This window comes from Xiphophorus couchianus, chromosome 18 (assembly GCF_001444195.1).
Source record: "Xiphophorus couchianus chromosome 18, X_couchianus-1.0, whole genome shotgun sequence".
NCBI classification, from domain to species: Eukaryota; Metazoa; Chordata; class Actinopteri; order Cyprinodontiformes; family Poeciliidae; genus Xiphophorus; species Xiphophorus couchianus.
Window position 1 is genome coordinate 31,465,655 of NC_040245.1, and position 225,839 is coordinate 31,691,493.

The following is a 225,839-nucleotide window of genomic DNA, read 5'->3' on the forward strand; positions in this document are numbered from 1 at the left end:
ATCGGTATGAGGACAACCAGAAGCTGCTTATTACACTTCTCAAAAGCTATAAAGTTGATTTGTATTAAACGACTTCATACTCATGCTTGTAATTTATCAGCAATTCTATTTTTTATTTCGCGACCTTTATTGCTAAGTATAAGCTAACAATATCCTGAGGAGGAAAAATAAATATTAGCAAAACAAGCTAGTCGCTAGCCTGTTGCTAATAAACTGCATAAAACATGTAACAACGATTGTTTACAGGTGACTACTCACAAGCTCACTCACAAGTGCAAAGGGTCTGTTTAAGAATTAAATATATTCATATATTATTGCGTTTTCATCCGCAGCCGAACTAGACGTTATTTTCTAATTAATTTTAGAGGGGCGCAAAACAACAGCGCGTGTCAACCGTGATGGATTCAAGAAAACGTCGGGCCAAAGAACTGTGCAACTTTTCTGTGGCTTTTAAAATTTAACCCATTAATGCCTGAATTCATATGCAATTGTATGGGCGGGCATTGGGGAGCATTGCTCTCTCACAGAGTCAATCGTTCTCCTTTTTTACCTCAGAGTGACCAACTTTCTATTATTTCTATCTCGATTTGATACAGTAGAGGTTCCAGCACTTCCCGTATATGTGCCCTTTGTTTCCCGCATTTTTTTTCAGTCTTTACAGCTGCTTAATCCATTGTTAACATGTCATAGGGGAGAGCTGCTGCTACTGTGCAGAGCGGCACGCCGGTGTATGTTAGAATCATGGCAGCAAACTAGCCAAAGGAAAAGAACTCTGCACAGTTTTATTCCTAAAATTAACCCGAGTGAGTTGAATAATGCTGTTGTAATGTTAGCTAAATGATGACTAGCTAATGCCAATATATCACGTTAAGCTTGTTAACAAGAATAGGCTACTAGTATTGTTGTCATCTATGTTCAAAAGTGGGTACTAGTGGTCATGTTCAGTTGAGCAACTTTTTTGAGAAAATAAAGGGTACTTATAAATAATTGTGTATGTTTTCCCCATGAAGAGACTTCAGATGTACCTTTTTGTAGTCTGAGCACTCCAACACTACCGTTGGACTGTTGTTTGTGGACACTGTGATTTCCTGTGAATTATTTGTTTATTTCACATTCGTTCGGTTATTAGTTTCGTTTCATGGAAACGCAAGCTCTCAAGAACAGTCTGTGAACGTGTTGTAGATGTTTCTCACATTCCCACAGCTCTTGAACGCAGCATCATTGGCATCACTTGCCAGTAGAAGGAGCTATTTCGAGCTCACCTAATCCAGGAGCCAAACATACACAAACATGGCGAAAATGCAGGCGGACAAGATGCTGTCCCCTCTCTGGTGTTCCATATGCTTCTTGGTCCTGGCGCTTTCCGGGGGAACCCCGTCGGTCCTCCATCTTCACCAAGAGCGACGCTACACCCTTCCTCAGAACAGAGGCTTTTTCACCGTTGGAGCGAATCTGGATGTATTCGCGCGAGATGGAAGAGGCGCCGCGGCTCCAGCGCTGCCTCTGGCCGCTCAAGTTGCGTCCGGTTCAGGCGCCCAGGGGGAGCATCGGAGCCGACGGAGCGCTGGCAAGTCGGCCATGCCGAAGGTTTACGGCCAGGTAAAGCAGCGCACGATGCAATCCGGTGAGGCTGGGGCAATCTGAGCTCCATGCATCATCTCACACTGTCCTTAGCTAACAGACGTGGACATTTCTCACCATTCTTCACCATAACCTCACATTACTCCAACTTGAATGTGGTAAAGAAATGTGTGTTTGTGCTGTTTAACCTTGCTCAGGGTAGTGCTGAGGAGGTTCATCTGGTGTTTGCAATGGTGCACAGTTCAGTGAACATGCACAAACCAGCAGCCTGCAAATGGCAGCCTGTTTAGAATAAGATAAACCAGTAAATTCAGATCTTACTAGAGCCCACTTACAATTCTACAAACATCAGAGTGTCTGCAGGTTCCTGTAATTAGCTGGAAGAGGGAAGCCTGGTGTTTTCTCAATAAAGAGACTTGTGGTGTTTGCAGGTGTGGACTGTTGGGTAACTAACAGTTGATTTGTTTTCCTGGGTGCTGAAGAAAATGCAGCACTGCAAGGATTTTATTGTCATCCAGCACTGAAAATACTGGAAGGAAAATGCCTTGGCAGAATGCTGTACAGGTATGCATTAAACAAGAGCTTGATATAATTGATACTTGAGTAATAGTTAGATCAGGACAAGGAAGTGATCTCATCCTGCCTTGGTCAGAGTAAAGCAAGCCTATGTTTGCTGAGGGGGTCCGCTGTGGGTTTGCATCACTGGAACATAATTATTAGGATTGGCGCAAGTCGTCAGTGATGCTAGCTTTGCTTTGTCATTCAATAAAGGCCATCCATTAGTCTGACATCCTGTGTGTGACTAGTGCACGCTCCTCATCTTCCAGGATGACACAGCTGTTGAGCAGGAAAACACTTTGAAGGAATGAGTGCAGTACCACAGCAGCATGCAAGTTCAGGAAGACTTTGAGAAAGAGGGCTGTGTTTTAGGGAACTCAGCTGAACTGATTCAGGGTGCTGCTGCTGCCATTTGGATGATTCCTGCAAGTTCTGGAATACAAGAGAATTCAGAGGCAAAACATGCATTAGAATATGAAAGAAGTTCCCTGTCTCATTCTCTAAAATGACCATTCTTCTAATTGTGAAACTACAGATCTCTACTTGCAGTTGATTAATTTAATAATGAACCATTTTGTAGAATATGTACATAAACAAAAACATTGAAGAACCTAAGCTCCTTCAAAATGCATAAACTGCTCTATCCCTTCTTGCTGAGTTTCACTAACCATGTTTCCATCAATATTTTTTATTTAGCACATATTAAAGCATTGCATCAAAAATGTTATATTACTCAATTTTGTGAAAAAGTAGTTCTTATGCTCATTGGAGTTTGTTTTTGGGTTGTTTGAAAGAGTTAATCCGCTAAAGGGAAGATGGAAAGACATTTGCTGAATAAGTTTTAATGTAACGAAAGCATCCATCCACTGACGGATATGCACCTTACCAGAGGCAAGAAGCTCTGAAAAATGTCCAAGTCCAAACCTTCAGTACAGAGGGGAGGACTCTGCGTTTTTCTGAGATGTGTGGTCTGTTCGAGTTTGCAACGAATTAAATTTTTTGTTGTTGTTGTTTTAAGTTAAAGTCGGATCTGTTACTCTGAGTGTTTCACTGACGGATCAAATGTATTCCTAAAAGATAAGTTTATAGTTTATGCATTTAAAAGCCAGAGAGCGGAACAATCACACCACTGGCACCTCTGTGCGTTGAAGCCTGCACTTGCCGCTGCTTAATCTCAGCACAGATCGTGCACACCTCCTTTCACTCAAACAGGACACAGGCTGACTTGTATGCCTGTGTCAGCCTGGCATACAAGGCTGACACAGGCATACAGATAACCTTGATAATAAGTTTATCAAGGTTATCAACCTTGATAACCTCATGAGGTTATCATAATCACAACCTTGTAATAATAATTCCTCACATGAACCCCTGTGAGGAATTTGGTTTCTTTAGAGAACTCCACATCAGGGTAAGGGTTTAAAGCCCGCCGCGTTAGCTCTGGTTGCTCAGCTCAATGTGGACCTCAGGAATAACTTGTACAGTAGTCGCGCTTTCAGAGGTGCTTGCTAAACAAGTGGTGAAAATGATTTATCTTTGTGAACAAAGAATTATATGGGGCATTTACATCTCAAAACGCTGCCCAGCGTGTGGCTCTGTCTTCCCTGTAAAGTTTATGTATGTGGTCCCGGTTGGTCGGTGCAGTATTGGTTATCGAACCGGTGCTAATCACTCATCATGCAGGTGCAGCCCGGTGACGAGCTTTCGTGCTCTCCTCGTAGTCATTCATCATGCTTGTTTTTATATTATTTTATTATTATTTTTCCGTTTAGACGATGCATCAAACCATATCAAATGCTTTGTGTACTTGGGTAGCCAGAGGCAAAGATCTGACAAACTCGTCACTTAAAGTTGGGCAACCACAACATTTTCTGTGTATTTAAAAACTCAACAGACACGAAATGGAAGAGTTACTAAAGCCACATTAGCTACCTTGAATTAAATCGTGTTGCAGCGGATTTAACTCATCATGCATCATGACTCATAAAGTCCAAGGCTTTATGAGGCCTTGAGCAGAATTTGATTTGAGGGCCGCTCTTGCTGCTAAAAACATCAACATCTTTAACAGCTTCTGTGTTAGATTTAGTGAAATCTGGGAGAGGGGGAGTAGTTTAATTGGCCAACCTAAAAAGCAATAAATTATAATTGCAGTTTACTAATTTGTATTTGTGAAGAAACACATCTCAAAGTCACAGATTAAACTCATAGCATCAGAGTGTAGCTGTGGTAACAAAACAATCTAACTATGAATATTGTTTTTTGAACTTTTACAAAGTAAACTCTCCACCTCCTTAAAATCTTAAATTTAAATGTTAATTTAAAATATTTAAATTTATGTATGCTGAAGCCATTAAATCAAATTTAGCAGCATTGATAATCTCAATAAATTAATGTTATATATCTGTCGTCTGTGTTAAAATATTAGCATTCATGGGGTCCCTGAAGGTCTGGGGGCCTGATGGAGCCACTGACTTAATTTGGATTAAACAGAAGTGCAATAATTGATATACATTTTAATTGTCTACTTGTTATTTTTAAGGCTAGTTGTAGGTTTTGCATTTCACTGGCGATGTCTTCCTGTAACATACGGAAGGCGTACATCTGAAAACCTTACTCCAGCTTACTTGTTGGAGTTCAGATTGATGTACATCACTGATTGTTATCTTGGGCAAGCCCTGCAAGCACCAAGTGTAAAATACCGTTTTCAATAAACTGGAAGCGACCAAGCCGCTTATCCCCGAATGTGGAAGCAGACATTCATTGGTTCAATATATATTTTCTCATTGATGATGCAAGAATTAAAAGATTTTTTTTATCATCATACCAGCTTGGGTTTGTGGTACGAAATTTGTACTCAGATCCCAGATTAAGAAACACACAAAAACATAAATAGATAAATAATTAAATACAAATAAATAAATGAACAACAAAGTCATTTAAGAGACATATTATATATAACTAATCTATGTGGAGAAGCTGCATTTGGTGCAGGCCAAATTTTTATTTATTGACTTAAATGTTTATTTATATATTTAGGCCTGTTGCGATAAACGATAAATCGATTAATCGTACAATAAATTAAAACTATCAACGTCATTTCAATTATCGGCATTATCGTCTCTTCCGGCCTTTTTCTCTCTCTGTTGATGACACCGAATGAAAAAAGGCTCAACTCCGGTGCTCTCCACTGACCCTCCCTTCCTCATTTCCTTAGTGTAAAGCCCATTTTTAAAGCCTGACAGACCACACATTAGCCGACAGAAATCCTAGGTTCGATCGGGTTCGTTCCTGCCGTGTGGTGTCCAACAGTGGGCACAAAATAATGGCTGCAAGTTCAGTGAACTAATTTTAAAACCAGACATTAATCAATGCTTTACTACAATCTACATGCAATGCATGTAGCTAGTGTCAGCGTAAAGTCCTGACTGAATGAAAATCATTATAACCTATTTACGTCACGTTAACGAAGAACAGCTGAAAAGTTACCAGGTTTATCAACTGCGGTAGCAATTTCGCCCCAACTCCTCCTCTTGTCATTTCTATATTCTTTGCATGTTGAATAAACATTAATGTTGTTTCCACATATCATCTCCAATGTCCGCTGGACTTCGGGTTGCGCCTTGTCAGCTGTTTGGGATTCCCCGACGTAATTTCCCCTCAGAAAACACGGAGGAGAATCCTCGCTTTCTGATTGGCTGCCTGTCACATTCAACAGGCTGCATTAACGCTCCCAGTCGGGGAAAACCCCTGATTTGGATCAGAGCGCCACGAAGATCTACCATAACACACCACACAATCTTAGAAAGACCAACGTTTTAAGATTGTCATAAGGGGAAAAATAGGAGCAAAAAATCATGTAGTGTGAACTATTGCATCAGGTAGTCGATGTGCCCGTCTTCTCTATTTTACTGATGGGCAACATAATATACAGACTTCATAATCTGCACTCTTTTGGTTGAATGCAGTATTTATTTCCACTTTGGCTTTATGTTGTTTAGTTTTTATCAAGTACATTTTTTGTTAATGGAGACTGAGAATCCATTTTGTTTTTGGTTGTTTTGTTTATCAGCTCCAGTGTTAAATATTCTTTTGAAAATAATGTGTATCTATCTTTGGCAGGAAATCACATGCATGATTACGTCATTTCCATTAAATCAGTGTAAAAAGGTCTTCAAACAATATTATCGTTTATCGCAATAATTTTTTGAGACAATTAATCGCTCAGCAAAATTTGCTATCGTGACAGGCCTATATATATTTATTTTATTCTATTTTGAATTTCATCTCTAAACAACAAATTTTATAAACTCTTCTGAACAGCTTGTAGTTTTCTTTTTTACAGTGCACTTTGCCCAGCCAGTTATATCTTTTATACCCATGTTAACGACGAGATTTGGCTTTTTCATCACAAACACATCTGCCAGCTATGTACTTCCACGATGTGCTCTGCCACGTATTTGTTGTGACCAGAATGATATAAAATTTAGTTTTCCAGTTTGTTCGCAAAGCTGATGCTACGTTAAGCATCAACTACAGCACAGCAGCCTGCTGTGTTCAGTCTATCTGCTCACCTGTGTAAATACGCCCACCGTGTTCACTCTGAACAAGGCAGAAGCTCCAGGAGGAGAAAGGTTGTTGTATTCCATGCATCTCACCAGTCATTTTAAGGATGCCTATTGGTCTCCCAAAAAAACCTAGACATTATCATCTTCAATGAAGTTCACCTGTAACGAACTTGAAAATTGGATGTTATGCTGCTAGCTCATAGCATTTGTCAACAACTCATAGGTTCAAGTGAGAGCGTTATGCAACACAAATAATCACCTGGATGAAACATTGTGTGCTAAATAATAAAACATAATTTAACAAATTTTCGAGGCAGATAATTTGTTTCTAGGAATTTTAGTAATTGAAGTACTCGAATCATTCGAGGAATCATTCCAGCCCCATTCTTCAATCAGAAATCCTCTGGCTGAACCTGGCTACGTTCTGGAGTGCAGCTTAAAGTGCCAAACATCCTGCTGCAGAGGCCATCCACCACAGACACATTCTGAGCTAGTGGTGAACTTGTGTGCTGCTGTAAGTGTTGGAGGAATCTGTAAAACATGGTGCAGTATGCGTCTGGGTTTTAAATTGGCCACAGGAATGTTGCAAAGTGGAGGTCTGTTGGCTCAGAATCTGAAGAACAGCTCTGCTGCTGCCTCTGATGTGTGGTTGTCAAACCACAGAGCTGGAATTGCCCAAGACCCTCCCTGTAATTCGCTGATGATCGCATGAGGAAGGGTCAGGTGCAAGTCAGCTGAGCTTGGAGAAGGCTCGCTAGTTGAACCACAAAGGCTGTGCACCAGCTTTTGAACCAATGAAATCAAGATGCTGTGTTGCATAAGAAACTAACTGTAGGCTACAATGGTATAAAATAGCTTCTCATCATCATCCTACCCCATATTCAACAGTAACACCCTCCAGAGTTTTTGCTCTACCACCAGAGCTCTGATCATCGGTCAATGAACCCTAATAATGTCATCTTGCTCCCAACAGTTTGCTGCAACGTGTGAAAAAGCCTTTTGTCTTCACAGCCAGTCTGATTCCAGTTCAGTCGTGCCAGGCTGCAGAGACTGCCTCCCCCCCTCTAGTCCTCTTCACCCGATATAAAATGCAGAAATTTACTGCTGCAGCAGGCCTTGGCTTGAGAGACGGCCCAGGCTTTTACCCAGGCATGCTGACGAGGCGGTGTGTGTCAGTGGAGTGGGGCCTTTGTGTGCAGGTAACACTTTGGCGACAGCATATGCCCTTGTTCCCCAGAATGTTTGCGTTGCTGTGACTACAGCATCACAAAAGGGCAAAACCACATTGATAAATCATCATTTACTTGCTGTGCCTCTTTGTTGTCCACCCACTCCCTGGACGAGAGCTTGATATTTCTAGTTACTACGTTGGTTTTATAGATTTTTCTTTTTTCAGGCTGCTGTGGGAAAAGATATTAGCGTCTTTGCCTTTTATGAGATTTATGTTTTTCTTTCCCCCTGTAAGACAGTGCTTCTCAATTCCAGTCCTCAGGCCCCCCTGCTCTGCATGTTTTAGATGTGCCTCTATTCCAGAACAGTTGATTGAAATGATTGCATGACCATTAAGTGCTGCAGAAACCTGTTGATCACCCATAGATTCAATCCAGGTGTGTAGCAGAAGGGAAACACCTAAAACATGCAGGGCAGGGGGGCCTGAGGACCGGAATTGAGAAACACTGCTGTAAGATCATGGCAGGAACACTGGTGTTAGATCAGCAAATGAAGCTGTGGAGAGCGGATCACGTCGGACCACAAAAACCTATGTCAAAAAAGCTGTGTGTTATTTCTGGAGGAGCAGAAAGACTTTGGAAGAAAAATTAAGCTCTTTCAGGGATCTGCCCCCTCTTGGAGTCATCCATAAAAGATTAGTGAAGAAGAACTCTGAGAGATGAGATAGCCGAGATAGCCAAGCAGTGACAAGAATGATGAAATAGCCCATTTATTTGTATTGATCCATCTGCATGATGGGAGGTGCACACAGGAGGTTTTGGTGTTTTGGCTTGTCATTGCAGTATTTACTGTTTGCATGGAAACAGACATGCAGGCAAAATTATAGGTACGCCTCTCAGGTGTTAATGACATGGCCATGGAAAACTACAGATCGATTTTCCTTTTTAAGTGAGCTGGGTGCGTTACAAGTCAGTCTGCTGTGGTATGAAATTACAAAAACAAAAAAGTTCAAATTTTCTACTTCCACCTGTTATATTTTTCTTTTTGCCCCCCAAAAATAAATAAGTAGGGCTCCACCAATTTTAAAAATATGGCCCAATATGGATATCCAATATTAATATTGCTGTGATGGCCAATAATTGATCTTTACTGATATTACATATATTTCCCTGCTCTTGTAACTGCACTGAAAGACAACCACACCACTGATCTATTCTCTTTGCTAGAGGCAGTTGGGAGGAAGTTATAACATTATAATCTCTCCCCGTTATAACTGTCCTAACCCCTCCGGAAACACATATTAAACTGCGGCCGCTCAAAATAGATTTGACCTAAACAATGAGCTGCTGGCAGTATTAAAGTCTGATATCGTGGCGAGTAAATTCAGAAAAAAGTATACAACGCTCCTTAGGGTCGTGTACAAGGTAAACACAAACGTATTGTTCAGAGGTACTTTGCTGATATCCACATGGACAGGAAAACACGAAATGCCAAAAAACATCAGATGCCAACTGGGCTAATGCTATAAGCTAATGCTATGACACTGATGTGTGAAAACAATGTGTAATGGTCAGAAAAGCACCGATAAGTAGAACGGTGAAGTAATAACGTTCTTGGAGCGTCCAGGCTGAACAACATAAGCTAACGGTATCTGTTTAAATATTTTCACCAATAATGGTGTTCTGTCCCTCCAAGCTCTCTCATCGAGAGTTCTCCAGCAGTACCAGTTAATTCAGGAAAATGTTAATCAGCTGGCTGCTCTGTCGACTACTTAACAGTGAAGCAACAAAACAAACCAGTTTACTCCCCTCCATTATTCCTCTGTTTACTTGTAAAAACAGTGAAACGTTATCTTACACAGTCTGGAGATGTGTTTGGGGTCATTGTCGTGTTGAAAAATAAATGATGGTCCATCTAAACGCAAACCGGATGAAATAGCATGCTGCTGCAAGATGCTGTGGTAGCTATGCTGGTTCAGTATGCCTTCAATTTTGAATAAATCCCCAACAGTGTCACCAGCAAAGCACCCCCACACCATCCCACCTCCTCCTCCAAGCTTCACGGTGGGAACCAGGCATGTAGAGTCCATCCGTTCACCTTTTCTGCGTCACACAAAGACACGGTGGTTGGAACCAAAGATCTCAAATTTGGCCTCATCAGACCAAAGCACAGATTTCCACTGGTCTAATGTCCATTCCTTGTATTCTTTAGCCCAAACAAGTCTCTTCTGCTTGTTGCCTGTCCTTAGCAGTGGTTTCCTAGCAGCTATTCTACCATGAAGGCCTGATTCACACAGTCTCCTCTTAACAGTTGTTCTACGTAGAGATGTGTCTGCTGCTAGAACTCTGTGGCATTGACCTGGTCTCTAATCTGAGCTGCTGTTAACCTGCGATTTCTGAGGCTGGTGACTCGGATGAACTTATCCTCCGCAGCAGAGGTGACTCTTGGTTTTCCTTTCCTGGGGCGGTCCTCATGTGAGCCAGTTTCTTTGTAGCGCTTGATGGTTTTTACGACTGCACTTGGGGACACTTTCAAAGTTTTCCCAATTTTTCGGACTGACTGACCTTCATTTCTTAAAGTACTGATGGCCACTTGTTTTTCTTTACTTGGCTGCTTTTTTCTTGCCATAATACAAATTCTAACAGCCTATTCAGTAGGACTATCAGCTGTGTATCCATCTGACTTCTGCACAACACAACTGATGGTCCCAACCCCATTTATAAGGCAAGAAATCCCACTTATTAACCTGACGGCACACCTATGAAGTGAAAACCATTTCAGGTGACTACCTCTTGAAGCTCATCAATAAAATGCAGAGTGTGTGCAAAGCAGTAATCACAGCAAAAGGTTGTTACTTTGAAGAAACTAGAATATAAGGTGTATTTTCAGTTGTTTTACACTTTTTTTGTTTAGTACATATTTCCACATGTGTTAATTCATAGTTTTGATGCCTTCAGTGTGAATCTACAATGTCAATAGTCATGAAAATAAAGGAAACTCATTGAATTAGAAGGTGTGTCCAAACCTTTGGTCTGTAATGTCTGTAATGTGTATATACAGTATATATACACATTATATACACTGCTCAAAACAATAAAGGGAACACTTAAACAACACAATATAACTCCAAGTAAATCAAACTTCTGTGAAATCAAACTGTCCACTTAGGAAGCAAGACTGATTGACAATCAATTTCACCTGCTGTTGTGCAAATGGAATAGACAACAGGTGGAAATTATTGGCAATTAACAAGACACACTCAATAAAGGAGTGGTTCTGCAGTTGGGACCACAGACTACTTCTCAGTACCTATGCTGTCTGGCTGATGTTTTGGTCAGTTTTGAATGTTGGTGGTGCTTTCACACTCGTGGTAGCATGAGACGGACTCCACAACCCACACAAGTGGCTCAGGTAGTGCAGCTCATCCAGGATGGCACATCAATGCGAGCTGTGGCAAGAAGGTTTGCTGTGTCTGTCAGCGTAGTGTCCAGAGGCTGGAGGCGCTACCAGGAGACAGGCCAGTACACCAGGAGACATGGAGGAGGCCGTAGGAGGGCAACAACCCAGCAGCAGGACTGCTACCTCCACCTTTGTGCAAGAAGGAACAGGAGGAGCACTGCCAGAGCCCTACAAAATGACCTCCAGCAGGCCACAAATGTGCATGTGTCTGCACAAACAGTTAGAAACCAACTTCATGAGGATGGTATGAGGGCCCGACGTCCACAGATGGGGGTTGCGCTCACAGCCCAACACCGTGCAGGACGCTTGGCATTTGCCAGAGAACACCAGGATTGGCAAATTCGCCACTGGCGCCTTGTGCAGGTTCACACTGAGCACATGTGACAGACGTGACAGAGTCTGGAGCAGTGTTGTATAAAGTACTGAAATCTCAGAGTCAAGTAAAAGTACAAGTACCTCTCCAAAATATGACTTTGGTAAAAGTCGAAGTCACTGACTGAAATGTTACTTGAGTTAAAGTCTTAAAGTATCTGAAACTTCTTGTACTTAAGTATGGAAATTACTGTAAAAATGGATGTACTCAAGTAATGTAATGAAAAGTACAAGTAAAAAGTAAAACAAAGCAAATGCAGTTTGAATGACATTTTTTATATTTTGGTAAACTTGTCAAATACACTTAAAATAATGTACACAACCAAGTGTAGGCAAAATTAAACCTGCTAATAGATATACCTGCAGGCATCATTTAGTGAAGAAAATTAGGTGCTTTCCCTATAGCACAAGGTTAACTTAACCTGCTTTACAACTGAACCAGCTTCTTAGTATACCCTCCAGGACAGAAAATACAAAGTTTTTGTAAGCCTTAAGTTTTCCCTTCAAGTAAGGTCAGTGCTGAAAATGAGAAAAATAAATAGTACAGAAAATGCGGCCAACATGAAGAAAAAGATCTGTTACGATTACTCTACTTCACAAATCAGTGAATCAGTCAATGCTACAGTCAGTAGGTGGTGCACACAACTGGTCATTATGCAAAAGAAAAAAAGAATTGGGAAGGAAATGCAGCTTATTGGCATCTGTAAACCTGGTTTTGAACTTGCATGCCTTTCCTATATTCGTTAAATTTAGTCTAAATTGCTATCGCTATGGCTTCTGTCCCCCCTTGAACAGAGGAGTCTAGGTAGCCTGCTACAGTCAACATTAGACCTAAGCTAAATACACCACGTGTGGAACTGAAACAATGCCAAACAAAGTTCATTTATGGTCAACGTTTCACAATACAGTAGTGCCTAGTGACCAAGCTATAGTTACTGAAACAGGAGGATTATAACCATTTCATAAGAAGTTACCTCGATGTGTTTCTTCAAGTTGGACGGGGAGTTTTTGTAAGATAGAATTTCCACATCTTCGGGCAGGAATAACATAAACTGCATGCGGTACGACGAATCTTTAACACCCACGAAAGAGTATATTGTGTTTAAATAAGACCATGGGCTCTCATCACCAGCTGGTGGTTTCCCTGGAGCCGTGTCCGACGTAGTTGCAGTCGTTGTGGTCTCCGTCTCCTCCTCCATGTGGCTGCGGCTGATTGCGAGACTTGCTTTGTGTTTAATGGGAGAAGCGAAACAGGTGTATCCTATTGGAGGTGATGAACAAGCCCAGGCAAGTAGGCTACGGACTTTGTTCGGTAGCCTACTTGCTACTTGCTAATCAGTAGGTGGGGTCAAAACACTTGCGTTTCTCTCTCTCGCTTTTTTGTAACGAGTAACTAAACCACACATTGAAAATGTATCGGAGTAAAAGTACGCAATTAAGTTCGGAAATATAGTGAAGTAAAAGTGAAAGTCATCAAAAATTTTCATACTCGAGGAAAGTATGAAGTACTCCAAAATATACTTAAGTAAAGTAGTGAAGTATTTTTACTTCGTTACTATACAACACTGGTCTGGAGACGCCGTGGAGAGCGGTGTGCTGCCTGCAACATCCTTCAGTATGACCGGTTTGGCAGTGGGTCAGTAATGGTGTGGGGTGGCATTTCTTTGGAGGGCCGCACAGCCCTCCATGTGCTCACCAGAGATAGCCTGACTGCCATTAGGTACCGAGATGAGATCCTCAGACCCCTTGTGAGACCATATGCTGGTGCGTTTGGCCCTGGGTTCCTCCTAATGCAGGACAATGCTAGACCTCATGTGGCTGGAGTGTGTCAGCAGTTCCTGCAAGATGAAGGCATTGAAGCTATGGACTGGCCAGCCCGTTCCCCAGACCTGAATCCGATTGAGCACATCTGGGACATCATGTCTCGCTCCATCCACCAACGTCACGTTGCACCACAGACTGTCCAGGAGTTGGCGGATGCTTTAGTCCAGGTCTGGGAGGAGATCCCTCAGGAGACCATCCGCCACCTCATCAGGAGCATGCCCAGGCGTTGTAGGGAGGTCATACAGGCACGTGGAGGCCACACACAATACTGAGCCTCATTTTGACTTGTTTTAAGGACATTACATTAAAGTTGGATCTGCGTGTAGTGTTATTTCACTTTAATTTTGTGTGTGGCTCCAAATCCAGGCCTCCATTGGTTAATAAATTTGATTTCCATTGATGATTTTTGTGTGATTTTGTTGTCAGCACATTCAACTTTGTACAGAACAAAGTATTCAATGAGAATATTACTTTCATTCAGATCTAGGATGTGTTAATTGAGTGTTCCCTTTATTTTTTTGAGCAGTGTATATATATATATATATATATATATATATATATATATATATATATAAAATATAAGCCGCATGGTTCAAAGCGTGGGGGAAAAAGTAGCGGCTTATAGTCTGAAAAATACGGTAATGAAGAAAGACATTTCCAGGGAAGGCATACTACATTAGCTGTCGCGTCAAGATCAAAGTTACATCTTACATGTCCGATGTTTAGAAGCTGTCCAGTGCTGTCCGTAAACAGAAATCACATTAACACAATCCTGTGTTCTTAAAGCACCATTATATAACACAATAGTCACGTGGTGCGTCATTTCTTCCAGGATGCACTTTGATACATATATTTAGTAACAAAGTGGTCGTTTTTATAAATTGATTAGTGATTTTTGTATATTGCAATGACGCCAACGCCGCAGATGTAGTCCCACTAAACTGTGTTCATTAGAATAAGTACGAGCTGCTATTCCTGAGGCTGTAGCTCACGCCTCTAACAAACCGGTACACTCCACTGATAGCTTCATTACTATCCCAACTCTGAATGCTCTCCTCTTCCGGTCCTGGCAATGCCACTCCACCGATCCCCCGCCCACATGACAGGCCTGTCACATGTGAGTGGAAGTCAGCAGAGTCAGACAGGGGAAGCCCATAACACCCTTGTTACGGCCCCTGGCCTCTTGAGGCTGTGCAGGCTCTTTGTTTTTTTTTCTATTATGCAGGATCAGCTGTGCGGGCACAGCTTTCTGATTGGCTGCCTAGAGGCTGCAGGAGAGCAGTTCCCCCATTGGAGCAGCAAAGCCAATCAGACGTTGATGAGACCACCTTCACCACATAAAAGACGTCTGAGTTCATTCCTCCAGTGGGGCAGCTAGCAGGAAGAGGTTGTGTGAAGCTGACCCCCACCTTCCGTGTTTGGTGACTGTTTTGGACAGTTTGAACAATTTTGTTCTTGCTTATTTTGCTAAGTGGTGAATCTGCTTTAGATACATCTTGAACAAGCTAGAGGCTTGTGTTTGGGAGGTTTTGGTGCTCCCTTTTGTCCTTTCTTTTGGGTTGTTTTGAGTTACTTTAGACTGATGTGTTTGAACATCTTGTTATTTAATTTGCACTCTGATTTCTGAATTTGTTGGTCCTTTACTTTTGTTTAATTGGGTTAAGTTGTATTGTGTTTTGGTTCTGTGAAAACCTTCTTTTTGTAGTAAATCATTTTTCCATTCCATCCAGTTTTTTTCTCTGGACACATTTTTATGTTACCGCCCCTGGACCCCTAGACCATAGGGGGCGTAACAACCCTACACATAACAATAAGGATCACAATGCAACATATAATAAATACACATAATCATATGGACCCCAGCAGTACTAAAACACAGAATCGTTGCACTAAATTTAGAATGACACAAAGCTATATTATTGTGTTTTGTTGCTCAAGTCCGAGGATGGTTGTGTGACAAAAGAGAAGAGGATACTGCTATGTCTTACCATTACACTGACTTGCTTTGCATTTGCGTAGAAATCACACTTAAACTGTGTTAATTTAATTTTATATACTTTACCTTTTCAAAAGGCTACTGCTTTATTTTTATAACTTCAGGTTCCGTTTTATTGCACTCCGTTTGTTGCCAAGATAAGGGGCACGTTATGCATGTTCCGTTTTTTTTTTTTTTTTTTTGTGTATGTTGTTTTTTCGATCACACACTTAATGGTGATTATTTACAAAGAGCGATCATTATGCAAACTGCATTTGGGAGCAGATTTCCCGAGTTCCAAAAGTTAAAAAAATGACATTGAAAAATCTGATTTCTTTATTGCATTTCTTTAATTTTATCAATGCAACGAAACATAATACATTAACAAAAGAATAGTCATGTGGTGTGTCATTCCTTCCAGGACGCACTTCAGGGAAAATAAACATTTATGTATACACTTAATCATTTTGATAATAGGCTAATATAAACATAAGGCTTTTAATTTTTTGCTGCTCCAGACAGATTTTTTTTTTTTTTATCCGATATGGCTATTTCAACATTTTGGGTTGCCGATACCTGGCTTAGGTAATTGGGACCCCCTTTAAGTGGTCCACACATCACGATTTACATCAGTAAAATTGTTTTCAGTCCATACAATGATAGTGAAGAAAAAAAGACTACAGATTAAAATATATTAATCATGATAATTTTGTTATTGCAATAGTCAACAATTTCCAACAATAGTCAACAATGGAAGGCATGTTGGTGGAATTGAGGAGGTTTTCAAAGTATTCTGCCCACTGGCACAAAACGTCCTGAGTCGAGGACGTTTTGCACACCATCCCCCCTATAAAGAGTGTTGGTGCTGTACTGCTTTCCCCTCTTGAGATGCTGGATAGTGAATCAGAATTGCCTTGAAGCCGTGCAGAAGATCACAAAATTACACAAAAACTGGTCGAGCTCTTAACGCACAGTATTAAATATATTAGAGTTTCTTAAATTCATATCTGATTTTTATTTTTGTTTCGTATTTGTGTCTTGCAGGCCAACTTGAATGACTCTCATAATCAGATGGTGGTACACTGGGCTGGTGAGAAGAGCAACGTCATTGTAGCCTTAGCCCGAGATAGCACGGCAGCCACTGGGCCCAAAACCAGTTCTGTAAGTACTCATACAGCACAGTACTATTTCATCTTCCATGCATTCAACCTCTGCTGCATGGCATTTACTGACTTCATTTTTGCTCACCCCTAAAAATATCTACTTAACAGACCAAGATCTTTCATTTAAAAAAATAGACACTAGTGGGGACAATTAATATCAGTGTGGTTTTGGACAGACATGGTTCTCCCAATCTGCCATGGTTGGGCGAACTCCCATGCTCCCTCTGGGACCCTGATAAGGCTGTGTAGCTGGTTCAGTGTTCCACGACCAGAACGAAAACCACACTGCTCTTCCTAAATCTGAGGTTTGACTATCCAATGGACCCTCTTCTCCAAAACCCCTGAATAGACCTTGCCAGGGAAGCTTAAGAGCTTAAGACCCCTCTGTAGTTGAGCGCACTCTGTAGTCTCCTTTTTAAATAGAAAGCCCACAATGGTCTGCCAATACAGGGGAACCTCCCCCAATGTCCATGCAATATTGCAGAGTCACGTCAAAAAACACCCTACAGCATCCAGAGCTTTAAGGAACTCTGGACGAATCTCATCCACCCCCTGGGGCCTTGCCACTGAGGAGCTTCTTAACCACCTCGTCAATCTCAAGACCAGAAATTGGAGAGCCCAATCCAGAGTCCCCATGCTCTGCTTCCTCAGTGGAAATCATGTTGGTGGGATTGAGGAGGTCTTCAAAGTATTCTACACACCGGCACAAAACGTCCTGAGTCGAGGTCAACAGCACACCATCCCCACTATAAAGAGTATTGGTGCTGTACTGCTTTCCCCTCCTGAGACGCTGGATAGTGATTCAGAATTGCCTTGAAGCCGTGCAGAAGTCATTCTCCATGGCCTCTTCGAACTCCCATGCCCATGTTTTTGCCTTAGCAACCATCCAAGCCACATGCCACTTGGACTGCCGGTACTCAATAGCTGCTTCAGGGGTCCAACAGGCCAAAAAGGCCCAATAGGATTCCTTCTTCAGCCTGACAGCATCCTTCACCAAAGATGTCCATTGGGTTTAAGGGTTGCCACGACAGGCACTGACAACCTTGCGGCACAGCTCCACTACTCCGCTGTCATGCATGTTTTTGATGAGGCAAGACTCCAGCACAGCTGATTCATATGATTCCATTACCTCCTTTGCAATCCTGCAATTGCTGCAGAAGCTACTTAATCGCCTGTTCATTTAACCGAGGTGTGCAGCAGCAGGCCCTGAGGACCAGGGTTGGGGACGCCTGATCTACAGCAGTCGTCCTCAACCCCTGGACCGGTACCAGGCTGCACAAGAAATAATTAAATATTTCCGTTTTAAGTATTAGCTGAGTCTGAAGGATCTTTTATTTTGAAAATCCTTTAACCGGATTCTGTCGGTCACGTCTTGCATGCCAACGTTGAGCCCACAAGCAGCAAAATGAGTAAAAAACAGATCAGATGTCTTTGGAAAGTTTCTTTGTGATGGGCAAAAGCCCCAGAGAAGAGACATGAGAATTTATTTATCCCGGTAGGTGATTCCAACAGTCCAAGCCTGCTCTGCATGATATGCGGCAACCGGCACGCTAATGAGGGAATGAAGCCTTCAAACTGTTTCTCCACTTAGAGACCATAAGCAACACACCTTGGGTGTTATTGTCTCATCACTCCCAGATGGGACCGTCTCGTTGCAGAGAAACATGCTCAGGGCTCCCATTAATTTGCCGTTATTCAGAGTAAAAATTTTCATGAAAATAAAATGTTTGTTTTGTGCCGCATCTGTATCTTATTTTGAAGGTGTAAATGTTACCGTAGCGACCAGAGTCAGAGAGTGTTAGGGCAGTGGTAGAGATGAGAGGAGCAGAACTTGTGAGTCTTAAGTTTGGTTCAATCGTGCCGTGTGAATCACACCCCTCTCTGGGTACTGTGTACCCACACTAAATCTTTTAGTGGCATGCAGTACCCGACCATAATGACTTACTTTCATCCCTGGTAACGACATTGCAGACTGAAACCTAAAGCCATTTACAAATATGTTTACAAGCTGCCTGTCATGTAAATAATGTAAGTGGACATGTAAGTAATACAGCAGCTTAATGAAAGCCAGGTATAAAATAAGTTAAACAAAGCTTACTGTAATTTTAGTCAAAATAAAACAGATGAAACGAAACTTCCAAAGGTAGGATGTATGAATAAGAAATCTGCTGAGTAAGCAGTATGTGACATAGTATCGATGTGCACAAGCGCATTACCACAAGGTAGGACGCTTTGATGGGTAGCGCCGATAGAACACCAGGTCTGTGGAAATGGGATTACTTCAAAGTAGAGCTGAGCCAGACTGGGTCAAGTAGACCGGAGCTGCTAAAGTAGAGCCAGTGTTAAAGGGACAATAGATGGTCATTAGCCAAACTTGCTGTACAACACTAGTAGTAACTGCAGAAAAAGGGAATCATTGTTCTAAAGCTGCACACAGTGAGGCTTTGGTATGGGCCTTAAAATCCTGATTGCCGTGTTCCTCTTCAGGTCTACGTTTCGTACAACTATGGGACAACTTTCATACCAGTGTCGGCCAACTTCCAGCTCTCCGAAGCGAAGGCCAAGAACGGCAGTAAACAGGTCATCTCTCAGTTCTACCACAGTCCTGCAGACAACCGCAGGGTGAGTCACTAATCTTCTCTTACTGTGGCTGATATATTCACAACAAACTTGGAAGCAGCCGCGTCATTTTGCTTGCATGCCATGCAGCATTTCATGCGCATCAGAGTTGCCATGGGTGCCCATGTATGTCCGTTTGTGTGAAGAAGTTTTCTTGCACTTTTTTTCCTGCACTTTTTTAGCAACAAAGCAGTTCAAAGTGCATTATGTGTCATCAGTATGGCCATTTATCTTGTATAACATTCATGGTACTTTAGGAACCATGAATAAAATAATTCATCCATCTTTTTTTTCTGTTTTAAGAAATGAAAAAACTACAACAATTTAACTTCCTATGACTTAATGTGCAACCTTGAAAGACCAACTGTATTGATAGAAAAAAACTGAAAAACTAAAAGCAACTTGCATGAATCTGTTTGCTTTTGGCTTAGTCATGCACAGAGTTTGCTAACCATTAGTGCAGATTGAATACTGATTGAAATATTTTGCTCTCCCTGAGGGGGAACTTCTTAATTGTTCCGATACATTTTAAGCATTTCGATAAGGCATTAAATGTTTGGTCAGTGATCCCTTTGGTTCTGGATGCTGTGCTCCTAATTTTCTACTTTCTAACAGCTGGTATGATGAATAACCATGGTAACAAGGCATTGTTTTAGAACTAGGAGAAACTGATTAGTATCTCAAAAGCTCAAATACAAGTGCATCTGGAAAGTATTCACTTTTCCCCTCCATCTTATATTCAGTCCTTATTCCAAATTGTATAAAATTATCCTCTTTCTTCAAAATTTTATTCAAAATTTTGATTCTCCATTATCACCTTGTGGAAATGTTCTCATTGCAAATAGAAAACTTAGGAAACCAAATTTCTTTAAGTATTTACAGTGTTGCCCTAATACTTTGTTGATCGACCTTTGCTAATAACAGTTGCAGTCTCCATCTTAGCTCAACTGTCTTTAGGCAGTTACATCCACTCTTCTCTGCAGTTCTTCTCCATTAGGTTGAGAAGAACTGCAGGGAGACATATGTCAGTCATGTTTAGTCATGTTTCGATCTCGCCAGAGTAGGTCAGTCAGATTCAAGTCTGGAGTCTGGCTCAGCCCCTCCTGGATCTCCACAAGGTAATTTTGGATCCTTCCACAGATTTATGACTTAATATAATCCTATCTACAGACAGATTTTTGATCTCATTTTTGGTGTTTGACCTCTGACCTGTTGTCAACTGTGGGACCTCATAGAAACAAGTGTTTGCCTTCTCAAATCAAGCCCAATCAACTGAACTGGACACAGTTGAACTCCATTTAAGTTATAGAAACATCTCAGAGATTATCAGTTTTTTCCCTTCATAACTACGGCAGTTAATATTTATGTAAGTGGGACCTCTTGTTTTTCTGTTTTTTATTTTTTGCTTAGTTTCTATTTATTTTTAACAATAAATATTGACACTTTTTCATAGTTACATTCTTCTTTCTCTTGCAGCTATATACATTCCACATTATAAGTTGACAATAGAAAACAAGGTGGCAATAACACTGTGAAAGTTATAGAACTTTTGACAAAAATGATGACAAAATAGGGATGGAAACAAAACAAGATAAATAAAAAACAAACAAATCCCATCTGACGTAAGGTGGTGTGCACATTCTTGTTGGTTTTTCTATTTTCAGTAAATAGAAATGGGGTATGTACCAGGAAACTGACTCTGTCCAAATGGAACACATCAACACCATCACACAGTCCGACTTTCTACCAGGACAGCCAGAGACTTAAAGAGGAACAGCAAAAACAAATGAGGTGGATGAGCAGAGCTGCTAACAACTGTGTGTATCATCCAGGACATGTTACTGTGGAATATCGTTTCTGCTGCCTGGATATTGAGACGTTAGCATGTGATGATAGCTATGACCGTCATACAGCAACAATTTTCTTCTTGAGATTGGTTGCAAAACTGACTTCTTTTGGAGATCATCCATAACGATTCTTTGAATACGCTTGAATGACATGACTTATGACAACATTTCATTTCCTTCTGGGGAAAAGAAAGCATTGTTGAATTTAACTGAATTTCTACTTTATGCTTGTACAGTGGTTCTGTGTGATCATTTGAACTATTAGTATATGATGCTTCTCCCTCTAACCCAGGTTTTTTGGGGAGTTTTGCCATTATTGCAAACTATATTGCAGATTAAAATCTAATGCTCCGTCCTCACTCCTCCTTAGTATCTGTTTGTGGACTCCACCAACAACTACTTGTGGAGCACATTTGACTTCTGTAAGACGGTGGAAGGCTTCTCCGTCCCGTTCAGACCCACTGACCTGCTGCTTCATCCAAGACGCTCCAACCTGCTGCTGGGATACGATGGCTCCCATCCCAACAAACAGGTAGAGCCTCTTCTTGCTCTCCAGGTTTTAAATCCTCTCCAGGTGTTGGCTTATTTCCGAGTTGACTTTCTGTGTAAATACTGCCCTGTGTACATTATTGGTGCGCTAGCACAGCTAAGTTATTCTGCAAATATATATATTTTACAAAACAAAGGATTTGATGCTTTGGTTTCAGCCGCTAGTATGACTTCTCTGTACCATAGCTGGTAAATCTTCCTTACTGGAAAATTTTAATAGGTGTTAGCTGCTGATGTTTCCTCAGTATCTGCATTCCCATTAACCATAAAATTGCACAAATAGAAATTACAAAAATTTGCTTTCTGCGCAAGGAAGAAGTGGATTTTTTTGATGTAGGTGTATTTCGCAAAACTGCAATGGAAACACTTTTTTCGCATTGCACAAATCACATTCCAGATGTTACTGCTGATGAAAAAGACGAAGAAGGCGACAGGAAGTGGCAGAAGGTTGATGATTTGTTTTTGCAGCTGGCTCTATCAGAGCTCTCACAGCATCACACATTTCATAAAAAGTTGTTTGTCATTCCAGCATGCTGAATCCATAGCTCTTCTGTAAAATCATCAACTACAATTTCCCCAAAACACCACATACATAGCCGCTCCCAATAAAGGGGTTTATTGCTCCAATGCCTAAATAAGATGCTGATGGATCGCTGAATAGCTGAATTATGAATAAATCTCATGTTACTGTTTTAAAAAAGCCCATTTAGGTGCTGTACTCATGCTATAACTACTATGACACTAGCATGACACTGCTGTTTTATTCAACTTGTCTATGTTAATCTGTGTCCTTCCCTATTAAATAAACGTAATGAAATAAATAAAGATGGAACTGTTTACATCCATCACTGCCATGCCATGAACAAACTTATTCAGATTTGACTTTAATTTAATTTATTATGTAATGGAAATACTGCAATTGCAAAACTGTTTGGTAACATTTAGGCCTGTCCCGATAAACGATAAATCAATTAATCGTACGATAAATTAAAACTATCGACGTCATTTCAATTATCGGCATTATCGTCTCTTCCGTCCTTTTTCTCTTTCTGTTGATGACACCGAATGAAAAAAGGCTCAACTCCAGTGATCTCCACTGACCCTCCTTTCTCATTTCCTTAGTGTAAAGCCCAGCGCACACTACACGATCTTAGAGCTGTCGGCCGATTGTCGGCCCATTTTCAAAACCTGACAGACCACACATTAGCCGACAGAAATCCTAGGTATAAGGTTCGATCCTGCCATGTGGTGTCCAACAATGGGCACAAAATAATGGCTACAAGTCCAGTTAACTAATTTTAAAACCAGGCATTAATCAATGCTTTACTACAATCTACCTGCAATGCATGTGGCTAGTGTCAGCATAAAGTCCTGACTGAATGAAAATCATTATAACCTATTTACGTCACCTTAACGAAGAACAGCTGAAAAGTTACGGGTTTATCAACTGCGGTAGCAATTTCGCTCCAACTACTCCCCTTGTCATTTCTATATTCTTTGCATGTTGAATAAACATTAATGTTGTTTCCACTATCATCTCCGCCTTCGGGTTGCGCCTGTCAGCTGTTTGGGATTCCCCTCCGCAATTTCCCCTCAGAAAGCACGGAGGAGAATCCGTGCTTTCTGATTGGCTACCTCAACAGGCTGCTCAAAGCTCCCAGTCGGGGAAAACCCCTGATTTAGATCGGAGCGGCAACAACGATCTACCATAACACACCACACAATCTTAGAAAGACCAAGATTGTTGGTCTTTGATTGTTGGTCTAAGATTGTTGTAAGGGGAAAAATAGGGGCAAAAAATCATGTAGTGTGAACTATTGCATCAGGTAGTCGATGTGCCCATCTTCTCTATTTAAATCTAATTATTACTGAAGGGCAACATAGTATACACACTTCATAATCTGCACTCTTTAGGTTGAATGCAGTATTTATTTCCACTTTGGCTTTATGTTGTTTAGTTTTTATCAAGTATATTTTTGTTAATGGAGACTGAGAATCCATTTTGTTTTTGGTTGTTTTGTGTATTTTGTTTATCAGTTCCAGTGTTAAATATTCTTTTGAAAATAAAGTGTATCTATCTTTGGCAGGAAATCACATGCATTATTACGTCATTTCCATTACATCAGTGTAAAAAGGTCTTCAAACAATATTATCGTTTATCGCAATAATTTTTTGAGACAATTAATCGCTCAGCAAAATTTGCTATCGTGACAGGCCTAGTAACACTTTATTTGATTGACATGATACTGTCATAAACATGACATAACACTTGTCATGAACATGTTTAAGTCTTCATGAATATTTATGACTGTTGTCATAAAGTGTAATTTGGTAAATAATGACAATTTTAATGCAAAGTTGACATTATTCAAAATTTCTTTGTTATGACAACTTGACAGAAATCTACCCTGCTAGCAAGCAAATGTATGGACTATGTCCGCCGAATGTAGTCTGAAAGTCGGACTTCAAATGTTCGGACTTGACGTTCGCCGAAAGTTGTCTTAACATTCACTCCAAACATTCGCACATTATGGAAAAAATATTTTTGCTGTAATTTTATTTAATCAATTTTAATATCTTTAAAACCTTTATGGTGGTTAATATTTTTGACAAAATCTTTAGTTTTGTCCTTTTAGAAAGTCTGCATCTCTGAATGTTGACTGAAATTTGTATGAACGTCCATATGTGATGTTTTTATAAAATGCGGTTACTAACTTTAATACCATACTTAGGCACTAGGGGGCTCCACGCCCAGCCAAACATTATCCTCTCCATTCAAATAATGGTTATAAGTCTGATTTTTCTGATTGCTTTTCCTGCATAATCTGCATTGCATTTATTCTAAAGTAACGTAAATCTCAAAGGAGAGTAATACTTAAATAAAAGTCCAAGAAGTACTTTCATTTAGAAAATATTTATATTATGCCGAGTGACGTCACTTCCCAACCCAGATTGTGTTCAAATTTCTACAGTTATGAAACAACGCTTCTGTATTTCACATGAAACCGATGAGATCTACCTTGTTAGGTAAGTTTTTGGTTTGCATACTTATTTGTATCATATTCTGACCAAGCATGTGTTTAGAGCGTAAAAAGGCATATAGCTTGTAACCGACACTTTTTATGTGTACGTTTGTATCACATCGTCCTTCATATCGACCACATGGCGCCATTATCTTATGACTTCTCAATTTTTATTACAAGTTTGACGCAGCCAGAAATATTTTTCTGTGGAATGTGCTGCTCTTTTTTCTCTCTCGATGTAGTTTCCTGGACCACAGTGTCAACATAACTGGTAAGCAGGTAATCAAGAAAGTTTGTGGTTGGTCTGCTTCATTCATAGACTGAGGGCCATAGAAAAAAACCCAGCATGGCCTCAGTCCACATATCTACCGAAAGTCAGAGTGGTGCTGCTAGCTAATGAGTAAAAATGATAGAAGGAACTGAGTGCAAATTGTCTTTTTCAGCGTATCAAATGGAAACATTTATGTTTGAGATGTACTTTGCCCCTTTTAAAAAAACAGGTTAAAGAAAATGAATGCATTAATACTTTATACTGCCAAATGTGCAAAGCTTACTGACATTTTCCAACACAACAATGAAAAGAGGCAGCTGGTAAAGGGAGTTAAACAATTTAATTTTCCTTTGTGATCAATGAAGTATTTTTGAATTGAATTATTTTTTGATCCATAGGTGGAATCTAACTAACAGCAGGATCGACAGGACCAGTAAGCACTGAAGTGGAGTAGTTTCTGTAAACTAGTAAATGGTTGTGAAGGAACAAAAAATCTCTATGTTCAGTCTGATCCATAATACCATGTTGTTAACCCTGTGGTTTATCCTGAGCTACTGTCATCTCACAAAACACTGCCTGTCTTTTCCTTCTCTCTGGATCATCTGCTAAAAAAATATGCAGCTGGACATATTAATACCACAACATGAATTGATATCACAGTAAAAAGTACTAAGTGATGCTATGCTTTGTGCCAGTTGTAGTTAAATTGTCAATTAGATCTAATGTTTATCTCATTATTTCAAGGTCCTTCAAAGTCTTGTCGATGCTGATGGCTGTGAGCAGGAAGGATCTCCTGTAGCAGTCTGTGTTACAGCCTCTGACTGAAGACACTGTTTTTCTATGATAGTCTCATGAAGAGGATGCTCAGGGTTGGTCATACTCTTCCTTTATGAACATTATTGGCATTTCATACTATTAATAATATACTATTTAAATGTTTGCTGTAATAGATTTGATTAGAGTAATAACTATTTTTTCTGATATGTAATTTCAGGTGACAACGTGAAAGTAAGGCATAAATTCGCCTGGCTGAAGATGTCAAACCTCAAAAGCAGAATCCCAGAACGATCAGGTGTAAAAGGTTTTTCTATGGCAGTAATTAGGATTATTGGCTGCAAAGAGAGCGAGTTCTTTGTGGTTTCCTTCAGTTGGATCTCTATGCTGCTTCAATGTTATTAGGAGATTTAAAAACCACCTGCCTTTACTACTGTATTACACACCACATCAAAATACATGACAATCAAGTATTAATGGACAGTACTTGCCTTAAATTAAATAAATTATGCTGATGTTTATGCAGCTTTTTTAATTAAATGTTTTTGTTACAGGTGAACTGAGATCTATTCAGATTCTGAGGAAAAGCCACAGATTCAGAGAATCTCCCCCATGACCAGCATCTCCATGTAGCCACAGCCTCCCACGTGTCATCTACCGTCACCATCTTATCCACTCTGATGATCCACCAGCTGCCCTGTGTTCACCTCCATCCATCCATCCATCTTCTTCCGTTTATCCGAGGTCGGGTCGCAGGGGTAGCAGCTTCAGAAGGGAGGCCCAGACTTCCCTCTCCCCGGCCACTTCTTCTAGCTCTCCCGGGGGAATCCCGAGGCGTTCCCAGGCCAGCCGAGAGACATAGTCCCGCCAGCGTGTCCTGGGTCTTCCCCGGGGCCTCCTCCCGGTGGGACGTGCCCGGAACACCTCACCAGGGAGGCGTCCAGGAGGCATCCTGACCAGATGCCCGAGCCACCTCAACTGGCTCCTCTTGATGTGAAGGAGCAGCGGCTCTACTCTGAGTCCCTCCCGGATGACTGAGCTTCTCACCCTATCTCTAAGGGAGAGCCCAGCCACCCTACGGAGAAAACCCATTTCGGCCGCTTGTATCCGCGATCTCGTTCTTTCGGTCATGACCCAAAGCTCATGACCATAGATGAGGGTAGGAACGTAGATCGACCGGTAAATCGAGAACTTCGCTTTATGGCTCAGCTCTCTCTTCACCACGACGGACAGGAACAGCGCCCGCTTGACAGCAGACGCTGCACCAATCCGCCTGTCGATCTCCCGCTCCCTTCTTCCCTCATTCATGAACAAGATCCGGAGATACTTGAACTCCTCCACCTGGGGCAGGACACCCCCTCTGACCCGGAGAAGGCACTCTACCCTTTTCCGGCTCAAGACCATGGCCTCGGATTTGGAGGCACTGATCCCCATCCCGGCTGCTTCACACTCGACTGCGAACCGCTTCAGCGAGAGCTGCAGATCATGACCTGATGAGGCCAATAGGACCACATCGTCTGCAAAAAGCAGAGATGAGATCCTAAGGCCACTAAATCGGATCCCCTCAACACCTTGGCTGCGCCTAGAAATTCTGTCCATGAAAGTGATGAACAGAATCGGTGACAAAGGGCAGCCCTGGCGGAGTCCAACTCTCACCGGAAACGAGCCCGACTTACTGCCGGCAATGCGGACCAGGCTCTGACACCGGTCATACAGGGACCTGACAGCCCGTATCAAAGGGCCCGGTACCCCATACTCCCGGAGAACCCCCCACAGGGCTCCCCGAGGGACACGGTCGAACGCCTTCTCCAAGTGCACAAAACACATGTAGACTGGTTGGGCGAACTCCCATGCACCCTCCAGGTTAACCTGTGGCCGTTTAATCCAACAGGGCTGAAGACTCTCAGTGTACATTGTCTTCTTTGGCCACTGGGTAATAAATGCTCTGAGTTATTTTACATTCTATTTTACTGATTTTTTTTTGTCATTCTTTGCAGACTGGAGCATTCAGTGTAACGTCTTCAAAGCTTTAGAGGAGGTGAAGAAGACGGCCTTGGAAAACCACAGGATGCTGCGAGTCATTCTGATCCGACTTACAGCCACTGATTCTCCTGAAGAGAAGGATTCACTGGATGAGCTCGACCTTCCATCCTCCACCGCAGAAAAATTAAAAGTCCTGAACCAAAAACTGGAGTCAGGAGCTGTTCAGAAATAAATAGTATGTATAATTCTTTGAAAACTTAATTAGCCTTTCTCTTGACATTATTCTTCCCTTCTATCAAGAGCAGTACTGTGTAAATATTGACTTTTAAATTCTTTGTGGTGTTATTTTCTTAGCTGGATCTCTGAGGGACCTGATTGGCTGTCTACAACATTTTATCCAAAATCCTCTCAAACCGCCAAGCAGAGCAGTAGAGCGAACGGGATGGAGAGAGAAGTCTTTCTGCTCACCAGAACTTGGTGACTGAATTTAGTAAGTATAATCTCATGGACCTTTCAGTCTAAAACTATGTGAATTATTGTATATTATCCTATAGGTGGACTTTGTTGTCCGCGTTTCTTTGTAGCCAATGAAATATTTTGTTTCATAAAACCATGAAACCTTTCTCTATAATACACGTCTCCATTAAAAAAAAAATATATATATATATTTTGTTTCTTTTTCAGAGGCTGTACCAAAGAACCAAAGGTCAGATTCAGAACACCAAAACAGTTTTAAGAAGGCTCAACGTTGTCTGGTTTGTTTGTTGGTTTTTTTATTATTATTATTTTGTGCATGTGTCAACGCTCATGAAATTAGTTATGGCGTAAATATCTCTTTTAAAGTCACATTTTTAAGCCGTGGTTGTTTTTTAAATGCACTTTGCCTTGATTTATTATTATTGTGAATGTCTTTTCTGAAAACTCATTTCACTAAAATTGATACCACGCTATTTCACTTTGTTATAAGCAAGGCTTCATTAATGTCTTTTTGGTACATATGTACTGCATATGTATGAATAAATGTAATTCTTTTTTTAGCATATTTTGTCTTGGGTAATCTTTAATGTTAATACCGTAAAATTAATAAATTCTTTGCCAAGTGTATTTAAGTGGTTGTCATTGATTTTCCAATTTGATACAACATTGGATTAATATTCCTAGGAAATGGAAGACAACTGTTCCAAATGAAAACCTTGTGTAACCCGCACAAAATAATCAGAACGTATTTTATTTTGGCGGGTCAAGCAGCAGCACACTTTAAGTTCCGGGTTGGGGGTGGACTTGGGTCCTCTTCATGATGGTTGCTGCTGTCGCTGTGGCTGGCTGCGTGTGTTGGCGTTTTCCTAAATCGCTGCAAGAACATTGCTAAATCGACTCAGATTAACACAGCCAAAGCACTACATTCGGTGTGTTATGACAACTACTCGACGGTGAGTTGTTGATCCTATGTCTTTCGTTTTTTTAAAGTAGAAACTTGGTGGCGACACGCCTACTTGTGATTTATGTATTGGTGTTTTAAAATGGTTTTGTAGGCTAAAAATCATTCTTTTTCTGTTAATTATGTGGCCGAATTAAAGATATGACCTTAAAGCGTTAAATAAGGCCTTTGATTTTGTCCTTTAGTGATATTTTTAGTTATTTTTTCATTTGATTTTGTGAACGGCCAACAGAACTCTGCAGTTGGTTGGTTGCTCCGTAGTTGCGCAACAAAACCAGAAACCAATTCAATGTTTATTGAAATAGTATTTAAGTAAATTAAGTTTAATTGACTTTAGTGTCAATTAAACTTGGATAGAACTTAAAAGTGCACTTTACTTTGATATCTTACTTGACTTTACTTTGATATCTCGTCTGACTTTACTTGATCTGTAATATTAATGTGATCCAATGAAGAGCTGAAAGAAATGAAAAAACAACTTCAGAAATTACAGCAGCAAATGTCTCAACTTCTGTCCAGGAAGAATCCAGCTGAATTCAAGTCCATGTCAAGGCAGAACCAATCCTACTCTCCTTCACCTCAGTTAAAAACAAAGCCCAAGCCTTGGTATTGTTTTAATTGTGGAGAAGATGGCCATCTTTCCTCCTCCTGCACAAATAAAGCAAACCCCAGTCTCGTTGAGCAGATAAAGAAACTGTTACGCCAAAAGCAGCAAGCATGGGATGCCAAGAATTCAAAATCATTAAACTAGAAACAGCTTCTGTTGTGGGACACACAGAAGCTGTGTATATGAACAGTCCCAAAGAACGCAAAATGAAAATACTGCCACGAGGTCTTGTTGGCACAAAGAGCACAGGTCAAGTTCAAATAAAAGGAGATCAGTTCAACTGCCTCCTTGATTCCAGCTCACAGGTTACTACTATCCCCTACTCTTTCTACAATACTTACATCACGGATCATAAAATCAAACCAATAAACAACCTGTTGGAAATAGAAGGAGCAAATGGACAAACAGTGCCTTACCTGGGATACAGTGGGGAGAACAAGTATTTGATACACTGTTGATTTTTCAGGTTTTCCCACTTGCAAAGCATGTAGAAGACTGTAATTTTTATCATAGGTACTCTTCAACTGTGAGTGATGGAATCTAAAACAAAAATCCAGAAAAATACAATGTATAATTTTTAAATAATTAATTTCCATTTTATTGTGTGAAATAAGTATTTGATCATCTATCAACCAGTAAGAATGTTGGCTCTCACAGACATGTTAGTTCTTCTTTAAGAAGCCCTCCTGTTCTCCACTCATTACCTGTATTAATTGCACCTGTTTGAACTTGTTACCTGTATAAAAGACACCTGTCCACACACTCAATCAATCAGACTCCAGCATCTCCACAATGCCCAAGACCAGAGAGCTGTGTAAGGACATCAGGGATAAAATTGTAGACCTGCACAAGGCTTGGATGGGCTACAGGACAATAGGCAAGCAGCTTGGTGAGAAGGCAACAACAGTTGGTGCAATTATTAGAAAATGGATGAAATACAAAATAACGGAAAATCTCCCTCGGTCTGGGGCGCCATGCAAGATCTCACCTCGTGGAGCATCATTGTTCTTGAGGAAGGTGAGGAATGAGCCCAGAACTACACGGCAGGACCTGGTCAATGACCTGAATAGAGCTGGGACCACAGTCTCAAAGAAAACAATCAGTAACACTCTACGCCGTCAAGGATTAAAATCCTGCAGTGCACGCAAGGTGCCCTTCCTCAAGCCAACGCATGTCAAAGCCCGTCTGAGGTTTGCAAATGACCATCTGAATGATCCAGAGGAGGACTGGGAGAAGGTCATGTGGTCTGATGAGACAAAAATAGAACTTTTTGGTTTAAACTCCACTCGTCATGTTTGGAGGAAGAAGAATGATGAGGACAACCCCAAGAACACCATCCCATGGTGGTGGAAGCATGATGGTGGAAACATCATTCTTTGGGGATGCTTTTCTGCAAAGGGGACAGGACGATTGCACCATATTGTGGGAAGAATGGATGGGGCCATGTATCGTGAGATTTTGGCCAACAACCTCCTTCCCTCAGTAAGAGCACTGAAGATGGGTCGTGGCTGGGTCTTACAGCATGATAACGACCCAAAACACACAGCCAGGGCAACTAAAGAGTGACTCCGTAGTAAACATCTTAAGGTCCTGGAGTGGCCTAGCCAGTCTCCAGACCTGAATCCAATAGAAAATCTTTGGAGGGAGCTTAAAGTCCATGTGGCCCAGCGACAGCCCCGAAACCTGAAGGCTCTGGAGGAGATCTGTATGGAGGAGTGGGCCAAAATCCCTGCTGCAGTGTGTGCAAACCTGGTCAAGAACTACAGGAAACGTCTGATCTCTGTAATTGCAAACAAAGGTTTCTGTACCAAATATTAAGTTTCGTTTTTCTGGTGTATCAAATACTTATTTCACACAATAAAATGGAAATTAATTATTTAAAAATTATACATTGTATTTTTCTGGATTTTTGTTTTAGATTCCGTCACTCACAGTTGAAGAGTACCTATGATAAAAATTACAGTCTTCTACATGCTTTGCAAGTGGGAAAACCTGAAAAATCAACAGTGTATCAAATACTTGTTCTCCCCACTGTATGTAGAGGTCAACATAACCTTCCCGCCTGAATTGTTTGGTTTACCTGTTGAAGTAGACACATTTGCTCTTGTAGTACCTGATATTAAACCATCTCAACATTTGATTCTCATTGGCACCAACACCTTAGATGTTGCTTATAGCAAACGTTTTGATACTCATCCTGACCAGTCATTTCAACCTATGATCTCTGGGTTTATAGCAGTGTATAAGATCCTCCAACACCGCTATGCCCAGAGTTTGAATGACTATAGTGCAACTGTCACCCTGCAGTCTAATCAGCCTCAAGTCATTACTGCTGGTCAAACCACAGTTGTAGAAGGATGCTTAGCTGCAAGACTATGGCAAGATGAAAAACAAGTCCTCCTTGAAAATCCTAGTTCCTATGCCCTCCCTGGTGGGCTCATGGTAAAAACCTGCCTCATTGACTTGCCTCAACATCGGCCTTGTCATCCGCCAGTTGTGATAAGCAATGAGTCTGACCATGAAATTCACATTCCAGCACGAGCAGTCATAGCGGAAATCAGCACTTTCCAGAGTGTGATTTCACAAGAGCAAAAAGTCCAGAATTCAACCCAATCTACAGAGTCGCTACAACCATCTCAACCACAATACAACTTTGGAGACTCACCGTTATCTCCAGAATGGAAGCAGCGAATTATCCAAAAACTCAACAGTATTCCTGAGGTGTTTGCAAAGCACGACCTGGACAGACAAAGTTAAACATCAAATCAAATTGTCTGATCCCACTCCCTTTAAACAAAGGCCAAGACCAATCCACCCTCAGGATGTTGACGCTGTAAGAAAGCACTTGCAAGAACTTTCTGATTCAGGAGTCAGAAATGGAAAAGCATTTGCTTCTCCAATTGTGGTTGTACGCAAGAAGAACGGCAGTGTACGCCTCTGTATTGACTACAGAAAATTAAATCTCCAAACAATAAAGGACGACTATGCTCTACCAAAGCTTGAAGACACATTTTCTGCCCTTTCTGGATCAAAGTGGTTCACTGTCTTAGACCTGAAGTCGGGTTATTACCAGATTGAGATGGAGAAAAAGGAAAATCCTAAACTGCCTTTGTTTGTCCATTGGGGTTTTGGGAATTCAACCACATGCCACAAGGGGTCACTAACGCCCCAAGCACATTCCAATGGTTGATGGAAAGATGCATGGGAGAATTAAATTTAAAAGAAGTTTTGGTTTTCATTGATGATTTGATCATCTTTGCACCTACTTTGGAGGAACATGAAGAATGACCGATGAAAGTTCTCAACAAACTTAAAGACTTTGGGTTAAAATTGTCAGTTGAGAAATGTGTATTTTTCCAAACATCTGTGAAATATCTTGGGCATGTAGTGTCCCAGAATGGTGTTGAGACAGATCCCGATAAGATCAAAACACTTACCTCCTGGTCAGTGCCCAAGAACCTGAAAGAATTGAGATCTTTTCTCGGGTTCTCTGGATATTATCGCTGTTTTGTCCAAGGATACTCAGCCATAGTTAAGCCACTGCATGACCTGACTGCTGGTTATCCGCCATCCCAGAAGAAACTGAGATCAACAGTAAAACCAGAGAACTATCTGAACCCCAGAGCACCATTTGGAGGACGGTGGACACCAGTGTGCCAGCAGGCTTTTGAAACCATCATTGAGAACCTAACTTCTGCTTCTGTAATGGCATTTGCTGATCCACAAAAGCCCTACATACTCCACACCGATGCCAGTTTCACCGGTCTTGGTGCGGTGTTGTATCAGGAGCAGGATGGAAAGAACAGAGTTGTTTCATATGCCAGCAGAGGTCTCTCGCGAAGTGAGTCCAAATACCCCGCTCATAAATTAGAGTTTCTCGCTCTAAAATGGGTGGTGACGGAAAAATTTAATGATTATCTCTATGGTGCTCAGTTCACAGTTGTCACAGACAGCAATCCACTAACTTACCTGTTGTCCTCAGCAAAACTCGATGCTACCAGTTACAGATGGCTTTCAGCTTTGTCTACTTTCACATTCAAGATTATCTACAGAGCTGGAAAGCAGAACATGGATGCTGATGGGTTGTCTCGGCGACCTCATGGTGAGCTGTCTGATGATCCTACCTCCAGGAAGGAACATGAACGAGTCCTGAAATTTGTCCAACAACACCTAAACGAACCAGATTATGTCTCCATCGACCAGCACACCATCGAAGCAGTTTGTGCTTGTCACATGGTGTATAGTGCAGTTGTACATCTTGACCATGCTCTGGTGTTGTCTATGTCCGCCCATGCCAACAGTCTATCTGACAGTTTTACTGATGATGAACAGTTCAGCTCCTCTTTACTTCCTCGATTTTCAGCAGATGACATCGCAGCCAAGCAGCGTGACGACCCTGTTATCCGCCATGTCATAGCTCAGCTTGAACGAGGAGAGTCACCATCACCATTGGTGAGGGAAGAACTTCCTGAACTGCCCCTTCTACTGCGAGAAGTAAACAAAATGGAGCTCCAAAACAACCTTCTCGTTAGGAGGAGACAAGTAGGAAGTGGACCAGCATACCAACTAGTGTTACCTGAGGAGTATTGAGCTGTTGTGCTGCACCAACTGCATAACCAAATGGGCCATATGGGAATTGAAAGAACTCTCGACTTAGTTCGTTCTCGTTTCTACTGGCCTAGAATGTTCATCGATGTTGTTAAAGTCAGAACCTGTGAAAGGTGTGTGAGACGTAAATCGTTGCCTGAGCGAGCAGCACCTTTGGTCAACATTAAAACCACTCATCCTTTGGAGTTGGTGTGTATGGATTTCCTCTCTGTGGAACCGGATCGCAGAGTCAAAGACATTCTTGTCATAGCAGATCATTTCACAAAGTATGCCATTGCTGTGCCTACTCCAAACCAAAAAGCCAGGACTGTTGCCAAGTGTTTGTGGGACAATTTTCTTGTGCATTATGGCATTCCGGAAAAGTTGCACAGTGGTCAGGGTTCAGATTTTGAATCACAAACCATTCGAGAGCTCTGCAAAATGGCCAACATCCAAAAAATAAGAACCACTCCATACCATCCAAGAGGAAATCCCGTCGAACGTTTTAATCGAACACTGCTGGACATGCTGGGAACGTTAACTGAAAAGGAAAAAACTCATTGGAAAGACTTTGTAAAATTGCTAGTGCATGCCTACAATTGCACGAAAAATGATGTTACAGGATACTCACCATATGAGCTGATGTTCGGACGCCAACCTTGCCTACCAGTGGACTTAGTCTTTGGACTGCCATTAAGTAAGGATGGATTTACCTCCCACACACAATATGTGCAGAAGTTAAAGTCTCACCTGGAGGAGAGCTACAAACTGGCTAGTAGGAACTCAGCTAAGGTGATGCAGCGTAACAAGACTCGATTCGACCGAAACGTTACTGCGTCAGAATAGGACATTGGAGACAGAGTTTTGGTGTTGAATGTGCGAATAAGAGGGAAACACAAACTCGCAGATAAGTGGGAGTCGTCTGTGTATATTGTTGTGAAGAAAGCCGGTAATCTTCCTGTGTACACAGTCAGACCAGAAGGCCAGAACAAACCACTAAGAACCCTGCATCGAGACCTTCTATTGCCATGTGGGTACTTACCTGTTCCTGAGGAAGAAATACCTACCAGAGATAAAAAAGAAATCTCCTGTGTTTTCTCCAGTATCTGCTGATGATGAAAAGAATCCATCAGAGGATGAACTAATCAATCCACCTCTGCACATTCCATCATCTTTTGAACCTGTCAAATGTACGATTGACATTGACCTACCTCCTGCCGAGCAGTCTGTCCCCTTGACACAATCTCCAGTACCTGTCACTGAAGAAGACAGTGCTGAGGAAGATGAATCCAAACCTGTGGAAAGGGAACCCACCTCTGTTAAAGAGGAACAACTAGCAATGGACAATGAGGAACCTGAAATTGACTCTGAACAAATCAATCCTGCAAAGGTCTCCAGAGTTGAGCTATAGAAAAAAACCTTTGTACATTGGAATAAAGCAAAGGATTATGTGTTCTTGAAACAGAGAGTTCTGGTCAGCATATTGTAACTCTGAGATACTGATTAAAAAACTTAAACAGAATTACTTAAGAAAAAAGTTTCTTTCAAGATTCCTCACATTTTTTGTTCTGATTGTGTCAGCCATCTCCTTCATTATAGCCTTCCTGTAACGCTCTGAAAACAGGGAGATCTTGTTGTTTTCATTTCCTAGGAGCAGCTCTTTGAAGGTGTCCAGAAATGCTCAGAAATTATAGCTGTTCTTGCAATGTTAATCATGGTGAAAGCCTTATCATAAATTCAAACTGGTGAATCTCTTCTGGACATTCTCATAGTAGGTCATGACTCAATCCATTGCCGTCACTTAAAGAAAGGACAAAAACAAATTAAAAAAAAAACAATGTGTTCTTAATCCCGCATTTATTTAAGTACCATTTCAAGAATGTCCCTTGATGCACACTCTCAGAATGGTAGACTGGCAGACAAATGTGGTTGTTATAAAGTGCAATATAATTATTTCTTAATACAAGTAGCATAATGACTAGAGCTGAACAAAATTATTCTGATCAAATATTTGTTTGGCAGAGGTTCATACAGCCTGCCACTATTGTTATTCAGAATGCATCATTTAATGGAGTGGTCCCCAACCTTTTTATCAGCGCAGACTGGTCAAGGCTTGTGGTGAACCGTCAGACAAGGCTTCTGCATGTTGGTGTGTCCGTTAAAGCGGACACACATTTTACGGACACAATATGTGCCATGTGCGGATACACATGGCACATTTTATAATATTTTGCCCCGATTTTCCCCTTAGGACAATCTTAGAACTCGGAACGTTCTAAGATTAGAACGGTTGCGATCATTTTTACCGATCATTCTGCAGTGTGTGGTGTGTCACATAGAACGCCGGACTGCTTTTAATATTTAATATTTAATTTAATATTTTTTTGCCCCGATATTCCTCTAATGACAATCTTAGAACGCACCGAGTTCTAACATTGTCGCTTGTGATAATCGTACGATTATCCTGTCTGTGTGGTGTGTTACGTGGAACGTCGGACTGCTCCCATCTAAAATAGGGCTTATTCAACATGTTTGATTGTCTTGGCCCTTTTATCGCAGCCTGTGGGGTTTTCCCTGACTGGGAGCGAGAACGCAACCTGTTGAATGTGACAGGTAGCCAATCAGAAAGTGTGGTGACGTAAGCACGGGGGAGGGCCGGGGGGGGAATGGGGAGTGATGCACAGGGTATTCCTTTGGCGAAGCAGTTTGAAGGCTTCTTCATTGCCTCATTAGAGAGCTGGTCACCACATATCATGCAGAGCGGGCTTGGAATGTGGGAAACACCTACCTGGAAAAATACATTCTCCTGTCTCTGGGCCTTTTTCCCTTTGCAAAGAAACTTTCCAAAGACATTTGTTTACTCATTACTCACTTTGCTACTTGTGGGCTCAAAGACGTAACCGAGAGAATTCAGTTAAAGGATTTTCAAAATAAAAGCTCCCTCAGACTCACATAATACATAAAACAGAAATATGTAATTATTTCTTATGCGGCCCGGTACCAATTGGTCCATGGACCAGTACTGGTCCGCGGCCGGGGGTTGGGACCACTGCTTTATAGTACAAACCACAGGGTGAAAATAGCAATATAAATTATTTTATCAGTATATATTATTTTTCCATGATGACCGCACATCACTGTTATAATGATAAGGCTATTCATTCAGTCAGGGCTTGACGCTGACACTAGCTCGCTTAAAATGAGCCCACAAACTATTGCTATTGCTTCTACATTGTCACCCTGTTTGTTTATTCTAAATTCATGTTTGGTATGTTGGGGATTTTACGGGATTTTCTTCTGGAATTGGGATGTTTGTGAGTGGAATCCGTGTGTGGTGTGTTGGTCCTGTGTGTAGCTGGACACACGAACCGATCTGACCTGTTGTACTTTTGTACTTTTGTGTGTGGTCACAGAGGTTTGGAAAATCGGCTGACATTTCTTAAATTGTGCCGTGTGAACCAGACTCACTCCAATCTGGTAGTGATGAGAGACAATGACACCTGAAGTGTGTTGCTTATGCACAGGGTGCTTGGTCTCTATGTGGCAAAGCAGTTTGAAGGCTTCATTGCCTCATTAATGAACAGAACACTGGTACCAATTGGTCCATGGACCAGTACCAGTCCGCGACCGGGGATTGGGGACGACTGATTTAATGTATAGTTTTAGGCACATGAGTGTATCTTTTCACTTAATGAGCATTCAGAATTATACTCTAGCTTATGGATGTTTGCAAGAAGTTTATTAATAAATAAATAGATTAAACACCAGTTTTACATTTGACAATTAGTTGTCTAAAATGTAACTTCTTAATTCAGCTGATGGATGCTGAATCCCGCTGCCCCTTTCCCACTTACCTGTCCCCTCCCACCAACCTTCACCTGGAGAGAATAGTAACACAAAAATGACTTACCTAATTTTCTTGGGGAATATTTCATCTGCTTCTTTCTCTTTGGTCAAATAGGGACTTTTTTCTTTGGTGGCTGGTCCTCATTAGCATCCTCTACACCCGTAGCATGTCTTCATTAAAATGGGTCTTCATGTGGCTAAAGTTAGCAAAGCAAGAACAAAAGCACCATGTCACATCAGCCAAGTTCCTAAATAATGCACATAAAGGATAATGTTGACTAACATATTAGCTTTTAATTTGCTAGATAAAAATTGGAGGGAAAAAAATCTATATTGCACTACTTAAACCAGGAGTCTCAAACTCCAGTCCTCGAGGGCCGCAGTCCTGCAACGTTTAGATGTGCCTCTGCTGCACCACACCTGAACAGAATAATTAGGTCATTAAGGCTCTGGAAAACTGATCTACACAAGGAGGAGGTCATTAAGTCATTTCATTCCAGTGTTTTGTATCTGTGGCACATCTAAAAACTGCAGGACTGCGGCCCTCGAGGCCTGGAGTTTGAGACCCCTGACTTAAACAGTCTTAAATAATGTTTCAAATGCAAAGTTTTTTTTTGAAGAATATTTCTATTGAATTTTATAACATAAAAGAAAGAACAAGTGACAGTGATACACTTAACACAGATTCTCATTAAATAACTTGGTCCCCAAAGCAAACAAACACAAATAAACAATAATGAACAATGAGAAAAAAAAGAAAAAAGACAGAAAAGAAAAAAAAGAAAAGAGAAAAAAACCCAGCAATCTCTGCACAGTTCTCTTAATGTCCTTTGTAACGTTTCAGAAACTCGGCCAACGGTGACCATGTCTTTTCAAATTTCGCTCCTTTTCCTCTGACAATATAAGTGAGTCGCTCCAGAGCCATACAGGATGACATCTCCTTCACCCACATGTGATTTGATGGTATATCCATTTTTTCCAGTAGAGAGATATTAATCTCCTGGCCTGCAGGAGTCCAAAGTCAATCAATTTTAACTGTCTGGAATTAAAAACACAGTTCTCTGAATAAATACCCAAAACACACATTTTGGCCTCAGCAGGTACATTCACTCCAACGATCTCTGACAAAGTTTGTGTAACCAAGTTCCAATATTGTTGTAACTTTGGACACTCCCATACACAGTGAAAGAGAGTACCTCTTCCAACCAAACATTTACAGCAGATATCTGGGATGTTAGGTGCCCAGCGGTTCAATTTGACTGGAGTTATGTAAATTCTCATCAACCACTTGTACTGAAGGAGTTTCATGCTTGTATTGATTGATTGCTTTTGGGCCTTTACGCATGCAGTATTCCAGTCCGCTACTTGTATCTCCTCTCGGATGTCAGCTCTCCATGCATCCAATTTATCTGCAGTGGATTCCTCATCGTGCTTTAGTAAAGCTATATAAAATAAAGAAATATGACCTCTCCTCTCTAAATTTCCTAGCACAATATTCTCTAGGTATGATAGTGGTGGTTTGGATTCAACCGTTTTATGTTTTGACATAATAAAATGTTTAATTTGTAAATACTTATAAAAGTGTTTCTTTGGAATGCTATATATTTGGCGTAACTGCTCAAATGTAAGAAGCCGGTCATCCTTATAAAGATCTGCCAGTTTCTGTACACCTTTATTTGCCCAGATTTTGAAACCTCCATCAGCTGTCCCTGTCTTAAAATATCTGTTCCCCCAGATGGGTGAGAAAGAGGAAATGGAAGGGGTATCTCCAATATATTGATAGGTCCTATACCAAACATCAATTGTGTTTTTCAGAAAGGGATTTTTTGTCATTTTTATCAGTTGCTTTGGCCTTGCGGAATACAAATACAGATTTAATCTAAGGTTTGTTATTAATTGTTCAATTTTTATCCATACTGGGGGTGATTCGGTTGAGAAATAAAACATAGCTGAACATAGCTGGGCGGACCAATAATACAATTTAAGATTAGGAAGTTGCAACCCCCCTCTCTCATATGGCAGGTACAACAGGCGAAGTCTTAATCTAGGCTTTTTATTATTCCAAATAAATCTACTGAAAATACCATTTAAACCATCAAAAAATTGTTTTGGAAGAGGCAGAGGAATTGTCTGAAAAAGATACAAAAATTTTGGCAATATATTCATTTTAATCACATTTATTCGGCCAATCATTGATATGGGCATTATCATCCAATTATTCAGTGACTCGTTTACTTCACTGACCAGAGGATCATAGTTTGCTGATACAATTGTTTTAATGTCTGAGGTGATCTTAACACCAAGGTACACAAATCCCTCTCTTGCATTGATAAAGGGGGTTTGTATAACCGGGTTCAGTCTTTCGTCCCTGTTCAAAAATAGAATAGAGGACTTTGAATCATTTATTTTGTAGCCAGAAAACTGACCAAACAACTCTATTTGTTGCATTAAATTTGGGATGCTAATGGACAAGCTTGTCAAAAAAACTATCAGATCATCAGCATACAATGCCAATCTATGCTCTTGGTCTCCCAACTGAATGCCAAATAGATCAGTTCGCATTTGTATCATCATTGCCAAGGGTTCTATAGCTAAGACAAATAACATCGGAGATAACGGACAACCCTGGCGAGTGGAACGTTCTAATATGAAAGGTTTGGAGGCTAAATTATTTGTCCAAACACTGGTTTCAGGAATTGTATACAAAAGTTGAACCCATTTGAGGAAATTGCAACCAAATCCATATCTCGGAAGAACGTTAAATAGATATGACCATTCAATTCTATCAAAGGCCTGACGGGCATCAAGTGATAATAAAGCAGTATCTTTAGCGTCAAATTTCTCATGAATTATATTTAGGACTCTTCTTATATTGTGAAACCCTTAACGTTTTGGTATAAAGCCATTTTGATCGTTATGAACTAAATACGAGATAAAGGGGTCCAGTCTGTTTGCTAAAACTTTGCAAAGTATTTTAGTGTCCACCCCCATCAGACTGATTGGTCTAAATGAGGAGCACTCCTCAGGGGGTTTACCAGGCTTTAACATCAGTGTGATCATTACGTGTCTCAGAGTAGGTGGGAGAACTTCACTTCTAAATGCTTCTTCATACATATTAAAGAGCGGGGTTATAAGTTTTTCTTTAAAAGTTTTGTAGAATTCAATAGGGAAACCGTCTGGCCCAGGAGCTTTACCGCTGTTGATACTTTGTATGGCCTGTGAAATTTCCTCAATCGTTAAATTCGTATCCAATTCCTTTTTTGTCTCTTCTGTAAGTGTCTGAAACTGAAGTTGATCTAAGAACATATCTTGTTCTTCCGAAGCGTGGTGGCACTCCGATTTTTATAGATTTACATAAAATTGCCTAAAGCTATTGTTAATTTCAGCTGGATCTACTGTTACCCTACCAGAGGGGGTCTTTATACTATTAATTGCTCTTTCACTTTGTATTTTCTTAATTCTCCACGCCAATAATTTCCCAGCTTTCTCGCCTTGGTCATAATAAGATTGTTTTAACCACATTAAACTTTTTGCTGCTGCTTCATAAGATAATTTATTATATTCAGTTCTCAAAAGTAACAATTCACTCTGCTTTGTTTGGTCATCATTGGTATTTAAATCTAATTCCAAAAATTTTATTTGTTTACCCAGAATTTCCATTCGCTTCTTTTGTTGTTTGTTTTTTGTACTTGTATAGCTAAGAATTTCACCTCGAATATATGCTTTGAATCCTTCCCATCTCACTGAGGCGGAAGTCTGACCCGTATTTAATTCAAAATAAGTATCTATCTTCTCCCCTATCAATCTGACAAAATTTTGATCTTGTAGCCATTTTGCTTTAAACCGCCAACGAGGTGTATTATGCACCAAGTTTTCTATGTGAATATTCAGTGAGATAGGTGCATGATCACTGATCACTATGCTGTCATACTGACATTGTTTGATCATTGATAAAAGTTCTCTTGAAACAAGGAAATAGTCTATACGTGAGCGGGACTTGTGTATACCCGAGTGACAAGAGAATTCTATTTTATCAGGATTTTGTTCTCTCCACACTTCCACCAAGTTGATATCCAATATATATTGACTTATTAATTTCCTAGTTTGCTTTTTATTAGCATCTGGGCCAATTGATCAGTCAATATTTGGGTTTAAAGTGCAGTTAAAATCTCCTCCAATTACATAAAGTCCTTTAAGAGTAGATATAGTAAGAAACAGGTCTTCAAAAAAATTTGGCTTATTTTCATTTGGACCATATAAACTGACTAAATTTAGAGTAAATGAGAAGATATTACCCTGGACAATTACATACCTACCAGCTGAATCTTTTATTGTTCTTACAATTTGGAATGGTATGCTTTTATGGATCAAAATAATTACACCTCTTGCATAATTATCATATGATGCATATATCACCTGGCCCGGCCATCTATTTTTAACAGACTTTATCTCACAATTTGTTAAATGTGTTTCTTGAAGAAAAATTATCTTCGATTTAAGTTGCTTAATCCTGTTTATAACCTGTTTCAGTTTAGTTTGATTCCGAAGACCTCTCACATTCCAACTTGTAATTTTTATGTAAGAAATGTGAGTATTAACTTGTTCCATCCTTTATTTTTTTTTGGAATGTTAATAACAAAACATGACGCTGAGTTAACGGAAAATACACACAGATTTGAGTAAAATAAAATAAGTAACTAAATAAAAGAAAAAAACCCAGAAAGTGACACATAACCCTTAATTCCCCCCCTCCCTTACTCAGATTAATAAATTGGGGCTTTTGCTAATCCACTAATAAGAGAAGTAGCTGAACTATGAGACCCACTTCAAAAGCAACAGTGGTGCCCGTGAACCATACACCATAGTAGAGACATTAATACAGCGAACCCATAAATAACCATAAATTCCCTCTTCTGAGAGGCGTTTAACCGAAGATATTTAGTATTAACGTGACATACATAACCAGCAAGTACAAAAGTATTTGCTAAAAGTGTTATACGAACATATAGAACTATCCCGCATAAGAGAAGAAAAATAAAAGTCAAAACGAAGTCACTCCGTAGCTACCTATGACTTATACATACACCAAAAATTAACTGGATATTGTGTCAGCTGAGACAGAGAAAAACAGATGTCAGATATAAGCAGCTGATTTTGTGGTTCAGGAACTGAACCGGTCACCAGTACAGTCAGTTCTCTCCGGCGTATGTGCGGAGGAAATCCCCAGCTTCCTTAGGAGATGAGAACAGCTGTATCTTCCCCTTGTGGAGGATCCTCATTTTGCATGGATTGTATTGAAACCCGTGGAACATTCCCTTTTCAGAAAAAGCCTTCCTGATGTTATCGAACTCGGCTCGCTGTCGGATGGTTTCTGCTGAAAGATCTTGAGTGAAGAAAAGTTTATTCCCCTCGTATCGAATATTGCGTTGTTTTGTAGAGCGGAAAACAAATTCCCGATCTTGGAAATTCAGGAACCGAATGAGGACGGCTCTGTGCTGGTTCGGCTTCGGAGGTGCCAGAGTGCGGTGGGCCCTCTCAATGATGAAGGATCTATCGGTCTCCAGCCAGCGCGGCAGCATCTCCCGTATAAAGTCCAGTAAAGGCCGCTGACCTTCAGCGCTCTCCCGGAGCCCAAAAAGGCGCAGATTCTTCCTTCGGCCTCGATTCTTCAGGTCGTCGGTCTTCGCCTCCAAGTAGGATATTCGCTTCAGGGTTTTGGTCAGACTAGCCGTACTAGCTTCTAAAAGTTCCTCCACCGACACGATTCTGTTTTCAGCTTCCTCCAGTCTAGTAGCATTAGCCGCAACATTTTGCTTCACCTCTGCTATGTTTTTTTCCAGAGAAGCAATGGACTTCGTCATTTCACCCATACGGTTATCTATGCTGTCCAGTTTATTTCCAAATCCACCGAACTCGGAATGTAACGACCGAAGCTCGGCTAGTACCGTGCTAAGGTCACACATGCTATCAATGCTAGCGGTACCTTCTTTGTCTTGATCTGTTCCCGAAATATCAGTTTTAGTTGGTTTTTGGGAACCGCGTTTTCATGTGAAAATATCACAATCCTTAAGAGTGGTCGATTTTGACATTTTCAGATCCAAATTATGTTTCTAATCCTGGGTTTTATCGAAGATTTGGTGCAGGTCACACGGAGCATCCACTTTAAGCTGCCATCTTGATTCGCGGCTCCACAGCGCCCCCTACAAATGCAAAGTTCATAAGTGCTTTGTAGACATCTTGCTGTAAAACTTTAGGATCAATTAAATTAAGAAATTTAAGACTAAACAAAATGGCAAACCATTATAATATTACCACATAAAGTTACATAATTTTTGTTTAATCTATAATACTTTTACAACAAATTTTTTATAACAAATTAATGACAGATCATGATTTCTTGGTTAATGTGTTGTTGTCATAACAAAGACATTTTGAATAATGTCAGCTTTGCATTAAAAGTGCCATTATTTACCAAATGAGACTTTATGACAACAGCCATAAATATTGATGACTTATTTATGTTCATGACAGATGCTATGTCTTGTTTATGACAGTGTCTTGTCATTCTTATGCACACCCCATTACATAAAGTGTTACCAAGTAGTTTTTTTTTACATTAGCATAATATAGACAAAGACTTGTGCATATTTGTAACGGAAAAGCAGCTTTAGAAAGCTTTCGATAATTGTCTTCCTGCCTTAAGCTCAAGCATTTCCAGTGTTCTCCTTGTCATATGTGTGAGTGCTGGAGCATAGCAATGAGTCTGACCTACATTTTTGAAATTCACCCTCCCCCTCTTTCTGCTTCTCCTCCTTCCCTGCCTCCCCCCCACTATCCCTCATCCACCCACCTCCACCTCCATAGCTGTGGAAGTCAGACGACTTTGGGGAGACGTGGGTGTTGATCCAGGAACATGTGAAGACCTACTTTTGGTAAGACAACAGCTGTCTCTGTTCGTGATGTGCAGACCTTTCACAGGAGTGTGAAAGTAATGTGAATGGGAGGAGTGTTCTGGGCTCTGTGGCATGTTCTCTGGATTTACAGTGAAAACAAAAGAGGAGATTCTTCCTTCCAGAAAATATCAGTGGAATGGAAGAACATCTTGTTGGAGAATCCAGCTGGGTTCAGTTATGTCTGCACTAGGATCATATGTCATGCTCTCATGGCTGAAAGAGTTGAAGAGGGGTAAATGTGGACAATTAGTTGGCCAGGTTGAACAATGTAAAAGATGACACCAAGACATCTTGTTGCCATTCTGCTCCTGATTATTCAGATTACAGGGTTGATTGTAATAGACAATCAACCCCCATGTCTTTCTTTTGCATTGTCACAGTTTCACCACCATTTATGTGAATTTTAACCTGTAATCCACTAAATTTATTAGTGATGCACAATTGTCTATTGACAGGTAAAAAGCCTGTTTATTTGTAGGATTGATTTTAAGATTTCATTGCTTATTTTTTAAATCTTAAAAGGATTGTCTTAGCCTATCTTTGTGATCTAAACATGCACTCTGCAGAAAGAGTACTTGAGTCAAACAGCCAGTTTCTCTTAGATGTTCTGAGATTCAGGTTAAAATTCAGAGGTGGTCAGACTTTTGCAATTTGTGTTCCTAAAGTTTAGGAACACAAATTGCATGGACCGCCAAGACTGTTGAGACTTTTAAATCTTTGCCCAGACACTTTTTTTTAGCTGTTTAATTTAAACATGGTTTGAGTTTCTTTTATGACAGTTAAGGATTATATTTGTATTTTCTTTTAACCTTATTTTTATATATATTTTTCGTGTTCTTATTGTTGTTTTCTTGATTTATTTTATTGAATTGTACAGCACTTGGGTCAACAGCAGTTGTTTTATGTACTATATAAATAAATTAACATTGACATATTGGAATAACATTGTAATTCATCCCCATAAATCAAAATGGGCTAATATTAAGAACCGATAATTATTCCTATCTTGTCGCCATTTGTTTCTGGAGGGAGAGGCGAGAGGGTGGGTCATGTGTTAATGGTTTGGCCACCCTCCCCCACTCCCCAAGGGCAGCTCCAAGACGCCCCTCAAAAAAAGTCCATAAATAAAAAACAACCAACCCAGGGTGGGCGGAGGGGCGCTGGACATAGGCAAGAGTCCACAGAAAAAAACCCCCAACCAAACCAGGGTGGGCGGAGGGGCGCAGGAAGGAGGGCCAGAGTCCAGGAAGCAGAAAACTCAGTCCATAAATAAAACTTCTGGTGGTGGTCTCCCCTGTCAGGCTGCCCCAGGACACTGTGGCTACTATCCAATAGCTTGCCCCATCAGTGTGTGAATGTGTGTGTGAATGGGTGAATGACTTTTACCATCACTGATAATCCGCCAATGCAGAACAGAAGCAAAAACTGACTGAAATATTTTTTGTTTGCAGTCTGTGATAAAATGGAGTCACAGCTGACTCACTGCCCCCCTCCTTCCTCGACCCCCAAATTAGTTTTATGTTCATCTTTGAGCAGCAGGCTGGAGGTAGCAGAAGGCTGCTAATCACTCATGTTTCACCAGCACTTTTTCATTGCAGCTGCATTTGGTTTTCAGGTCACATATGTTTCTTGGTCAACTTCCTCCCCTGGTAGTTTTCATACCTCTTCCAGTCACTCATGCATTAAAGCATCAACAGAACAGAGAGCCCTTTTTGATGTTTGGGTTGGTTTCCACCTACTTTTGCCAAGAGCCCTTTTGCCTACAGAAAGTGGCAAAGTTTTCTACTCAGGTTAAATAAAATATACAGCATAAAAAACATTAGAATTATGGCTGCGTTCTCCAGGGAAACCCTGCTGCCCCACTCCAATAGTTTTCCAGAGACCCCCTCCCAAAAAAACTATTTATATTTATATTTATTAGTAAGCAGAGCTGGGTAGTAGCTAGTTACATTTACTTAATTACATTTACTTGAATAACTTCCTTGAAAAAATTTACTTTTTGGAGTATTTTTACTGCGCTGTTATTTTTCCTTTTACTTGAGTAATTTTATTATGAAGGTGTTGCTACTCTTGAGTAAAATTTCTGGATTATCTGGATTATAGTACAAAAAATGTACTTGAATAAAAACTAAACAACATAAAGCCAAAGTGGAAATAAATACTGCATTCAACCAAAAGAGTGCAGATTATGAAGAGTGTATTATGTTGCCCTTCAGTAATAATTAGATTTAAATAGAAAAAATTGGCAGATCCTGATGCAATAATTCACACTACACTGTTTTTTTGCCCCGATTTTCCCCTTATGACAATCTTAGAACATTGGCCGTTCTAAGATTGTCGCTTGCGATTTCATAACCGATCATCCTGCAGTGTGTTGTGTGTTACGGTAGATTGGGAACGTTAATGCAGCTAGTTGAATGTGACAGGTAGCCAATCAGAAAGCGCGGATTCTCCTCCGTGCTTTCTGATGGGAAATTACGGAGGGGAATCCTAAACAGCTGACATGGCGCAACCTGAAGTCCAACGGACATTGGAGATGATATGTGGAAACTAGAAAATTTCTGAAGAAATTTAGCCGGGGCCTGCCAAGGCGTGCCCGTCGGTTTGGGCCCAGCGATGTCATGCTACAAATTAGCATCGATGCTAAAGAACGCTTCAATGTAATCAATAACTGGCTTTCACGAAAGCCAGTTAGCAAATTGCTAACATGTGAACAAATTGTGATTCCGGTTTTTGTCGTGGAAAAAATATTCCATCAAACTAGCAGCTACGCTATCAGAGCCACAACAAAATATCCCACAGCAGTCAAACTTTTAAAATCAATCACATTTCTTAAAGAACACATTACATTTAACAACTGTAAGCAGTTCTAATAATATAGTAATTAAATTAAATAGTATATTTTATGGACAGAACACAAACACTTCTTACCTTTACCAAGCAGAGTCGGAAGCAGAAAGCTTCTTCTGCTTCTTTGTGATTTTTAGCGGCGGGTGACATCTAACGTTAATATGTATTATCGCCATCTACTGTGCTGGAGTGTGTACGACAGCATCTCCCCCAATCTAAATTCTTACATATAATCCTGTTACCTTCAAAAATGTAATAACCGCTTTATTTATTTTGTGTTTAATTAATATCTTATTAAGTTTAAATATCTATAAACAGTGTTTGTGCTGCACTGCTTCCCCCTTCTGAGACGCCGGATGGCAGACCAGAATCTCCTCAAAGCCGTGTGGAACTCTTTCTCCATGGCCTCTCCAAACTCCTCCCACAGCTGAGTTTTTGCCTCAGCAACCACCCAAGCCGCATGCCGCTTTGCCCGCCGGTACCCATCAGCTGCTACTGGAGTCCCCTGATAGGACTCCTTCTTTAGCCTGAAAGCATCCCTCATCAAAGGTGTCCACCAACGGGTTCAAGGGTTGCCGCAGCAACAGGCACCGACAACCTTGCGGCCACAGCTCCAATAAGCTGCCTCGACAATGGAAGCACGGAACATGGTCCACTCAGACTCAATGTCCCCCACCTCCCCGAACTTGTTCAAAGTTCTGCCAGAGATGGGAGTTAAAGCTCTGTCTCACAGGGGACTCCGCCAGACGTTCCCAGCAGACCCTCACAACACATTTGGGCTTGCCAGGTCTGACCGGCATCCTCCCCCACCACCGGAGCCAACTCACTACCAGGTAGTGGTCAGTGGACAGCTTCGCACCTCTCTTCACCCGAGAGACATACGGCCGCAGATCCGATGAATCAATGACAAAGTCGATCATCGAACTGTGACCTGGTGCCAAGTGCACATATGGACACCCTTATGCCTGAACATGGTGTTTGTTATGGACGATCTGTGACATAGCACAGAAGTCCAAACACAGAACACCACTTAAATTTATATTGGGGGGACAGTTCCTTCCGACCACACCCTCCAGGTCTCACTGTCATTGCCCACATGACTGTTGAAGTCCCCCCGCAGAACAAGGGAGTCCCCAGGAGGGGCACTCTCCAGTACCCTCTCCAAGGACTCCAAGAAGGGTGGGTAATCTGAACTGTCGTTTGGCCCATAAGCACAAACAACAGTCAGAACCCATCCCCCCTGCTGTAGATGGAGGGAGGGCTACCCTCTCGTTCACCGAGGTATGAGAGGGTACCCCGGTAAAGCCCAACCTCAACGTACGAGCGCCGAGATGGGGAGCAACAATTTGCCCACGATGCCCTCTCATCGTGGGCAACTCTAGAGTGGAGGTATGTCCAGCCCCTCTCAGAACCAGAACCAGAGCCATGCGTCGAGGCGATACCGAATATTTCTATCCGGAAACTTTCAACCTCACACACTAGCTCCAGCTCCTTCCCCACCAGAGAGGTGACATTCCACGTCCTCAGAGCCAGCTTCTGCAATCTAGGATCAGATCGCCTGGGCCCCCTCCCTCGGGGGCATCACACACTGCACCCGACCCTTTTGAACCCTCCCACAGGTGGTGGGCCCATGGGAGGGGGGAGCCATGTCTCCTCTTCGGGCTAAGCCCGGCCGGGCTCCATGGGTAAAAGCACAGCCACCACCACAGCCACCACCCGTCAGTGTGTTATGGGTGGTGGCCAAGGGAGGGGGCCCTGGCGATCTGATCCTCGGTTGCAGAAGCTTTCTCTGGGGACGTGGAATGTCACCTCTCTGGTGAGGAAGGAGCCAGAGCTAGTGTGTGAGGTTGAAAGGTTCCGGCTAGCCATCGTAGGGTTCGAGCCCTCCAGGCCTGGCTCCAGAGTGGGGCCCTGGTGGGCCACATCCGGGCGAGGGAACACCAAATCCAAAGTTTTCATCCATCAGAGGGGTCAGGCTGCGCTTTGTCTGGTCCCTCACCAAGGACCTGTCTGCCTTGGGGGCATAAAGCCCCAGACAGCATAGCTCCTACGATCATTGGGACAGTCAGTTTGCCATTAGCATGGATACCATGGGGAGCAGTTAGGGATGCATAGCACATCTACAGTAACATTGTTTTTTGTCACTGGGCCAATATTAACAACCAATATTTATATCGGATATCAATATTGGCCCAAATGTTCATTTTGATGCATCCAGCAATACAAAGAAAAATCAGTTCTCATTTTATACCTTTCTTGAAAATGTACAGTACAGACCAAAAGTTTGGACAGGACAGACCTTCTAATTCAATGGGTTTTCTTTATTTTCATGACTATTTATAAGGCAAGAAATCCCACTTATTAACCTGACGGCACACCTATGAAGTGAAAACCATTTCAGGTGACTACCTCTTGAAGCTCATCAAGAAAATGCAGAGTGTGTGCAAAGCAGTAATCACAGCAAAAGGTTGCTACTTTGAAGAAACTAGAATATAAGGGATATTTTCAGTTGTTTTACACTTTTTTGTTTAGTGCATATTTCCACATATGTTATTCATAGTTTTGATGCCTTCAGTGTGAATCTACAATGTCAATAGTCATGAAAACAAAGGAAACTCATTGAATTAGAAGGTGTGTCCAAACTTTTCGTCTGTACTGTACATAAGGTCTCTGAGTTTTTCAAAAAGCTTCCAGTTTCCAAAGTTAGCATGCTCAAAGGATAAGACAGATGCAGATGATTTTACAGTACAGTACTGTACTTCTTTAAGTCTTTCTCTCAAAAGTCTTGCTCTCACACCCTTACACTCTTACTTTGAATGTTTTGACATGTCATAGAAAATATGATTTACTTTTCAAAAGTTTTGTCCGTTCTCCTCCGTAGCGTTGTCCACAACAAAGAGTGTTATTCTTAACACAGTCACAGTACTTTTATGCTGTCGTCTGAAACTGGAGGCCCAGTTTCAGAATAAATATGTTTTTTGCTTATTTAGTCAAACTGTCATGATGTCATTGCAGTTAAGAGACAGATAATCTGTGGAAAGATTGATCTCCTCTATCTCCTCCGTGAGATATTATTGTTATTTGAAGAAATGCACCAAAAACAACCAATCAGAGCTAAGAGAAGAGTCTTGGAGCTGTCAGTCATCCTCATGTAATTGCTGTTCAGTGTGCTAACGGTGGAGAAACGACTTTACATTACAGGAAAAATGGTTATCCACCGTCATCAGTGGCCATGCTAACTAACATAGCATTCATGACAGGCTCAGGTATCAGGAAGAAGCTGTAGCCAACCTCATGGGTACTGGAAGGGGGTGAGCAGGTGCAAGTGAGGGCGAAGACCGCATCCTGACTTTGATTGGTTGTTGCTAGTTAGCACTGTAAGAAGGCAGAGGAGTTCAATTTTTTCATATATTATCTGTTATAACAGATAATATGTAAAAAAAAAAAAAATTAAGTTACATAATGCTGGTTGGTTAAACCTTAACAGTTTTGTTCACCAGCTGTGCATAAATTAAAAATATCACATTTTACTGAAATTTGGAATGTAATTTCTTTTTGCTGATGCGTTCTAAAAATATTGCTTTGAGATTCTTGAAAATCTGCCAGGAAGCCATTAATATGCAGGTTGACTCAGGTGAACATAAAAACAACCAAAAGATGGGAGGACATTCTGAGTGTTCACCCAGGGATTAGTCCAGAGGAAGGAGCATATAGAGTCCAGATAGCGTCAGCAAGTTGAACTGGGAGCTTTGAAGGGAGGCCAGAGAGGCAGAGCCCAGGCAACACACTGGTCCCTCTGTTCAGCTCTCCAAGCTGTGGGGGGAAACAGCCTGCTCTGGAAAGCTGCTGATAGGATGCAGCAAACCACCTCCATTCATGCGAGCCGAGCGGCTGTACCATGCTACTCCAGTCTGGTGGCTACAAATAGCTCCACATACAGCCATGTGTTCTTGGTTGGAAAATGGCAAATCAACTTTTTTCTTCAGAAGATTTTCTAGACTGGAAATGTCAACAACAATACAAAAAAGAATCAGAGGTCCAGATTCTTGGTGTGATTTGGCAGTGTTTTAAGACAGAATTTAGTTTCTAATTTAACACATTTGAAATACTAATGCATTCAGCAAGAATATCCTAACTGTTTGGAAAAGAAAAAAAACAACAAGCATATCAGAGCACAAATAACAGAATATTTAAACATGACTTTGAGCGTTTTAAACCAGCAGCTGGGAGCTCCTAGCCAGAAGGATAGCAACATCGTTTAATTTGTGTCTGACAGTGTGACCACTTCAGTCCAGGACTCACCAGAGAAACAGAGCAGCCTCACAGGAGCATGACCACATTCTGACCCAGAACACTCTTAAAACTGGAGAGGACACAAAATTAAAATGACACGAGCTTATACTGCTGGGAGAGATTGACGGTTTATTAACATGTTTAGTTTATTGAACCATCTTCCAGAAACATGGCCTTTGATGTGGTGGTACTCTACAGAACAATTTGTGCTGCAGCCAATCTGCTCTTTGAGCAGCTCAAACCTATTATGTGGGCTTTACTGTAAATATTGTGCAGATTCTGTCTTGCTGCTGTATTTTGATGTGAAAGAAAGTCATGAGAAGATGGGGATGAGTCTACCGGCCAGTCACTAGAATTTGATTTTCTTTTACCTGATTGATTCTGAAAATGAAAAGATGTTGCATGTTTGAACAACTATTCCTTCTGGCTTTTGATGAAGTGCAGCTGGAATAATTTTTCCCCTTACTTTTTTAATGACGAGTAACCATTGCAACAAGATTATTATTTTATTTTTTTTACAATTGGGAATAATCTTGTCACACTAATCAATTAATCAAATAATCACAAGGAAAATTAAAATGTGCTCGATAATTTTGACGATTAATATTTTTTGATGGGTAATTTTAATTAAAGTATCTTCCAGTTACTGTGTTTAGTGTTCTTATCTAAATCAATGTGTATCAGTCTTTTAGAGAGTGAACTTGCATTATTATGCCATTATCTATATATTACTTGAAAATTGCCTCAAAATAATATTTTTGTTAATGGCAATAATTTTGGGACAATTCATTGTCTATCAAAATGCATTATTGTGACGGTCCTCACTGGGAGTAGTTGATGGGCATCTCAAAAGCTCACATTATACCTGAACTCTGACCCCAAATTCCAGAGGCGGTGAAAAGGTTTCATGGATGCAGAGAGAATGAAGAAGATGAACGTATCTCATCCATCATTTAAATTGGACAACAATCATATCTCTGACTCTGACTTTGTAACAAAGAGGTTTAAAGAGGGGCAGCAAAAGCAAATGAGGTGGCTTAGCAGAGCTGTTAACAACAGATGATGTCATTCATTACATGTTACTGTGGAACAAACCCGATTCCAGAGGAATGTAGCAGGGGGCATATTAGCTTATTTTAGGAGGGGGAAAGGATAGGGGCAGGTTAAACTAGCTTTTACTTGAGTATAAATACATAAACAAACCTTTATGTAACCTTTCAAATAAAATAACCGTTTGTTAGTACAAAATAAACAATAAGCATATAAACAGTGACATGTATAAAAAATGCAGTAATTATACCCAAATTTGCATTAACATTAGCTCATATGTTGCAGGATTCTAAGAATATATTGTTTCCTATCTCTGAAGTCTATTTTTAAAAATGTAAAATCAATCTACTCAAGAGTAGCAATAATAATATTCCTTTAGTACAGTGGTTCTTAACCTTTTTTGAGGTACCGAACCCATCAGTTTCATATGCGCATTCACCGAACCCTTCTTTAGTGATAAATAAAATTATTTTTTTCCAAATTCAAGACATAGGTATATGTTTTTTTGCTGGTGCACAAAATGAGCCGTGCATGAACGTCACCTTTGCTCAAAGAACAAAACCATGAACTCACAGCAAGTTACAGTATGACTTCATTCTGGCCCCCAAAAAATATTTTGGCCCCATAAAAGAATTTCAGCCCCCAAAATATGTTTTTACTATTTTACTAATTAAAAATAAATGTGGATTTTTTCAAAGAATTAAACATTTTTTAATAACTTTTTTTTTATTATTTTAAATTTAATTTGTTTTTTGTCGTTTTGAATCCACAAAATACTTTTTTGGGGCCAGAATAAAGTATTGCACAAATGACATACCTGCAAATCAGTGTGACTTCTGCTGTTGTCTTTGGGAGACCAGTTCAGATAGGTGTGGCTTCACTTTGGCAAGTGCATCTTCAGAGCAAAGTCTGTTCAATTTCTTCTTTTTTTGCGCAACATATTTAGTATGGATTAAAATATTAAGAAAGAAACCATGCAACATACAACTACGACAGCCGCTGATACTGCGTGCACTAAATTCCCCGCAGCACTGATTGGCTGAGCAATGTAACATGATCCTCTGCAGCAAGTGATGGCCAAGCGGGGCGTGTCATCACGACTGTACACAAGTGTGTCTTTACCTCCACGGCAGAGGCTCCGCCGAACCCCTGAGACCGACTCATCGAACCCCTGGGGTTCGATCGAACCCAGGTTAAGAACCACTGCTTTAGTAAAATAAAAAAGTACAGTGCAGTAAAACTGCTCTTATAAGTACCATTTTCCCCCAAAAACGTTGCTCAAGTAAATGTAACCAGTACTACCCACTTTTGAACATACTGTAGATAACAACAATACTAGTAGCCGGTACTTGTTAATAAGCTTAACGTGATATATTGGCATTAGTCATCATTTAGTCATCATTTAGCTAACTTTACCTGCATTAAACAGCATTACTCGACTCACTCTGTTAACTTGGGGGAAACAGAAAGTTGGTCACTCTGAGGTAAAAAAAACAAACAACAGCTTCCAGTAAAGGGGGGGCAGTTGTGAGACTGTCATACAACAAGTCTTCAGTCAAAGTTCCCCTCAAACTTACTGCTTCTTCCAGGTCAGGCATCACCATCTATAACTCTGAAGATACTTAATGATATAAATTATGGCATTTAATTTACCTTTTGGAATAAAGTACATTTGAACTGAATCAAAAAATATTGCTATGACATAAAATGTGTTCTGAACTTCAACTGCATCTAGATAATTTTAAAGTGCAATATTAATGACTATTTCTATAGTGAAATTTAAAGTATGCATGAAAAATTCTCTAATTTTAAACTTCTGTTCTTGAATTGGAGAAACACTCAAGAATTCCAAAGTGCTTGTACTATAAGAGGGATTATTTGTTTGGAAACACAGATTATTTGTTTGTATAAGTCAAGTTGCAGACACATGTGCAACTTGACATGAAGCCTAGGCGCAAATTCAAACTGGAAGACTCTTTGTAGCCCCACCTGCATCATCCAATTGGCGCGTCCCACTCATCGCCACCGACCTATCAATGCTGGACCAAGCCACGTCATGTCCAATCACCGACCAAGGCCCAGTTGATAAGGACCTCCATCCATGGCATCTTCCGCTTTCCAGCTGCGTTCAACCTGTTCAGCCGCACGCCTCAGCTCCTCAGCCAGCTATCTCACCAGATCCTTTTCCGTGATTGTTCGTCCTTCCACCTTTAATGTCCGTCATAAAAGCCGCTTAGCCGCTTGCTCGGCCCCTTCTCTCCCTCAGACGCTCCTCATATGGAAGAAGAATTACTCCCGCCCGGGCCTCATTCATTCTAAGCAGCTTCTCCCACCGCTTTCTCGCTTTACCGGGATCCACCGTCCTTTGCTCCCGTGCCACCCACTCCACGGTCTGTCTCTGGCAAGCGGACACATATTCCCACTGTCTTCATCCCCGGGCCATCTTTCTTTGCCTCAGGCCCTGGCCGGCCCGCCAAGGTCTCACCGCACCAACCTCCCTCGCCCTCACAGCTCATCGTTCATCATCTCTCCACCGCAGTTCATCATATGACCTTTCCATCGGTTCCTCGCCCTGGTTCAGCCATGTCACAGCTTCTCTCACTTCCGCATAGCAGCTGTCAGCCCAGTCATCAGCTCCTTCCTCCCTTCGGATTTCCCACGCTACGCCCACCTCGGGCTTTCAGGGTAAGACGTAGCCTCACATGTCTCATTCATGTTTTGCAACGTTAGGAAACGCGGAACTTAGTCTATCCCCTTCTCGAACTTGCAGGCCCTATTCGCACGTGCCACCCTGGCCACGTTTCAATTGCTTCAGAGCTTTTAACCGTATGAATGCATAAATAAATTAGTAAATAGTAGCATCCCTCTCAGCGGTGACCCAAGGTGGATCGCCAACCTCTTTTCTACAGCTTCTTGCTCTCAGTAGTAGCCTCCGTTATCAAGCCCCATATATTCCTCCTTTAACTTTATTATGTCCGCACTGGACTTCCTGCTCCTTTTCTCGGCCCCTCTCACACCAGCGGCCGTGTTTGGTCACGTTTATCCGCACAGCGGGATTATTCATTCATAAAAAACAGTAGACGTATGCGCGCACCCAGCTATGTAGAACTGTTCATGGGTCGTCATGGTTACCGCATTCATTTCTCTGCTTCAACATTGACTATCTTAAATAGTGCACCCGCCGTCTTTAACCGCGTGACAGTACGTCATGCCCCCATTGACATTACTGAGCAGGATGCGCATTAATAACCAAAAGGGAAGAAGAAGAAAAAAACAAAAAAAACAACCTTGACATTTTGCATGCTGCTGTCAGGATTTGAGTTTTCTGCTTATCTATTTCGAGTTTCTGTGTTTCTCCGAGTCTCCGTGTTGTCCTGTCTCCCCTCGTTTGTTCCCAGGTGCATCTCGTTCCCTGATTACCCCCTGTGTATTTAATGTCACCTGTGTCTCAGCATCTCTGTTGGGTCCCTGTCATTAGTCGTCTGTTCGTAGCAGTCATTTGTCATGCATTCTCGGCCCTTTTGTTCACCCTGTTACCTGCGTTGAGCCCTGGTTTCCGCTCAGCAGTGCTGCCTGGGATTTAGGACCGTTTTCGGATTATCATACCGTTTATTCATCATTAAACATCATTTTTACTGCTACCTGGTTCCATCGCATCACAGCCGTTCACAATCATATGCTGGCCGAAGAGAGGCGACCCGTACTGACTGCTAGTTGTAAATTATATCAACAGCCTATTTGTGTCCCTTGTCTTAGTAGTTAGGCATCATGCATCATGCGCCGTAGTGAAGCTGGCTAATAATCCCTCCAGGGCACATTGGTACAAGTCAGCTCAGTGCTTTCACCTATTGTTACCCAAGTCACTAATCGTCGTTTGCCAGGGTCTTCATCCCATCATCGTTTCTCATCAAATTTCGTTTAGTGTCCCATTCACTACTCATCAAGGTAACTTTAAATAGAAGGTGGTTTATCATCAATCTAAAAGAATATGCGTTTTGGCGTTTGACCTACAGTAATTTTTCCTGTTTTATTATGCATAGAGGCTGATTGCTATTTCATGTTTCATCTCAGACATGCGCACTGAGTAAACTAGAAGACCTTAATGATCTGGCAGTGGTTTCTTCACCAGGCCTTTAATAAGTGTCCCCTTTTCTTAGCTTAAGTTTTTAGGATTGTCTAAGTCGTTTTCTGGGTATATCCTTGGTCTCAAGTTTACCTGTTTCCCCGCCAGGCCCAACGGTATGGGTGAGCTCCGAAGTGTATTGCCTGCCCAGAGAAAGTAGTGCCTCTCCCCACCCCCTGAACCGGAAGCTGCCTGTTTCCACCTCAGAACCACCAATTCTCCGTCATTACTATATTGATTTGATACTATAGGGGCTCCCGCACTTCACATATCCGTGTCCCCGTCATATTCAGCAGTTAAAACCGTTTAATCCATTAAATGTTGTAACCTGTTTCCCGAGCTGCCCTCAAATGCAACTCGAACTCTGAGACACTTGCTGGGTTTACACCGGTGCGGTAGCGAAGGAGACCTGCTGTTGCCGTGCAGAGCTGCGTATGTGCATTATAATCATACCAGAAACGCAGAACTCTAAGTTTTCCCCCAAAGTAACCAACAGAGTTGAGTAATGCTGTCGGATGCAGGTAATGACAGCTAATTGATGCTCAGCTAATATTACAGCACCTTAAGCCGTTAACAAGTAGCCTGCGGCTACCGAGTCGTTTCCTACGTTCAGCCACGTAGATTCATTTTGCCCCCCAAAATAAGTCCATGCCCCCTGATAACTTGCTTAACCACGGCCGTTCGCCGCCAACAATAAACTGCCTCGTATGCCGACATTTCAAGCTCATGTCCCTGCTGGCGCTTCTAAGCTTCATCTCTCACCAAAAAATTGTCCGAATTCGCACGCTATTCCCAGGCCATCCTGTCACTTCTAGGTCTATGCAGCCTATCCTCTAGCTTTTCCAGGTTTCACTCTCGTCCATTCGTTCCAGTCCCTCTTCCGAGCCAATCATCATAAGGCACCTACAAGCCATCCCTGCTGTCCGTTAGCAACAAACTACCAGCACTCGCAAGCTGTTCTGAAGCCACGGCCCCCTCCGGAGGAACAGAACCTCCAACATCATTGCTTAGGTCCAAGTCAAGTTAGTTCACATGGTACGTTTCACAAGTGCAAAAGCTTTACATATCATTTGATAAAAAAAAAAAAAACGTTTACTACCGCCCTTATTCTCAACCCCCATGGGGGTGAAGCCAGCACCTCCTTATCGCTGGGAATCCAGGATGGCACCTCCTCTCTAATTTTCCCATTCTATCCAGCCTGTCGGGCATGGCCCTTTTGAGGGGGAATCTCCACCAGCTGGTTCAGCTTCAACCTCCATTTCAGCAGCTCGAGTCCTCAGCATTCTACGAAACCCGTTCCACTTCTGTAACCTGTTTCCTGAGGGGTCATTTCTGCAAGCGTCCCCACATCGCCGCTCTCCGCCATAAGCTATCATGTTTGACCCACAAAGCCGAATCTCCACCATTTTCCTTGCCATCATTTGCCATTAATCAATTCAATTGCCACTAATCAATCTAATCACCTCTGCTTATCGCAGATCTGGCCTTCATCTACTAACATCCTGCCATTCGAACACTCTCGCTTCCCCAGCTGGCCTTCATCTACCAGCATCCTGCCATTCTAACGCTCTCGCTGATAAGCTGTCTCTCCCAGCCCTCATTCAGTCCAGTCCAGCTACTACACAAAATAATTTATTTCAAACCCTCATCCACGTCTCGCACCGTTTTTTAATCCCTATAGTTCCTCAGTATCTCATCCTCATTTCCAGTCTTAGTTTCCTCTTCATGCTCATCCATCGTTCCAAGCCCCTGCATTCTCGCAACCTTGAGGCTATAATTTATATACGACATCATTCAACTCTTTAGATCATGTTTAACCAGTATAGTATTCAAGGTATTCTCTTGACCTTACGCCAACAGCTCCATAGTCATCTTCAGCATTCTCTTCATATAATTTTACGTATCTCGTCTCCGTCTTCATAGCTTCCCTCAGTGCCTGATGAGCACTGCACAATTGACTGGTGGTGGTTGGTCAACCTCACGCAAAGTGCATACTCTCATCCAGCAAATGTTATGCTCATCTTTTCCCGTTGTCCTTCACTCCCCTATTTTAAGTTTCATTCCAGAATGTCCCCATATCTCACATCCTCTAACGTCACCCTGCGAATCTAATCCTAGTTCTAGCATCTCACCTCCAGTAGCAGGTAGCTATCTTCTCACGTTCTAATCTATTCCCTCTCCCATCCTATTCTCGCTATCTCAGTAACACACAGCTGGCCTCTTTCCTACAGCTAAAACATCATTACAGCCGGTCTACTCTACAAGCATCCGGCCATTCCATGCCCAACTATGTCTCCAGCTGACCTTCATCCACTGGCTTCAGATCATTTTCCCCTACCATCAGTAACGTTACCCTGTATAGACTCCTAAAAGTCCCAGCCCGTAAGCCCCTAGTTGGCGTAGCTTCCCGGCCTTTTCTCACTTTCCCAGTCTCTAACTCCCAGCTTTGGCCCCAGCCTCAGCCTTCACTTTTTTGGGGGATATTATTTCTAATTGGCATGCTATTTCATAGCATCACCACATTACCCCAGTCGGCCTTCATCTACCAGCATCCTGCCATTTCACTCAAAGCGGTGCCCCTAAGCTGGCCTTCATCTACCAGCATCCTGCCATTTCATTCATAGCGGCGCCCCCAAGCTGGCCCACATCTACCAGCATCCAGTCTTTTCACGCATAGCGGCGCCCCCAGCTGGCCCACATCTACCAGCATCCAGTCATTTCACGCATAGCGGCATCCCCAGCTGGCCTTCATCTACAAGCATCCCGCTATTTAACGCCGCGCCTCTTCCCCAGCTGGCCTCCATCTACCAGCATGCTGCTATTTAATGCCGCACCGCTTCCCCAGCTGGCCTTCATCTACCCACATCCCGTCATTTCATTCCTCGCACCATCCCAGTGTCTTTCATCTACCAGCATCTCGCCAATACACGCCTAGCGGCATCCCCAGCTGACCATTATCCATCAGCTTCATAATTTACCCCTATCACAGTAACATCACCTACTACAATCTCCTTAAGTCCTAGCCTGTAAGCCCTGAGTTAGCGTAGCTCCCCCACATTACTCTCTGACCCTGATACTAATTCCCCAGCCTTGGCCCCGGCCTCGGCCTCCTTTTTGGGGGATGACATTCCTTACCTACATCGGGAATGCTCATCCGAGCTTATTGCAATTCACAGCTCGATGTCCTAAGCCGGGGCCCGAGCGCCAAAGAACTTTAAATTCATGCATGTCAATAAACCTTTTTAACCGCTGTTTTTTCCGTCTGAGTCTCTCCAGATTGAAATGAAGCCTCGGCGCAAATTCAAACTGGAAGACTCTTTAGCCCCACCTGTATCATCCAATCGCCGCGTCCCGCTCATTGCCGCCGACCTATCAATGCTGGACCAAGCCACGTCATGTCCAATCACCGATCAAGGCCCAGTTGATAAGGACCTCCATCCATGGCATCTTCCGCTTTCCAGCTGTGCTCAACCCTCCTCCACCCCTTCTCCACCTCCACTCTTCAGGCTCGCATCCTTCACCGACCTCCACCACCAGTGTCGGGCCCCGGGGGATCACATTCCTAACCTACATCAGGAATGCTCATCCGAGCTTATTGCAATTCACAGCTCGATGTCCTCAGCCGGGACCCGAGCGCCAAAGAACTTTAAATTCATGCATGTCAATAAACCTTTTTAATTGCTGTTTTTTCCGTCTGAGTCTCTCCAGATTGAATTGTCAGCGTACGACAACTGTTTATCACAGTGATAAAATAAGTTATTCTACCAAATTGACATTATTGAATGATATGTGTCTTAATGGCCCATAAGTATTAAATGCCGTTGAGTTGATAATGAAAAAAATGGCCCAACCATCTCTGACATTGGTTACTAGCGATATTAAAGTAATTTGTTCACAGTAAGGTCATCAGCTCTCAATGAGAAGAGAGGTGACCTGTGCCTCCAGGGAATTGTATATTATTTTATTAGCCTAAATGTAAATAGTTTAAATAGTTAGAATAATGTGTTCTTGTCTGCGTTCTGAATGCGACACGCACTTTAGAGTAGATGATGAGGCAACATCACGTCAACTGATGATCTCTTTATAAAGTATCTATGCAAACAATAAATTCTATTCTATTCTAAATGCGACCTCAAAATGGTTTTTATGTCCAGTCTTGCTGTCAGATTTAATTTTGTATATATATGTAGCTGAGATTTTCACCGTAATAATAACACAGGTAAGATCCCCCTCAGGTATTATGAAGGGGTAAGGAGAGCATAATCCTATGCTCAACAGAAAATGAATAAATAAAAATTTCAGGCTTTCAAAAGGAAAAACAAAAAAAAATTCAGAAAAGTTTAGTTTGGAGAACATAAAAGCTGATTTGGATTCATTTCTTATCTCTTTCCTCCCCCTGTTCCTTCACCTGTCTGTCTCAATTCTTCTTGTTCTCCTCCTCCGTCTCAGGGGTGTGGAGCCCTACGACCCCTCCACCACAGTGCTGGTCCAGAGACATGAGCCACAAGGCGTCTCCACCATACTAAGTAGCACCGATTTCTTCCAGAGCGAACAGAACCGGAAAGTGATCCTGGAGCAGGTGGACAGCTTCCAGCTGAGAGACAAGTACATGTTCGCTACAACCACACGGGTAAGTGGGAGGAGCCTAGCGCCCCGCCCACAAAACTCTGACATGCCTCCGCCATGTTTCCATTAACAGTCAGGCAATCTGAGAGGTAATTTAAAAAGATCTTTTACATCAAAGACTGTCAGTGTGTCGCTAGAAAAAAAATTCCAAGTGCTAAAATTGAAAAATATGAAAGGCGAGAATGGACATTTTCCACATATTGATTTTCCCAGGGATTTTCTTGAGATAAGTTGTCCTTCAGATTTGTGGATGGAATCAGGTTTAACACACACACAAGCACCCACACCACTCTGGTGATCTTGAGAAAATCATATGCAGAGAACATCCAATCTTTTTTTAATGTCACTGAATATTACTGTTTGCTGTGAGCTCTGAGAGGTACTGTCTGTTTGTGTCCTGCTTACTGTAGACATAAGATTCACTTCTACATGGCTTTAGCTTGGACAACTTTGGTATTTCCATATTATCTGATTCACTGTGATATGTATCTCATGTATTTCAGCCACAAAAAATGTAGAGTTCTGTAATAACGTATTTTCTTTCACATTTCTACTGAAAGTCTGTGAAATGGCTTTCAGTGGAAAAAGCACCAATATGTCAGTTTTCTCAGCTGCTCTTAAATGATTTTAGACCAGAACCTGATATGTTGCTTTCTGAGATCTTTCTATATTTTTGACAAAAAGAAAAATTAAATGTGTGTGTATATACTGTGTATATATATATATATACTGTATATATATATATATATATATATATATATATACAGTCATATGAAAAAGTTTGGGCACCCCTATTAATCTTAATTATATTTATCTCTAAATATTTGCATGTATGTAACAGCTATTTCAGTTTGATACAACAAATAACTTATAGACACAGTAATATTTCAGTATTGAAATGAGGTTTATTAGACTAAAAGTAAATGTGCAGTACACATTAAAACAAAATTTGACAGGTGCAAAAAAATATGGGCACCTCAGCAGGAAAGAGACATTAATATTTAGTAGATCCTCCTTTTGCAAAAATAACAGCCTCTAGTCGCTTCTTGTAGCTTTTAATGAGTTCCTGGATCCTGGATGAAGGGATTTTTGACTATTCCTCTTTGCAAAACAATTCCAGTTCAGTTGAGTTTGATGGTCGCTGAGAATGGACAGCCTGCTTCAAATCATCCCACAGATGTTCAATGATATTCAGTTCTGGGAACTGGGATGGCCATTCCAGAACATTGTAATTGTTCCTCTGCATGAATGCCTGAGTAGATTTGGAGCGGTGTTTTGGATCATTGTCTTGCTGAAATATCCATGACCGGCGTAACTTCAACTTCGTAACTGATTCTTGAACATTATTCTCAAGAATCTGCTGATATTGTGTGGAATCCATGCGACCCTCAACTTTAACAAGATTCTGGTGTTGGCCACGCAGCCCCAAAGCATGATGGAACCTCCACCAAATTTTACAGTGGGTAGCAAGTGTTTTTATTGGAATGTGGTGTGCTTGCAGAAAAGGCTTCTGTCGTATCACTCTTCCAAACAGCTTCTCCTTATGCAAAGTGCGCTGAATTGTTAAACGATGCACAGTGACACCATCTGCAGCAAGATGCTGCTGCAGGTCTTTGGAGGTAGTCTGTGGGTTGTCCTTCACTGTTCTCACCATTCTTCTTCTCTGCCTTTCTGATATTTTTCTTGGCCTGCCACTTCTGGGTTTAACAAGAACTGTCCCTGTGGTCTTCCATTTCCTTACTATGTTCCTCACAGTGGAAACTGACAGTTTAAATCTCTGAGATAACTTTTTGTATCCTTCTCCTGAACAATTATGTTGAACAATCTTTGTTTTCAGATCATTTGATAGTTGTTTTGAGGTCCCCATGATGCCACTCTTCAGAGGGGAGTCAGATTGGAGAACAACTTGCAACTGGCCACCTTAAATACCTTTTCTCATGATTGGCTGCACCTGGCTATGAAGTTCAAAGCTTTATGAGGTTACCAAACTAATTTTGTGTTTCAGTAAGTCAGTGAAAAGTAGTTAGGAGTATTCAAATCAATAAAATGATTAAGGTGCCCATATTTTTGCACCTGTCAAATTTTGTTTTAATGTGTACTGCACATTTACTTTTAGTCTAATAAACCTCATTTCAATACTGAAATATTACTGTGTCTATAAGTTATTGGTTGTATCAAACTGAAATAGCTGTTGCATACATGCAAATATTTAGAGATAAATATAATTAAGATTAATAGGGGTGCCCAAACTTTTTCATATGACTGTATATATATAGAGAGAGAGTTAGGGTTTTATATATATATATGTTGGGTCTTTTTCCTATATACCTAATAAGGTGGCCGGTCAATGTGCATTGTTAACAACAGCGTAGACATTCAATCTTCCTTTATTTTGACATCATTGACTGGCTGACCTTTTCGATTACTTGGTTAATGGACTAGATCTTGGTTAGATCGGACTGGATTGCATCAATCCTGCCCGGCCCTTCTATCCAGCACCGGTGTCTTTCTTGTCTTCATTGGTCATCAGCTGCAGGGAAAACAGTTCTTTTTATCCCTTCTCTTTGACATGATTGGAATAATGGAATCCTACTGGTGCCTCTGGCAAACCCAAGATGCTTTAGCTAATTGAAGAGCCAGTAAGAGAGACATTTGTCTCTCAGGAATTGACTGCTAATTGAACCTGGAACATCTTTGCCTTTGTTCTCATGATGGAGGAACATTGAAGATAACTGGCTGTAATGGAAGTCTTGATGACACTCAGCGGTCTGGCCAAAGACAAACAGATCAAGAGCAAACAGGAAGTGGTGATTGGAGTAGAATTTATTCCCCCTTCAAAGCTCTGCATGCTTTTATAGAGGCTTCTAAAACATGGCCTTACTGTCAGATTGTTGTGTACAGCTATGTGACTACATTGGCGGTCGTACCCAGGCAGAGGAAGTAGAAGCACTGTGTTTCCTAACAAACAATTGTAGCAATATTCTAATGGGCAAACTGTCATCAACTTTGATCAACCCACCTCTGCGTTTCCCCCAGAAAACTTAATAAGCCTCTGGTGATCAGAGCGCCATGACGGTCCACCAGGGCCAACTGTGTTTTTGTATTTAAAAATGTTAAGTTGACAGAAAATGTAAAAATATATACTTTGAACTTACTATCATGTATGAGTCTGAACAAGTTTTCTTAGTAGTTATTACATGACAGTAATTATTCTTTCTCATGTCAGATGAAATGAAAAGCAAAATAAAAAGTTAAATTAACCAACAAAGGAATAAAAAACACAGCTTCTCAAAACGGGTATTTGAGCATTTACAAACAGGTTGGATATAACCGTAAACGTCTATTCAGCAAGGCGCACGGCAGGTTCCAGAAAATCATGAGTCCAACCCCTCTGACCAGTCTAAGTCCTTAGTAAAGTTAATGAAAGGACTCCATGTCCTCCCAAAAATATATTGCAACTTTATAAAATAATATGGATTTCCATTTCTCCCAAAGAGTTGAAAGCCCTTATAAGAGAGACTGCTGGTGTAAATTGATGCAGATTGGTTTACAGCTCAAAAGGATCCCTGATGCTAAAACTTTGCAGCAAGAGCAGACAGCAGTTAGAGACGGCAGTTGGACTGAGACATTTCCAGGTGGGAACCCAACTACCTTTACAATAAAGCTCAACTACACAAGGGAAAGGTAGTCTTTTTTTTTAGCCATACACAATATATTGGTACTAGCATTGGTATCAATCTGATAAATAAAAACTTAAAGTTTTATTGCAATATTTTGTGGTATTATTGTGATAACACTAAAAGTGATGATAAGAACTATTTATTACTGTTCCATATATTTTTTAGGTAACTGTCTTGCTCTCACTGCATGACACAGCAATGATAACTCCAGAAACACAAACACTGCTCTTGACAAACATTCTCATTTGTAATGTGTTTAAGTATAGCAGCCACATAAAGAAATGTAAATTTAGTTCATTGATGTACTAAACTGCTGTCATTGAACAAACAGTGGAGGAAATAGTAAAACTCACTATCTCAACAATGCAGGCATCATTAACTGGAATTTATCATTGCAATGATGATTAAAAATTCTTATAAGAAATTTATCACGATAAATAAACAATACAATAAATGCCCACCCTTAAACAATATAGATGTTGTTGCCAATAGAGAATAGAATAAAACTTAATTCATTGCCAACTTGAAAATTATTATGTCATGCATGAAGATATGTCTGAACTGTCATTGAATAACACGTCTCTTTCTGGTTGCGGAACAAAATTCCAGCCCAAAATTTTCATATTGGAGCATACTTGGTGGTTTCAAAATGGAGGCCAAAACCCAGCGCCTTTGTCTTATTTTATTAAACTTTTTTAAAATAATTATTGAATCTGAATTGTAGTAAATTAGTCAGGTTCTTATGAAAATGTATTTTTCTCTTGCCACACCACTACAATATATCAGCTTTTAATAGACGAAATTCAGTTTCTAAAATATCAGTAGATAACTTGGGTTTAGAAGTTGCGCTCTCTTTTTTTCAGTGAAAGGAAGATTTTTGGATTTGTGTTGGGTGATTTAGTTGAAAGTTCCTGATATCAGCCCCTGTATGGAGGAGTCTCTTTCTGTCTCTTTCTCTGTCTCTATGACCTTCCCAGAGATTGCTGAGCAGCCATAACTCATCATCTGTTCAGCTCTGGGTCTCCTACAACCGCCAGCCGATGAAAGCTGCCCAGTTCATGACCCGGCATCCAATCACAGTGAGTTTTAAAATGAACAGCGTTGCTCCTGTTTCTAAAAATTCAGACAGAGATGCAACTATGGGACAATTGTTGCAGGTATAGATCAAGTTCAGCTTAAACATCACTGTGTTGGTGTGCTAGGCAGTGATGTTCACTGTGCTTTGAGTGTGTGTGTGAGATGTGACTCTGTGGTCTGAACTCTAAGTGACCTGCTGCTTCCCTCGCCCTTCCAACAGGAGTACTACATTGCGGATGCATCAGAGGACCAGGTGTTTGTTTGTGTGAACCACACAAACAATGCCACACACCTGTACATCTCAGACACACAGGGCCTGTCCTTCTCTCTGTCACTTGAGAATGTGCTGTACTACAGTCCTGGGGGCTCAGGCAGCAACACACTTATCCGGTACTGCAAACACACACACACACACACAGATTTAGTCATCTGTCAATAACACCAAGAGGTGTTATTGACAAATTGTTTATTAAGTAAGATTTACCTGATTTGATAAAAAATTTTCAGAATTTCACATTGATAATACACTTTCAACTTAAAGTAATGTCTAAATAGGATTGCTTGATGATGACTGAAATATTTTTAGCATTTAAAATCCACTATTATGCCTGGATAGATTCAAGCTGGAATAGGTCAGTGGCCTATGCAAAACATATACATTACTTTTAATACACAAAATTATTTTCAGATATTGAGAATTCACCAGATCAGTTCTGCCTGTTTTGAGTTCAATTAGGAATGCGCTATTTTAGTGCAATGTCTGGATTATGCAAAGAGCTGCTGCTGGCCACGTCCCCCCAACTCAGTCTTTGCATTAGCTCAGATATATGAAAATGGTTTCAGTCACACAGTGATACAACTGTACATCTTTGACCCAGCAGCAGAAGTGAAACCTCCTGAACGACCACCAAGCCACAACCACTGAAAGGTTAAATGCTGTGGATCTGATGCACATTTATATCTTTATTAATTCAAACTCTGAGGATTCTGCTTTGCTATGGGGCTGTGTGCCATGGTGAGAAGCTGACATCAGCACAATAATTCAGCACAAAGACTGTTTTCTACTGCAAATGTGACCTTTTTTAAAATATATATATTTGTGAGGTTTGAGGAGAAGTACTTCTCTCAACATGTAAAACAAAAAATTCAGACGATTTTGGTAATGTCTGAGAATCCAACATGTTTTCACAAACACTGCATCTTCTCAATGTAGACTGTCACTTTCAGTTTACTACAAAACAACCAAGTAAATTGGTGCTGTAGAATTTATCTGGAAAAATGAATTTAGCTGAAGCTAAGTGCACTAATTGTTTGTAAAGTGCTAAATAAAAAATTGCTCTGCTATTGACGCATTAGCAGATTAGTGGGAATGTACCAAACACTGTTTAGAGGAATTGCAGTAAAGACCGCTCAATACAAAATGTGATCCACATTTAGTTTTTTATTAAATTTTTAAAAAATTTTTATAAATAAAAAATAAAATCATGGAAGAAAACGCACATTTTTTGGAAACACTTAATTTGACGGGTTGTGAATAAGACTGTATGAGACCGTCATAAACATCACATAACACCTGTCATGAACATGAGTATATCTTCATGAATATTTATGACTGTTGTCATAAAGTGTCATTCAGTAAATCATGACCCTTTTAATACAAAGTTGACATTATTCAAAATGTCTTTGGTATGACAACTTGACATTAACCAAGAAATCATGATCTGACATAAATCTGTTATAAAAGTATTACTGATTAAACTTTAAAAAATATGTAGCTTTATGTTATTAAAGCTAAAGTTTAAGTAATTCTTTTATAACAAATTTACATTTATTAAATTTGTTATAAAAGTAATACTTTTATAACAAATTTATGTCAGATCATGATTTCTTGGTTAATGTCAAGTTGTCATAACGAAGAGTGGGTAAAACATGATTAAATCGTTTGTGTCATTGGATAACAGTGAAACACATACACTGCTAGTATTTCATTTAGCGTCATGTAACATTAAACATTGTGACCATGCTGTACTATCAAACAGCAACCATAGCATACCAATAGTAAGGTCGTTACCATAGTAACCTCTGGGACTCTGAGGACAGTCTTCAACTCTGCAAGCAGATGCTTGGTAATGGTGACAAAACAAAGGCCGTCCAAACACGGACAGCATGTGCTTCCTTATCCAATAGAAACACTAAAACTGTTATTCGATGTGAAGCATCAGCCTGCTCCCATTTATTGATGATTTGTTGTCTTTTCTCAACTTCATTGGGAGGATTAGCCAGCGTTGGTTCAGGTGTGATCCTTCCTGATGATTCATTTAGTGTCTCTGACACCCTGTCCTCTGCTAATCAGATCAGTGCTGTATGTACTGTTTTGTTGGAGCTGGCTATTTCAGATATTTGGCAGCTGAATTTATGCATGTTTAATTTAACAATGCCTCTGATTGACCATTCCTTTAAGTAACTTCCTGTTGCTTGGCTGGCTTTCAGGTACTTTGCCAACGAGCCGTTTGCAGACGTGCATCGGGTGGAGGGACTCCGCGGCGTTTTCATCGCCACGCTCATCAATGGCTCAGTCAGCGAGGACAACATGCGCTCGGTCATCACATTTGACAAGGGGGGGACATGGGAGTTGCTGCTGGCACCTACTGCTGACAGCCTGGGAGGAATGGTGGACTGCCAGGTACGGCAGGGTCCAAACCACCTGGTGCTTTCAAATGGAAAGTTTATTTGTCCCTTGAGAAACCCCCCCCGCAAAACTTCACATTATTATTATTACAGTTTCCTAATTATTTAGTAACAGTATTATGTAAAATTGGCTTTAATTTTTACATCATGTCACAATGTTGTTCGCTCATCAAAAACACACCTGTGTTGTTTGAGAAACCCCTTAATCTCCATGGCAACCATTCAGCTGTGCAAAACGCACTCAGCTCCTTCAGACTAGCCAGCAGCAATTAGCAAACACCTGGTAGAACCACTTTGCTGCGTACCTTGCTTTAGAAAAGAGAAGGAACTGACCCTCAATCACACGAAGTCTGGGAAAATCCCTCTTGATACTGGCAGAGGTTGCTGAAGCACTCGCCCTTAAGTGCTCAGTGCAAACTGTCTTTTCCCGCTGAACTGCATACATTTCCAAGAAAAGTAATTTATCCGGACACCTCAAAGAGGCCGGAAGCAATGTATGGAATTGTGTGCGTTAATACATGTAATACATCTTGACTTAATTACTTCCAAATTTGGCACAGCTGAAGTTGGACTACAAAATCGCTGCAAGGAAAAACATGGTAAATTCACAAAACTGATTAACCAGAAGTAATAACCTTGTTTAGCAGTTCAATAGCAAATTTGGTTGACATCTTAGAAAAGAAAAATGTTTTAGCGAATAGAGAAATATGAACAGACTGACGAATATCCCGAAAAGAATATAAAGATATCTACACAACACGGGGAGAAAATAAATATACACTTAGTTCACTCATAAGCACTCAAAATAAAATAAAATATTAATTAAAATATACTGGATTTTGTTTGTGTCCCCTTTAAAGCTAAAAAAGCAAGCAGTATAATCTGAAAATAGTGCAGCATCCTGTGTCTTGGCATTATTGCAGTTGTTGTTCTATATTCTTTTCCGAAAAGAATATAGAATAACTCCTACTTTCTGCATAGAGTCCCCCTGTTCTCCTCATTCCATCTGACTTCCCTCCTTTTCTCCTCCCCCAGCTCAGTAAAGGTTGCTCTCTCCACTTGGCTCAGCGGTGGAGCCAGCTGTTTAATATCCAGTTGAGGAGGATGTCCATTCTATCCAAAGAGTCGGCTCCAGGACTCATCATGGCCACGGGTGAGAGAGCCAGAAGTGTTACAGACGTTAGAAAATCCTGCTACACTGTTAGACCTTTTATTGTAATTACCATTCTACAGTACCCTTACTGGCAACAATGTTGCCAGTAAGTTACTGTAATTACCATTCTACAGTACCTTTACTGTTATGATATTTCACAGTTAATTTTTACTGTGAGTGTGCTTTACAGTTATGACTGCTTTACTGTAAATGTAGTTTATAGTATAATACTGTAATTGTATTTTATAGTAAAGCTGGTCTACTGTAAACTTGTTTCACAACATAATGTCAGAGTTTTACTGTAAATTAAAGTTTACATTTTTTTAATATAAGAATATTTTACCATAAACCGAAAAATTTCATAAAAGAAATTTTAGTCTAAGTACTGTGAATAACAGGTATTTATTTTCAGCAGATTTGTAGAAATAAAATCCATTTACATATTCGCAATGTCATAAAGAACAATGTCACAATACAATATAATGTGCTATAAAACAACAAAACCATAGAACACATTTCCTACATCAGAAGAACTTTTATTCCATTCGTCAAACAAAATCAGTGGGATCCATCTTGTGGAAGCTGAACTGTAAAGAATAAGACAGACAATGTGGGAGGTCATGAGATGGTCAGGAAGTTATCTACATTTTCAAATCGACAGGAAGGTTGACAAATTAAGCTGAAGTGACAATGTTCAAATGCATAAAATCTTTGTCATAAAGCAGCATTAAGTTGATAATTTGTTTAAAAAAAAATCAATTGGACTGAAGTGATAATAGAAGCTGCATAAAGAATGAGCAGGACTGGCTTCACTTCAGGTTTTTGGATTGTTTATGGCAAAAGCAGTTAGTCAGTCTTCAGTAATTCAAAAGATTGCGTACTACAAATGTCCCCAAGGGGACGATGAAGTACAACAATCTTTTTAGTCATTTTGTTGGTGCTGACGGATTACTGCAAAGGTGTGCCTAATAAACTGAAAACTGCATAGTATAAAAATACACCACACTTAAACGACTACACACTTATACATTTCTGTGATTTATTAAGAGATGCAGCGACATCCACTTTTTACCATGGACACAGAAAAGATGCAGGCTACTCTAAAGGGCTATTGTGTAGGAATCACATGCCATTTATAAATAATCATTAAAATCATATTAAAAAGGCTAAAGTAAAGTCAGAGCATGCAAGATAGGAGGAAAAGACAACAAAATAATAAACATTTACATTTGGTAAAATACTTACCTAGTTGGAAGTCCTCCATTCAAATTCAGCAAGTTGTTGGAAGAAGGTGGTGATCTGGGAGTTGACACTGACTACTTTCCTCTTGACAAGACTTCCCGTCTTGCGGCTTGTACCGACTTTGGCTGTGCATTTGGTACCAACATCTGGATTGATCCTCACAAAGAATCTTTTAACAGAAATAAAATATATTAATTGTATTTTTTTAATGAAGACGTACAATATAGCAATCAGCTATGGTTCTTCATCATCAGTCAAACTGTCATTAAATTTAATTCATAAATGGCTTGGTGTAGAGTACTTGCCATTGTATCATCTCCAGCGTGGTGGATGCTGACTCCTGATACTCCAGATTGAAGACATAATATGACACAAAAACGACAGCAAGGACGCTGGCAAAGTCATGTAGTTGCTCAGGCTCGAAAAATACCTTCTCCTCCATACTGATCATCCACCGGGTTGCAGACATCAAGCTATTTCCTAAAATAGACAAACCCTTGTCAGGCTAACGCTAGTGAGTAAAAGTACAGACTACCATAACAATTACATACATTGCTACAAAAACATTATAGTGATAGAAGATATTTCTCTTACCAAGCATGATTACCCTTGGTGTAGTGGGTAAGGTCATTTCCAGTTCAATAGACATCTTGGTGGAAGATACCTTTAAAACATAAAAGGAAAACTCTCTTAAATATGAATTACTGGTAGTAATTTACATTTAAAGGGCCAGTTCAACCAGATTACAACAGGTTTTTGAGAACCTCATCCCGGAGACTAGACTAGACTTTACCCCTACATCCTGCTACCACTCTGAAACAGCGGATGTGAATGACAGTTTGTGGGGCTAAATGCATTTTTTAAAGCATTACATTCCACAAGTACAGTTCCACAAGTGTTCAGTCTGACTTCTGCAATGGCGGTGACTCCTGTGCATGTGGGACCTGAATGCAGAAAATGTTCTGAAGGAAGCAGGACATTGCTGTATTCCACATGCAAACCGATAATTAGCTGTGTGTTGATGTTTCTTCACATGACTACAAAATTCTGTAAATTCTGAAGTACAAATGCTGCAGAATTTACACCTGTACATAGTTGCACCTGTTAGTACTGACTTAACTTTAAATTTGCAGGTGCATGGTTTAAACATGTGAACAGTCCTTATATGTAACCAGGGTTGGAAATTAACTTTTTTGTCCACCTGCCACTGTGGCTGAACCAACTCAAAAAATAACAGAAACCACTTTAATGTTTTTCACCTTTGTCCTCATTTACAGACTCTTATACACTATGTTGGAGATGTAATGGTACTTTAGCAGGCTAACCAGCTGTAGCAAGCTCAAAGTTATAGATTAGGTTAGCTGCTCCTCTACATTTCCAGACTATTTTGTGGCTTCAAATATGTTTGAAGAGCTGTCTTTTTACCTGTTGTCTTGTCTTTTGAAGAGATGAAGCTATGTTAGCAGTCAGCAGGACAGAACTGCACAGCCACTTGGAGGGAAAAAGCTTGGGAGTTAAAACAAAAAGTCATATGAAGAAAAGAAAAACAAGAACAATGTTAGAATTCATCCTTGCTGACCTACGTAGCTAATCTGCACTTTCAACGTTTGCAAGATCATGGTTTAAACAAATGAACAGTCATTAGATGTAAAAAAAAAAAAAAAAAAAAAAAGGAGAGGCGGGGGATCAATTATCAGTTAAGGTTATATTGTTCGACAAAGGATGTAAGAACAATGCTAACAGACACTCAGCACTGAGCTCATCTCAACACAAAGCCGCCCGAGGAAGATTAAAAGGCAAAAGTCAAGCTAAAACCTTCAACGGTAAAATTAGCACCTTAGTTCGTTAATTCCGAACCAGCTCCAAAAATAACACCATCATATTTTACTATCTTTCACCTCATTTACAGACACGTAACTTATAACGTTGCAATATGCCAGTTATATAATACACCAGAGTTAATAACGTAAAGGTAACTATTTTACCAGGCTAACCAGCACAAACGAGCTCATGCTATAATGCTAAGTTATAGCATTATAGCATGATGCTATAAGTTACGTTAACTCCATCTAAAATGTATGTACATTTCCAGACTAGGTTTTGGCTTCAAACAGTTTTCTAAGAAGTGGGGTTTTTTTACCTGTCTTGACGAGCTGAAGCATTGTGAGCCCACAGCACGGAGACAGAGCTGCACTTGCACTTGGAGAGAAAAAGCTGGTTGGAAGCGAAGCCACCCTTGATGACGTAGCTAGATAAACTGCATTAATGTTAGCTAGGATGTGAAAAAAACAAAAGTACATGCTCTCTTTCTGCCTTAAAAATATGTTAACCACTAAAGGAGTAAAAATACAGAAACAGGGAGAAACATGAAGCAGCTATGATGACCGTTGGAAATCAAATACAATTCTTACTGTATATTATAAGTACAGTACCACTACTGTAATGTGTAAACAGTAAATTACTGCAAATTCAAAACATACAGTAAGTTACTGTAATACTATGTACTATACCCATAATGCAATGCAAATTACAGTAACTACTTGTAAAGATGTCTTATGGTAGTTTTACTGGGCATTTTGTGGTATTTAACTGTAGAAAATACAGCAAAGGCTAACAGTGTACACTCACAATCACCAAGGCTGCTTCTTCCACATGGCTTTTTGCAAACATCAAGTTTGATGTCAGTTTTTTTTTTAACCATGATTTTTATGGCCTCTTCCATAGAAGCCAGATTTACAGAGCACACCTGAGCTGTGGATCTCTGCAGAGTTTCCAAGAATCCCTTTGATGAGGGTTCAGATACATAGAGGGTTCAGATACATAAACATCTTTCAGAGCTTTTGAAGCTACTTAGAAAATGTTCCACTTTATGAATTGCACAATACTTTATCTATCAGAAAACGTACAATAAAATCCATTCAAGTTTGTGGTTTTAACTTAAAATCTTATGATTAATTGATTAATCAAAAAATGGCACATTCTACAGATTTTTCATTTAACCACTTAAGCAATACTATAGTAAAGCAGGTGAAGGTAAAACCGCCACTTGAGGAGTTTTGTCTAAAACACATTAACAGAGAAATGTTTTTTTCTTAAATGCAAATTTTATATATTTCTTGTATAATTTTGGCTTAATTGCTGCTTTGAATATGTTGATTTTTTCATCAAATGGCCTTTTTTAAATCTGTATACTCCAGTTATCAATTAATTGATTACTATATTAGTTGACGATTATTTCAGTAATGGGGAGAGGTTCGAAGTAGGGCTGGGCGGTATGAGGAAATATCTAATATCCAGAATTTTTTTTGCTATATTACGATACATGATGTATATATCACTATATTTTTAAATAATTCCCAATGTTATTTTATACTATAGACCTGTTGTAGCATTACGTCATGCGCTCAAGTTCCCATCCCCATCTCCCTGCTGGAGGGTAAAAAGCTGCTCGTTGATGATGACTACTATTCTTAGCTGTCAAGTTATCAATATAACATGATAAATCTTAAATTTATAGAAAAGAAGGGACGCAGTGCTTTGCTACTAATTGTCAACACTAGGACTAGATAAAGTTTTATTTAAAAAATAGTGAGGGAGAGAAGCATTTCAGTTATTATGTTGACTTTGACAACATGTAGATGTGTTGCTGAATTTGTGTTTTGGTTCAGTAAAAAAAAAAAAAAAGGTGACCTGCCAACACACCAACTCTGACAGATTATCAGTAGAGCAGCTGTTTAATTTTGCTACTCAACCAACGCTGTATTAGATTAGCTAATAGCAGCGATGGCTAATCTACCACAGCAATCACTTATTAACAGAGCCAGCCCAAGGCATAAGCAAACTTAGTGGCTGGTTAGGGCCCCTTAAGGGGAACTGTTTTTTTTTTTTTAGTAATGATTTCTATTATATTTCTATTATATTAGTAATGAATTCTATTATATTAACAAAAACACACAACTTTATTATAAAAGCTTGGGCTCTTGGAGGCTCTTGGGGGTCCCTGTTGGCCGCGGTTGGTACCGTACTGCATGGTAATATGAGCTGCAGTGCAGTGCGCATTCAAACCTCCAAATCACCGGTGGAAGATAAGTTATGTACTTAGTATGCAGTATGTAGATACTGCATACTATTGTAAGCAGTATCTACTTACAATGTCGCAAAAAGGACTTATCCTTCAGGAATAGAAAGAAAGAGGAAGAATAGAAAAAAGCCAAGATCAAGGTATGTTTTAATGTGTCTTGGTAATGTAATGTTTATCAAAAACATTTGTGCAGCTCCTAATAGATAGCTTGATAGCGAACCTTGTATGGTCCAGTTCAACAACCAAACATTTATGTTACAATGTTTGTATTTATGTGAAACTGAGCTTTAGCTTTAAATGAGTTGATTCTCATTTAAAGAGAATGTTTGGCCCTAAATGTTTCGGAGGGTTTTTTGGCTTCAAAACGACATGTTTGATAACGTTTGATAGCAATAATTAAAACTACCCTATGCTTGACTAGCAAAAATGTTTTTACATCAGGCTACACACTACATTGACATATCAATGAGCTACTCTAAGCTATAGTTGGTGACATATTAGTTTGCTGCTGAGCATGATAATTTTTGTATCTAAGACAAACATTATTTTTACATCAACTTATAAGTTATTTGAAACTTCTCACATAAAATTACTTGAAGGCACGGACTCAGCCCAGTACTGGTCTACATTCTCAAGTGAGAAAGACTCCTGGTATAAATAATTTTTTTAACTATTGTAATTACACCTAAGACAAATTAATTTAATCAAAGAATGTCATGAATATGTGTGTATGTATTCCATCTTAAGTAGGGATGTGCCACAGGTATAAACCACTAGTAATGAAATGGCTTAATTACCTCCTTCTTGTGTAGATCAGTTCTCCAGAGCCTTGCTAATGACCTAATTATTCTGTTCAGGTGTGGTGCAGCAGAGGCACATCTAAAAGTTGCAGGACACCAGCCCTTGAGGACTGGAGTTTGACACCCCTGAGTTACAGGAACACCACAGCAGAAGTTGGCCCACATTTTCACATGAAGAAACATAATAATTAAAGGGGCAGTATTATGTAAAATTGACTTTTTTGAGCTTTACATCATGTTAATCCCTCATCAGAAACATAAGGAATCTTTTAATCTCCCCTGGCAACTATTCAGCTGTGCAAAATGCCAAATTATGGACACATTCCCCCTATTTGGTACCTTCTATAAAAAAAATAGTACAACCGGACTTATTTGGTGGTTGAGACAGTAAATAGGACAGGATAGTGCTTGGTGGAATATGCATCGATTGGCATTAGTGGCCATTAAGACCAAGAGCAGTTTGGGGTAAATTTGAAACCAAACTGAATACCTTAGCTAACCTTTTTTTCATCCATTCAATATCTGAGATTTGGTCTCAGGTGTAACAGGTCCAAGAAAAAGCACTGGGCATGAACCAGTATGGAAACTTGAGCAAATTTCAATTACCGATATAAATATTGCTGTTATGGCAGATAACTGAAATGTACCTATTTATATATCGGTAAATGTCAGTGAAGTATATTATACAATTCATCACTCTCTTGACGCCTTGAAAAAACTTCCACACTATACTGACTTCACCACTGTTTCTCTGCTCCAGTTAAACTCCCCACAGTCCTTTGCTCACTACCACTGTCACATGACTAAGCACCCAACTTCCCAGCCCCACCCACCTCCGCCCACACACCCCCTCCTCACTCCTGCAACAAGATGAAAATAAATATTTGGTGTGAATACCTGTTCAGTTTTATTCATCAAACCAATGTTAAGAGAGGATTAATATATTCTGATTTTGATCAGTGCTGATTTATTGTGCATCCCTACTTTTATTACTTTTTGTCATCTGTTAATTATTGCTTCATTGATAACTCATGTTTCTTTTTAAATCTGCTAAAAGTACAACATATGATTTCCCATCTGCCAAATTACAGCCAGAAGTAATAAAGAACCTGAAATGTTTGGGGGGAAATTCCCAAAGACTGCCTATGCCTCTGTGTGGTTTTGTCACTGTGTGAAACACCTTTTTGTTGTCTGGCTGCAGGATCTGTTGGCAGGAATCTGGCCAATAAGCCCAATGTGTACATATCAAGCAGTGCTGGAGCCCGGTGGAAAGAGGTCAGTACAAAATGTGACAATGATATCAGGAACAACACAGCTGAGTCACAGGCAACATGTCTGGCAATAAAAAATAACACATTATAGTCATTGTACTGCCCAGAAAGGTACATAAGCTTCTGCGTTTTGGTGTTGGTACTAAACCCAGCAGGGTTCTTTTGTCTTCCAGACAAAAAAATAACTAATTTATATCAGACTTTTCCTAATTATTGCAGAAACATTGCATGATTATTTAATTTTTTTCTACTTGCAGTGCTGCTAAAAGAGTTTTAAGAGTTTCAGGATATCTAGAAGTTAATCTCCTTACTGGGCTGTGAAATAAAATGGAAACATGACATTACGTATTAATTTTATTGTGTTTAAATCTAATTAAATCAGCATGCTGAAGCAGTGAAGTGGAAAAACAACTTCTAAACACCATTAAATGTAACTCAACAGTAACAAAATGGTCTTTATGACTGAGAGCAGTTGATTAGCATCTCAAAAGCTTACATAATAATACCTGAACTATGAATCCCATAGGAGTTGAAAAGAAAGAGAGAGAAGGAGGAAATTCAGACCATCTCTTCCATCCACCAGAACAGACTTTCTGTACTTACATTTTCTAGATCCCACTAGCAAGTTTTGTAGGGTCTCTTAAGGTGATATGGATTTTGATTATGGAAGGGTCTGGCCTACTCACCCTCATAATTTCCACAGAAGCAGGCTGGACCTGGCTTTACCCACATTCAATCTGTCTTTTGTCCCAGTTTTTCTCTAATAATTGGTATCTGTCATAACATTGACATAACAAAGCATAAAGAAGCTGTTAACTACTGCTCCTGATCATAATTTTCATTACCATGGGACAACGTCCCCGATTCCTGTCTCAACAAATTAAGCATAACAATTGGAAAAACTAGTTGCCCAAACGTGCCACGACAGATTTGTTCTACAATATCACAAGATGGTTCACTGATTGCATGATTCACTTCGCAGTACAAAGACTTTTTTTTTACCAGCATGGTTGCACTAACCCTACATGCACTTTTATGAGGTTTTTTTTTCTGCGTGGTTTTGGGAGCTGATGGTCCCTCCTGCTCCCCACCCCCATGATGACATCTGCTGTACTGCTCCTGAGCATCGCACTAAGACCGCAGGAGGGTTAATAATTGATTTATCACAATTAATCCGATTAATTGCTTCAGCCCAAATCTGGGGTTGTATTCACCTTGTTCAAGATTCTGGGACTCTGCAAAGCAAAAATTATAACCTGCATGAACCCCTGAAATTTAGAGTAGATGCCAACCACGCTCTGCTTCTACTCCATATACTGTGCATATTTATACATAGCTCATGTTTCATTCCCTTCAGGCTCTGGCAGGCCCTCACTTTTACACTTGGGGGGACCATGGTGGTATCCTGATGGCCATCATACAGGGAGGCTCCACCAAACATCTGAAGTAAGTCAGACTAATAAGTAGGAAACAATGCAAAGAGTGACTTGGAAAGCTTGGAAGGTTTCATTTGTGAACCCTTCCAAGCTACCAATGATCCACTGCTAACATACCCTTACTAGCTTGCTAGTTAGCTAGCTACAATTCTGTTTGTCTCTATAAATAATTGATTCTTTTATTTAACATTTCCTTCTCACAACTTCTCCCCTCTCAGCAGAGAGAATCTAATCAGATGTAATGTGTTGCTTGCAGGTTCAGCACCAACGAAGGCGAGACGTGGATTGAATTTAAGTTCTCAGACAAGGAAGTGTACGTGTACCAGCTGCTGACGGAGCCAGGGGAAAAAAGCACCATCTTCACCATCTTTGGCTCGTACGCTGAGCAGAGGCACAGCTGGCTCATCCTGCAGGTCAACACCTCTGATGTTCTGGGTAGGCTGGAGAGCGAGAAGGCTGTTCTGGAAACATGCATTTTCTGAGTCTCAAGTGAAAATTGTGACAGCCTAAGGCAGTGGTACTCAAGTCCAGTACTCGAGAGGTACCGTCCTGCAACTTTCAGATGCTTCCCTGCTCCAACACACCTGAATCAAATGAATGACTTGTTACCTTGCCTGTTCAGAGCTGAATGACTTCTGGTGAGGGAATTCAGCCATTTGATCCCGGTCTGTTAGAGTAAGGATGAATCTAAAAGTTGCAGTATGGTAGCTCTCGAGAACTAGACTTGACTACCACTGCCCTAAGGTTTCACATCAAATCTGGCCGCAGTTTTCCGTTTTGCTGCAGGTGTAAACCATCCATATAACTGCAGTATGAGCTGTGTTTTTTCTTTTACGAGCAATTTACTGTTTTTCTTTTTCTTTTGAATTGCCTACATGTCTATAACTTTGCCGCTCATGATGGCAGCATGTTGGAGTATCTCTGTTAATTCTTATTTGTTCATTTTGTTGACTTTTGTTCATATTTTTTGGGGGGGGAGTGTTAAATGTTTTTAGAATTATTCTCCTAGCACAGAATTTTTTATCTTACTTTTTTAGTTTCAAAGAGTTGTAACAATGCATAACCATGGAAACAAGGCAGCATCTCAACGGAGCAGAAAGAGAAGGCGGACTTTCGAAGCATCTTTTCCAGAGATAATTATATCCCACACTCCAGACAGAGTTAAAGAGTAGCAGCAAAAAAATAAATAAAAAATAGGTGAATTAGCAGAACTGCTAACCACAGATGATGTCATCCAGGGCATGTTACTGTGGACTATCAACTGCTGCTTAATATTGAGCTTTAGCATGTGCTGACAGTCATTCAGCAGCAGTCTACAGTCAGAGGCTTCTTCAGATTATTCAGCTAATTCGCTGCTAATATGCCCTGTCTAGCTAGCTTCTTTGCATCTGTCATGGGTAAGTGAAAATTTATTCCCAGTTGCTTCTGTCACCTCTGTTGCCAACCCATAAGGTGCTACATAGATTCTGTGCTAAAAGGTTCAGATGCTTCAGAGAGACATAAGAAGCACTAAGCTATGATGAGTATGGCTCGTGAGAAGACATACACACTAAGAGGGGTACATGGCTTGGACTTGTAGATGTGTGGGAACAGTTGGGAGCTGGCCCCTTCCTCTTCCAACATGACTGTGCACCAGTGCACAAAGCAAGGTTCATAAAGACATGAATGGCAGAGTCTGGTGTGGATGAACTTGATTGGCCTGCACAGAGTCCTGACCTCAACCTGATAAAACACCTTTGGGATGAATTAGAGTGGAGACTGAGAGCCAGGTCTTGTTGTCCAACATCAGTATGTGACCTAACAAATGTGCTTCTGGAAGAATGGTCAAAAATCCCATAAATACTCCTAAACCTTGTTGACAGCCTTCCCAGAAGACTTGAAGCTGTTCTAGCTGCAAAGGGTGGACCAGCGTCATATTGAACTTGATGGATTTGGAATGGGATGTCACTTCAGCTCATATATTAGTCAGGGCAGGTGACCGAATAATTTTGGAAATGCCCATTTATATATGTCTTAAAAGCTCTTAAATTTAAGTTGGTGAAATGTACAACTTGAATATGAATGCCTTTCTTGTTTTTTTTTATTTCTTACCTTAAAAAAATCAAAAGGTGTGATAATAACTGTGGATGACAACAGCATTTTTTTTTTAAAACAAGGGAATAAAGCTGAAGAAAGATTTTATTTCCATCTTGTTCTATTTGCTTCAAAGTTTCTATCTGCAGATAGCATTAATGAGGTAAAGTCAGGAGTCAAAGTGCTCCTCTGTTGTCCAGGTGTTCCGTGTTCTGAGGCCGATTACAAGCGCTGGTCTCCATCAGACGAGCATGGTAACGAGTGTCTGCTGGGCAGGGAGGTGACCTTCAAGAGAAGAGCTCCTCACGCCACGTGCTTCAATGGGGAAGACTTTGACAGGCCTGTCACCATCTCCAACTGTTCCTGCACCCGCCAGGACTATGAATGGTGAGGAACCTTCACACCTTGGCCACCATCTCTTCCAACTATTACTCTGAGGGAGGGACTTCAGGGCAATATAGACAAGAACTAACAGAGTGAAAAACAGTTTCTACCCAAGAGCTGTTGTTGTCCTGAACACCACAAATTAATCCCAAACCCTGAACATCATTAATTAATTAATTTATTCATGTGTTTCTAGTATATTTTTTAGATTTATTGAAATATACTTATTATTTATTTTCACTGCCTTTGAAAGTTTCTGTTTTTTAAATGTGCTTTCTTGCACAATGACAATAAAAGGAAATCTGCTTCTTCTGAGAAGACTTCGGTTCTCTGGTGATATAGATGATTAGATTGTGTTCCAGCTGCTTTAGCAGCACTACTGCTTTCTAGCAGCACTACTTGTTATAACGCTGTTATACGTCTGGGGTTCGGAATGAAAATTGTGATCGCAGAATGTGCACCGATTAGATGCCCAGATGACCCCGAGCCAATAATGAAGCCAGGTGATGGTTTGACTCTTTAATCACCGGTGACAACTGGTTTACAGGCAGGATGTGCGTGGATTGAAGTTTGTAGACGTTTGTGTGTGGTTCTACAAAGAAATTAATAAGTACAAATTACAATCCACTATGAATGCAGATACTCATTAACAAACATATTTTAATCATATTATTTGTCTGTTTCATTAATATTAAAGCAAAAGAAAGCAACTAAACATAATATAGCTTACCATTTTAGCACAGAAATTAGCTTAGTCTAGCCTTCGCTTATTCTAAAAGAAAATCTAACAACAGGAAATGTTCTAAGTACTAAAATGCACATATAATGCCGCTTAAACATAAATACACTGCAACCTACCATTCATACGGACGCACACTCGAACAAAATAACAAAACCACCTTCAAACACCACATCCGCTGTCCTGCACGGCTTCTCAAACAATGTTTTGGTATGAAAAAAGAACTGCTACTCACAAACGGCCGCGCCACCTGGTGACGAAGCTAGGAACTACAACCTGGCCTTCAGAACACTACTTAGAGTGCAGAAGTTAATCTGAGAGTGTTTCTCTCCACCCTCCCTCTCCTTCCAGTGACTATGGCTTTAAGCTGAGTGAGGACTTGTCTCTTCAAGTGTGTGTACCTGACCCGGAGTTCCTGGGAGACCTCTATGCTCCTCCAGTTCCTTGTCCCATTGGTACCAGCTACCGCCGCAGCAAAGGGTAAACTCTGCATCTCTGGCCTCTCAAAACACAGATGTCTTGTTGTTTTAATTTGTAGAAATAAATTGCTATAAGACTTTAGCCCCATGCATGTTCTCATGAATGTTCATATCAGATTTTAAAATTGAAAAGCAAGAGTAACAGCTACAAAATTATTCCAACCTTCCTTTGCACATTTGGAATTACTTTAACCACGAAAATGTGGTTAAAGTGTGATAAAACCTTGTTTTCCACATTTTATCACACTTTAACCGCATTTTTATTTTGTTTTTTGCAAATGTAAAGAAGAAATGTTTTCTGTGTTTATACTAATTAAAACAGGCCATTCCCTTCTAGGGGTGTTGTAAACGAATATTTTAGTAATCGAGTAATCTATCAATTATTCTTACGATTAATCGAGTAATCGGATAAAAAAAATTACAAAATAAAATTGGTAAATCTGGCATAACACTGGTGCTACTATCGGATATTAATATCAGTCCAATTTTTCATTTTTGAGCATGGCTAACAGTTACTTTTTTGTAGTTTAGAAAACTAACCTGTAACAATAATAGCTCATTTTCTAAGTTAACCAGAAGAAAGGTTATACAAAACTCTAAAATTCTATTCACTTTAATAATAAAGCTTAATAAAGCTTACAAATATGCTTATAAAAATGTCTATACTCCAGCTTTTAGTTTATGTATTCATCTTCAGTCAGTTTAATAGATGAATTCTCACCTTGCCCCATACCTGTCAAGCTTTGGATTTGAGAATATCGGAAATGTCGCCTGGGGTTGGCGGGCTTGCTGTGGTGGTGGTGGGGTGCAGGCGAACGAACGTAAGATGGAGGTGGAGGACAGGAAATAGACCAGGGAACAGACAAATGAACAAACCTAATGTATGACAGGTAGACCAGGGGAACAGACAAATGAACAAACCTAATGTATGACAGGTAGACCAGGGGACGAAAGTAAGAACGAGGGGGACCAATACGGGATATTTACGGCACCTTCATTCGTCACACTCAGAAACTTATCTACCAGCCATGTACCGCCACGATGATTTCCGCCACCCGTTTGTTCAGCCCGGGATATATGAAATTTATTGTGTGATTCGTCCGTAAAGCTACACTTGCACTGTAACCATCAACTACTCAGCTATTCAGTCTATCTGCTCACCTGTATAAATATTCCTGCAGCGCTCTTCCTGCTGTTCACTCTGAAACAGCAGCTCCCGGAGGAGAAAGGCTGCCGTACTCCACGCATTGCGCCAGTCATTTTAAGGATCCCAAAAATGATGAAAACCCGGGCATTATCATCAATCAATAAATTCCCCATCTGCCAAACTTGAAAATTGTACGTTATGCTGCTAACACTTAGATTAGAACTCGGAGGCGGAAGTCAGAGCTCCACGCAACGCAAATAATGTCCCAGCCAGAACACAGTGTGCTAAATAATAAAACATAAATTAATGAAACTTTGAGGCAGGTAAATTTTCTTCGAGGTACTCAAGGTACTCGAATCATTCGAGGAATCATTTCAGCCCCATTCCCTTCAGAAGTCCTTGTTAAGAACTTGTGTAGTTTAGTGTACATGCAGCTGTTCTGTGTCACGGAAGTTTGTTAGTGAACAAGCAGTCGTTTAAAGCTCCATCTGCAGAAGCCATTAGCAGTGCAGCAAACGTGTGGAGGTAGGTGGTCAAGTGCAACTGAAATTGAAAATTTTTTGGCCTCTATGCACAAACTTGTTTGGTTAAAAACATAATACAATATCACTCTGAACACATGGTGGTGGTAGCATCACGCCGTGGGAATGTTTGTCTTCATCAGGAACGTGGAAGTTGGTCAGAGTTGATGGGAGTATGGACGACCACCCTTTAACATCCAACCAGAGCTGCAATACAATGGTTTAGATCAGAGTCTATTCTTGCGTTAGTGGCCTAGTCAAAGTTAAATGAGAGCTATATGTCAGCTTTTATCTGCTTTCCAACTATTCACTACATCTGGTTGTCACCTGAAATTCTAATGTGAAGCCTTGAAGTCTGTGGTTATATTGTGACAAAATGTAAACTGAAAAGATTTAAAAGACTTTGTTGATTTCAGCAGTGCTGCTCCAGTTTGATTTCATTGGGGCCTGCCATGCAAAGCAATGGCAGGAACCTATTACTATTCTCCCAATTCTTTATTTTTCATCCGTAACCGTTAATGCGGCTCATACCGCTGCGTGCACACCTACAAATGAGGTATCAAAACGTGCAGAAAATTCACGCCATTGGAGCTATTACTTTTGGTGGGATTCGGGGTTAACATGGCGACATAATTCGCAAAAAACTACAAAAAAAGACCCATTATAAGTCAATGGGAAAAATCCTTCAAATACCCTATTTTTGAGGATTTTCTGTGTCGTCACGAATTCACGTAGAAATGCCATTCAAATTTCATTTTGTAGATACATCTGTGATCTCTTTGAAAGTGAAGACGGCTCGTCGATACCAATTACGGTTTGTCCACAATTTGTCTCTAAGCGACCCAAAGTTTTTCATTTTTCCTAAAATTAGAGTGAGAGTCAGGGCCTTTGGATCTCCGCTAGAGTGAGAAATGAAGAGAATTTTTCACCCCCAAATAATTTTGAAATCGCCATCACGCCCACAAATATCGCACGATTGGTATCAAAATCGGTCCTCACATTGATACGCATGTCTGCTCCGGTAAAATGCTTTCGAAATTTATCTAGACCGTACGGTTTTCTGTCACGGTGCTTCAGAGCAAAGTCATGCGACAGGATTTTCTGAGGCTGTCTCAGGCTCTCTCCCATATATTTCTCAAACATTTCAGATCTGGGCAAACCATTTCTTTCTCTCATCGCTGTAAATGCTCTGAGTGAGGTAGAGACATGAATCTCGGGACTATCGCAGAAGACACATAGCCCTCTCATACGCTTCAAACGGTTTTCGAATATGTATTACGGTTCCCGAATGGAAAGGAGTTGTTTCCAATGCTTTTTTTGGGTAAAACTGGCTGGCTCAAACAGAGAATTGTCTGCCCCAGCCTCTCTCACTAACAGTTCACACTTTGCTGAGAAAATGATTTACCATAGCAACGGAACTCAAGAGGCTATTGGCTGCTGATTAGGACTACAAATAAGCATCACTGTAGTTCCAGCTATGGTGGAACACTCAGTTGAAACAGATCAGGACTGAACTGGCCTTTAGAACTACTTGCTGCTATGGGCTGTATATAACTGATTTAACTCAGTAACTGTTACACATGGGATTAGTTCGGAACTTTAAAATGAAGCATAATAATAATTTCAAAATAAAAGCCTTGAATATTTTTAAATCAGGTAATTGCTCTGTTGAGCATTATATAACTGATTTAACCCAATGACTGTTATACATGCGATTAGTTTGGACCTTTGAAATGAAGCTCAACAAAAAATTTCAAATTAAAAGCCTTGACAATTTTTACATGAGATTGTTGCTCTTTTGAGCATTATATAACTGATTTTATCCAATGACTGTTATACATGGGATTAGGTTGGCCCTTTGAAATGAAGCTTAACAAAAATTTCAAAATAAAAGCCTTGATCATTTTTACATAAGATTATTGCTCTTTTGAGCATTATATAACTGATTTTATCCAATGACTGTTATACATGGTATTAGTTTGGCCCTTTCAAATGAAGCATACTGAAAATTTCAAATTAAAAGCCTTGAAAATTTTTAGATCAGGTATTTGCTCTTTTGGGCATTATGTGAATTTTTTATCCAAAGCACTGATACACATAGGATTAGATTGGTGCTTTGAAATGAAGCTTAACAAAAATTTCAAATTAAAAGCCTTTAATATTTTTACATCAACTACTTGCGTTTTCAGCATTATATAACTGATTTAACCCAATGACTATTACACATGGGATTAGTTTGGCCCTATGAAATGAAGTTTAACAAAAATTCCAAAATGAAAGCCTTGACAAATTTTAAATCATACTGAATGGTGCACGTCCACCTTACTTAACGTTCTTGTGATTCTCCACATGCTATTGATTACATTGCAGCGTTCTTTAGCATCGATGCTAATTTCTAGCATGACAACGCTGGGCCCATACCGACGGACACGCTTTGGCAGGCCCCAGTTAAATTTCTTCAGAAATTTTCTAGTGTCTGGATTACTTTTTCTGTGCTCATCAAAAGAAGGACATGAGTAATCTTTTCACTGATTCCTACTGCTGTGTTAGTGGGAGGAGCATCCGCCCTCCTGCTGAGGAGAAACTGTTGTATTGCTGCTGTAGCTACAGGAAGGTACCAGGGGACAGCTGCAGTGGGGGAGACGTTGAGGCCAGGCTGGACGGAGAGATGCTGCCCTGTCCTGTTGGAGGTTATTACAACAAGTCTTTGGTTGCCTTTACGTAAGGAATGCCCTAACCTGAATCAGTGTGTGCTTTGTTTCACAGAGAGTAATGAGTTCATCCTGTATGCCGTGAGGAACTCCATCCACCGCTACGACCTGGCCACCGGCACCGACCAGCCCCTACCTCTGGTTGGCCTTAGGGAAGCCGTGGCACTGGACTTTGACTATGACAGGAACTGCCTTTACTGGGCGGACATCTCGCTGGACACCATCCAGGTATGAGCTGGACCTTATTCGTCTTTTATCCAAGTTGCTCTGGAGAAGTTAATTCATTTTGGTCTTTTCTGAAATAACTGCATTGCCTCGGCCTTTACGGTTTCTACGTCCTGCTTCTTCTGCAGCGTCTGTGTTTGAACGGCAGCACAGGTCAGGAGGTCATTGTGAGGAAAGATCTGCAGAATGTGGAGGCTCTGACCTTTGACCCCATCAGCAGGCTGCTGTACTGGGTTGATGCAGGAGCCCAGAAGATTGAGGTATCAGAGAAAAACATTCAGCTCAAATATCATTTCAGCTCAATATCAGATCCATTTCAGTTCAGTGTGAAGATGAAAGTGTGGCAGTGGCTTGAATGCCTCCACCAGATTGGAAGGAGTTGACAGGATGTGATGTTTCTCTTGATTCAATGTATGGTTTAGCTCGCCAGTCTGGTCCACTTGGCAACAATCAGAATCCAGGATCTGAAAACAGGAACCTGGCTTGATAATCAACCTTGGGTTTTGTCAATATCAAAAATCATTCTATATATGTACATGTTTTTCTTCTTATTACTATGGACCTTACCAAGCTCCACCCACAACCGACCCACGTGACCGCAGGTCTCACAAACACAGCCTTGCAGGGCGTTGTTTCTATGTAAACAGGACTCGATTAGTGCATGATTTCTACCGGATTTTCACAATATATCAATTACTACAATGGACAGAGGAACTAACAAGTTCATGTCATCATCTGGGAGGAGGTTACTGGTTTCTCAGTCACAAGCGGGTTGCAAACCTGAGGCAAGTCAGTTAAGTTGGTCAGTTATGGTAGATCTGAAATTTGGTTTGATGACCTCAATATGAGAAGCTACAGACTGATAGGAGGAACCAAAGAGGTAAAGGCAAATCTTCTGAAGTTGGGATATAATTAATTTAATTTCACAGAATTATCGCGGTAGAAGCCATTTGTTTGTTAAAATTTTATGAAATATATTTGTTCTATTTGATGTTTGTTGTGAATGATGTATACTCACAAACGATCGAGGTAATTAGGCCAACGTTTAGAAACTACAGCGGCTGTAATGCGCCACAGCAAAGGGAAACAAAGGTAAAATAACCCGAACAGGTGATCAACTCAAAATCACTCGTACCTTTTTACTCTCTCTCTCTCTCTTTGTAGTTTAAGCACACCTGTTACCGTGGCAACCGCCTGCGCCCCGCAAGACGAGCAAAGATTACGTTAAAAACATAACATTCAGTCTGTTACCATATCAAGTTTCCAGGCTTGATATTTATTTCTCGATTATTAATCAGCGCTTCCCTGAACACAGCAAAGGTTGATTGACTAGCTGTACTTGGTGCTAGAGTGGCTAACACGAGTAACAGTTTAGTCCAAAGCCTTTTCTGCTAAAATAAAATCTTTAGTGTATGTCAGATACAGACACATTGCATATTGATCTGTTTAGCTAACGTAAGACTGTGTAGCAGACAGGCTTAAAGGTGTAGAAGTTGTATCAGTTCTACCATTATGCTGTACTTAGCTAACGGGAAGCGTGTGTTTGTGAGACGGTCACGCACGTGACCACGTAGAATGGGCATCAGCCAATGAAAAGCGGCCCCTCTGGTAAGGTCCTTCGTGAATAAGTTTATATTATAACAATAATCAAACTCATGTGAGTACTTAATATTCATTTCATTTTAGCATACAGTAGAAATAGTGTTTTACCAATCAAAATATTTTCAGTTTAAATGCTTCATCAAGGTAACAAAACATACTCAGACCAGGTTAGTTTACACTGACCGAACCCAAACAATAACCAGGAGGTTAGCGCTAGCATGCTAGTTCTCAAACAAAAACAAACACTCACCAGTTCCCACTTGTCAAACCGTGTGATCAGTTCAAAGTTTTGATCCTCAATCACACATCTAAAAGTTGAGAGGCATATCAATGAGAGACAGCAAAATTTTTAAATTAATAAAAATAAATAAAAGTGAATCTAACAGAAATGGAAAAAATTGGTTGGTTACATAATGGATCATGTTTGTACTGTAAAATTATTGAAACAAGTCCTCACATAATATGAATTATGGAGCTCCAATCACTCTACTGCCACATTCAAGATGGAATCGACATAACATAGGATTCAGCATTCAATTAAGTGTCTATGTATACATGTTTATGATGGTGACAACCATAGTCATTGGGCCTAATCTACAACAAGCAAACAGTTTTGCACCATAAAAATGACCAGCATAGCATGTGCAATCTATTTTTTGTTCCTACCTTCTGCAACAAGGCAGACGCGCCTTCAAATAGAGTTAAATACCACCTATTTGATAAATTTTTAAATCTTCTCACTATTGTGTTATATCTCTTTGAGACATTTATTTAAATGAAGTGAATTATTATTATAATAATACTTTCAACTACATGCCTACAAGTTTCACTTTGCTCTGCTCTCCAACACTCGATGATGACAGCGCACACAACCTTCTCAAATAGAGCGGTCTGCACCACTTTTCACGTGCAATCTTTGTAGCTTGCCCACAACACGCCCAATTACTTTGTATTCAAATTTAAAAATAGATTTTTTGCTCACACAATTCAGTGCTCCTTATTAGGAATCTTTCATAAGACTTTTTGACTATGGCTCGTTGATGTAAAGGGCAGCAAAGGACCCATTTCTAGGGTTGGTATGATTGCAGTTTTCTGCCCAATCACCAATCTTTAAAAGCCTGACCTGCGGATTCCGATTTTAATCAATACCAATTTTTGTTCTCTCCTGAACAAACTGTCCAGGTAGCACAATATGAGTGAAACAACATTGAAACAATGTCAGGCACAAACATTGAATCTACGTTGAAGCCTGACATTGGAAAGTAATTGAAAGTGTTCGGTGACTTACATGTTGAATCAATGTTAGGGTTTCAACCATAGCAGACACCATGTCACTGTTGATTCAACCATCATATGAATGTGGACCTGCGTGCAGATTTGTGTGGATTTTACATTGAAACAATGTTGATTCAACCTTCATCTGAATGTGGATCTATATGCACATATGGGTTCATTTCATATTGAATGAAGGCTAAGGAATCAATGTTGATTCATGTACATTTTTTGGTCTGATAGGTTTACATCATAACATACCATTAAAGTTTCTTCATTTAAAATGTCATTTAAAATTATCTTACATTAACATATTCCCAAAACTGTGTGTACACAAGCTTAAAAATAACACGGCATTACTATAACATTTTATTTAAGAAAACAGGGATAGAACTGGAAACATATTTTTTACTCCTTTTTGACTGTCCATGGAAGAACAGCGTCCATGAGGTTAAGCTTTGTACTGTATGAACCAGGGAAATCGTACAAGTTGTGGTAACCCAAGTTTGACTCTGGTTGGCGTTACTTTAGTTCCTTATGATGTCTTCCTCCTGTTCTGGCTCATAATAAAGCCACTTCTTGACAGCTTTGCTACAATCCTCGACAGTCAGCTTTATTTTTATATGTTTTTAAGCTTATGCACTGACTGATGGCACTTTTTAAATTTCGTTGTTCTTGTGACAATGACAGTAAAGATCTATCTATCTATCTATCTATATCTATCAGCTGAAAAATACAAAAATAAGAGCGAGGAAGGTGCCGGTTAGAAAGATGACAAACCTTAGAATAGTTCTGAAAGACATTAAAATATTGGATAGTGTACTGATTATAGGTCTGAGAACAAACGCAAATCATATATTTCCCCTTAAATTAAACAGTTAAATTAATAAGGGCATGCTAATGAATATTTATCTTAACGTTAGTTGACTTATGCATTTACATTTACCCATCAAGCTGTAGCAGCATAGTGTAGCATTTAGGATACTGCACTCATGTTAAAATGAGGGAATGAATATTTATAGTAAAGGGCTGTTTATCAGAAGACCTAAAGATAAAACTCAGGGAGGATGTAGCAGCTCCCCAGCTCTTGAATTAGTTTGCACAGTTGCTCACTATCCATTATAGAGGATCAGGGTTGTATTTAACATACAGACAGAAAAATAGTGCAGAAGTATTGCAGTTGTAACAATTATGTACAATATATATATAGGATAAATGTCCATCAAATAACTGATTCAATCTTCTATTAACCACAAACATTTCCAAATAAGTTCATGATTAAATTCATTCAAAAATGCCCATCTGCTGATAAAGATCCTGCACAAGTAGTCATAGTCTAGCTCAGTTTAACCATTTACCAATCCAAAAATCAAATCAGTCGTTAGCAGTAGAAATAGTGCTACCCCCGCCTTACGTGTTTTAGGTGTTTCCCTTCTGCCACCCACCTGGATTGAATCTGTGGGTGATTAACAGCTTTCTGCAGTACTTGATGACTGCAGAAGAGGTCATGCAATCATCTGAATCAGCTGTTCTGGAATATAGACTGTGGAGCGAGAAAAATGAACAAAGTTCAAACCTTGTTAAAGAGAAAGAACAAAACACAGCTTTATTTCACATCTGCACAGATGGAGAACTCAGAAGAGATCTAACTAGACAAAGGAATCGCCTCTCTATATGTACTGTATACTGTCCTTCTCCCACAGACAGAGTGTCATCATCAACATTCCCAAGGAGCTAATCAGATTTATACACACACAGAGAAAAATGCAACCTTCAGTTAAAAATGGGTTTCAGACAGAATATTCTGTGCCTAATAATAATCGCTCCGCCGTCGGTCTGTTCTTGTCACTCCGCAAGGTATGAAAACTATTTACTTATCGCCTGTTGCTAAGCTTCTGACACACTGAGGCAAACTGTGAAGGCTAAAAAGAGAAACAATGACTCTGTAAGACTGAGTGAGACATAATAAACTGATTAAACATTGTAAGATTAATATTAAATAAACTTCTAATAAACGTAAACACACTGTAAATAATTATTTTATTCCACAAGACACATCTAAGCCCATCTGTAAGCACATCATAATAAAAAATGAAAAACAAGTGATTTAAAACAATTTAAAGCCCACCTGCTCTCCCAGACCAAGCTATTGGCCCCGCCCTACTTTAAAAAACTCAAATCCCACAAAATCTCGCAGGATTTCATACCTGACTTAGAGTGGTGGGCAGTATAAAAAAATACAAAGGAGAGCCATGACCTCAGTTGTTAAAAATATCTGGTTTGCCCCAAAATAATATTACTATAGGCACAAAACAATGCAGTCATTTTTTGATAAACACATTTAAGATAAAAGTAATATTGCCAAACTTACCACAAAAGTGCTCAGAGTAGAATTCAATTCAGAGGCCGGTTCCAAACAAGCCAGCAGCGAAGTAACTGTTTGGTTGGGACAAACCACTAGTGTAAAAAAGGGGGAGGTGGACCATTCCACTGCTTGTAGTGACTTGTAGATGTTTTTGTGTCAACCCATTATGCACAATTAGTAATAATATTTACAGACAAGTGAGACGTTGTACAGAAAGGAATCACAACCCACTGTTCTCAACATATAGTGCTTTATTTGAAACATGATTAACCCCCACCCAGTAAAATAATGTTCTGACCCAGAGTTCAAGGAGGGCGAGGGGAGGGAGGGTAGAGGGGGTCCAGTTGGTGGCGGTAATGCACCACTTTTTTTGTTTGCCAACTGCCAATAAACATCAAAGAAGAAGAAGAAGAGGGCAGAGGAGGAGGGCGGGACAAAGAGGGGAAGATTAGGGGTAGGTGTGTGTGAGGAGGGCGGGGGTCAGGAGAAGGGGGAGTTGGGGAGGGAGAGGAGAGGGGTGGGGTAGGTTTGCAATAAGCATCATACTTTGATTTGAAATGATCAGTTTTTCCCAACACTGGCCCTCAAGTCGAACTGACCTGCATATTTTCAATTCAGCAAAACCCTGTTAATCAGCCGCCAATTAAAATCATGTGTGCTGAATTAGGGAAATGCCTAAAACTTGCAGAGCAGTGTGCTTGGAAGACCAGTGTTGAAAAACATCTGATGAGACGTTGGCATTTCAACCATTAGAATTTGACAACATTGATTCAGTGACATATTTTCAACATTAGTTAATTGGCTAGAATTGGATGATTGTTTGATAGTTTATCCACCATAAGTAAAGTAACCATAAATTCAACCTTTGTGATCATAATTATCATAATTGAATTAACATTTTTTGCAAACAAGCCAATGGCAAAGTGGCTGTGTGGTTGGGACATCACACTCATGTAAATAGTGGGGGTGGACCGCTTCACTCCTTGTAGTAAGTTGTAGATGTTTTAATGTCAACATATCATGCACAGTCAGTAGTGATTTTTATGGAAAAGTAAGAAAATGTACATAAAGGAATCACAACCTACTATCCTCATCCATCCATCCATCCATCCATCCATCCATCCATCCATCCATCCATCCATCCATCATCCATCCATCCATCCATCCATTTTCTGTCCACCCTTGTCCATAGTGGGGTCGGGAGGGGTGCTGGTGCTTATCTCCAGATAACATTCCATGCGAGAGGCGGGGTACACCCTGGACAGGTCGCCAGTCTGCCGCAGGGCTCCACTATTCTCAACAGTGCTTAATGTAAAATGTGATAACCCCCTCTTGCTAATAAAATGCTCTCACCCATAGCTCAGAAGAGGAGGAGAAGAGAGGAAGGGGTGTGACAAAACAGCATACATTGATTCAACATTGATCAGACGTTGATCAGACATTGGCTTTTCAATCATTAGATTTCAACCATAAAACAACAGTAATTCAATGACATCCATTTTATGACTCATGACAAAGCACAGCATTTAAGGATTTTGTTAGAACAGTTTCAACGTGATAGAATGTGAAACATCTTGTGAATGAATTTATTGAACAATACAAAGTCCTTCATAAAGTGCCTTAAGGAGTGAGGTTGTGGATGATCCCTTCTTTGTTAAGCAGTCTGTGAGTTGGTCTTTTGTTTGAGACCACAACACTTGATGAACTTTCTTAGTTTGAATCAGCTCTTTAATTGAACTGATTTTCAAGCGTAATCTTTTCTCTGCAACAAACGTAGTTGACTTAAGTGCATCAACAAGAGAGAAATTATCAGTCACACAGATTATAGGTGGAGGACAGGTACAGGCGGCGCGTTGCAGACGCAGCGGCCTCTCGCTCTCCCAATATGCGGTGAATTGTTCAGCTTTGTTGAAAAGTTCTAAATGTTTGTCTCGCCAAACTATGTCGGAATACAAGTACCACCGACGGGATCTCCTTAACATCTGAAAAAACAACTTCTGCAATGTTTTGGAGTACTTCACCACGGAGACAATAAAGGAACTCAGACTACTGCGACAGCCCCCAACAACACCGGACTCGCCGAGGCGGTGCCCCCTAGAGAGGAAACGCCGAAAGCGGTGTTCGAGGAAAACTAAAAGGGGTATGCGCGGTGGTAGGCAGGCTAGGCTAGTGGCTAACCCAACACGCCCAGCTATACCATCAATCCTACTGGCAAACGTACGGTCACTGGACAACAAAATGGATCATATCAGACTAATGTCGCTAATGTCGGCGAACCAAACAGTGAGAAACTGCTGTGTGCTTGTTTTCACCGAAACTTGGCTTAATGACGGCATCCCCAACTCTGCCGTACAACTGGAGGAGCTAACATGCTACCGAGCCGACCGGGCACTTGTGAACAGAGAAAACGGTGGACGCAGGCGGGGAGGAGGTGTGTCTGTTTATGTCAGGAATTCGTGGTGTCGGGATGCTGTAGTGGTATGTAAACACTGCTCACCATTGGCAGAGGTTATGATCATAAAGTGCCGTCCCTATTACCTGCCAAGGGAGTTTACGGCTATCTTGCTGGCTGCTGTTTACATCCCTCCGAACAGCAACAACACTGAGAATGCAGCGCTAAATGAACTGTACCAAGCCATCAATGAACAACAGATTGCACACCCAGACAGTTTTCTCATTTTGGTCGGAGATTTTTAATCATGCCGACCTCAAGTCTGTCCTTCCAAAACTCTACCAACACGTGGATTTCCCAACAAGAAGGAACCACTTCTTGGACCTGGCCTACACAACACAAAAAGGAGCATACAAAGCAACCCCATTACCGCACATTGGACTCTCTGATCACCTTACTGTTATGCTAATGCCAGCATACAGGCAAAGTGTGAAAGCCATCAGAACTGTTAAAAGGGACATCAGGGTGTGGCCAGAGGGGGCTATAGCTGCTCTCCAAGACTGTTTTGGAAAAACGGACTGGAAGATGTTCAAACAGGCAGCTACCCACAATGGCCACACAGACATTGAGGAGTACACAGACACTGTGACCTCCTTCATCACAAAATGCATTGACGATGTGACTGACACAAAAACCATCATCACCCGGGCAAACTGCAAACCATGGCTAACAGGTGATGTCCACAAGCTGCTGAGAGCCAGGAATAAAGCCTTCAGAGCTGAGGATGAACAGGGCTTAAAAACAGCAAGAGCCAACCTGTCCCGTGGCATCAAGAAGGCAAAACGAGAGTAGGCAAACAAGATAAGTACACACTTTAAGGACAGCAGAGATGCACAGAGCCTATGGCGAGGTATTCAGGCCATCACGGACTATAAGCCTTCCCCACGGAGCTGTGACAGCAACATCTCTCTGCTGAACAATCTGAACAGCTTCTTTGCACGCTTTGAAGCACAAAACAACACATGCCCAGAGAAGAGCCCCCCCCCCCCCCCATGACCAGATCCTTTGCCTCTCAGCCGACATGGTGAAGAGGACACTGGCCAGAATCAACCCCCGGAAAACAGCAGGACAAGGAGATTGTTATGGACTTCAGGAAGGGCCATATCGAACACCCATCACTGACCATAGATGGCGCTGCAGTAGAGAGAGTAGGCAGCACAAAATTCCTTGGGGTGCACATCTGTGAAGACCTCTCCTGGACCACCAACACCACATCACTTGTGAAGAAGGCCCAACAACGCCCCTACTTCCTGCGCAAGCTCAAGAAGGCAAGTGCTTCACCACCCATCTTGACCACTTTCTACAGAGGCACCATAGAAAGCACCCTGACTAGCTGCATCATAGTGTGGGGCGGAAGCTGCACAGAACAGAACAGAAAAGCCCTGCAGCGCATTGTGAAAACAGCCTCCAAGATCATTGGTGCCCCACTCCCCGCCCTGCAAGACCTGTACACCACCCGACTCACCCATATATTATATATATACATATACATTCTCAGTTGTAAAACTTTTTACGCTATATGTCTAGTTATTGTACATCTATTTATTAATTGTTTAGGATAATTTTAGTTAGACTGCGTCTTTTATTGTTACTCAATGTTAGTAACGCCCTGTCTTGTATCACCGTGGGATAGTGAGAAACGTCATTTCGATTCACTTGTATGTCTGGACATGTAAGAGGAATTGACAATAAAGCTGATTGATTGATTGATTGATTGAGGACAAGCAGTACTACCAACACTGAGTTCAGAAAAGAGTGCGGAAAGAAGAATGGCATTATCAATCCCCTCAGACATAGCGAGTGCTTCACCTGCCAGTGTGCTTCTGACAATTCTCTTAATTCTCTTTGACTGCCATAAAACCGCCCATTGTCACCCATTAAAACAATAAAGTGCCCATCTGAGCACCCCCATCTGAAAGATTTCCAAAAGATGCATCAGTGAATGTAACCATCTTTAAGTTACTGTTTTCCCCAAGGTGTTGAAAATTCAATTCAACTGACTTAGCCTTGAGCTTACACACAACTCTGTTTGCTTCATTAATGGTCTGCACTATAGCATGTTTGAGACGAGATGCTAAATTTCTACCATCAAACATGACATCAGGCCTGCTCTGTCTCGCCACCCACAGAAGTTGGCCTATCTTAGATCTGGGCTGCTGTTGGAGATTCTTTGGTGTACAGAGTTAAATTGCACTCTTCCACGTCTTTTGTATCATCAGCAATTTTAACACTATCAGCTTTGTGCGGACAGTTTTTAACCCAGTGAAAAGTATTTTGGCACGCTGCACATTTCGACCGTCATCCAGTGGGTTTGTACCGGGCTGTGGAGTTTTCTGATGGGGACTTTGCTGCCAGCACTTGCCTTTTTTCCATTACACCGCTCCAAAACGCTGTTGCTCCATTGCAAACACGGACTCGTGGCTAATGCCTTCTGCTGCCGCACCTCTTTTTTCGCCAAATATTCCCTTCAAAGCGGACTTCATAGAAGCAAATGTTACATCTGAGCATGCCGTTATATCCAAACACGTGGTGTCCAAAAGCTTAAAAGCCAAAACTGTGTTATTTAGCTCCATGTTGTATTTTTGTCATGTGCAAGTAACCCTGCTCGAAATCAATTACAGGTCCTTCTCAAAATATTAGCATATTGTGATGAAGTTCATTATTTTCCATAATGTAATGATAAAAATTGAACATTCATATATTTTAGATTCATTGCACACTAACTGAAATATTTCAGGTCTTTTATTGTCTTAAAAGGGATGATTTTGGCATACAGCTCATGAAAACCCAAAATTCCTATCTCACAAAATTAGCATATCATGAAAAGGGTCTCTAAACGAGCTATGAACCTAATCATCTGAAGCAACGAAGGAACTCTAAACACCTGCAAAAGATTCCTGAGGCCTTTAAAACTCCCAGCCTAGTTCATCACTCAAAACCCCAATCATGGGTAAGACTGTCGACCTGACTGCTGTCCAGAAGGCCATCATTGACACCCTCAAGCAAGAGGGTATGACACAGAAAGATATTTCTGAACGAATAGGCTGTTCCTAGAGTGCTGTATCAAGGCACCTTAGTGGGAAGTCTGTGGGAAGGAAAAAGCATGGCAGAAAACTCTGCACAACGAGAAGAAGTGACCGGACCCTGAGGAAGATTGTGGAGAAGGACCGATTCAAGACCTTGGGGGACCTGCGGAAGCAGTGGACTGAGTCTGGAGTAGAAATATCCAGAGCCACCATGCACAGGCGTGTGCAGGAAATTGGCTATAGGTGCCGCATTCCCCAGGTCAAGCCACTTTTGAAACAGCGGCAGAGGCGCCTGACCTGGGCTACAGAGAAGCAGCACTAGACTGTTGCTCAGTGGTCCAAAGTACTTTTTTCGGATGAAAGCAAATTTTGCATGTCATTCAGAAATCAAGGTGCCAGAGTCTGGAGGAAGACTGGGGAGAAGGAAATGCCAGATGTCCAGTGTCAAGTACCCACAGTCAGTGATAGTCTGGGGTGCCATGTCAGCTGCTGGTGTTGGTCCACTGTGTTTTATCAAGGGCAGGGTCAGTGCAGCTAGCTATCAGGAGATTTTGGAGCACTCCATGCTTCCATCTGCTGAAAAGCTTTATGGAGATGAAGATTTCATTTTTCAGCATGACCTGGCACCTGCTCACAGTGCCAAAACCACTGGTAAATGGTTTACTGACCATGGTATCACTGTGCTCAATTGGCCTGTCAACTCTCCTGACCCGAACCCATTAGAGAATCTGTGGGATATTGTGAAGAGAAAGTTGAGAGACGCAAGACCCAACACTCTGGATGAGCTAAAGGCCGCTATCGAAGCATCCTGGACCTCCATAACACCTCAGCAGTGCCACAGACTGATTGCCTCCATGCCACGCCGCATTGAAGCAGTCATTTCTGCAAAAGGATTCCCGACCAAGTATTGAGTGCATAACTGTACATAATTATTTAAAGGTTGACTTTTTTTGTATTAAAAAAACTTTTCTTTTATTGGTCGGATGAAATATGCTAATTTTGTGAGATAGGAATTTTGGGTTTTCATAAGCTGTATGCCAAAATCATCTGTTTTAAGACAATAAAAGACCTGAAATAGTTCAGTTAGTGTGCAATGAATCTTATGAATGTTCAATTTTTATCATTACATTATGGAAAACAATAAACTTTATCACAATATGCTAATATTTTGAGAAGGACCTGTATATAGTCTGCCGTCGACATGTTAACTACTTTTGTTATTCGGTCAAAATCCGTGTACGCCTCATAGATGCTGTCCTCTTCCTCTTTTAGAAACAAGTCATCTAGTTTAGTGAACAATGTGGTCATTCCAGTGTCTTTATTTAGATCGTCTACCGGAATTTCCATGCCCGTGTCCCGCGCTCTTCCAGACAGTGCCAGGGAGACAGCAAGAGCTTGCTTTTACTTCTCCAAATCTGTAACTCTCGTCCAAATGTTGACTTCATTCTTCCAGCTTTCATAAGGCTTTTCTTCTTCAAAAGTTGGTGGAAGTCTGTAGTTACTAACCATCCTCTGCTACCAATATTAGTCGGTAAAAATAACTTGTTTCTTTGCTCAACTTTATTTCGCTATGTACATCAGTCTAACAGCCAACCAGAGACCAAGAAGAGTACAAACCCAAAAAAACATGCTCCTGGCATAAACAGTGCCCCTAGTGGATGGACATGTAATACAAACAAAAAAGGGAGTAACAATTGGAGTTGATTTATCAGTGCACTGCGATTCATCTCTATCCAATAAAACCATTAGGGGCAAACTGAAATAGCAGGAAGTGATGAGCTGCTGAAGACTGGAGCAAAGCTAGATTTGCTGATGAACTACTCTTCTGATTGTTTTGACATCTGGCCAAGCTTTAGTCTGGAAAATAAAACCATGAGGGCAGTGCTGTGGTAACAGTGAAGCATCCTGATCCAATCAATGTGTTTGCTTTGCTTCTCATCTAAAGGAAGTGTGCTTACGCATAATCCTGTTGAAGAATCCAGCCACAAATAAAAAGTGGGATCAAAGTTTCCTCCAAGATAAACTTCTCTAACGATCCAGGAACAATGTGCTGCTGATTTGTGGGTTTCCAGCACGATGCAGCGCCTTGTCACAAGCCTGAAGTGGAAATGAAGCACATCATAGATCTGAACACAATCTGGGCTGTTGGTCAGGACACTCTTAGGATCCAAACCTAGAAGCAGGTGGACAAACAGAAGACAGTAAACTGGGATCAAATCCATACTCGTTATATTCATTTTATGCTTTTGCTAAGGAAAACTTTTCAAACAAAAAAACATGAAGACACTTGGCTGCAAAACACAAAACCTGTGAATAGAAACCTTAGGGTCATGACCTCCCAGTATTCTGCTCTATGGTTGTTTCTGCAGAGTTTTATGTTAACCTTAACTTTTGACAAAATCTATATTCTCATTAACAGTATTTGTTTAAATGTTTAAACTTAACCCTTCAAAACTAACAGAGCTCCAGTGAAAAGTTCCCCCTTGTCTTCGAAGGTTTCTAATCCTGACGGAGACCTGCGTCACACTTTGCTTAACTCCTCCGTCCTGGAACACCCCCGAGCGCTGGTCCTGCTGCCTGCAGAAAGGTAGAGATACATCTGTAATTAATGTAATTAGGTTTGGAGTAGTGCTGATGAGGGTCAATACTATTCAACAGTAGAATTGCCTGTAATATAGAGCATTAGAGGTAAAAGTTTCAGGAAACTCATAAATGGTTAAACACTTCATTTCTGCACCATCTCTTTTCGTTTTGATGTATTATAAGTACAATAGGCATGCTTGTCCCGATAGTGGCCAACTACCGTCATTTCTGGAGTATAATTTACACATTTAGAGGTCTGGTTGTCACATTTGGTTTTCAAGCAACTCAGACTACGGTTGCAAATCATATATCTTTTTCTCTTTGTGACATATTTTTTGACTGATTAGACTTATACTTGGGGGCGACTTATTGTCTGGAAAATACAATAACTACATCTTTGTCTCATTTGGCCATGAATTTTTTTTTCGTGTTTAGCTCATGCATGTAGAGATGTGAAAACCAGTGAAATACCAGAACTTTGAATCTTCACCAGTATGATGTTCTGGACTGACTGGGGAGACCGGGCAGCCGGCGTCTACCGGGGCTACATGGATGGAAGCAATGTGTCCTGCATCGTGGCAGAAGGAGTCCGCTGGCCCAACGGGATCACTGCAGACGACCGGTGGCTGTACTGGACCGAGGCGTTCAGCGACCGCATCGAAAGGGCAGACTTCACCGGGGGACAGAGGAGCATTCTGATGGAGGGACTGCCCCATCCGTACGCCATTGCTGTCTTCAAGGTAAAGTATGGTTCCCAGTTCAGGTCTTAAGCTTTGGACAGACAAGTTCAAGTCAAGTCTCAAGTTTCTGACTGAAATCCACTTTCTCACTTCAGATGCATGGTCTGTCTAACGCACAAAATGGCTGTTGTTTATGTTTAAATTACTACATAACACACATTTTTATCTTAAAAAGAACATTAAATAGGTGTGTATTATTTTTTTTAATTAATAAGCTATATTTACTCCACTGCAATGTAAATATGTATTTATTCATAAGAGGAGACAAACACCTGTTAATGATAAGTGAACATTTCACTATAATTGATTGTACAAATTGCTGAGAAATACATTGCTATTAGCTTGTATTGCTAATAGCAGATAACTAGATAATTAATACATTCTGTTAGGTTTCCGTTTTGGAGCGGTGTAACAGCTAAGTTACGTTAGATCAAATCCTCCAGATTTAACTTTCAACTCTTGAGTAAATGGAATCCAGTATAAGCAGCCACCATACCTTGTTCCTGATTCACTCTTTTCTTCACTTCATAATTAGAGTTTTCTCTACTTTGAAGAAGATTTCGAACAAGCTGAATTGAATGTGCTTTAAAAACTCCTCTTTTTGCCAGTTAGAACTTCTCAACTCTACACAATATAAACTTCTTGATATTTACATTGTACACAATCCATTCAAACATTTTCATTAAGTATCACTAATAGCAGTCTTGAATACGCCGGACCATAAAACAGTGTATCGACTCATGGTGTACTGCTAATTGGAAATGGGGCATCTGTGAATTGAAGTCTTTGTCTTTACAAGGAAGGTCTTTGTCACAGCCTTAAGTCTCCTGTTTGAAGTATTTACTGCCTTCAAACAGTTACCTTTTGTCTTTGTTGTAGTCACTTACTCATGTTAAATCTGAACGCTTTAGTGTTTACATTGAATGGTGATTTCAGAATGATCTGTACTGGGACGACTGGTCAAGAATGGGAATCTTCAAAGCTCCAAAAGCTGGATCTCAGAACAATGAGCTGATTGTTGGCAGATTAACTGGAGTCATGGACCTCAAGATTTTCTATAAGGGGAAGAACAAGGGTAAGGAGCATTCATCACCATTATTATGGAGCTGAGTTCCCTGTTCTGGTTATAAATCAGGACTTATTATGATCATCTGGTCGTTCTCTCTTCCTTATCAGGGCATAATGCCTGCACCTACCAGCCATGCAGTTTGCTGTGTCTCCCACAACCTAGCCACAAACACACCTGTGTTTGTCCGGAGGGTGCACCGACCCTGACCATACCCAATGGAGAGCTGCAGTGCCAGTGTCCCCCTGGTTACCAGCTCCAAAATAACACCTGCACCAAAACCGGTGAGCATAACCAGGCCTTAACTTCTCAGTGATTTATAATCTTCTCCGTCCTGGAGCAGAGGAATACATTCTTAGAGAGTAATTTGCAGCTTGCTTGTCATTCTTCCTGTCCTTCCATCAGAGCACAGCTGCTTGCCCAATCAGTACCGCTGTACCAACGGACGCTGCATCAGCAGTATCTGGAAATGTGACAGCGACAATGACTGCGGAGACATGAGCGATGAGCAGGAGTGTCGTGAGTTTCCATCTGCTTAACCTTTTCCACATAAAAAAACAAGAAAAGCAGCCAGATTAGGAAAGAATTTCACTTTTCTCCTACGCTCATCTCTGTTTGCAGCCACTACAACTTGTGATCCATCCAACCAGTTTCGCTGCATAGCCTCGGGCTCGTGCATCCCACTGGCCTTTAAGTGTGACCACGAAGACGATTGTGGTGACAACAGTGATGAGGAGCACTGTGGTACAAGGGTGTAATTTTGTGTTGCAAGTTGGTGGGGACGAGGAGGAGCGGGGGGTGGGCACTGATGCACCCGCAGTTACTGGAAGGCCTTTTCTTTTCTAGTGCTAAGAATGAGGCCAAAACTTACACGTGAATGCCATACAGTCTTATTCAATAAATTAGGATATACGCCATGATCAGGCTTCTCAGATTAATAGTACCTTTCGAAAATAACCTCTTAGCAGGTATTATATATACTATGAAATATAAATATGTTAAAAGATACGTAATCTAATTAATCTATATAATGTCTTTTACTTGGTGACTGCTGACAAAGGAACTTTTCAGTCATATTCTAATTTATGGAATCAGCCTGTATTTGTTGAATGCTTGCCAACAGTTTCACAATTCAGTAATATTTTTTGTGAAGAATTATCACATAGTTGCCTCTTGATAAAATCAAGTGTTTTTAGCACTTGATTTTATCAAGTGCTAAAAACATCAACATGAGATTCTATAACAATCAAAATGTCATTAAACATTTCAAAAGCAGAATAAGGAACTTCTGTGTAAACCTATTGAATCCTTGTCAGTGCAAACTTTGTATTTTTCAATTATGTGATTCTGACTCCACAGCTGTCCCTCAGTTGGTTGGCAAAACCTTTGCCCTGGTGACTTAACATAGCAGATGAGATAAGATGTGTCTTTAATATAGCAAATGTTAAAGACGCAAAAACTTTTTTGGGTCTTGTTGGGGCAGTTGGTGAGTAAAGTGACCATCGATATTATTGTATTCTATAAAATGAGGCTTAAAGCTGAGATGCTGATGTTTAGATGTGAACATATATATTCTCTCTGCATATAAATCTATAAATAGTTTGGTTTCTGTCAGTTCTGTAAAGATACAAGAGAGAACAAAGCAAATTTCTCTTTTATATTGACCAATAATTAAATTTTACTTAATTGTCGCTGTAGAAGCCATGATTTAAAATTTAACAAACTTTGGCTCTTGATGCTTTATGAAATATTTAATTCTATTTGATGATTGGTCTGAATATTGAAACGTTCTGCTTACAAATGATGCAATTTGCCCAGGGGAAAAATGTAGAAAAACAGGTGGTTATATTATATTTTTCTCAATCTGTCAGCTTTAGGTCACGCACAGACTCGTTGCCATGGCAACCAATAAACAACAGCCCAGGAGCGCAGAGCAAAGATTACGTTGAAGTGCATCAGGAATTAACATAAAAAAAACACAAAAAACATTTCCCACACAAAAAAGTATGTAAAAACACCAAACAGAAAATTTTGTCCGTTGCAGATTTATGTTTTTGAATTTCCATTTTGCGATCATTAGAAAGTGATCCTGAACACTAGCGGTGGTTGATTAGCTAACTTAAACACCGGGACTCCTGATTATGTGTCATTTTTTAGCAAAAATAATGTTATAAACCTAACGACCTAAGCTTTTAATTTATGTACTGCTATATTTTAATATACATATATCTAAAAAAAAATTCCGCTTTATCTCTCTCTTTGTCCTCCCTCATCATAAGAACAAAAATCTCTTGTTTGGCCTACAATGACTCTTAAAGGTTCCCACATACTTGGTGTACTTGACTCTGTGGAGGTCCGCACGTACACAAAACAAACTGAAATTGGATATCCGTCGTACATGTTTGCACAAAGGTAAATTTTTACGACAGCGTTTGTGTACTGTGTCGCACAATAAACTGCTCAATGGGAAATGGTGTTCACATCAAACAGTTTTGTATGTGACACCTAGTTGATAAGTTTGAGATTCAGTGCAAGGACACGCATCAGCCAGACTTCCACTCTCTGTGCCGCCCTAGTGTGTGTGCAGTGGCTTCCCTGGTGGAGAATAAACGGGGCTAAGCACCAAACTGGCTTATCAAACTTGCTCATGTCCATTTGGGTTGTGGGGAATGAAGGAATTTGCTATGTGAAATGTAGGCTGTAACAATGAAATCCCAACAATCTTTGGACAGTGGATGCGGAGTCCACATACAGTATACCCTCGTTTTTCGCGGAGGTTGTGTTCTGAAAAGAACCCGTGATAGGCGAAATCCGTGAAGTAGTTACCTTTATTTTTTACAATTATACAGCATAATTAAATACTCTACGTTGAAACCAAAGAACAAAACCTGTTTTCAGGTCCAAGCATTTTTTAACAAATATAACTGTCAGATCTATAACCTGACATTCTCGCTGGATGAAAATAAGAACACAGGGAGACGGTTACAATTGAACGGAGAACTATACCCAGGAACATCTCCTTATTTCTGTCTCTGGACCAGTTCTAACGTGCTCCTTTGCAATTGCATATTTATTACATTGAGGCGTGGCTTAAGTTACAAATCATTTGCATAGAAGGTGGGGCAAACAGAAAACATAGCTGTCAACACAGAGTCAGTCACAAGTCACTACTTAAACAATGGTTCCCTTCTGCATTTCCTTCCAGTTCCCGAGATTCTCTGGGTCAGCTCCCTTCCCCTGTAGGTTGTAAACTTCGGTTTTCGTTTCCTTCTAGGTCATAAAACTTTGACCCTTAGTCTTTGATGTTCTCTCTTGTTAGGTGTCAGCTCTTATCTCCAGGCCATTTGTCTGCTTGCTTCCTGCTGCTTCAAACATCTTACACATAACACACACATTCCGAGAGTAGACCTAAATTCTCACAGTCCTTAAAGTCTCCTAATCTTTAATATTTATATTTGTATTTATCTAAAAACCTAACAATAATGCTTTCTTACAAATAACTACAGTAAAATAATCATTTTAATCATCAATTTGAAGTACAGTAGGACAAATTGTGACTCGCGTATTTCACTGTGCCTCTGACTTGACGCTGCGGCTTGACGTCGCTCTCTAGTGTCTTTTTCTTCTGAAACCTGTGGTGCAGGTGTGTTTTTTCCAAAGAAGAACATAGTTATCGGTACTAGTAGGAACAGTAGTTGTTGTCGGTCTTTTTTTCTCCTGGGCAAAAACATTTACCAAAATTTACCAAGTTGTATTATGTATATTTAAATAACGTAACGTTATTGGCACACAGGTAGAGAAGAAGCGCAGAGACTGTTTAGCCATTTAGGACGCAGAACACAATCCACTGTAAAAAAAAACTGCACAAAAACATCCGCGAAGCAGGATGTCGTGAAAGGTGAACCGCGTTATATTAGGGTTCACTGTACACCAGAGTATGTGAACGCCTTGAAATTGGGTGAACTGCAAAGGATACACCAGATCTATCCTTCAAATTCGGGAAAAAGAAGGACACATTTGTCAGCCGTTCTTGAAGGAACCTTTGAATTTAAATATCCTTTGTTACATTGCTGTCACGCAGTCGGCCTTCAAATGTGATCTTTGAAGGATGGTGCCCCTGAAAACCCACATACAGTAGCTAAAATCCTTAGAATAAAATCTCATAAACACAGTACTAAATTTACAAAGCAGGACAAATGTTACTTTTGGTCCACTTCTTCTTTTGGTCACAAAAGATGAAGTGGAATTGCTCTGAAATATTTTGCTAACAGAATGATCAACAAGTTATATCAAAACAGAGTAAGTATGCAACATTAGCATAGCATTCCAGCTAACTTCTCACAGAAAACGGTCATTAGCAAGAACAAAACATGAGTATACTGACAATTAGCTACACTGACTGAGTCATATATACTCACTGGTCACTTTATTAGGAACAAAGATTCAGTTTCTTGTTACCACAAATAACAAAACTGCCAAACACACAGTAGCAACTCCATGTGTGAGGATGACGACTTCATGAAGCTCAAGGTGCACATCAGACTGCAGATGAAAGAGGATTTAGGAGACTTTAAACATGGTCTGGTTCCTGGTGCCAGATTGTCCTAAATTCTGCTTTGCTGAGATTTTCAAGCACAACCTCTGGATTACAAAGGGAAATTGGCGAGCCTCAGTAATCACTAATGTTCACACACACACTGTCTAACAAGGTGTAGTGGTGGGGAATATTACTTATTAGCTTTGAGTGAAATCAAATGAGTTTAATTTGTGAACACATATGCTATGTATAGGACTGTCGCGATAAACGATAAATCAATTAATCATACAATAAATTAAAACTATCGACGTCATTTTAATTATCGGCATTATAGTCTTTTCTGGCCTTTTTCTCTTTCTGTTAATGACACTGAATGAAAAAAGGCTCAACTCCAGTGCTCTCCACTGACCCCCCCTCCTCATTTCCTTAGTGTAAAGCCCAGCGCACACTACACGATCTTAGATCTGTTGGCCGATTGTCGGCCCATTTTCAAAACCTGAGATCACACATTAGTCGACAGAAATTCTAGGTATAACGGTTCCATCGGTTCGGTCCTGCCGTGTGGTGTCCAACAATTTGCACAAAATAATGGCTACAAGTTCAGTGAACTAATTTTAAAACCAGGCATTAATCAATGCTTTACTACAATCTACCTGCAATGCATGTAGCTAGTGTCAGTGTAAAGTCCTGACTGAATGAAAATCATTAGAACCTATTTAAATCACGTTAATGAAGAACAGCTGAAAAGTTACCGGGTTTATCAACTGCGGTAGCAATTTCGCTCCAACTCCTCCTCTTGTCATTTCTATATTCTTTGCATGTTGAATAAACATTAATGTTGTTTCCACTTATCATCTCCAATGTCCGCTGGGTTGCGCCGTGTCAGCTGTTTGGGATTCCCCTCCGTAATTTCCCCTCAGAAAGCGTGGAGCTTTTTCCGCTTTCTGATTGGCTACCTGTCACATTCAACAGGCTGCTTAAGCTCTCAGTCGGGGAAAACCCCTGATTTAGATCGGAGCGGCAACGACGATCTACCACAGCACAGCACACAATCTTAGAAAGATCAATGTTTTAAGATTGTTGTAAGGGGAAAAATAGGAGCAAAAATCGTGTAGTGTGAACTATTGCATCAGGTAGTCGATGTGCCCATCTTCTCTATTTAAATCTAATTATTACTGAAGGGCAACATAATATACAGACTTCATAATCTACACTCTTTTGATTGAATGCAGTATTTATTTCCACTTTGGCTTTATGTTGTTTAGTTTTTTTTTTCAAGTGAGTTTTTTGTTTATGGAGACTGAGAATCCATTTTATTTTTGTTTTTGGTTGTTTTGTTTATTTTGTTTATCAGTTCCAGTGTTAAATGTTCTTTTGAAAACAAAGTGTATCTATCTTTGGCAGGAAATCGCATGCATTATTACGTCATTTCCATTAAATCAGTGTAAAAAGGTCTTCAAACAATATCATCGTTTATCGCAATAATTTTTGAGACAATTAATTGTTGAGCAAAATTTACGATCGTGACAGGCCTAGCTATGTAGCATAAGATCACACTCCAAACAGGATCAGGTCTCAGATATTTAAGATTAACAGCGACATGGAATGTGTGTATTCAGGGGAGTGACCCAAAGACAAGAATCAGGACATACAAACACAAGATAAATGGAAAATCGTTAGCCCGCCCTCACAAATACTAAGGGAAGACAAACGATCCACAAGGCTGGCCGGACTTACAAAAAGAAAGAAAATCAAACTCTAAAGGACAACAGGAAGCAGCAATAGAACTGTATAAACAAAAATACAAAAATTACTAAATGCTTATGAAATCACTTTAATCACATCAATCTAAAACAAATTACAAACACTGCATACCTGCATCACATAAACCAGCACTGCAAGTCAAATTTGAAGGATGTGGTGTAGACCTACTACGTACAAATCAACACTATAAAAAACAAAAACATACAATTCAATCTGATTAAAAAGACTAATGTATAAAGCCTATCTGCGGCATCAAATAACCATACGCCCAGGCAATGCTACCACCGGAACGTCACTAACAGTGTGGCACTGTATAAAAACATCACATCAGCACATACTGCATTATTAAAAGGATCAATTTAAAACAGTATTCCTCCAAAACTACCACAGCCAGCAAACAATGGAACTCGTGGGCCCAACAAACATCTGGTCACACACCCAGGAAATTGATACTGTCGCCACCACCATTCCATCTTCCCTTTTATGGAAGCTCAGACTGTAAGGAGGGTGTGCGACACCTTGTGGTGTCGCACACCACAAGGTGTCGCACCACTGTTACATTCCTCCCCATCATTATGCATTGGCGACCTGACGATGTACCTACATAAACTGTTATCCAAGAACAGACCATTATTTCTTCTGCACAGAACAGGCCAGCCTGTAAGGGTTGGAATGCTGTCCTGCAGTTTTTCGAGCTGACCTCCTAGACTCAGGAGTGATGGTTGTGTCAATTTCTTGTGTGAATTCTTAGCCAGGAAGAGGCTGAACATCAGAAGTTACATCTTCAGCAATACCAACTTCATCATTCTCAATATCTGATAAAATCTCAGTTTCACCATTTCATCTCCCGCCCTAATGTCCACCTGTATGTCTTCCAAAACCTTCTCTTGACATCTCCCACCCTGCTATTTGTGGGGACACTTCTAAGCTCGACCCTGACGAAGGGTTCCTTCTCGACCCACAAGCGCTATAGGATACACTACCCCTCGATCAGGAGGGGGGCGAACTACTTGATAGGGAGTTGAGTCATAAAAGCCCTGAATTTTGCTGCGACCCCATACTGAATGGTTTCTTGTATACGCCAGGTCCCCTGCCTGAAAATCTGGGGCAACATCCACATCCTGATTTCTCTGAACCCTTCTACTCTCTACTTTTTGGTATACCATGTCATAGGCTGCATTTAGTCATTTTTGGTGCTCTTCTACCCACTCTTCCAAGGGCAGGTCAAGATCCCCATCATTTTCACTCAGTCCCACAAAAAAACCCACCGGCAACTATTGTTTCCAACCAAACATCAAAAAGTAGGGTGTCATGCCAGTAGATTGATGGGCCACTTACATTTCTTTTTTTTTTTCAAAATATTTTTATTAGAATTTTCTGCTATATAAACATACAAGAAAAGAACATGAAAAAAGAGAAAAAAGGGGAAAAAATTAACACAATGCCGTCCCTCCCCCCACCTCAAAAATAATAATAATAAAGAAAAACACACAAAACCCCAGGGTTCACTATCTACACAAAAAGAAAGGAAAGATTGAGTTTACATGTTACATTGTTCGATAAAATATAGGAAAGGGGACCAAATATCATTAAAGTCTTCAAGTTTTCCTTTTGTTATACAAGTCAGTTTTTCCATTGCCAGGTTGTTGCTCAGTAGTTTGACCCATTCATTTATCTTCGGTCTTTCTGGGTTCCTCCATTTCAGAGCAATCAAATGTTTAGCCTGCAAAAGGCAAAAACTGACAAGCTTCTTTCTCTTTATAGGTACTTTAAATCCATCTGGAAAAATATGCAGTAGGCATAACCACAAGTTTACTGTCCATTGAAACATCCTGTTCAATCAAATGAGAGGTGAATACAATAACCTCCTTCCAGAAAGTTTGAAGTTCCATACATTGCCACATACAATGAAAAAGAGTACCCTTATCTATATTACATTTAACACACACATCAGGAATATTTCAGTTGAAATGGTGAAGTTTTATAGGAGTGATATATGTCCTAAACAACCACTTGTATTATAATAGTCTAAACCTTGTGTTAATAGTTTGCATTTGTGCCAGTAGACAAGAGTTGTTTCATTCAACTTTAGAGATTTCAGTTTGCAGATCTTTTTTCCATGCTTGTAAATATGAGAGACTATTTTCTTTTAAGGCTAAAAGCAAGATATTATAAAATTTGGAAAGTAAACCCCCACTCTGATTGTGGTGAGTGGCTAAATATTCTATGGTAGAGAGTGGAGGTTCAGCAGTGGATTTCAGTGACGCAAAAACAAAGCTTCTAATCTGTAAATACTTAAAAAAATGTTTTTGAGTACAGCCAGCTGTTCAAAGGACATCAAAACTCCTTCACTATAAAGGTCCCCTATTTTATTTAAAATGGATTCGGTTTTATTTAAAAAACCGAATGTGAGTGGTGCCAAACTGATATTGTGTTTTTGAGAAAAGGATTTTTGGTGTTTTTTAATAGATGTTTAAGATCTGCTGAGCAAAGATAGGATGCCAAAGATAATGTTAATAAGTTGTTCTCTATTTGTGCCCAAGAGGGTATGTCACCAGTGGAAAAATAGCAAGTAGCAGCACAAAGCTGTGTTGCATAATAGTACAACATAATGTTTGGTACTCTAAGCCCACCTCGTTCATAGGGCAGATAAAGAAGAGAGAGTCGCAATCTGGGGCATTTATTGTTCCATATAAATTTGGTAAAGGCTTTATCTATCGAAGAAAAGAAGGAAGCTGGAATGTGTAAGGGGATGGACTGAAAAAGGTATGAGAACTTCGGGAGAATGAACATTTTAATGACGTTAATAAGACCTATCATTGAAATTGGCATCTCATTCCACCTATCTAGGGAATCTAATATTTTCTGCATTAAAGGATCATAGTTTATAGAGACTATTTTCTCTAGATCTGGGTTAATCTTAATTCCTAGGTAGGTAAAGCCCTCATAGGTATAAGCAAATTGTGTTTGTATTGGGGGGTTATTTCTGTTAAGCAGTAATAAGGAGCTTTTCTTTTGGTTAACTTTGTAACCTGAGAATTCACCAAATTCCTTCAGAATTTATCAACAGCCTGAATAGACTCTTTCAGATTAGCTAAAAACAGAACAATATCATCTGCAAAAAGAGACAACCGGTGCGCCACATCTCCAATTTGAATGCCGGTGATTTCAGGGGATTTACGTATTGCCATGGCAAGCGGCTCAATGGCAAATAAGAAAAGGAGGGGGTACAGGGGGCATCCCTGTCGCGTCGGTCTACAGAGGCTAATACATGTTGAAAGTTGACCGTTTGTTGCGACCTTAGCAACTGGCTCAGTATATAGTTATTGAATCCATTTAAAATATTTTTCTCCTAGGCCAAATCTCTTAAGAGTATCAAAGAGATAGCTCCATTCGATCCTGTCAAAAGCTTTCTCAGCAACTAATGACAGAAAGGCGTGGTCCATAGCAAACTGTTTTGCATATAATATATTTAGCAATCGACGGGTATTGTGAAAGGCTTGGCGCCCAATAACAAATCCATTTTGGTCATTCGAGATTAAATTAGGAATATGAGTTTCAATCCTTCGAGCCAAAGCTTTGCATAGAATTTTTGTGTCACAGGACATTAAAGAAATGGGCCTATATGAATCCATTTCTGTTGGGGGTTTACCTGGCTTTAACAAGAGAGAAATAGTTGCCAAACGTGGTGATGGAGGCAGGATGCCTTTTTCATAAGATTCATTGAATGCTTCGAGTAGAGGGGGCAGTAATTTATCTGGAAATTTTTTGTAAAGTTCAATTGGAAGGCCATCGGGGCCAGGTGCCTTACCCGAATTCATGTGGCTTAAGGCCATTTTAAGTTCTTCAATACTCAGTTTTTCATCCAAATTGTTCTTATTCTCTTCTGACAGAGTTGGAAATTATAGTAAATTGTAGTTGGTCCAGAAACTGTTTCTGTTTATTTGTGTTGTCTAGATATTGGGATGTATATAAGTTTTCATAATATTTTGCAAATGCATTGTTTATACTTTTTGGATCTACCAGATTTTCACCATTATTTAATTTGATTGAATTTGTGGCACGATTCGTCTGTAACTTTTTAGGCCTCCAAGCTAAGAGTTTACCTGCCTTCTCACCCTAATCATAATATGATTGTTTTAACCACAGTAGATTAGTTGCTATTTTGTTGGTAGTGAGCTCATTATATTCCGATTTTAGTAAAAGAAGTCTCCTATATTTGTCAGCGTCATTAGAGTGATACAGTTGCTCTTGTAATTCTTTGATTTGTTTTTCAATGTTTTTTAATTTATTCAAATGAAGTCTTGATTTATGCCTAGTATAACTCATTATTTCCCCCCTTATGTAGGCTTTAAAGGCTTCCCATTTTATTGATGCACTGGTTTGGGTTGTATTAAAATTGAAATACTCAGTTATTTTCTCTTCGAGAAATTCCTCAAATTCTTGGGATCTAAACCATTTAGCTTGAAATCGAAATGGGATTGAAGACCGGCAATAATTTGGTAATTTTATTGACAGAATAACTGGGGCATGATCAGAAAGTAGAATAGCTTCATACCAACATTTTTGAACTGTAGATAATAAACCGGAGGAGACCAGAAAATAATCTATTCGTGAATAAGTTTTGGAGGTGCTTGAAAAGCATGAGTACTCTGTCTTATTTGGATGAAGTTGCCTCCAAACCTCCACTATATTAAGATCTTTCATATATTTCTCGACAGTTTTCCTGGCTTGTTGGTGGGATATGACAGAACTATTTGAACGGTCTATTGCAGAGTTTAAAACACAATTGAAATCTCCACCAATTATAAATGGACCGTTATAAGCTGACATGGTTAAAAACAGATTTTGGTAAAAGGTAGGATCATCCCCGCTGGGGGCATATAGACATACAAAGTTGACCAATGTAGAGATTATAGTCCCACTAAGAATGACAAATCTCCCTGCCGGGTCAATGTATTTATTTTTAAGTTCAAATGGAATTGATTTGTGAATCATTATTATTACTCCTCTGGCGTGAGCTGTAAAACTAGAGGAGAATACCTGTCCCGGCCACCTAGATCTAATTTTATTTACATCCTTTTCAATCAAGTGTGTCTCTTGTAAAAAACATATTGTAGTTTTCATCTTTTTGATCCTGCCCATCACTTGTTTAAGTTTGACCATTTTGTTCAGACCTCTAACATTCCAACTAGATATATTGATTACCGGGCAATCAGACATAAATCATGTACTTGGAGATGTAAACAAATATAATGCATTGGCCTCTTCTTATTCTCACATTCAAGTCATGTAAAGTCAACAAAAAAACTGTACCCATAGTGAGCCCTTCATCCCAAATCACCACACATTTCCCCAAATGAAATGTGGTGTTAATCCCTTCTGAACATTGAACTCGGGTTATGTGAAACATTGCATCCACTACGTGGGTAACGTAAAAGTCCACATGCATAACGAAGGTAATATGTGGGTTGGCTGGCCGAACAAAGAATAATTTGACCAAAATATTAATAGTTAAGGCTAGATTTGGTAACAATACAAAGGTATAATAAAGAAATATTAATAACAGTGTTCATGCTTTCACATACATCAACAAAACGTTTGTCAACTTACAATATTGTCCACTGCAATTTGTTCCTTTTGTATCCACTGTTGAGGGGAAGCGATGGGCACACACTATGTCCTGGAGTTATTCTCTGTCTGTGGGCTTATTCCATCGATGTATTTCTCGGCTTCTTCCACTGACTTGAAGATCCGTCGCTTGTCATTGTGTGTGATGATCAGATGAGCTGGATACAAAATACCATACCGGACTTTAAGGACTCGAAGCCGGGCTTTCACTCCATCAAAGCACCTCTGCAGCTTGCGAGTCTACTTACGTTTCTATTCAGATGGAAGAAGCAAGTCATGTAAATTGTGATTAAAATGCTCACACTGCCCATTCCCATAAGGATAACAAGGGGTAGTGTGACTTGTGTCAATTTTGTACAACCTACAGAACTGATGAACCAAATTACTCCCAAAATGATCAAAAATCAGAATGAATCTTGCTTTGGGGCCCAAAAAGTTGAAGCCAATCTTTCACTAGTGCCTCTGCAACAGTACTAGCACACTAATCTTTTGTGGTGACAGTCTGTGTAAACTTTGAAAAGACATCAGTCATTACAAGAACATTTTCTCTACCACAGGTTCTAAAAGTGTAAAATCTTATTAGCTTTGATTGTGCCCATATAGGTTTTACCTTTTGGCAACAGAGCCTTCACTAATGTTCATACAGACTGTCTAAAAGGGTGTGGTGGTGGGGGTTACTACTTATTAGCTTTGAGTGAAATCAAATGACTTAAGTTTGTGAACACATATGCTATGTAGCATAATAAAGACTCTCCTCATTCATGCACTAATTTTTAATAAACTCTTCAGAGTCTCACCAGTGCGGCCCCGGAGAATTCACATGTGCACAAGGCGTTTGCATCCGTGAAGTGTGGCGCTGCGACGGGGACAACGACTGCAGAGACTGGTCAGATGAAGCCAACTGCACAGGTTGGCAAATTAACACAAACTAATGGAATATTCAGTAACTACTGTACAAGTAATTCAAAATGTAGAATGTTTATAAAGTTGTATCTAGCAAATTTCATAGATATGAACCCATAATCCATCCTGTGTCTAACACAGAGGAGGCTCCCCTTTCAGGATATCACGTGACAAATTTGTTTAACTTGCTTCTTCCTGCATTTGCTTATTTTTTGTTTGTACCTAGTGGGTCACCATACATGTGAACCAAGCAGCTTCCAGTGTCACACAGGTCATTGTATACCACTGCGTTGGAAGTGTGACGGAGATGATGACTGTCAGGACAACTCGGATGAAGATCCTCATTATTGTGGTGAGTTGAGACTGCTCTGTGGTGAGGTCAATAGCCACTGTTCATTGTGTCTCTTCAGCAGGTATAGGGGGAAATGTTAGGACAATTCCAAGGGCCCCTGATCAACAGGGGGTCCTCTACAATTTTTCTTTTCTTCATAGAAATTAAATAAAATGGGGCCCTGTCAATTACAAAATTAATAATATTGTGTTTTCTAAAATTGTTTTTATCAGTAATAAGTAAATGTTACCACTCCCAGACCAAAAAGCACACATCCATATTTGCACTGAACCCTCCCCTGGATCTGCATAAAATGGTTCGTTCCTGCTTAGCCGCTTGACTGTGACGGTGTTCAGCAGCAGTCAGTAGAAGACAAGAACGACTGTGGCGGTTATTTTGCTACCAAAAAATATTGAGAAAATACGGTTCTCTCTTTCATAGCATTCATTTCGTGTCTCACAATGGGAACGCCCTTGGCCTAACCTCATCAGAAGCTCCTTTTACATTACACCAGCCCGGATTGGCTGAAGATAAGCCTGTCAGTGTCAGAGAGGGCAGGACGCCTTGCTCCGACCAACCACCTCCCTCCTCCACTCAGACCGTGAAGGGGAGGAAGTGGCTGGCCTGCCCTCCTCCCTGGATGGAGAGAGAAATTACAAAAAAAATGTCTTGAAATGACCTACAATGCTTCTTTACATACTCAGACATGAAAATATTTTTAGTTAGAGTTACCCAAAATTTAAACATGAAGAAAGATGATTTATAACTTACAAGTAGGAGGCAAGGTTTAGCATGCAACTCTGCTTCATAAAAAGGACTGCATTCCGAATACTAAAACAATACTAAATACTAAAACAAATGTCTATTGTCAAATCAGTCGATGACAAAAGAAAACAGCCACTGACAGTCAACATATACCAGGATTGGCTACAAATAATTTTAATAACTAAAAAAGATAAATATGATTTAATTGACTCTTCTGTTACTGAACATGAGTTTGACAAAAACTTTGTGACAATATTGCATTTACTAATTTTCTTCAAGTATGACTATCTGAGTGACAAGGCTGCCACAGTTTCAACAGCAGATGTCACTAGTGAGAAATTAATGAACCACCAAGTAATGAACCTTTGGGCAAAGCAATGGGCTGGGAAGCTTCATTGCTTCATGAGGCTTCATTTGGCCATTACTAGTAGCAACTGGTAAGACTCAATAGACAACTGACGACAGACTTGACGAGGACCCAACAAGGAACACAGGTGGGATTAAATACACAAGGAGGTAATCAGGGGAAACAAGACATAGCTGGTAACAATCAAGGGGTAGAGAGGACACAGTCTCAATTGAGCACGGGAACCTGAATGAATACACAGAAAAACTCAAATCTTCACAGCTGGGCTGCATCCTTAATAGCAGATTTATTAAGGACGCAGCCCTCTGCTTCATCCTTGTGGAAAACCTAGAGCAGCGGAGATACCTGTGGCTTATAGCCTGATGCAGCTTATATATGTACGTTTCCAGTTTTTAAAAAAAACTTTGTGGGTGCGTCTTATTGTGAGGTGCCCTCTGTAGTCCGGAAAATATGGTCTAATGTGCCCGAAGCACATAGCCCGAAGCACATAAATTCAGCTTAAGAACTCCAGCAGAGCTGGAGTTCTTAAGCTGAATTTCTGTCACTGTTGGACAGAAACTCGCGTGCAAACTGACATACACAGGCTGATTCTATGTGTCATTTGTGTGAGTAAAAGATTGTAGGAAAAATATTTCAAAGCAAAAAACTGTATTTTCATGTTTCAATAGTTCAACTTTGTTTCTCGTAGCAGAATAAACAATCTTATCTGATGTAAACAAAGTAGGATGCACTGATTGATCGCCCACCCGATTTTCCAAAATTTTAGTTGATCAGCCGAAACTTGCATCATTTCAGACCCTTCCGACCTTCAGTCTGACGCAACTTATTTCCAAAAACGCAAAAAGTTACAATACTAACAACCTTTTTCTGTGGCATTGGAGACATTGGCAACGTGAAAAATCATCAATCGTACTGTAATTGCAGCTACCAGTGAGATTTATTTGGATTTAAAATGTGTAAAATGAAAGAACAAAACAAGTGGTTCTTGTAATTTAGTAGATGGGACATCAATGCTATTTTTATATTTGAGAACTCTGCATAATGTGTAGTTAAACAAGTTTGTGTTACTTCATAGGTATTATGTGAAGTAATACCTGTGAAGTATGTTTTTCAATTAAATAAGGCTAGAATATTGAAGGTGCATTGTGGCCTTGACAGTTACAAAAAGAAAGAAAATGGACTTGGCCAGAAAATCCAATCGGTGCACCCATACCAAAAGGGAACTTTTTCTTTCCTGGTCATGCTCTTGTGTATATCTTAGCCTGCAGGATTAAGCTCTGCTAGGGGCCAATTCACTGTGTTAACAAGATTTTAATAAAAGGAGGTGGGAGAAGCATCCATTCTGTTTAGTGTCGGCTGGTTGGTATAAAGTAAAAATATCACAGTATCAGAAATAAAACTAAATGTTTAAAATGTTCTCATTGTTTTAATTTGAAACCGAAAAGAGATGCTCTTACTGCTGCTAACGCAATCTCACATATTAATCATTTAGAGCTTTTGGTAAATCTTTCTATAGTAATACATAGACCAAAGTAAAGCAAAAGAAGTAGTTTTCAAAGACATCTGCTTATGGCTCAACATATTGTCCTCCTTGGCTGTTCTGCCCTTTCTAGTTGACACCAGTCTAGCAAGGCAGTATTAGTGAGTTAGGTGGTCTGGCTGTCTGACCTAAAGAAGTCCTGCAGTCAGCTTCTGAATAACAATGTCAATCAGTCTCCCAAATTCATTTTTATGTTGTCCTTGAGATGCTTGAAACATAACATTTTGGCTTATGTCTTTATAGATGGATGGATGGATGGATGGAAGACAAATTCTTATGTTTAAATTCACTTATTTAAAATAAATTTTCTTCCACAGTGACAAAAAACCCTGACTGTAGTCCCAGTACGTATGCACAAAGAAATTAAATGTTCACACTTATATTATGGAAGATTCACCTGCAGTGGCCTGACATACAAAAGGATTTCCCTCAGAAATGGTGGACCGCCTCGGTGGTCCACCATGTTTTTGTATTAAAAGATGTTGACAGGAAATGTAAAAATATTGCTGGGTAAGTATATATGTTATGGGAAAGCATCGCCAGTGAAATGCTGTCTAAACCCACAACCAGTCTTAAAAACAACAAAATAAAAAAGACCATTAAAATTAATATAAATTATTTGCACTTCTGTTTAATCCAAATTAAGCCAGTGGCTCCATCAGACCCCCAGGCCTTCAGGGACCCCATAAATCAGTGGTGCCCAAAGTCGGTCCTCGAGGGCCGGCATCCTGAATGTTTTAGTGCTCGCTCTGGTTTAATGCACCTGGATCAAATAATGGCTCAGTAGAAGGTCAAAGAAGAACATTGACATGTTGAAAAGGTTGTAATTACCAGCAGGGAGAGAACTAAAATATGCAGGATGTCAGCCCTTGAGGTCCGACCTTGGGCACCCCTGCCATAAATGCTAATATTTTAACACAGACCACAGATATATAAATGTAACATTTATTTATTGAGATGATCATTGCTGCTAAATTTGATTTAATAGCTTCAGCATACATAAATTAAAATATTTTAAATTGTTTAACATTTAAATTTAAGATTATAAGGAGCTGGCAAGTTTACTTTGTAAAAGTTCAATATTCAAAAGTTCAACAATATTCATAGATTGTTTTGTTAAATCCGCTGCACTGAGCGCAGAGATGCGCAACAAACGGGAGATTGGATTCAATGCTGCTAATGTGGCTTTAGTAGCTCTTCCATTTCATGTCTGTTGAGTTTTTAAATACACAGAAACTGTTGTGGTTGCCCAACTTTAAGGGACGCACATTAACTCTGGCTACCTAAGTAGACAAGGCATTTGATATGGTTTGATATATCGTGTAACTGGAAAAATAATGCTAAACATAAAAATAAAGCAATATAAAAACAAGCGTGATGTGTGACTACGACAAGAGCATGAAAACTCCTCACCAGGCTGCACCTGCATGATGAGTGATTAGCGCTGGAAAGACAGAGCCACACGCTGGGCAGCGCTTTGAGATGCATCAATGAACACCATATATAATTCTTTGTTCACAAAGATAAATCGTTCTCACCACTTGTTCAATGCGCATCTCTGAAAGTGTGACTACAAGTTATTCCTGCGGTTCACATTGAGCTGCGCAACCAGAGCTAACGGTTTAAACTCTTACCTAGATGTAAAGTTCTCTAAAGAAACATAATTCCTCACAGGGGTTGATATGAAGCCTAGGCGCAAATGTCCCAGTGTTTTGATGTGGATCTGTAGTCTGAATCGATTTGCTGCCACACTGGAAACTGGAATTAAAGATGCCACTTTAGTCGAAATTTTGAAGTCAGGGAACATTTTTCCAATTGATCAAAAGTCAGCAAGACTTGGAACGAGTGGATTTCTTGTCCCATCTGACTTAGACGACCGCAGAAATTTCACACCATGCGCCCCTATACCAGACATGCTCCAAAGTGTCCGCAAATGTGGCTGTGAAGTCACCCTTCACTCTGCTCAGTGCTTGGTTTGTTGTCCCAACTGTCCCCAAAGGAGAGTTTCCTGTTCTTGAAATAATGAATAATACATTTCAATTGTGTTGTCATTAGAGGGTACCCAGTGTAAAGGTTTCCTGTGCTCCAATGACACCTGCCTGCCAGCCAAAGCTCACTGCAACGGGAACCACGACTGTCCTGACGGTGCTGATGAGCTCAATTGTGGTGAGTGTTTCTGTCATAGTCTGACGTTTGACAGAAACGATGTGACTGATAGATGTTCCTGCCCTCCTGCACTAAATAAACAGCTTTAAACAGATTAGGCTAAAGTAAATGGTTAATAAATAAATCAGAGATACTTGATCCGATAAGAAAAGAACATGGCAGTAAGATGGAAGTTCATTCTTCCTGACCTAAATGTTCCTTTTGTTTCCCCCACAGATCCCCTTTGTACTCGGTACATGGAGTTTGTTTGCAAGAACCGTGCCCAGTGCCTGTTTCAGTCTCTGGTGTGTGACGGTATTAAGCACTGTGAGGACGGCTCTGATGAGGAGGCTGCGTATGCTGGATGTGGTGAGCAACAGACTCTAAATGTGTTGTTAATGATTCATGTTCAGACCGTTCACCTGTCAAAGTCTAAAAGCCAGGAATACCACTGGGTTGTGACTGTGGAAATGCAAAGCAAGCTGACCTTTCATGTGATGGCAACAAAAATACAGAACATGTGAGAGGCTGTAGAGCAGTCCAGAGATAGCCATGCTATTTTTCCACTAAGATAGGAGAGAACAGTCTCTTCTCTTTATCCAGGGGCAGGGTGGTCCTCTCAGCCCACTTCTCTTTGCTTTAGCTATCAAGCCACTTTTCAGTTATCATAAGACTTCGCAAAGCTTTAATGGAATTTATAGAAAACAGCTAGAACATTGACTGTACTTATACACAGACAACTTATTGTTCTACATCTCTAACCCAGCATTTTGTATCTTCAGCATTATGAATTTGCTAGACCGTTTTGGTAAATTTTCATGATATAAGTAGAACTTCCTAAAGAGTGAATGTTTTCCAGTAAATAACACCGGGCTCCAAATTACAGAAACTGTCTTGCTGTTCCCTCTCTCTAGAACAGGATTTAAATATTTGAGAATCAATGTGACCTGTTCATCTTCTGATCTGTTGGAAAAAAATGTCACTCCTCTCCTTAATAATCTCAAACACGACTTCCAGAATGCAGTGTCCTAAATTTATCCCTAGATGGCAAAGTAGCATGTAGCAAAATAAATATATTGCCAAGATTTATGTATCTCTTTCAGAGTATTACGTTTTTCTTCCAAAATCATTCTTCAGACTTATTGATTGAACAGTTGTCCTCGTTAATGTGGAGTAATAAACACACCATATCAGTAAACAGTTCCTTCAGAGACACAAAGAACAGAAGGGTATAGCTTTACCCAACCTGATGTATTACTACTGGGCAGCAACCTACAAACAGTAGCCTATTTGCTTCACCCACCAGATGATGACTGGTGCCAATTACAACTGAATGTATGTAAACCAGTGGTGTCCAAAGTTGGTCCTCGAGGGTCGGCATCCTGCATCTTTTAGTTCCCTCCCTTGTTTAACACACCTGGATCAAATGATGCCTCATTAGAAGGCCTAAAAAGAACTTTGACCTGCTGAAAAGGTTGTTACTATCACCAGGGAGAGAACTAAAACATACATTATCCCGGCCCTTGAGGACCGACTTTGGGAACCACTGATGTAAACCATCTCATCCCTTGTTTTAGTTATCTCAAAGCTTCCTCTCTTCTCTAAGCAATACTCTTCCTACCCAGTTGTAATCTCCACAAATCTGTCCACAATTTAGACAACACTTCAATATGACAAACTTCTTTATCTATAGTCCCACATATGATAACCATGTTTTCCTGCCAGCCATATTAGATCCTGTCTTTGCCCAATGGCAATGTAGTGATCTTTATATATATGAAATTTTCGCTACCTTTGATGCCATCATGTCTAAATTTAATTTACAGCGTTCCACCCTCCTCCACTATTTCCAGATTAAAAATTTTGTTTGTAACATCAGTCCTTGCTTTCCCAATTTACTTCCAAAGGGAGGAGTGGAGATCATTTAGCAAATTCCCACACAACCGGAGAAGAATCTTAGTGTAGATCTCATCTCAATACAGAAAAGCTCAATGAGATCAGAGCAGAATGGTCAGAAGTACTTGGAATAAACATCTCTGAGACTTTTAATCACGGATTATATAGAGTAAACGGGTCAACTTCATGTGCTCAACTTGGACTAATTAAATTCAAGGTTCTTCATAGAATTCATTAGGCCAGATTTTCAAGGATATATTCTACAGTCAGCGAAACATGTCATACATGTCAACAGGCAGATTTTACTCACATGTTCTGGTCCTGTAACAGACTGTGCAACTTCTGGTCTACGATATTTCGGATCTTATCTGAAGCTTTTGGAATAGACGTCCAACCCAGTGCTGAATTGGCAATATTTGGAGTACCCAGTTGTATATTAATAACACATGATTTTAAAAACGTACTAACTCTTTCAACTCTCCAAGACTGGAGAAGAATCTTAGTGTAGAAATCAGAACACCCACCCAAGGCTTTTCTTTGGTTGAAAGACCTGACTGTGTTCTTTAAGCTAGAGAAGATCAAATTTTGCTTTAGAGGATCGATCCAAAACTTTTATAAAACGTGGGTCCCTCTACTATCTTATTTTGAGAAAGTAGATGCCCTCCCTCAAGCTTGAAAATCACACAGGAACTAATTCTGTTGTGAATGTACCTGCACCCCCAGCCTGGTGGCCAAACTAATTCCTTGTAGTTCAAACCACTGTCAGGGGTTAGAACTACTGACAGTGTTCCAACCACTGTCAGTCTACTTGTGTAGTTTTAAATATCCATATTCTAATTCAGTTTGTGTACACTTTGTCATGAAACGGTGCGGTGTTGGTGGTGAGGCAGACGCAGCGGACCCAGGTCAGATGAATTATGATGATTTTAATGATAAATAAGTCCAGCAACAGGCAGCACACACATTGACAACGAATTGGCAAGACACTGACAAGGGCCCGATGAGGAACAAGGAACACAGGTGGGTTTAAATACACAGCGGGTAATCACAGAACGAGACACACCTGGGAACAATCAAGGGGAGGACAGGACAACGAAGAGACTCAAGGACACAGAAAACTCGAAATTAACACACAGAAAACACAGAACACGACACAATTAGGTGCATGCGTGAATGTATGTTATGCACAGAGGTGCCGCCAAGAATCTTGGGCCCCTTAACCAAAAATTAAATTGGACCCCCCCTACGCAGCTGCTGTTACAATTTCTTGAGTCTATCTGACTCATCAAAAGCATCATGATTTTTAATGCTTGCAACTACCTTGCTTTCTTTGGTTCAATACTGATACTAGCGAGACATCCGGATGGCGGAGAAGCGAGCAACAGCATAAATTTCGAGCTCCCAGACGGTCGAGTTACCCCCCCAACAAATAATTCATAAAACACCGTTTTTCAGTATTTACATGTCATGTCAGGGAGTAACAAGAGGAAGACAAGAGGAATTCAGCAAGAAAACGCGAAAGAAACTGTTGTTTTATCGAAGGAGGTCTCTGAAGATAGCAAGCTAGCAGCGGACAAAGCTATGGAAGCTATGGGAGCTAACATTCTTGCAGAGCTGAAAGAAGTTCAGACGAACCTTAAAAAACAAATCACTGACCAGTCAGGACTCATAACAAAAGAAATGTCTGAGTTTAGAAAAGAGATGGGGAAGCGGCTTGACGACATTGTTGCAGACCTGAAAGATGTAAAGAACAGAGTTGAGGAGGCTGAGCAGCGAATAACCGAAGTAGAGGAATTCAACATGGACGTCAAAGACGTGCTGAGCCACACGCTCCAGCTACAAGAAGACCTACAAACACGTCTAACAGACCTGGAAGCCCGTTCACGTAGGAATAACATTCGTATTCATGGGGTCACAGAGGGAGAAGAAGGCGACAACTTGCAAAAATTCATAGAGAATTTCATTAAAACTGAACTCTCCCTCACGGACACCACACTGGGCATACAGCGCTGTCACCGGTCACTCGGACCCAAACTGCTGTCCGGCTCCAACCCCAGATCCATTGTGATACATTTTCTGGAGTATACTACGAAGGAACTAGTGCTTCGTTCTGCGTGGGGGAAGAAAGTGATACAGCTGAAAGGAAACTGCGTGTTCTTTGATCAAGATTTCCCCAGTGATATCTTCGCTAAACGTAAAGCATATAATCCCATCAGGAAGATCTTAAAAGAGAAGGGACTTCGCTTCCAGACCATGTACCCATCCAGACTTAGTGTGTTTTACCAGAACGGCCCTGTGATTTACAACAGTGCACAGGACGCGTCTGACGACATGAGGAAGAGGAACATGTTTGAAGCAGCGGGTAAACCAACGGAGGACGCCTCCCAGCCCAAACCGAGAGCCTTCTCCCCGGAAGGAGCGAGCGGAACCCAGCGGTGGACCCGGGAAACGCGAGTGAAACACATCCAGGAAAAACTTAGGGCCTTCAAGCGCAACGACAACACCCTGTAACCTTCTTGTGAATTCCTCTGTAAAGTACCAGTATTACGGACGACCGCAGATCTGGGAACAGACATGCTTTCTCCATGGGCGCTGCCGTGATGGACAAGAGACGACAGGCAGCACCGCGAGGAGCCCCGTGGGATTCCAGGGACTCTCCTCACTACTCTGAAGGTGGAATGGTACTTCACTCTTGGAAGTCACGTATGTTATGTGTTTTGTTGTTTTGCAGACCCCCCTTTGTTCACCAGAGCACCTGGAAAATAATAGGTATTTCTTTTTTTGTATACTAATGACAGAAGTGAAACAACAATATAAGGTAATTACTCTTAATGTTAACGGCTTACATAATCCCATTAAAAGAGGCAAAGCTCTTGCAAAGATGAAACAAGAAAAACAAGATATAATTTTTTGGCAAGAAACACATCTTTCTACTGCTGAACATGAAAAATTATGTAAAATGGGGTTTAAAAATGTGCACTTTTCTTCATATGCAAAAAGCAGCTCTAGAGGAGTAGCGATTTTATTGTCCAACAGGCTGAACTTTCAGTTCTCCTCACAAATTAAAGACAAAGAAGGACAGTATATACTGGTCAAAGGATACATAGATCATAAAGAAGTAACCTTACTGAATGTGTATAGACCACCCGGAAATAATACACAACTTATTAAGAAAATATTTGACATAATTGCAACAGAAGTATCTGGGATATTGATATGCGGGGGAGACTGGAACATTCACTTAAATCCTTTTCTGGACTCAACCAGCAAAATTACAAAGGCTCAGACAGAAGCAATATACATTAAAAGAATGCTTAAAGAATTGGGGTTGGTGGATGTATGGAGGAACTTGCATCCTCAGGATAAAAAATACACCTTTTTTTCTTACTCTCATCAGATGCATTCAAGATTAGATTATTTCTTCATACAAAGTGCTGATAAACATAGAATAATAAACTGTGACATCGGGGTGAGGGATATATCTGATCATGCGGGGTTGTATATGACACTTCACCTGGATAATGATCGTAAAGAAACCCTGTGGAGGCTTAATAATAGTTTATTGAATGATACTAAATTTGGCAGCTTCGTAGAAAAAGAATTCAAAGACTATATGGACCACAACAACACAGAGGATATTTCTCCCTGTATCTTATGGGACGCAGCAAAGACTGTTCTGAGAGGGAAGTTAATTATGTGATCCTCCCATAAGAAAAAAAAAGAGAAATGTTTAAAAGATCTTACTATAAAATTAAAATCTTTAGAAATACAGCACATGGAAAATAACAATGACCACACCCTGCTACAAATAAGAGAAACAAAACAAGCTCTAAACTGCTTATATGAAGACCAGTTAGAGAAAAAAACTAAATTTATTAAACAGAATTATTATGAAAATGGACCCAAATCAAAGAAATTTCTGGCCTGGAGAATACATAAACAACAAACTGATAGATTTATACAAAAAATTAAAAATCCAATAGATAAAATGACACACTACTCTCTAAAAGACATTAAAAAATCTTTTGAATTATACTACACTCAGCTATACACACAGCCTCACGCAGTGGACCCGTCCTCAGTGAGAGCATTTCTTGCCTCACTGGATTTACCATCGATAGGAACAGATCAAAATAATAGGCTAACACAACAAATAACTGAGGAGGAGATTAATAAAGCAATTTCAAAAATGAAAGGGAATAAGATGGCAGGTGAGGATGGCTACCCGGCGGAGTGGTATAGACACTTCCGAAAATTATTTACTCCTCTGCTTAAGAATTGCTTTAATCATGCACTTTCTGGAGGGGAAACACCACCATCTTGGAGAAGAGAGGTGAATTCAGTGATTCCTAAGCCAGGTAAAGCTAAAACAGAATGTGGTTTATACAGACCAATATCAGTTTTAAACATTGATTACAGGATATTTGCAACAATATTGGCTAAAAGGCTCGAATTTATAATTCCAGAAATTACAGACACAGACCAGACCGGTTCTGTTCACAACAGACAAACCCATGACAATGTGAGACGGGCTCTTCACCTCATAGACCAAATGAAAAACACAGAATCGATAGCTGTTAGTTTAGATGCAGAAAAGGCGTTTGATTCAGTGAGTTGGGACTATCTTTATTTGGCTTTGGAAAGATTTGGCTTTAATAATCAAATTATAGGTTGCTTTCGATCTCTGTATGAGTCAACCTCTGCCAGGATTAAGGTTAATGGGGATTTATCAGATAAAATACAATTAGGAAGGGGCTGTCGCCAAGGCTGCCCCCTCAGCCCCACATTGTTTGCGCTTTTTATTGAGCCTCTAGCACAGGCCATCAGAGAACACAAGGATATTATGGGTGTAGCCATTAAAGGCACAATGCACAAGATTTGCCTCTATGCCGATGATGTGCTCGTATTGCTAACTAACCCGGAAGTCAGCCTACCTAATCTTCTGTCTTTACTCAAGACATTCGGCACTTATTCAGGGTATAAATCCAATCTACAGAAAACACAGGTTCTCTCATTTAACTATCAACCGTCAGTAAAAATTCAGAAAATGTCTAGGTTCAACTGGCACAATATATTTATAAAATATCTGGGAATTAAAATTCCTGTAGAGTTATCTAATCTTTTTGAATGCAACTATATCCCACTGACAGTAGAGATTAGGGCGGATCTACAACGTTGGTCTCTATTACCCATGAATCTACATAATCGAATAAATATAATAAAGATGAACCTTTTACCAAGGCTTCTTTATCTTTTTCAGGCCTTGCCTATAAAAGTACCTGACAAACAATTAGAAGACAAGCAAGTAAAGACTGAAAGAAATGCTCGAATTTTAAGATGGCCAGTTTATGATAGAGATTTTCTCCCTGCAAGAATGGATAAGAGATTTACACAGTGGTCACAAAAAGGCATAACAAGTTATTGGAAGATTACAAAGAATAATGAATTAAAAAGTTTTAAACAACTTCAAGATAACTATAACCTGGAAAAATGTGACTTTTTTAGATACCTCAAGTTAAGACACTACTACAATAAAAGTATAAAATATTTGGAGGAGGACGAGAATGGTATACTTAAAATCCTATTAGATTCGAGCAATGGAAGACCTCTCAAAAAAACAATATCCAAACTATATGCATGTCTACGAACGGAGAAGAAATGTAATACAACATATATTAAGACTAAATGGGAAAAAGAAGCCAAAATAACAATAAATGAAGAGGTTTGGTTAAATATATGCAATTCTGTGATTCACACGTCAAGTTCAGGCCTGTGGAAGGAATTTTCCTGGAAATGTATGGTGCGTTTTTTTGTTACTTTTGTTATTTCTGTTTTTTCCTTGTTATCACTCAACTGCTCTTGTCAAACTAGCTGCTCTGTAATTTTTTGTTAGCGGGGGGTCTAACTGTTCAATGTATGTATGTGTGTCTCTAAAACTGCAAAAATAACAAAAATAAAGTTAAAAAAAAAATACTGATACTAGCATAATATTTACTGCTAGTGAACAATGAACAATGTTCTGTTCTTGCTGGATAATTAAAAATAATAATAATAAAAATTCATTTCATTTCTACATTTCAAAAGCAAGGCTGAGGAAGAAGAGACATGCCCAATTTCACAGTTTTGGTCCCCTGAGAAGAAAAACAAAAAATGTATATATACACTGCTCAAAAAAATAAAGGGAACACTTAAACAACACAACATAACTCCAAGTAAATCAAACTTCTGTGAAATCAAACTGTCCACTTAGGAAGCAACACTGATTGACAATCAATGTCACCTGCTGTTGTGCAAATGGAACTTTGTACAGAACAAAGTATTCAATGAGAATATTTCTTTCATTCAGATCTAGGATGTGTTATTTGAGTGTTCCCTTTATTTTTTTGAGCAGTATATATACAGGTCCTTCTCAAAATATTAGCATATTGTGATAAAGTTCATTATTTTCCATAATGTAATGATAAAAATTGAACATTCATATATTTTAGATTCATTGCACACTAACTGAAATATTTCAGGTCTTTTATTGTCTTAATACAGATGATTTTGGCATACAGCTCATGAAAACCCAAAATTCCTATCTCACAAAATTAGCATATCATGAAAGGGGTCTCTAAACGAGCTATGAACCTAATCGTCTGAAGCAACGAATGAACTCTAAACACCTGCAAAAGATTCCTGAGGCCTTTAAAACTCCCAGCCTAGTTCATCACTCAAAACTCCAATCATGGGTAAGACTGCCGACCTGACTGCTGTCCAGAAGGCCATCATTGACACCCTCAAGCAAGAGGGTATGACACAAAGATATTTCTGAACGAATAGGCTGTTCCTAGAGTGCTGTATCAAGGCACCTCAGTGGGAAGTCTGTGGGAAGGAAAAAGTGTGGCAGAAAACGCTGCACAACAAGAAGAGGTGACCGGACCCTGAGGAAGATTGTGGATTCCAGACCTTGGGTCACCTGCGGAAGCAGTGGACTGAGTCTGGAGTAGAAACATCCAGAGCCACCGTGCACAGGCGTGTGCAGGAAATGGGCTACAGGTGCCGCATTCCCCAGGTCAAGCCACTTTTAAACCAGAAACAGCGGCAGAGGCGCCTGACCTGGGCTACAGAGAAGCAGCACTAGACTGTTGTTCAGTGGTCCAAAGTACTTTTTTCGGATGAAAGCAAATTTTGCATGTCATTTAGAAATCAAGGTGCCAGAGTCTGGAGGAAGACTGGGGAGAAGGAAATGCCAGATGTCCAGTGTCAAGTACCCACAGTCAGTGATAGTCTGGGGTGCCATGTCAGCTGCTGGTGTTGGTCCACTGTGTTTTATCAAGGGCAGGGTCAGTGCAGCTAGCTATCAGGAGATTTTGGAGCACTCCATGCTTCCATCTGCTGAAAAGCTTTATGGAGATGAAGATTTCATTTTTCAGCATGACCTGGCACCTGCTCACAGTGCCAAAACCACTGGTAAATGGTTTACTGACCATGGTATCACTGTGCTCAATTGGCCTGCCAACTCTCCTGACCTGAACCCATTAGAGAATCTGTGGGATATTGTGAAGAGAAAGTTGAGAGATGCAAGACCCAACACTCTGGATGAGCTAAAGGCCGCTATCGAAGCATCCTGGGCCTTCATAACACCTCAGCAGTGCCACAGGCTGATTGCCTCCATGCCACGCCGCATTGAAGCAGTCTTTTCTGCAAAAGGATTCCCGACCAAGTATTGAGTGCATAACTGTACATAATTATTTGAAGGTGGACTTTTTTTGTATTAAAAACACTTTTCTTTTATTGGTCGGATGAAAGAAAGAAAATATATAATCATAAAGTAATTTAAATTGTTATATTCATCCGGTGGTTTGTACTAAAAAATATTTATTTTTCATGTAGCTTCAACAATTTCGATTTTTATTTGTTCAAAATCGCTGAATTTTCTTATTTTCCCATTCAAATGCTTGGAAGCGATGCCGGTGAGGCAGCAGCGAGCTCTGCCTCACCTTGGATTGCGCAACCCCTGGCTCTGCGCTGGCTGCTAAGCGGAGAGAGCATGTTGCTGTACGGCGTCAATAAAATGGTTTAAACAAATTTAATATATGAACTTATTTCCAATAATTTAGCTTATGTATATAATGTACAGTGCTTTTTGTCACCAACTGTGTTTGTGTAACGTGTTTCGTGTAATGAGCGATTATAAATGGCAGAGAACAGGTTCGAGGTGAGGCAGGCAGTTCTCTTGCCTCATGGCATGGGGCGCTCAAGATCCCAGACGTTCGTCTTGTTCACTCCTCAACTGCCGAGTAAGTGACAGCGAGCTAGGCTAAACGATTCGGGAAGCAAGTCAAGTGCAGCGATAGATTATAATAGAGATAGTGAAACATAACCTGTAAACTGCTGTCAATCTATGCATCTATTTGCAAATCTGATTCTGATGACGTCAGTGCCTCACCAGCTATGAACCTCACCGCACGTCACTGAGCACAACAATTAATCTTTTAAGATCCTCAGAGAGTTCTTTGTCATGAAGTGCCATGTTGGAACTGTCAGAGAGAGTGTGAGAGCTGTACTACAAAATCTAACACACCTGCTCCCTATGCACACGTTAGGCCTAGTAACACTAACTAGTCACATGACATTTTGAGGATTTGAGTTTTTCTGTGTATTCATTTAGGTTTTTGTGTCTATTGAGTCTCCATGTTGTCCTGTCTACCCCTTGGTTGTTCCCAGCTGTGTCTCGTTTCCCTGATTACCCTCTGTGTATTTAATCCCACCTGTGTTCCTTGTTCCTTGTCGAGTCCTCATCTTGTCCACTGTCAAGTCTGTCGTCAGTTATTTTGTTACCATTTGCTGCCAGTTTTGAACTTTTAGCCTTCCGCTCATTCTGTGCTGCCTGGACTGTGGACTTTTGTATCTCTGTCATCTTCATTAAATTCATCATTCATCCTCTATAAAACTGGGTTCGCTGCGTCTGCCTCACCACCTCTAACCGCAATTCGTGACAGAAGGACTCAACCAAAAGTGACTACGGTGAGGTACGCTAAAGAAAAAAAAAACATCAACATGGAGCCTGCTCACTGGAATGAATTAAGATCCACAATTAAAGACTATGTGGAGATTGTGGCAGAACCATACTTCGCCCTTAGACACCTTGGGGTTGCCATCAAGACTCCTCTTGGTGCTGGAGGGCTGGTCTGCCCATCTCTCGTCCCTGGGGTTGGTGGAGCTGCAGCAGGAGAAGGCAAAGTGGGAACGCCAGACAGCTCTAGCTGTCATGGCCTCCTAAGCCAGATATCCCATTTTTCCGCTCCACCACCCCAGCTCCAGCCTCTCCTTCATCTTCAATGCCCTTCACAGCTCAGGTCACATCTCCAGCACCCGCTACAGCTCCAGTCACCTCTCCAGCGCCCGCCATAGCTCTAGTCATGTCTCTAGCACTCGTCACGTCTCCAGTGCTCGCCACAGCTCCAGTCACGTCACCAGCACCACATCCAGCAGCTGCTGCCAGCCCGTCTTCAGCCACCGCTGCCTCCTCGCCTCTAGCCACTGTCTTCATGGTCATGGGGTTCCAAGTGGCCAGGCTGGCACCTGGCCGACAGGCGGCATGGCTGGTGGCATGGCCCGCCCCAGTAAGTGGGTTCTCCCCCCAGTAAGTGGGTTCTCCTGCCCAGTAAGTGGGCTTTCGTCACCTCCGTGTGACTCCTCATTCCCTCTTAGTGCTCCCAGTGTGCTGCCTGGACTTTGGACTTTTGTATCTCTGTCATCTTCATTAAATTCATCATTCATTCTCTACAACCTGGGTCTGCTGCGTCTGCCTCACCACCTCTAACCGCAATTCGTGACAGACATTTTGGAGGGAAAATGACAAGCAGTGCTCAATTTGGACATTTGGGGTGTAGCCTCTTAGGGGTGTATTCACTTTTGTTGCCGGTGGTTTAGACATTAATGACTGTATATAAGTTATTTTGAGGGAAGAATAAATTTACACTGTTATATAAGCTCCCTGCACACAGGCTACTTTTCATTGTGTCAAAGTGTCATTTTGTCAGTGTTGTCCCATGAAAAGATATGCTTAAATATATGCAGAAATGTGAGGGGTGTACTCACTTTTGTGGTACACCGTGTGTGTATATTTTATATATATATAGTACACCTATGTCGTGATATAAGTCTTAAATGTTATTCATAATCGTCTTAAAATTATCTTTGAACATCTTAAATTTAAGTCGGTGAAACCTGCAGAACCTGTCTTAGTAGTTGCACCTCTTTCTTAATTTTTTTGTTTTTTGCCCCCTCAACAAAAGATGAGAAAAAGTAATATTTCTCTTTCCTCCCTTTCAAATTTCATAAAATTTGAGCATGTGTTGTTTTTTTAGCTACACCATCCGAGTTTGGCAAAGTGTGTGATGCCTACACATTTCAGTGTGCCAACGAAGTATGTGTGAGCCTGGAGTGGAAATGTGATGGCATGGACGACTGTGGGGATTATTCTGATGAAGCCAACTGTGGTGAGGAAATCGCTGCACTGCAGATCACTATCGATCCAGGCAGATCCAGATTAAAAGTAATCACCCCAGCACCTACACTAACTCTCAACGTTCCAGCTCACACTCCTGAGGTGCCAGGCTGCTCCAGATACTTCCAGTTTGAATGCGGAAATGGGCGCTGCATCCCTACCTGGTGGAAATGTGATGGAGAAAATGACTGTGGTGATTGGTCAGATGAGGCACAATGTACAGGTACAACCAGCTGCAGAAGAGTGTAAAACTTGAATACCTATGAATTTTCCTTTGCTTATTCACTGATTTACTTTGATTTCTTACCATCAGGGGGCGTTACTCCCCATGCTGTCACAATTGGTCCCGTCACATGTGCGCCCAACCGTTTTCAGTGTGGCTCCGGAGCCTGCATCATCAACACCTGGGTCTGCGATGGCTACGCCGACTGTCCTGATGGCACTGATGAGCTTGGATGTCCCACAGGTTGGAGTCCTCTCCTTCAGTTCAGGACGTCTTTTAGATCAGAGCGGGACCACCAAAGGACACTAACTGGAACTCGGAAAGCTGGAATAGTCATGAGAAAAAAAATTTAAGATATTTAATCTAATACACGTTTTTAATCATAACTCCTTTACCCTAAAATCTAATCTAATTTCCAGCCATTATTATAAAATTCAAACATTAGAAAACCTCCTATGTGATTTAAAAAGGTGTACACAAAAACTTTTAATGCTAAATATTTCTCAAAGTTATAAATATAAGTTAAGATATTTTAAGTTGTAGTTTGTAACTTTCATTAAAAAATATGTTTTTTACATATTTGTTCGAACTGTCACCAGGGTTTCCCCCAGAAAACTTGCTAAGTCCGGTGGTCAGGGCACCACCGGACTTAGCAAGGGCCGCTGCTGGGAGGAGCAGAGTGGGCCGCTGCTCCTCCCAGCAGCGGCCCACTCTGATTATGTATTAAAAGATGTTGACAGGAAATGTAAAAATATTACTGGGTTATTATAAATGTTGCAGGAAGACATTGTCAGTGAGATGCTATTTAAATCCACAACCATAGAGTCTTAGAAACAACAAATAAACAAAAAAAACAATTAAAATAAATATCAACTACTTGCACCTCTGATACGTCCAAATTAAGCCAGCAGCTACTTAAAGCCATCAGGCCTTCAGAACTCCATAAATGCTAACATTTTAACATAGACCACAGATATAGAAATGTAACATTTGTTCATTCAGAATAGCAGTGCTGTTAAAGAGCTGGCAAGTTTACTTTGTAAAAGTTCAAAGAACAATCTTTTTAGATTGCTTTGTTACCATAGCTGCAGTCTGATGCTGTGAGTTTAATCTTTGAGTTTGAGCTCTGTTTGTTAACAAACATATCTCAGTCAGCTACAATTATCACTGATTTCTTTTTAGGTTGGCCAATGAAACCACCTTCCCTCCCCCACATTTCTCTAAATCCATGGTGAAACGCTGTTAGTAGTGCTGATGTTCTTAGCAGCAGGAGGGCCCATACATCCAATTCTGCTCAAGGCTTCATGCAAAGTTAGATTGGCCCTACATGATCAGTTAAATCCACTGCACTGCACATGTTTCTGCTGTATATAGAAAGACAAATGAGAGATTTAATCCATGTGGCTTTAGCAGCTCTTCCAGTTTTTAATAAGTGTCACACTATATCTCACCAGTATTCTGTAATCTGATTTGGACAGTAAAAGAAATGAAAAGAAACTTACTGGAGAAACCATTAGGTTCTGCAGGTGCTTTGTAAAGGTTTAAACTTTCGGTTAAAGCACAGTAAAGGTACGAATGTAGGACAGATGGTTGATGTTAGAGAAAAGTTAGCTTATTCTAAAAAGTAAACTTCTGCTTAAACTCTGACTTCTCAGTTCCTGAGCAACAAATAATCTGTCCCCATTTCGCTTTTCTTTTTTGTCTTGAAAGCACAGGAGAAGACAACCAAACAGGGAGCAAAAAAAAAAGAAAGTGTTTTTTTCGTATTAGAGACACATTTATGTCAAAGAAGCTTCATAGATTTCTTGTGTGTTGCCAAGCGACTGGGGCCGCCGTATTATGTGGTTCAGTCCTGGTTGTGCTCCCTTTGAATACAACCATGTAATCTGAAACATTCACTGCTCCTTATTCCTCTGACAGCAGCTAATAGCTCCATGGCCCCGGCCCCTCCTTTATCCCCTGGACGCTGCACTCAGCATCAGTTCCAGTGTCACCATCCCCCCCACTGCATCCAGGAGTGGCTGCGCTGTGACGGACACCCACACTGTGAGGACAGCTCCGACGAAGCCAACTGCCGTAAGTCTCTGTGAACCACATGCAGGCACTGAAATACTTCTATAGACATTTTACTGTTTGTCGCAGGGTTGCTATGCATTCTGAGACATTCAGGAATTTTCTTTGACCACTTTCCAGATCTGAAAAAGTAGAAAAGAAAGAAAACTGAATGTTTGATTTTTTTTTTTGCCAGCTTCAGTTGGTTGAAGGACAAAAATCAAATTGGCAACAACAGAACAAAGTATAGCAATGACACATCAATGTCTACAAAATAATCAGGTATAATAAGAGATATCCGTAACATACAGTACATTTGAATGAATCCAGAAATGCTACCTTTGCCACACTCTGTTCACAGTTAAGAATAATGTAAATTAAAACATTTCAGATGGGTACTTTGTCCAGGAAAAAGAGGACAGGTACTCTAGCACCACCTGCTGTTTATCTGAATACACTTTTGATTTTATAGTCAGTTGATATTCTTTAGCCGTGTCCGAATTCAGAGGCAGCATCCTTCAAAGGTCGGATTTGTAGGTCATCATGGTGAGGCGACAAGGCCTGTTCGAATTCAAAGACTCCTCCAAATGTGGCCAACATATGCGTCCTCCCCCAGATTTGAAGGATGGGTCTAGTGCTGGCAAACCAGGCGTTCAGGCAATGGCAGTGAAGAGCGGCAAATTATTTTACTATATTACACTTTAAGCAACTCAATATGATTTTCTACATAGTTTTTAGGCAAGGCGTTGTAAGTCTCAGATATATGCTCGGTTCATCAGTACATTGCCTAATCACAATATTACTCCAACATTTTTGGAGATGTCTGCTCCCACTGCATTAAACACTGATATTATTCAGTCAGATCATATCTGGTTGTAAAATATTTGGTTAACTAAGGTATTACTGAACAAATTGGTTTGACTCATTATAGTTAAGCCTTCAAACATAGTAGCTTTATTTAAGTCCTAGTTGGAGAGTATTACATTTGTAAATCAATAATTTGCTTATATTTATTCCTTGTAGAACTGTGCTATACATTGAACATGTTAGAAACAAAATATATATATATATATATATGTTTTTAGAGGTGTGCCAATCAATCGTCCACCGATCATAATCGGCTGATTTCCGTGAAAAAGTGTAGGATCGGTGATAGCGATCACTCTCTCTTGTTGCCGATCACCAAAATCTATCACATTTATCTCACTTCGCAGCCTGTGTGTGCAGCTGATCTCCTCTTTCCTTCACACTCCGCAAGCATGCGGCATCAAATCCTGTCATGTGGAACTATAACACTCTGAGAGTGAATGGAGACGTTTGCGTGTTGTGGCGGAAAATTACCTTGGGGTGAAGCACGTCAAAATGCATCAACACAACAAATCTAATATGGCATTTTAAAAACAAGCACTTTACGGAGTTTGGCTACATCGAGGCTCACTTCAGGAAAAAAAGGACATCTGGAGCGGCCATATAGCAGGTAAATCTGCGCACAACTACCAACTCTCACCCGAATTAGCATCACGGTCAGAAAGCTAAACAAATAATCCGATAAATAATTCAAGTCTTTGAGCTGGCGGTGTAAGATCCTGGGTTCTGCTCATGCTCTTGGACCGCCGCTATGCGCTACTGGTAGTAATATTTCACAGATGTAGCGATGTTCAACCTCCACCAGACAGTGAGCTTTCACACCGAACATCTGCTTAAAGCTACAGCATGTAATTTAAAAAAAAAAAAGATTTTAGATATGTATTAAAATATGTCTAAATTAAGTGAATTTATCGCCAGATAATTTTTCAATTTTGCCAGATAACATACTATCATTTATACCTAAACCAAAAAATTAACAGGCAATTACTAACCAAAGAACGCATTTTAAATAACAAATTAAACAAAAACTGTAATTATAAATAAACTAGAAAATAAGCAAAAAATAAAAATAAACTAAATAATCTAAATTCTAAGATTTAACTGAAAATTGAGAAGTAGCTCCTATACTCCAGCCCCTAATTGTGCATTAAATCACAATTACATCTAAAGGATCTATTCTATCAACCTCAATAATATCGTATATTAATGCAAAGACATTAAGTAATTCTTCTTTGTTCTTCATTTTCATGATGATGAACCTGCAAGAGAATAGAAGAAATAGGAATGTCTTTAGTCTGCAGATGCCTCCAGGAGCAGACAGAGCTTTGTCACTGGCCTCTCCACCACACTGGTTTTGGTCTGAAGTTGCACTGAACGAACCAGGCCTCCTGCATCAGCTTTGACTGCTAGGACTTTCCCCATCTGCCAACATCCTCTGGGTGCAGTAGCATCTGCAATCAAGACAATATCTCCAGGAGAGAGGTTTCTTTTCCATCTCATCCACTTTTGTCTTTCCTGCATTAAGGGCATTAACAGATGGCACAGCAGCTCTTCCAAGATGTCCACTGTGATGGTCCGAGTTAAAAACAGGAGGAGTCACAGGACATATTAGAAAAATGGGGTTTTTATTTTAACCCAAAGATTATAAATAACAAAAGATAAACTGAGCTCATACAAGAGGTCAAAGAAACAAAACTGAACTCAGGCAAAAAATGTAAACAAACTGGCTGCACAAATAAACATAACTGACCTAACAAAGAAATGACACACAGGGGGTTATATACTGGCTGATCAGACCAATTAAGACACAATAGGGGTAACTAAACAGAATACAACTACAAATGACACACAACAAATAACAGTACAGCTAAGTTTGGCTAAACTAAAGACCCAAAACTGAAAATTAAAAATATTAAACTTTAAATACTAATATTTACTTAAATACAAAACTTATCTAAAGAAAGAAACTACAAATCCCCCTGCCAGCAGGAACTAGTGGTTCAGTCCAATCAGCATGTAAGCCTGCTGAGCCCTGGCCCCCATCCTTTGTCTGGTAACTCCAAGGCAGATAAGTACCGGCGGGAAAACAAACAGAATTAATCTTAAGCAAACAAAATTAATTTTAAGTTGATATAAATACATAGTTAACTAAATGTGCACGCTAACAAATAGAACAAATGCATTCAAATCAACTAATAAATGTTTTTATTGAAACTAAAGTGTTGTTGTGTTTGTATGAAAAATAAACTGTGCATAAAAAGAGTTACCGACAGAGTGTGGCCATGGATTTGGCCATCACATCCACCCACTCTGAGGACTCTATTATCAACCACTGGACCAAGTCCGAACAGCTGGCCGTCTTCTGAGATGGCCCCGTCAGCTCTGAGTGAGCTGATCTCTGGTCCAAACCTGTGATGTTGTTCAAATTGAATAGCTTGAACAGCTTTAGATGGGAATCCTCTTCTTCTTCCAAATGCTCCTGCAAGCTGTTCTGGTCATCTTCTGCTTGACCCAACGTTGTAGAGACCGGAAGTTTCTGGAGAATCTCCTCAGCCAGCAACTGCTGTCCATCTTGGAGCTGGGAGGAAAAGCTGGTAGCATCTTTTCCCAGGTTGATGTTCTTGCCCTCTGTTTCATTGCAGATGTATTTTAGGACTGTGATCCGGTTCTTGGCAAACTTTCGTTTCAGGCTCTGAAGACATTGTTCTGCAATACAACGGTTAATAGGCGAGATGGAATTTTCAGATTTGAAAGGCAAATCAATACAATAATATCCATTTTTTAAATTGTGCTGAATTGTTCATGATATTTATAAACTTGACATCTTCTCTGGACATTTCAATCTGCTCTTGGGATGTTTTTTCAATGAAATTGATTGTATTGTTCAGTCAACATTGTTTCCAGATGTTTAACAAAAATCCTGTTTACAGTGAAAGAATGGCAGTCTGTTTTGTTCCTTTCACTCCTGAATGGACCATTGATGACCCATCCAACTCGGGTCCAAACTGCATATGGGCATTGCTCCTGACTGTTGATCACCTCCCATGGCTCCATTACTTTAGGTGAATCTGTGCCAATGAGCAGATCTACATGATCATATATGTTGTGGAGCTTGATGCTTTGCAGGTATGGCCATTTGTCAATGTCCTTCTGTTGTGGAACATTTCGCTTTGAAACAGGCATTAGTTTCTGTGTCATGACATCTGGAAGGTCAATGAAATAATTTTTATCAAGTGCTGCTACTTAAAGTCCAGAGATTATGTTTGTACTCACAACATCTTTATGTCCCATTGTTTGCAGCTGGATACTTGTTCTTTTACCTTTCAGTGTCAGCTTCCGGGCCAAATGTTCAGTACAGAACGTTCCTGTGCTGCCCGGGTCCAAAAATGCATACGTCTGCACAGTGGTGTTGGTTTTTGGACTCCTGACTTGAACTGCAACGATAGAAAGGTTTGAGTTATCTTCATCACAGACCCTGACATGACCATAGGTCTGAGTCATTGTGGAGGTGGTACTCAGAGGATTCTGTGGATGTCTGGAGGAAACTCTTGTACTCTCCTTGTCAATGTGCAAGACACTGGGATGCTGCTGGTGACAAACAGAACAGACCAAGCGACCTCTGCATTCTCTGCTTATGTGTCCAAGCTTTAAGCAGCCATAACACATTCCTCTTTTCTTAATAAAGTTTACTTTATCTTTATGTCGCTTGTCTTTTAACTTAAAGCATTTGTCAACTGTATGATTATTTAGGAGACAATACAAACAGCTGTGGCTTTTTGAGGACTTTTATCTCCAGATGGACATTCAAGAACATTTGTAGCAAAGCTACTCCCCCTTTTCTTCTGTTTGGTAAAGCTGCTATTGGAGTTGAGCTGTTGAAGGTCCTTGATGTTGCCAAACAGTGGATCAGATGCAACTTTAATTTGTTTTTCAAGAAAAACAAGATCGGTGAATAATGCCCTCTGACCCCTGTTTTCCTGAAGGTCACAGGCCACATTTCTCCAGCTCTCTCTTATTTTAAAGGGAAGCTTTAGGATTATGCTACTCATTATTGACGGCAAGTCCAGTTCTTTCATATGAGTGATGTATTCTGTTAAATTTGAACATCCCTTAAAACAGAGAAAATGCTTGCAGTGATTTAATGTCCTCATTTTTAATAGCTGGCCAGTTGCTAATTTTATCCATATAGGCCTGTGCAATTTTATATTACGGTAATTTCCAAAATTTTCAGAAAGAAGACCTTTAGCTTTAAGGTAGCCCAGTTCTGATGGTAAATGCTGGCAACTAAGCACAAGGTCTCTAGATTGCCCCCTTGTGTATTGTTCTAAAAAGTCCAAACAGTCATTTAAATTGGACGTTTTGGCCTCCACGCCGTTCTCAAATGCTCTTATAAATGATCTATATTGAAGAGTAACGCAGTCGAAAACAGGGATGTTTCTTGGTGGCAAGACAGCGCTTTGGTTTTGTTGAACCAACATGGCAGTGATGTCATTTTGCCGCTGCATGATGTCAATAATACTGGTTTGTTGATCCATTTGTTGATCTGGTTACTGTTGCATACTTGTGTTCGGACTTTGAACAGTTAATTGAGCACAGATACTTTGTGGCTTATCAACGCTTTAGCCGAACAATTGGTTGCTCAGAGCTGGCAGAGGACATTTTAACATCATCCATATTTTTCTCTGGAACAAACACATCGGCACAGGGATCAAGTTTTAGTACCGAATTGGTGTTGCGCTTTTCAATACAGTATACGAGTTCATGCCATCATAACATTTTGCGCCGTACTGTGAATTTATTTCCAACACATGAAGTTTTGCTTTAGCAGCTGCTAACTCCGTCTCAAGTTCAAATTGCTCTTTTTCTTGTTTTAGCTTTTCCTCCAGCGCTTCTAGCTGATGTTTCTTTTTGAGTCCATTAGCGCCGCTTCATCAGCGCCGCTTTCTCGGCCTCTGCTTTAATTCGAGCCAATGAAGTGGAGGAGACACGGGACACCTAAGTGCCTGATTTTGACTTTACAGAGCGCACGTTGGAAGTGCTGTCTTCAGGATTTATTACATCAACATAATTTTTGACTTGGTCATAATCATCTGCATTTGGTTGCACAAAAGACTTACCCAGTTCACATAACCAGCCCCTGACAAGCTCAGTAAACTCGTGGTAAGTTCTCATTTTATTTTGAAAATGTTCATTTTGTTTCATGAGTTCATCAGAGGGGAGTGGCAAACTTGTCAAGTTTTTATGAGATACCTCTGCATCCTGAGAACACTGAATAAATGTAGCAAGAAGAGAATTCACTGAGTCAACTTTATAATTTGACTCCATCAAAACATTTAAATCTTCCATTATTCGTCTTACTTGCTTCAATTTAGCATTTCTTTTATCTTGGCACGTTTTTATATAGGACATCAAGCCTTTCTCAATCAGTTTAATACTTCGACTGGAAGAAACCTCTAAATCACTCTTGGCCAATTATGCTTTCATTACATCAGACATTTTAGCAAAACACTTTGAACTGCTTGTAGCTTTCTTGTTGCTGTCTTTTACTTCCTTTTTCTTTTAAACCCACTGGCTGTGCGTAAAGGTGCAGCGCTTTAACCCAGTCTTTTATTCATCTTCATTTGACGAACTTGTACTGTAACGTTGATCGCTATCATCAAACTCCTCTCGTTTGGCCGTTTTCCTTTACACCAATAGCAATCGTTATACATTCAGCTGTCTTTGAAGAAAGACGTGCGCGTTTGTAGCTTGTAGGTGAGGCACTTTCATGGTGTGACGGTGCGGTGAGAGGTTGGAGAAGGAGTTAGCAATGGTGGTTATCCACTCTAAGCCAAAACATCAGGACGCACTTGAAGTATTCCACACTTTCACTTTATTTCACTTTGTCCATGTAAAGCCAGATCTCCATGGTACTAAACATTATAGCCTCATACACAAGAAAAGTAATGATGGTTTACCACTCTGCACCTCATCATCACCGATGATCTCCTCTACAACAACGTGGAAGACGAGTTCTCACTCTGTACAATAGTACAACAAAGGAAAAAGGGAATAGGCGCCCCCTTGTGGTGATACCTATTCATCTCTGGGAACCAAGCAGTATAATGACTGTTACAATGGCTCGTGGGCGCGGCCGTTTCCGCTATCAAAGAACAAAGGAGATGGTTCCTCCAAACTCTTCGCAGCCATCCGCGCATCAACAGACTTGAGATCGTCGATTTAAACTCCAAGGTCGGCTTTTTTACTTGTTGTCGTTGATTCAAAAAGCCAAGAGTCAGGTTTTTTACTTGATGTCGTTCCAAAAATGCCAAGGTCCAGGTTTTTTACTAGTTGTTGTTGTTTCAAAAATCCAAGGTCTGGTTTTTTACTTTATGTAGTGACTATTTGTCCAAAACTCAAATTAAAAAATCAAAAAACTTAAGACTTAAATGTGATCAAAGCAAAAGGTGAATTTAATTCAAATAGTCACCTGATTCACCGTGGGTTCTGGCTTACGCAGTCCAAAAAGATAAAAAAAAGTCAAAATGCAGTTAGAGGGTTGTTTTGTCAATGTCAATGTCAAATTTATTTATATAGCACTTTAAAAACAGGCATAAAACTGCACCAAAGTGCTGTACAAGAATGACAATAACACACATGAATAAAAACAGAGTATCAAAACACTAGTTCAATTAAATGCCAATTGTTCAATTGTTCCATAGAAGAGGAGCAACAACAGAAAAAGCCCGATCTCCTTTCCTCTTAAGTCGGGTTTTATTCCGTATTCAGGGAAACAAGTCACAGGCTTCACAGGATTCTGCTGCTTCTCCTGCTCTGATTCCTGTACCTGTTCTCTGACTGATTAACTGACAGACTGACAACTGATGACTGATTGGATAGACTGGCTGACTGGTAAAAAACCATCTGACCACCCACGTGCATAATGATCTACTTAAAATCTATATATTTATACTGTGAAACAAACTGAAATTAATTAACTAATTAAGTGAATTACTAACCAAAGAACATCTTTTAAATAACAAATTAAACAAAAATTCTAATTATAAATCAACTAGAAAATGAGCAAAAAATAAAAATAAACTAAATTAAAGCTGCAAGCAGCCTCGGGCGGGCCTCGCAGCAAGCGCCGCTCCGGCCTATTGGCCACCGCAGGGGTTCCAGCCACCGCAGAAGCTCTCGCACGGTTTCCAGAGCCGCAGCCCGCTCGCCACCGCAGAAGCTCTGCCGCAGTTTCCAGCACTGCTGCCCGCCAGCCGCCGCAGAAGCATTTTCCCCGCCCGTCCACCGGGCGACACGCGTGAATGCGTTCGGCAGCTCTCCCCGACGACTGTCAAAAAATCTGGTGCAGATCGGTCGATGCATCGAGGAGATACGGCCGATGTATCAACTTAGGGGGCGCAGTGGAGTCAAATTACATTTCAAACCCGTTGGGCTCTTTAGAGGTGAACAAAGGTCATACATATCCAGTTTGGCGCCAATCGAATGATCCGTGTGTGAATTAGAGCCAAACGTGGCGAGGGAGTGATATTCGCCATTTAGCCACGCCCACACGGTTCAGCCAGCAGCGAGCATTGACAGAGCTCATCATCCGAATCATCTTCAGTAGGTCAAGAGAGCCATAAACGGAGCTTTCCAAGGAAAAAAATGGCACTTCCTGTTCTGAAGGGGCGGGGCTTAGATGACGTCATAATATGATGACGTAGGATCAACGGGCATCCCACCAGATTCACTCAGGCCAAGTTTGGTGCAGAAGCTATCGACCGTTCGCAGTAAAATACGAGACTTCCTGTTGTCACGGGGCGTGGCCTAAGTGATGTCATCATTTAACCATTGGATATTATTGGACACAAGATGATGATCAATAACTGAAAGTTTGGTGTCTCTGTGAGTTTTTGTGTTCGAAATACAAATTTTTCATTTTTTCCTCTTCATTACAAAATTCAACTTAGTCATTCGTAGGGCAATGCTGCCCTCTGGTGTCGAATTACTGAAATAATGAAACTATTTCAGTGGGCAGCAGAGGGCAGCATTGCCCTACAAACGATGAACATGGACTGTTTATTATGTAATTACACAGAAGATCTCTCTAATTCATTCTGAGGGGGTGGGGCTTAGATGACGTCATAATATGATGACAAAGCATTGTCAGGCATCACAACAGGATCACTCAGGCCATGTTTGGTGCAGCTCGGTCGAAACGTGGAATCTAGAAGCAAACGTATGGCATCGGCGTTACAGGTCACTTCGCCACGCCGCCACACCCAGCTGCTTCATCGCAGCCGGTCAGGGCTTGAATCCACAACACACCAACATGTCTTCTGTCTCTGGACACAGTTTCATGTTGATTAGGTCAAAGGGCTAAGATAGCGACCGTTCACAGTAAAACATGACACTTCCTGTTCTCAGGGGCGTGGCCTAAGTGATGTCATAATTTTACCACAGGGTATTTTAGGACACCTAATGATGATCAATTACTGAAAGTTTGGTGTCTCTGTGAGTTTCTGTGCAGGATATATAAGAGTTTCGTGTTTCATGGCGAGTAGGTGAACTTTGACCCCTGGCAACCCCCCTTCAGCAAGCTCATACAGTCACCGTTTTGATAACTTTAAATCAAACATGCCTTATGATCAGACTGGCCGAGTTTGAAGCCGATCAATCGAAATCCCTAGGAGGAGTTCGATCAAATACGAAGGCTGTAAACGTCAAAATCGCGGTCCAAATCTGAACTTCAATCCAAAATGGCCGACTTCCTGTTGGGTTTCGACCATGGCTCTAATAGACATTTTTGTACGTCCTGACAAGATACACATGTGTACCAAGTTTCGTAATTCTAGGTTAAAGCATGGCTTGGGGCTGTTCATTTAAAATACTCTAGGGGCCGCTATAGAGAAATTAGGCCACGCCCACCAAATTTTGTTATGAATTCCTGTCGGTGGGTGGATAAGGATCCATCCTAGTGAGTTTGAGTTTGGAGCAGCTGGGCCCGAAATTGTGGAATTCAGAGCCAAACGTATGGCAACGGCGTTACAGGTCACTTCGCCACGCCGCCACACCCACCTGCTATGTCAAAGCCGGTCGGAGTTGGAATCCTCAACACACCAACATGTCTTCTGTCTCTGGACACTGTTTCATGTTGATTAGGTCAAAGGACTAAGATAGCGACCGTTCACAGTAAAACATGACACTTCCTGTTCTCAGGGGGCGTGGCCTAAGTGATGTCATCATTTGACCATAGGGTATTGTAGGCCACCTGATGACGATCAATCACTGAAAGTTTGGTCCCTCTATGTGTTTTTGTATAGGAAATATAAGAGTTTCGTGTTTCATGGCGAGTAGGTGAACTTTGACCCCTGCTAACCCCCCTTCAACATGCTCCAAAACCCACCAATTTGATCACTTTAAATCAAACATGCCTTATGATCAGACTAACCAAGTTTGAAGCCGATCAATCGAAATCCCTAGGAGGAGTTCGATCAAATACGAAGGCTGTAAACGTCAAAATCGAGGTAAAAAATGGACTTTCAATACAAAATGGCCGACTTCCTGTGATAGTTGGCTTATAACATTAAATGTAAGTTCTGAGTCTTTTGGTGAGCTCTACAAGTGTACCAAATTTCATGTCTCTACGATGAAGTACGTTCATACCATTGTGTACACAGAAAATTGCTAGTTGCCGCCGTTGAGCAATTTTTTTTTGCGATTTTTGCGACAACCTTAAAATTCAAAATTTTTAAATTTTCTAGTCGCGACCGCCAAGTTTGGTGAGTTTTTGAATATGATAAAGCCCCCAAAAAGGCGCCTCTTTGGGGGGGCAGAATCGTAATTAAAGCTGCAAGCAGCCTCGGGCGGCCCTCTCAGCAAGCGCCGCTCCGGCCTATTGGCCACCGCGGGGGTTCCAGCCACCGCAGAAGCTCTCGCGCGGTTTCCAGAGCCGCAGCCCGCTCCCCACCGCAGAAGCTCTGCCGCAGTTTCCAGCACCGCCACCCGCCAGCCGCCGCAGAAGCTGTCGCGCATTATCCCCGCCCGTCCACCGGGCGACACGCGTGAATACGTTCGGCGGCGCTCCCCGACGACTGTCAAAAAATCTGGTGCAGATCGGTCCATGCATCGAGGAGATACAGCCGATGTATTAACTTAGGGGGCGCAGTGGAGTCAAATTACATTTCAAACCCGTTGGGCTCTTTAGAGGTGAACAAAGGTCATACATATCCAGTTTGGCGCCAATCGGATGATCCGTGTGTGAATTAGAGCCAAACGTATGCATATGGCGAGGGAGTGATATTCGCCATTTGGCCACGTCCACACGGTTCAGCCAGCAGCGAGCACTGACAGAGCTCATCATCCGAATCATCTTGATTAGGTCAAGAGAGCGATAGATGGAACTTTATAAGGAAAAAAATAGCACTTCCTGTTCTGAGGGGGCGGGGCTTAGATGACGTCATAATATGATTACGTAGGATCGACGGGCATCCCACCAGGATCACTCATGCCAAGTTTGGTGCAGAAGCTATCAACCGTTCACAGCAAAATATGAGACTTCCTGTTGTCAGGGGGCATGGCCTAAGTGATGTCATCATTTGACCATTGGATATTATTGGACACCCGATGATGATCAATAACTGAAAGTTTGTTGTCTCTGTGAGTTTTTGTGTTAGAATTACAAATTTTTATTTTTTTCCTCTTCATTACAAAATTGAACTTTGTCATGTGTAGGGCAATGCTGCCCTCTGGTGTCGAATTACTGAAATAGTTTCATTATTTCAGTAATTCGACACCAGAGGGCAGCATTGCCCTACACATGACAAGGATCCCCTTTGTAATTACATATTACACAGTCGATCACAGGGGAACTTTGAGCCCTGCTAACCCCCCTTCCACCTGTTCAAATGTCACCATTTTGATAACTTTGAATTGGACATGCCTTATGATCAGACTGACCGAGTTTGAAGCCGATCAATCGAAATCCCTAGGAGGAGTTCGATCAAATGCAAAGGCTGTAAACGGCCAAAATAGGGTCCAAAATGGACCTTCAATCCAAAATGGCCGACTTCCTGTTGGGTTTAGAGCATGACTCTAAGAGACTTTTTTGTACGTCCTGACAAGATACACATGTGTACCAAGTTTCGTAATTCTAAGTTAAAGCATGGCTTGGGGCTGATTTTTTAAAATTTTCTAGGGGATGCTATAGAGAAATTAGGCCACGCCCACCAAATTTCGCTATGGATTCCTGTTGGCGGGTGGATAAGGATCCATCCTAGTGAGTTTGGAGAAGGTCGGCCCGAAACTGTGGAATTCAGAGCCAAACGAAATTCGACGGCGTTCGCAACGCCCCACGCCCACCTGCTTCATCGCAGCCAGTCGGGGTTGGAATCCACAACACACCAACATGTTTTCTGTCTCTGGACACTGTTTCATGTTGATTAGGTCAAAGGGCTAAGATAGCGACCGTTCACAGTAAAACATTACACTTCCTGCTCTCAGGGGGCGTGGCCTACGTAAAAAAAAATTTCACCACAGGGTATTTTAGGACACCTGATGACGATCAATCACTGAAAGTTTGGTCCCTATATGTGTTTTTGTATAGGAAATATAAGAGGTTTTTGTTTCATGGCGATTAGGTGAACTTTGATCCCTGGTATCCCCCCTTCAACATGCTCCAAAACTCACCAATTTGATAACTTTAAATCAGACATGCCTTATGATCAGACTGACCGAGTTTGAAGCCGATCAATCGAAATCCCTAGGAGGAGTTCGATCAAATACGAAGGCTGTAAACGGCCAAAATAGAGTCCAAAATGGACCTTCAATCCAACATGGCCGACTTCCTGCGATACTTGCACTATGACATTACTTGTAAATTCTGAGCGTCTTAGTGAGCTCTACAACTGTACCGAATTTCAAGTCTCTACGATGAAGTAAGTGAATAGCAATGGGTCTTTTGAAAATTTCTAGTTGCCGCCGTTGAGCAATTTTTTTTGCGATTTTTGTGACGACCTTAAAATACGTAAATTTGAGCGTCGCTGTATGCGTCCGCCAAGTTTGGTGAGTTTTTGAATATGATAAAGCCCCCAAAAGGCCAATTCATTTGGAGGGAGAATCATGAGAATAAAAAGAAACAGTACAGATACAATAGGCCTTCGCAGCGCTTTGCTGCTCGGGCCGAATAATAAGAAGAAACAGTACAGATACAATAGGCCTTCGCAGCGCTTTGCTGCTCGGGCCTAATAATAATAAGAAACAGTACAGATACAATAGGCCTTCGCAGCGCTTTGCTGCTCGGGCCTAATAACAGTACAGATACAATAGGCCTTCGCAGCGCTTTGCTGCTCGGGCCTAATAATCTAAATTCTAAGATTTAACTGAAAATGGAAAAATTGCTTCTACACTTAGGCTCAGTTTTTTTTCTTCACCACTCTGTGCTTCACGCTGTCACGGTTGCTAGGCAATATGTGTTACACTGAGGTGCAGGCTAGACCTGTCCAAATTCACAGCTTTTTCTTTCTGTCATCATTCACGGCCTCAACGGAGCCGTCCTATGTAAACTGGGTGCTTCGAAGGATGCAGGCTACCAACTTCAATAACTCGCTGGACTCGACTACACCAAAATGGATGATGACCCAAATGATGAAGACTTCGCTCCACTAAAGAACCAGTCCACAAAAAGGCAATTAAAAAGAATGAAAACAGACGAAGAGGAATCATCCTTCAGTTCTCTTCCCGAACGCATAGGGATAGCATATGGAAAGCCGTGAAAAACAACATCTTTTTGAAGGCACTTCGGCCAGTGATCGAGGCAATGAGAAAAGATGGACCATTGCTTACGACGTTCATGCCCGAGCCAATGTGAGCAGTAAAGAGGTTGGCCACCATGGGTAACTGATATGGGCAGGAGAGACTAGGCAGTCGGCGCTGCTCCTCTACTAACATCTAGAAGAAGATGAGGATTTTTTGTGCTCTGGAATCTGACACTTTAAATCCACATTCTATTTAGGGAATTTTGTTCATGAAAACTATAGGTATATGTTCATACTCATTTGGCAGCTCAGTTAAATTTAAGAATGCTGCAGTTTACTTGCTCTATTAAAATGTTCTTAACATATATTTTTTCTGTTTTATCTGTAAATACTGTAGGTGCATAGTTTGAAAGCAGCACAGCACATACGTACATGCACAAAACTTGCATACATTTTTCATAAATCTGTCTTTATCTACAGGTTCGTTGCATGCTAGGTTAAAAAAATGCCACAAAATTAAAAGATTTATTTCCTTTTTCCAAGCAACTATACACAGACCTTTTTTTCTTACAAGAATCACATTGGAATAGTGATTGAAGTTGCTCAAGGTGAATATTTGTTCCTCAAATGTTCACACTGGTGTAAAACTTTGCACAAAGAATTTAGGAATTTGATTCTGAAAGGTGGGAAATTTTGAAATGAAAAACATGAACGAACTCTATTTTCAGTATAACAGTTTTATAACAGTATTTTTTGTCTTCATCCTTGTTATGCTCAGCTGTAAAAACGCTGAGTTTCATATTGTCTGCCAGCTCTGATTTTATTTAGCTGGAGATTCCTCATACCATAATAACTCATCTTACTTCTTCACTCATCTTGATATTTAAAGATGCATGTTTTTTATATTATTATTTTTGTCTTCAGCATCCCTTTAACACCACACCTGAGACGTGATTTTGCCCACAAATCCCTTCAGTTATGAAACATGTTGTGTTTTGAGTGAGAATGGGTGAATCTGACTCTTGTGTAAAGAGCATTGAGTGGTCCAAATGGTTGGAAAAGCGCTATATAAGTTCAGTCCATATACCATTTACTATTTGTTTTGAGTCATCAGAAGCAGGTAGGGTACTAACAAGAGTCTAATGTAGGAGCTGTGTTTGTGTTTAGCCACACGGCAGTCTCTGCTCTGCACCAACGGGACTCGCTGTTCTGATGGTGAGCTTTGCGTGTTGGATAGCGAGCGCTGTGACGGCTACCTGGACTGTTCAGACCACAGCGACGAAGAAAACTGCACCAGTAGGTTTTTGATTTTTTTATCCTGCAAGGTTATTATTGTTTCCTGGAACTAACAAAATAACAAAAACTGAAAAATAGAGAAAACTGTTTTGTTAGCTGACATGAATAAAATTGGTAATTAATGGGGAAAAATTATAACCAGCTGGAACTATATTGTGCATTAATAAACCTAACTAAAACATGCTGAAGTTATGTATAATATCCTTCGTTTTTGTGTTCATAAATCTATTAGCTTTTTGAACTGATGTCAAATAAATCTTTTATTTGACATTTTATTCCAGACACAAGCAGGTTGTCAGAGTACGCCATACTCCTACTGGGAGGAGTCAGTCCGTAAAATAACAGCAAAGGTTGGGAGAAAACACCAGAGTCACTCGTTGTTCAATAAGAATTAAATACAGTTTTTGAAAATGGTTTCTTCTGTTTAGTATTCTGATTGATGTGTACATGATAACAATGCAATGCTTCACCTTTTTGAGTTCTGCACCTAAAAATTAACCAAGTGTGAAAAACTAATTAAAAACAATTATTTCACTAATAAAAACTAGCCAACACATTCTAAGTACTATGAATTACTGCATGAATTACAACTAACTGAATTAAACAAATAAAAAGTCACAACAAAATAAAACTAAGATATAATAAAAAACCCAAAGCTATCATAACCTGGCTATCCTGGAGAATTTGGTCGGAATAGGGTGATTCTAGGTGCCTTAAATAGTCTAGTGCTGCTTCCTGCTGGTTGCATTTGTGGATTACACAGTTCCAATTTCTTCCCTTGATCTCCCAGTGGACACACTTGCCTACAAAGTCCAGAACCTCCAGTGGACCCCAGACGTCTCTGGCGCCATCACTCTGATCTGGTCCCGTCCCAAGAACCTCCCCTCGAACTCCTGCTACTTCCTTGTACACTACAGGTGAGCTTGGTGGACCGTTACCATCTGACATCTGTGCTGCTCAGCTTAGCCCCAATCAGATGTTTGATTTTGTGTTCAGGCTGGTGGGAACGCAGGAGTGGACCAATATGGACACCCACAGCAACAAAACCAGCTACAAACTGGCTGTGCTGAAACCAGACACCACCTACCAGGTGAAGGTTCTCACTCAGTGCCTAAACAAGCTGCACAAGACCAATGAGGCCATCACCATCAGGACGCCCGAGGGATGTGAGTGTCTCATGACCTGCCTTCATTTTAAGTCAAGTCAAAGTTTATTTTTATAGCATATTTACAGCAGCCTCAGCTGACCAAAGTGCTTAACAAACAGTGAAGTTAGTAACGCGTTAATCAAACCACTTTTTTCAGTAACAAGTAATCCAATGCATCACTATTTCAAATCCAGTAATCAGATTAAAGTTACTTATCCAAATCACTGTGCATTACTATTTTCTTTTGTAATTGGGCCCTTGTAGCGAAGCACTGCGAAGGCCTATTGTATTGTCTTATTATTATTTTTCCGCAAAAAGATACAGCTTTTTTGAGGCTTTAACATACTCAAAAACTCACCAAACTTCACTCAAAATTGTCCCCCCACTAAAATGTTTTAATTCTAGTGGAATCGCAAGTGGGGGTGGAAAAACTACATTAGGGTGCTCTACAGCGCACCCTAATCCTAAGAATTAGGGCAACCACCCAAAAAGTGTACATTTGGGAGCAAAAAATGCCCCTTTTTGAAAAATCCTGGAGGGCTAACCATAGGTCATGGGGTCACGGGACATGGCTCTAAAAATAGGGTGATCCCTCGTCACCCTAATGACCCAACCTAGCGATTTTTAAGACCCCCAGTCTTCCCGTGAGAGACCCCCAAAGGGGTCAAAGTTCACTGAAAAATCGCTTTTAGGTGCTCCCAAATGGCAACATTTGCTGTAATACCATTGACTGCCACCAGATAGCATCTTGCCATTTGGATATCTTTCTCAACTGCAATTTGCCACTTGGGTATTATTATCCATGGGACTTGCCAAATGGGTATAATTCACAATGGCACTTGCCACATGGTTATCATTCTCCATGGCACTTGCAATATGGGTATTATTATCAATGGCACTTTGCCACCTGGGTATCATTCTCAATATAAGTGACACTTTGTCATATATCACTCAATGGCACTTGCCATATGGGTATCATACAGGAGTACTCCCAAATGGCAGGTCTGTAATTGGAGCCTTATCAGAGTCTTATCGGAGATAGGACAAACTGTAGGTCGTAGAAATCTGAAATGTGGTAGTTAGGTAGATCTCCCCAAATCAAGGAAAAAAGTCTCTTGAAGGTACCCCTAAAAAGTACATGGAGGTGACCATTTTGGGTCAAAGGGTGAATTTTGGCCATTTTTCACTTTTACTTATGTCGAATTTTAACAAACTCCTCCTATGGATTTTGAGCTGTCACTGTTCACAACAAACACAATATCACAAAGACAATTAGAAAATACCAAAAACTAATAACATGAATAAAAACCAAAACAATACTTAATTTCAGCTGTAGATATTTTCTCTTTATCTGGTGTTGAAGGCTAGAGAGAATAGATATGTTTTCAGTCTGGACTTTTAGACCTATTGACTGAGAGGGCTTAACAGGGAAGGAGACTGCACCACAGAGAAGGCTCTGTCCCTTTTAGTTTTTAGCCTGGCTTTAGGGACAGCTACTAAAGGATGGTCAGTTGAACTTGGGGCTCTGGGTGGAGTGTAGGATAAGAGTAGGGCTTCTTAAGTAAGAAGAACCCATAGAGTTTAGACACTTAACAACAATCAATAAAACCTTAAATTTTACCCGAAAAACGACAGGGAGCCAGTGAAGGTTGCGCCAAACCGAGAAGGCATACTGTCCCAGAGTTACAGAAAAACTCCTGTTTAGGTGCTTTTCCACTACACTGCCTCTAACTCATTTGGTCCTGGTCTGCCGCAGATTCGTTTTCCATTGACAAATCCAGTGCAACTTTGGCTGACTGTTTTTGGTACCTACTTTAGGAGAGGAACTAGCAGAACTGAGCCAGGTACGGCACAGAAACGATTTGATTGACAGCTGACCTCATTCGTTGATTGGCTTGTGATTTACTGTATGTCACTGAAAACTGCAAACATTAAAGTTAAGCTGTGGCCTGCTGACATGATGTCTGCTATCAGAGAGCTGCTCAGTACGGAGAATCAGTTATGAATTTAATCAGGATCAACGCCTGGAACACATGCTGTAAGTTTTCCAGCAGAGTGGACAAGACTTAGCAGCTCTGCTTATTGCAGTTAGTCGCTTTGAAGATCAGACAGCAGTGAAGAAGAGAGTGAAACAGTGAAGCTGTGGTCAGCTTTCTGACTTGGCTACAGTTTTACGCAGACAGTGTGAAACACCAGAACTACATAATATTAGCTTGTGATATGGATTTTATTTTTCCTTTGGATAAAAAAAAAGAAAGTTTATGCGTGACTGTTTTTCTCTTTTGATTACATTACCTAAATCCAAAAGATTGCACATTTAAGATAATAAAGTGCCAGAATGTAATTATATTTATTCGTACCCCAAAATAATCAGCTGATTTGAGTCTTTATGTTTGAGCCAGAAATGAGATATCTGAGTTTATTTGAGTCAATTCCTGAGTGTTACTGCAAACATCAGGGGAGAGTTAACCACAGTTACGGCACACTCATGTCCCACCCACCATAGTGAGAAAGAGACTGTATGATGGAAAAGTTCACTACCTGGGGTAGAACTGGACCGTACATTAAATGGTTAATGTGCGACTTGCCAGTGGAAAAGAACGGGAACCAATTTAAAGATAATTTAAAACTTTTGAAAGGACAGTTTCAATGCTGTGCCACAATTTTAAATCAGTCTGAAATTTTTCACCAGTTTTGTCAAGGTCAAGATAAGTCTGCAGTTGAACATAAGCAACTTTCTCAAAACTTTAGACATAAATGGTCATTTAGAAATAGGTCTGAAGTTAGACAACACATTTTTAATCCAGGGGGTAACTTTTCTAGCAAGTGGTACAAATATTCATACACAGCCTGACATACAGTACGTGATCAAAACAGTTCAAATACACTGGGGCTACTGCAGAATACAGTGAGAAATAAGTATTTGAACACTGTGCAACTTTGCAAGTTCTCCCACTTAGAAATCATGGAGGGGTTTGAAATTTTCATCTTAGTATCATCTTACATAATCATTTCAAACTCCTTACAGGCACTTAAAGCAGCTGGCTTTGAGTCTCTTTCACTAACAGCAGTTCTACCAAAAGTGGTAGAACCTGGTGGCATCTTGATATTGTGTATTCACTGATTAGAAAATTTGATTTTGATGTTTCTGACCAGCCAGTCCTTCATTTAACTTAAAAATGTCTCAATTCCAGTCACCAGCCAATTTCACTGTGAATGTCCAACACTTTTCTGTCTCCTGATGACTGTATATGTGTTTGTGTATTAATGTGGGTCAGTTCCTGACCCACCCAGGAACCTGCAGCTGACTTGTGACAGTAATGAGGATGGTACAGTAAAGGTTTCCTGGAGCCCCCCTGACAACAGGCATGGTCTTATCAGAGAGTACATTGTAAGTGGTTCTCAGTCACACTGTTTCAATTTGTCCAGTTTTCTTTTTTTTTTTTAATTTTGAAAAGATTGAAGATGGTAATCAATGACATTTTATGCATAGTTGTTGGGTTATTCCTTTTATATAGAAATCATTTTATGTGTTATGTGTCGAAAGACCCTCAAAAGGACGAAGCTGAAGTTGGTTTCGATTGCAGCTTCCGATTCGGGAAATAGCTAAAAGACGATTACACCTCATTTTTCACTTCCTATAGACTTTTCAAACCTGGGTAGAATTATTCTCAACTAATAGCAGAGTATTTAAAGCATGTATGGGATTTGTGAAACTTTTATCTGATTTGTGAAACTACAATAATGGGCGATTTAACACTTGTTATGCATCTGGTCCATGTGAGAACTGAACTTCTCTGAAATGTACGCTATTTTGATCTTATATCAATTTACTGTTAGTTTTCTGTTTTCTTTCTTTTTTATCTTCAGTGTAGGAAGATTTGGTATTGCATTGTTTTTATCTCTGATACTCTTCCCTTTAATTTATTGTAAAATAGGTTCTTAGTTTAAATTTTTGTGTTAGAGTAATAAGGCTTTTATTTTGAAGGTCAAGGTAGGTCTGGGACAGGAAGCCAGCCATTTCGTTAGGTTTTTTTTCCTCAGTCACACATGAGGAGGTGAATCGGTCACAGTCGACCTTTTGTTTAAGCCATCGAAATCACCGTCTGTAAGTTTTCATTTAATATTGAAGAGTAGATTTTATTCAATGTCTTATTTGTTAAGAATGTGTTCTTTGTTTTGACTCTTTTCTACTCATAATAAATGCAGCTGTTTTATTTATGTTACAGTTTACTCTGTTATACGAGTACTTGGGTCACCAGAATAAGCAGAAGTAAAGAACCTGCATCCTGACTCAAGCGTTCATTCTATTGGAGTTAGGCTTACTGCTAAATTGTGTTAATAAACACACAACTAGAGCAGAATAGTAAAAGGCGGTGTGCAGTTGGCTGAACAGCATTAAAGCAGCTATATTAACAGATATGGAGAAAGCACACCTCGAAGGAGCAAGATCAAAAGACATGAAGCCTTTTCAAGATGGGTTGTCGATTAAAAGCAGTAAAAGTGCTGGTTCCAGTTCAAAACACTCAAGTATGTCATCGGTCGGTGCTGCAGCAGCACACGCTAGGGGCAAAGCCGAAGCAGTTTTTGTATGTGTTTCATTTGCTCTGAGAGAGATCAGCATTAAAGTTTAAAAAGTTAGACTAGAAGCCAACCTTGAAGCTCTTAATCTTGAAAAGGAACCTGCAGCTGCTATTGCCCAAGTCGGAAGTTTTGGAAGCAGCAGCAGATTTAGAGAACAAAGAACACTGCAGTTGGAAAAGCCTTCCCAACGTGGTCCAGAATACACATGAACGTGTAAGTGAAAATAACCCACAACCACCAACCAAGAACATTAATTAAGAGGAGTATATTGTGAAAGGGGCTGCACAGTGGCGCAGTTGGTAGCACTGTTGCCTTGCAGCAAGAAGGTCCTGGGTTCGATTCCCGGCCAGGGTCTTTCTGCATGGAGTTTGCATGTTCTCCCTGTGCATGCATGGGTTCTCTCCGGGTACTCCGGCTTCCTCCCACAGTCCAAAAACATGACTGTTAAACATGATTGGTCTATCTAAATTCTCCCTAGGTGTGTGTGTGTGTGTGTGAATGGTTGTTTGTCCTGTATGTCTTTGTGTTGCCCTGCGACAGACTGGCGACCTGTCCAGGGCGTACCCCGCCTCCCGCCTGGAACGTAGCTGGAGATGGGCACCAGCAACCCTCCCGACCCCATTAGGGACAAGGGTGAACAGACGATGGATGGATGGATGGATGGATGGATGGATGGATATTGTGAAAGACTGTTGGCCTCCACCATTTCAGCAACAACCAAGTTCAAAAGCTTCTAACCCATTTTGGACTGCTCACATCTGGACTACACCAGCTCAGCTAGCTAGAGAAGACGACTTCCCAGTTCAAAGTGAGGTACACTTACAAGAACCAAAGTCCAATATACTTCGGCCAAATACCAAGTTAGTTTTTCCACAGTACTCTGACACTTCTCACACGAACCCACCAAAGTCTTCAGTAATGATGAACATGGCAAAGTATTTGGCACACAAAGAGCTTGTGAGCACTGGTTTAACACACTTTGATGATCGTCCAGAGTCCTACATAGCATGGAATTTTTTTTTCTCAAACACCATCAAAGATATGGACCTCACTGCCAGTGAACAGTTGGATTTAGTCTCAAAATGGCTAGGTAAAGGGCTCTTCTGGATATGTCAAACGCTTAAGAGCTGTTCATATTGACAACTCAAACATTGCACTAAAAATGACCTGGGACAGGCTGGATGAATATTATGGTGCTCCAGAAGTCATAGAAAGTGCTATTTTCAAGAAGTTAGACAACTTTCCTAAAATCACAAACAAAGGTAATCGCAAGTTAAGAGAGCTTGGGGATCTGCTGATGGAGCTACTCTAAGCAAAAGAGGATGGCTACCTGCCCAGCTTGGCATACTTGGACACAGCTCGTGGCATCATACCCATTCTGGAAAAGTTGCCACACAACTTGCAAGAAAAATGGATTGCTCGGGTGTCAAAGTATAAAGAGGACTATGAGGTTGGTTACACACCCTTCTCCTATTTCACCCTTTTCATTTGCTACCAAGCCAAAACAAGAAACGATCCCAGCTTTGCCCATTCTGGAAGCAGTACTGTGCCAAAAAATCCAATCTCACATCACATTAATTTCAGAACCCCAGTTTCAGTGCACATGACTAAAGTCTCTCCTGGAGTTATACAAGACAAAGTACCACTTAAAAGTGATGGGGCCAAGCATTACCCCATCCATAACAAACCTCACCCGTTAAAGAAGTGTCATGGCTTCAGGCAAAAACCATAGAAGAATGTAAGGCTTACATGAAGGATCAAGGAATCTGTTTTAAATGCTGCTCGTCCACTTGTCATCTCGCTCGTGACTGCAAAGTCACACTGAAATGTGATGAATGCAATAGTGATAAGCACATCGCGGCTCTTCACCCTGGTCCACCCCACTGGTCCATCAAGCCTGCAAGTCCTGTGATAGATGATGGCGGGGAGCCTGAAAAGGAGGACACTATGCCAGCACCACTCTTAAATCATCTGTGCACTGAAGTTTGTGGTGACAGCTTCACCACAATCCTGTTAAAAAATCTATCTAGTCAAGGTTTACCCAGTATGCTCCCTTTGCACAAAAGCTTGACCTCGGATGGGTGTTAATGGGTGATATGTGTTTGGGAAAGGTCCATAAGCCTATTGTCCATAACTGTAAGACAAACATTCTAGAAGATGGAAGACCCTTACTGTTCAGACCCTGAGAAACACATCTATCTCAAGCAAATGGTCAACTTCAGCCCAGTTAATGGACTATCTCACAGTTACCACACTGCTGTGGTGGATTACGACTCTCTCGGCCTCACAGTCTTTAAGAGAACAGCAAATGATAATAAGCGGGCTTTCTCCATAGAAGACAGTTTCTGCAAATAATGGACAATGAGGTTTTTCAGGACGACTCCTACAGTTGGGTGGCTCTACTTCCATTCAAGTCTCCTAGGCCGCCTTTGCCCACTAGAATGGCTGGAGTTAGGCCATTTGGACATATACCTATTCAGGCTAGAGATAGTCCAACTGGCCTGAAGCCCGTTGCACTGAAGCCCTTTTGTTCAGTAAATAGGGCCATTACCTAGGGCCATTACCTTAGAAGTACCCTGGTAATGGCCTCAACGCATCTCACAGTTGCACAATTGTTCCTTAGACTTCGACTTCGACTTAGACTGACTTTGTTGTCATTTTCAATGCACAGGGTGTATACAGAACGAAATTTCGTTGCATACGGCTCAGGATAATGTTTGAGGTTCCAATGTGAGTAAAATAAAATACAGTATAAAATATGAATATAAATCTAAATATAAAATATAAAGTGCAGGACTGACAGTAAAATAGAAGTTATTTAGCTATGTACATGTGCAAGGTATAAAGTGGAGACCAGTTTTTGAGTGCAGTCCAGTTAAGAGTTCAGCAGTCTGATGGCAAGTAGGAAAAAGCTGTTTCGGAACCAGGCGGGCCTGCACCGGATGCTGCAGAACCTCTTTCCAGAGGGCAGCAGGGAGAACAGTCCATGGTGGGGGTGTGAGGGGTCACTGATGATGTTTCGGCCTCGGGACATGCATCCTGCATCGATGGTTGACCTGACACTTCGCCCTTTTGCCTGAGCTGGGTGTGGAAGGTTGTTGCCGAAGCAGTTTCTCCTTGTGTGCCTTCTTCTCACTCACATGAGAGTTACCGAACTCTTTTGCAAGCTCAACCAGGAAGTCCACCTGTCTCTCCTGCACCCCAATGCATGCCTGATAAAGCACATGTGCATTCAGTGCTGCCATGTCAATCATGTTTGCCAGGTTTGCTGACCAGCTGTCACATAGTGATGGAACCTTGGTCACCCCCCGCAAGATTATGACTGAAATAAATGCCATTAGTTCTTGTGAACTAAATAGGTGAAGCAGTCACCTATTTATCCTCCACAGCACAAAAGGCTGCATGCAAATTTGCATGTGCAAAGTCTCCCAGATTTCTTTTGCTTACACTTTTTGCATGATTTTTTTGAGGTGGATCAACACAATTAATTTGGTTAGTTTATTTCTAAACTGTCATGTTATACCCTCTTAGCTTTATTTCAAAGAAAAACATTACTAATTTCTTTTAGAAAAACCTTTGCATATTTCTTGAAACAGATTGTATGTTTTGCAAACTCTATGTACATTTGGCAAAATGACCTGGATAATGCAGCACAACATCATGGATCAGCTGCAAAAGGTAACATCTCTCCAAAAACACTTCATGTATGCTTCAAAACTAAACTGAAGAGCATTACCTACAGGAGATCTGATCTCCTGCAGGTATCATAGATACCCACCCCCAACATGGACTATTCACATTCCTACATTCTGGCCTGACGGTCAACGGCCACATTTACAATTGAAGAAGAATGCTAATTTGAGCCATCAGAGTCGTCAGGGTGGACTCAGGGCCTTTTGGCCCTGTTCAGCCATTCTGGGGAGAAATCGAAAACCCAGCCATTCTTAAGAGAACAGCAAATGATAATAAGCGGGCTTTCTCCATAGAAGACAGTTTCTGCAAATAATGGACAATGAGGTTTTTCAGGACGACTCCTACAGTTGGGTGGCTCTACTTCCATTCAAGTCCCCTAGGCCGCCTTTGCCCAACAATCGTGAACAAGGTATGAATCACCTCTCTTCACTTGACCTGAACAAATCAGGGTTGTCTTCAACTCAAGTGCTCAATACAATGGCATCTTCCTAAACAACACGCTGCGCAGCGGAGCAGACTTGAATAACAGTCTATTGGGAGTTCTCATTCCTTTCAGAAGAGAACGAGTAGCAGTCATGGCCGAAATCGAACAGATGTTTCATTGTTTTGTTGTAAAAGAAGATCACCGAGACTACTTAAGCTTCCTTTGGTATTGAGATAATGACTCCAGTAAGTCCTGTACTCCATCATCGAGTACAAGATGATGGTTCATGTATTTGGAAACAGCCCTTCTCCAGCTATGGCAAAATATTGTCTCAGGAGAACTGCACTGAAGGGAGAGCAACAAAACGGGCCAGAAACCAAACGCTTCGTAGAGCGTTTGGTTTGGTTTCTACGTTGACAACGGCCTTGTTTCCTCATCAACAGAAGAAGAGGTCATTTCTCTCTTTCAGAGTCAAACTTAACACTTCACAAGATCACATCCAACAGCATCCAATCTTCAGTTGGAAAGACTATTTCCAACTGAATATCATGCTAAGGGCATTATAGATCTCTGCTTGGATAGAGATGTAGTACCCACAAAGCGAAGTCTTGGATTGAGTTGGGATGTCAAAAGGGATGTATTCACCTTCCAAGTATCCATCAGTGACAAACCATTTACCAGACGTGGTATCCTTTCCACCATAAACAGTCTCTTCGATCCTCTCTGCTTTGTTGCTCCTGTAAGCATTCATGGCAAGTTGTTGCTGAGGGAGCTCAGCATGGATGGAACGGAATGGGACAGCCCACTCCCTCAAGACAAAACTGAGGTTTAGGAGGCATGGAGAGATTTGCTACAGCAATTGCAACATCTTCACATTCCTCAAGCTTATACTACTACTTCTTGCTCCAATGCCAGTTGGAAAGAGCCATGTGTGTTTTCAGACGCTTCGACCAAAGCAATCAGTGCCGTAGTATACCTGAAGATTACAGATGAAAACGGCCAGATAGATGTGGGTTGTCTTTGGAAAAGCTAAACTTGCTCCTCCAACTGAACCAACCAAAACCAGATTAGAACTCTGTGAGGCAGTGCTAGCTGTAGAAATGGCCAAACTAATCGTTCTGAGATTGAAATTCAAGTTGATGCTGTTACCAACAGTAAAGTGGTGCTGGGTTATATTCATAATCAGTCAAAACGCTTTTATGTCTATGTCCACAACAGGATACAGAGAATATGCCAGTCTACAGAACCAAACTAATGGAAGTATGTGTCTACGGAGCATAATCCAGCTGACTATGCTTCTAGGTCAGGCTAAGCCTCAAAGCTCACTAAGATCAGCTGGCTCACAGGTCCAGCGTTCTTATGCAAATCACAGACGACCATTGAACAGCAAGAGACCTTTGAGCTCATCGATCCAGATTGCGATGTGGAAATTCGACCACAAGTAACAAGCTGTGTCACAAGTCAAAAGGTCAACCAACTGGATCCTCAGAGGTTTACAAAATTCTCTTCTTGGAAGTCTTTACAAAGAGCAGTTACAACAACTCATTCATGTTAAGGATTCCTTCAAGAAGGAAAGAAGGACCACAGAATGTAGTGGTTGGCAATGGTGTCCAAAACCTTTCACCACTGATGAGTTGTTGAAGGCCACAACAGCGATTATTCTTGCTGTGCAGCAAGTCTCCTTCTCTGAAGAGCTGGACATTCTCTCAAAGGGAGATCATATTCCCAAAGGAAGCCTACTGATTGAGCCAAATCCGACTGTAGATTCCGAAGGCCTGCTACACATGCATTCCACATCGAAGTCATTGACTCCTTAGACCAGGGGTCACCAACCTTTTTGAGACTGGGAGCTACTTCACGGGTCCAGAGTAACACGAAGGGCTACTTGTTTGATACAGGCATAAATTTTCTTGGCTCAGTCTTTGTAACAATAATACATATACGTATATATGATTACATGCTACCTGATCATATTAATGTTAGGGACTACTCACAATAGTTATCAATAAGGACAGCTATGGTTAATTGCTATTATGTGATCAGAAGTTCTTAGTTCACAGAGTTTTAAGTTTGATTCCCTTTTGGAGCTTTTCTGTGTGATTCTAAATTGAACACAAGTGATTGAGAGTATGGATTGATGCAGCTGCAGCTGTACAGCTGTATGTACTGAGTACCTTGAAATTTTCCTTTGAATAAAAAAAAGAAAAGAATAGTTATTGTTTTATTATCTAACCCTTTTTACTATTAGCAAAATTGTGGAGAAAAAAAAATATTTTGTGTCAAAAAATATTGTACACACAGCTGTGTCAGTCTGTGAGGGGTGAGGTGGGGCATGCCAAAGCCTAAATCTGATTGGTCGGTTTTCTTTTGTTTATTTCACAGGTTGGCGTTTTTATGTAAGCTAAACATGATCTTGGAACTACGGGAGTAGTTCCAAACTCCCGCCTGAGCTTTTTACAGTGTGAGCGGTTCTGGCCGGTGCTGGTTTATCAGCCTTTTTGTGGTTGCGTGAACTGAACAGCTGACGGGTCACCCGCTGGCTGACACCAGCAGATGTTGGAAAAAAAAAAAGGTCAGACAGATCGGAAGGTAACAAAACTATCACTGAAACTGACCTGCAAGAGCACAACAACCTCCCCAATGCGCAAAAATCAGCACAAACCGAAACCACAAGAGCAGCGGACATTTTTTTTCAGACGATGCTAAATAATAAAGACATGGAAGCAGAGCCTACCCTTGTGGTTCACGGAAAGAGGAGAGTGTTGATTTCAGATTCAGGTGGTGTTAGACGTCCAGAGGACGAGAAGGTGAAGCAACAATATTTGCTTAATTTCCACTCTACTTTGGCTAGATTAAATTCGACTAGATTAAATTGTTTAACCCGTAGTCTAAGTGCGACGCTCAGGAAGAGCGGCAGATGTCAGCTGACAGGTGACGCATCACCTTTCCAGTTCGAGAAACATCAAAGAAGCTCATAAACCGACGACCTGACAGAATCGCACACGGTGAAAAGCTCCGCCGGGATCCAAACAACAGCTCTTAGAACTAAGGGAGGTTCAAACTCCTGTCATTCATTTTTAGCTTACAGAAAAAGTGCCAAATCAACAAAAGTAAACTGGCCAAAAAGTTTATCAGGCTTATTACAGAAGTTGTTATGCTTTTAAAGAATGAGGACTAACAGGTTTATAAGTTTGTTTTAAGTATTGATATGTGGCATCTTGGCAGATACCAGGCAGGGAGTGTTCTGCCCTTTAATTTATTGTAAAATAGGTTCTTAGTTTTAATTTTTGTGTTAGAATAATAAGGGTTTTATTTTGAAGGTCAAGGTAGGTCTGGGACAGAAAGTCAGCCATTTCGTTAGGTTTTTTTTTACTCAGTCACACATGAGGAGGTCAATCTGTCACAATCAGCCTTTTGTTTACGCCATCGACATCACCGTCTGTAAGTTTTCATTTAATATTCAAGAGTAGATTTTATTCAATATCTTATTTAAGAATGTGTTCTTTGTTCTAACTCTTTTCTACTCATAATAAATGCGGCTATTTTATTTATGTTAGTTTACTCCATGTTATGCGAGTACTTGGATCACCAGAATAAAGTGGAAGTAAAGAACCTGCATCCTGACTCAAACGTTCATTCTATTGGAGTTAGACTTACTGCTAAATTGTGTTAATAAACACACAAGGAGAGCAGAATAGATATGTTCTTGGATGTGGCATCAACTGGAATATTGTTTCCTTTACTTTGGTATTACCTTTTTGCTCTTCTTTTACACTGAAAGTAGATCAGTTAAAGGAAGTGTTTGGTCTCTGTTGTCGCTCCATGCTTGCTTGCTATAAGTTTTTGCTCCAAAGTGAAAGACAAACGCAAATGATGTTCACTATGGATCCATTCATAACAAAGACTGAATGTAGCACGCCAATGACTGGATGCTACCTGTTGGGTTTCCTCATATAAAATAACTGCATGGAATGAGTGTGAATAATAATCTGAAGGGCTGAAACCTCCCTTTTGAAGTTTTTATTTCAAGGTTTCACAAATCCCAAATTTGGTTTTATAAATTATGCTACTAGTTGAGAATAATCTAGTCCAGTATTAAAGAGTCTAGTTGTTTTAGTTTTGGAATTAGAGCTGTTCTAGTGTGATCCAGATTCAAAAACGTGGTGAAACCTCCCTTTATTGAAGTTTCACAAGTGAGATAAAAGTTTCACAATTCACAAAAATGGTTTTAAATTTTCTGTTAGTTGAGAGTAATCCAGTCCAGGTTTAAAGAGTCTACGTGTGGTAGTTTTTTTAACTAGAGTAGATTAAAGCTGCTGGAGGTAGTGAAAAATTTGGTGGAATTGTCCTTTAGCCATTTCCCAAATTGGAAGCTGCAATCAGAAACCAACTTCAGCTTTGTCTCAAAAGGCCCTTTCAGTAATTCCCATTTACTTTAGTAAATGAAGCCAGTATGGCAGAACCAAACAAGGACACTATGCACAAAATGCTTTTTGCAGGTCATCTTCAAACTCAGAGTTTTGATAGTCCTGTTGGCCAACTTGGTGCAAACAGCTGTGGACTTTGGTACTTTTTTCATGCATGAGATCTATCATCAGTTTCTTTCTAGAAAAGGGTAGTGTAGAGACAAGAGCTTCAAAAATGAATCAGCTTATTTTTCAGACACCGCAGAGGACCAATCAGAGAAACTAACAACAAAGGAATTAACAGGAAAATAACAGAAAAAACTGCCGAGACAACCAATTTAAAACATTTCACAGTTCAGTTTCCTGTTTAGGATAAAACTTCCTGTTAGTTCAAAAAATGCATTTCAATAAATTCTAAATATAATTAGTGAATTTTCCTAAGTGAGTTTTGCAATCTTTATGAAATAATTATTAATTTATTTCCTATGAGATATATTACTGGTTTTAAGCCTAAATATTTTTACAACAGGTTATTTGTCCTTTGAAGTCTGAATTTTCATTTCAGAATCTGAAAAATCTCAGTAAATCTGTCTTTAAAAGTTTGATTTTTTTTTCTACACTATTGGTTAGACTCTTATATCCAGAAATTAGCCACAAATCTAAACTTAGAATGTTCAAAATGTTGAGATGCATGGACAGTAATTATCAAGGTCAACTGGATGATTTTGATATTATTACCTCTGAAGGTAATAATATCAATATCATTACCTTTGAAGGTAATAATATCAAAATTATTATTATGAGTTTCAAGATCCAAGTTTTGAGTTTCAAAGTAGGAAGGGCCTCGACAGCCAACATTTTTGTTGGAGTCACATCCAAACTTCAGCATTTTCTTTTCACAGTGCAAGACACTAAATTCCATTCTACTGTAATTAGTGATTGTTTTTTTTATTTTAAGCACTATAAACATTAAATGCAAAAAATGTTCCGTAAGTATTTGGGGAAATTAGTAGTTAGGAACACCCCTTCTATCCCAATCTTCCTGTCCCAAAACAGGAAAATTACAAGATTGCTCCTACATGTGGGTGAAATCCGAAGGCCCTAACTGGTCGCCTCCATGTTGACAGGTTGATTACAGTGAGGACAAGGTTCCTGATTGGACATCACAAAGATCCACCAAGAACATCACTGAGGTGAAAGAGCTGCAGCCTGACACGCTGTACAGATTCAGGGTGAGCAACCGATTTGGCTTGTTCTAGTCAGAGAGGAAAAGATAACGTTGACATTATTCTTTCATTGTTTATGGATTTCCAAATTTTTCCAGGTGGCTGCAGTGACCAGTCGAGGTGTTGGAAACTGGACTGAGATTAAATCCATTACTCCCCAGAAAGGTATGCTGATATTCTCTGACAGGATCAGGTGAACTCAGTTCTTAGAGTTGTGTAACACTGCCATCTACTGGCCAAGACGTTACAAACATTTTACCAGGTACACTGGAGCTTTTGGTTTTATTAAACTTTTACTGGATTCTGATTGGTGCACCATTCAATGACCGGATATCTAATCCAGATGTTTTAAATGAAATCAGATTAAAATGAAGTCAGTCTTTTCTCATTGAGTTCTGCACAAATTCACTACCTTACAAATTAAGACCAGATGTGAAATGTGGGGTGTTATCCAAGCACATTTAATTACATATTTAACTACTTAAAGATTTTTTAAAAGTCAGTAACCAAAACTTCAACACATATCTTGTACTTTATTCAACTGAAAGGGTACAAAACAGCCCAGCGCTTTATAATGTAACTATTTTTAACTTTAGCAAAAGCCATTCATCCATCCATCTTCTCTCACTTATTACTTAGGTTGGGTTGTGGGGGTAGCAGCCTAAGAAGGCTGGGGAGACTTCCCTCTCCCCAGCAACTTGTTCGAGCTCCTCTGGGGGAATCCCTGGGCATTCCCGATCTTCCCTGGGGCTTCCTCCCGGTGAGACGTGCCCGGAACACCTCACCAGGAAGGCCTCCTATCTAGATGTCCGAGCCAACTCAACTGGCTCCTCTTGACGTGAAGGAGCAGCTGCTCTATTCTGAGTCCCTCCCGGATGGCCGAGCTTCTCATGCTATCTCTAAGGAAGGGCCCAGACACCCTGTGGAGAAAACCTATTTTCTTCATAGGCTTGTATTCACAGCCTCGTTCTTTCGGTCATAACCCAAAGCTCATGACCATAGATGAGGATAGGAACTTAGATCGACCGGTAAATAGAGAGCTTCGCTTTTTGACTCAGCTCTCTCTTCACCATGACGGACTGGTACAGTGCCCACTTCACTGCAGACGCTACACCAATCTGTCTGTCAAATCTCCCGCTCCCTTACCAATTCAGCAACTTTCTTGATATATTGAGCAACATTTCAGACAAAAAACTGATAAGTTACCAATTCCTAACTTATCGGAATCGGTAAGTTAGGCTTTTTTAAAAATTGGTAATCGGTGATTGGCCAGAAAACTGCAATTGGCTCAGCTTCCTCACTGGATGGCATGTTAGTGGGATTGAGGAAGTCTTCGAAGCCCACCGGCCCACAACGTCCCGAGTTGAGGTCAGCAGCGCACCATCCCCACTATAAACAGTGTTGGTGCTGTACTGCTTCCCCCTCCTGAGACGCCGGATGGTGGACCAGAATTGCCTCAAAGCTGTGCTGAAGTTTTTCTCCATGGCCTCATTTCAATTGCTGGTCATAAGGGGTCTTCAGGCTGCGTTTTGTCTAGTTCTTCACCTAAGATCTGTCTGCCTTGGGTGACCCTACCCAAGGCAGACAGGGTAGGGGCAAGAAACCCCACACAACATAGCTTGTAGGATCACTGGGACACTCGAACCCCTTCACCACGATAAGGTGGCAGCCCACAGGGCAAAAGCGCTAAGCAAAAATTACTTCTGCTATTAGTGTGTATGTGGATCTTTTAGTAATAAAAAACTGAACCAAACAAAGTGGTTACTACCAGCTAATTCTTGATTAAACAATGGGTATAAATATGTTTTTACATAAGATCAGGTTAATTTTCATTCATCTAAATGATCATTCAAAAACTGCTTTTTGTCTTTACTCAGGATCCCTTTGTCAGGTGCTAATAAAATAACACGCAATCTCTGTGGGAACAAATACTTTTTCACAGCCTTGTATCTACAGCTGTGCTCATTCAAAGCTGATTGGTAATATTCTTGTTGTCCTTCATTATCAAAGTTAAATAAAAATCAACAAAAGTACAGTACATGATGTAATATTTTGACGTCTTTAGCTCCAACAAAATCTGTCTCCTTGTCCCATTTATGACTCCATACGATCCTTCTCAGGTCTGTGGGTAGACTATAAGCCAATGCTAACTCACACATCAGCAGAATCTGACTGATAAGGGAGCGTGTCTGATGCATTCTTTGTCTGCTGCAGCTCTGCCTCCTCCTGTAGTGAAAGCTATCAATATCTCCTCTGACTCCATGTCATTCAGCCTCAGCTCCCAGTCTGAAGTAAGCGCTTCTCTTTATCACCTTCAGGTTTTGAACAAGCGAACTGTGTTCTGGGTACAGTGTTTCATGGACCTCATGTGTTTTTCTTTTCCAGACCAAATATTACATTGTAAACCTGCACTGGCAGTTTGACTCTCATGTGAAAGAGAGCCACATGTACAACATCACCCAGGGAGAGTTTAAAGGTAATCTTCCTCTGTGCTGTCTTTCTTTTTCGTTGTGAGGGAAATTAGCACGTCTGGTACAAAACAGTCTTCAGATAAATTCAACTTCTATTGCAAAAACTTATGCTAAATAAATCACTGTATTTGCCGATAAATTTATTTAATAAATAAATTAAATGCATTTATCAGCAAATATAATGATTGATTTTAAGTATTAGATTTTGTAGCTGTACTTTAAAACTTCCAGCAGCTGCTATTGTAGTGCCGCTGCTAGAAGAGCAGCAGTATATACTTCTGTTGCACACTGTCTATACTGCTATCATTATAACACATGCATTATAACATTAGCTACTTTAGTTAAAGTGAGTAGGCCATCTGTACGGCTAGTCACCACCCAATAATTGTATTCAAGAATATTTTCAAATGTATATTTAAGAATGCCCTACTGAAACCAAGAGTTAAAATTGGAGTTAGGTAACTGCCCCCTACTGGCAGAGTGATCTATGCTAAAGAGATAGCTCTTTACAGCTAAACAGAGTTGTTCGGAGTTACTTTCGCTGTGAGGCAGATGGACAGGAAAAGAGGGAATGTCAAAAGATGCCGTATACTAGCTGTGCTAACGCTATAATAATAATGCTACACTGATGTTTCAGAGCAACTTAAAAAGGTCAGTAAAACTGATTAAAATATTGTGATATGAAACGAAGAGCAAATGGAAAAACACTGCCTACTGTGAAGTACAGTGGAGTATCCATGATACTCTGGGGCTGGTTTCTCCTCTAGATGTCCTTGGACTTTGTTAAAAATGTGGCTAAATTAGAGAAGTTCTCCTTACAAAAATTAACCGTCTTCCATGGCTGTGTCAGTCCCCATAGAGAAATAGATAAACCATTTGGTCAAAGATGTCTCTATCTATATTCTCCAACCTTATGAAATATTACAGGAAAAGAGCTGTCCTGTTTCTTACATTTCTTACACAGAACTGTTGTGATTCTACTCCAGTTTATAGTGTGATGTGATGCTGCTCCAATAACAGATCAATTTCCCACATCTTTACCAGGAGTGTCAATAAATGTTGCCAGTACAGTACGTCTGAAACAGTCTGCTATGTTGGCAGCCACAAACCTGACAGCGGGGACGGTGTATGAGGTGGCTGTTTGGGCTCACACCAGTATAGGAGACAGCCCCACCGCTTTGTCACACTACCAGACCCGTGGCACCCAGCCAGAGCGCCCTCTCCTCAAAGCCAAGGCTCTTAACCAGACAGCGGTGGAATGCAGCATCAGCATTGACTCCGCTCCACTGGTACACTGTGTCTCTTTTTCTGTCTCTCTCACTTGTCTATTTCTCTGACTACCTCTCTCTCTGTCGCTATCACTCTATATTTCTCTCTGTCTCTATTTCTATCTCGCTATATATCTCTCTCTGTCTATCAATCTTTCTTTTTCTGTCTTTCTCCCTGTCCTTGTTTAACCAAACCGTCTGTACTAAATCCAAAGTGTTCATTATCACATTCCAAGCCTGAAGCCACAATCTGTAATTCAATACTCCGGTCATGCAGGTATGAAGAAGAAAAAAAACTGACAAATGTGCTTTTCTATCCCACATTGAATCACTATCCTAAAGAGAATAATTGGTTTATTACTATTTCTTTTTAAAAACATACTTGTAAACTATAGTTGGAAACATTCTTGATCCAAACCAGTACTATTAGATCACCTCAGTAACACGAAGGGACAACTATGTCTTATTTTTTTGTGTGTGCACGTGTGTGCAGGTTTATGGTGTGTTTTATGCCACCTCTTTCCTGGATCTGTACCGCAGTCCTCATCAGGTCCAAAGCACATCCCTGAGCCTCTCTGTGACTGTTGACAGCGATGAGCAGTATCTCTTCCTGGTGAGTCGGTCCTGGAAACTCTTTGTAAAATTCCTTTCGGATGTTACTTGATAAAAGAAATATTCAGGCTTGCTGAACCCCTTGTTTTTCTTTCATTTTGTGTTACATTTTGAATTATGGGTAATCCACAATATTAAGCCCTACTGATAAAAGCTATCAACAGTCAAGTCAGACAACATATCCAGATGTATTGACTCCCTGAAGTCTGGAGTAAAGTGACATATTTTAGTCGATACCCAGTTTTCACCCTTGCTATATAATCAAATTTGTTCTTGCTGAAAAGACTGTGACATATGTTAGATAATAAGAGGCTCATCCAAAAGGAAATTAGGCACATATGTTGTTTATTCCGTGTTGAGCCTCCCTAATTCAGAAACAAACGGAATCACTGTCACATAGTGCTGCAGGTGGTGGTTGAAGTGTGGCAAGGAGTGTCAGAGTGAAGAATTAATTTTAAAGTTGTTTAGGTTGCATTTCTAAAATAGTCATTCTAAAAATGGGGATATTAAAAAGAAGCTGCACAACTTGGCTAACAACCCCGGTGAGAATCTAGTGTTCACTAGTCTTTTATCCTTTTATTTTACCTTTATTCATTTACCAGCTAGAGTGAAATGGTACTGAGATTTTTTAGAGACCAAATAGAGGAAAATCTGTAATTTTTGTTCTAAAATATATACCCGCACTTGTAAGGTTCTGCAAAGGAGGTGTTCACAGGACTTAGTGAGCTGATGTAATTGACTCATTGACAGTAAATATAGTTCCAACTAGAGAGCTGTCAGCTGAAACAATAGAAAGGATTGGAAAACTTCTACAAGATGGTAGTTCAGCAAAGAGAATGCAAGAAATGTTCATTAGTAGAGCTGTATGATGTGGCAGAAAATCTCATTAATTTCAGATATTTAAAACAAAAAACGAATCAATAATTAGCGATATCCACTGATATGAAACATGTCATATCAGTGGATATCGATAATTATTGATTCGTTTTTTGTGTTAAATATCTGAAATTCTGCCAAACTTGCATCATGGCCTTTTCTGTTTTAGCCAGTTTTCACTCAATGCTGTTCTTTTTTTATTTTTAAGCATTTATTAGGCACAGTGGCTAAACTTTAAACTGCTGCTGCTCAAGTTGCTAGGTAACCACAGAGTGAGTGAGTTGATGCCATTAACGTAGCTTAGCTCACTATGAGAGGTTGAGCAGCTAAAGTCTTTCGTCTGCCTTCTTCTGTCTTCCAGAATTCTGTGCTGTTCTGGATTATAGTACAGTAAATATTCTATAAGACTGATTATCTATTGATACTGATCACGTGTCTATTGCAATATTGTCATGGTTGTTATTGATTTATTGTCCAGCCATACTAGCTAGTTAATGTTTGTGACATAGGGTTGCTGATGAAGAAGTCATTATCTTGGATGATGACACGTTTATCCCCTCTGCAGAGGGTTGAAGTTTTACTTTAGGAAAGAGATGGACCCAGCCACATGACCAACAGATCATCTGAATCAAACTAGACATTCATGTTGCAAATTAAAGCAAAGGCTGATATTTAAGATGCTATACAAGAATGTTGCATAACAACATGAAGAGTTCTTTCGTTTGATGAAGAATTTTTTCATTTGTAAAGTCTGTGCCTCAGACAGTTCAAGCTGTTAAGAAAGCCAGAGCAATAATTCTTTTTGTAATTTGATTTCTGAATGTTTTCCATAAATAATTATTGATTCTATAACTGTTTCCTCTAATTAATTCAACCAGGATTGACCATTACTTACAGAAATGTCTTTTCTGATTTTCTTTTTTTACTTTTTTTTGTCTGACGTGTAATGTTTCACAAGAATCAACACAGCTATTGTAAAAATTAGCAACAAATATAGTAAAAATGAGTAAAAATAATTTTAAAAAGTCTGAGACCATCTAAAAAAAGGAACAAATCTGCTAGGAATACTAAAAAAAATGTGCAAAGGAGCTGTAGCAGAAATGTGGTTACCTTTGAACTAAAACTTTTTTGAAACATTTAATTCAAGATCGAGAGTCTTCTTGGTTCTGCCATGCAAATGTTCTCAAATCTATTAGTTTGTGATGAGGTCTTTCATACACAGCATTAATTCGGTGATCCCTCTGATTTTATGGTGAATTTTAGTTCTAGGTTTTGGCTGGGCCATTCTGAAAATGTAGCTCTATTTAAGCCTGACTGACTGCCAGAGACCAAGTACACAACGCTGCAGCAAACAGAAAGGGACAGACCACATGGGAGACTAATACCATTTTTGGAAATGGGACCATGGCACTCCGTTAATGAAGGGGGCACTATTTCCTATATTATCTGCGGTCTCCCGTTTTTAGTTTCTTTTGAAATCTGTGATGTCTTCACCTTTATGAAGGAGATCCACTCCCAGCGGGTATTTGAATTTCTCTCTTTTATTTACTTCCCACAGCTCACAGTTCTTAAATGGGCTTTTTGCATGTCACATCTGAATGCTTCCGCTTTGAGTGACCATGACAGCAAGGAAAGACAAAATCGTATTTGAAAAGCAATTTAACTGTTCAATGGTGCACAGCGTCTTCCAATGGATTTCCAGGCGATCCTGAAAATCGCCTGGAAATACAAAATCAAATACAAAATTGTATTTGAAAAGCAATTTAAGCAATACCATGAACACTGTTCAACGGTGCACAGCGTCATCCAATGGATTTTCAGGCAATCCTGAATTGAGAAGCCGATGCCTTGTCAATATCAAATTCAAGCTAATGCAGCACAGTGAAATAAAGTTTGCAGCCTTCACTTCACTCCGGATCAGCTTCTTCAGCCTTTAGGCTGGTGGGAGAAGAATGGTAAATAAAGGAGCCGTCCCTGTGTTATTTCAATGGAACAACTTCTGTGTTCAGCCTGAAAAAGCCAGTGTATGGGAACGAGTTAGCAGACAAGAGCCAGACAGCCGAGCAACTGATCCACCTGTAGAATGCACTTCTGTAGATTCCAATTATTACTCTGTCCCAGAACCAGCTGGCCTGGACATGGCCATAAATGAAAACGGGAAATTAAAAGAAGAACTAAAAGCCCTACAAACCAGATCGAAGATCTGAAAATCCAGTCTACCTTTGGATTACAAAAGTTCGCAGGGTCCGATGATGACATCCGGTTCTACACAAGGTAAGCTTGTACACCGCAAATTGTTTTCTTTTTAAAATTTGGGTTACTCGCCCCACCTCTGGTTTCTTAATTGAATAAAGGACAATTATGTCTTAACTCAAAAGTACAATAAACACACTTACATTTCATAATAATGTCACACTTGTTAGGTTAGAAGCTACATTGATCAGAAATGATTTGTATTTGCTTAACCTGCTGTGCTATATGGATATCACGTGAAAATAAAATGTATATAATGTTACTGAAAGTATTTTGCATTTTTTCTAACATAAAATACAACTAATACAATCTACTACTGTAGTTTCAAATGATTTTTAACTTGAGAAAATTTTATTTGTTGGGGTTTGGGTATCGTCCTTTTAAAGTAGTTCAATACTTGAACGAGTAAAAGTTTTTGTTACTTTATCCACTTTTGCATTATTAAAAATAATTTACAATGGTACACAACAATTTACTGTGTTGTGTGCCAACAGATCTGTTGTGTACCAACAGATTTGGAAGTTATTGTCACTTCATAATGTTCTGGGGGCTCATTGAACCTTCTGTCCAAAAAATTATTCGCTCATCAAGAGCCAGAGCTGTCGAGGGAAGCAGCGAACCAGTAACTGCTGTCAGATCAGCACACACGGTTTGTATCTGCAGCTTCCCCAAGTGCACATTGTATATGCCATAAGAACGTTTTACTACAGATTATACAAGAATATGTTATCTTCAGAAAGTGCTGCTTGTGTATTATTTTCAGTCACAAATTTCTGATAATTATTGAGTCGGTATGTAATATATTTCATTAAACTGAAATAAGGGTTAGGGTTAAATAAGTGAAAATGAGTAGGAAGAATTTAACAAACAGAAAAATTGTGGTAAGCTAATTATTCTGTTCTTGGTTATGTGTCCACGTGTTTTCTCTTTTTCTACTGTTAACTTTTCTTTTGATTTTAATAAATATGATTCTTTGGATATTTTAAATATATGTCTGGTTTTGCTTTTTCTTTTATCAGAGGCATTCCTTGCAACCCACTGATGAGCTGTTCCTAATCCAGATGTACCTGGCTGCAGGTCTAAAGAAAAGATTCCTAGCAAACCAGTTTAATATTCACCCTTCTACTGTAAGCTGCATTATTTGTTCATGGACCAATTATTTGTACCCTCTTTTGGGTTCTCTGTGTATCTGAATTGGTACAGAGGACATCAGCTGAGTTTGGATAATGACTTCAAAGATTTTTTTGATATTCAAGTAATAGATTGTACTGAGCTCAAATGCCAAACTCCTGCTTCTCCTCTCCTCCAAAGTGAGATGTTCTCCAAATACAAATCTCAATGAAAATCTCAATGAAAGGTCTGGTCGGAATGGGTCCATATGGTGCAGTAACCTTTGTTTCTTCACTCTATGAGGGATCAGTATGAGACAAAGAGCTCTTTATAAGGTCAGGGTTGGCTAATCTTCTTACTGAGGACATGACCATAATGGTAGATAAAGAATTCCTCATCTTTGAGTGTGTGAAGTGCACTGTGTACTGTCCACCGTTTCTCAGCAAAAAAAAGGCAGATACCAGGTCAAAATGTCCTCCAGATACAGAAAGTCGCACGTCTGCGTGTGGACATTGAACGGATAATCTGAAGAGTTAAAGAAAACAAGCTCTTTCAGTTTCAAGACTCAGTTATTCCTTTGGCTATTGTTGGCACCATTAACAAACTTTTTACAGTGTCTTGCCTGCTAATCAATTATCAAAACAAGCCTTTCGTCAATGCATGTGCTAAAAGAAGTGAACGAATGTGTAGTTCACTTTAAGTTATTAAATTTCATAAATAAATGTGACTGTAAATAAGCATTTCTTAGTACACTCGTTTTTATATAATATTGGTAACAAAGCTAAAGCAAAACTAAATTAAGGCGGTACTGACAATAGTGCAACTTGAGATTCGTTTATTTCTTTGCATTTAGTGAAACATTATTTTTAGAAAAGGTATGTCTAAATGAAAATTATAAGAACTTGCAGGAACTTTGAATTCAATTAAATCTACACCCCCCCCCTCTCCCGCCCCCCCCAAAAACAACACATGGATGGGCTATTAAACTCTCTCAAAGAACATTCATGTTCAAAGTGTAGCCCCAGAATGACATTGAGTGGCCCACAATCAAAAGACAAATCAATGCAGGTAGAAAATGTTCCTGTGTAGCCAAATATTTGGATACCACTATTACAGAATGAGAATGTGACATGTTATGTGCTGCACATCTCACTGAGAGGTACTTTTGCATGTAAATGTTGAAATGGAAGTAGTCCCATTTCTGTCTGATTATTTTTTGAACTTCCATGTCTGGATCCAGTTGCTGCACAAAGAAATTAGTTCATAGTAGTTTTATATGAAAATAATTTATTTTGAAATAAAACTATATCTATGCATCACAGACATCTCACTGAACTATTTTTAATTAAACATGTCATGCATGTGCACAGCTTTAAAACCTACAGCAGTTCGGGGTTTGTGCCATTGCTGTTCTGTTTGAGTACAGCTGTGAACTAGAGAAACAACTGGGACACTGAGCTGGGAAAAGTGGGCTGTCTGGAACAGCAGAGCACAAAGCAGTACCAGACACAGGAACAACTACAGTACATGTCACCATGATAACCAGAACTGCATCTCTGAGTACTACCTGTTGAGAGATTATTTTCAGTCATTACATTTTGTTAAAACTTTGCTTTCAAACTGTTGGCACGAAATGGAGTGCCCTCCTTAAAACTGTTAAAAATACTGTGTTTAAATGGAACACGTGTTTACAGTAAAAACAGTCATAATCAATCAATTAGAATATTCTTTTTGATGAGGTCTGTTTATGAGATTGATCAGTTTGCCATATTAATGTGATGTAATACGCTAATCTTTTATCAGCTGTAAGCAGAAAATTATCATAATTAAAAGAAATAAAGGCTTAACCACGAGTTTAATTGAAAAAAATAAATTAATTTAGAAAATGTATTTTATTTAGTGAATCAAACTACTGAAATAAATGAACTGTTCAATATTACTCACATTTGTTGACTATGACTACATTTGGTGAGGAACTCTGATCTTTTAGAAATGTTTCCCATCTGAAGTCATTTACTAAGTGAAACTTTAAAGAGCAGTTTCTAAAGATATAAAATTACAAAAAGATCACAATCAACATTAAAACAAAACTGAAACTGGTCTTGTCAAGAAAGATAATAATTAAAAATGGGAGGGGGCTGTAAACACAATCCCATTTGAGCTCTTCACAAGAAGCATGCAAAAGTAATAAGAGGAAAAAATAATAAACAGTACGATTACAATAGGCCTTCACAGCGCTTCGCCGCTCGGGCCTAATAACAGGGAGGCCCTAAGGAACAATCAACTATGTTTATAATAGCAACAACTTTGAACCTGAACAATCGGCTGAACTCGAACTCTGACAAAATACCAGTGCTGCCCTACTTTTAAGTTATGGGGCTTCTCGTGTTTGATCATACTTCGGAAGTAAAAGGCCTCCCCCATTACTTGGTCTGTAACGTAAAAACATTGTCTGTTAGAATAAGAATGTTTAGAGACTTAAATAGCACATTTGTATAAGAGAAATATCCGAGAATATTGCTAAGCTAAAGTTAATGCTAGCCACAAAGATTAAAGAACTTTAAATTAAGACTCACCTTTGTATCCATAAAAGGATGACAGTGGAAGTCAGCAGAAAAATATGAAAATATAATTTGAGTCTTGTTTTATTCTCATTTTCTTCCAATTCAAACCAAAAATAGTATGAAGTACAACTGTTGGTGTCTTCTAACCTCACCTTCTCCCCTTCATAATAAAAGTATACATTCGGATGTAAAATATATACATAGTATACGCCACACAGGCCTCTCCCCAGAATACACAGAATGTCAAAAACACATAACATGTGAAACAACATCACAAGTACATAAAAGAAAACACACACAAAGGAAAAACTAAACAGCAGCGACAAACAAAACAATTGAAATACCTAACGGTAACGACTAGGGAGTTTAATAAGTCAGCCACCATGGCTTCTTTTCACAGGAACAGGGGTTGAAATTGAAAAAGACTCTCCAGATTGACTGCTACCAAACTGTCCACCTGAGGGGAACAAACCAGCTGTAAGGGGAGGACCCGGAAAAGTAGGTAAAGAAACTGGGGGACGACCACCACAAAGTGGCTGAGCCAACTCAACTGTGTCCCTGGTAACACATGAGCTGGCTTCAAACGGTCCACCGAAATACTCTCTTGATTACCCCCCAATTCCACCAAAAAATCCTTAGGTACCCTCTCCAAAACACGGAATGGACCATCGTAAGGAGGCTGAAGTGGTGAGCGGTGTGAGTCATGGCGGATAAATACATACTCGGCAGACATTAGGTCCTTTGGCACAAACACCTGTGGAAGGCAGTGATGTGCTGCCAATGGGGCAAAAGATCTAGAATCCCCATTTAGAACTGTTCTACTCCCCTTTGAATCAACCGAACCCACTGGACCCGGAAGAAATTCCCCTGGCACCTTCAAAGGCTGGCCCAGCACCAACTCAGCTAAAGAAAACCGCAGGTGCTCTTTTTGAGCCGAACGTAGGCCCAACAAAACCCAAGGCAGGCAAACTATACAGCTTTTATCCACCAACGAGGTCCACAATGCAGTCTTCATTGTGCGGTGGAACCTCGCACAAAGACCATTGGCCTGTGGATGGTATTCAGTAGTACGGTGGAGTTGAAACCCATGGCTCTCTACCACTCTGAAGTGAACTGGGGACTTCTGTCGGAGGTCAAGTCCAATGGCACACCAAACCGGGACACCCAGGAGGAGAAAATGCCCAAGTAACATCAACCAAAGTGGTTGATGACAGTGGAACTGCCTCCGGCCACCAAGTAGTTCTGTCCACCGTCTTCAGGAGATAGGTAAAACCTCTGGGAGGTGGAAGCAGCCCCACTAAGTCCACATGCACATGTTCAAACTTCCATTACAAAACAGGAAAGTGCTCCAGTGGAGCCTTTGCACCTTGGCACGCTGGCAAGCCAAACAGGAAGCCTTCCATGTTCGTACATCTTTGCGGAGTCCTGGCCACCTCTACCAGTTTAACAGAAGCTTTAACGCCCAGGTTTGAAAGGGAATAAACTGCATCACAAAACCGCCCACGCCAACTAGTAGCAACCAAAGGCCGAGATTTTCCAGTCGAGACATCGCAAAAAAGGGTTGCGCCACACTCACGAAGGCAGAACTCCTCTAAATGCAACCTGGATTCTGCCGCTTTAAAGACCAGAATATCCTGGTCTGTCAGTTGGTCTGTGGCCATGGCGAGATAGTCCACACCTAAATGCACAGAAGCAACCTTTGCTCTGGACAGTCAGCCAGCTACCAGATTATTCTTTCCAGCCACATGCTGAATGTCAGTGGTGAACTTTGAAATGGAAGACAAATGCCATTGTTGCCGAGCCAACCACAGTTCAGAAACTTTTGCCATAGCAAAAGTGAGAGGCTTATGGTCAACAAAAGCAGTAAAGTCCCTGCCCTCCAACATGAAGCGGAAATGGTGTGTTGCCAGAAAAAGGGCAAGCATTTCCCTGTCAAAGGTGCTATATTTTTTTTCGGCATCCCGGAATTTCTTGATTAAAAAAAAGCGAGGGGTTGCCAGGCACCATCCACCCATTGCTCACAAACTGCCCCAACTGCATAATCAGAGGCATCAGTTGTTAGAGCCACAGGAGCCACTGAAGATGGATGGGCCAAAAGCACAGCATTAGCCAAGGCCTTTTTGGCATCATCGAATGCCTGCATCTCGGGGGTCCACTCTATCTGTTGGTCCCCTTTTTTGCCTCTCTAAGTGCTTCATACAAGGGGTGCATGAGGTAAGCTGCCAGTGGGATGAAACGGTTATAAAAGTTTACCATCCCCAAAAACTCCTGCAGGGGCTTCACTGACGGAGGGTGGGGAAAAGCGAAAACTGCTTCAACCTTTACAGGTAGGGGAACTGCCCCTTGAGAAGACACTTTGTGTCCCAGGAACTCAACAGCAGGCAGTCCAAACTAGCATTTAGCTGGGTTCATGATCAGGCCATGTTCACTAAGTCTAACAAACAGCTGACGAAGGTGCACCATGTGTTCTTCCGCAGAGGGACTAGCCACCAATATGTCGTCCAAATAGACGAACAAAAATGGCATACCCTGCAGGACCGAATCCATAACCTACTGGAAAGTCTGCGCTGTGCCTTTAAGACCAAAGGGCATCCGTAAAAACTCATAAAGACCAAAAGGCGTGATAACTGCGGTTTTGGGTACATTCAAGGGATGCACTGGAACCTGATGGTAACATTGCATCAAGTTCACCTTAGAGAAAACGGTTGCTCCAGCCAGGTGGGCAAAAAGTCCTGAATGTAAGGAATTGGGTACCTGTCATTACTGGTTGCGTTGTTAAGGCGCTGAAAATTCCCACCGCGTCACCAATCCCCGTCTGCTTTGGGAATCATGTGCAACGGAGATGCCCATGGACTTTTGGAGGGCCGTACAATGCCAAGACGCTCCATGTTTGCAAACTCCTCTTTCTCTATCACAAACTTAGCGGTGACTAAGTGCTCGCACAAACACCGGTGGACCGACCGTAGGTACACAATGTTCCACCTCATGCTTTGCCACGGTAGCAGAAATTGTGGGAACTGCTAAAGATGGTAACTCTGCTAACAGACACTGATACTCATCACCTGTGAAAAGCTGTTGGCGAGGGGTCGATGGCAGGACCGCCAAGTTTATGATATGTATCAAAAGACACAAGCAGCATTAAGCAGCTGTTAGCAACAGGTACTAATAACCTAAAAGCACACAAAAAATCTGCACCCAAAATAGGTAAAGACACAGAAGCTATTACAAAGTCTCACTGAAACTGACGTCCATTGAAACACACAGTCACCAACCTCAATCCAAAAGTGCGAATCGGGGTGCCGTTACTTTCGCACAAAACGTCCGCTGCCAAAACTGGCACAACGCTCCGCTGTGCACCCGAGTCCACCAGGAAATGCTGTCCAGAGACCTCATCCATGACGAAAAGCAGCTTGTGCCGGCTCTGTCATTTCCCTGACCCATGAACGAATACTGGGAATGCAGTGCTTTGCCTTCACTCTGAACCAGCGATGGTAGAAGCAGAGAACAGAAACACGTGTAATAAGGAAGGAAACATTGCCCGAGCCAAGTAATGCCAGCATGTTCTCCGTCAGATCGGAGGGTTTGCGATAGCCCAAACCATTCAGAGAGAGCAAGCGATCAGCCTGCTCCGCATTTGACAGTTGGTAGAGTTGAAGCAGATTCTCCTTGAGCGCACTGTATTTGTTAGCGGTTTGTGGGTTCCTTAGCAAGACCCATCAGACAGCGGGTGAAAACGGAATCCAACACAGCAACTACATGGAAGTACTTGGTCTCATCTGTGGTTATCCAACGGAGATGGAACTGGGCTTCCACATGCTGGAACCTAGGTTCTGAATCATGGTTCAGAACTCCAGAAGCTTGACAACGGCAGCAGAAACAGAAGCGGCGGTTGGCAAGAAACTGGGTCCAAAACCACAGCTGGCGGAGAAACGACGGCAGCGTCTGGTGAGTTCTCGTTAAAAAACATGTCTCCAGCTTGCTTGTTGGGGCTTTGGATCCTGTCTTATAGATACACGATGTACATCGTTAATTGTTAGCTTGGGCAAGCCTTGCAAGCACCTAATGTGAGGCCCTGTCTCAAGGCTCAGTGCTCACCCTACACCCCTCTGTGAAGTGTGGATTCAGTCAAGTGCACACAAGGGTTCGAGTGAGCTGGTTTACAAGCATGCAAAAATGTGAGAATTGGGACAGTATGCTCCAAAATGGCGGGACGGGTCACTGTTTTAGGCATTTGTGCTGCTAAAAAGTACAACTACAACAAAGCAAATTACTTTAAATGTACAGTAAAATAATTTTTGCTTTCCTAAATCATTGTTGGATGTATGTGTTTTGTTATGACTTGTTGAATACAAACTGCCAACAGTTTGAAAATTCTATGTAATCACACATGTTCATCAGAGTGAAACTAAAGCTATTTCAATACTTTACTTTTGAAAACTGATTTTATTCTATTTTTTGCTACAGACAGCTTGCTCAATGAACTTTGCCATATTTTCAAAATGTCAAAAATACACATTAAAATGTACTAATATTCAATTTAACAGTCTGCCATTTGACTAATTAGAGGCACGTTTTTTTAAACTCTTAAAACCATCTCTTTTATACTGCTAAATGTTAGTTTGGTATAAAGTGGAGGTAATAACAAAGATCAAGTTAAGGACAATATGGCACATATATAAAAAATGCCTGATACTACATTTGAAAATAAAAGACACTAATGGAACTAAAATGTCCTTTTAGAAGGACATTTTAGTTCCTTTTAAAAGGACAAACTATGAATGTTGTGACTTTATAGATGAAAAATGTTAGAAGAAATTCATCAATTTTCGTTCCCTCTATTGACGAAACAATAGTTTAAAAATCATGATGAATATCTCTAAAGAAAATAAGAACCAAATAGCTTTCTATTCCACTCCAGCAAAAAAAACTTGACATATTAGTTTCATAATTATGTATAAAGTTTTCCCTATAATGACTTTCTGCAAAAGAAATTCAAATATAAATATAAAAGTAAATATAAATTCCTGTGCATTTTCTGGCTGAGAGTTTGAGACAATGCACCTTTTTTCAATTGCAACTTCATTAATGTTTTTAGAAAGATTTTCAAAAATGTATATTGTACAAGAAATCTATTCCATCTTTAAGTTTTAATACAACAAAATTTGGTCTTCAATCAGGGGATGAATAGTTAAATTATGATATATTTAATCCTCTGGCTAAGTTTTATTCACAAATACTGCTTTCTAAAAATCACCTCCATTTTTAAAGTGAAATCATTTTAATGGGAGACCACAGACAATATAGGAAATAGCATCCCTTCCATTTCTGAAGTGCATTGGTAATATTTCCAAATATGGTATTGGTCTGTTATGTGGTCTGTCCCTGCCCCTTACTGTTTGCTGCAGCGAGGTCCTCTTCCCAGAGACAATGCTTCAAGCACTGAATGATTAATCTTCTATTACTCACAACAATGTCACCTGTGACCTGCCAATGATGACCCATGTGAATCAATACACTTGACACCTGGCGCTCAGGTTTATTGATTGCAGGTGTGGTTGTGTGAAGATGGTAGCTTCTGTGTTTACCACTGTTCCCCTATTTGCCCTCTATCCTCTGCGAGCGCAAGGTTGAGATCCATCCATCTATGCATCCATCCATCCATCTTTTTCTGCTTATCGGGGGTCGGGTCTTGGGGGGTAGCAGCCTAAGAAGGGAGGCCCAGACTCCCTTCTTAGGTCCTCTGGGGAATCCCAAGGTGTTCCTTTCCGTCCTCCCGGTGGGACATGCCCAGAACACCTCACGAGGGAGGCATCCAGGAGGTTTTCTCCTGGACCCTACGGAGGAAACCCATTTCGGCCGCTTGTATCCGCAACCCAGAGCTCATGACCATAGATGAGGGTAGGAACATAGATCGACTGGTAAATCAATCAATCAATCAATCAATTAATCAATCAAATTTTATTTGTATAGCACATTTCAGCAGCAAGGCATTTCAAAGTGCTTTACATCATTACAAACACAGAAACACAATGCAATATAGAATCAATCATTAAGTCAAGTTCCATCAATAAATTTGTAATTGATTACATTTCAAATACAATTCTAAACAAGTGGGTTTTTAGTTGAGATTTAAAAGAAGTCAGTGTTTCAGCTGTTTTACAGTTTTCTGGAAGTTTGTTCCACATTTGTGGTGCATAGATGCTGAAAGCTGCTTCTCCTCGTTTGGTTCTGGTTCTGGGGATGCAGAGCAGACCAGAACCAGAAGACCTGAGAGGTCTGGAAGGTTGATACAATAAAAGCAGATCTTTAATGTATTGTGGTGCTAAGCCGTTCAGTGATTTGTAAACTAACAACAGTATTTTAAAGTCTATTCTTTGAGCTACAGGGAGCCAGTGTAGGGACTTTAAAACTGGTGTTATGTGCTCTATCTTCCTGGTTTTAGTGAGAACGCGAGCAGCAGCATTCTGGATCAGCTGCAGCTGTTTGATTGATTTGTTGGACAGACCTGTGAAGACGCTGTTGCAATAATCAATACAACTGAAGATAAACGCATGGATGAGTTTCTCTAGATTTTGCTGAGACATTAGTCCTTTAATCCTGGAAATGTTCTTCAGGTGATAGAAGGCCGACTTTGTGACTGTCTTTATGTGGCTCAGGAGGTTCAGGTCAGAGTCCATCACTACTCCCAGGTTTCGGGCCTGATCGCTGGTTTTCAGTTGTAATAACTTAAGCTGTGCATTGACTCTACATCGTTCCTCTTTAGGTCCAAAAATAATAACTTCAGTTTTGTTTCTGTTCAGCTGGAGAACGTTTTGGCACATCCACACATTTATCTGTTCTAAGCATCTGTTCAGTGATTGGATGGGCTCTGAGTCACCTGGTGACATCGTAATGTAGAGCTGTGTGTCATCTGCATAGTTATGGTAGCTAATATTATTTCCGGTTATAACCTGAGCTAGTGGGAGCATATAAATATTGAATAAGAGGGGTCCTAGGATTGAACCTTGGGGTACCCCACATGTGGCCTTTGACCTCTTTGATGAAAAGTTTTCATTTGAAACAAAGAAATCCCTGTTCTTTATGTAGGATTCAAACCAGTTAAGCACTGGACCGGAGAGTCCGACCCAACTCTCCATGGTCATTGTGCCCCCTTCAGATGAGGTTGAACGGCTTGTATCTGGGCCCCACACGGAATACTCATTGTCTCAGGAGACTCTGGGTTGAGCCTCAATGTCTTTGGTCTTTGTCCCAGTGGAGGACGAGATTGTTTTCGACAACAGGGGTCCTGCTTGGTTCCCTCACATATCAACAGAAGGTTGTGTTTACGGATGCATCCTCCATGGGCTGGGATATGACCTGGCAGGGTCGGAGGTAGACTTCAAGTGTGCTTTGTAAGTATTTATATTCTAGTTTCTAGTATATATTTACTCATAATAAGTGATATTTTCTTAGTATCAAGCTTTTATATCTTACAAAAACACTTAAAATAAGAAAAAATATTCTAACCTAAAAACCTCTTGGTGAGAAAATTATCTTGTCAGAAAGAAAAGCATAAATCTTCTTAAGTTAAGATATTTAATCTTACTAAGATTTAAATTTTTGCAGTGATGGGCATCATCTACGCACAAGCTGTTTATGCTAACAAATGGGCGATCTTTGCAACCTGGTGCCATGATGAAGGGCAGAATCCGGTGCAGTGTTCAGCTTCTGACATACTGACCCAGACACCCTACGGGGTCAGTAATGCCTGCCTTCCTGCAGGCATCTACCTTGAAAGTATATGAGGATGATATTTCCTATTGGCATGCTTGATTGAATGGTTGCTTGGAAAATAAAGACATTGTGCTCTTCTTAAGAGGTACTTTGCGTACCCCCCCAACTGCTCTGTGTTGTATGACCTTTCTCTGGTGCTTTAGGTTCTTCGGTCCCCCCTACTTGAGGCCTTTACATCTGCAGACCTCAAATGGATCTCACTAAAGACGCCGTTTCTTTTGCCAATGATTTCTGCAAAGCGTGTGGGGGAATTGCAGGCTCTCTTGATACCTGAGCCCTGCTGACGGTGGAACCTTGAGGGCTCAGGTGTCACACTGTGGCCTGATGTGGCATTTATTCCTAAAGTGCCACTGGTGGCAGGATGTACCCAGCCACTCCATCTTGCCCGGTTTGACACCGGGGGCCCCTCTGAACATCTGTGCCCTGTTCATGCTCTTAAGGCACATATATCAATTCAACTGTGTTTTCAAAAGATGAATGGCCTTTTTGTTTGCTATGCGGACTCACTGAAACTTCAGGCCCTTTCTGAGCCATAGCTTGCACACTGGGTTATGGATTTGATCACAATGGCTCATGCCTTGCAGGATTGTCCACTGCCAGCAAATGTGAGATGCTATTCTATGAGGGGCATGTCTTTGCATCTCACGAGAAGGTTGAGGGATTGAGTGCTGAGTGTCATGTGACTATATAGAGTCACATTGGTCACCGACAGGTCAGGTGACTTTGCTGTGATTAATACTCAACCTGTGAATGCGCAAAAATGATTATTCAGTGCTCGAAGCACTGCCTCAGGCGGGCATCTGGGATTTATGGAACCATAGTTACAGTGGTAACTTTTACTCTGGGACTCTGAAAATCCAATTCCTCCTCATTGTCAGTTTTCTTCCACCATTGAAAGAATTGGAACTTTCTGTATTTGAATATGTTCTTGATTTTATCCACCTTGACAAACAACCGTACTTCCATTTGAAGAAAAAAGTAATCCCCATAGCATAATTCTGCCACCACCATAATTTTTGCCAATTTCTTGGATTTATCAGACTATAACACATTGTTTCATGTTAATGTGTATATAAATAACTAACTCTGAAGTTAAAAGAAAAAGTCTAGTTAATCAGAAATCTCACAACACCCTGCAGTTCTTCCAGGTCCCTCATGTTGAAGACTTCTGTTCTGTTCTATAAGGTTCTGCTCTAGTTCCAGAGTGAAAAGTTCTATACAGACATGGTGCTGATGCAAGGGCAGCAGAATGTTTTAGTATCCTTACTGAATGTGACAAAGCGGACAGTATGGTGTGTAGTTGCAGGACAGACATAATCTCACACCAATGATTGATATTGATATGATATTGATTCAGGCTCGGGTTGTCTCTCCCTTCCTGGGTCCTCCCTCTGACTACGCTGTGGTGAAAATGATCCCTGACGAGAGGCTGCCTCCGCGGAACCTCCATCGTGTGCGTGTGGACAAGACACAGGCCACCCTGAAATGGCAGCCACCCTACGACACACCAGATGCCCCCCTGGTATGAGGCTGTCACTCTGCTCTGAGACGTTGCCATGTTGGTGCTTTTAAAGGGGCAGTGTCATGTAAAATCCATTTTTTGAGCTTTACATCACATTGTTATGTTAACCCCTCATCAAAAACATAACCTGGAGTATTGTTTTGATTCTTTCATATATGTTTTTTTTTTAAAAGTATTACCATGGCAACCACTCAGCTGTTCGAAACGCTGTGCATGCCAGCCCCACCCTCTTAAGTTTCCGAGCTTCCGTCTGATAGAGCATCCCTTGGCCTTGTAACTCCTTGTAACTCCCCCACTCCTTCAAACTAGCCAACAGCAATAAGCAAACACCTGGTGGAACTGAGAATTTGCAGAACTCATTGCATGAGCTACTTTTCAGTGAAACACTGGTAAAAATGTTGTTGAAGAGTTAGTAGAATAGCCATGTTGTGATGACTACCTCAAGCTCGAGTTTCAGAAAGACCAGGAATTTTTATAGAGACAAAGGCCCAATTTAAAGACACTAAATTATAAAATAATTTTTTTTGCAATTGTTATACTTCAATTTGTATAACAATTGTAGTTAACATATTTACTTGATTGTGCCATAGAATAGCACTGTATGCCTGAAAAATGTGCAATAATGCCCTTTTAACTTTACTTTGGGGATTTCTGTGAAAGAATACCCACTTCAGTTTGAATGCTTGTGATCCATCTGGTGTGCTCACCTGCTCTGTTTGTGTGTCCATCCTCTAAGACATATGTGATTCACGTGAAAGATGTAATCCGGAAAGGGGAGAGGGACTACAAGCTGACTACCCAGAACAACACGGTGGAGTACCTGCTGAGAGGCCTGGAGTCGGGAGGAAGGTACAGCGTCTCCGTCCGCCTTCGCAACATGACCAAGGAGGCCAGCTTCACCCTCAACACAGGTCTGTCAAAGCCACTCCTCAAGGGATGGAGTTTAATAAATTATATACTTTCTTCCAAAAAAAAGTGGTCAAAGCTTCCACCAGCTTTCACTCCCAAACATGAGTAAACACAAGGCAGCACAAATATATCCATTGTTGGAGATATGTGACTCCTCCTACACAGCCAAATGGAAGGAGATTGAATGTACAAGCAATGGTGTCATCTTGCAAGCAGCAATTGGAAATATACACTTAATAAAAGACCTTAAAGAACTCAATCCATGTTCAGAAATGGCACTCAAGACCTGGCCAAAATTAGTAAAAGAAAAGAAAGAGTCCTGTTTGCCAATCGGATGGATAGCATGTGACCAAGACTTTACCCCAAATAAAACAGATAATACTTTTAAAAAATGGATTGAAAAGGGCTTGGTAAAATACAATGATTCATATCATAAAGGCTGTCTGAGGACCTTTCAAGACATTAAGCAAAAATATGGTCTCTATAACAGATTTCTTTCATTATTTACAAATCTGGCACTATTTAGAAAAAACTAATTTGTTGGTATCTTAAGTATCTTTCTTTAAGTATCTTAACTTTAAGTATCTTAACTTTAAAAATCGTTATAGTTTTATTTAGTGAAAGCAAAATAAGGCCTGCAATATTAATATCAATATCAGCCCAAATTTTTTTATGTTGCTGCACCTCTAATATTTTTTTATGTGTCTGCAGCAAAATCTTTTAAAATATTTTACATATTATTGCTAGAGCTAGACCATATTATAAACAAAGTTGCAATGTTTTGGTAAATACTATAAAATTGTGGTCATTTTAATTTATAGTCATCATAATGGTGGGATTCTAATTTGGATCCAACGTTAGCATGGAGTTAATGTCATTCAAGTCTATGATGAATTCATGTAGGTGTCTGATTTTAACTGTAGTTTTGCTCACAAGAGCAGCAAAATGATTTGATTTATTATTTCCCTCCTTTTCAGTTCCTTTGCCTGCTCCAGAAGCCTTGAAAATTCTGACAGAAAATGACCATGTGTTCCTCTTCTGGAAGAGCCTTGCAGTCCGAGAGAAGGGCTTCAATGAGAGCAGGGTGAGAAATTACTGACTTCTGCATTGCTTTAACAGGGCCACTGCCACCTCACCACTTCCTAGACCAGGATATACTCAGGCTTATTTGCATGATCCAATCCTAACATTATATTGTTGTCTATTAAGGTAGGAATAGAGCTAGCATTTAAAGTTGCTTGAACCATACAAACAAACTCTGTATGTCAAATAAATGCTCTAACCTCTCAACATGATTATAACAAATAATGCAGTCACCACTATCCAAACTATATTTTTCGTTATATTTGGGAGTGGCACATTCCCTTTAGAGTTCAGAGACCATCTTTTATTACTGCCACTTACTTGTGTGTAGATTCCTTTACATTAGTAAGATGCTTTATCTGCTTTAGTGCTGTAGTCTGATCTATCAGGAGATCCAGTTGTTAAGTGATCCCCAGTCTTTCAGTTGGGAAACATAATCCAGTCAGTAGTGTGAACACTTTCTATTTTCAAAATCTTGGATGACTGCAGGTAACATTTGGCTGTAGTCAGAATTTATGGTTCAACAATAAGAAAGCGATTGTGAAAAACCTACATTCATCCAAAAGTTCCAACACCAAACTACTGCTGATCTAAAGAACTCAAAGAGCAGTAAATCACCACAAAGAAACATTTTGATGATCCTTGGCTGGTTCCCACAACAAGATTTTAAATTATCTGCCGATCTTCAAAACCGGAGGGACCACACATGATAATAACTGTGTGGTCCCCCTGAGAGGAACCAAACCTGCTAAAGCTTAACAGGTTTGGTTCTACAGTGTGTGGTGTTAAGTCACATAGCTGGAGCAACACACCACACACAAACTGATTTCACTCCCCAACATTCAGCTGTCAGATGGGAAGTTTTACAAAATCTCAGGACCAAACGTGAGTTAAGAGTAAATAAACATGGCCGAAAGCGATAGCTTGTGGACTGTATTTAACAGAGAAAAAACCCCAATACAAACATGTATGCAACATACACCTTTCTTGTTGCCATGCCAGATATTTTGTCTTTGTTGTATTTTTGATTCCTTTCTGTGTTTCCATCATTTCCTTTCTGATTGGCTATATATCACATTCAACAGGTTGCGTTGTCGTTTGTCTTTGGGGAATACCACACATGCTGCGATATCAGGACAAGACGATCCAATATGTTGAATATCCCTGATTTTAAATGTGAGCATTCCTGAGCGGACCAGATTTGTTAATACTCCACACACGGCAGGAAGAAGATCTCCTAATATGATAGGAAGCAGCTCAATAATCTGGATGTTCTTAAAATTGTCGGAAGGGGAAGATCAGGACAAAACTGGCATAAAAATCTGTCCGTGTAAACAAGGACAGAAGGGATAAGAGGGATAAGACAGAAGACAGAGGTTCAGGCACACGGGTATCGCACAAACCACATACAGAGGGCTTTAGTCCCACACACTGCTGTCATAGGTTCGAGTCTCACGTCTCGAAGTCCACGACCTTTGCCACATGACCTTTCCCTTTCTCATTACCCACCTTCCTGTCTGACCACTCTTAAATAAAGGCCACTAGAGCCAATAAAATCTTAATGAAAAAAAGACAGAAGTTCAACCACTTGAAGCTTGTAAGTCAGTGTGATTTATTTACTGATAGATTCTACTGCTGTTGTTCACAGGGATATGAGGTCCATGTGGTTGACAGTGTGACCAACCAGACAGTTTATCTAGGAAACACCACAGAGACTTACTTCCGCATCAGCAGTCTGCTGGTGGGACACAACTACACATTCTCGGTGCAGGCCAGGTGCCTGCTGGGTGGCCAGCTGTGTGGGGAACCTGCACTCTTGCTCTACAACCAACAGACAGGTACGGGTGATCCTCTAGAACCTCCAGGGAAGGGTTATCGCACAGATTGATGAAGCTGGGTTTAATGAGGAGCGCAAACCACATGATAAATACTCAACTTGTATGCTACTTTTGATCATGTCAAACATCCCATGCATTAGAAAGAGAAATCTTAATTTCCTTTTCTTGATGTTGTTTTTCCCACCTGTTTAGGGAGCAGCGATGCATCCCGCAGTGAGAACCATTCCAGAGATATGGCATCAGTGGTGGTTCCTGTCCTCTTTCTGCTGGTGGTGGTCGTGGGCAGTGGCCTAGTGGCGCTCTATATACGACACCGTCGGTTGCAGAACAACTTCACTGCCTTTGCCAACTCCCACTACAACTCACGCCTTGGTTCTGCCATCTTTTCCTCTGGGGATGAATTAGGTAACTGTAAAGGATTCTACACATAGCAAGTTAAATCAAGTTTGGTACATTTTGGGGGAATTTTATGTGATAAATCAAAATAGCACCAAATGTAGAGTGGAAGAAAAAGGTTGTTTTTAAAGGGCATAATGATGGAAAATCAACTTTTTTGAGCTTTCTATCATGTTATAATGTTATTCCCTCATCAAAAACATACCTGGAGTGTTGCTTTGAGTCTTTCATGCTTGTTTGAGAAATCCTTTAAATATATCCATGGTAACCCTGAAAAACAAACCCTGGATCACCAGTGGCCTAATGGAAATTTTAAACAAGAAAAAAGAGCCTTTAAACAAGCAAAACAAGGAGTTATTGGGGAGTATACAGAAGCAGTTAAAAGTCAAGATTAGAGACAGCAAGGAGAAGTACAGGAAGAAGCTGGAGAACAACCTTCAGAGGAACGATCTCACAGATGTGTGGTCAGGGATGAAGAAGATTACAGGCTTCAAGCAAAAGGAGGATCAGATCAATGGAAGTCTGGACAGAGCAAATGAGCTGAACACATTCTTCAACAGGTTCTTCAACTCATCATCATAATCTCCTGTCTCCAGCCATACAAATATCCCACCTTCCTCTGATACCCCTTTTTCCCACTTATACCCCTTTTTCACTGGCTCTACTCCAGCTCGGCCTGCCTGGGCTCCTCTCTGCTTCGGAGTGAACGCGTTTCCACAGGCCCGGTTCGACTCCGTAGCTGCATGACACCTCCTGGCGGTCAGGGGTATAGCGCCCCGCCTCCAGGCGCTATGTGTTGTGCTTTGTTAAAATGCGTCCTAACGCGAGTTGTTGTTTTTCTGAGACAAAAGAAGAAGAGAGAGAACTGAGCAATTTTTTATAGCCTGATTGTGATTTTTCTGAGATCTCAAGAAAATGCTCAGTGGGAGGAATCCTGCGATTGTGGTGAGAATGACAGCTGATCTCCACCTTGCAGCGGGAGGAAAGCAGGTGGCCCAGACATTGCAGGGTAAGCTAATGATGATTTGTGTATTATAGTATTATAAAACTTGTAATACAGTGCCGAATATACACGTGCTAATTTTATCCAGGTGTCGCAAATAACTTAAAGTGTCAGAATTGCATGTTAGTGCCGCACATTCATAATATATTTCAATGTGTTTTCAGATGTTGGTAAACTGTCACCGCAGATCATCAGTGTGGTTATTTCTGCAGCCTCTGAGTTGTAGCATGTCTCATCAGTGTCCGTCTTCCTGACTGCCAGTCTGTGTTACCTTCAGGATGCCCAGAGACCTTCACCTTTATGGAGCAGGCATGAGCTCAATGTGTTGATTTATAATTTAAAAAAAATGCTTCTGATGTTCTCACAGAGTTGAAGTGCATTAACAATCTGTTGTTTTTAATTTCTCAATATGTTTAATTGTGATTCATCTAAAGTTCAAGTTGCACTGAAAACAAATAAAGCTGTATTCCTTCTAATCTGAGCTATTCTAGTTTTGATCAAACCTTCCATGTTTTCACATTTTGGTCACTAAGAATTAATCAGGGGCTTAAAAGTTTAAACTTAATCTTGTTTATCATTAATTAAGACTACGGGTTTTGGTCACATCTTCTCACTTTCTTACATTGAAGATTCTCCAAGAAGACAGCTAAACAGTGAGTGGATAGAAGGATGTTGTACAAAATAGAAATTAGCAAACATGACTTGTATTTTGGGGTCATGTGGAGCAACCCTGATAATAATGTCAAAATGTTTGGTTTGCTGAATAATGTATGTTCCATTTTGGATGCCTTCATTGGTAATCTACAATGTTAAGTGTCAATGAAATATTTACAGTATGTAATAATAATAATAATAATAATAATAATACTTTATTGATTCCCTAAAGGGGGGGGGGATTTAGTTTGTCCCAACATTGCACACAATAACAACAATAATAAATAACAATGAGCATATAATGATAGTCCTAAGGACACACATATTGCTCAGTACATGAAATATATAATCAACATTTAAAATGCACAGCTCTAGTATGAATTATACAGTCTGATAGCCTCGGGCAGAACGCTGTAGCGTTCTTTATCACATCTGGGCTATAGTAATCTTGGGCCATGTCTGCTCCTCGGGATGTCCACCATGTTGTAGAGGGGATGAAAGGGGTTATACTTCTGATCTTCTTCAGCATTCTGTCTCTCATCACCTCTTCCAGTGGACCCAGCTTGATCCCTACAATTGACTCAGCCTTTCTTATTAATTTGTTAAGTCAGTTTGAGTCTTTCACCTTCATTGCAGCACCGCAGTACACCACTGCATTGAAGATGGAACTAGCCACTGGTGACTGATAAAATAATAATATAATGTTATTTTCACTCTAAGGCTCCTCACATTTTTGGGAGGATTGTATTAGGACCTTGATGCCATACAAACTACACTGTGTATAATGTGTTATAATGTGTGGAGTGGGTATAAAAAAAGAGACTTTCTTCATTGAAAGTCTAGGAAGAAGGAAATGCAAAACAGCATTTATTTTTCTTCTTTTGCTTGCCTTAACTCTTCTCCATGGAGCTCTACCATCTCTGCTAGTAGCTGTTTCCTCCTGAAGGAGATCCAGTTGTTTTGACGGTTCCTCTCATTGTTCACCATCGTGTCAATCACGTTCCTCTTCTTCTGCTCCCTGGGAAAAGTAATCAGATGTTATAGCTTATAGCACATAAATGTAGATAAATAACACAGAGTTACTAATGTGGACATTAGAAGAACTTATCTAAAACAGACACCTTACTTTATATGTATACTAGCATTTTTTTTTTCCATCCAGACATACACAATTATAAATAACTGGAATAGTTGTGTAAATCAAAGAAAAGCGTAATTACTTGTAAGTTTTAGACCTATGCAGACATACAGCCATGGGTAAAATACCACTCTCGTATTCTTCAGGTTTGTTGTATGTTTTTATGTCCTGTACAATTAATTATTCCATCCATCCATCCATCCATCCATTTTCTTACACCCTTGTCTCTAGTGGGGTCGGGAGGTGCTGGTGCCTATCTCCTCCAGCTAACGTTAGCAATTCATAGCCGTTGAATTAGAGAACTGATATCTAGCCATTTTACAATAATAGAATATCATATAATATGTTTTAGTATCTCCCAATGAGGAAAATTCAGATGCAACAATATCAAAATGACAAACAATTGAAGCACACTGCTCCAACAATATCTGAATATTGAAACTGATGCAAAGAAAAGCCGGCATCTTTGTTCACCGCATGCTTGTAGCTTCCATCACTTCTGTGTATCAAGGGTCAGGTTTAGGGTCATCTTAGGCAGGATTTTGTTTACTCAACCAAATATAACATGGGTATGACATGATATCTCTGTCTGTCTCTCTGTCTGTCTGTCTGTCTGTCTGTCTGTCTGTAGATAGATAGATAGATAGATAGATAGATAGATAGCTATCATGTCGTGACTATGTTGTCTTTGGTTGGGTGAACAAAATCCTGCCTAAGATCAGTAGCTGTTAGCGATCAGTAGCACACTGCTGGCGGATGTTTAGTGTACTACAGAACATATTTCATAAGTGAGCAGAGAGTCCGAGCAGAAGAGACGTTTTGAATACAAGCATTACAAGTTTTGAGAAGAAAGACACAAAGTCGTGCTTTCAAAAATGTAAGAAAAAATATTTAAAGTTATGAGAACAAAAGACATGACATCCTGTTTTCAGACTGAAAATGTATGCTCTTAGATTATGGCAGAAAAATTCCTCCATAATTGACCTCTGAGAGTTTGCATTTACATTGTTATGCAATGCAAATACATAACAATGTATAACATAACAAATACAAATTGTATCTATTTATTGTATGACAATAAATATTGTATTGTATGGCAATACATACAATATTATGTATTGTCATTGTCATTTGAGAAATTTGCGTAAATATACACAAACTTTGTCCTGCAGTGAAAATGTGCGGCAGCCACACAAACTTTCTTTGTGGACAATAACAAACTACAAAGCACTAAAACTCACCTAAAGTCACTGAAATCTGACTACGTTTCATATTATTTAGACCAAGAAGTATCACAACCTGTTTTTAAATTATTTAAATGTTTTATTGTTTAAACTTAAACAATGAAACTGAATTACATGCATCCTTGTCAGTAACATAACACACACATAAAATAAAAGGATCAGAAAACCCCACTCAAATGCAAATAGTATGTTTCCTCAGATTTTGTCACATAATGATGCAATGCATTGGTCTGTGTGCTCTAGTGCATGTTATCTGTGGAGTAATTTCATTCTCACTGCAAAAGAAAAATGGGGTTGGATCAGCAGATTAACTCCAAACAGGTCAATTTTTAATATTTTTAAAGTAATCAAGGTGTGTGTAGACAATCACATGTATATGATTAGGTGTGCCAAAGTGTGCTTAAGTAATTGTGGAATGCTTTGGGTTTGATGGAGAAAATTGCCAATAGAAGGATTTGTATAGGGAGCATGTGTTCAGAGATCATGTGGATCAATTGGCACATGTTGGTGTTTTATTACTCAGAGTGATCATTCTCTAACAAACTTGTCCCTGCCTCAAAAAGAAAGCGTTAATGGTGCTGGTGCAGCTGGAGCTGCTGGTCAGACAATCATCCTTCAGTTGAGCCATGCCAGCTTTGTGAATAGAAAGCATCTCTATTCTGTAAATGTGCAACTTGTATCAGCAAAAATGCCTAATAAATATAGTGGCTATCTGTCTTTAGCTGAATGCTCTGCTGTTAAAACAAGCATTTCTATTTGCATTAATCAGCATTGTCTTTCTTAATTCCCTTTTTTCTATTTGCATTTTTCCTGTAAAATGTATTGTTTTACTTTTTTCTCAGGTAACTTTTTGACCTGAAAGCAACTTTTAAAGTAAATATATATTGTTATTATAAATACTTATATTACTACAAAAAGAGAGCGTTGCCATTGTGGTGGCACCTTTCCGGGTATTTATAGTTATTTACATGTTATGGGTGGGGACGGGGCGGACCAGCAGCTGCTCTCTTTTTCCTTCATATTTGGATGTATAAAGGAAATGTATACATCTGACTTTTTTCTGTGTGTCTCACTTTTCAAAATTTGTCTCTACACCAGGGGTGCCCAAAGTCAGTCCTCGAGGGCCGGCATCTTGCATGTTTTAGTTCTATTACACACACAATATCGGTATTTTGAGGCTGTTTTCACTCCACCTTTAGGATTTGGGGTCATAGTTCAGGGATTATTTGAATTCTGGTTATGCCAATCATCTGCTCTCAGTTATAAAAAAAAAGAAAAAAAACCCAAGCAAAAAATTGTGAACTTAAGTCTGCAAAAAGAACAAACCAGAACTAACAGAGCTATGCCAACATGAGGCCACCATGAGTGGCTCACTTCTAGATACATAAATTATATCTGAAGTGTTCTCTTTTCTTTTGCTTAGGTGATGATGATGAAGATGCTCCGATGATCAGTGGTTTCTCCGATGATGTTCCCATGGTTATTGCATAGCAGAACATCTCTTTTACTACACCCGCCCCCCCTCCTGCTCCTTGTGTACCCTTTTCCCCTCCCTGAGCCCCCGGCGCTCCCCATCAGTGGTGCCTGCACATCGAAGCGTCAGGATAACATGTGGAAACTTACATCAACTGGAATCCATCCACTTGGCAGGAAACATAAAGAAAAATGAGAATATCTTAAAAGATTAATATTTTTCAAGGGTACAATGCACTTTTTTGGAGGCGCAGTAACTTATTTTTTGTAATGTTAAATATATGTGTATGATGTGGAGCCAGAAAAAGTACTTGGAGGAAAAAGTAGAAACAGAAGAAAACCGTGAATGATCGGAGTTTGTCTGGCGAATGAAAGACCCAATCTGGAATTTAAACTCTGCACTGGCATTGTTTAAAGCCAAAATAAGTAAACGGAAAATTTAGAGAGAGAAAAAGGGAGACGAAAAAACTAGCTTCAGGTCAGTAAAAGGTAGATGTTTTAGTAGTGCAATGTGTACTCTTGAAGTATATGTTGTACTATATAAGCATGTCCATATTTGGTGCCCCATGTGAGGCAGCTGGAAGAATTCACTGTGGATCATGTTCCGTATTTGCAGAAGAATCCGCCAGTACACCCCAACATGTCTGTCTCTGAACATAGTGTACATAGAGAAACACTTTTCCTTTTTACCACCAGCACACTGTTTTTTGTAGAGTCAAACACACAGGCAGGGATTGGAGAATAAGCCTGACATTTGGCCTCCATGCTTTGCAAAAATCATCATACCTATTTATAAATATTGACTTTTTAAGATCGTCTCCTTGTAATGCTGTACCATATCATTATGTAAAATGTGTATTTTGGTTGTTTTTTTTTTTTTTTAATCCTTCAGGATGACAAATTATTGTCCCGAGCATTTTTGCCTTAGCTGTGATCATAGAGCAAGTGAGTTCAGGGTTCTCAGGGAACTGTGTCAGAGCGGACACCAGCGCAGCATCATAGCCACTACCACGGCTTTTTCTCAAATGGACGTTTACTGATGATCAGTTTTTTAAAGAGCTTTGGGTGGCTCTAGCAGGTTTCTGTCACTGATTAGGTGACAAAGTCAAGACCTTAATGGGATCGTTTGAATCGTGTTCTGTGGAGAGGTTATGAGCAGGTAACATCTCCTGCAGTAGCTCCTCAAAATGGATAGTTTGGAACTTTTAATCTGAGCAGTTTACAGCTGCAGTATATAACTTTTATAATATATATATATATATACAGTACAGACCAAAAGTTTGGACACACCTTCTAATTCAATGGGTTTTCTTTATTTTCATGACTATTTATAAGGCAAGAAATCCCACTTATTAACCTGACAGGGCAGGTTGACCTATGAAGTGAAAACCATTTCAGGTGACTACCTCTTGAAGCTCATCAAGAAAATGCAGAGTGTGTGCAAAGCAGTAATCACAGCAAAAGGTTGTTACTTTGAAGAAACTAGAATATAAGGGGTATTTTCAGTTGTTTTACACTTTTTTGTTTAGTGCATATTTCCACATGTGTTATTCATAGTTTTGATGCCTTCAGTATGAATCTACAATGTCAATAGTCATGAAAATAAAGGAAACTCATTGAATTAAAAGGTGTGTCTAAACTTTTGGTCTGTACTGTATATACAGTATATATACAGTATATATATATATACACACAGCACAATCTGAGACAGATTGTAATAAAAAAAATTGGTCTCCTCTGACTCTTCACTGTGCTCCTACAGCCATCTGCAGAAATACACCACTGGGTCAGAACTAACCAATCAGAGCCAGGAGGAGGGGCTTAGATCTGTCAATCACTCTCATGTGCACTCTGCTCACACTCTCCCTCTTGCACTCGATTTAGTTTGCCATGAATGCTAGTTAGCGCCACTAGCTTCTGATGACAGCAGATAGTTTTTATGTAGCAGTATGTTGTTTTCCCACCATTATCGCATTGAACATTGTGTACATAAGACTGATTCTCAGCACTTAGGCCCTCCTCCTGGCTCTGATTGGTTCTTTCAGACCAAGCGGTGCATTTCTAAATGACACTAGGACCACAGGGAGCGGGCAGAGGAGTTTTGATTTTTTTTTCAGATTATCTGTCTCATACTGTCACAACATGGTGACACTTAACAAATATTTAAAAGACATTTATAAAAGTTACATACTGTAGCTTTTATAATGCTGATAAGTACTTAATGAGTTGGTATTGGATCATAAAGCTAATGGTTAGTCAAGCATTGGCTCATCCTGAGATAACCCAAGTCTCAAAAATATTGTTTTTCATTCATTATAAACCTTTAAAACTTCAGAGTAATACCCTATCAATAACATAGAGTACACTTAATCGCAATGTGATTTTTACTTTTCTTTTTTACTGGTTAATTGGACTGGTATTGATTCACATGTTCTTTTCTCAGTCTGTTTCTTCCACCACCTGGAAGATAAGAAGTGGTGCATTTCTTCCTACCTCAGTACCCTGTGTAAATAATCAACATGTTCATTGTAAATAACAGACTGATGCAAATATAAGTTTCATAGTGCTCACTTCTATGACATGTGAAAACAGTAGAAATCCTGCCATCAGAACCAAGTAACCTGGATTGATAATAAATTAAAACAGCAAGAGAGTTATCTATGGCACATAAGATAGTTATGGCTCACTACCTTTTACCAGGACTTCACCAGAGTTTGGGTAAGATGTAAGATGTTTTGACTGCCTCTTTGTGCTAATGTCAAGTTAGAGCAGGACTCGCATCAAAGCATAGTGCTGTTCTGTCAAGTCTCAGAAATAGCATAGTCATACTAACTATTCATAACCTGTCCACACAACACTTAGATAAACAGTTGAATGTTCTATTTAACTCCATCCAGACTTCAACTTCATCAGAGCCATCAAAGGATTCAAATCACTGAGATCAGAACGTTCCGCCTCTCTATTGCCTCATCTCCACTGAGCAGTATGGAACAGTTTGATGTCTGTTTTCATTATAAAAGCATCCCAGTACCCCACCATGTACAACGGTACAGTACGGTCAGGGTGGAGCTGCCAGCTTCACATATCACAGTCCATTTCCTGGAGGACAAAAAAACCATCACTGCTTTCAACAACCACGAGACATACTACTGCGTCACATTTGCCATCGCACGATTCTGATGCAATATTAGGCATTTGGGTTTAAGGGTACCTGCCCAGTGAAAACTGGTGAAAATGCTGCTCTGAATACGCCGGACCATAAAACAGCGTAACAAACTGCACCCACCCAGGGCATGCCATTTAGGGGAGACGAAGTGGTTCTGTCTAGTCATGTCTAGTCAACAGTCTGCTGTTGTTGATTGTTCAGAGATGTCTTTCCTTTGTCTATGTAAACAGAATACCTGTAAACAAGTTCACATCCAGAATAAGAAGGAAAAAAAGAAAACAGGCCTGTGTTCATATCTACACCACACCTCCAGCTCCCCCACACTGTTTGCTGATGTTTGTGTTTTGCCTTCGGGCCTGAGCCATTTGAAATTCGTGGTGTCCTGCTTTCTTTCATTCATGAAGTCTTCATAACTGTATTTTTAAATGTGTTCTTTCCAAAGCATCAACCCAGCTTGCTATGCTAGTGTTACCACCTGTCTTTGCTTAAAGAAAAAATATAGAAGTCGAGCTGACAGCCTTTATGTCTACAGAGTAAAATGCTCTGTAAAACTCCAGCTGTGAATATAGAATGTCCATTCACTAGCTCAGAACTGTTTGGTTCCTCTTGACGTCAGCGCTCAGTTGTGACATTAATTCAGGGTTCCTACGCAGTCTGGAATTTTAGTTCACCATTTTCCAGAAGTATGGCAAAAGAAAATATGGAAAAATATGTCTAAGCTTTTGTATCATTTGTTCTGACATTGGTCTTATTTTTGTCTATTCTTCCATTTCTTACTCCTTTATGACTGTTCTTGGTTCATCCCATTGTTATTCTTTGTGTTCTTACTTCTTTCACTCTGTGTCTTTCTTTTCATCCTTGCATCCTACTTTCAGTACTCTATAAACATCCACCAAAAATTCATAAACTTTACTGTTTCCTATTGTAAAACAAGCAGAAAGGATTGTGATCAGGGCCGGCCCAAGGCAAAGCAAACTAATCAGCCGCTTAGAGCCCCGGGGCCACTGGGGAGATAGTAACGATTTCTATGTCATTATAATAACAAAAAACACACAATTTCATATATTATTGTTTTTACAGTAATATATATTTGATGATGTGTGCAGAAATAATCTATGGACAAAAAGAAAAAAAATTATCTTGGGGGCCTCCTGGTGGCCATGGTAGGCAGTGGCGCCGCACTGGTCTCAAACTCCAGGCCTCGAGGGCCGCAGTCCTGCAGGTTTTAGATGTGCCACAGGTACAAAACACTGGAATGAAATGACTTAATTACCTCCTCCTTGTGTAGATCAGTTTTCCAGAGCCTTATTGACCTAATTATTCTGTTCAGGTGTGGTGCAGCAGCATCTAAAAGTTGCAGGACTGCGGCCCTCGAGGACTGGAGTTTGAGATTCCAATGCAAAGGGGAGCTGCACTAGCGGGGGCGCAATTTTTTTTTCTTTCTAATCAGCATTTTATGTACTTAACAGTTGTTTGTGTATGAAATGATCAATAACAGAGGAACAGCACTGATTAGGCTCCCCTCCTGCCAGCCGATCTCCCCTCCCATACAGGTAGCTTGGGCACCCGTCCCTTCAAGAATGCTCTAAGCGTGTTTTTTTTTTTCCTTTTAAATTTCAATTGTGGTAATGCACTCGACAACAGGGAGCTAACGATGGGGTGGCAGAAAAAAACTAGATACGATAAGTTAGCAAAACAAAAGTCCTCAAAAAAGGACTTATCCTTGAGTAAGAGTGGAAAGAGGAAGACTAGAAAAAAGCCAAGATAAAGGTATGTTTTAACACTGTCTTCGTAATGTAATATTTATAAAAAAAGATTTTTGAAGCTGCTAATAGAAAATTAGCTTGATAGCGACCTTGAACGTTCAAAGTTCAACAGCCAAACATTTATGCTAGCGTCTTAGTGAAGCTGAGTTTTAACTTGAAATTAGTTGGTTCTCCTGCTTGGCTTTGTATATTTCTGAGGTTTTTTGGCTTCAAAACAGCATTTGATAACAATAATTAAAACTTCTCAATGTTTGATATTGTCTAACAAAATGTTTTACATCAGGCTACATGGATACTGCATTAATGTATCAATGAGCTGCTTTAAGCTGTAGTTGGTGATATGTTGTTTGCTGCTGATCATTTATGTAGCTAAAACAAACAATATTTTTACATCAACTTCTAAGTTATGTGAAACTTCTGTTAATTAAATTTTTACACCAGGTGAGTTACGCTTAAGAGAAATTAATTTAATCATAGAATGTCATGAATATGTGTGTAGGGCTGCACCGATTCTTGTTTTCTGGCCGATTCCCAGTTGCCAATCTTTAAAAATCCTGACCTGACGATTTTGATTTTGGCCGATATCAATCTTTTTGTCTGAAATGCCGCTAAATATAGCAAGAAAGTTGCTGAGTTGGCAAAGTGGGGTGAATACTGTTAACTGTAAATGTTCAGACATGACCTGATGGGCCAGTCTGTCAGTCAAACCTCTCACTGTATAGCAGAAGAGGACAGAGACTGATTTTTAAACTTTTGCTGACGATAATAAGATCAGTAGATAAGATGGGCTTCACATATAAGTAATATCTGCTAATGCAGATCACTGATCCCCCAAAAATAAGGAAATCGGTGCCCAGAAATCGACTGGCCGATAAATGTATCCTATATTATACATGCATAGGGGGCGTGCTGTGGTGGCACAGGGGGTTAGCACGCCCCACGTGTGGAGGCCTTAGACCTCGACGCGGACGTCGCGGGTTTGACTCCCGGTCCTGGCAACCTTTACCGCATGTCCCCCCCCTCTCCTCGCCCTCTTTCTTGTCTGCCTACTGTTGCAAAAAATATGAGCCACTATGCACTATGCGAATGATCTAATATTCTAACTATTGATTCCAACCGGTTCACACTGTTAGCTGAAATAGAGGGCCCCAAAACCGATTTTTGCTTAGGGCCCCCTGGAGGCTTGGGCTGTCCCTGATTGTGAAGTTAAGGCTGAAAAAGAATGGAAACTTTTGATGAGAAGTTTTTTTGCCTTTTTTTCAGAACCTCAGTTTGAGTTCTACTGATATATTTTATTCTGTTGTTTGGCCTTAAAACAGTTTTCTGGTACAGATATTTCTGTTGTCTGATGTTCTTTTTGCCACATAATGCCTTATCACAACACATTGGGTGTTTATGTGAAGTCACGTTTGTATTATAGGAACATAAGTGTGCATGCATGCACACATTGCCACACACTCACTCAAGCAGTATGAAGTAGCAGTATGAAAGACAGAGGAAACAGCTGATGAAGTGATCGAGCCCATCAAAGTGTTTGTAGTTGGGTTTTCCACCTGTGCAGAACATAAATATTGGTGTTCATGTGACTGTTTCCTTCTCACCTGTCTTAACATTAAACATTTTGTCAAATAGTTTGCCTCACATCATTTGACGTGGAGTTGGATCATGTTTGATAATGAAAGAAAAAGAAGTTTAGAGAAACAATGTTAGGTGTTTTAAACAACCACTTATATTGAAATAAACTCACTGAAAACTAAACCTTTGTCCAGTAGTCTGAAGGTACCAGAGCTGAGGTCTCTTAAATCCTTTCTGCATCAGTGAGAAACTACGCAAGTGATTCTGACCGTCAGCCAACATTCTGCACCCCTCTCAGCCCTGCAGGTTTTAAATAGACTGGAAACAATATTAAACTTTTATGTTTTTCATTAGGCTGCCTATTCCATTTGTTTCAGCATTGCATTAGCATTTACTTATTTAGGCTAAAAGAGATGAAAAATAACCTCTGGATCCAGTGAAGTGCTGTTGATGGGATTTGTTGCAAAAACATTAATCTGACTGGGCTCTTTAGCTTTCATTGAACATAAGTTGGAGAAAAAGACAAAAAGGCCATATGGAGGTTCCAAGTGTTTGTTTTTTTTTTTCTTATTCTTTTGGCCTAAGTATTCCTCAAAATTCAGCTCTGGGGTTCAGGGAAAAGCTTTTAGAATTAAGCAGATGACATAAACAAATTACTCTGCAGCACTCCCTAAATTGAAAAGCTCTCATACCAGTTTCACTGTTTTTCAATAAAGTTTTTGTGCTTTAATGAGGTGGTTTTTCAAGCGTATTGAAAGGTGTGCATTTTACAAAACTGCAATGCTGCCTCCAAATAAAAGGGCTTCAATGCTTGGATGAGATGCCAACGTTTCTTCTAATGGATGATGATGGGTGAGTGCTATGCTATAGTGCCCTGCATAACATAGCAATGTTTTATGCCTGGACATCAAAGTGTTGTCCATGTTGTAAGCACTGACAGTTGTAGCTGCCATGATTTTTAATGACTGCAGACTTGTTACCTAATACAGTCCTGCTCACCATTATTGGCACAAGTTCATGTTTTGCATAGCTTAAAGAATATCTTTAGAAATAAATGGAAATATTCAAAATTTACATCAGCAAAATCTTTCCATTTGAGGTCCAAAGTAATTTAACAAAGACAATTGCTATTTCAACATAATTATTTTAATTCCAACGGACAAAACAGGAAATTAGCATGTGATATCCCTCCTCACACCTTTTGGCAGCAATGACAGCATCCAAATGTTTCTTACATCCATAAGCTTCTTGCATTTTTCTGGTGGCATTTTCTCACAGTTTCCTGTACAATATGCTCAAGCTCTTGAACATGTTGTGGAAAAAATTATTTTACCAAGCACTGTCAAGTGAAATCACTCAATATTCATATATTGTGCACAGTACAGAGAACTTGTAGGACAGTCAATAATGAAAAAGGTCTGGGTGAAAAGCTCTTCCAGGCAAAGACAACACATGAGCTTTATAAAAAAGATAAGGAATTCAAAACAAGGGGAAATGCCAACTTGTTCTAAAGTAGCTGTAGAAAACAACTTCCAACCTTGTATGTGTAGCTCAAACAGGTTCTTTTGGTGACAGTTCATAAGCATTTAATATAACATGATCAGCAGATGTTAACTTGTAGTAATTTTCCTGCACAAACATTTGCAGGGTTCCTTTCTCACTTCTCTCGCCGAGAAAACGCTTTTATGGTCTCTAACATTCAAAACTCATGAAACTCAAAATTTAGACTTGGTTCCAACTTCAAACCACCAGAACTACTGCATCTCAGCATTTCTATGCTGTTCCAAAGCTAATAAGGCTGAAAATTGAACGCAGTGCTGAAAATTCACATATTGTCACTTTTTCACTTCTCTCGCTGAGAAAACGCTTTTTTGGTCTCTAACATTCAAAACTCATGAAACTCAAAATTTAGAATTGGTTCCAGCTTCAAACCACCAGAACTACTGCATCTCAGCATTTCTATGCTGTTCCAAAGCTAATAAGGCTGAAAATTGAACGCAGTGCTGAAAATTCACATATTGTCACTTTTTCACTTCTCTCGCTGAGAAAACGCTTTTTTGGTCTCTAACATTCAAAACTCATGAAACTCAAAATTTAGACTTGGTTCCAGCTTCAAACCACCAGAACTACTGCATCTCAGCATTTCTATGCTGTTCCAAAGCTAATAAGGCTGAAAATTGAACGCAGTGCTGAAAATTCACATATTGTCACTTTTCACTTCTCTCGCTGAGAAAACGCTTTTTTGGTCTCTAACATTCAAAACTCATGAAACTCAAAATTTAGACTTAGGTTCCAGCTTCAAACCACCAGAACTACTGCATCTCAGCATTTCTATGCTGTTCCAAAGCTAATAAGGCTGAAAATTGAACGCAGTGCTGAAAATTCACATATTGTCACTTTTTCACTTCTCTCGCTGAGAAAACGCTTTTTTGGTCTCTAACATTCAAAACTCATGAAACTCAAAATTTAGACTTGGTTCCAGCTTCAAACCACCAGAACTACTGCATCTCAGCATTTCTATGCTGTTCCAAAGCTAATAAGGCTGAAAATTGAACGCAGTGCTGAAAATTCACATATTGTCACTTTTTCACTTCTCTCGCTGAGAAAACGCTTTTTTGGTCTCTAACATTCAAAACTCATGAAACTCAAAATTTAGACTTGGTTCCAGCTTCAAACCACCAGAACTACTGCATCTCAGCATTTCTATGCTGTTCCAAAGCTAATAAGGCTGAAAATTGAACGCAGTGCTGAAAATTCACATATTGTCACTTTTTCACTTCTCTCGCTGAGAAAACGCTTTTTTGGTCTCTAACATTCAAAACTCATGAAACTCAAAATGTAGACTTGGTTCCAGCTTCAAACCACCAGAACTACTGCATCTCAGCATTTCTATGCTGTTCCAAAGCTAATAAGGCTGAAAATTGACTGTAGTGCTGAAAATTCACATATTGTCACTTTTTCACTTCTCTCGCTGAGAAAACGCTTTTTTGGTCTCTAACATTCAAAACTCATGAAACTCAAAATGTAGACTTGGTTCCAGCTTCAAACCACCAGAACTACGGCATCTCAGCATTTCTATGCTGTCCCAACGCTAATATGGCTGAAAATTGAACGCAGTGCTGAAAATTCACATATTGTCACTTTTTCACTTCTCTCGCTGAGAAAACGCTTTTTTGGTCTCTAACATTCAAAACTCATGAAACTCAAAATGTAGACTTGGTTCCAGCTTCAAACCACCAGAACTACTGCATCTCAGCATTTCTATGCTGTTCCAAAGATAATAAGGCTGAAAATTGACTGTAGTGCTGAAAAATCACATATTGTCACTTTTTCACTTCTCTCGCTGAGAAAACGCTTTTTTGGTCTCTAACATTCAAAACAAATGAAACTCAAAATTTAGACTTGGTTCCAGCTTCAAACCACCAGAACTACTGCATCTCAGCATTTCTATGCTGTTCCAAAGCTAATAAGGCTGAAAATTGAACGCAGTGCTGAAAATTCACATATTGTCACTTTTTCACTTCTCTCGCTGAGAAAACGCTTTTTTGGTCTCTAACATTCAAAACTCATGAAACTCAAAATTTAGACTTGGTTCCAGCTTCAAACCACCAGAACTACTGCATCTCAGCATTTCTATGCTGTTCCAAAGCTAATAAGGCTGAAAATTGAACGCAGTGCTGAAAATTCACATATTGTCACTTTTTCACTTCTCTCGCTGAGAAAACGCTTTTTTGGTCTCTAACATTCAAAACTCATGAAACTCAAAATTTAGACTTGGTTCCAGCTTCAAACCACCAGAACTACTGCATCTCAGCATTTCTATGCTGTTCCAAAGCTAATAAGGCTGAAAATTGAACGCAGTGCTGAAAATTCACATATTGTCACTTTTTCACTTCTCTCGCTGAGAAAACGCTTTTTTGGTCTCTAACATTCAAAACTCATGAAACTCAAAATTTAGACTTGGTTCCAGCTTCAAACCACCAGAACTACTGCATCTCAGCATTTCTATGCTGTTCCAAAGCTAATAAGGCTGAAAATTGAACGCAGTGCTGAAAATTCACATATTGTCACTTTTTCACTTCTCTCGCTGAGAAAACGCTTTTTTGGTCTCTAACATTCAAAACTCATGAAACTCAAAATTTAGACTTGGTTCCAGCTTCAAACCACCAGAACTACTGCATCTCAGCATTTCTATGCTGTTCCAAAGCTAATAAGGCTGAAAATTGAACGCAGTGCTGAAAATTCACATATTGTCACTTTTTCACTTCTCTCGCTGAGAAAACGCTTTTTTGGTCTCTAACATTCAAAACTCATGAAACTCAAAATTTAGACTTGGTTCCAGCTTCAAACCACCAGAACTACTGCATCTCAGCATTTCTATGCTGTTCCAAAGCTAATAAGGCTGAAAATTGAACGCAGTGCTGAAAATTCACATATTGTCACTTTTTCACTTCTCTCGCTGAGAAAACGCTTTTTTGGTCTCTAACATTCAAAACTCATGAAACTCAAAATTTAGACTTGGTTCCAGCTTCAAACCACCAGAACTACTGCATCTCAGCATTTCTATGCTGTTCCAAAGCTAATAAGGCTGAAAATTGAACGCAGTGCTGAAAATTCACATATTGTCACTTTTTCACTTCTCTCGCTGAGAAAACGCTTTTTTGGTCTCTAACATTCAAAACTCATGAAACTCAAAATTTAGACTTGGTTCCAGCTTCAAACCACCAGAACTACTGCATCTCAGCATTTCTATGCTGTTCCAAAGCTAATAAGGCTGAAAATTGAACGCAGTGCTGAAAATTCACATATTGTCACTTTTTCACTTCTCTCGCTGAGAAAACGCTTTTTTGGTCTCTAACATTCAAAACTCATGAAACTCAAAATTTAGACTTGGTTCCAGCTTCAAACCACCAGAACTACTGCATCTCAGCATTTCTATGCTGTTCCAAAGCTAATAAGGCTGAAAATTGAACGCAGTGCTGAAAATTCACATATTGTCACTTTTTCACTTCTCTCGCTGAGAAAACGCTTTTTTGGTCTCTAACATTCAAAACTCATGAAACTCAAAATTTAGACTTGGTTCCAGCTTCAAACCACCAGAACTACTGCATCTCAGCATTTCTATGCTGTTCCAAAGCTAATAAGGCTGAAAATTGAACGCAGTGCTGAAAATTCACATATTGTCACTTTTTCACTTCTCTCGCTGAGAAAACGCTTTTTTGGTCTCTAACATTCAAAACTCATGAAACTCAAAATTTAGACTTGGTTCCAGCTTCAAACCACCAGAACTACTGCATCTCAGCATTTCTATGCTGTTCCAAAGCTAATAAGGCTGAAAATTGAACGCAGTGCTGAAAATTCACATATTGTCACTTTTTCACTTCTCTCGCTGAGAAAACGCTTTTTTGGTCTCTAACATTCAAAACTCATGAAACTCAAAATTTAGACTTGGTTCCAGCTTCAAACCACCAGAACTACTGCATCTCAGCATTTCTATGCTGTTCCAAAGCTAATAAGGCTGAAAATTGAACGCAGTGCTGAAAATTCACATATTGTCACTTTTTCACTTCTCTCGCTGAGAAAACGCTTTTTTGGTCTCTAACATTCAAAACTCATGAAACTCAAAATTTAGACTTGGTTCCAGCTTCAAACCACCAGAACTACTGCATCTCAGCATTTCTATGCTGTTCCAAAGCTAATAAGGCTGAAAATTGAACGCAGTGCTGAAAATTCACATATTGTCACTTTTTCACTTCTCTCGCTGAGAAAACGCTTTTTTGGTCTCTAACATTCAAAACTCATGAAACTCAAAATTTAGACTTGGTTCCAGCTTCAAACCACCAGAACTACTGCATCTCAGCATTTCTATGCTGTTCCAAAGCTAATAAGGCTGAAAATTGAACGCTAGTGCTGAAAATTCACATATTGTCACTTTTTCACTTCTCTCGCTGAGAAAACGCTTTTTTGGTCTCTAACATTCAAAACTCATGAAACTCAAAATTTAGACTTGGTTCCAGCTTCAAACCACCAGAACTACTGCATCTCAGCATTTCTATGCTGTTCCAAAGCTAATAAGGCTGAAAATTGAACGCAGTGCTGAAAATTCACATATTGTCACTTTTTCACTTCTCTCGCTGAGAAAACGCTTTTTTGGTCTCTAACATTCAAAACTCATGAAACTCAAAATTTAGACTTGGTTCCAGCTTCAAACCACCAGAACTACTGCATCTCAGCATTTCTATGCTGTTCCAAAGCTAATAAGGCTGAAAATTGAACGCAGTGCTGAAAATTCACATATTGTCACTTTTTCACTTCTCTCGCTGAGAAAACGCTTTTTTGGTCTCTAACATTCAAAACTCATGAAACTCAAAATTTAGACTTGGTTCCAGCTTCAAACCACCAGAACTACTGCATCTCAGCATTTCTATGCTGTTCCAAAGCTAATAAGGCTGAAAATTGAACGCAGTGCTGAAAATTCACATATTGTCACTTTTTCACTTCTCTCGCTGAGAAAACGCTTTTTTGGTCTCTAACATTCAAAACTCATGAAACTCAAAATTTAGACTTGGTTCCAGCTTCAAACCACCAGAACTACTGCATCTCAGCATTTCTATGCTGTTCCAAAGCTAATAAGGCTGAAAATTGAACGCAGTGCTGAAAATTCACATATTGTCACTTTTTCACTTCTCTCGCTGAGAAAACGCTTTTTTGGTCTCTAACATTCAAAACTCATGAAACTCAAAATTTAGACTTGGTTCCAGCTTCAAACCACCAGAACTACTGCATCTCAGCATTTCTATGCTGTTCCAAAGCTAATAAGGCTGAAAATTGAACGCAGTGCTGAAAATTCACATATTGTCACTTTTTCACTTCTCTCGCTGAGAAAACGCTTTTTTGGTCTCTAACATTCAAAACTCATGAAACTCAAAATTTAGACTTGGTTCCAGCTTCAAACCACCAGAACTACTGCATCTCAGCATTTCTATGCTGTTCCAAAGCTAATAAGGCTGAAAATTGAACGCAGTGCTGAAAATTCACATATTGTCACTTTTTCACTTCTCTCGCTGAGAAAACGCTTTTTTGGTCTCTAACATTCAAAACTCATGAAACTCAAAATTTAGACTTGGTTCCAGCTTCAAACCACCAGAACTACTGCATCTCAGCATTTCTATGCTGTTCCAAAGCTAATAAGGCTGAAAATTGAACGCAGTGCTGAAAATTCACATATTGTCACTTTTTCACTTCTCTCGCTGAGAAAACGCTTTTTTGGTCTCTAACATTCAAAACTCATGAAACTCAAAATTTAGACTTGGTTCCAGCTTCAAACCACCAGAACTACTGCATCTCAGCATTTCTATGCTGTTCCAAAGCTAATAAGGCTGAAAATTGAACGCAGTGCTGAAAATTCACATATTGTCACTTTTTCACTTCTCTCGCTGAGAAAACGCTTTTTTGGTCTCTAACATTCAAAACTCATGAAACTCAAAATTTAGACTTGGTTCCAGCTTCAAACCACCAGAACTACTGCATCTCAGCATTTCTATGCTGTTCCAAAGCTAATAAGGCTGAAAATTGAACGCAGTGCTGAAAATTCACATATTGTCACTTTTTCACTTCTCTCGCTGAGAAAACGCTTTTTTGGTCTCTAACATTCAAAACTCATGAAACTCAAAATTTAGACTTGGTTCCAGCTTCAAACCACCAGAACTACTGCATCTCAGCATTTCTATGCTGTTCCAAAGCTAATAAGGCTGAAAATTGAACGCAGTGCTGAAAATTCACATATTGTCACTTTTTCACTTCTCTCGCTGAGAAAACGCTTTTTTGGTCTCTAACATTCAAAACTCATGAAACTCAAAATTTAGACTTGGTTCCAGCTTCAAACCACCAGAACTACTGCATCTCAGCATTTCTATGCTGTTCCAAAGCTAATAAGGCTGAAAATTGAACGCAGTGCTGAAAATTCACATATTGTCACTTTTTCACTTCTCTCGCTGAGAAAACGCTTTTTTGGTCTCTAACATTCAAAACTCATGAAACTCAAAATTTAGACTTGGTTCCAGCTTCAAACCACCAGAACTACTGCATCTCAGCATTTCTATGCTGTTCCAAAGCTAATAAGGCTGAAAATTGAACGCAGTGCTGAAAATTCACATATTGTCACTTTTTCACTTCTCTCGCTGAGAAAACGCTTTTTTGGTCTCTAACATTCAAAACTCATGAAACTCAAAATTTAGACTTGGTTCCAGCTTCAAACCACCAGAACTACTGCATCTCAGCATTTCTATGCTGTTCCAAAGCTAATAAGGCTGAAAATTGAACGCAGTGCTGAAAATTCACATATTGTCACTTTTTCACTTCTCTCGCTGAGAAAACGCTTTTTTGGTCTCTAACATTCAAAACTCATGAAACTCAAAATTTAGACTTGGTTCCAGCTTCAAACCACCAGAACTACTGCATCTCAGCATTTCTATGCTGTTCCAAAGCTAATAAGGCTGAAAATTGAACGCAGTGCTGAAAATTCACATATTGTCACTTTTTCACTTCTCTCGCTGAGAAAACGCTTTTTTGGTCTCTAACATTCAAAACTCATGAAACTCAAAATTTAGACTTGGTTCCAGCTTCAAACCACCAGAACTACTGCATCTCAGCATTTCTATGCTGTTCCAAAGCTAATAAGGCTGAAAATTGAACGCAGTGCTGAAAATTCACATATTGTCACTTTTTCACTTCTCTCGCTGAGAAAACGCTTTTTTGGTCTCTAACATTCAAAACTCATGAAACTCAAAATTTAGACTTGGTTCCAGCTTCAAACCACCAGAACTACTGCATCTCAGCATTTCTATGCTGTTCCAAAGCTAATAAGGCTGAAAATTGAACGCAGTGCTGAAAATTCACATATTGTCACTTTTTCACTTCTCTCGCTGAGAAAACGCTTTTTTGGTCTCTAACATTCAAAACTCATGAAACTCAAAATTTAGACTTGGTTCCAGCTTCAAACCACCAGAACTACTGCATCTCAGCATTTCTATGCTGTTCCAAAGCTAATAAGGCTGAAAATTGAACGCAGTGCTGAAAATTCACATATTGTCACTTTTTCACTTCTCTCGCTGAGAAAACGCTTTTTTGGTCTCTAACATTCAAAACTCATGAAACTCAAAATTTAGACTTGGTTCCAGCTTCAAACCACCAGAACTACTGCATCTCAGCATTTCTATGCTGTTCCAAAGCTAATAAGGCTGAAAATTGAACGCAGTGCTGAAAATTCACATATTGTCACTTTTTCACTTCTCTCGCTGAGAAAACGCTTTTTTGGTCTCTAACATTCAAAACTCATGAAACTCAAAATTTAGACTTGGTTCCAGCTTCAAACCACCAGAACTACTGCATCTCAGCATTTCTATGCTGTTCCAAAGCTAATAAGGCTGAAAATTGAACGCAGTGCTGAAAATTCACATATTGTCACTTTTTCACTTCTCTCGCTGAGAAAACGCTTTTTTGGTCTCTAACATTCAAAACTCATGAAACTCAAAATTTAGACTTGGTTCCAGCTTCAAACCACCAGAACTACTGCATCTCAGCATTTCTATGCTGTTCCAAAGCTAATAAGGCTGAAAATTGAACGCAGTGCTGAAAATTCACATATTGTCACTTTTTCACTTCTCTCGCTGAGAAAACGCTTTTTTGGTCTCTAACATTCAAAACTCATGAAACTCAAAATTTAGACTTGGTTCCAGCTTCAAACCACCAGAACTACTGCATCTCAGCATTTCTATGCTGTTCCAAAGCTAATAAGGCTGAAAATTGAACGCAGTGCTGAAAATTCACATATTGTCACTTTTTCACTTCTCTCGCTGAGAAAACGCTTTTTTGGTCTCTAACATTCAAAACTCATGAAACTCAAAATTTAGACTTGGTTCCAGCTTCAAACCACCAGAACTACTGCATCTCAGCATTTCTATGCTGTTCCAAAGCTAATAAGGCTGAAAATTGAACGCAGTGCTGAAAATTCACATATTGTCACTTTTTCACTTCTCTCGCTGAGAAAACGCTTTTTTGGTCTCTAACATTCAAAACTCATGAAACTCAAAATTTAGACTTGGTTCCAGCTTCAAACCACCAGAACTACTGCATCTCAGCATTTCTATGCTGTTCCAAAGCTAATAAGGCTGAAAATTGAACGCAGTGCTGAAAATTCACATATTGTCACTTTTTCACTTCTCTCGCTGAGAAAACGCTTTTTTGGTCTCTAACATTCAAAACTCATGAAACTCAAAATTTAGACTTGGTTCCAGCTTCAAACCACCAGAACTACTGCATCTCAGCATTTCTATGCTGTTCCAAAGCTAATAAGGCTGAAAATTGAACGCAGTGCTGAAAATTCACATATTGTCACTTTTTCACTTCTCTCGCTGAGAAAACGCTTTTTTGGTCTCTAACATTCAAAACTCATGAAACTCAAAATTTAGACTTGGTTCCAGCTTCAAACCACCAGAACTACTGCATCTCAGCATTTCTATGCTGTTCCAAAGCTAATAAGGCTGAAAATTGAACGCAGTGCTGAAAATTCACATATTGTCACTTTTTCACTTCTCTCGCTGAGAAAACGCTTTTTTGGTCTCTAACATTCAAAACTCATGAAACTCAAAATTTAGACTTGGTTCCAGCTTCAAACCACCAGAACTACTGCATCTCAGCATTTCTATGCTGTTCCAAAGCTAATAAGGCTGAAAATTGAACGCAGTGCTGAAAATTCACATATTGTCACTTTTTCACTTCTCTCGCTGAGAAAACGCTTTTTTGGTCTCTAACATTCAAAACTCATGAAACTCAAAATTTAGACTTGGTTCCAGCTTCAAACCACCAGAACTACTGCATCTCAGCATTTCTATGCTGTTCCAAAGCTAATAAGGCTGAAAATTGAACGCAGTGCTGAAAATTCACATATTGTCACTTTTTCACTTCTCTCGCTGAGAAAACGCTTTTTTGGTCTCTAACATTCAAAACTCATGAAACTCAAAATTTAGACTTGGTTCCAGCTTCAAACCACCAGAACTACTGCATCTCAGCATTTCTATGCTGTTCCAAAGCTAATAAGGCTGAAAATTGAACGCAGTGCTGAAAATTCACATATTGTCACTTTTTCACTTCTCTCGCTGAGAAAACGCTTTTTTGGTCTCTAACATTCAAAACTCATGAAACTCAAAATTTAGACTTGGTTCCAGCTTCAAACCACCAGAACTACTGCATCTCAGCATTTCTATGCTGTTCCAAAGCTAATAAGGCTGAAAATTGAACGCAGTGCTGAAAATTCACATATTGTCACTTTTTCACTTCTCTCGCTGAGAAAACGCTTTTTTGGTCTCTAACATTCAAAACTCATGAAACTCAAAATTTAGACTTGGTTCCAGCTTCAAACCACCAGAACTACTGCATCTCAGCATTTCTATGCTGTTCCAAAGCTAATAAGGCTGAAAATTGAACGCAGTGCTGAAAATTCACATATTGTCACTTTTTCACTTCTCTCGCTGAGAAAACGCTTTTTTGGTCTCTAACATTCAAAACTCATGAAACTCAAAATTTAGACTTGGTTCCAGCTTCAAACCACCAGAACTACTGCATCTCAGCATTTCTATGCTGTTCCAAAGCTAATAAGGCTGAAAATTGAACGCAGTGCTGAAAATTCACATATTGTCACTTTTTCACTTCTCTCGCTGAGAAAACGCTTTTTTGGTCTCTAACATTCAAAACTCATGAAACTCAAAATTTAGACTTGGTTCCAGCTTCAAACCACCAGAACTACTGCATCTCAGCATTTCTATGCTGTTCCAAAGCTAATAAGGCTGAAAATTGAACGCAGTGCTGAAAATTCACATATTGTCACTTTTTCACTTCTCTCGCTGAGAAAACGCTTTTTTGGTCTCTAACATTCAAAACTCATGAAACTCAAAATTTAGACTTGGTTCCAGCTTCAAACCACCAGAACTACTGCATCTCAGCATTTCTATGCTGTTCCAAAGCTATAAGGCTGAAAATTGAACGCAGTGCTGAAAATTCACATATTGTCACTTTTTCACTTCTCTCGCTGAGAAAACGCTTTTTTGGTCTCTAACATTCAAAACTCATGAAACTCAAAATTTAGACTTGGTTCCAGCTTCAAACCACCAGAACTACTGCATCTCAGCATTTCTATGCTGTTCCAAAGCTAATAAGGCTGAAAATTGAACGCAGTGCTGAAAATTCACATATTGTCACTTTTTCACTTCTCTCGCTGAGAAAACGCTTTTTTGGTCTCTAACATTCAAAACTCATGAAACTCAAAATTTAGACTTGGTTCCAGCTTCAAACCACCAGAACTACTGCATCTCAGCATTTCTATGCTGTTCCAAAGCTATAAGGCTGAAAATTGAACGCAGTGCTGAAAATTCACATATTGTCACTTTTTCACTTCTCTCGCTGAGAAAACGCTTTTTTGGTCTCTAACATTCAAAACTCATGAAACTCAAAATTTAGACTTGGTTCCAGCTTCAAACCACCAGAACTACTGCATCTCAGCATTTCTATGCTGTTCCAAAGCTAATAAGGCTGAAAATTGAACGCAGTGCTGAAAATTCACATATTGTCACTTTTTCACTTCTCTCGCTGAGAAAACGCTTTTTTGGTCTCTAACATTCAAAACTCATGAAACTCAAAATTTAGACTTGGTTCCAGCTTCAAACCACCAGAACTACTGCATCTCAGCATTTCTATGCTGTTCCAAAGCTAATAAGGCTGAAAATTGAACGCAGTGCTGAAAATTCACATATTGTCACTTTTTCACTTCTCTCGCTGAGAAAACGCTTTTTTGGTCTCTAACATTCAAAACTCATGAAACTCAAAATTTAGACTTGGTTCCAGCTTCAAACCACCAGAACTACTGCATCTCAGCATTTCTATGCTGTTCCAAAGCTAATAAGGCTGAAAATTGAACGCAGTGCTGAAAATTCACATATTGTCACTTTTTCACTTCTCTCGCTGAGAAAACGCTTTTTTGGTCTCTAACATTCAAAACTCATGAAACTCAAAATTTAGACTTGGTTCCAGCTTCAAACCACCAGAACTACTGCATCTCAGCATTTCTATGCTGTTCCAAAGCTAATAAGGCTGAAAATTGAACGCAGTGCTGAAAATTCACATATTGTCACTTTTTCACTTCTCTCGCTGAGAAAACGCTTTTTTGGTCTCTAACATTCAAAACTCATGAAACTCAAAATTTAGACTTGGTTCCAGCTTCAAACCACCAGAACTACTGCATCTCAGCATTTCTATGCTGTTCCAAAGCTAATAAGGCTGAAAATTGAACGCAGTGCTGAAAATTCACATATTGTCACTTTTTCACTTCTCTCGCTGAGAAAACGCTTTTTTGGTCTCTAACATTCAAAACTCATGAAACTCAAAATTTAGACTTGGTTCCAGCTTCAAACCACCAGAACTACTGCATCTCAGCATTTCTATGCTGTTCCAAAGCTAATAAGGCTGAAAATTGAACGCAGTGCTGAAAATTCACATATTGTCACTTTTTCACTTCTCTCGCTGAGAAAACGCTTTTTTGGTCTCTAACATTCAAAACTCATGAAACTCAAAATTTAGACTTGGTTCCAGCTTCAAACCACCAGAACTACTGCATCTCAGCATTTCTATGCTGTTCCAAAGCTAATAAGGCTGAAAATTGAACGCAGTGCTGAAAATTCACATATTGTCACTTTTTCACTTCTCTCGCTGAGAAAACGCTTTTTTGGTCTCTAACATTCAAAACTCATGAAACTCAAAATTTAGACTTGGTTCCAGCTTCAAACCACCAGAACTACTGCATCTCAGCATTTCTATGCTGTTCCAAAGCTAATAAGGCTGAAAATTGAACGCAGTGCTGAAAATTCACATATTGTCACTTTTTCACTTCTCTCGCTGAGAAAACGCTTTTTTGGTCTCTAACATTCAAAACTCATGAAACTCAAAATTTAGACTTGGTTCCAGCTTCAAACCACCAGAACTACTGCATCTCAGCATTTCTATGCTGTTCCAAAGCTAATAAGGCTGAAAATTGAACGCAGTGCTGAAAATTCACATATTGTCACTTTTTCACTTCTCTCGCTGAGAAAACGCTTTTTTGGTCTCTAACATTCAAAACTCATGAAACTCAAAATTTAGACTTGGTTCCAGCTTCAAACCACCAGAACTACTGCATCTCAGCATTTCTATGCTGTTCCAAAGCTAATAAGGCTGAAAATTGAACGCAGTGCTGAAAATTCACATATTGTCACTTTTTCACTTCTCTCGCTGAGAAAACGCTTTTTTGGTCTCTAACATTCAAAACTCATGAAACTCAAAATTTAGACTTGGTTCCAGCTTCAAACCACCAGAACTACTGCATCTCAGCATTTCTATGCTGTTCCAAAGCTAATAAGGCTGAAAATTGAACGCAGTGCTGAAAATTCACATATTGTCACTTTTTCACTTCTCTCGCTGAGAAAACGCTTTTTTGGTCTCTAACATTCAAAACTCATGAAACTCAAAATTTAGACTTGGTTCCAGCTTCAAACCACCAGAACTACTGCATCTCAGCATTTCTATGCTGTTCCAAAGCTATAAGGCTGAAAATTGAACGCAGTGCTGAAAATTCACATATTGTCACTTTTTCACTTCTCTCGCTGAGAAAACGCTTTTTTGGTCTCTAACATTCAAAACTCATGAAACTCAAAATTTAGACTTGGTTCCAGCTTCAAACCACCAGAACTACTGCATCTCAGCATTTCTATGCTGTTCCAAAGCTATAAGGCTGAAAATTGAACGCAGTGCTGAAAATTCACATATTGTCACTTTTTCACTTCTCTCGCTGAGAAAACGCTTTTTTGGTCTCTAACATTCAAATTGTCCCTAGTGGGGTCGGGAGGGTTGCTGGTGCCCATCTCCAGCTACGTTCCGGGCGAGAGGCGGGGTACACCCTGGACAGGTCGCCAGTCTGTCGCAGGGCACACAGAGACATACAGGACAACAACATGCCACACACACTCACACCTAGGGAGAATTTAGAGAAACCAATTGACCTGACAGTCATGTTTCTGGACTGTGGGAGGAAGCCGGAGTACCCGGAGAGAACCCACGCATGCACAGGGAGAACATGCAAACTCCATGCAGAAAGACCCCGGCCGGGAATCGAACCCAGGACCTTCTTGCTGCAAGGCAACAGTGCTATCAACTGCGCCACTGTGCAGCCCCATTCAAAACTCATGAAACTCAATATTTAGACTTGGTTCCAGCTTCAAACCACCAGAACTACTACATCTCATTATTTTCATGCTGTTCCAAAGCTAATAAGGCTGAAAATTGAGTGTAGTGCTGAAAATTCACATATTGTCACTTTTTCACTTCTCTCGCTGAGAAAACGCTTTTTTGGTCTCTAACATTCAAAACTCATGAAACTCAAAATTTAGACTTGGTTCCAGCTTCAAACCACCAGAACTACTGCATCTCAGCATTTCTATGCTGTTCCAAAGCTAATAAGGCTGAAAATTGAACGCAGTGCTGAAAATTCACATATTGTCACTTTTTCACTTCTCTCGCTGAGAAAACGCTTTTTTGGTCTCTAACATTCAAAACTCATGAAACTCAAAATTTAGACTTGGTTCCAGCTTCAAACCACCAGAACTACTGCATCTCAGCATTTCTATGCTGTTCCAAAGCTATAAGGCTGAAAATTGAACGCAGTGCTGAAAATTCACATATTGTCACTTTTTCACTTCTCTCGCTGAGAAAACGCTTTTTTGGTCTCTAACATTCAAAACTCATGAAACTCAAAATTTAGACTTGGTTCCAGCTTCAAACCACCAGAACTACTGCATCTCAGCATTTCTATGCTGTTCCAAAGCTAATAAGGCTGAAAATTGAACGCAGTGCTGAAAATTCACATATTGTCACTTTTTCACTTCTCTCGCTGAGAAAACGCTTTTTTGGTCTCTAACATTCAAAACTCATGAAACTCAAAATTTAGACTTGGTTCCAGCTTCAAACCACCAGAACTACTGCATCTCAGCATTTCTATGCTGTTCCAAAGCTATAAGGCTGAAAATTGAACGCAGTGCTGAAAATTCACATATTGTCACTTTTTCACTTCTCTCGCTGAGAAAACGCTTTTTTGGTCTCTAACATTCAAAACTCATGAAACTCAAAATTTAGACTTGGTTCCAGCTTCAAACCACCAGAACTACTGCATCTCAGCATTTCTATGCTGTTCCAAAGCTATAAGGCTGAAAATTGAACGCAGTGCTGAAAATTCACATATTGTCACTTTTTCACTTCTCTCGCTGAGAAAACGCTTTTTTGGTCTCTAACATTCAAAACTCATGAAACTCAAAATTTAGACTTGGTTCCAGCTTCAAACCACCAGAACTACTGCATCTCAGCATTTCTATGCTGTTCCAAAGCTATAAGGCTGAAAATTGAACGCAGTGCTGAAAATTCACATATTGTCACTTTTTCACTTCTCTCGCTGAGAAAACGCTTTTTTGGTCTCTAACATTCAAAACTCATGAAACTCAAAATTTAGACTTGGTTCCAGCTTCAAACCACCAGAACTACTGCATCTCAGCATTTCTATGCTGTTCCAAAGCTATAAGGCTGAAAATTGAACGCAGTGCTGAAAATTCACATATTGTCACTTTTTCACTTCTCTCGCTGAGAAAACGCTTTTTTGGTCTCTAACATTCAAAACTCATGAAACTCAAAATTTAGACTTGGTTCCAGCTTCAAACCACCAGAACTACTGCATCTCAGCATTTCTATGCTGTTCCAAAGCTATAAGGCTGAAAATTGAACGCAGTGCTGAAAATTCACATATTGTCACTTTTTCACTTCTCTCGCTGAGAAAACGCTTTTTTGGTCTCTAACATTCAAAACTCATGAAACTCAAAATTTAGACTTGGTTCCAGCTTCAAACCACCAGAACTACTGCATCTCAGCATTTCTATGCTGTTCCAAAGCTATAAGGCTGAAAATTGAACGCAGTGCTGAAAATTCACATATTGTCACTTTTTCACTTCTCTCGCTGAGAAAACGCTTTTTTGGTCTCTAACATTCAAAACTCATGAAACTCAAAATTTAGACTTGGTTCCAGCTTCAAACCACCAGAACTACTGCATCTCAGCATTTCTATGCTGTTCCAAAGCTATAAGGCTGAAAATTGAACGCAGTGCTGAAAATTCACATATTGTCACTTTTTCACTTCTCTCGCTGAGAAAACGCTTTTTTGGTCTCTAACATTCAAAACTCATGAAACTCAAAATTTAGACTTGGTTCCAGCTTCAAACCACCAGAACTACTGCATCTCAGCATTTCTATGCTGTTCCAAAGCTTATAAGGCTGAAAATTGAACGCAGTGCTGAAAATTCACATATTGTCACTTTTTCACTTCTCTCGCTGAGAAAACGCTTTTTTGGTCTCTAACATTCAAAACTCATGAAACTCAAAATTTAGACTTGGTTCCAGCTTCAAACCACCAGAACTACTGCATCTCAGCATTTCTATGCTGTTCCAAAGCTAGTAAGGCTGAAAATTGAACGCAGTGCTGAAAATTCACATATTGTCACTTTTTCACTTCTCTCGCTGAGAAAACGCTTTTTTGGTCTCTAACATTCAAAACTCATGAAACTCAAAATTTAGACTTGGTTCCAGCTTCAAACCACCAGAACTACTGCATCTCAGCATTTCTATGCTGTTCCAAAGCTTATAAGGCTGAAAATTGAACGCAGTGCTGAAAATTCACATATTGTCACTTTTTCACTTCTCTCGCTGAGAAAACGCTTTTTTGGTCTCTAACATTCAAAACTCATGAAACTCAAAATTTAGACTTGGTTCCAGCTTCAAACCACCAGAACTACTGCATCTCAGCATTTCTATGCTGTTCCAAAGCTATAAGGCTGAAAATTGAACGCAGTGCTGAAAATTCACATATTGTCACTTTTTCACTTCTCTCGCTGAGAAAACGCTTTTTTGGTCTCTAACATTCAAAACTCATGAAACTCAAAATTTAGACTTGGTTCCAGCTTCAAACCACCAGAACTACTGCATCTCAGCATTTCTATGCTGTTCCAAAGCTTATAAGGCTGAAAATTGAACGCAGTGCTGAAAATTCACATATTGTCACTTTTTCACTTCTCTCGCTGAGAAAACGCTTTTTTGGTCTCTAACATTCAAAACTCATGAAACTCAAAATTTAGACTTGGTTCCAGCTTCAAACCACCAGAACTACTGCATCTCAGCATTTCTATGCTGTTCCAAAGCTATAAGGCTGAAAATTGAACGCAGTGCTGAAAATTCACATATTGTCACTTTTTCACTTCTCTCGCTGAGAAAACGCTTTTTTGGTCTCTAACATTCAAAACTCATGAAACTCAAAATTTAGACTTGGTTCCAGCTTCAAACCACCAGAACTACTGCATCTCAGCATTTCTATGCTGTTCCAAAGCTAATAAGGCTGAAAATTGAACGCAGTGCTGAAAATTCACATATTGTCACTTTTTCACTTCTCTCGCTGAGAAAACGCTTTTTTGGTCTCTAACATTCAAAACTCATGAAACTCAAAATTTAGACTTGGTTCCAGCTTCAAACCACCAGAACTACTGCATCTCAGCATTTCTATGCTGTTCCAAAGCTAATAAGGCTGAAAATTGAACGCAGTGCTGAAAATTCACATATTGTCACTTTTTCACTTCTCTCGCTGAGAAAACGCTTTTTTGGTCTCTAACATTCAAAACTCATGAAACTCAAAATTTAGACTTGGTTCCAGCTTCAAACCACCAGAACTACTGCATCTCAGCATTTCTATGCTGTTCCAAAGCTAATAAGGCTGAAAATTGAACGCAGTGCTGAAAATTCACATATTGTCACTTTTTCACTTCTCTCGCTGAGAAAACGCTTTTTTGGTCTCTAACATTCAAAACTCATGAAACTCAAAATTTAGACTTGGTTCCAGCTTCAAACCACCAGAACTACTGCATCTCAGCATTTCTATGCTGTTCCAAAGCTAATAAGGCTGAAAATTGAACGCAGTGCTGAAAATTCACATATTGTCACTTTTTCACTTCTCTCGCTGAGAAAACGCTTTTTTGGTCTCTAACATTCAAAACTCATGAAACTCAAAATTTAGACTTGGTTCCAGCTTCAAACCACCAGAACTACTGCATCTCAGCATTTCTATGCTGTTCCAAAGCTAATAAGGCTGAAAATTGAACGCAGTGCTGAAAATTCACATATTGTCACTTTTTCACTTCTCTCGCTGAGAAAACGCTTTTTTGGTCTCTAACATTCAAAACTCATGAAACTCAAAATTTAGACTTGGTTCCAGCTTCAAACCACCAGAACTACTGCATCTCAGCATTTCTATGCTGTTCCAAAGCTAATAAGGCTGAAAATTGAACGCAGTGCTGAAAATTCACATATTGTCACTTTTTCACTTCTCTCGCTGAGAAAACGCTTTTTTGGTCTCTAACATTCAAAACTCATGAAACTCAAAATTTAGACTTGGTTCCAGCTTCAAACCACCAGAACTACTGCATCTCAGCATTTCTATGCTGTTCCAAAGCTATAAGGCTGAAAATTGAACGCAGTGCTGAAAATTCACATATTGTCACTTTTTCACTTCTCTCGCTGAGAAAACGCTTTTTTGGTCTCTAACATTCAAAACTCATGAAACTCAAAATTTAGACTTGGTTCCAGCTTCAAACCACCAGAACTACTGCATCTCAGCATTTCTATGCTGTTCCAAAGCTAATAAGGCTGAAAATTGAACGCAGTGCTGAAAATTCACATATTGTCACTTTTTCACTTCTCTCGCTGAGAAAACGCTTTTTTGGTCTCTAACATTCAAAACTCATGAAACTCAAAATTTAGACTTGGTTCCAGCTTCAAACCACCAGAACTACTGCATCTCAGCATTTCTATGCTGTTCCAAAGCTAATAAGGCTGAAAATTGAACGCAGTGCTGAAAATTCACATATTGTCACTTTTTCACTTCTCTCGCTGAGAAAACGCTTTTTTGGTCTCTAACATTCAAAACTCATGAAACTCAAAATTTAGACTTGGTTCCAGCTTCAAACCACCAGAACTACTGCATCTCAGCATTTCTATGCTGTTCCAAAGCTATAAGGCTGAAAATTGAACGCAGTGCTGAAAATTCACATATTGTCACTTTTTCACTTCTCTCGCTGAGAAAACGCTTTTTTGGTCTCTAACATTCAAAACTCATGAAACTCAAAATTTAGACTTGGTTCCAGCTTCAAACCACCAGAACTACTGCATCTCAGCATTTCTATGCTGTTCCAAAGCTAATAAGGCTGAAAATTGAACGCAGTGCTGAAAATTCACATATTGTCACTTTTTCACTTCTCTCGCTGAGAAAACGCTTTTTTGGTCTCTAACATTCAAAACTCATGAAACTCAAAATTTAGACTTGGTTCCAGCTTCAAACCACCAGAACTACTGCATCTCAGCATTTCTATGCTGTTCCAAAGCTATAAGGCTGAAAATTGAACGCAGTGCTGAAAATTCACATATTGTCACTTTTTCACTTCTCTCGCTGAGAAAACGCTTTTTTGGTCTCTAACATTCAAAACTCATGAAACTCAAAATTTAGACTTGGTTCCAGCTTCAAACCACCAGAACTACTGCATCTCAGCATTTCTATGCTGTTCCAAAGCTTATAAGGCTGAAAATTGAACGCAGTGCTGAAAATTCACATATTGTCACTTTTTCACTTCTCTCGCTGAGAAAACGCTTTTTTGGTCTCTAACATTCAAAACTCATGAAACTCAAAATTTAGACTTGGTTCCAGCTTCAAACCACCAGAACTACTGCATCTCAGCATTTCTATGCTGTTCCAAAGCTATAAGGCTGAAAATTGAACGCAGTGCTGAAAATTCACATATTGTCACTTTTTCACTTCTCTCGCTGAGAAAACGCTTTTTTGGTCTCTAACATTCAAAACTCATGAAACTCAAAATTTAGACTTGGTTCCAGCTTCAAACCACCAGAACTACTGCATCTCAGCATTTCTATGCTGTTCCAAAGCTAATAAGGCTGAAAATTGAACGCAGTGCTGAAAATTCACATATTGTCACTTTTTCACTTCTCTCGCTGAGAAAACGCTTTTTTGGTCTCTAACATTCAAAACTCATGAAACTCAAAATTTAGACTTGGTTCCAGCTTCAAACCACCAGAACTACTGCATCTCAGCATTTCTATGCTGTTCCAAAGCTATAAGGCTGAAAATTGAACGCAGTGCTGAAAATTCACATATTGTCACTTTTTCACTTCTCTCGCTGAGAAAACGCTTTTTTGGTCTCTAACATTCAAAACTCATGAAACTCAAAATTTAGACTTGGTTCCAGCTTCAAACCACCAGAACTACTGCATCTCAGCATTTCTATGCTGTTCCAAAGCTAATAAGGCTGAAAATTGAACGCAGTGCTGAAAATTCACATATTGTCACTTTTTCACTTCTCTCGCTGAGAAAACGCTTTTTTGGTCTCTAACATTCAAAACTCATGAAACTCAAAATTTAGACTTGGTTCCAGCTTCAAACCACCAGAACTACTGCATCTCAGCATTTCTATGCTGTTCCAAAGCTAATAAGGCTGAAAATTGAACGCAGTGCTGAAAATTCACATATTGTCACTTTTTCACTTCTCTCGCTGAGAAAACGCTTTTTTGGTCTCTAACATTCAAAACTCATGAAACTCAAAATTTAGACTTGGTTCCAGCTTCAAACCACCAGAACTACTGCATCTCAGCATTTCTATGCTGTTCCAAAGCTAATAAGGCTGAAAATTGAACGCAGTGCTGAAAATTCACATATTGTCACTTTTTCACTTCTCTCGCTGAGAAAACGCTTTTTTGGTCTCTAACATTCAAAACTCATGAAACTCAAAATTTAGACTTGGTTCCAGCTTCAAACCACCAGAACTACTGCATCTCAGCATTTCTATGCTGTTCCAAAGCTAATAAGGCTGAAAATTGAACGCAGTGCTGAAAATTCACATATTGTCACTTTTTCACTTCTCTCGCTGAGAAAACGCTTTTTTGGTCTCTAACATTCAAAACTCATGAAACTCAAAATTTAGACTTGGTTCCAGCTTCAAACCACCAGAACTACTGCATCTCAGCATTTCTATGCTGTTCCAAAGCTAATAAGGCTGAAAATTGAACGCAGTGCTGAAAATTCACATATTGTCACTTTTTCACTTCTCTCGCTGAGAAAACGCTTTTTTGGTCTCTAACATTCAAAACTCATGAAACTCAAAATTTAGACTTGGTTCCAGCTTCAAACCACCAGAACTACTGCATCTCAGCATTTCTATGCTGTTCCAAAGCTAATAAGGCTGAAAATTGAACGCAGTGCTGAAAATTCACATATTGTCACTTTTTCACTTCTCTCGCTGAGAAAACGCTTTTTTGGTCTCTAACATTCAAAACTCATGAAACTCAAAATTTAGACTTGGTTCCAGCTTCAAACCACCAGAACTACTGCATCTCAGCATTTCTATGCTGTTCCAAAGCTAATAAGGCTGAAAATTGAACGCAGTGCTGAAAATTCACATATTGTCACTTTTTCACTTCTCTCGCTGAGAAAACGCTTTTTTGGTCTCTAACATTCAAAACTCATGAAACTCAAAATTTAGACTTGGTTCCAGCTTCAAACCACCAGAACTACTGCATCTCAGCATTTCTATGCTGTTCCAAAGCTAATAAGGCTGAAAATTGAACGCAGTGCTGAAAATTCACATATTGTCACTTTTTCACTTCTCTCGCTGAGAAAACGCTTTTTTGGTCTCTAACATTCAAAACTCATGAAACTCAAAATTTAGACTTGGTTCCAGCTTCAAACCACCAGAACTACTGCATCTCAGCATTTCTATGCTGTTCCAAAGCTAATAAGGCTGAAAATTGAACGCAGTGCTGAAAATTCACATATTGTCACTTTTTCACTTCTCTCGCTGAGAAAACGCTTTTTTGGTCTCTAACATTCAAAACTCATGAAACTCAAAATTTAGACTTGGTTCCAGCTTCAAACCACCAGAACTACTGCATCTCAGCATTTCTATGCTGTTCCAAAGCTAATAAGGCTGAAATTGAACGCAGTGCTGAAAATTCACATATTGTCACTTTTTCA

At 40.1% G+C, this 225,839-nt stretch overlaps 2 protein-coding genes and 5 long non-coding RNA genes across 12 annotated transcripts; 4 read left to right on the plus strand and 3 right to left on the minus strand.

Moving 5' to 3' along the window:
• The first annotated feature begins 1,215 nt into the window (after positions 1–1,215).
• sorl1 (sortilin-related receptor, L(DLR class) A repeats containing) lies at positions 1,216–196,995 on the plus strand. Of its 6 annotated transcripts, none has more exons than XM_027999185.1 (48): positions 1,219–1,599; positions 16,549–16,665; positions 19,155–19,289; positions 21,504–21,665; positions 45,076–45,143; positions 61,930–62,110; positions 66,764–66,865; positions 67,084–67,253; positions 69,354–69,546; positions 70,587–70,704; positions 78,029–78,102; positions 79,456–79,544; positions 79,791–79,969; positions 81,808–81,994; positions 83,082–83,210; positions 87,482–87,567; positions 87,644–87,816; positions 87,942–88,073; positions 101,026–101,117; positions 101,607–101,853; positions 102,790–102,928; positions 103,030–103,203; positions 103,325–103,438; positions 103,541–103,663; positions 115,641–115,760; positions 115,981–116,106; positions 120,813–120,923; positions 121,140–121,271; positions 133,154–133,285; positions 133,382–133,516; positions 133,607–133,759; positions 135,437–135,592; positions 150,337–150,465; positions 151,256–151,382; positions 151,462–151,631; positions 154,891–155,003; positions 165,847–165,951; positions 166,044–166,110; positions 168,160–168,236; positions 168,331–168,421; positions 169,518–169,705; positions 170,178–170,297; positions 186,230–186,394; positions 187,131–187,305; positions 188,281–188,387; positions 190,035–190,224; positions 190,417–190,629; positions 196,083–196,995. In XM_027999185.1, exons 1-48 carry the CDS (start codon positions 1,291–1,293, stop codon positions 196,148–196,150), a joined length of 6,663 nt encoding a protein of 2,220 aa, XP_027854986.1. In that variant the 5' UTR covers positions 1,219–1,290; the 3' UTR covers positions 196,151–196,995. The 6 variants fall into 6 exon arrangements, 5 of the variants coding, with proteins under 5 accessions (XP_027854988.1, XP_027854986.1, XP_027854987.1 ...); XM_027999186.1 differs by having other exon boundaries at positions 135,440–135,592; XM_027999187.1 differs by lacking the exon at positions 150,337–150,465 and having other exon boundaries at positions 1,218–1,599.
• LOC114133354 (uncharacterized) lies at positions 27,559–28,796 on the plus strand. The gene is made up of 3 exons (XR_003593168.1): positions 27,559–27,968; positions 28,088–28,223; positions 28,418–28,796. It is a non-coding gene; the product is annotated as an uncharacterized LOC114133354 (long non-coding RNA).
• On the plus strand, positions 29,604–32,541 carry LOC114133351 (uncharacterized). The gene is made up of 2 exons (XM_027999190.1): positions 29,604–30,200; positions 31,813–32,541. The coding sequence occupies exons 1-2, from the start codon at positions 29,889–29,891 to the stop codon at positions 32,533–32,535; spliced, it is 1,035 nt and encodes a 344-aa protein (XP_027854991.1). The 5' UTR covers positions 29,604–29,888; the 3' UTR covers positions 32,536–32,541.
• LOC114133352 (uncharacterized) lies at positions 71,088–72,115 on the minus strand. The gene is made up of 2 exons (XR_003593166.1): positions 71,950–72,115; positions 71,088–71,291 (listed from the first exon to the last, which is right to left on the minus strand). It is a non-coding gene; the product is annotated as an uncharacterized LOC114133352 (long non-coding RNA).
• On the minus strand, positions 72,252–73,597 carry LOC114133353 (uncharacterized). The gene is made up of 3 exons (XR_003593167.1): positions 73,372–73,597; positions 72,541–72,610; positions 72,252–72,426 (listed from the first exon to the last, which is right to left on the minus strand). It is a non-coding gene; the product is annotated as an uncharacterized LOC114133353 (long non-coding RNA).
• LOC114133356 (uncharacterized) lies at positions 117,617–134,079 on the minus strand. Its single transcript, XR_003593170.1, has 4 exons — positions 134,068–134,079; positions 129,367–129,375; positions 117,916–117,918; positions 117,617–117,672 (listed from the first exon to the last, which is right to left on the minus strand). It is a non-coding gene; the product is annotated as an uncharacterized LOC114133356 (long non-coding RNA).
• LOC114133355 (uncharacterized) lies at positions 190,833–192,099 on the plus strand. Its single transcript, XR_003593169.1, has 2 exons — positions 190,833–191,629; positions 191,788–192,099. It is a non-coding gene; the product is annotated as an uncharacterized LOC114133355 (long non-coding RNA).
• Positions 196,996–225,839: the final 28,844 nt, after the last annotated feature.

What these genes read in the sequence shown, in the direction of transcription:
- sorl1 (XM_027999185.1), top strand. Translation starts at nt 1,291, where the DNA reads ATGGCGAAAATGCAGGCGGACAAGATGCTGTCCCCTCTCTGGTGTTCC. An exon ending in TGTTCGCTACAACCACACGG is followed by an intron (nt 62,111 to 66,763) that starts GTAAGTGGGAGG and finishes TGACCTTCCCAG; the next exon opens with AGATTGCTGAGCAGCCATAA. An exon ending in CTCCGACGAAGCCAACTGCC is followed by an intron (nt 135,593 to 150,336) that starts GTAAGTCTCTGT and finishes GTTTGTGTTTAG; the next exon opens with CCACACGGCAGTCTCTGCTC.
- LOC114133351 (XM_027999190.1), top strand. Translation starts at nt 29,889, where the DNA reads ATGGGATGCCAAGAATTCAAAATCATTAAACTAGAAACAGCTTCTGTT. An exon ending in AAACAGTGCCTTACCTGGGA is followed by an intron (nt 30,201 to 31,812) that starts TACAGTGGGGAG and finishes TTCTCCCCACTG; the next exon opens with TATGTAGAGGTCAACATAAC.